This window comes from Pseudorca crassidens, chromosome 10 (genome assembly GCF_039906515.1).
Source record: "Pseudorca crassidens isolate mPseCra1 chromosome 10, mPseCra1.hap1, whole genome shotgun sequence".
NCBI lineage: Eukaryota > Metazoa > Chordata > Mammalia > Artiodactyla > Delphinidae > Pseudorca > Pseudorca crassidens.
Genome location: NC_090305.1, coordinates 8,233,418 through 8,521,775, shown reverse-complemented (window position 1 = coordinate 8,521,775; position 288,358 = coordinate 8,233,418). Strand labels below are relative to the sequence as shown.

General features: G+C 41.9%; 1 protein-coding gene, 1 long non-coding RNA gene, 1 other non-coding gene and 1 pseudogene across 3 annotated transcripts; 2 read left to right on the top strand and 2 right to left on the bottom strand.

The window, feature by feature from the left end:
* The first annotated feature begins 32,870 nt into the window (after positions 1 to 32,870).
* LOC137233236 (U6 spliceosomal RNA) lies at positions 32,871 to 32,974 on the top strand. The gene has a single exon (XR_010947395.1). It is a non-coding gene; the product is annotated as a U6 spliceosomal RNA (small nuclear RNA).
* A 17,443-nt stretch (positions 32,975 to 50,417) lies between these two features.
* Positions 50,418 to 93,784, bottom strand: TMEM170B (transmembrane protein 170B). Its single transcript, XM_067751995.1, has 3 exons — positions 93,124 to 93,784; positions 68,859 to 69,029; positions 50,418 to 58,270 (listed from the first exon to the last, which is right to left on the bottom strand). Exons 1-3 carry the CDS (start codon positions 93,437 to 93,439, stop codon positions 58,140 to 58,142), a joined length of 618 nt encoding a protein of 205 aa, XP_067608096.1. The 5' UTR covers positions 93,440 to 93,784; the 3' UTR covers positions 50,418 to 58,139.
* A 181-nt stretch (positions 93,785 to 93,965) lies between these two features.
* Positions 93,966 to 277,527, top strand: LOC137232961 (uncharacterized). Its single transcript, XR_010947251.1, has 7 exons — positions 93,966 to 94,257; positions 145,981 to 146,086; positions 180,770 to 180,820; positions 185,351 to 185,480; positions 201,907 to 202,264; positions 245,675 to 245,788; positions 277,197 to 277,527. It is a non-coding gene; the product is annotated as an uncharacterized lncRNA (long non-coding RNA).
* LOC137231582 (52 kDa repressor of the inhibitor of the protein kinase-like) lies at positions 117,310 to 145,887 on the bottom strand (annotated as a pseudogene).
* Positions 277,528 to 288,358: the final 10,831 nt, after the last annotated feature.

Sequence of the window (288,358 nt, the reverse complement as noted above, 5' to 3'; positions counted from 1 at the left end):
GGTTAACATATTTTTAATTCAGTGGTGACAGATAAAAACCAGCCCTCTTCCCTCACATTTGGGGGAAAAAGGATTTCTAGAAATAGCCTGGTTTAGGAGGAATGAGGCTGCCATCATGGGGTTTGCCCAGCTTGCTTTATACATATTATTCTACCCTGTTCTCCAGTTCTTCAGACAGTTGGGGATACAACTGTGGCTTAAGATGACCAGCTCTTGCCTGCTCTCTGGCCCTCACTAGTCCCCCCCAAACATTTCTAGAGAAGCTGGACTTCCAACCCAGAATGAATTCATCACCACCAAGCAACGGGACCCGTATTTTTCTCTTCTTAGGGTATCTTGCTAACTCATTATTTCCATAATTAGCTTTAATGACCCTCCTCTTCTCTTTCTTTCCAAACAACACACATTCTCATTCTTGGTGGGTATGGCAGACCTCCAAGCTTTTGGCAACTCTCTGTTTGACGGAGATCCCAGGGGAGAATTTCAGACGGTCAGCTGAGGGTGCCGAGGACAGCTGTGTGAAGAATGAGGCTTAGATGGGGGGGGGGAGGGGGTTAGGGAGGAGGAGTAGAGGGAGAACACAACATTACAGTGGAAAAAGGACTCAGACAACATTTATTCCAATCCCCATTTCACAGATAGGAAAGCTGAGACCTAGCGAGGTGAAGCAGCTCACAAGGCTGCCATGGTGAGGTCTTGGCATACATCAACCTATCAAAGCTGGGGCAGGGTTGAAACTGAGACTGTCCTTTGTTGGCTTAGGTGGTGATCTGAACTTTCTGTACTTTTCCAAGTGAAATATGGAGCCGCAGGGTCCAGATTTTTCTGGAAACATATAAGGCATATATGTCTCAACATATAAGGCATTTAGCTGGTGAGGCCTCTTTCGTAGATACAGCCACATGTCCCTGCTGGCTCTGCCTCAGCTCTCTCTGCCAGGGTGCTCAGGGTCTCCATGGCACCAGGTCCAGGGCAGAAGGAGATGGGGAACCCCCTCATGTAGAGAAGGGGGTTCACCAGCACAGCAGACAGCTCCCCGCTCTTCTCCTATGGTCTCCTCCCCTCCACGTGCTTAAGCCTACCACGTTTCACACGTGTGATTTTGAACACAACCTCTCATACACTCATTTGTGAGTCTTAAATTACTGGGACATACAAGCACCGTTCCCTGTGCACTGCCCAGAGGTTCTGTTCCCCCACGGCCTCCAGCCTGGGGTGCGTGCCCAGCCTACGCCTGCTGACGGAAGGCAGCAGGACATACTTCCTCAGGCTACAGGGCCGGAACTGCTGCACCCGAAGCACTCCAAGAGGAAAAGACTGAAGGAGGCAGAGCAGTGGGCAGAGAGGGTCTAGGGGAGGAGAAAGAAGGACTTTGTCACATGGCTTTAGTTGACACAGTAAGTTCATAACTGGGTAATAAAGAGACAGAAGCCAGTGAGAGCCTCTGCGATTTCCCCAGAGAATAGAAAGGTGACTTGAGGTCTGGAAATTTAGAAAGAAGAATTTAGAAAGCATGACTACATAAAACTAAAGATATGGGAAGGGAAGGAATGAAGTAATCTGTGTGCTGGGAGCAGACAGCCTTGACAAGGGACATTGGGGAGCATGTTGTCCAGGGAGCCAAGGAGTCCAGTGCCAAGATGAAGCCTCCTGCAGGGGCGACTGCCCAGTGCAGCCCAGTCTCGGAGAGAAGCGCTTGTAAATTCCTCTTAAATTCCCCGTCAGCAAAGGCAGCCATCCTTCCCTTAGGTAACACACTGGACTGCATACGACATAGAAGAAAGAATGACATGGAAAGTTCACGGTACATTGGGCTTTGTATTTATTACAAAGTAATAATCAGTACAATACAAATTATTTATTATAAAGTCATAAATAGAGCATGAACCCATTTTGTTAAAAGTAAGCACACATACACTCTCATGCACACACACGCACACAAAACACCCACATTTCCCTAAACCACCTGGGCCTCTGGGAAGAAATGGAGTCACTTTAATGACAGTTACTGGAATTTCTCACCTTGTGCTCCCTTTGCTAATACGGAACTCCCAGCCCTCTGAAGCCACCTCCAAGTGGTTCTGGAGTCCCTTGCGGGTATCTTTCATCTGGCTCATCACTGTGTCTCGGCGCCGGTTCTGCCCTGCTTCAGTGAGGTCTAAGCAGCGTGAGAACAGTGAGGGCAGAGTAAGAGGCAAACCGAGCACGGGTGGGTGGACACCAGGCCCGGCAGCACTCACCTCAGTATGAGTGAGTCAGATCATGTCTGGGCCGGTCCTCCTCCCGATGAGCATTCGGCCCACACCTGTTTTGTTCCTCATGCAAACAGGCATCTGGTAAACCCCTCTCACCTAGCTCAGCCAATTCCTCTTAAACTCAACCTGAGGCCCCAGAAAAATAGACACAGGCCGGGCCACAAGCTCACACACGTACAGAGACATCACGGAGAAAACCAGAGAACAGCAGGGAAGGATTGCTTTGTGTGTTTTTTTTGGTGTTGTAGTTTCTTCTCTTGGTTTATGTCTCTTCCTAAATTTTTCTCGAGTTCTTTTGAATTACTAATTCAATTTAAATACCTAATAACAAAAATAAATATGTTATTTATAAAACTCCTGTGAAAAATGAGTTAAATAGGCACAGTGTCTCCTGCATTATGCTTCATTCATTCATTCAACAAACATTGGTTTTTACCTCGTTTGCACTTAATGCTAAGGATTAGAAGGGGACTCAGAGGTTATTTCTGTTCCCAATCTATCACTTATAAAGAAAAGAAAGATACATTGAAGACATGGGTGAAATAAATTGTGTAAACTCAACCCTGATATTACAATATGATCACAAAAGATTTCTTAGCATCAGTTAATGATCAGTGTGGAACATTATCTCCCCAAAAAAGTTTCCAGCTCAACCAAAGAGTTAAAAACCAGACATTTCACACTCAGGCCAAAAAGCCCACAGGTCCAGACAGCCTCTTGCGGTGGCTGGAGGCCTTGCTGGCCATGCCTTTCATGCCTGCCCCTCCCTCAGGTTTTGGGGTGGTGTCAGACAGTGACAGCCAGGTCACGGTGCCCTGTCCTCCCGGCAACGCAGCTAGGGGCCCCATTTTGCTCCTACCTGACAGTCCATGAATTTAGTTCTCCAGGCTTGGGGCTACCAGCCAGGGCCAGCAGGAGCCAACAGCTCTTTCTTGACTTTTTCTCTAAAAGAAAAGGTGTTTTACAAGATATCCCTCCCTGGGATGGAGTCAGGAGTGCTGGGAATGGATAAGAGGCTGAGCTCTGTCCAGGCAATCGAGATCCATTGCTATATTTCAGTTTCCCCAGAACATGAAAAAGAAATGCATTTTTCCCCCCTCCATTCAAATTGCAAACACCTTAAAATAAAACAATGGCCTGTAAGTACGTCATCCAGTAGCCAGCTGATTTTTGTACCCCAGGAAATCCCTGGAATGAGCAAGCCGGTCCTATCTGGCTCCATCAAGGAAATCTTACATGGGCTCAGAAGTTCCCTGAGTGACCCTCTCCTCCACTGAGCCCTCCTTTGGGCATATTATAATTTTTATTAGTAATCAGATCAAATAAAATTATTAATTACATTATTACCTAATCCTATTAATGGTTTACAATATGACTAGCCCTGTGCTTAAAGTCAATTATCTCATCTAATCCTCACGGAAATGCTGTGGAATGAGGTTTATTCCAATTTTATAGAAATAAAAATAAGGTGTGTAGGTGACACCCCAAATAGAGTAACAAATCCACAACATGATGGTGTTGCTGATGTGACTGTTGTGTATTGTTACAGGTTATTTTTCAGAGTTCCCTGGGAATCGTTTTTTCCTCTGTGTTGTGATAGTTGAAAGACAATAATGCCACCTGAGCAGAAAATAAGACCTGCGCAGGCACAGAGTATACAGTCGTGATCAGATAAACTTCAGAAACCAGGTTAATCTGACACGTGAAGCCAGTCACGGCCAGAGCTTGGCTGCAAGGTACTTGAGTGTGAACTGTATAGGAAGGGAGTAGCCACACGTAAACTTCCCCTACTTAAACGTTGGCCCCTTCTGGCCTCCAGCCTCTCACTTTCCAGCCCAGCTTCCCAATGTTGGCTTCTCTGAGTCTGGCCTGCCTCAGGCTGACTCTGAGGCATCCTGTGATCTAGAAAGTTGTAAGACCAAAAGAAAGTGATATTTACAGTCCAGTTAACTAGGACCTAGCTTATGCCTCACACATAATAGATGCTCAACAAATACTTGCTGAATTACTTACTCTTTGCCAGAAACATTTATTGGCCAAGTGAGAGCGGCCCCACTCCACCCCACTGTGGTCCTGAGTTGGGCTTCTTCAAAGAGACCCATGGTGCTATGGATGGCAGATTATTGCCAAACTGACATCTCCAGCTGGGTCCACCAGAAAAGCTAAGCACGGTGCATGTGGGTCCATGTGTTGACCTCTACTGGCTTTTCCCACCCCCAGGCCTGATCTCAGGCATGCAGGACTGAAGGGTTTTTTTTTGCCAGGGTTGGAGGCTTTCAGGGTCCCCCAAAGCTGAGAAGCCACTCAGGACTGGTCCTGGACATTCATGGAGCAAGCCTTTGTCTTTGCTGCTGCCTGCTCTCCTCTCTGTTCCTAATCTTCTTGGTGTCCAGTCTCCCATTCCTCTAAATATCCCACTAAAGCATTAATTGATAACTAAGGTAGAATATTTACATTTTAAAAGCAGACTCATATTGGGAAACTCTCACACCCAAAAGAAGAGAGTCCTGATGAGGGAATCAGTGAGGATGGGATAGGTGAGGGCAGGAATCCTTGCGTGATTTCCCTAAAAATCATACACCGGCAGTTATTACTTGGAACAGCTACTCAAAAGGCTGATGCTGCTGCCCACACTCTACAAAGGTCGGTGTGCAAGGAGGTCCCCATTATAACAGCCTCACCTGAGAGATACCGGGGTATGTCAGCATCATTTTTTATAAACCATCTGTTTGAGGAGAAGAGAGAGAGGGAGAAGGAGAAAGAGAGAGGGGTTCAGCAAATAGTTTCAAGACCTGCTGTTTACCAGCCACTCTGCTAGCCCTGGTCCTGGGCGCAGAGAAGATAGAAGATTAATGCCATCAAAGAGCTCATGAAATATAAGCAGATACTGTCAACATCATGTACCAGGTCTTGTGAAACCAATAGGATCAGGGAACACATGGACAGATAACCCACCCCTAGCCTGGGATTTCAAAAAAGTTTCCCCAGAGAGACTTCACTCACATTAAAAGATACATGTTTGGCTTGGTTCCCGATCATTTAATGCTGGAGATTTCCCCCACCTGGCTCTCCTCCATCAATACTCTTCATAGAGCAGCTCTCTGTGCGTCAAACACCTCTAGCTGGAAAGCACCTCAGTTCAGCCATGGAGGACCGACTGCCTATCCTGCCTGGCCCGCAAGCTTCAGACCCATGAAGGAGAGGGATTGCCAAGTGTCGTGGGCCAAAGGTGTAAGGGGCAGGAAAAGCAAAAGTTTGCTGAATCTCAGGAAATGCTTGTCAACAATGTCATCAGACAGACCCAGGTTTTGTGGATCCTGAAGTTCAGACAGTTTAGGGGACCTCTTTAAGAAAAAGAATTGGAAAAGATTCCTTCCACAAGTTGTCAAAAGCCTATTACTTATCAACACATTGCCTGGGTCCTTCGCAGAAAGGAGCACCTTTGCAAATGAGGGACCCCAGAGCTCAAGCTTCACGGACTTCATGGCAAACCCACCTTTGCTCAGAAGCCAAGAAATGGTCTTTCTCCAGAGAAAAGAATTGGGATCGACCCCACCTCCAATAACTTAACCATCATTGAACTGCAAAGGCAGAGCGGCGGGTTGTCTAGGACAGTGAGAGGACTCCCTCCCTGTTCCCATGGGTCTCTAGAAAGATGCCATGCTATTTTTGGAGCACACACTTTCTTCAGCCTTTCAGTTTGGCCTCTTGAAATTTTCACAGCAAAGCAAAATATAGGACTGGGTGGAAACAAAATAGCTTTCATATTGCTTTTTGTTGTTGTTATTCTAATGAGCCAAGGACAGAGATACTAATTTTTAAACAACATATCAAAAATATTTGCCCTTAATGCTTTTCTTTCTTTCTTTTTTTTTCTTGGAGATTAAAAAGGTCAGAGGTTCAAACGCCTTGTATTAATGGCAGCACCATACTTATTTGTTTTCCTCTAACGGACAGCATTGCTTAAGATTAAGAAAAAGGAGTCTCCTGAGCAGGTGGATATTGATAACTCTTATCTCCATCTTTATTATTGTTATGTGCCTGTTACTAATACTAATTAATAATAGTAGCTAGCTCTTTCCCTCGGAGTTCACAAGTGAAATGAATAATGAATGGAATCATCAAATACCCATCTAAGCAGAGTTTAGGAAACGAAGAGTACTGGAAATGCTGGCCCAGTTGCGTTTTTCACTTCAGATCCCCACCCATGAGGCCTCCCATGATATTCCAGGCCTTGAAGCACCCTTCCTCTTCTAAATGCAGCCCAACGCTTAGAATAGGGCCAAGGCAGCAGGCTAACTCTTTAGCAAAATCCATCCCTCCTTCCCCAACTTTCCTCCTTAAGGAAGCCATCAGCCATGTGACACAATCCTGGCTGGTGATATGCAGGCTGAAGCCACTGGGGAGGAAGAGGCTGCTAAGAGCAAGCTCTTCATTCTTTGGGCCACTTTACCTTCTTTTTCTCCCTCTTCATCTCCCTGTGGTACAGCCTGGAGGTGCAGCTGCCATAGTGGAAAACAAGGGATGGCAAGTATGATGAAGGGCTCTATGTGCTAAGCATAACACAGTGGGAAGACGAAGGTCCCAGTCCCTGGGGCATGGGGAGCCACCCCTCAGCCCTGGCCTGGCCTCCTCAGACTATTATTATTATTTTGTAAGATGAACAAATCCTCATCTCTCGAAGCCACCACTAGTCAATATTTCTGATACTGGTTGCCAAATACATTTCTAATTGATGCAATAGAAAGAAATAACCTGGTCCCCTCTGATTCCATCGTAAATGTATTAGCAAATAATAGAATAACTATAATAGTTCTGTGTTCTCTAGGCTTTAGTCTTCTCCGGGGTAACATAGGTAACTATCCTTGGCCTCCATCCTCATTGAGCTCCTCTGAGGGCAAAATAATATACAGGCAGACCTTGGAGATATTTATTGCAGGGTCCATTCCAGACTGCCGCAATAAAGTGAGTCACAAATTTTTTGGTTTCCCAGTGTATATAAAACCAGTATCACTGGCATTGGTTTACACTATAGTGTATTGGTTTACACTGTACTGTAGTCCATTAAGTGTGCAATAGCATTGTGTCTAAAAAAGTATGCATACCTTAATTTAAAAAGTACTTTATTGTTAAAAAATGCTAACCATCATCTGAGCCTTCAGCAAGTCGTAATTTTTTGCAATAGCAGCATCAGAGATCACTGATCACAAATCACCATAACAAATACAACAATAATGAAAAAGTTTGCCATATTGCATGAATTACCAACATGTGGCACAGAGACACGAAGTGAGCAGGTGCTGTTGGAAAAACGACACTGAAGACTCGCTCAAAGCAGTGTTGCCACGTAAACCTTCAATTTATTAAAAAAAAAAATGCAGTATCTAAGAAGCACAGAGGAGCGAAGCAGAATAAAACAAGGTATGCTTGTATGTGAGAACACTATGAAAAGTGTTCATTGTACAGCATTAACTGTAGCAGGCACCATGCTAGGAGCCTCGTTTGGGAGCCTGCCTCCCGTAGGGTTTTAGGGTCAGTGAACAAGAGGCCTATTTTGTAAGTCTTCCTATTGCTGCACTGGAGAGAGTAAAGGATCAGCTAATAAGACCTATAGAAAGCAGCAATAAAAATTAGAGTGGGGGTCATAGTGCCCCGCTAGCAACGCCAGAAGCAGCAGACGCGTGGATGATCAGGATTTTTCAGGTACAAGCCTCTATTAGCTTGCTGGAGCTTCTGCAACAAATTACCGCAAATTGCGTAGCTTAAACCAACAGAAATTTATTTCTCACATAGCTCTGGAGGCCAGATGTCTGCAACCAAAGTGCCTAGCAGAGTCTTTGCTTCCGAAGGCTCCAGGGGAGAATCCGTTTCATGCCTCTCTCCCAGTTTCTGGTGGCTTCCAGCAATCCTTGGTTTGTAAGTTGCATTATTGCAGTCTCTTGGTGTTCTCCTCTTTGTGTTTCTATGTCTCCTTCTTTTTTAACTCTTGTAATAACACTCTGCACTGGATTTAGGGACAACTCTAAATCAGTTTTATCTCAGTTTGAGCTCTTTACCTTAATTACATTACCTTAATTATCTTAATTACCATAAGATACTTATTCCAAATGAGGTCACTTTCTAAAGTTCCACTGGGCATGTCTTTTGGGGGCCACAATATAAACTGCAGTAGTGACACCTAAATGCTCTTTGACCAGGGCCCTGGGTAACTGGCCCACATTCTTGCGAAAAGTGGAGTCCAAGATCCCGGCTTTGAAAATGAAGACTTTAGTGCCTACTGCTCTTGGTCCCCATTGGGCATTAACTTTGCTGAGTCACCCACCAGAGGTCACTCGTCCTCCTGGAACAGCCACCTCCAGTAGGTGGCTGACTCAGCGTATAAATGCCTGGTCCCTCTTGCCAGCTCAGGACGTCTCTGAAGGGCCGTCCCTGCTTCAGAGCCCCTCCCACCCTTGGGGTCAGCTGAGACCTTGTGATGAGGCCGCATTGTTGCCCAGCTTCTGCCTCTGCCCCCACAGGCCTCGATCCTGAGAGGATCAAATCCCTACAGGCAAATATCCCCAGTCAAATCTCTGCAGGCAAATCTCCATCGCAGAGTCGGCTTCCCTGGGAGCCAATGGGCAGAGTTGTCCTAATTACAAAATGTAAGAAGGAGAAATCTCAGGCTGCACTTAGCAGTCTAAAGTGCTCGCGTTAAGGCATCCTCATTTTTACAAGAAAATAACTTTTTTCCCTTTTAAACAATCACGTTATAAAACAGTTTTGTAAAAATAGCATTAACACCAAGCCAGGTCTTACGTAGCATCCCATACTGGCTTAACAAGGGCCTGAAGTGACTTCTTAGCCTACCATGGGTTCTTTTAACTTTTTAACACTTGGCGTAAATGTTAACAACCTATTGTCTGATTTTTATGGACTTTGAAACACTGCTGCCAACCCTTCTGGAAAAGATCTGGTTTTGTCAGCAATTCAGGCATGAATATTAGAATTTGAAAACAAATAAAAAAGATCTAGTAAGCTCATGGGACTTATACTTAAAATAGTTCCCATGTATAAACACTGTCCTCCTACAAAGCCATGTGTGCTCACCGTTCTACAATCATAGGTATATTCATGACCAGATGCATTCTGTTTAGGACTGGAGAAATCATGTATAATTTAGATAAAATGACTTTGTGCCAACATCTGCCTGAGTTACGGAGGCATGAATTTGAATTCCATGCCACCCAGGTGGGCTAGGAATTCTGGGTAGTCATAGGAAAGAATTGTAAAGATACTTAAGAATTTTACAAAGAACTGTGGCTTGGAGAAAACTGTATAGTGAGTTCAGTACAAGGGACCTGAGCATCGGAAATGATCAGAGGAGGACTGAGTTTGGTTCAGGGAAGTTTCATGAGCTAAGTCCTAAGAAGTCACTGAGTTTCAGTTTGGGCAACTGCAACACAGAGAAGGCCATCTACGAGAAAGTTCTTGGTCTCAGAATGGAGTGTAGAAAAGGTCTCAGAAAGATTTTGTTATCATAATAAAGAGAACTGGAAACAGCTATGAAAGTTAGATTTTCTAGCCAATCTTGAGATTTACCTCATGTTACGTTGAATAGCAGAGTGTCTTGGCTGAAGCGGACACAGTGGGCAAGTGGTATGGCAGTGGCAGGCGGGAAAGAGCAAGGCGTCAGGGACCTGGGCAGAGGCAGAGAAGCCCTTAAGACCCCAGGTGGGGATCACTCCTCCAAGTGTCACTGGAGTTGGAGAGAGGGCCAGAGGGATAGATGTCCTGGCTTACCTGATGTCAGTGGTTCTTCCCTTTCACACACATCACCACATCACACAAATCACTCCATTTGTGTGAACAAAAAGCCCAGTTCTGTCCACAGATTTCAAGAGACAGGGAGCACATATCCCTATGCAGAGGGATGGGCCTGTCCATGCCACAGATGCTTTTTCTTCTTGGACAGAGCTAGCTCAGACATGCTGGCTTCCCCATGCCCATGAGGTGGCCTTCCCCAAAACTAGGAGGCAGGGTGGGGCTGTTGATTATACAGAATCTTACAGAATAATCCTTGGCAAGGCAGGCATTCAGGGAACAACCTGTTATAAGCTGAATTGTGTCCCCCTAAAATTCATACAGTGAAGTCCTAACCCCCAGCATCTCAGAATGTGACTGCATTTGGACATAGGGCCTTTAAAAAGGTGTGTAAGGTAAAATGAGGTCATACAGTGAGCCTTACTTGAGTATGACTGGTATCCTCATAAGAAGAGGAGATTAGGACACAGACACATGCAAGATGATGTGAGGACACAGGGAGAAGACAGCCTTCTACAAAACAGGGAGGGAGGCCTCAGGAGAAGCCAATACTGCCGACACCCTAATCTTGGACTTCTGGCCTCCAGAACCCTGAAGAAAATAAAATTCTGTTGTTTAAGCCACGCAGTCTGTGGTACTTTGTTACGGAGCACTAGCAGACTAATGCACCATCTCAAGACCAAAGTTTTAAGACACGCCTGAGTGTGCTCATGCTGGTGGGACCACATCTATCTGGCTTACCCTGTCTTCCCAGGGCCAAGCCCAGTGCTCGTCCTACAGGATACTCAGTCATTGTTTGTGGAATAAATGAATGACTCAGGATAAATTTCTCTGGAATTGAAACTTTCCAGGTGGTCTCACTTGGCAAGCAAGTTATATCTGAGTGGCTGCCAGGAATCTTGCTCTGTCCCAAGAGGCTATAAATGCATAGCAGTAGTAACCTGTCAAGGATAACAACCCTCTGGGGAGAGGAGAGGGCTCACCCTTTGTAGTTTGCTCTCTTCAGTCCTCAGCACAGCTGCCTTAGGCAGGTCAGTGCTTAATTAGTGTTTCTTTTGATAGTATGGGCTGGTACCACAACATCCGTGTTTAGTAATACTAATGCTGTCTAAGAATTTTTCCCTTATGTACACATTGCTCCAGGACTGACCCCATTTGATTCCTCCCCCCATCTATCAATGGTATCCCCAGTCTCCCGTGGCTCAGACTCAAACCCTTGGAGTCAGAGTTGATTCTTCCTAATGCTTGAAGCTCTAAATCCCATCAGGAACAAAATCTTTTCCATTTTGCCTTTCACTTGCCTCTCCTATCTCTCCCTCTCCAGTCTCATCACCATCGTAGCCCGGCCCATGCCTCGTGGCAGGGGAATCCTCACTGATCCCCCTTGCACGCCATTGCATGATGTGTTCTGCGGCCAGACTCACCTTTGTCAAGCCTCAGAAACTCTTTCATGGGGCCCTGGATAGACAGTAAAGAAGGTTAATCCTAGTGATTTTATGCCTGGCAGCAGTAGCTAAGAAGTTTGAAGAAGTGGGGAGTGGGAGGCTAGTGAAATTGCTGGAAATACCTGCTACACTAATCTACAACCATTGCTGTGGGGTCTCCTGGAATCAGAAACCCCATTTCCAAATGCTACTATATAAAATGCACATAACCAGATTCACCTTAGGTTGTTGGATACAAGAACTCAGCTTTTACAACCTACCAGAGTTCATATGCAGACTGTTAATTATGCACTCTTTCCTGTTTGTTTATTTTTGCAAGAATTGTTATATGATGGGGCGGAGTTAGGGGTTGGGAGGTGGCATGTGGAGGCCAGAGGGACATGGGGAGAGAAGACTGCTCCCAGGAACACAGAGTAATCGCCAAGAACTATAATTCTAACCTTCGCCCTACATGGTTTAGTGGCTTGTGGGCTGGAAGAAGGAAAGTGACATCTGTGATGGAGTCCATATGAGATGCTTGACCTCCCCAGCTTCATGCTTCAGCAGGCTCAGTGTGGGGCTGAGGCCAGCAAACAGAGCAGGAAGTACAGAGCAGGGGAATGTTGACAGAAGAAACATTCATATGTTCTCTGGATGCTAATTACCGAAAGCCTATCCTCCTACAGACTGATTCGTGGTAAATTTTCTGCTTATATAAATTTTTATAACAAATCAATCCATTTGGTTTGGTTAGCCATGGAAGGATGACTTCCTGAACACTGACACAATTAAAACACCTGCCTCTGTCCTGAATTTTTCCTGAGACCACGTTCCTGCATGTGTCACTGAAGTTTCTGTAGCTGAGAGTCCCATAATGGCCCATGGCTGACCCCAGCTCTGGGCCTAGGATCTCCATGCTTGACATGCAAAGATGGTTTGGAATTAATAAAGGACTTGTGAAAAACAGGAATTGTTTTTCTTGTTAATTGTTACAAGTTTAGGCGGAGGCCCATCATCCCTGACGTGTCCACCAAAATCCCTGAATCCTGGATTTACTGCCTCACTCTGCCTCCCCTGCCCTCCCCCAGCGAAGCTTTGACCACCCTGTCCCTGTGGCTACCCTAAGAGCTGAAGCTTTGAGGGAAACGCACAGAAAGGCATCTCCAAGAGGATCTGGCTTGGATCATCCAAAAAGAAGGATTCAGAGCTCTTCTTATTGAGTCAATTCTGTTTCCTCGTCTGGCAAATGGAAAAATATTCTGGCTGATGTAGGACCTCTTCCAGCACACAGATCTGTGATTTTTAAATATTGCTCTCTTAAGCATTATTAAACAAATGCTAACACACATTAACATTTATTCATATCGTTAATTGATTACCTGTTTTAATTGACTCTGGTAAACACACAAAACGTATGTGTTGCTGAGTGATGTGCTGGCAAACTGGGTCTTCAGCTGGCGGCAGCTCCATTTCCATCAAACTCTTACTGAGCTATGTGCCAGGAACCCAGCTCAACCCATGGCCCACGAAAGATATTCAATAAAAGTAAATTAAATATGAATGTATTCTATAACAGGGTCTTGAATTACAACCATTAGGACACTTTACAGTTTCTGTTTTCATCAAAGTTAAGCAGATACAACAGGCTGTTGGCCAATTAAGTGGGCAAAGAAAGTAATGAGTGATACACCAGAAAGCAAGATAAACACTGTTGTCTCTAATGATGTCTGGACTCATTCTGCTGATGCCCTAGGTTAGACCAAGTTTACCAACAGCAGAGAGTTTCTGGAAAATCTATAAATATACTTTCTTCAGGGAATGTAACTTTAGTTATTAAAAACCACATGCAGAAACAGCATCTCTACTAACAAGTTCCTGAACACTGACCTAAAATGGAAGATGTGCAGATAGCCCATAATACTTGTACAATCAGTTTTTTCATCTTTAAAACAGGCACCAATGCTTGCTTTTCTGACCAGTTGTGCAGATTAAATGAGATAATATGTGCAGAATGCCTAGAACATGCTAGAAGTTCAGTAAGTATGTTTGATGATTATTACATTCTTTTAAGCCTCCACAACCCTTTTTTATGCTTTCTTAGTTTTTGATACTGACTTTATCCCAGTAAAAACACATCCCTAAGGTCTATCAAAAGTATGGTTCTGCCTCCTCCTCTCTGAGGCATTGTTACGTAGTATGATTCCAAGCAGCTCGAGGTATAGGCAGTAAGTAAAATTCCACCTTAGCTGGTGGAACAGGCTGAAAGGTCACAATTTCAGTATTTTTGTCTTTTAGGCTATGGTAGACAGAATAAAAGCCCCTAAAGGTGTCCACATCTTAATCCTCAGAACTATGACTATGTGATCTCACCCATGGCAAAAGGGACTTTGCAGATGTGATTAAGTTAAGGATGTAATCACCAAGGTTCTTATGAGAGAGAGACAGGAGGTCAGAATCAGAGGAGATGTAATGATGGAAACAGAGGTTAGAATGATGCAGCTGTGAGCCAAGGAATGCTGGCAGACCCTAGAAGCTGGAAGAAGCAAGGAATGGATTCTCCCCTAGGACGTCCAGGAGGGACCAGCCCTGCTGACACTTGGACTTCAGCACAGTGAGACACATTTGGACTTCTGATCTCCAGAACTATAAGATAACAAATTGTTGCTCTAAGTCTCTACATTTGTGTTAATTTGTTACAGCAGCAAGAGGAAACAAATACATAGATAAACTAAGAAACATGGGTCATGAGTCCCAGAAGGGGAACAATCCTTTCTCTCCAAACCCCACATGTAAGAAGAAAAGATACAGTCTCCTTGACCTATGACGGTGTCACTTTCTCAGATGAGATTTCTTCAGAGCAGGAAAGTACTGGTCACCAACAGGCCCTGAACCCTCCAAGAACGTACAAGAAATATAACTTAAGTCAGGGAATATAAAATGAAGAAGGCAAGCAGTTAGAGGTGTAGTGTGTAAAAAAGTTATAAGCCATCAGGATTGTTGAACTCAGATGGTATGAGTATATATGTTTGTTTGTTTTTTAATTTTAGAATGGTTCAGAGCAATGACATTGTAAGTGGATCAAGGAAACTAAGTGAAGGATTTTCCAAGTAAATATTTGAGGAGAATTGGAAAATGATGACCTCAACTGAATTATGGCCTAGTCTTCCACGAAGGAATAAAAGCTCCAGCTTAGAACAGATTAAGGATGTTGTAAAGCAATTGGAAACTATTTGTTAAGAAACAATCCTCTCCTCGCAGGGGTCCTGGAGCTCTTTCATGACCTCATGGGGAGTGTAGCCTGAGTCTCCTAGTCTTTGCTGGCCCCATCCACTGACTGTGAGCCACAATTGTAAACTCCAGAAGGACACAGGTCATTGGCGAGTGTCCTACGTATTCTGTGGGGTTGGCAGAGAGACCTGAAGAAAACAGAAAGGAAGGCAGAGGTTGCTGGCCATCTGGCTGACACCCTGGACTACCATTTGGTTTGCATTGTCCTACTTTGCAGAAGGCCCCTGCTGCTTTCTCTTTCAGCAAAATGCTTTCACACAGAGCTGCTACTTTAAATGGAAGGCTTTTCAGTGCGTTCCATCTAATATGTTTTCATTGTGCTAGCTCAGAAAGCATATGGAAAAGGAATCATTAAGAAAGATTTTCATTACATATATATTGTCAAACATAGAAGCACAGGAGTATCTTGGGTAGGATACAAGTGAAATTGGTTAACAGTATGTACTTTTGTGGGTGGAATTAGAAAAGCAGTAGGGGGACTTCCATTTATTTGTTCATGTTGTTAAATGGTGATATTAAGGGTGTTTTTCCTTTTTTTGTTTCAGCTTTTTTTCCCCAAATACATTTCTTTTAATAGAAAATAAAATTTTCCTTTTGGCTGAAAAGTAGTAACACAACAGACCAGAAAACAGGTAAAGTTCTGATGGTACCCACTGCGTTTCCTGAATTCAGTCCTTTCTTCTTAAAACAAAACTATCCTGGACTAGTGCAGTGAATGGCTGACCTGTCTCGTGGACATATAGGACAGTGGACGTATAGGACGTATAGACAATAGCCTCTATTTCAGGAATTCTAGCACAGAGCTTCTCAACCTGAAATGTGCACGTGAATCACCCCAGGATCTCGTTTAAGTGCAGGTCTGATTCGGTAATTCCAAGGTGGGGCTGAGATTCTGCATTTCTAACCAGCTCCCAGGGGATGCGGATGCCGCTGGTCCATGAACTGTGTGTGTTGCAAGGGCCCAGACCATTGTCAGACCAAGTATCAAGTCATGTGTTCTGATTTAGGGATCAGAACGCAGAGCAAACCAGCAAGTGAGAAGCTTCATAAAGCTCGGACCAAGGACTGCCCAAGATCAGACAGTGGATTCCAAAGCCAGGTAGATAACTGGTGGCTAGAGGCACTTGCTTGAGGCCCACTGATCTCAACACTGGATGCCTAGGAAGCGCTACCATAGCACAAACTGTCTGGGTTTGAACGTCAGCTCTCCATTTCTTTACTGACTTTTACCATAAATGGAAAGGCTTTCCCTGGGAGCTCCCCAGGGATCTTATGCTGCAGTGTGGTCACTGTTGTTATCGCCAATATTACAGTAAGGACTGTGATGGTAATAAGCTGGAATGTTTGTTCCAAACGCCAGGATGTCGAGTTCTTTGTGATTACCCTTCAACGAGAACCTCTGGTATTTTGAAACTGACACACTTATGAAAAAAATTAAATACTAGATGATCAGCCAGGATCTGAGGGAATTTCCCACCCTGAATTGCACATGCCAAAACTAACCAAAACACTTGGTGGTGTTTTCCTTTTTTACTGCTGGCACACAAGCAATACAAGCATTGAAGTTTATGTGGGAGATACGGTATAACCGCTAACCAACAAAAGATCAAAACAGGCTTTATTCTAGGACTCTCTGTTCTGTGGGCGGGGAGTTCATGAAGGATTTCTACTGGCAGGTCCTTGGAGTGCAAATTGGATTCCTTTAAGCCCCCAGTAGGCTTTTTCCTATAACCAAGACATTAATAAGGACATGGCTGCCTGACGTTGTCTGTGCCATTGCTTCTCTGCAGTTCCAGCCGTAAAAAGGCATTGCCCATAGTGGGGGTTTCCCTTCTTGCTGCGATGACAGGGGGCCAATCTCTGCCTCCACATGTCTCTGGCTTCCTTACCAGTCTCTTAGGGCCATTCGGATTCAGAATCGTAGAAACCGATTTTTAACAAATTTCGGAAATCATCAAGCATAATCTCTTCAATTTAAGGATGAGAAACCCAAGGCCAAAAGGAGTGAAGTGCCCAAGCTCATCTAGCCAGTTCGTGGCAGAGCCAGATCCAGAACTCTGTCTTCTGACCCCAAATCCATGAGTCCACTGCCCTCCCACTGCCCTCAGATCATGGCTGACACTGAGGGGTCTCCCACCCCGCACATCCCAAAACCTCCTTCAAAGTCCAATCCACCCACAGTGCATGGACACCATCTCCAGAGTCACTAACTAAGAATCTGAATATCTAAACAGTATCTAATTATCAGATTAATAGTCAAAAAAAAAAAACCCTCACGGGGTCCAAAAACTGAGTTTACTTCTAACGTTGAGTATATTCATGGATGATTCAGTAGTTCCTAGGTCCTCTTCTGATTCCCAAGGTTATTAGAAAGGTCATTGGGAGGAGGCATTATTCTAACAATCATTGCATAGTTAGGTTTGATGTCCACATACCTGAGTTTGATTCTTGCTTACTGCCAGCAGGCTTTGAACAAATTCTTTAACTACTCTAGCCATCAATTTTCACATCTTTAAAAATGAGGTGAAGACTTTTATCTCATAACTTTGTGGAGGAATAAAATGAGATAGACATTACATCGAGTGCATAACAGAGTGCCTTAAACATAGTAAGCATTCAAAGATGCAACCTGCTACTCCTCCCTCATCATCGTCATTGTGTATTTGGTTTTCCTTAACGAGACTTTGACTTCCCCACAGATTTGGTTTATTAAAGTGAAAGGCTGACACATAGGAGACACTCCATAAATGCTTTCAGTTCATTTCAGAAGCAGAAGAAAACATGATGCTCTCCCTTGAGGAGCTTTTACTGTCTGCAGAAAAAACAGGAAGATGAGCTAACATGTCGAGCATGTAACGTGCTAAGTACTTTGCATGAGTTCTTTCATTTAATCCTGTGGTACCTCTATAAGACACATGCTATCACGAAGCTCATTTTACACTTACAGATACGTAGGCCCCAAGAGATTATTTTACCCAAGATCACAAATCTACTGAGTGACGGAGCTGACCTTCAGAACTCTTCGTACCTGGAGCCAGGTGCATAGACTTGCCACCTTTCATGCCCGCAGACTCTGATGCCACATCATTTCTTCCAGGGTCCACTCTAGCAAGGAACTGTGTTTCACAGTTTTCTTACGGAATTTTTTCTAACCATGTGTAGTTGTTTGCCCAGACCACCATAACAAAGTACCACAGACTTGGTGGCTTGAACAGCAGAGATTTACTCCCTCTTAGTCCTGGAGGCTGAAGTCCAAGATCAAAGTGTTGGCAGGTTTGATTTCTCCTGAGGCCTCTCTCCTTGGCTTGTAGATGGCTGTCTTCTTGCTGTGTCCTCACATGGTCCTCCTTCAGTCTGAATTTTCTGTGTCCTAATCTCCTCTTCTTATAAGGACACTGGTCATATGGGATTAGGGCCCACCCTAGATACCTCATTTTAATTTATTTACCTCTTTAAAGACCCTCACTCCAAATACGTCCTGTGATGCTGGGGGTTAGGACTTCAACAAATGAATTTTGGGTGGACACAATTCAGCCTATAACACCATCATTAGCATTACACATGTGTGTCTCCTCTTAGCTCCTGAAATCCATGGTGTAGAAATGATGGACAAAGGTGAGGGGTGGGGGAAGCAGGGGGTCTAATCTCTGCTTAGAAAGAGCACAGATTTCTCTTGGAATACCTTTCTGTAACCCCTTCTGCCTCCTTGAATGATTTTACTACTTCATCATTCCCCGCACCATGCATATGCACTTTATACTATTTGTCTCTGCTCAGCACCACCATGTACCCGCTCCATAGGTTGTGCTCTGCCCAAAGATGCTTGGGTCGGGGGTGAATGATGGTTGAATCCAGCCCTGAGTCCACTTTCCAAGGCAGGGGACACAGGACTACATCTTCCTAAGAGTGGGATCCTTTTCTTGACACAAAAAAGCACATTTTTCATCTTTAACATTCATCATTTGTGGCTCAATGCTAGAATTTCTTCCCTGTCTGTGGGTATGGAGAGAGACAGATAAAGACAGAAAGGGAACAAGTGGGGTAAGAGGGAGAAGGAGAGATGGGAGGGGGAGTATTTGATCTCTTTAAAAGGATCTTTGAGAGCAGATTCCTCTTCTTTTACATCATTGGGTGTTTAATAACTCCTAAAACAATTACTCAAAGAGAGAGAGAAATTTGCATAAATTTATTTTTAGGACAGTAAACCTGGGCCAGGGATGGCAGTGGAGGTTTCAACTTGAGAGTCTAAATTTAGATTCCTATCTGTGCTTCCCCATACCTCTAAGATTCTGCCTTTTCTCCTGCTGACCCCTAATATGCCAAGTCAAATTTTCAAGTAAACTCTAAACTCTGTATGTTGTTAAATTCTTCCCATTCATTGTCACTTTCTTCTGTTATTTAGAATCTCAATAAAGGAAAGAACTATAAGAGTCTCTCAGAAGAGTCTCTCAGAAGCAAGCGCACAAAGGAGCTTTAGTCCTCTGCCCCTGGCCAAAAGGAAGGGCTGCCTTCCTCTAGAGTCTCACTTAGCATCCTTGTCTCCAAATACCGCCACCATCACTAGTATCTTTCTTCTTCCTTTGGTCCTACAGCACAAATAAGATGTATTTCTTGCTCACATCATGATGCTGAAGATCAAGTGCTTTCCTGGGCATTTTTGTTCTATGTGGAGACTGGAATCTGGAGAGGAGCTATTGGGAGGAACTGATGTCATGGATGAGGGGACATTGCTGATGCTCTTCATTCCTTTGTGTAGACCCAGCTTTTTATCTGGCATCATTTTCCTTCTGCTTGCAAGATTTCCTTTAATATTTCTAATGGAGCAGGTCTTCCAGTGACAAGTTATTTCAACTCTCAGATGTCTGAAAGAGGCTCTATTTTACTTTTGTTTTTGAAAGTTAATTTTGCTGGGTATAGAATTTAGGTTGATAGTTGTTTGTTTGTTTTTTCTTTCAGGACTTTAAAATGTTGCTCCACTGTCTTTTAACTTGCATTGTTTCCAAAGAGAAGTCTTCTAAAATTCTTATCTTTGTTCCTTTGTATATAGTGTGTATTTTTTCCTCTGGTTATTTTTAAGATTTTTCTCCTTATAATGACTTTTTTAAAATTTAAATCTAAATCTAAAATTTTTTTTTCATGGACTTTATCCCCACCACCACTTTTACCCCAGATTGAATCTGATTATGATATGCCTTGGAGTCATTTTCTTTATATTTTGTCTGCTTGATTTTTGTTGAGTTTCTTGGATCTGTGAGTTTATAGTTTTCTACAATTTTAGGAAAATTTCAGCTATTACTTCTTCAAATATTTTTTTCTGTTCCCACCTTTTACAACTCCATTTACATGCAAATAGGGCCACTGGGGGTTGTCCCACGGTTCACTGATACTCTGTTGAAGTCTGTTAGTCTTTTTTCCTCTGTGTGTTTCATTTTGAACAGTTCCTATTGCTAAAGCCCTCAAATTCACCAATATTTTCCTCCACAGTGTCTAATCTGCTGTCAGTGCCATCCAGTGTAATTTTATCTCAGACATTGTATTTTCATATCAAAATAGTTGACTCAGGTCTTTTTATTTTAAACTAGATTCCATGTTTTCCCTCAATATGTTTATGATTTCTTCTGTCTTCTTGAATTTATAGATTGTATTTGAAAGGACATGATAGGGTTCCTTAGTCATTTGTGTTTCTTAAAAACTCACTGCCTTCCTTCTGCATTCCAAGTGCATTCTGGTTCCAGTGGGAAGTGTGCCATCCTGGGAAGGAAGTGCCCCTCCTCCTTCCCCACCCCCACCTTACTCAGCAATAGACATGCTTACCTTGTGTTTGCTTGGAGTCTTCCCTACACTCTGTCACAATCATGGGTCCTGTGGAATTCTGTGCTCATGGGGCATCATGAATGCTACACGTGAACGGGCAGCGAGGACCAGTGGACACCCATATATCTCCTGACTACTCAGATCACATGCATGCTCTGCTGACCCAATGGACTTCGTACAAAACATGAGTTCAAAGATAACATTATTAAGGATTTCCAAACGGCAACAGCAGACTGTTAAACCAAGTGTGGGTCCCTTCTGTCAGCTGCACGGGTCACCGGCTAGCCCTCATCCCCAGGCGGCAGAGAGAGGGGAATGCAGGCACACTGAGTACCGTGAGGTGGGAGTCACAATTCTGCATCACAACCATGCTTTACCCAATGGGATGACCAGGGGCAAGGCTCTGAACTCTTTGGCCATCAGAGTCCTTATGAAACGAGTGTCTTGTATATGATATTTACAAAGGTCTTATTTCTACAATAGTATCATCCTACCAGAGTGAGAGGGCTCCTTAAAGTTCTTTACCGTGTTTGAGCAGGTCTTAATGAAGACCTAGAAAGAATTTAAAGGACACGCCTGCCCCTTTCTTTGGGGTTCCCCTGCTCCCATGGGTGCCACTTAGAAAAGTGAAAAAAACCCCACAGCTTTAGAACATATTTGGCAAGAGCAGAATTCTTTCTAGACATTAAGATAAATTCCACGCTTATTTTTCCCTTAAATGCTAAAGGTTTTGCAGGCTTTCCATAGAGTGGGTTTTAAGCCTGAGTGTAGCCATGGACACACACGCCTTTGGCTTCATCTCAGTGCCCACGTACGCATGGTGTGGTCACTAAGGCTGCTGTGCCCCTGGACCTGCGGCCTGTCATGTTCCCTGATTTCCAGCTGTGTTCACTGGGCCTGCCTTCACCTCTGTTCTGCACGTTGCTGGTTTTTCCATATCAGGTCTGTGGAAGAACATAAACATTTCTCCTTTTCTGAACGAGACTTCCAGTGAGTGTGTGTATGTGCGTGTGTGTCTAACTTCCTAGAAACCAGGGCTGTTTTCTCTTGCCAGGCGCCACAGCGGGCCTTCCTGTGCAGGAGGTCATTTCAGTAAGGACTCGGAGCTTAGTAAACGGAGAAAAGAAGGTCATTCTCAGACAGGATGTTGGGAAGACGCCCTGAATGAGCCTTGCTGGGCAAGAGACGCCAACGGGACCAAGAATGTGGGCCAGTCCCCCAGGAAGTTATTCATGAGCCTGCACTGTATGATAAACAGGCAACCAAAGCCTTTTCTAAACAAGAAAAATCACAATGCTCCAAATTCCAGAAAATCCTCAAACAATGACTGGACATTCCTTATCCCCCATTTGCTTATTTGTGTACCAAGTACTTTCAAATAGACCAGAAACTGGAGTCCTGACTTGGGTTTTGGAGCAGGAATGAAGTGTGCGAGAAATGTGCTGGCAATGGCCGTGCCTCCCCAGTGTCATTCCTCCTTTCAGGAGAGCGTGAGTCTCGCTCACTGTGCCAACCCTGTTGTCCGGAATCCCTTCTGCTTCCAACAGCCACCTTGGGCTGAAGGCCAGCATGAAGCAGCTTTAAACCTGATCAGCAGGACAGGGTCAAAAGGCAGGGAAATGCTTCTGTGGTTCATGTTACCACGAGATGTGAATTGGTCAGGTTTGAAAGTCCTTCCGGAATAAACGAACAGACTATTTGGAGAACTAGAAATTTCCTGTGTATCTATCTACCTGACTTGAAAGTTATCAAAGCTCCTTGAAGGTACATATTTTTCAATTAAATTGTAACGTACATATGATTATATATGTGTATATATAATTATAAAATAATATTCTGAATATTATTACATAATTATTTTATATTCTGAATATTATTTTATAAATAAATGAAAATATTTGCAGAAAATAAAATGTTTCCACAGATAGTGATATGTTTTATTGGCAAGACCAATTCTTCACAAGAAGGAATAGAAGCACTCGTTTGTCATTTTTCTCACTCGTTCAGTAAAGTTGCACTTGAAAATTTTATTACAATCTTCCCTTCCCCACTCCACCTGCACACCAGATGTCCCTTTACCTGCTGTATTTTTTCTACAGTATTTATAACTTCTAATATACCACGCAATTTATTGTTTATTGTTTACCATCTGCTTCCACACTCCCTTCCCACCCTTATAATGTAAGCTTTCAAGACAACCATTTTTGTTGTTGTTTCCTTGTGTGTCCCAAGTACACGGAACAGTGATTGGCATACATGAGACACTCAAAATTAACTTTTGAATGAATGAATGAGTGAATGACTATATCTGCCTTACCTCGAAAAATCAAAAGCATCAGATATTTACACAGAAGCAACAAGCACTTCTGGTCAGTGTGAATCTAAATGGAAGGCTGGGTAGGTATTGGGGTGGCAGGTACACTCTGGAGGATGGATGACTCAAACTCACAGGCACGTAATTAAGATGTGACAAAAGAGGTGTCCGGGTGGGTATAGAACAAACAGGATCGATTTTAAAAGGACCAATGCAAGAACCTGAAACCACCTGGAACAAAACACAGAAATGAGCCCCCAGAAAGCCTGTGGGATCCCCACTCTCAGATATCTTTGAAACCAGTTATCTGAAGGGGTCAGTTTCCAGAGTGCCTGCTTGCAGGACACAGGCTGCACAGAAAGAGTCTTTATAAGCTTCCCATGCTCTCTTTTTCTGAGATTCTGTGAATTTCTCAGTCCATCCCAGTGGCAGGAATTCACACCACATCAAACCAACCCCCTGACAATGCTGGCAACACGACTGGTGTGAAAGGGACTTCAGACTTGGATCAAGGAGAGAGAGAAGAGGGTGAGGTTTAAGTCAGAAACCAAGCCGAACAGCCTGGGGAGAGAGCTGGGGGAGGGCTGGCTTTTGCTCTGCTCCCTTGCTCCGGATTCTACCAGACGCACATTCATTCTGCCGGGCTTTCAGCAGGTCTTTCGCTGGCAGCACTCAGAGTATCTCTGAAATCAACACAATGCATTTTACAGCTCCTTCCACAGACTGTGATGTAGGGATGGAGATCTTGGGGAGCCACAGGGCTCAAGAGCTGGAGCCGGGTCATGAGGTTGAGTCCCTGAGGAGTAAAGCAGGGTGTCTTTTGGGTTGCGACCTTAATTCCATCCATTTTACGAAATCCCTATCCCACTCGTCCACCTGCCCAGCCCATAACCGATGCAAACTGTGTTATCTAGTCTCTCTTCTCTGCATTCCTTAGGTTGTCTATTTTAATAAGGCCAGTGAGATCCTTAAACCACCTTTGGGTTCTCTGAATAAGATGTACCTCTGTGCGGCTGTGGACGTGCATTCGTTTTCGTGTCACAAAGACGCATGTGAGGGCCTCTTTTGGCGTGGCTGAGCGGAGCAGAGCATGCTATATATTTCATGTCTTTGAGACAGTAATCTTGTTAAGAATGAGGACCATTCTCAATTAAATCATAAATCACCATCCCACCAACAGCAACACAACTCAATACAAATCTCTTTATAGGCAGAGATAGCTTGGAATTAAACTTGGAATTGAATTTGGGGAGGAGCGTCATTTCTGGCTTTCAAGGCAAGCTCAGAATGAGGCAGTACCACTTCCTGTTGGGGGCGCTTTCCACCTCGAAAGTGAACAGTAAGCAGGTAGATGACAGTTGTTTAAAATTTAAACCGTTTTGATCTTAAACCGCTTTGGTCCTGTCATTCAGCCCTGGCAACTGATGATGAGACACTGAGCTTGGGTCAGTAGCTGAGGGGGACTTGTGTTTGGAAAAGTTAGCAGCAGCCCAAAGACCCTCCTGCAGACCTAATGGCTTAATTCTTACTTTAATCAGAAGGCCCAGGTTTCTTGAAAGGCCTCTTCCTTTCCTTCATTTTTTGACCCAACTGGCTGCACTCATAGCTGATGGTTCTAAGCGCAGTTCAGTGGCTGCCTCTGTCCTGACAGGGCAAGTGGCCAACTGGATCTTAAACCAGCCAGTAAACAAGATGTACTGGAATTGACGGAGGGTTGGTGGAAGTGTCTGCCAGGGGCAGGAAGCCGACCACGGGTGCAGAGTCGTTAACTCCGAGGTTAACTACCCATTGAAATGCAGTCTAAACCGAGCCCTGCCCTTTCTTCAGCAGGTTTTCATTAGCTGCTTGATCTGCAAAGGAATAGAGATACTGCATGAGATAAGGGCTGGGGACAGCCTGCCTTGGTTCACTGGGTTCTAGCAAGCTTGCCAAAAAGCTGAAGGGGGTGAGGGAGAGCATCTGCTTTTTAAAAAGAGTCTTAAATGTAAAATTAACGTACCATATCTTGTTTTAGGAACACACACGCCGCAGCAGCTCTGCTGCCATATTTCTATTTGAACCGTTAGCGTGGCTCATGTCAAAGGCCTACCCCACCCTCCCACTGGCCCGGCTACACTGCGTTCAACCGGGGCAGCTTCCCAATAAGCCCATTGCCCAAGGCCAGGGTACCTTGCTCAGAGCAAAAACTCCAAAGCAGTGGCTTCACTCCACTCCATCAGATGGCTTTACTCAACGTGGCTTTTCAAATTTCACTTTCACACCGATTTTACCCACGGTTTGTTTTCCTGGGAGGCTCAGGATTTCTTTGCAGATGATTCCCCAGGAGGCCTCCACTGTTTCCCCAGTTCTGATTGCTTTATATTCTATTTTCAGCCTCTGCACACAGATAACTCTTTTGTTGTGTTCGGAGCTGTCATGCTGACACGGCGTCCTTCCCCCTTTATAATGTCTGTCTTTCTGTATATTTATCTCTGCAGGCATGTAGCTCCGAAGAAAGAAGAGTCAGCTACGCGTTGATTCCCTGTAGCCTACTTGGCTGTTTATGTCTCTACAAAGCACTCGTCCCAAAAAGAACGTGTACAGCGCTAAACATCCCAGAAAACAAACCATCGCAACATCAGGTAACCGAGTCAGGCACACAGGGAACTCACAACAAATCTGTTTTTTCCTTTGTATGAGAACAAATGGTGCCCAGGAGTGCCCACACTCGAGTGGGAAAAGGCGGGTGTTAGGAGAAACAAGACAAGTGGTGTTGTGATCAGGATTTCTTCCTTTCCCAGAGCTCCTGCACCCGCCCTCAGGGCAGCCAGGCCAAGAACAGGAGAGGATTCTCCAGTGGAAGCCTCCAAACGAGACTCCTGAAGGTTCTGCCCCGGAGTTCCTGGAGGTGGTGGTGTGTGTGGATCTGGAAGTCCTATCTGGCTTCCGATGAGTCCCTTGTAGTTATGCTACCCATTCCAAGTTCCTAAAATAAAGGTGATTAACAGATGATTCCAAAAGGAAACTTCTGGAAGCTGACAAAAATGGGCTGCTTTAGGCTCTGAGGAAGAATGGGGTTTTGTGCTGTTGTATTCTTCCACAGGACCTTTTACATAGACATGATGAAATTTTAAAAGGCAAGGCACAGTCTAGGTAGTGTAGTTGTGAAAGATGCTGGGGCCCTCCTGCGTTGAACGACTAACCACAACAGAAATCAAATGAAGAACCAAAGCACTGATTGTCAGCCAGGTGTCCTCCCCTCCCCACACCTCCTTTCCCTCTCTTTCCCACTTTCCCAGCCAACTTAAATCATCCCGGTGTAACTGCTGTCTCCAGGGGTTAAGGTTTCTCTCTCAGGGCTACTGTTTTGGGCTGGCCTCAGCCTATCAGTAGAGATGCTATCAGCTAGGAATGCCTGGGAGTGCTCACCTGGGCACCTGCTACTGCTAGGAGCCCCCCGCAGACATTTCCCCACGGAAGCAGCAGTTGAGACTGGACCAGCCCTTGTGGTTCTTGTTATGATTGCAGGGCACACCTCACTGACGGCCACCAGGGAACTTTGAAAAGCCAAGGTACCTAACTCACAAGTCCTGGGGGCCAACAGCGAGGTCGTGGGGACAGAGAGAGAGAACACACAGACCTGGGGTTCTGCCTTTATCGGGGTCGAGGGTGAGGCGCCTAGGGTTTCGTGGGCTCACTCTTTATTGGTGAATTTAAAACATGAGTGGGAATTAAAGCACAGGAAGGGGGAAGCACGTGACTCAGATGGCCAGCAGTGTAGGTCACCCAGGGCTTTCTACCAGGGGAGCTTCATGGGTGGGGCGGCCTGGCTCTGATCTAGCTGTGTAGCTGGAGAAGTGTTTATTCCAGATGGATGTCTTTGAAGTGGATGCCTCCGTAATCAAAAGGTTAATGTCATGCACTTAGAAACAATAAAAATGCTGATTGTCTGGCGCTCACATCACAGCTACCCTGTGAGAAAGCATCACGTCAACCCCGAAGGCCAGTCCCTACCACCTGAGCACCGTCCTGAAGCCGAGCCTTGGGTAGGCAGTGTGCTCACCTCCAGACAGTGTCCCACACATTCAGTTCTACCCACATACGTGACTGGTCGTTCGTCTAGCCACTGTCTTCATCCAGGAGGGCGAATTCTTGATTCTTCTGTTGCTTTTCTCTGTCACCTCGTGCTCTGCAATCTTAATTAGCTGATAATGTGCTCTGGCCCAGCTCTCCAGGGTAGGATCCAGGGGTGACCCTTATCTATATATCTCTTAGACAACCCCCAGCTTGGATGGGGGCAGCCCAAGAGTTTGGGAAATTCACAGCCTGGCCCCTAACAACCCGAGTGTTACTGTGGGTGAGCGGTCCTGGGCTGGAACCTCCTCAGGACTTTGAATTTCAGCCAGGATCCTTGAGCCTCAGCCTGAGTGAGGCCTTCAGGATGGAGCTTGACGAGAATGGTCTCAGAAGGGAACCAAATCATTTTCTCTCCTGGCATGAGAGCTTCTCCCCAACCCTGACTCCGCAGCCTCCCTCGCAGAAAGGCTCAGTCCCAGGTGGCAGAGAGACCCCAAGAATCAGCCCTTGGTGTCATTTCTAAACTGTAGTCCAGACTCAGGATCCCATCAGCCTCTCTGGCACTGGCAAAGACATTAGCTGCCTGGCCGTTGCTAGTGGAACTCACACAGGAATCCCCAGAGCAGCTAAACACTGCACGTGTGTTCAGATAAGTGCAGCAGTGACATGGCCAAGGTCTCCCACAGCTATAGTCCTGATGCAGTTGAATGTGGCAGCATTTATCTAATGCCTGTTACAGGCAAGATGGTTTGGCCATCACTAAAGGGAGTAAAAAACCAACTGTTTCAGTAATGAAGATTGATACCATACGCAAATAACTATAATAAAGAGCAGGGTGTTTATGAATAAGAATGTGTGATTACAGACCCAAATAAAGTGCTGTGGGAGCACAAAGAAGGAAGCAGTGACTTCCACTGGGAGGGGGAAGTAAGAAGAGGGAGAGGATCGAGGCTTCCTTCATCTGGGCCTTGCAGGCAGCATCTTGAAAGGATTCTTACTGAGTGAGACCAATAAAAAGTCCTTCAGGGTAGCTGTTTCCCCTGGTTGAGGCAAATGGTAGAAGCTCATGACACCAGAGTTGCATATGTTATTTTATGGTGATTTGACAGTTTTTGAGGAAAGAGTGATATTCAAAATACTTCAGGAAAATATCTAAAAGTGGAAGTCTGTGGATTGATTGAATGAGGGTGAGACTGGAGGTCTCGGCAAGAAAAAGAAGGGCTATAAGAACAAGGGATTTTTTTTTAAGATTTTTTTATTTTTATTTTATTTATTTTGGGCTGCATCAGGTCTTAATTGCAGGTCTTAGTTGCGACACGCGGGATCTTCGTTGTGGTGCCCAGGCTTCTCTGTAGTTGTGGTGCGGGTTCCAGGCGCTCACGGGCTCTATAGTTTGAGGCACGTGGGGTCTCTCGTTGAGGCGTGCAAGCTCAGTAGTTGTGGCGCACGGACTTAGTTGCCCCACGGCATGTGGGATCCTAGTTCCCTGACCAGGGATCAGATCTGCATTCCCTGCATTGTAAGGCAGATTCTTTACCACTGGACCACCAGGGAAGTACACAAGAGCAAGGGATTTTTGAATGGGAATGACAGAAGGAGAAGAAGACACAGATGGTGGAGCCAGTGTGAGGGGGTAGCAAACTAGAGGAGTCAGGTGTGACATTATGGAAACTTAGGGAAACAATACTGGCGTGGCTTTTGCTGACACAGCAGCACCGGAAGAACAGGAAGAGATAATCCGTTCAGTTTGAAACCTGTCCAGTATGAAGTGTCTGTCACCAGGGGATGCCTAGTGAGGTGAGGATATGCTTGCAAGAAGGAATGAGAGGGGCGAGGCGGCAGAAGTCACCAGACTTTCCCCCAAAACTCACCCTGCCCTTCAGGCTACCCCTCCTCACATCTCCTCCTAAACACAACTTCCTTAGGGAGAGCCTTTCCTCACCCTCCCTTCTCGCATTCTGATTTAGGTGTCTCTGCTGGGTGCTCCCGTAACATCCTGTACCTCCCACCTCACAGCACTTAGCACGTTTTACTGTGATCGCTGTTTTAATTTTATGGTACAGAACTTGGCCCACAGAAGATGCTTAGTAAATATCTACTGAATAGATGAGAGGAAAGAAGGGAGGGAGAGAGGAGGAAAGAAGGGAGGGAGGGTGGGAGGATGGGAGGGAGGGAGGAAAATCCGAAGTTCAGAAAAGAGGTAACTCCTAAAAGTGCCAGATGAAGTCAGAATAAAGGGGAAGAAAGGCAAGAGAGTGTTTGTGGAGGAAATGGACTCTAAGCCAGGACAGAACCTGCATGTTTGGAAAGGAGGAGGATGGGGAGAGGGGACGAAAGGAGGAGAGACACACACAGTAAAGGAAGCACAGTGAGTTCAAGGGTTAGAGAAGAATCACAACGGAGAAGGACCACTGCAAGGGGCAAACGGGAGGCTTCAGGCCTCGGCCGGGGATGTTACAGTGCAGCATGGAGGATGCGCATAGTGACCACAGGGAAAGAGGGTTTCGGACTCGACCTCCAGGAAGCCTGTGGTGGGAGTCGGGGAGAGAGTGAGGATGGGCCCATGCACACCTGGGCTGAGAGCGAAGGTTCAAAGAGGAAGCACCGGAGGGGTAGGAGGATGTGACGGCAGCTCAGAGGAGAACGGGCCACAGACTAGTCTCCACTCAAGGAGACCAGGGGCTATTCACAACCTATGTGGAGAGAGCCACTGGGCCAGAAAGAGAAGACGCATGGTAGAAGAAAGCCAGTGGGTTTGTAGGAGGACTCCAGGTCAAGGTCAGAGACAAAGGGCGTTGGCCTTGGAGAGGAAGAGGGGGCAGGAAGGAGAGAGGGACAGGCAGGGAGAGCAGGCAGGTGAGAGAAGCGGAGGGCCCCCCTCGGATGAGCCAAGGTTATTTGCTGAGTGAGGGAGTCTGGTAGGAGGGGCAGCAGAGGTGGGACTGGGTCTTGGCAGGAGTGAAAACGGTGAGGAAATCCCTCTCTGGCTAAATAGGAAAGAATGTTGATGCGTGGGAGGCCTGGAGCCCACAGAGCCCTTAAGATAGCAGCACGCAGGCTCTGGAGGTGCGCTCCTCTCCAGCAGCCCTCAGGGGTCCAGGGGAGAGGGAGCTCGACGAGATTTTCCGGGCAAAGGAAAAGGCTTTGCATCCATTCCAAGAATGGTGCCAAGCAGTGAAGTCAGACTAGTAGAGTAGCTGGGACGACCAAGTCACTGCCTGCAGGGATGGCCGGCCCGCTCTGCCACCTCCACCTGGTGACCTGTCTAGTTTTCACCCCTGCAGCCTGCTCCCTCTATCCAGCAGTGAGTATCCTGGGAGTCATGACCCCGGTCGTATCTGGGGCCAGCCTAACCGCAAGAAAGAGCAGGGAACTCCCTGCAGGAAGGTACAACTGGGTGTGCACTGGAAATACCTTACTACTTTGCAATTGCTGCCTATTTCACTGTTGGAGATGAGCCTTTGAAATCGCAGTGAGGAGACAAACACAGCAAAGAGAGGGGCCATTCATTGTGGTCACCTGTGGACTGGCTTAGACTCATGCTGACTCCTAAAAATTAGCCGATATCAGCTATCCCAGGAAATGAGAGTGGCGCAAGGTCACTGGGACAGGCTATTTCGGAAGATAAGAAAGAGGGCAGAAGTGGACAGGTGCTGCAGTGAACTAGACAGCAAGACCCCTCGGGATTTAGGGTGAAGGGAAGGAAATGGAGATGCGGAGCCTACAGAAAGAGGAGGTAGACTGGAACCAAAGCAAAACAAAACCCTGTATGCTCCGTAATTTTACTTGGAGTTGACTCTTTGGGGGGCAGTGGAGTATTCTGAGAAAAAAAACCTATTATCAGAGAATTTTGCAGAACACAGAGTGGGATTAGCTCAGTTTCTTCTGTCAAAATAATCCACGCAGGTACAACGGAATAAAGTCAGGGAGTACTGGAGTGAAAACTGAAAATACAAAAATCAAAGGAGGTCTGGATTGGGCATCCAGACCTGCTGGCTTATCCTGCACTCATGTCCCCTTGGGCAGACAGTCAGCAGGTTTCTGCAAGCTCCTCCCTTTCTCCTGAGAACTCAGTTTTATTGAGCACATTACATGTGCTCTCTCATTTAATTATCCCAACCACCCTGCGAAGCAGGTACTATTGTTCCTCCCATTACACAGATGGGGAAACTGAGGCCCAGAGAAATTTAGTAACTTGTCCAAGGTCACGCATAGAGTAAGTAGCAGAGTCCAGACTCAGATTCAGGCCAATATGACTGAAGTCTGTGCTCTTAACTGGAAGCTTCATCACCTCTCTTTTCCTGGAGACAGTAAGGAAAATAAGAAGGAAGAAAGGGGCAAGGAAGGAGGAGGAGGGAGGGAGGCTGTATGGGAACATTTTGAGAACTGAGAAATGGTTCTGCAGACACATTCCGATAGGCAAGGGATGCAGTTATACCAGATGCAAGCGCAAAGCTCCAGTACCAGCCAGTCCAGAAAGACGAGCTTCTGGGCACACAGGCCCCCAAAGTGTATACCACAGACTTGGATATTTTTACCCCTGGCTTATCCCCCCACCTTCCTGCCTCTCTTCCAAGTATTAGTAACATAATATTCTATGATAATTTTTCCTTTTAAAGGAGATACTACTCTTACTAAAAGGTCAACCACCTAAAAACACTTTGCTCTGATTTTCCATGAGCTTTTCTGCATGACTTCTTTGCTTCAAGTCTTACCTGGGAGAAACAACTGGAACATTTTTCACCCACAGAGAGCCGTTTTCCAGGCACTGGTGCCACGGTTTCTCTTCTCCTTGTTCCTTCCCTGTTTTATCCCCTTTGGTCTTATCAGTAACTTTCAGAAGAACCAAAAGAAAGATTTTATTTTCAAAGAGAGAAACATTGCTTTGACATTTAAAGGCAAAGGCCCTACATTCCTTTTTAGTAAATCCCTTTACAAAAGCAAAGGCAGGGTGCAGTTGTGCGTGAGTTATTGAAATGAGAGTTTTGCTTGGGGCAGGTCCTCCAGGTGCCACGGAGCACCTACCAGTGGACAGCTCAGCAGCTGTGCGCCAGATAGAGAGCTTTGAGAGGTGCAGGTTTCCCCTGCAATCCACAAGTAGAGCGTTCTTATGAAACCTTTCGTAAGCTGAAATGGCATAAAGCAAAGAAGAAATGACCTTAAGACATCTTGCAAATAGATGCACAAAATAAATCGAGATAAAGCATCTGTTATTTTTGCTTTTTGCCTTTATTCTTAAAATTAAAAATCGCCTTCAAATTTCTTTCAGTTTGCAAAAACAGGTACAGGCATATCTCAGAGATGTTCTAGGTTCAGTTCCAGACCATCACAATAAAGCAAGTCACATGGTATTTTGGGTTTCCCAGTGCATGTAAAAGTAATGTTTACACCATACATAGTCTAGTCTATTAAGTGTGCAATAGCATTATGTCTAAAAAACAATGTGCGTACCTTAATTTAATAATACTTTCTTGGGACTTCCTGGTGGCGCAGTGGTTAAGAATCTGCCTGCCAATGCAGGGGGCACGGGTGCTGCAACTACTGAAGCCCACATGCCTAGAGCCCGTGCTCCACAACAAGAGAAGCCACTGCAATGAGAAGCCCGTGCACTGCAACAAAGAGTAGCCCCCGCTTGCCGCAAGTAGAGAAAGCCCACGCGCAGCAACGGAGACCCAACGCAACCAAGAAAAAAAAAAAAAGGACTTCCCTGGTGGCGCAGTGGTTGAGAGTCCACCTGCCGATGCAGGGGACACGGGTTCGTGCCCCGGTCTGGGAAGATCCCACATGCCGCGGAGCGGCTGGGCCCGTGAGCCATGGCCGCTGAGCCTGCGCGTCCGGAGCCTGTGCTCCGCACGGGAGAGGCCACAACAGTGAGACGCCCGCGTACTGCAAAAAAAAAAAAGTGTATTGCAATGCTTGCTTCAGCAGCACATATACTAAAATTGGGACGATAGAGAGAAAATTCGCACGGCTTCTGCACAAAGGATAACACACAAATTCATGAAGCAGTCCATTTTTATGAAAAAAAAATTTAACCCTTTGAGCAGCAAAACATTTTTTTAAATGCTTTCTTGCTAAAAAATACTAAACATCATCTTATCTTCCAGTGAGTCGTAGCAGTAACATCAAAGATCACTGATCACAGATCACCATGACAAATATAATAGTGAAAAAGTTGGAAATAGTGTGAGAATTAGCAAAATGTGCTACAAAGACATGAAGTAAGCAGATGCTGTTGGGAAAATGCTGCCACTAGACTTCTTCCTCCAGTGTAGTCATCCCTACGCCATGGTGCTGGTTCCCGACTGAACAGAGTCAGCCCTACATTTTTTACCAGTGTCATGAGTAATTTTTTATTAACACATTCTTTAACCAAACCCAGGGCACTGACAGGGGGCCGGGGGTATGGACCTGGCTGGGGTGCTCTGGCCAGGCAACCTGAGGCCTGAGGGGAGGTTGGGGTCCCTAAATACCATGTTCACCTCCATCCCTGGTGTGCCTGCAGCAAACCCTTGCCCTCAAGGTGTCAAATTCTCCTCATGTCCTATTAAACTTTCAACCTGTTACTACTTCCCAGTCAAGGAGGGTTTTTGGTTTTGGTGGGTTTTTTTCCTGCCATTAAACATTTTTCAGTTTAAATATGAAAAGTAGTCTGCCTTTTTTTGGTTCAAGGTTTTTGATGTTTTGAGGGTATCTTTCAGGCCAAAAACAGTCCTCGTGGGAAATTCTTGTAAGACTCAGAAACTTAGGAGGCCAGGAGTGAACAGTAGAAAGTGGAGGTGCCCAGGGGAGGGTGAAAGTAAAAGATGAGTGCAATTAGTTTTTAGCCATTTTCCCTCAGGATCATCTCCTCCCATAAGGAGCTTCCTTTTAGCACAATACTCTCCTGAGTTTTTAGAACTGGGTAGAGATCATCCGATCTATCCCGGACACACCAATGCTGGTTACAAGCAAGAAGAAGAAAGGCCACAGAGGCTGAGATAGAGGTGAAAGTACTTGCTGAAAATCCCGACGCTTTCCAGGAACAGGATCAGGACGGGAATCTCCAGGTCTTAACTCTCAGCTGCTGGCAGAGCTCAGCGGAGCAGAGCATAGCGCCCTGACTTGAAAGAAGCTACTAACTTGTCCAAGGACATTTTTAAAGAGTTCTTTACTTTTTATTGGAGTATAGTTGATTTACAATGTTGGGTTAGTTTCAGGTGTACAGCAAAGTGAATCAGTTATACATATACATATATCCACTCTTTTTTAGATTCTTTTCTCATACAGCCATTACAGATTATTGAGAAGAGTTCCCTGTGCTATATAGTAGGTCCTTGTTAGTTATCTATTTTATATATAGTAGTGTGTATATGTCAATCCCAGTCTCCCAATTTATCCCTCCAATCTCCTTTCCACCCGGTAACCATAGTTTGTTTTCTATATCTGTGACCCTATTTCTGTCTTGTAAGTTTATTTGTATCATTTTATTAGATTCCACATTAAGCGATATCATATGGTATTTGTCTTTCTCTGTCTGACACTTCACTTAGTATGATAATCTCTAGGTTCATCTATGTTGCTGCAAATGGCATTATTTCATTCTTTTTTTTGGCTGAGCAGTATTCCATGGTATACATATACTGCATCTACTTTATCCGTTCCTCTGTCAATGGACATTTAGGTTGTTTCCATGTCTTGGCGATTGTAAATAGTGCTGCAATGAATATTGGGGTGCATGTATCTTTTGGAATTATGGTTTTCTCCAGATACATGCACAGGAGTGGGATTGCTGGATCATATGGTACTTCTATTTTTAGTTTTTTAAGGAACCTCCATACTGTTCTCCATAGTGATTATAGCAATTTACATTCCCACCAACAGTGTAGGAGGGTTCCCTTTTCTCCGGCATTTATTGTTTGTAGACTTTCTGATGATGGCCATTCTGACTGGTATGAGGTAATACCTCATTGTAGTTTTGATTTGCATTTCTCTAATAATTAGCGATGTTGAGCATCTTTTCATGTGCTTTTTGGCTGTCTGGATGCCAAGGACTTTTTTTTTTAAGTCGAAGTATAGTTGATTTACAATATTGTGTTAGTTTCAGATGTACAGCATAGTGATTCAGTTATTTTTTTCAGATAATATTTCATTATAGGTTATTACAAGATATTGAATACAGTTCCCTGTGCTATACAGTAAATCCTTATTGCTTATCTGTTTTACGTACAGTAGTTTTATCTGTTAATCCCAGGACTTTTTCATTAGTTCACCTCATTTGAATCCTGAGGTTCTGAAGATTTGCTTACACAGGAATTCTTGTGTAGAAATAACCTAGTGGTTGTATTTGGCAATTTGCAAATAAGCCATTTAACTGGCATTTTATAGCTGCTGGGAAAGGAGTTCCTGCTACTTCTCTCTCTGCGATAATCAGGGAACACAGTGAGCCGGGGAAACCAAACGTCAGCTCACAACGGGAAACACAGGGAACTCACTCTCAGGGCTCCTGCACTTTACTGGCATGCCTGGTGTGGAGGCAACCACCCAATAGACAGTGCAGTTTGCAAATACACCCTAAACCAGAATCACCTGACTCAGCTTATTTCATGAAAATATCAGCTGGAGCCATCTCAGTCTAAAGGTTAAATTCAAAATGTGGATATATTATATATGTGTATTATAAATATATATATACAGTCGTCCCTCTGTGTCCTCAGGCTGTTCATCCTGGGATTCAAGCAACGGTGGATGGGAAATATTCAGGAAAAAAATTCCAGAAAGTTCCAAAGCGCAAAACTTGAATTTGCTGCACTTTGACAACTATATACATACCACTTACATGGTATTTACAACGATTTACACAGCATTTACATATTATTAGGTATTGCAAGTAATCTGGAGAGGATTTAAAGTACATGGGAGGGAGCATCATCCACCAGAGGGCAGACAGAAGAAGCAAGAGGAACTACAATCCTGTAGCCTATGGAACGAAAACCACATTCACAGAAAGATAGACAAAATGAAAAGGCAGAGGGCTATGTACCAGATGAAGGAACAAGATAAAACCCCAGAAAAACAACTAAATGAAGTGGAGATAGGCAACCTTCCAAAAAACGAATTCAGAATAATGATAGTGAAGATGATCCAAGACCTCGGAAAAAGAATGGAGGCAAAGATTGACAAGATGAAAGAAATGTTTAACAAAGACCTAGAAGAATTAAAGAACAAACAAACAGAGATGAACAATACAATAACTGAAATGAAAAATACACTAGAAGGAATCAATAGCAGAATAACTGAGGCAGAAAGACGGATAAGTGACCTGGAAGACAGAATGGTGGAATTCACTGCCATGGAACAGAATAAAGAAAAAAGATGAAAAGAAATGAAGACAGCCTAAGAGATCTCTGGGACAACATTAAACGTGACAACATTCACATTATAGGAGTCCCAGAAAGACAAGAGAGAGAGAAAGGACCCGAGAAAATATTTGAAGAGATTATAGTCGAAAACTTCCCTAACATGGGAAAGGAAATAGCCACCCAAATCCAGGAAGCACAGAGAGTCCCATACAGGATAAACCCAAGGAGGAATACACCGAGACACATAGTAATCAAATTGGCAAAAATTAAAGACAAAGAAAAATGATTGAAAGCAGCAAGGGAAAAATGACAAATAATATACAAGGGAACTCCCATAAGGTTAACAGCTGATTTCTCAGCAGAAACTCTACAAACCAGAAGGAAGTGGCATGATATACTTAAAGTGATGAAAGGGAGGAAACTACAACCAAGATTACTCTACCTGGCAAGGATCTCATTCAGATTCGATGGAGAAATCAAAAGCTTTACAGACAACCAAAAGCTAAGAGAATTCAGCACCACCAAACCAGCTCTACAACAAATGCTAAAGGAACTTCTCTAAGTGGGAAACACAAGAGAAGAAAAGGACCTACAAAAACAAACCCAAAACAATTAAGAAAATGGTCATAGGAACATACATATCAATAATTACCTTAAACGTGAATGGATTAAATGCTCCAACCAAAAGACACAGACTGGCTGAATGGATACAAAAACAAGAGCCATATATACACTGTCTACAAGAGACCTATTTCAGACCTAGGGACACATACAGACTGAAAGTGAGGGATTGGAAAAAGACATTCTATGCAAATGGACATCAGAAGAAAGCTGGAATAGCAATACTCATATCAGATAAAATAGACTTTAAAATAAAGAATGTTACAAGAGACAAGGAAGGACACTACATAATGATCAAGGGATCAATCCAAGAAAATAAAACAATTATAAATATATATGCACCCAACATAGGAGCACCTCAATATATAAGGCAAATGTTAACAGCTATAAAAGAGGAAATTGGGGCTTCCCTGGTGGTGCAGTGGTTGAGAGTCCGCTTGCCGAGGCAGGGGACACGGGTTCGTGCCCCGGTCCGGGAGGATTCCATATGCCGCAGAGTGGCTGGGCCCGTGAGCCCTGGCCGCTGAGCCTGCGTGTCCCGAGCCTGTGCTCCGCAACGGGAGAGGCCACAACAGTGAGAGGCCCGCGTAACGCAAAAAACAAAAAAAGGAAATTGACAGTAACACAATAATAGTGGGGGACTTTAACACCTCACTTACACAAATGCACAGAAAATTAATAAGGAAACACAAGCTTTAAATGACACAATAGACCAGATAGATTTAATTGATATTTATAGGACATTCCATCCAAAAACGGCAGATTACACTTTCTTCTCAAGTGCACATGGAACATTCTCCAGGATAGATCACATCTTGGATCATAAATCAAGCCTCAGTAAATTTAACTAAATTGAAATCATACCAAGCATCTTTTCTGACTACAACGCTATTAGATTAGAAATAAACTACATGGAAAAAAAACGTGAAAAGCACAAACACGTGGAGGCTAAACAATACGTTACTAAATAACCAAGAGATCACTGAAGAAATCAAAGAGGAAATCAAAAAATACCTAGAGACAAATGACAACGAAAACACGATGATCCAAAATCTATGGGATGCAGCAAAAGCAGTTTTAAGAGGGAAGTTTATATCAATACAATCCTACCTCAAGAAACAAGAAAAATCTCAAATAAACAATCTAACCTTACACCTAAATAGAGAAAGAAGAACAAACAAAACCCAAAATAAGTAGAAGGAAAGAAATCATAAAGATCAGAGCAGAAATAAATGAAATAGAAACAAAGAAAACAATAGCAAAGATCAGTAAAACTAAAAGCTGGTTCTTTGAGAAGATAAACAAAATTGATAAACCTTTAGCCAGACTCATCAAGAAAAAGAAGGAGGGACTCCCCTGGTGGCACAGTGGTTAAAAATCCGCCTGCCAATGCAGGGAACGTGGGTTCGAGCCCTGGTCCACATGCTGCAGAGCAACTAAGCCCATATAACACAACTACTGAGCCTGTGCTCTAGAACCTGCAAGCCACAACTACTGAGCCCACGTGCCACAACTACTGAAGCCCGTGAGCCTAGAGCCCATGCTCCACAACAAGAGAAGCCAACGCAATGAGAAGCCCGCACACCGCAACGAAGAGTAGCCCCCACTTGCCGCAACTAGAGAAAACCCGCATGCAGCAACAAAGACCCAACGCTGCCAGAACTAATTAAATAAATAAATTTATTAAAAGAAAAACAGAAAGAAATGTTCCAACAAATTCCAGGACCAGATGGCTTCACAGGTGAATTCTATCAAACCTTTACGGAAGAGCTAACACCCATCCTTCTCAAACTCTTCCAAAAAATTGCAGTGGAAGGAACACTCCCAAACTCATTCTAGGAGGCCACCATCACCCTGATACCAAAACCTGACAAAGATACTACAAAAAAAGAAAATTACAGGCCATTATCACTGATGAATATACATACAAAAATCCTCAACGAAATACTAGCAAACAGAATCCAACACCACATTAAAAGGATCATACACCATGATCAAGTGGGATTTATCCAGGGATGGAAGGATTCTTCAATATATGCAAATCAATCAATGTGATACACCGTATTAACAAACTGAAGAATAAAAGTCATATGATCATCTCAATAGATGCAGAAAAAGCTTTTGATGAAATTCAACACCCATTTATGATAAAAACTCTCCGGAAAATGGGCATAGAGGGAAGCTACCTCAAGATAATAAAGGCCACATATGACAAACCCATGGTAAATATCATTCCCAATGGTGAAGAACTGAAAGCGTTTCCTCTAAGATTAGGAACAAAACAAGGATGTCCACTCTCGCCACTATTATTCACCATAGTTTTGGAAGTCCTAGCCATGGCAATCAGAGAAGAAAAAGAAATAAAATGAATCCAAATTGGAGAAGAAGAAGTAAAGTTGTCACTGTTTGCAGATGACATGATACAATGCATAGATAATCCTAAAGATGCCACCAGATAACTACTAGAGCTCGTCAATGAATTTGGTAAAGTTGCAAGATACAAAATTAATGCACAGAAATCTCTTGCATTCCTATACACTAACAATGAAAAATCAGAAAGAGAAATTAAGGAAACAATCCCATTCACCATTGCAACAAAAAGAATAAAATACCTAGGAATAAACCTACCTAAAGAGGTAAAAGACCTGTACTCAGAAAACTATAAGACATTGATGAAAGAAATCAAAGATGATACCAACAGATGGAGAGATATACCATGTTCTTGGATTGGCAGAATCAATGTTGTGAAAATGACTATACTACCCAAAGCAATCTACAGATTCAGTGCAATCCCTATCAAATTACCAATGGCATATTTTACAGAACTGGAACAAAAAATCTTAAAATTTGTATGGAGACTCAAAAGACCCTGAATAGCCAAAGTAATCTTGAGGGAAAAAAACGGAGCTGGAGGAATCAGACTCCTTGACTTCAGGCTATACTACAAAGCTACAGTAATAAGGACAATATGGAACTGGTACAAAAACAGAAATATAGATCAATGGAATAGGATAGAAAGCCCAGAGATAAACCCATGCACCTATGGTCAACTAATCTATGACAAAGGAAGCAAAGATATACAATGGAGAAAAAGTCTCTTCAACAAGTGGTGCTCGGAAAACTGGACAGCTACATGTACAAGAATGAAATTAGAACACTCCGTAACACCATACACAAATAGAAACTCAAAATGGATTAAAGAACTAAATGTAAGACTGGACACTATAAAACTGTTAGAGGAAAACATAGGAAGAACCCTCTTTGACGTAAATCACAGCAAGATCTTTTTTGACCCACCTCCCAGAGTAATGGAAATAAAAACAAAAATAAACTAATGGGACCTAATGAAACTTAAAAAGCTTTTGCACAGCAAAGGAAACTATAAACAAGATGAAAAGACAACCCTCAGAATGGGAGAAAATATTTGCAAATGAATCAACAAAGGATTAATCTCCAAAATATATAAACAGGTCATGCAGCTCAACATTAAAAAAACAAACAACCCAATCCAAAAATGGGTAGAAGACCTAAATAGACATTTCTCCAAAGAAGACATACAGAGGGCCAAGAGGCACATGAAAAACTGCTCAACATCACTAATTATTAGAGAAATGCAAATCAAAACTACAATGAGGGCTTCAATGGTGGTGCAGTGGTTAAGAATCTGCCTGCCAATGCAGGGGACATGGGTTCGAGCCCTGGTCCCGGAAGATCCCACATGCCGCAGAGCAACAAAGCCCGTGTGCTACAACTACTGAACCTGCTCTCTAGAGCCTGTGAGCCACAACTGCTGAGCCCGTGTGCCACAGCTACTGAGGCCCGTGCACCTGGAGCCCGTGCTCTGCAACAAGAGAAGCCACTGGGATGAGAAGCCCGTGCACCACAACAAAGAGTAGCCCCTGCTCGCTGCAACTAGAAGAAAGCCCGCGTGCAGCAACAAAGACACAATGCAGCCATAAAAAAAAAACTACAATGAGATAACACCTCACACCGATTAGAATGGGCATCATCAGAAAATCTACAAACAAATGCTGGAGAGGGTGTGGAGAAAAGGGAACCCTCTTGCACTGTTGGTGAGAATGTAAACTGATACAGGCACTATGGAGAACAGTATGGAGGTTCCTTAAAAAACTAAAAATAGAATTACCATATGACCCAGCAATCCCACTACTGGGCATATACCCAGAGAAAACCATAATTCAAAAAGACACATGCACCCCAGTGTTCATTGCAGCATTATTTACAATGGCCAGGACGTGGAAGCAACCTAAATGCCCATCAACAGACGAATGGGTAAAGAAGATGTGGCACATATATACAGTGGAATATTACTCAGCCATAAAAAGAAATGAAATTGAGTTATTTGTAAGGAGGTGGATGGACCTAGAGTCTGTCATACAGAGTGAAGTAAGTCAGAAAGAGAAAAACAAATATTGTATACTAACGCATTTTTGTGGAATCTAGAAAAATGGTACAGATGAACCGGTTTGCAAGGCAGAAATTGAGATACAGATGTAGAGAACAAACGTATGGACACCAAGTGGGGAAAAAGGGGGTGATGGTGAGGGGACGTGGTGGGATGATCTGCGAGACTGGGATTGTCCTGTATACACTAATATGTATAAAATAGATAACTAATGAGAACCTGCTGTATAAATATATTAAAAAATTAATTAATTAATTTAAATTTAAAAAATGAAGTATATGGGAGGATGTGCATAGGTTATATGCAAACGCTATGCCATTTTACATAAGGAACTTGAGGATTCTCAGATTTTGGTATCCGTGGGAGTCCTGGAGTCACACCCCAAGGATCCGAAGGACAACTGTATATAATATATGGCCATACTATATATGTGTATTATAAATATATATATATATATATATCTCTTAACTTTTTATTTGAAATAATTTCAGAGTTACAGAAAAGTTGCTAAGATAGTACAAAGATCTCTCATACTCTCTTTACCCGAGTAAACCAGATTTTAACATTGATCCACATGTGCTTTATCATTCATTCTCTCTTTATGTAATTATTATTATAATTTATAAATATTAATATAATTTATATAACATTAATACTAATATAATGAGTCGGTTACATACATGATTCCTCTTTACCCCTGAACGTACCAGTGTTTGCCTGAGAACAGAGATACCCTCTTATGTAACCACAGTATAGTTATCACATTCAAGAAATCTAACAGTGATGTGATATTGTTATCTAATCCACAGTTCATAAAATATGGCTACAGTGTATCCCAGAAGTCTTAGTGCAGCTTTAAGCTATTTAATGTTTTAATAAAATGAAAAATGTTCTACTCACTGCAGATATCATTCATGAGAACCTTCCTACCGATTTATACTAAAAACAAATCATTTGCTCCATAAATTATTTATTGATCTAGCTATTTTTAGTTTGTTTATCACCTAGCACTGAAAGCTTCTAAATACCTGTTTATAAATCCAGGAAGATATTCTGACAATCCTGCTGGTATCAACGTTGATTTGAAATATGTGTTATTTTATTATAAATGCAATTAAACAATAAGAAGTTAAAAAGGTAAAATATAGACTTTAAAGTTTTAGCAGGATTTGGGCTTCTGGGGTACACAAGAATGAAAATGTGGATTAGGAATGTTCTTTATGAAAATTACCCCAGTGCCCATAAGGCTAGGAAATGCACAGTTAACAGCCACACCAGAACCCAACAGCGAGAGTCACTAACCAGGGTACAGAAGCGTCTTGTTCCAATGTTCTTCCTTCTTAAAGGGAAGGGGAAAGTGATGTTTTCCACTGGGAGGATGTGTGTATGTGTGTGTGTGTGTGTCTGTAGTCATTTCATAATAATGTAACACAGAACTGTAGCAATACCACCTACTTACCCTCAGGCACACTGGATCTTACCTCCCTTTCTTCAGAGATGTCTTACCAAGTCAGGGCTTCCCCCCAACAATCAATCACTATCTCTCTCTCTCCTCCTCTTTCTCCCCCTCTCCCTCTGTCACCTTTCCCTCCCTCTCCATTGGCTTTTTTCCTTACGACCTGGAGCCTACTCAAGTCTTTCCCCGGGAGCCAAGTCCAGGTACACCTCACCTGGAGCAGGCTGCAACGGTGGGTGTCGTGCCTGGGGGGAGGTGGAACTGGAACGTGCAGGGTCAGAGACAAGGGGCCGAATGGACACATGAGGAAGGAGCTACCACGTGAGGACAAAGTGAGGCCTTCAGTCCAGAAGGAGAGAGCCTGGGTTGATGGGAGGAAGTTAAAATTAACTTTATAAAATCCCCCATGGAGAGATAGTGTATGGAGAGAAACAGTACATCAAAGGACATAAATACATTTCTGGCTAGTAATAGCTATTTGCTAAATGTCTTATTGTCTAAAATAAACTCTCACAGCATAAGAGTTTACTTTTACTTATTTTCAGTGCCTTGAGCCCAGGTAGTGTCCTGATAAGAGACATTACAGAGAATTCCCATCTGGCATTCCTTCCCCCAATTAACTAGCTTTAAAAAGAAGAAAGGGAGAAGCTACAAAGGGAATTTTAGTTTTCCAGCTCTAGGCAAAAACTGCGGGGTTGGGGTCAATTGGTTTCACCTCCCTCTGACCGTCTTCTTTGCTTGGGAGGTAACTGGGCAGATTGGGTTTCAAAAAGTCATACTCCCAGAGCCAGTCCAGGTGGCTGCCTCTGTCTGTTGATGACAGCAGACACTAATGCTAATGAGGAGAATGGAGAGATAAGGGCCTCACCAGCGACCAAATAACGCAACAACTCAAGAAGGAAAAATAGGGTAACAGCATGGTTCTCTCAGTTGTGGGCAATCAGGGCAGTGTGGACTCAGGGATCCTGCGAGGCACAAGCAGCTGACCACGCAGCACGCCGGTCACGTTGCTGGAAAACTACAGATCAGAATGATCTCTAAGTGCACGGCTTTATTGAGCATGTCTGCAGCTGTGTTTTATTCCAACAGCACCGTCACTTTACAAGTACTGCACTGTTGAAGCCTCACAACAACCTGAGGTAGCTTTTGAAATCATGCCATACGTGAGGAGACTAAGCTTCCGAGAGATCATGTAACTTTCTCAAGCCCATAAGTGGCAGTAATAGGTGGGAACAGATGGAGGATTCTGACTCAAAAGCCCTCGTTCTTTCCCACTAATATCTAGAAAGCTGACACGTTGATGTAAAGGCAGCACTACCCCACACGCGCCTTCCGTGAATTTCAGATGGAGGTGTACTTTTCCTTCTCAGAAAGCTTCTGGTTTTCCTCTGCCTGTAGGATACAATTCAAATTTATGTGCCTGGTATCTGGTGTGTGTTTACGTTTCAGTCTTACCTTCCACTGTCTCCCACTGCAGCCTCACCTGTCTGTAACTCACTTCACATATCCTGATCCCCCCACCTGGGTTTCCGTTGCTCTCCCACCTGATCTGTCCATGTCCACCCTTTTCCTCTTCATTATGGGCCACCACTTCTGCCTTTAAAAACATCCTTCAAGGCCTGTCCTACTGCCAGATCATCTGTGAAGCTGCCCCTGAACTTCCCAGTCCCCAGGGGACTTCCTTTGCTGAAATGCTGTGACATTTAGCCAGCACCTCTCATTGGACACTTGCCAGATGCAACCTTGAATTTTATATTAGGGTCCCATTTAATATGACTAACTTGAGCCTGGGCCATGCATAGCAAAATGCCATCCAGGGAGCTTGGGCCTGGGACGTCCCCAAAGGACGTGTAAGTTAGGAAGCGCCTGACACAGACCTGCCAAACAGGGCTGGGAAGGTACCGCTATGCAGAGTCCAAGCAAAGGATGAGGAGCCAGAGGTCAGCAGACATTGGAGGCCAGAGAGGAGCAACACTGGGAATAAAAAACTCAGGTTAAAACTTAGATATTAAAACCCTGCATCATCGGGGCTTCCCTGGCGGCGCAGTGGTTGGGAGTCCGCCTGCCGATGCAGGGGACGCGGGTTCGTGCCCCGGTCCGGGAGGATCCCACATGCCGCAGAGTAGCTGGGCCCGTGAGCCATGGCTGCTGAGCCTGCGCGTCCGGAGCCTGTGCTCCGCAACGGGAGAGGCCACAGCAGTGAGAGGCCCGTGTACCGCAAAAAAGAAACCAAAAAACCCTGCATCAGATTTAGTGTGATTGAGCCAGAGATCTACCTGGTGATGCCAGGTAGAACTTTTTAAATATGCTTGGAAATGCTTTCTAGGAGTCCACAGAATCAGCAAGCTAGAGATTTCTCTTATCACGATAGACATTCTTCAGAGAATTCATGGCAATGAAACAAAGCCAAATAGCGTTCCTAACTCAAAGCTTTTGAAAGTCTTTAACATGCTTGTGTGAATTGTGAATCTCTAAGACAGGGATGTAGAAGACAAGTTTTATCAAACTCACTTGTCCAGCTAATTCTTTTTCTCAAGATCCTCTCCCAGCGAAGGCTCTTCAGCACACACTTAATACGTGCTATTTACATTTAGTCTGACCCGCGTTTCATTGTGGCTTAAAAAACAGATAAGCCTGGGAAGTTTTAAAGAGATTGGGCCTTATTTTACCAAATTTATCATTATATAAAAAGCCAGATTTATTGGTAGCTTTGGACAAGAGGATGAGCCCAGACTGGATTAGTAACAGCTAAGATAACCATCGAATTTTTTGAGGTATACGTCATAAAACTGGAACCTCACCAGATGATTTGATACATTTCTCAGGTTGATACTTTCCAGTATTAAAGGTGTTAGCTTGATTGTCCTCATTTTAGCTTATGGAAAAAGCCCTGCTTTAGTGACAGAACCTATTTGAAGGGCTCATCTTGTTAACTTTGGGGACCGTTCTTTTGCAAAAAATCATGTCTACTTGGTCCCTCTTAATTCTCCATCTACTGTGCGTGTAAAGAAGCCCTCTGACTCTTGACCACCTCTGCCCCCTTCTGGACATGGTGAGCGAATACAAGGTTTATATCCATTTGAGAAAGAAACGCTTGAAAATATAAAGAGATCTTTGCAAAGTGGTGCAAATTTCAATGTCAGGCAAAAATTCCTTTAGGGTTACTTGTCAGGTTATTATCTCTGCCTCTCGTCCTTCCCTTGTAGATGGGTTGTCATAACGTTGAGCTGGCCTTTGTTCATGGGCACTGTTGTAATCTAAATTTCTGTTCAGGCCTTTAATAGTTTCCCAATACAGTTTCAGATACCACAGATTCCTGATGTCATGGGTGGATGCGTTTTTTCTTGATCCTGATTCTGAGGTTAATCAGCACGCTGTTCATGTTTTCCATCGTAGCCAACAAACCTGCTGCTGACACACTGCAGGCCTCAGTCTACAGATTTTAGTAAAACGCTGCCTCCCATTTCTGTGATACCAAAATCACACTTTTTTCTTTTGGTCTGTTTTGGATTCAAAATGTCCAGGAAGACTTAAGTGTTTTGCTTTGACTTGGCAACTTTTCCTGTCCAGATAATTGGTGGTATGGATAAACCAGTTAAGGTGACACAAGGGTCTCTGAAAATCATGCTGTTTTATTTATGAAAGAAAATATCTGCTCAGTTAAGTGAAATCTTGGAAAACAATTAAATTTGGTGGCACCTCTACTGATAATGAGCATTCTGTCAACACTGTCGTGTAACTCTTATGTCTGAAGATGTCCATCACAAGTAAGATATTTCTGATAGAAGAAAACAGGTTAATGCCCCAATAAGATCTTGTGTGAACACATGTGGGCCTTTCTGCATCCTTAAGAGTTAAAAACTCTTAAGCCAAAGCATTGTGGCAGGAGAATGAGCCGATCATGGGTTACCCAGGAAGTGATCAGTTTCCACGGGGATCTCTTCAGGCCTCTAGGCTGCTGCGGCCACTTCAGGTCTGCTCTTATTATTGGCATTTGTCCAAACAGCTGCCCAGTTCTCATGAAATACCTGTGTTTAACCAGGTAAATTACTTTGATTAAAAAAACAAAAACAGTTTTTTCTTTTCCTCCAAGTAAGAACAAATTGTGAGGGTAAAATGAGATTATAGATGTGAAAATGGTTTGAGAGTGAAAGTTGAATGCCAACATTATTACAAGGTCTACCTTATCAATAATATAGGCCTTACATAGTTTATCCAGATACTTGTTAAAAAAATACAACAGAAGTTATACTTTAGATTTGAAATGTTCATCCCTTCTAATTCACCTTGCAAAAAGTCTCCAAGTTAGACAATCTTCAAATAAATCTAAAGATGGATTAAAGCTTAAAACTATAGTAGATATGGCACATGTCAAGTTCAAGGTGTCAAACTGGTCCAGGTCTAAAAAAGTTCCAAGAACAACAGACCTATACTGATATTGTCCCATTGAAAGTTTCAATCTGCATTTAAGAGAAGACAAAAGAAGCTAATCTATTTCCATGTTTATCGCAGAAGAAATTGTCATAGAGAGATTAAGGCTAACATGAGCTCTCCTGTGCACAAGGGGTCAGAACCAGGGAGAAGACCCAGGTCTGATACCCTCCCACTCAGTCAACATGCACAGGGCCTTCAAAAGTCTGAAGTCTCTCAAAATTGTTGTTCCCTCAGCCCTACAATGCCACCCACCCATCTCTGTACCTTCTATTATTTTCCACATCAAAGACAACACAAGTGTCTTCTTGTAGCACATCCTGTAGTCACCCACCAATACCAGTTCCCACAAAAAAATAAGCAAAAAGGGACAGGAGAGGTGTCATTTTATGAAAATCTGTTGGGTCCCTTCTCTGGTCTCTTAAGTGCCGTTCTGATTGCTTTAAGACCTGGAGTGCATGTTTGTCTCCGAGGCTATTACAGACCACGCTGTGTACTAAGACTTGAGCTTTTAAGGTCAGACATTCTGGAGCTGAAGAGACCAACACTTCTCTGTGTTTGAACCATTGGCTGTCTCTGCAGAACAATAAACAAAGCCAAGAAGCCCACTTGCAACAGGATCTGAGGTGGTGGATGACTATGTGCACAGCTGACAGGCGAGTCACGACCATCTTTCGGGGGATTTATGTTGGCTGCTTTGGCTTCCTCATCTTGTACATATTTGGTTTAGAGAATGCAAGGAATTTGCTAGCTGAGCAAGTTTATCCACTCTGTTCTCTAACCAGGCTCTTTTTCACTGAGGTCTGTTTCTGAAAAATTCCCTCAGCCAACTTTGCTGCCAAAGCAGCCCACGGTTCAGTGGAACAGTTTAAACCTGAAACAAATCCTCTCTAAAATCCCAGTGTGCACTGTATGGAAACAGACTTTGAAAACAGAGGTACCTGAACTTATTATCAAAACTCATATGGCAAAGTCCAGAACAACATCATCTTTCTATGTGCACATGACACACGAGAGGAGGAAGCCCCTGGGACAGAGTGTTTGCTGAGCCCCCAGGAGGTATTATCCTCATTTACTGATGAGAAAACTGAAGATCACAGAAGTAAAATAACTCGGCCCAAGTTAATATCCTAAGTGGCAGAGCAGGACTTCAAAACCAAGTCTCATGGTGTAAGACTGATTGTGATACGTTGGTATATTCCTTTTATCCCAACAAGTTGACCAAATATGCAATTAAAAATCATTAAAGTATAGACTATTAAAGACCATTATGCATTGAGCTGGAACACAAATTTATGACGAGTACATAAATCAAGGTCCAGATTAATGATTTGCCAAAATCACAAAATTAATGTGATTTTCTAATTTGTAAATAACCCCTGAACACTGCTTCTTAACCTTCTTTGGAAAATTAGTGATAACATGGAAACTCTTGGTTTTTCTTGTATTTAATTTCCTCACGTGTATTTTTATCCGAACAAAATAAAATGAATGTATTTTATGGAAATGAGTCCAGAAGTACAGACTGATTTAATTCGGGTTGGTTCATAGATAAGAATGGCCAAGACAAAAGCAAGGGAAAAATAAAATAGAACTACTGCACCATCTAGTGATGAAACTCTTTCTTTGCCAGAAAACCACCTAATGCAATTCCATTTTGCAATTCAATCTCCAGAACTCTGAGCCTGAAGAATACTCATAAAATTGGCCAAAAGAAAAATGTCTGATAACAATGAATAATGGAAAATTAAAAGCAGATAAACGGGAATAGTGAAATGGGACAGACTCTTCTGTTAAGATTCTATTGGAAGCTGGAAGTGAACCCCAATTCTCCTCCTCAAAGATCTGCCATAGATCCTGTTTACTTTTTTCTTTGTACCCTAAAACTTTAGGTACCATTTTATGAATTAACAATGGTTCAACTTCAAAACATAGATGACACAAGTATCCATTTGATAAGTCTGAGATATTCTTCCTCCACAACTCATTCTCCATCAGAAAGCAAGCTCAATGTAAGAACTGAGCATCTTTCTTCTAGATTACCTTTCCCTCTGGTCTTATTCTAAACAGGTGGCAATAAATCTGAAATTAAATGCATGCTTTCAAAGCTCAGTGAATATCAAAATACCCAAAGATAGCTTTTCCTATTACAAATACTATAAAAATATTACTTCAAGAGCCAAAAAGAATAAAATCAAAAGAGAAAATTTCTTTTTAATCTCAAGATTTATATTTTGTTCAAGAACTCTTTAAGACTCACGGTCAGGAAGGAAATATATTTAATAACTTTATAATTCTTACGGTTGAATGAAGAAGTTACCTAGAAAAAAATACATTTCAATGTAGTAATTACATGAAATATGTCAGTATGTGTGAAAAAAAATGTTTACTTCCACTTGCCTTGCACAATTTTTAAAGTTAAGCAAGTTTTTATTCCATCAGGGTTTGTAACAATTTCAGTGACTGGCTCTGTTGGCCCCAATCTCTCCTCAGGCAGGAGAATTAGTGGAAGCTAGTTGGGTACCTAGTACCTTCCCTTTGGAATCCCTAACAAAAATTCAAAATATGCATAGCTTTGGCAATACAAATTCTGAGTTGATAATTTTGAAAATCCCCATAATGCTGTCTGGTCTTTGTCAAAAATGAGATCTTATCTCATTATAAGAGCTCCCAGAATACTCTATTGAAACCAACATAGCACGGTGGGGAAAAAACATAGGTTAGAGTAAGAAAACCCCAGTTGAGCATTAATAGCTGTGTGACCTTGAGAAATTCATCACCTTCTCTGAACCTCAAATGCTTCATTAGTAAAGTGAAGGATCACGTTCATAATTCTTAGTAATCCCTTTAACCTAAAGGTTACTGTAAGTGTTAAAGAATGCTTACGAGGTGTCTAACAGATACTAAGCACTCAATAAAGGGTAGCCATTTATTAATAAACGTGACAGTAGGCTCTTTAAAACAGGAATTCTTAGAAGTAGATGCTTATGTGGCCTAGCACTGGTCCTTGGTAAAACTATGAACTAGGCCAAGTTTGTCTTTTAAACTCCTTGCTCACCTTTTCAATGCTACCTTCCAAATCCAGTGTAAAACTGGCCCAGAAAACCTGACAAAAGGGTAAGAGGAAACACTTGAGTCTACAGTGAATGAGTTAAAAAGATATGTCGTAAAGAATCAAACACCCCATAAAGCTTTTGAAGACAGGTTTATTTATATATAAGTGCATGAAACTGAATACAGAAACTTTATTAAAATACTGTATATTACAAATTTTTAATCCAATAAATTCTGTGTAATGACATTTAAGTGCTGGATTCACTTTTAACAGTTGTTTTGTGTGTATCAGTAAAGAGTTCACCCTGTATATTACAAAGAGGAGAGACACATGTGGACCTCAGAAATGGTCCTGAGATTAGACAGTGGATGATGTTAATTGTGCATCTTTTCTTTAAAGCAGTGAATTGGAATCTAGATCTTGTCTTTGCAGACCAACTTTCTATAATCAAAAATAACTTGCATATATTTATTGCTGCCCTTTGAAGAAAATGAGTGGTGAAAAATAATTTAAAATAAAGAGCAACATTTCTGTACTTACTACAATTAAAATAATTAAAATTCACTGCAAAGTTTGTGTTATCCAGGAAATTATGCTATATACACAATGAGATTTGTACATGAATTGGAAATAAAAAATTGCTTATATAAAATTAAAAATCAATAGTATACAATATTTACAGCTTGTTAGGTATTATAAATAAACATACTTTTTAAATAACCCTTCAAAATTAAACTGTATTATGTAAACATGCAGTACACATACTCATACAGTGTGGTTTATAGTCTTAACAGAAGGGGGAAAACTGTGTTCACATAATGTAGGATACTTCATCACATACGCCTTTGTTTTTATGCGTTACCCCTCCAAGGCTGCTTCTTCCTGTCTTTAAGCTTCACAGTACGTTAAGTATTTCTATAGTAAAAAAAACCAAAAAAATCCCTGATGGTAAACGTATTCCTAAAAGTTACATGAAGTGTCTGCCCTTGTACTACAATATAAAGCTCACACTGTTCACGCTAGACTCTCTAATTTACAACAAAACCGAATTTTAAAATTCCACGTTTAATTGTCTTGACATTTTCTCTCATTTCAAACTTACTTGGAAAAAAAAAAAGACAAATACCACATCATGAAAATGTAATGAAAGCAGTTGTCATCTGTCATAGTCAATGGTGAAATAACTGATTTTTACTAAACCGCAAGGACCTAATTCAATTACACTGTTCCTCACCTCTGAATCCCCAGCAACAGGTGTACCAATCCTGAATCTTACTAAATTCACTTTGCGAAAGTATCTTAACTTCCAAGGCACTAAGGCATCATTTAGCTTTTAAAAACTGCACTGTGGTTTACTAAATGATTCATCAGTGGTCTGAGAGTTAACACAATTTGAAAGTGAGTTTTTAATACCTATCAGGTAAACTATATTTTTGCTGTGTGAATAAAAACATTTTCATTGATTAACTTTAAGGTAAAGTTGATCCCCTCATTCTAGAATGACTAGAATTGAGAGTTAATACTTTACAGTAGGATCCTATGAATTTTACCTAGTTATATGACTGAAATGAAAAATACTGTGGAATTTTATATTGGTAGAGCTCGTGTGTGTGCATGTGTTTGAGAGACGTACAGAACTTTTAAAATTCCTCCATCGTAAATGCATCCGATATCACAAATACCAAGAAAGTGTCAACAATTTGACCATCAACTCATCCAGTATTAAAGTAAATCATTTTTGATTACTTTTCAAACAAGTGCCTCTATTTTGCCTTCTATGGAGAAAACTTTAAAATGTTCCTTCCCAAAGATACTCAGTGATGATGTATAAATACTTTAATTTAAAAACAAAGGAAACTTTTCACCACCAATAGTACTGTCAAGTTATCATTCATTTATACAGGGCTATAAAAAATGATGCTTTTTAGAAATTATCAATATGTAATATGTTTAGGAGAGAAAGTGTTATAGTTATGGTAATTATGCATTATAGTTCCTCTTCCTATATATTTATGTAACACTGCTTTCCAGTTTCAGTTACATACGTAAATACAGTTCCCAAATGGGGACAGTCATGTCACCACTGAGGGGAGGTATATACGGGCACAGGATATAATTTAAAAAAACATGCAGGAGGTCCACGCTCTCTTGACTTGCTTATAGTATTTAATTTTCAGCAAGATTATAGCTGCATAACCATAAGGTGTTAAGAACATTCTCTTCTAAACCAGCACTTTTGAGTCTATCAACAAACTGTACATATGTTTAAACTTTACCATATGACATCTGTATGGAAGGGGGAGGAATATTTTTAAGAAACTGCTAAATTAGTTCTCAAAATCAGGAAAGGGTTATTACATAAGTTCAACATATGTGCAATGAATGTAAAGAATGTGAAAATGAGTCCCCTAAGCTCAGGGGAGATGGCTACAGTTCATAGCTTAGTGCTCTCAGAAATTCGGGTGTTTCCACTAATCTAATAGTGTATTAACTGGTATATCTCCACATTTACTGAAAATACTTTATATATTAAGCATTACTTCCTCTAAACAAATTCATAGATACATTTTTAGATAACAACTTCAGCAACCTCCTCAAAAACATTGCATTGCCTACACTGAACAGACATCCTTCAGTTAGTAGGCAAACCTACCACCACACGCACGAAAATGTAGTACGATTTCAAAATGCTTTGTGGTAAGTTTAGTCTCACATATAAAAAAACACTGCATTTTGCAAACATGCACTAAATGTACTCATACAGTGTAGTTTATAGTCTTAACAGAGGGGGAAACTGTGTTCACATAACGCAGGGTGCCTCATCAAGTGTGTCTGTGTTTTTGTGTGTAACCCTCCGACATTTCTTCCTGTCTTTAAACTTCCCTCTGCTATAAATGCTACCACATGTTAGAAAAAGTTAATCAGTTTTTAATCAAATAATGTTCTTTTTATGCTGTAGAGTCTTCCTCCACGATGTTATAAAAAGGACAGGAAGATGAGGGAAATTACTAGTCAACTTTAACCACTGAGATTCTCACCCGATTATTAAAAGAAACAACCGTTTACCCAGTTACCCAAGTGTTGCCAAACTTCTCTGCAATCTAGGTCACTAGAATTTCTTCAGTAACTTTCCACATTCTTCCATCTTAAAAACAAATGGCAACTCTTTGAAGAGTTCTGATTAAGACTTTCTGAGAGAAACATTTGTAATAGTGAGAGTGAAGTAGCTTGAGAACATTTCAGAAAGTCCTCTTAACATCTTGTTACTTCTTGAATTATAAAATGGACATAAATTAAAAATAAAAGTATTTCCTTTTAAGTTAAAACCAAACAAACAACAAGTAGGGCTTAAGCACTTTTGGTCCATGGAAGGAGGGACGTGGCAGACACTGCAGCCCAGTTCTGTTCTCACCCGGCACGGTGAAGCCACAGGCTGGGGCGGTGGGAGGTACACAGAGAGAGGGGACACCCCTCCACCCCGAAAGCAAGGAGAGTAAGTTGCGTGTAGTGGAGATTCAATGAATATTGGCTGAGTAAATCCAAAAGAAGCAAGCAGGATAAGGTAAGGGCTAAATCCCGGCTACTTCTCCCTTTCCCTGTTTTAACTAGTAATAAACACAGCCTGATATTGAATTCGGCTTGCCCTGCCATTTCCATTGCCACCAATTCCCAAAAGTGCTCTTAGAGAACTATCTGCTGATTTAAAAACTAAAGAGGTGGAGAGGAGAAGCAACATTATAAGAGAAATTTTTTAGTTTCCATCTTAAAATATATGTAGGGAAAATGTAGAAATGGAAGAAAACAGTTGAATCTTACAAAACAATATATTCAATTGGTATTGCAAAGTGTATTTAAAAAAAATTATAATGACTATTGATCATTTACTGTTAAATACTGAGTCGTCTCTTAGTATCCAGAGTGGATTGATTCCAGCACCCGCATGGATACCAAAATTTGAGGATGCTTATAGAAAATGGCCATTATAGAAAATGGTGTAGTATTTGCATATAACCTATGCATATTCTCCCATATACTTTAAACCATCTATTGGTTACTTATAATACCTTATACAATGTAAATGCTATGTAAATGGTGTAAATAGAGTGTAAATGCTATATGAATAGTTGCCTGTGTGGGGCAAATTTATGTTTTGCTTTTTGGAACTTTCTGGAAATTTTTTCTGAATATTTCAATCCAAGGTTGGTTGAATCCCTGAATGCGGAACCGCAGATATGGAGAGCTGACTGTACTGTTTCACCCTCATAAACAAAAAGTCAACAAGTGGGAGGGCCTGGATTCAAATCTATGTCACGGTATTCCATTTGGTTAATAAACTGAGAAAAATCAGAATTGGGGGAAAAAACAGGACTTAAGCTCTCAGCTAGAAGCAAGATATTCTCCCAACTGTTTTAGGATTTAAATCATCTTGGTAGCTCTTGGGGACTCAAGGGTGGGAACCCCATCTTGGTCATCCTTGTACTTACTACAGGAAATACCAGGTTCAGCACTTTGTACATAGTAGATCCACCAAAAATGTTTACAAAACTGAATTCGCTGGCGTTTAACTGCCAGCTTGGGCACACTGACATGGCAGCCCCACTCTCCTCATCTTAATTGGAGGTTCTCTAAAGACGTTTTCCAAGAACATTTTAAAAACTATTCCTGTTCCTTACATCACAAATATATGATACACAGGGCAGCTCATTTCTTTATTTCTCACTTAAAGTACAAACAAAACCCTCACATTTTGGGGGGGCAGTAGAAATGTATGCTGCAAATACTAAGAAAGTACATTGGGTTACAAACTATAACACTGTTCAGTAAACACTAAGATCTAAAGTAAGAATAATTAACCTACAAACACTGAATATGGCCACCATTTAGGACTCTCCTTATGTTAACTCCCTGTGTTAACTAATTAACAATTAGTTTGGGCATATAGGAGTCTCTTCTCTGAGGAACTGATTTCACTGTCAGCAATATTTTATTAAGCATTTTTAAAAATAACGAAGTGTAAACTGCAGAGGATTCTCCCCTTCCCTCCTGCATTTTTCACAAAGAAAATTTACTGCTAAGTCACATGTAAATTTTAAGAAGATTTAACCCAAATACATCAATAAGGGCTTTTGTCACATCACAAACAAGGATCTCTACCACTATTAAACCAAGAAAACTTTCCCCAAATTAAAAAATCTCAAAGTTCCTTAAACTGATTTAAAGGATCACTCAACTGAGCAAATGTATCAAGTTCTCCACGATAATGTCCAAGTGTTCATTGAACAAAAGCTTTCCAATTAGACTGTATTCATATATAGCAGCTTTATATATATATGTGTATATAATGATATATGTGCATGTAGATATATATCATTAAATGTTACTTGTCTCTATAAGAAAACCAATAACATTTTAAAAATCTCATCACAGAAACAGCTATTAAGACATTTCATCAATTCATACTATCAACTGCATTTCAAAACATCGAAATAGTAACAGTTGCACAAAATCCCAATGGAAGCAACTAAAAACAACAGAGAAACCAAAAATTCCCCCAAAAGTTAAAAGCACACACACACACACACACACACACACACACACACACACTCCTCATAACGTAAAGCAACTTGATAATGAGATAACTGCAGGACACTCTACAAACTGATCCACCTTCTCATACTTCATTCTAGAGCAGAAACAGGAGTTTCATTCTCTTTGGTCCATGCAGCCATACACTTAATGTGTCCAAGTTATTTTCTGGCTAATTTCAGATTCTGAACCATGTGTTCCATGTTACCTTACCATGGTAACTTTCTGAAACATAAAATAACCATGTGTTAAAATAAATATTCATTTCTGTAGATCTCATACCATTTCAACATATTACTGGTAATTCCTCCCAAAGAATATGAACACTTTAAATTATTGACCAAAGAATTTAAAGAATTTAAAGAATAACCAAAGTAAAGGAAGAACACAATTCAAGTCTAACAGAAAAGGAAAAATCAAATTGACTTGGAAGATTTAGGCCTAAATTTAATTTAGGAAAATGTCAGGAATATAAAGAACACATGAAAACAATTTCAGGCTTGAACATAATAAAAAGAATCAATTTTAAGATTTACTTTAAAGATCTCTAAGAATGCATACTTGCTTCTTGGGTTTTTAAAAACAAATTTCCAAGCCACAGTGTTGTTAAACTCCCGCACCGCCCCAAACTGGCTTCCGTACTGGTAAAATACCCCCAGTTCCTCATCGGTGAGTTGTTGATACTACTCAGCTTTTTGGTGGAGAAACGGTGCTGTGGGTAACAAAGGTCTTATATTTGCATGGAACCTAATAGAAATGTACGTTTTTCCAAATTAGGTTATAAAACAGTGAGGCTAGAGTATCAGATTATTGTTTGGATTGTCCTTAACTTACATTTTCTGCAGTTGGCTCTTCCTTTGAGTTACCATATATATAATTGTACCTGGTATTAAAAAAATCTCAGTAGGAGACAAATTCCACCATGTTCTGTGTTGCCCTTACTTCTTGTACTCTTAAATACAATTACATATTGCCAAAACCTCTTAAAACCTCTAAGGATTTTTTCATTCTAATAAATGTCATCACAGATTCTAGTAAACTTAAATAACAGCATAAAACAAGAGCTGAACAACTGAAATGAATAACTCAAGTATGCATTCAATACTGTGTTGATATGCTGAGATTTGTTGCCAAATTTTATAATTATTTACTATATTCCCCAATTTTTACTCAGAGAAATTATGATGCTACCACATACCCAAAGTAAGATAGCTTATTACTCTTCCTATATGTTTCTTATCTACAAATGAGGCTTCTTGTTTTCATAGCCTAATTTAGGCCACTCTTTAAATACAGTTAATACTCTAGAATGAAAGACTGCTTACGTTTTGTCAAAAATCAAGGTATATGCAACAAGTGATATAATCCCACTGAGATACTAGTTGTAAAGATGTTTCCTCCATGAGCTACATGGCAAAAACTTTCTTTAGAAGGGTCAAGAATGCAATGTGCATTTCAGATTTCTTACAAAATTTATAAGAAAATTTTCAAATTATACTTTTGTGACACACAAGCTACAATCAATGTGTATGACCCGTAAAGTTTTTTAATTCATATCAATAGAATGTTTATGTATGAGGGAAACTATTAAAAGAGTGTTACTTGAGTGAAAAGGATGCACCCTATAGATCTACTTTGAGTCCTTAAAAGAGTTCAGCAGTTTTCCATTAAGTATTATTTTTCACGTAAGTAACAATAATGCCTAATTTATATGAAAGCCCTAAATCCCAGAAACGTTCAACATTAAAAATCAAATAATTTGTCTCCTATTAAATGATTCGGTATGCAGCACTCATACGGGATTTAGCATTACAAAACAAAAATCTCACTACACCACCTGAATTCATGTCAGATATGTTCACAGCACTCATCTACATCTACACTTGCAAATTTCACATGATCAATGTTAAAAAAAAAAGAAAAGAGTTTGGCACATATGTCAGTTCTTCAAAACGTCCCTGTAACTTAACACAACACTGTTAAGAACGATGATTCAACGCCAGTGTTAACCTGATTGGCAGCTAAACAAGGTGCTTTTTCTTGTAGCTTCACGTAGTGTCATGCGCCTTGCCTGGGACAGAGGCACGTAAGGTGCGGTGTGGTAGTGCAATCACTTGAACACCAGAGGGCAATCTTCCCACACAGCTCAAGGCCTTATGTTTTGACCTTCCACATTCTTGTACAATTTCATTCCCTTGTTAACAATGCCATTTTCAGAGAATCTGTACATCTGCTTCCTTATGTGAAGTAAGACATGCCCACAGAAACCTCAGAGTGTGGCGAGAATCCTTGAAAAGGAGATGATTAATGTCAGTACGGTCTGTCCAACGCCCCACACCAGTGCTTCCAAGGGGGCCATGTTCTTCCCTGCCACTCTGTAAATGCCAGCGACTGCTGCACCTAGACGAGAAAGAGGGAGAGACAAATAACACCTTCATTCATTCTGAGACACGCTACATGGCTGTAACTTAAAATCTCTTTTCATCTGAGCCAAACAGTAAATCATCAGTCATTCTCATTTTATAATTTTCTATGAAAGAGTTCCCATGTGATTGGTAAAAGTTACTCTACCATACCGCATTTACCCACAAAACTGAATAACAGACTTTTCTATTCAACTGCAAAATATGTATTTATGGTATATGCTGCTTACCTGACATAAAATATGTTCATAAAAAACGAGTAATTCATTATTGTAATCTCTCAGCTGAGTGTTAAATCGGCCAGACCTCATCGGCACTTTCATAAACATATGACACAATATATTGGTAATTATAAATAATAATACAGAAAACCATACAATTTAATATAATTTCTAAATTATTCAAGAAAAAAGTTAATATTAAAGGAATTTTAATTTATTTCAGTAAAATGAATGAATTCTTAAATGTCCCATAAAATATCAGAATTGTGACTAATGTGCTTCACAATCTACCATATAAAATGGTTTCAGTGTTTTAATAAAGCATACAACTGTAGAGGTATTTGGAGACGAGTATCTTGACATCTAATAAAAGTGGAGTATGAACCTGACATCCATCTGTTCTAGGAGAAATTTTTAGATAACGTGCATTTCTGAGAATGAGAGAATCTCAGGAGCTTCAGAGCCCCGAGGCTCGGTTCAACACTTCATCTGATTGCTATAGTATGTATAATGATGTGGTATCTATGAGGCTGATTTTAAAAGTACATTCAGAAATCATAAAAGGAAACATTTAAACTATGGTTATGCCATCTCACAGGTTGAGATGGCCTTACAACTCTTGTCTAGAAAAAACTGTCCATGTAGCCTAGAATGATCAAACAAAAAGAACAGAAATAAATTATTTGAAGACACTGAATTATAATTATTTGAGATAGAAATTCTACTCATAAAAATTAGCTAAGAATTAACTCCAGAGTTCACTTAAATTCAAAATATTATATTCCTCCATAGAAGATATAAATAGGAAAAGCAAATTATTAATTTAAGCCAAGGGCTTTCATATACATATTTTAAAGAAGGAATTAAAATATATAGTATATTTACAGCATACTGTGTATCTTGACAGGAACTTTATCATCTTAAATATGATACCACTCCTGAGTAGTATTACTTAATTTAAAGATGAAAAAAACAGAGGTTCAGAGAGTTTCATTTACTAGCCCAAGGAAATATAGTAAGTACAGAAATGGAATTTCAATCCAGGTTAGTCTGGCTATAAATTTCCAAATCATTCTATCATTTCACATTTACACCTAGTGAAAAAGAGAATAAGGAATTCATAAAATAATAAAGTAACTGATAATCATCTCAATACTAAATAAAACTCCTAGTAGCACCAACATTTACTTAATCAATTAATAAACTTCACTAGTATAATTAATCATATCCTCAAATTTTAGAATTGGATAACATTCTGAAAATAAAAAAGATCTTAGCCGCCTTTGTTATCAGAAATTATGTTAAAATAAACCTGAAAAATACTGTCTTTACTTTGGGTTCACCCTAGATTTCCATGACTATCTTCAATTTTAAAAACTACAATTTGGCCTCCATTTCTCCAGCATTAAATTTTCAAAAATGATCCAGAAGGTGAAAAACATAGCAATTACTAGCTCAGGCTGCCTGGGAAGTGCCAATTTGTTAATTCAAACATCTCATGCTTATATAAAGTTAAGAGCATGGATTTTGGAGCTAGACTTGTGGGTTAAAGTCCAAGCTCCACTAATTAGTAGCTGTGTTACACTGAGTAATCGCTTAACCTCCCTGTGCCTTATTTCTTCAACTGTAAAATGGGTGGGTTTGAAGATAATACTTGGAAAGTGCTTAAAATAGTGTCTGGTCCCAGTATGTACTCCAAATTTTGGTTAGTAGTTGTTGCAGTAGTAAATGATAAAGGAATTTCCAATCAGTGATTCATCATTCAATAAATGGTGTGGAACAACTGATAGCCACTTGGAAGAAATAAATTTAGGTCCCTACTTCACACCACTCCCCAGAGTAAATTCAGATGGGTTAAAAAACTAGACGTTAAAAGCAAATAAATAAAATGAATTTCACTTTGGAAGGCTTGCTGTTTGAGGAATAACTTACAAAACCACCAATAACCCACTTTTCTTTACACTCTTTCAAGAAACAGAGGATAAGATCTTCAACCCTATAATGTAAGGGGAGAAAAACCACTGTAAAACTCCAGAGTTTCCAAAATCAAGAGAGATATTTATAGTGTTATACAGAAAATAAAACGAACTACTGTTTTCCGCCCAGCAGATAATCAGGAACCAATTTGTAAGTTACAACTTCCCTTCAAAAGAAGCAGATTTACACTAGCTCCCATTGCACTATATCATTTCACAACCCAGAAGCACTAGTCAGAAAAGACTGTTCCAGTGGAACTCTTAATCAAAAAGATCTGAAAGAAAACAATTTTGTGTGCCTATTAAATGATTTTGAAAACACTGCTATTAAATATTGAGCAGATATGAAGGAGTATTTATAAAATACGTGTAGACTGTTAAAAAAAACACACAACAAATTCCCAAGTACCACCATCCAACTGAAGAAAAGAACATTACTATTTCATTTGAGGTTCCAGTGCAGTCTCCACAGTCACATCCCATTCCCTCCCAAATTTGGTTTTTACCATTCCTTTGCTTTTCTTCAGCTTTACTGCCTGCCTATATCCTAAGATATCTGTTATTTAGTTTTTTAAATAAATGAATTTTATATAAATTGATACTCTAAGTATTTTGGAATTTTTGGCTCAAGGTTATATTCAGAAAATTATCCATCTTGTTGTATACAGCAGTAATTCATACATTTCCAATGTTGTACAGAATTCCATGTATGAATATACCACAACTTATTTATCCATTCTACTGGGGATGACATTGTTTCTAGTCCTTAACAATGACAAACCCTGCTTCTGTGAACATCCTTGTAACATGACCTCTGGCACACATACGCAATCACGAGTTTCTCTACAACGTGGGTAAAAGCAGAATGGCTCAGTCCTATGTTATGGGCATTTTCAACTTTACTAGGTAATGCCAACTTGTTTTCCTAAGTAATTGTACCAATTTCTATCCCAGTTACTCCATATCCTCAGAAGCAGTTGATATCTTTAAAAAATTTTTTTGTCAATCTGGCAGGTGAGAGATGTTATCTCTGCAATTAATTTGGGTTTCCCTGATTTTTAATGTCATTGAGCTTTTCCTCACATATTCTTCACATTTGGCCATTAGGGTTTCTACTTCTATGAAATGTTTGTCAAATCTTTTGTCCATTTTTCTAGTGGATTGTCATTTTCTTATTTGATTCATAGGGTTTTTTAAAATATAGTTTGGATATTAATCTTTTTACATTTATATAAGCTAACAAATATCTTCCCCCAATTTGTGCTTTAGTTTTCACTCCTGTTAAGATGTATTTTGCTGAACAACAGCCAGTTGAAGGAGTACAAATATTGTGATCGTTATTTTCTTGGTGAAGTGTGTGCAAGAATGAAGAAGGCAGAAGTGTATAGGGTGCCTGAAATAAATGAAACATGTTTGGAGCTGCCACTGTGAACAACAGCAGAAGGTATCAATTAGAAATATGTAAAGATTCCCAAAGTATTAAGGAGCTAGAGAAGACTGGCATAGCAAAGATGAAGTGGAGAAAGCAATTCTGCTGAGCTGAGCTGAAGGTAAATAACAGATGTAAACCTGCAAGGACAAGGGTGACTAGGAGAAGAGTCACCAGTGACAGAGATGTCCATATACAGCAACATAAAGTGTCTGCAGAGAGGTGGACCACTGAAAAGTGATTTGATCTGCCCTCCACATTCCTGAGAGAACGCAAATATAAAGGTTAAGGCAGATTTGGTTCTAAGGTGTTGATTCTCTGTTTGTGTAATCAGATCAGGGGTCAGCAAACTATGATCCACAGGTCCAGTCTGACTCACCACCTGTTTTTGTACAGCATGTGAGCTAAGAATGGTTTTTACATTTTTAAATGGTTTAAAAAAAATCAAAAGAATAATAATATTTCATGATACATAAAAATTATATGAAATTCAAACTTTAGTGTCCATAAATAATGTTTTATTGGCATACAGCCGTAGTCATTTCTGATACTGAACTATCTTTGCACTCCTAGGATAACATTCTTAAAGTAAATGAACCTATACTTTTCCATCCTTCTGTAGTCTTCAACTTGTTTAGCAACAAGATTACTTTGATCCAGCAAATATGCTGTGCACAGTTTTTAACCTTTCCATTTCCTGCAATAATTTGGAAAAAATAGGAACTGTTCCCTGAAAATTTGGTAGAACTCATCTGTAAACCTCATTTGAGCCTGGACTTCTTTTGGGAGGAGAAGTCTTCAACATTTCAATTGTTTAAACATACTTATTGTATTATTCATATTTTCTCTTTCTTCTTATGCCAATTTTAGCAACTTACATTTAGGAATATATAACTGTTTACAAAACTGTCATTTTTATAATCCTTTATTCTACCTTTACTATTGAGTCTGTAGTTCTCTCTTCTATGTTGTTCCATATTTTACTTTTCTGCCTTAACTATTTTAGAGTTACGGCAGCAATCTATTCACCTTATTATCTTTCCAGAAAACCAGTTTTTTGCTTTGTTATTAATCTCTCATAAACTCAACTTAAAAAACTTAAATGCATTTCTCTATAAATAATATATATATATAATAAAACTAAACAATGTAATTAAAAAAGATACCATGCACAACAACCGTAACATAATAAGAGTTTAGGAATTAACTTAATCAAAATATACAATCCTCCTATTGAAAAAAAACACTTTTAAACTCTAACAAAAGATGTAGAAAATGATCTGAACAAATGGAGATATATTACATGTTCCTGGGTGGGACTTAATTTAATATGTCAATTCTTCCCAAATTAACCTCTACAATCAATTAAATCCTCATAAAAATAACAGTTATACTTTTTGAGGAACTCAGTAGACATATTCTAAAATTTATATGAAAGAATAAAGGTCCATGAATAGTTATGTTAACTTTGAGAAAGAAAAGAAATGAGAGGGACCAGCCCTACCAGATATTAAGAAATACTACAAAATAATAGAGACAAAAAAATGAGGCCTTGCTGCAAGAACAGATAAAAAGACTAACAAACCAGAACAGAATTTGAAGGCAGGTCCATGTACCTTGAGAACACAGTACACAAAAAAGGATGAATCAATGGATAGATTTTTTTAGTGACGTGGTAAAAATTGACTTACTACATGGGAGGAAAAAAAAAATACACATGGAATCCTATCTAATTCCAAACACAAAGATACACTCTAGACCAGAAGGCAAATTATGACCTGAATGTCAGACATCTGTTTTTGTAAATAAAGTTTTATTGGAAAAAGCCATGCCTATTCATTTACCAATGTCTATGGCTGCTTTTATGCCCTAATGGCAGAGCAGAATAGTAGTGACACAGACCCTCTGGCCTGCAACGTTTAAAATAGTTACTGTCTGGCCTTTTAAGAAAATGTTTGCTCAGTCCTGCTCTAGATAAATTAAAGACTTTAATACAAAGGTAAAACTATAAAATTAACAAAAGAAAATATATCAGAGTATCTTTTGACCTTGGTGTGGAGGAGAACTTCTTAAATAAAATTCTAAATTAGGCAAAAAGACTCTTTAAGCTGATTATATAGAATAAAGATTTCTACTCAATAAACAACATCATGGATGAAGGTACTGATAAAAGACAGAGAAGTTATTTGCAAAGTTCAAAACCAATAAGACACCAATACATCTAAGAAACATCTATCGTTTAATAAAAAAACAAGAACCCCAAAAGAAAAGCACAGAATTTAAAGAAGCAATTTGTAGAAGAAATCTAAAAATATGATAAGAATAGAAAGAGATGTTCAAATTCATTAGTAATCAGAGAAATGCAAATTAAACCAACAAAGAGGTGTCACTTTAACCCTCAGACTCGCTAAAATTAGACAGCAATACAATGCCAAGCAATGGCATTATAGAGAAACCCATTTCCTCCCAATTCTGGTATTAACTATCAGTACTAACTGAAATGAAAAATCACTCTATTCTGGAAATAAAAATCTAAGAGGGGGCTTCCCTGGTGGCGCAGTGGTTGGGAGTCCGCCTGCCAATGCGGGGGGCGTGGGTTCGTGCCCCGGTCCGGGAGGATCCCACGTGCCGCGGAGCGGCTGGGCCCGTGGGCCATGGCCGCTGGGCCTGCGCGTCCGGAGCCTGTGCCCCGCAACGGGAGAGGCCGCAACGGTGAGAGGCCCGCGTACCGCAAAAAAAAAAAAAAAAATCTAAGAGGTAGTAAAATATAATAGATATGTATCTATATTCAGTCAGCCATCATGTGCTGAACTGAATATACAGCTGTGATCGTGCTATAGCACTCACAAAATACATTAAGAAAATAAATGCAGTTAAATATTCACAGTGGCTAGTTTTCTTAATTCAAGTGTTTGCAGGTCAAAAAGCCAGAAGAAATTTATATGTTTTATTGTTAACCTGCATACAAATTTTTACTTGAAATTGTGTCAGACATATTTGTAAGGATTTTTAAATATAACACTGTGGTTTCCAAAATCATTAGCTTATTTTATTCCTGACTGAACTGAAAGCAGATAATATGTAGATACACATCATTAGGGAAGTAGAATCATGTTCTCTTTAAAATTTCACAATAATTTACAGCAATAAACACACATACAACACACATACTACTTTTGACTTGGGAACAAGCTGCTCCTTCTTCCTTCCTCCTCTGTTTACGGTTCCACAGTTGTAGCAGTGGCCCACATCAAGAATGTCAGCAGTCCCTTTCATGTCTCTTTGTATGCCACCACAGTGAATAACAACTAATTTGGATTTTTCCCTTTGCCACAGTCCTGACACCAACTCCTTTTCCAACCCACCGCCACTAGTCTAGTTCAGATCTAGCCTCAATTCAGATCACAGTTAATGCCTCAACTCCTCTTCTTTCCCCTTTTTCCTCCCTTCTTCCCTCCCCCCACTTTCTTCCTTCCTTTCCTCTGTGCTGCCTCCCTTACTACATCCATCTATCCAACCAGTATTTTCTGAGTATCTGTTCTATTCCAGGTACTGTTTTATTGTTGGAGATTCAGCAGTGATGAAGACAGACAAGGTCCCTGCCCTTTCAGAGTTTCTTCTTGGTTCTTTCTTCACATATATTCTACATTCAGCCATAAAATAGATTTTCCTATTGAATTGCTTTGCCCCTTTCCAACCCCATTCTAAAATATCTAGTTGTTTTCCATGACCCACAGAATAAAGTCCAGACTCTGGCTGGCCGTCCAAGACCCTTGAGGATCTGGCTCTTTCCAGTTGACTTTCCTGCTACTCCACTCTGCACATTTGGTGCTTCAGTGAAATCTGATTTCTTGTTTTAAACTCTACCTATGGCAAAATGAATGAAGTACCACATGAGAACTTTACAGGTTGGATGCAGCACAAAGAAAACCTAACACAAGATAACACACAAAAACTGAATAGTAAATGAAGACAGGATGAGGAAATAGACTACTCCCTATTTCCCACAACTATTTTATGACTGTCTCACAGGACAAACCCAGAGACATGGGAACAGGGCTCTCCCCTCAAGGCAAGGCATGCTGATCACTCTGGGAAAAGGTGACTGTGGGACACAGAAGGAGGGAGGCCTTGGAGCCATGGAAGAAAAGGACTTCCTCTCATCTCTGGGGCTAAGAAGGAACTTAGAAAGGAAGAAGCCCTCGGTGGCGAGTCTTGAAGCAGATCCAGCAGCGACAGCCAGCTACCCTAGCCTCCCAGAAGCCGGCCAGAGTGAACAGCAACAGAAGCTCTGCTGTTCACCTGCAGTGACGAGACCACACAGCAAAGAGAAGCACCAGTGTCCGGCAGAACCACACGAAGGAAGCGGCTGAGGGCCCTCCAGGCTCAACAGGATGCATCTAAGTTCTAGCTCATCTAGCACAGCAGAACCCCAGGCTGGAGTTGGGGCCTAAGTACAGCGCTAAGAGGAGAAGGTCAGAGGGAGTGAACCTGAGGGCTGTAGGACACGCACATAAGGCAGCACAGGAGAAAACTTGCAGACAGCTGGAGGACACCGTAAAGTGGCTAATTTCTAGTAGGCCAGGGGAGACTTATGTCATAATAATTTGTGTTTAAGAAGGAAGTGCACTATTATGGTCAATCTGCATACGACAGAGGAGGCAAGAATATAAAATGGAGAAATTCAAAAAGTGCTGCTGGGAAAACTGGACTGCTACATGTAAAAGAATGAAATTAGAACCTTCTCTAGCACCATATACAAAAATAAACTCAAAATGGATTAAAGACCTAAAGGTAAGACGGGATACTATAAAACTCCTACAGGAAAACATAGGCAGAACACTCTTCGACATAAATCGCAGCAAGAGTTTTTTGGATCCATCTCCTAAAGTAATGGAAGCAAAAGCAAAAGCAAACAAATGGGAACTGATTAAACTTAAAAGCTTTTGCAGAGCAAAGGAAACCATAAACAAAATGAACCAACAACCTATGGAATGGGAGAAAATATCTTCAAACGCTGCGACCGACAAGGATTGATTTCCAAAATATACAAACAGCTCATACAGCTCAACATCAAACAAACAAACAAACAACCCAATCAGAAAATAGGCAGAAGACCTAAATAGGTATTTTTTCAAAGAAGACATACAGATGGCCAATTAGGCATATGAAAAGATGCTCAACATTGCTAATTATTAGAGAAATACAAATCAAAAATATAATGAGGTATCACCTCACACCAGTCAGAACGGCCATCATCAAAAAGTCTACAAATAATAAATGCTGGAGAGGGTGTGGAGGAAAGGAAACTCTCCTACACTGTTGGTGGGAATGTACATTGGTACAGCCATTATGGAGAACAGTATGGAGGTTCTTTAAAACACTAAAAATAGAGTTACCATATGACTCAGCAATTCCATTCCTGAGCATATATCCGGAGGAAACTCTAATTTAAAATGATACATGTACCCCAATATTCATTATAGCACTATTTACAAGAGACAATACATGGAAGCAACCTAAGTGTCCATGGACAGATGAATGGATAAAGATGTGGTATATATACACAATGGAATATTACTCAGAATAAAAAAGAATGAAATAATGCCATTTGCAGCAACATGGATGAACCTAGTGATGATCATACTAAGTGAAGTAAGTCAGACAGAAAAAGACAAATATCATATGATATCACTTATATGTGGAATCTAAAAAAAATGATACAAATAGACTTATTTACAAAACAGAAACGCACTCACAGATGTAGAAAGTAAAGTTATGCTTAGCAAAGGGGAAAGGGGGGGAAGGGATAAACTTGGAATTTGGTATTAACAGATACACACTACTATATATAAAATAGTTAAACAACAAAGACCTACTGTATGGTACAGGGAGCTATATTCAATATCTTGTAATAACCTATAATGGAAAAGAATTTGAAAAAGAATACATATATATGTATATCTGAATCACTTTGCTGTATACCTGAAACACTGTAAATCAACTATACATCAATAAAAAAATTAAAAACTTTAAAACCCAAGAATTTGAAAGGAAAAAAAACATGTAATTGCTACTTCTAAACTTCCAACTGTTCTTAAAATATAAATAAACCAATTTGTCCTGAAATTTATTAAAATGATTAAAAATTAAGACTATGTGAAATAACAATAACTAAAGCTTAAAAAATATTTTAAGTATGTCAAAATTAGAATTTATTCCAATTTTAATTGCCTGGTTTTAAAGAAGGCAAATTATCTGTAATATATTTAGAATATCCTTTTAAAAAAAGAAGGAAGTGCACTTTTATTTTGTAGTCACAGGCAGATGACATCAAGGACCTAAGAGCTATATCTTCACTTTTTTTTTGTTTTTTGGTTTTTATTTTTTGCAGTACGCGGGCCTCTCATTGTTGTGGCCTCTCCCGTTGCGGAGCACAGGCTCCGGACGCGCAGGCCCAGCGGCCATGGCTCACAGGGCCAGCCGCTCCGGGGCACGAACCTGTGTCCCCTGCATCGGCAGGCGGACTCTCAACTGCTGCGCCACCAGGGAAGCCCTATCTTCACTTTTTTAAAATGACAATTATCACTGGCATATTTGTGTGCCTACCTCTCTCCCTTACCACATAATGAGCTCCTTTAAAGCAGAAACTACATCCACTATAAGATAAATTTTCCCACGAACTGCTTTACCTCTTGACAATTTCTACAAGCTTTTCCATTTCCCCAAAACCTTCCATAATGAGTATTCATACAGCAGAAGTACCAAAACTATCTGTTCAGTAATTAAGCGAACTGATCTTTACCTTCTAGATGAAGTGTGGTTAGTGCTGAAAAATATTCTACATGAAAGATTACACTGTTCCATTTACAATAAGAATAAAGTTACCAAAACTGTAAGTGCATATAAAATTATGTGCTTAAAATTAAATCAACTTACTAGTAATCATTGCTCCAGTCACGGAAGCCAGAAATCCGATGCTGACTGCAATGACAGAGATTACTCTCCCCTGCCGATGCCTCTGTAGCATCACGAACATCAACACTCCTGCAGCACCATGGACAAACAGAGAGGAGAAGAGAGCCCAGAGGAAGATCCAGTACCACATCTCTGAAAAGAAAAGCAAAATGTTAATAATTCTGTTGAAAAACATCTTAGAAAATCCAGTTTAACAAATAGTGAGCACCTATGGTCTGGAAAAAGGTTAAATGAGATAACAGATTAAAAACATGCCTCGTACAGGACTTGATACATAGTAGTACTAAATAAATTTTAACAGTTATCATCATCACTAATGCTTGATGGGGAAGTCATTCCCTCCATGACTTCAGAAGGTCAAAGCCTCTAATTTCCTCTAAATGTGCCCATCATATAGCTATAATCTATTAATTTCTCTAATAAACCCTCATGTCTGCAAATCTCTTGCAATAAATTATATAAGTTAATTAACTGCTGTTAGATATATAATTTCCTATCTTCTATACTAAGTGCCCAGACATTTTTAAAAACTACCACTTAATTCAAATAATAAGTACAATAAGTACAAAAACTATCTGTTCAATAAATAAATGAACTGATCTTTACCTTCAGAATTCAGAAATAAGTCAGTGATTTTTATCTTTTATGATTTTAAGAATTTCAGGCCATTTCCCTCTTGGCTCTCACCTTTACATACTAAAGAATCAGTCAGAATTTTTTTAATGCTTTGTCTCTCAGGTCGTATGCTAGTCCTTAGCAGGAACTCCTCAAGCTCTATCACTCTTTCTTCAATGTAGTCTCGGTTACTGTTCATTGAAGCCTGGTTTACAGACGATTGATGAGCATGCCTTTCATTCTCTCTCTTTCTGGCTGAATGGTGGTTGCCAAGGACTTGGGGGAGAGGGAAATGGGGGACTTCTTATTTTAAAATGGCTACAAACACAAGGGATCTTTGTGGCAATGGAACTGCTCTGTATTTTGACTGTGGTGGTGGATACATATACAAGTGATAAAACTGTACAGAACTAAACACACACACACACAAATGAGTACAGGTATACAAGCAACACTTGTGGAATCTGAAAAAGGTTGGTGGGTTCTATCAATGTCAATATCCTGCTTTTGATATTATACAGCAGTTTTCCAAGATGTTCCCATTGGGTAAATGGGGTAAAGGGCACGTGGGTTTTCTCTATACTATTTCTTACAACTGCATGTGAATCTACAATTATCTCAAAATTAAAAGTTTAATTTTTAAGAAGAGAGGATATATAGAAAACAGATTTTTTAAAAAATCAGTTTCAGCCTGCTAAATTCTTAAGAATTGACACTTAGAATGGACTTATAATTTGAAATCATTTCAAGGAAGAGACATCTGATATATTTTTCTGTGTTAAAGTACCATGCATGCTTCTCTATGGCATAAGAGAGAGATGCTGGTGATTAAGGAAAAACAGACAAAGCTTGCCTTTTAGAGGTCTTTCTCTTCCAGCTTTCAGAGAAGTAATGCTTTCACACTGTCACTCCCAAACAAATAGCTTCAATTTATAAAAAATAAAGACAAAAATGCTTAACTTGCCCTGAAGAATATTTATATTTTAAAAGATATAATTTTCCAGAGTGACCCTAACAAAGCGAGACTATGATACAGCAATAACAGGGGGGAGGGATGCTCATCAAGGCGGTTCTGAGATGAGACAGGCGCTGGAACAGGCACCTACTCTTAATAAGAGCAGCCATTTGCCTTGATCCCCAGTCCTGCTTCTCACCAGGGCTACCCCCAAAAGCACTTTTATTTGTTGTCCTTATAATACAGGTAGAGTGAAAATTTTCTTGACTATATGTAACACTATGAACAGGGATTATCTGACATTATAAGTAATGTTGTTTGCCTACTGACTATATAGCTATAGTCAGTATACCTAATAATTAGGAAAATTAAGTCTAATGTCTTATAAATCCCCAAGCTATCAAAGAATTATACAACTGAAACAGAATCTCAAATGGTCCTCTAATGTCCAATCCAGGATTATCCCTCAAGCAGACTGAGCACAATCTGCCCAAACTCAAATTTATTTTTATGTTTCTTTGTTTTTCTTAATCACACTATTTATCATGGAAAAAAAACCGAATGCTGCTGAGAATATCTACAATTAATTTAGGTTTCATGTTGTTACTACTTTTTTTTTTTTTTTTTTTTTGTGGTACGCGGGCCTCTCATTGTTGTGGCCTCTCCCGTTGCGGAGCACAGGCTCCGGACGCGCAGGCTCAGCGGCCATGGCTCACGGGCCCAGCCGCTCCGCGGCACGTGGGATCTTCCCGGACCGGGGCACGAACCCGCGTCCCCTGCATCGGCAGGCGGACTCTCAACCACTGCGTCACCAGGGAAGCCCGTTACTACTATTTTAAATTACCTGATAGATCAATACAACCATGTCAGTGAACAGGGCCTCTGAAGACCTGGTTCTACTCCAGATAAACAAGTCTGTCTAAGGTCCGACTCACTAGTGGCAAACGCAGCACACCTGGAGAACCGCAGGAGCCTAAGAGTAGAGTGAAGACAGATGCCCCAGGGCCCTAGAGAAAGAACAGTTGCTAAGAAAGGGAGAGGAGTATGACAACCTTTTCTTAACTTGTGCAGGCTTGTACGGCTAACGTGAACACCCAGAGGCCCAGTTTTCTCTTTCCACCCATATCCCACCTAATCCAAGCTTCTTGCAACTAAGCAACAATAAAAGGATGAAGCCAGAGGGAGAGTTTGCTGGTGCTAAACAAAATACAAAATGAGAAATTAAAAATACACTTACAAAACAGAAACCTTGAAGCATGCCGTCCATTCAATTACCGTAATTCACTGAAAGGAGATATTCCGTCTTCATTAAAGCCCTTTCATTATTTTTCCCTATTCAAGGCTGTCCATAATCTTCATCTTAAACTGAATTGTTGCAGTGTGTTTGTTTACTTTTAGTGGGATAAGAGGCAGAGGAGTAGTGATTTGTTCCAGTCTCCAAACAATTCTAGAAATAGCCCTGATCCCAATCTGTATCTCTCTCAGCCCTGGTTGCCAAGTCACTAAAAATTATCTTCTGTGCTTTTGTTTGTTTGTTTTGTTTTTTTGCGGTACGCGGGCCTCTCACTGCTGTGGCCTCTCCCGTTGCGGAGCACAGGCTCTGGACGTGCAGGCTCAGCGGCCATGGCTCACGGGCCCAGCCTCTTCGTGGCATGTGGGAATCTTCCCGGACCAGGGCACGAACCTGTGTCCCCTGCATCGGCAGGCGGACTCTCAACCACTGCGCCACCAGGTAAGCCCTCTTCTGTGCTTTTGATTTTAATCTTTGGACAAAATTATTTATGAGAAATAAATTTCTCTAGATATCTAGAATATATTAACTAAGTAAAAACAAATCAAAGAATGGTACATATTGTATGATCCTTTTTGTTCAAAAATTATAGGTACAGAGAAACACATAAACAGATTCTAACAATGGCTATCTTTTAAAGATAAGAGAGGAGATGGGTTATATTATTTTATTCTTTACTGATTATTTTTTAGCAACCAGCCTGGTTTTTTTTTTTGTTTGTTTTTTTACTTTACTGCAGATACACTGTCTTTAAAAGATAGTTTTTCATTCTAGAATTCATCAAAGGAGAACATGCTCAATGAAGCCAATGCTTCTCAACCCAGACTGCTCACAAGAATTACCCACAGAGCAACTAAAACTATCACTTGAGGGGGGACCTAGACAATTATATTTTCATCAACTCTACCAGATAATCATGACATGCAGTAAAGACAGAAATCACCACTCTAGGCTAAGGTTACATAAGAGGTACTTACTAAAAAAATCCAAAAGTCATAAAAACAACAAAACCTATCTCAACAGACAAACACTAAACATAATTTTTAATCCTCTATAGCATATCTAACCCTTCTAACAAAATCATTAGCAAATAGATACTGAACATTTATATGTATTCAGCATACTCTAAGCCTCAAGGTGAAAATAAACCAGTAAGACTAAATTTGGGGGCTGTTCATAATTTCTATCTTCTTTATAGAAATGGTCCTCATTATATGTTTAAATAATCTGTGTTCAAATTTGGTTATCTCAAGTTTGTTTTTTCATTCCAGCAAATCTAAGGTGAGGCAATCGCTCCCCTTAGTTTCCGACACCAGTGACTTCTCAGTTTGGGGATGTGTCCCACACAGGCAGCTTATTAAACTCTCAGGGAGATGATGCATTTATAATTTGAAAAAATCCCCTAGATCAGGGATTGGCAAAGTATGGACCATGAGTCCTATCTGACCACCAACTGTTTCTGTACAGTCTGCGAGCTGACAATGGTTTTTACATTTTGAAATGGTTGAAGAAAACCCAGAACAATATTTCATGACACGTAGAAAGTACACAGAATTCAAATTTCAGTGTCTATAAAGTTTTCCTGGAACACAGTCATACTCATTCATATTGTCGATGGCTACTTTCATGCTACGATGGCAGAACTGAGTAGTTATGACAGAGGCCACATGGCCCACAAAGCTGAATATATTTACTGCAGTTACTATATATATGCTGAGTATGTTAAATACTGGTCCTTTATACAAAAAGCTTGCTGACTCCCGGTATAGATGATTTTGACATATGCTCCAGGGGGCTGGGTTGTTACCCCACACCTCACTGAAAATTACAGCCACAGTACTTTCATATATTATCAAGACCTGATACTTTGGGTGTTTAACTAATGGTACGTCAATGGCATATATTCTAACACCACAGGTTCTTCAGGGCACAGTATGCAGCTGTCGCTATGGGGTACATACACCCATAGTTACACAGAACAAGAGGGAGAAATGTCAAGAAAGATCCCAAGAGAATTCGTTGCCACCTGAATTTTTTTTTTTTTTTTTTTGCGGTACGCGGGCCTCTCACTGTTGTGGCCTCTCCTGTTGCGGAGCACATGCTCCGGACGCGCAGGCTCAGCGGCCATGGCTCATGGGCCCAGCGGCTCCGCGGCATGTGGGATCTTCCCGGACAGGGGCACGAACCCGTGTCCCCTGCATCGGCAGGCGGACTCTCAACCACTGTGCCACCAAGGAAGCCCGCCACCTGAATTTTTAAAATAAACAGGACTGAACCAAATGATAAACACACTGGAGATGGAATGAGGGTGAGGAATGGGGAGTGGGGCACTCGAAGCTAACGGTTCTCAGCCTTGGCTAGATGTTGGAGTTACTTGGGAGAGCCTAAAAGAAATATCACCCTCAGAAATTCTGACTTAATTGGGCTTCAGAATTTTTTAAAGTTTTGATTCTTATGCACAGCCAAGAATGAAAAACTGCACTAAGACAAAATGATCTAATCATGGAATTATGTACAACTGAGAATATGCAATTGCAAAACCTCCAGTTTGGCTAAAGCCGAGAAATACGGAGAGAACTGGCTGCAGATTATAGAGGTGTGCTGGAGCAGCTTTTGTGGGGAAGGGAGGGCGCTTACAGACCCTGAAGATGTGGACTTTATTCTGAAGATTGAAGGTCATGAGGAGCCAATGAAAGACTTTAAATAAGGAAGTGATACAATCACATTCACCTTTTAAAAAATTAATTATCCTGGCAAGTATGGGAAAGGGGGACTAGAAAGAGATGAGAGACTATCAGAATATTTCAAGAGTCCCGAGAGAAACTCAGGCCTGGACTTAGGCACTGGCCTCAGGATTGAAAATAATTTGAAATATTTAGGATTTGCTGATGGCCTGGATGATGGAGGTGAGGAAGATGTGATGTCTGGCCTCCCAGATTTCTGCTATGGACAGCTGAATAGACGACAATGCTGTCAGGTTTGGAAACATGGGAAAATATGTTTCATGCATCAGCAATACTATTCAAATGTTGGTGAGAAGCAAGGAGTAAAGAAGCTAAAGGCAAGAATATGTCAAGTAGGGCTTCCCTGGTGGCCCAGTGGTTGAGAGTCCGCATGCCGATGCAGGGGACACGGGTTCATGCCCCGGTCCGGGAAGATCCCACATGCCGCGGAGCAGCTGGGCCCATGAGCCATGGCAGCTGAGCCTGCGTGTCCAGAGGCTGTGCTCCGTAACGGGAGAGGCCACAACAGTGAGAGGCCCGCGTACCGCAAAAAAAAGAAAAAAGAAAAAAAGAATATGTCAAGTAGAAAAATGTGAAGATTACCTATACATGCATATTATGGGCCATGTTTTAAAAAGCAGTAAATCTCAAGTTTGTTGTGTCAGCAATCTTCCTAAGTTCATGATCTGTCAAATTTTAAATCTATGATTACTAAAACAATTCTGTTATTAGATATAAATTTGAATTAAATTTAGGATATAGAAAGCTATAAAGAATGTCACTCTCATCCTAACAATGAGAAAAAGATAAACTACAAAATCATAGCTCTTCTTTAGCCCATCAGTCAGGTGACACTACAAGATAACAAAGTAACCTGAATTTCAAAGAGGGACAAGACCCTCCAAGGAGACAGGTGACATACTCACTATGTTTCCTGTGGCAAAGCACAGGAACAGGAAGTGGGTACCATACAAGTGGGTAAAAAGAAATCTGCTAAAATTTTAACTGACAGTTAAAGTCCAAGTGTGCAATTAATCGGTCAGCTTGGAGTAAGTGACACAAGGAAAGTGCACAGTCACCTGCAAGCTCTTTTCCACAGGTCTCTACCGAGCACTCCCTAGAAAGACAGAGACTGGAGAGAGCCACCCCACTGGTGTCTGTCGGCCTATAGGAGGTGATCAGTGGCTGCTAAGGGAAACAGACAACCTGGCGTGCTTCTCGGATACCTTTTTCCTATTCAAAACAAGCCTTAGCCATTGCTGGAAGGCAGCAAATCCTGTCACCCTCAGGGGACAAGCAAAGACCCACTGCAGCTCCAGCTTGGGGAAGAGTAGAAGGAAAAATCCTTTACCCCTGGGGCAGGGGCAGAAAACCATCCAGGACCCAGGATCCTATTCTAAGCAGAGTCGGTTACTGCTGAGGGAACGATAGAAGACTCCTGCCCAAGACCAATCACAGATACTAGGGAGAATGTGGCTACCACGGTTCAGAAAGGCAGGACCGTGGACAGCCCCACCCAGATACCCCACCACACAGAGCTTGCCTGAGACTAAAACTGGACAGGACAAGAGAGAAATTTCCCCTGCCCCAAGTAATGAGCAACACAAGGCTGTGGCTGGGGGAAGGCAAGGGTGTGGAGAGACACTTCTTCCATGGTGCAGGCTTGCAGAGATGGCTAAAAGCTGACAATACAGCACTAACACTGATACTAACCCTGCAGCACCCAGCCCCCACCCTGCGTACAAGGCAACAACAGCACCTTCTGGGGAATTTGAAGCCTAGGGTGTGCTGAAGGTAACCATAACAAGAAAGCTCAAACTCAGCTCACTCCTGACTAAATTAAATCAACCTTCACCCTACTGGTCTAGCAGAAGAAGCCCATTTCCAGGCATAAATATTGATATTACATACCTCAGTCACTACTGTTATACATATAAAGTCCTTAATTCAATAAAAAAAATATTGAGTTAAGACACCCTCAGAAACAGGAAAACCAATTTATTGTCAAGAAATAAAGTGATCAGACTTAGAGATGATCCAGATTTTAAAACAACCAGACAGAGACCTTAACTATAATTAACATGTTAAATACTCTCCTGGAAAAGGTAGACAACGCACAAGAACAGATGGGGAATTTCAGCAGAGAGATGGAGAGTCCAAGAAAAAGTCAAATGAAACTGCCTAAAAGAAAAACACAAGAAAATGCAAAAACAGAAAAACCATAATATCAGAGATGAAGACTTCCTTTAATGAGCTCACCAGCAGACTTGACATAGTTAAGCAAAGGATCAGTGAACTTCTCATAGCAGCACTATTTACAAGAGCCAAGACATGGAAGCAACCTAAGTGTCCATCCACAGAGGAATGGATAAAGAATATGTGGTACATAGGTACAATGGAATATTACTCAGCCATAAAAAAGAATGAAATAATACCATTTGCAGCAACATGGATGGACCCAGAGATCATCATACGAAGCGAGATTAAGTCAGACAGAGAAAAACAAATAGCAAATGACAGCGGTCCCCAACCTTTTTTGGCACCAGGGACTGGTTTTGTGGAAGACAATTTTTCCATGGACCGGGGCGGGGGTGGATGGGTCAGGCAGTAATGCAAGCAATGGGGAGCGGCGGATGAAGCTTCACTCACTCACCTGCCACTCACCTCCTGCTGTGCGGCCTAGTTCCTAACAGGCCGCAGACCGGTACCAGTCCACGGCCTGGGGTTGGGGACCCCTGGCATATAATATTGCTTATATGTGGAATTTAAAAAATGATACAAGCGGGCTTATTTACAAAACAGAAATAGACTCACATAGAAAACAAACTTATGGTTACCAAAGGGGAAAGGGGGGAGGTATAAATTAGGAGTTTGGGATTAAAATATACACACTACTATACATAAAATTGATAACCAACAAGGACCTACTGTATAGCACAGGGAACTATACTCAATATCTTGTAATGACTTATAATGGAAAAGAATTTTAAAAAGAATCTATTTACCTATCTATCTATCTATCTATGTATCTATCTATATAACTGAATCACTTTGCTATGCACCTGAAATGAACACAACATTGTAAATCAACTACATTTCAATAAAAAATTTTTTAAAAATAATCAGTGGGCTTCCCTTGTGGCGCAGTGGTTGAGAGTCCGCCTGCTTATGCAGGGGACACGGGTTCGTGCTCGGGTCCAGGAAGATCCCACATGCCGTGGAGCAGCTAGGCCTGTGCGCCATGGCCAATGAGCCTGCACATCCAGAGCCTGTGCTCTGCAGCGGGAGAGGTCACAACAGTGAGAGGCCCATGTTCCGCAAAAATAAAAAGATAATAATCAGTGAATGTAAAAGTAGACAAATAGAAATTATTCAAATTGAAATATAAGAGAAAAAGAGGGGGGGGAAAACAAAGAAGTAGTAGGAGGGAAAAGAGGAACCATCCAAGAGCTATGGAATAATTTCAAATGGTTTAACATAACATGTAATTGGAGTCCCAGATGGAGAAGAAAGAGATAATGGAGAAGAAAAATATTTAATGAAACAGTGGCCGAAAATTTCTAAAACTAATAAAAGATATCAAACCACAAATCTAAGACTCCCAGAGAATCCTAAGCAAGAAAAAGACCTCCCAAAAGAACTAAAAAATAAAAAAACAAAAATAAAGCACACACACATACCTAGATTCACCACAGTGAAATGACTAAAAGAACAAAGATAAAGGGGAAGTATTGAAGAAGAAATAAGGAAAAAAGAAAGAGAGAACAAAAGACATTACACACACAGAGGGACAAAGATAAAAAGTACAGCAAACTTCTCATCAGAAGCAACCAAACCAGATGACAAATTACAGTAACACTTTAAAAAACTAAAATGCAAAGTCAGAACCTATATTCAGGAGAAACATTTTTCAAAACTGGAGGTGAAATGAAGATTTTTTTCCAGGAAAAAAAAAAAACTGGAAAAATTAACTGCCAGTAGACCTGTGCTACACGGCATATTAAAGGAAGCTCTTCAAACAGGAGTGTAATTCTAGATGGAAACTTAACGCTCCACAAAGAAGTGAGCAACAAAGAAAATTAAAATGAAGGTAAACATAAAAGATATGTTTTCTGGGCTTCCCTGGTGGCACAGCGGTTAAGAATCCGCCTGCCAGTGCAGGGGACATGGGTTCAAGCCCTGGCCCGGGAAGATCCCACATGCTGTGGAGCAACTAAGCCCATGTGCCACAACTACTGAGCCTGAGCTCTAGAGCCCGTGAGCCACAACTGCTGAGCCCGTGTACCACAACTACTGAAGCCCATGCGCCTAGAGCCTGTGCTCCGCAACAAGAGAAGCCACCACAACTAGAGAAAGCCTGCGCACAGCAGCAAAGACCTAACGCAGCCAAAAATAAATAAATTTTTTAATATGTTTTCTTATTTTTAATCATTCTAATATTTTAACCAGATTTAAAAATAAGTTGTTGCGTTTTTTCACTTGAAGCCTCATTTAACATAGAAGTTAAAGCTATTGTAGATATTTTATAGCTGCCTGCTTCCACTTCTTAAAAGAGAGCAAAAACATTAGTTTTTAAATTTAATTGTGACACCTTCAAGAGCTGCTTGAATATACTGCCTCTCTCAAAGCTTACAGCAATACTGTTTATTACCCACTTAAACCAAATTACCCTTTCACCAGCTAATTATATAATTTTAAACTGTAAATTACAGTACTCATCATTGAATAGAAAAAAAATTCTTAGAAAAATAAATTTTTAATTTAAAACAATCAGAATATCATTTGCTGTAAAAAAAAAATCAGGTTAAGGCTATTTAAAATAGTTCAAAATTTGCTTTACATTTAAGCCACAGCACTACCTTCCTAAAAGATGCCATTCAATTTGTTCTTTCCCATAATCGATTAGTTACTCAGTTATAAAAGTTATAAAAGATCTTCCCGGACCGGGGCACGAACCCGTGTCCCCTGCATCGGCAGGCGGACTCTCAACCACTGCGCCACCAGGGAAGCCCTATCTTGAAATTTTAATAAGTCTTTAGCTATACTAAACACTCCACATTAACTTGCATTATATATCACAACACAGTTACAAATTGATCACAGAAAAGCTTCATTTTAAAAAAATCCAGTGTTCCCAATCCTTGAGTTCTCAGTAATAAAATCGCCTTAAGAGCTAGTTTAAAATGTACCTTCCTAGGCCCTGGTCTCAAGGATTCTAATTCCATAGCTGTGGACTGGGTCTATGGACTGTACCCTCAACCAGCCCCAGGTAATTCTGATATGTAGCAAGATTTAGTAACCATATTGGATTAAATTAATTCATGGTAGGGACTGGAGAGAGGGAGAATTTTATAATGAAAACATATTAGCGGGACTTCCCTGGTGGCACAGTGGTTAAGAATCCTCCTGCCTATGCAGGGGACACGGGTTCAATCCCTGGTCTAGGAAGATCCCACATGCCACAGAGCAACTAAGCCCATGTGCCACAACTACTGAGCCCACGTGCCACAACTAATGAAGCCCATGTGCCTAGAGCCCGTGCACCGCAACGAAGAGTAGCCCCCACTCGCCGCAACTAGAGAAACCCTGTGTGCAGCAATGAAGACCCAATGCAGCCCCAAAATTAATTAATTATTAATTAATAAAACATACTGGCTACACATAGTTATCCAAAAGCAATATAATACTTTAAAATTTAATCAAGTCCTGGTGGTATTCCTGAACCATCCTCAAAACAGATCACCTCTCCTCTCTCTCCATCATCCCTTAAACAGGTTCTTTCTCTACTCTCTACCTCTTTTGTTGTCTTCAAAGTCCCATTACCTGGTTCTCCCTGAACTCAGCAAGCCGCCGAACTACGACTTAACCTGAAGGTTAGTTCGCCTCTCTACACCATGAGCCCCTTATGGAGAATGATTGACATTTTCATTTTTGTTTATCAGTGTTTGCCACAGAGACTGGCAAATGCTCATGATCAAGAAATATCCAACAAGCCTGATCCTTGAAAATGCTAGACACTGCTTCTTAGTATAATTCTTCTATATACATTTAATAAAATACATTGTATGGCCACTTCAATTATAGTAAGTAAAATGCACGCAAAATGCTTTGTACAGTACCTGACATATAGTAGGTGTTCAATAAATATAGCCATTGTTAGAATTATTCATCTGATTCTAAGGTAAGTCCAATGCACTGAATTCTGTGGGCTCTCCTCTTACATCTGACCGTTCTTAATTCCAGTTTCCTTCCCTGGTTCCAATTCCTCCTCCCCATCTCTGCCTCATCCTTCCTCTTCTGTTTAGAATTCCTTTCTACAGGAAAAATATCCCTAGTTATTCTAACTTTTCCTCCTGAATTATCTTACTTTTCTGGTCCTTTATTCCAATCACTAAACAAAGCAAAGATAAATATATTTATATTCTGATAGTTAACCATTTAAGAATCAAAATCATAGCTTACACAGTCCTAAGACTTATCTGGAAATTGCTTTAGGTTTAAGAAACATCATCTGGACCTTGGACGTGGTACCGCCAAAGGATACTGATATATGATTCAAAGATAAAGAGATGGGTATTAGGAATGTAAAAACCTGAAGATGGCAATTCTAATTTTTGAAAAATTACAGTGGCTTCATTCTCGATAACACAGGTAAGTCTTCCAAATGGCAAAATCCTATAAAGTACAAATCATATCAGTACTTATTAATTGGCTCAGTACCACAAAAGAGTAAGGGATTTTTCACATGTATTTCAGAAAAAGTAAATTTGGGGGTCTGGCACAAATATTGAAGAGTAGCACATTGTCTTTAGGGCTACATTTACAAAACATAAATTTCTATAATTGGACATCTGAAATAATTTTATCTGCATAAACTCACCTCCTATAATAGAGCATTTAGGAGGAGGAACTTAACCTAATGGGACACTAGAATACGTGCAGGGACTGAGAGAAGCATACCAGTTTGGGAGCACCACCAAACGAAGTTGCTGGCTCTACTAGTATGAGGTGTGAACAATTACAAGTATGTATACTAGGTACCCAAGTTTTCCCCCTTTCTCTCTTTTTTTTTATCTGATAGTCACTATTAACACTAAAGTGGCTTAGCAACTATAAAATCTAAACGGGAAATATAACAGTGTGTATGTATATAGTAAAAATAAGTAAACACACACACACACACACACACACACACACTTGACCTTCATTCCAGTTTGAATTCCCAGCTTCCCGATGTTTATACCAATAGAGAGGTGCATCTGCGCCCACATTTGCTGCTGACACAGAGAGGGGATGAGCCTGAAGCCAGACTTTGCCTTTTTTCCAAGGAACCAATTATTCCTTTCCCAACCCGAGCCCAGCTCTGTGTTTATCCGGGGGTTTAGGGATCCTGCCTCCTTCTAAGTAAAAAATTCTTCTCGAAACTCTTAGCAACCAAATTTGGGTGGGAACACAAAGTTGGGAGCCAAAATAGTTGAAGAAAATAAAAGTAAAGCAAAAGGAAACATTTCATTGTAGATCGTTATTTTGAAGTTAGGTTACCCATAAAACTGAAAGAGTATATACATTCTGACTCTAATTTTAGGTTGTGGTGGGCAAGAGGGATTTAGGACATATTCAGAGAAAGAAAAACTGTATGGGAAGGAAGGAAGCCACCTATCTCTCTACTTGAGTGAGCTGAATAAGCATATAACCTATACACAGTTAACAAACAATTTAGGAATCCTGAGAATCACACACTGTGGGAAGTGACATACAGAAGAGAACTCTGGCAATAGTTACCAAGTAACAAAGATGGGGTCTCCAGGTGTTAATCTCTATATGAAATCCCCATAGTACTACTGTCTTCCAGGAAGGAGAAAAAACAGATTGAACTTGGTAGGATTTCTAAAACTAGATATATAGTAAATATGGATCACTAACTTTTACATAGCCTATGGCAACTTAAAATTTTAGAAAGATTATTACTATTATCACTATTCAATAATATCTTACATTGTACAGTATCTTTTATTTCTGGACAAAAATTAGTTCCATTCATCCATTCTTGGGCTCATTTGGGGCAAATACTTACACAGCTATTCTTAAGTGCCTTAAGATTTATCATCTATCAGACCTGCCTGAGTTAAAATCAGATGTGGAATAAAAGCAAAAGGCACAGAACTGAGAGTCAGTGACCAACAGTTCTAGTCCTGGCTCTGTCATTAAATGACTGTTTGATCCCAGTCATGTATATCTCAATATTTCTAAAAGGAAGTAATCAAACTACATAACTTCTAGCTCTAAAATGTTGGCTAATTCTAATTTCTAGTTGTCGTCACTTTTAAAAAATATATTTCTATCAAAGTAATACATACACAAGACTACTTTCAAGAGATTGGCCTCTGAGATAAAAAGGTCAAAATTCTGCTTCACCTATGGGATAAGATACAGACAGAGGAATAAATCATACCTGTTAACTGAAAAAAAAGATGAGGGTACATTACCCTTTTATTTACTTTTTAATCAACCAGAATTCCTATTAACGAGATTTCTGCAAATCCTTCACAGTCATTTCTTAAATCTAAATCAGTCTGGTTACACTATGCTCCTTTCTATTACCTGTTTCATTTTCAAGTTTATGATGATGACAAAAATGCCTTCTGACTTAATATGTGTTATCATAATCTGAAAAAAGGTAATAATTTTTCACTTATTAGCTACCAGATCTAAGCAAGTTACTCTTTGCTTCAATGTCTGAACCTGTAAAATAAGGATAAACACTAATCTCTCTCAAGATGGTTGAAAAGATTAAATAAAATACATGAAAGAATGGTAACTAGCACAAAAAAAGCATTTTTGTGTTTTAAAAGTATGACAATTATCTATATAAATTGCTTAAACACTTTATGTCCTAGTTAAAAGCATATTCACTCTAGAGACTTTTTCTTCCCTCTTTGTTTCCTGGTGCGCGAGGAGAGGGGATTAAGAGCACTGCTTAAAGGAGCTCCAGAGACAGGCGCAAGTCGCGGCTAACAGCGCGGACCCCAGAGACGGGAATGAGGCGCTAAGGCTGCTGCTGCCGCCACCAAGAAGCCTGTGTGCGAACACAGGTCACTCTCCAAACCTCCCTTCCGGGGAGCCTGTGCAGCCCGCCACTGCCAGGGTCCCGGGATCCAGAGACAACTTCCCCGGGAGAAGGCACGGCGCGCCTCAGGCTGGTGCAACGTCACGCCGGCCTCTGCAACGTCATGCTGGCCTCTGCCGCCGCAGGCTCACCCTGCATCCGTACCCCTCCCTCCCCCCGGCCTGAGTGAGCCAGAGCCCCCCAGTCAGCGGCTCCTTTAACCCAGTCCTGTCTGAGCGAAGAACAGATGCCCTCCGGCGACCTACACGCAGAGGTGGGGCCAAATCCAAAGCTGAAACCCGGGAGCTGTGAGAACAAAGATGAGAAAGGGAAACCTCTCCCAGCAGCCTCAGGAGCAGCGGATTAAAGCGCCACAATCAACTTGATGTACCTGCATCTGTGGAATACATGAATAGACAACGAGTCATCCCAAATTGAGGTGGTGGACTTTGAGAGCAAGATTTATTATTTTTTACCCTTTTCCTCTTTTTGTGAGTGTGTATGTGTATGCTTCTGTGTGAGATTTTGTCTGTATAGCTTTGCTTTCACCATTTGTACTAGGGTTCTATCCGTCCGTTTTTTTTTCCTTAAAAAATTTTTTTTCTTCTTAATTATTTTTTTATTTTAATAACTTTATTTTATTTTATCTTATTTTATTTTATCCTCTTTCCCCTTCCTTCCTTCCTTCCCTCTTCCTTTCTTTCTTTCTTTCTTTCTCTTTCTTTCTTTCTTTCTTTCTTTCTTTCTTTCTTTCTTTCTACTTTTTCTCCCTTTTATGCTGAGCCATGCGGATGAAAGGCTCTTGGTGCTACAGCCAGGAGTCAGTGCTGTACCTCTGAGGTGGGAGTGCCAACTTCAAGACACTGGTCCACAAGAGACCTCCTAGCTCCACGTAATATCAAATGGCGAAAATCTCCCAGAGATCTCCATGTCAACACCAGCACCCAGCTTCACTCAACGACAAGCAAGCTACAGTGCTGGACACCCTATGCCAAACAACTAGCAAGACAGGAACACAACGCCACCCATTAGCAGAGAGGCTGCCTAAAGTCATAGTAAGTCCACAGACACCCCAATACACACCACCAGACGTGGACCTGCCCACCAGAAAGACAAGATCCAGCCTCATCCACCAGAACACAGGCACTAGTCCCCTCTACCAGGAAGCCTACACAACCCACTGAACCAACTTTAGCCACTGGGGACAGACACCAAAAACAACGGGAACTACAAACCTGCAGCCTGCAAAAAGGAGACCCCAAACACAGTAAGATAAGCAAAATGAGAAGACAGAAAAACACACAGCAGATGAAGGAGCAAGATAAAAACCCACCAGACCTAACAAATGAAGAGGAAATAGGCAGTCTACCTGAAAAAGAATTCAGAATAATGATAGTAAAGATGATCCAAAATCTTGGAAATAGAATAGACAAAATGCAAGAAACATTTAACAAGGACCTAGAAGAACTAAAGATGAAACAAGCAACAATGAACAACACAATAAATGAAATTAAAAATACTCTAGAAGGGATCACTAGCAGAATAACTGAGGCAGAAGAACGGATAAGTGACCTGGAAGATAAAATAGTGGAAATAACTACTGCAGAGCAGAATAAAGAAAAAAGAATGAAAAGAACTGAGGACAGTCTCAGAGACCTCTGGGACAACATTAAACGCACCAACATTCAAATTATAGGGGTTCCAGAAGAAGAAGAGAAAAAGAAAGGGACTGAGAAAATATTTGAACAGATTATAGTTGAAAACCTCCTTAATATGGGAAAGGAAATAGTTAATCAAGTCCAGGAAGCACAGAGAGTCCCATACAGGATAAATCCAAGGAGAAACACGCCAAGACACATATTAATCAAACTGTCAAAAATTAAATACAAAGAAAGCATATTAAAAGCAGCAAGGGAAAAACAACAAATAACACACAAGGGAATCCCCATAAGGTTAACAGCTGATTTCTCAGCAGAAACTCTGCAAGCCAGAAGGGACTGGCAGGACATATTTAAAGTGAGGAAGGAGAAAAACCTACAACCAAGATTACTCTACCCAGCAAGGATCTCATTCAGATTTGATGGAGAAATTAAAACCTTTACAGACAAGCAAAAGCTGAGAGAGTTCAGCACCACCAAACCAGCTTTACAACAAATGCTATAGGATCTTCTCTAGGCAAGAAACACAAGAGAAGGAAAAGACCTACAATAACAAACCCAAAACAATTAAGAAAAAGGGAATAGGAACATACATATCGATAATTACCTTAAATGTAAATGGATTAAATGCTCCCACCAAAAGACACAGACTGGCTGAATGGACACAAAAACAAGACCCATATATATGCTGTCTACAAGAGACCCACTTCAGACCTAGGGACACATACAGATTGAAAGTGAGGGGATGGAAAAAGATATTCCATGCAAATGGAAACCAAAAGAAAGCTGGAGTAGCAATTCTCATATCAGACAAAATAGACTTTAAAATAAAGACTATTAGAAGAGACAAAGAAGGACACTACATAATGATCAAGGGATCGATCCAAGAAGAAGATATAACAATTGTTAAGTATTTATGCACCGAAGATAGGAGCATCTCAATACATAAGGCAAATACTAACAGCCATAAAAGGGGAAATCGACAGTAACACATTCATAGTAGGGGACTTGAACACCCCACTTTCACCAATGGACAGATCATCCAAAATGAAAATTAAAAAGGAAACACAAGCTTTAAATGATGCATTAAACAAGATGGACTTCATTGATATTTATAGGACATTCCATCCAAAAACAACAGAATACACATTTTTCTCAAGTGCTCAGCGAACATTCTCCAGGATAGATCATATCTTGGGTCACAAATCAAGCCTTGGTAAATTTAAGAAAATTGAAATTGTATCAAGTATCTTTTCTGACCACAACGCTATGAGACTAGATATCAATTACAGGAAAAGATCTGTAAAAAATACAAACACATGGAGGCTAAACAATACACTACTTAATAACGAAGTGATCACTGAAGAAATGAAAGAGGAATTCAAAAAATACCTAGAAACAAATGACAATGGAGACACGACAACCCAAAACCTATGGGATGCAGCAAAAGCAGTTCTAAGAGGGAAGTTGATACCAATACAATCCTACCTTAAGAAACAGGAAACATCTCGAATAAACAACCTAACCTTGCACCTAAAGCAATTAGAGAAAGAAGAACAAAAAAACCCCAAAGTTAGCAGAAGGAAAGAAATCATAAAGATCAGATCAGAAATAAATGAAAAAGAAATGAAAGAAACGATAGCAAAGATCAATAAAACTAAAATCTGGTTCTTTGAGAAGATAAACAAAATTGATAAACCATTAGCCAGACTCATCAAGAAAAAAAGGGAGAAGACTCAAATCAATAGAATTAGAAATGAAAAAGGAGAAGTAACAACTGACACTGCAGAAATACAAAAGATCATGAGAGATTACTACAAGCAACTCTATGCCAATAAAATGGACAACCTGGAAGAAATGGACAAATTCTGAGAAATGCACAACCTGCCAAGACTGAATCAGGAAGAAATAGAAAATATGAACAGACCAATCACAAGCACTGAAATTGAAACTGTGATTAAAAATCTTCCAACAAACAAAAGCCCAGGACCAGATGGCTTCACAGCCGAATTCTATCAAACATTTAGGGAAGAGCTAACACCTATCCTTCTCAAACTCTTCCAAAATATAGCAGAGGGAGGAACACTCCCCAACTCATTCTACGAGGCCACCATCACCCTGACTCCAAAACCAGACAAGGATGTCACAAAGAAAGAAAACTACAGGCCAATATCACTGATGAACATAGATGCAACATCCTCAACAAAATACTAGCAAACAGAATCCAACAGCACATTAAAAGGATCATACACCATGATCAAGTGGGGTTTATTCCAGGAATGCAAGGATTCTTCAATATACGCAAATCAATCAACATGATACACCATATTAACAAACTGAAGGAAAAAAACCATATGATCATCTCAATAGATGCAGAGAAAGCTTTTGACAAAATTCAACACCCATTTATGATAAAAACCCTGCAGATAGTAGGCATAGAGGGAACTTTCCTCAACATAATAAAGGCCATATATGACAAACCCACAGCTAACATCATCCCCAATGGTGAAAAACTGAAAGCATTTCCACTAAGATCAGGAACAAGACAAGGTTGCCCACTCTCACCACTCTTATTCAACATAGTTTTGGAAGTTTTAGCCACAGCAATCAGAGAAGAAAAGGAAATAAAAGGAATCCAAATTGGAAAAGAAGTAAAGCTGTCACTGTTTGCAGATGACATGATACTATACGTAGAGAATCCTAAAGATGCTACCAGAAAACTACTAGAGCTAATCAATGAATTTGGTAAAGTAGCAGGATACAAAATTAATGCACAGAAATCTCAGGCATTCCTATACACTAATGATGAAAAATCTGAAAGTGAAATCAAGAAAACACTCCCATTTACCATTGCAACAAAAAGAATAAACTATCTAGGAATAAACCTACCTAAGGAGACAAAAGACCTGTATGCAAAAATTATAAGACAGTGATGAAAGAAATTAAAGATGATACAAATAAATGGAGAGATATACCATGTTCTTGGATTGGAAGAATCAACATTGTGAAAATGACTCTACTACCCAAAGCAATCTATAGATTCAATGCAATCCCTATCAAACTACCATTGGCATTTTTCACAGAACTAGAACAAAAATTTTCACAATTTGTATGGAAACACAAAAGACCCCGAATAGCCAAAGCAATCTTGAGAACGAAAAACGGAGCTGGAGGAATCAGGCTCCCTGACTTCAGACTACACTACAAAGCTACAGTAATCAGGACAGTATGGTACTGGCACAAAAACAGAAATATAAATCAATGGAAGAGGATAGAAAGCCCAGAGATAAACCCACGCACATATGGTCACCTTATCTTTGATAAAGGAGGCAGAAATGTACTGTGGAGAAAGGACAGCCTCTTCAGTAAGTGGTGCTGGGAAAACTGGACAGGTATATGTAAAAGTATGAGATTAGATCACTCCCTAACACCATACACAAAAATAAGCTCAAAATGGATTAAAGACCTAAATGTAGGGCCAGAAACTATCAAACTCTTAGAGGAAAACATAGGCAGAACACTCTATGACATAAATCACAGCAAGATCCTTTTTGACCCACCTCCTAGAGAAATGGAAATAAGAACAAAAATAAACAAATGGGACCTAATGAAACTTCAAAGCTTTTGCACAGCAAAGGAAACCATAAACAAGACCAAAAGACAACCCTCAGAATGGGAGAAAATATTTGCAAGTGAAGCAACTGACAAAGGATTAATCTCCAAAATTTACAAGTAGCTCATGCAGCTCAATAACAAAACAACAAACAACCCAATCCACAAATGGGCAGAAGATCTAAATAGACATTTCTCCAAAGAAGATATACAGACTGCCAACAAACACATGAAAGAATGCTCAACATCATTAATCATTACAGAAATGCAAATCAAAACTACAATGAGATATCACCTCACACCAGTCAGAATGGCCATCACCAAAAAATCTAGAAACAATCAATGCTGGAGAGGGTGTGGAGAAAAGGGAACACTCTTGCACTGCTGGTGGGAATGTGAATTGGTACAGCCACTATGGAGAACAGTATGGAGGTTCCTTAAAAAACTACAAATAGAACTACCATATGACCCAGCAATCCCACTACTGGGCCTATACCCTGAGAAAACCATAATTCAAAAAGAGTCATGTACCAAAATGTTTATTGCAGCTCTATTTACAATAGCCAGGAGATGGAAACAACCTAAGTGTCCATCATCGGATGAATGGATAAAGAAGATGTGGCACATATATACAATGGAATATTCCTCAGCCATAAAAAGAAATGAAATTGAGCTATCTGTAATGAGGTGGATGGACCTAGAGTCTGTCATACAGAGTGAAGTAAGTCAGAAAGAGAAAGACAAATACCGTATGCTAACACATATATATGGAATTTAAGAAAAAAAATGTCATGAAGAACCTAGGGGTAAGACAGGAATAAAGACACAGACCTACTAGAGAATGGACTTGAGGATATGGGGAGGGGGAAGGGTAAGCTGTGACAAAGTGAGAGAGTGGCATGGACATATATACACTACCAAACGTAAAATAGATAGCTAGTGGGAAGCAGCCACATAGCACAGGGAGATCAGCTCGGTGCCTTGTGACCACCTAGAGGGGTGGGATAGGGAGGGTGGGAGGGAGGGAGATGCAAGAGGGAAGAGATATGGGAACATATGTATATGTATAACTGATTCTTTGTTATAAAGCAGAAACTAACACACCATTGTAAAGCAATTATACTCCAATAAAGATGTAAAAAAAAAAAAGCATATTCACTCAAACAGATGTAGCTGAAAATAAGGTGACTAGAATGTTTTAATCATGCAACTGTTAAGTATTGTTTTAAAAGCTCAATTCAATAAACATGCATTGAGCATATACTACGTGCCAGATACAATACGCTAGGATTCCAGAATTCCATGATTACAACAATGACCCCACCCTCAAAAAGCTCACAGTCTAGAAGAGACAAATAAAAATTATAATGTAATTGAAAAATATAACAACAAAAGCATGTATAAGGAGCAGAAGGAACAAGATGAAGCACTTAATTCATTCTGTTTATAGAGAACAGAGAAGAAGTAGCTAAAGCAGCTTGGAAAGGGGGAAAGAGTAATTCTGTAGGCAGAGACGGGTTTCAAGCCTAGCTCAGCCATTTCAAGCTATTTGATGTGGGCCAACTTTACCTCTCTGAGCTTGTTTGTAAATCTGCTTTGGAGAGTTACTCTGAAGATTAGAAATAATATATGTAAATTGCCTGATACATAGCAGGCATTTAATAAATAGGAGTTATCTTGTTTTAGAAGTTGTGTGTTTGTTTTTAATAGACTAAGTTCTAAATGGCACTGTAGATGCAAGAGGGAGGGGATATGAGGATATATGTATACATACAGCTGATCCACTGTGTTATACAGCAGAAACTAACACAACATTGTAAAGCAATTATACTCCAATACAGATGTTAAAAAACTAAACAATTTTAACTTACATCTTAATTATGAAGCCAAAAAAAAATAAATGGCACTGTAGGAGGCATCACTTAACTAATGACCAAGCTGCATCTGGGATCGCAAAGGTCACCAGCATGGAGAAGGTCATGATGAACCACATCAGAATGTTAACACTTACGGAGTCTACTTTTTAGCAGTGATGGGGTTCCTAACGTGGTACATTCACCTGCTGGTGAAGCCTATTTCTAATCTATTTTCTCCATTTTTACAGAATTTTGCGTACTCAGACTCTATTTAAATTTCCTAGAAGAGGTTCCCATGCTCCTCAGTCCCCGCTCAGTCCTGGTTTTGGATGGTCAGCATATCCCATATCCTTTATAAAATGGCAAGTCCAATGAGCAACAGCTGATTATTAGGACTATGTTAGGAGATAATTAGAACTAACCCTGGGTTGAAACTACTATTGTTAGCCTAACGGTTGACCTATGGGAACAGGAAGCCACTGTAATGATTCAGAATGTTAAAGTAAATATTTTAAAATATTGTTAAATCTGTCCGAGAGGTAAGTTACATTTACATTTACTCTATGGTTCCCAAAGCTAATTTTCTCTAAATACCCACCGATGAGCTAAGCCAGTCATTAACATATACAAATACATATTCTTAAATCCTTATTTTTCATTTTACTCCAATAAACATAATTCATACAACATTTGACATAGTAACAGTGGATAAACACAAGGAACGCCATAAGTAAAATAAAGCGGTCTATCTCAAAATTCAATTGAATTATGAAATGGTTCTTATGTCAGTGTAGGTTTTCAGGACTAAAAACATGTTCCTGACCTGCAACCAGCATGTAAGGTCAGTGTGCTCCAAGTTAAATAACCACAGATTAAAAGTGAGGGCACTATAATCCAATCCAGAATCCACATTAATTTTATTTATTTATTATTTATTTACTTTGCGGTACGTGGGCCTCTCACTGTTGTAGCCTCTCCCGTTGTGGAGCACAGGCTCCGGACGTGCAGGCTCAGTGGCCATGGCTCACGGGCCCAGCCGCTCCGCAGCATGTGGGATCTTCCCGGACCGGGGCACGAACCTGTGTCCCCTGCATCAGCAGGCGGACTCTCAACCACTGTGCCACAGGGAAGCCCCCCGCCCCATGTTAATTTTATATAGCAGTTTCCACATTCAAGGCACACAGCGTCTTTAAACTCAACCTTGTGGTAAATAATCCCAATTTTTCTCTATGAATATCTGAATTCCATGTAATGCTAGATTTTATAATATCTTGTATCCTATCAAGACAGGTTATATTTGTAAAATATTCTCCATAGTCTTAACCAGTTTAACATAATGCATTCTGAAATACTAATGCTCTATCAAAATTAGCTGTCTTACACATTTCCAAAAATTAAATCCTGAGTATGTTTTTAAGATTTTTCCCTGAGAAGCACGCACTGAGGAGTCATCAAACTGCAACTGAAATTACTTTCTTGTAAACACTAATCTTTAGCGAGTATTTTTTAAAGTCAGGGTATAATACAAGCATTTCTGCATTAACCAAGCCAGAAGTTTCTCCACAAACCAGACCTACAAATTTGATTTTTAAAGTTTATGAGTATTATTGCTCACTTTTACAACTAGAAATTGATGTTAATTACTATAATATATTAAGTCCAATTCCCTCCTGATAGCCTTGACGTATGAAGGGAAATACACAAAATTATCAAATGTCACAGAAGCAGCAGCTTGAGGCCAGAGGGAGTCAGACAGACAAAAGGAAATAGGAGAGGGAGGAGATATACGGTTAAAGCAAAAAGTGCTTAGAATTCACCAGACCTTGACCCAGCCCGTGACCTAATATAATCTAATTAATGAGTCATTTATATCGCAAAAAAACAAAAATTAACAGTTGAAGCAAACTGATCATTGTGAGCAGGGAATTTAAGTCCTGCATTCGATTTGAGATTTGCAAGAAAGAAAAAGAGCTAAACTAGAAAAAGACCTAAAGAGCAAGAAACGCGCGCGCGCGTGTGCGTGTGCGTGTGCGTGTGTGTGTGTATGGAGGTGGGGAGATAAATAAAGGCTAACTGTACTCAAGTCTCAGCGCTAAAGCTATTCCACGCGTACTACAGAAGCAGGGCGGTCGCCGGCCCTCCCCATGCAGGAAGGGAGGGGAGGCGGGGGTCGTGGATTCTCCCTCAGCGCTTCTGGAGCCGGGGTCTCGGGGGACTGGCGTCGGCGCCCCCAGAACAGGAGCGGAGCGGATCCAATTAACACCTTCCTCGCCAGGACTTGGGACCGCGAGCTCCCGAGCGGGGCGCGCTCGGGGGTGGGGCGGCGAGGAGCGCTTCCCCTCCGAGGGAGGGAGAAGGGAGGCAAGGGGCGGCACCGCATCCCAGTCCCCACCCCGGGCGCATCAATTACCCGTAAGGTTCCTCAGCACCGTCCCGTGGGCCCAGAGGCTCAGGACCTGCTGCACCGACAGGTTGATCATGGAGTGGTCGCCCCCCTCCGCCTTCATCTTCCCTGGGGGGCGCCCGCCGCCCTCTCCTCCGGCGCCGGGCGGCGGCGGCGGCTGCGAGGCTCCGGGGGCGGCGGCGGGTGCGCGGCTCCTCCAGGCCGCCGCCGCCGGGGGAGGCTTCGGGTCGCCGGGCTGGTCGCTGTTGCTGCCGCCGACGGGCCTCCGGGGGGGGCCGCTCAGCGCGTCTCCCAGGCAGCCCCCTCCCCGCCGGGGAGACATCGAGGACGGCGGACTGGGGAGGGGAGGGGGCCGGGCGCTCTCCCTGCTCGGCCCCCGAGCGATAACTCGGGTCGGAGGAGGCCGCTGCCGCTCCCTCTCAGGGGCAGCTCGGAGCCGCGGGGGCCGGGCACGCGAGGAGGCCGAGGTCACGCCGGGAGGTCCGGGGTGATGGGCAGCCGGCAGGTGCAGCCCCCGACGGGGCTCAGCTCATCACCGCGAGAGGACGAGCAGACCCGGGACTCAGAGGAGGCGGAGGCGGCGGCGGCGGCGGCAGTGGCCGCGGCAGCACCTGCCGCCAGCCTGCCAACCCTCCTGCCGCCGACACTCGAGGAACCGCCCCCTCCACCCGCGGCCGCCCCGGGCCGATCGTGAGCGCGCGCACGGGTCCCCACCTCCCCCGCCCTCCCCGGAGCTGCTGCGCATGCTCATTCTCCCTCTTCCCGCGACCCGTCGCCCTTCGACAGCCGGCCGGCCCCAAAGCCCTCCTCCTCCTGCTTTGCGCGCGCGCGAGCTCGCGAGGCTGACGGGGCTGAGCCTCGGCCCGCAGTGGGGCGGAGGGAAGCGCGGCCTACGTCACTAGCGCCACCGCCGGGCCTCGCTGCTGACTGGGCGCTCCAGGGGAACCAGCTCCACGCCCTCCCTGCCCCCGGCCCCCCGGCCCCGGGCGCGCGCCCTGGGAGAATCCGGGCGGTGCTGGAGCTCCAGGCTGAGCTGCAGCCCCGACCCTACGTGACGGGGAGCGAGGTGTCAAACTCCGTCAGGTGGATGCTGTGACAGTTCACATCTTTGGCTTCGAATGAAATACATTGGATAAAAAGGTTTGAGTACAACTTTTTCTAACAAGTGTAAATATCTCAACATTGTAGATTTGTCAGTTTTTGGGTTTGGGGTTTGGGGTTTTTTTTGGGGGGGTGAGTCACATGACCTGGGTAGGTTACTACTTGCAGAATATATCCGAAAGCCATTAAAACAGAAACAGACCCACTTTACGATTCATCCAGTCCTACCCACAGCCAGAACCTGGGCCTCCCGTGGTTCCCGCATCTGAAATCACCTGGAGTCCCGGGGCTAGGCAGGTGGCCTACACCTCAAGGCCACCCTCGGGGCTAGCTCATTTTTCGTTGCAGTACTCTCTTTACCTAAATTGTAAAAGTCTCCGTTATCTCCCCCCAGCCCCGCCGAGCTCAGGACTTAAACTAGACCTCTCTTCCCGTGGTTTGCTGCCTTTCTCCATATCCACCGTTAGCCCGAGGAACTGTCTAAAATTCAGCCACAACAAAGTGAACTCCTCCTTGAAGTCTGAAACCTTTTATCTTGAAAAATAAGAATTAAATTTTGGCAGTGATCACATATGCACCAGTCAGCCGCCTCTCCCCATCCTTTTTCAATCTCTTTACTGTCTGAAAAGAAAATCTGCAAAGGACGCCGAAGTTCATGCTGGAGCTAAATCATCAAGTACTTTGGGCAAAACGCAGGAGGGGTGGATCACCTGTAAAGGGTGTTCTTGGGGACCACCTTAAAATATACATATGTATACTTATATACGTATGTACGTGTCAACGGAAATAATGTACAGCGACAGAGGTGTGAGTTAAGTTTTATTTGGGGCAGAACGAGGACTGTAGCCGGGGATACAGGCTTTCAGGCAGCTCTGAGCAGCTGCTCTGAGGAGGTGCGGAGGTCAGTATATATGTGACTTTGGTGAAGGGGACGTATGTGCCCTTAAGCACACATTTTGGCAGAAAGTTGCTGCTGGTCACAAGAAGGTTGGTGCTGGTCACGAGGAGCAGGTGTCTCTGTTAATGATTTTAGTGCTTTTGTAGATGTGAGAAGATGCAAGAAATTGGGCTCATAAATTCTCCTGAAAATACCTAACTGAAGACCTGTTGTGCCAGTTTTTCCTGGAGCACGGAGGGCCTCATTCCTGATCTCCACCCTGAACTCCTTTCAGGGTGTGGAGAAGTTTAGCGGCTGCAGTGGCTACTGACTTCATTCTTATAGAACCAGAAGGCAAAAAACAATTTTTAGTTGACATATGTATTGTCTGTTTGATGTCGCAACACAGGAGGGAAGGGAAGAGTCTGCATCACTAATAAGAACTGAGCCAAAACTCATAATGTGGAGTTATCGTCTTCTGAGGATATAGAATTCATGAGATCTTAATTTAAGATTATAAAATAATCAAACTTAAAAGAGGCTTTACCACTTTGCTAATTCACTTTATTTTACAGATAGGGGAAACTGATTCTGCAGAATTAAGTGCCTTAGAGAGGTGACACCACTTCACAGCCTAGTTTCTGAATTCCTAGTCTGTTCATTCTTTCCAGTAGCCACATCTTCCTTACCTAACTATCAACTCCATACCTTTAAGGTTCTGGATGGGGAGATGCAGGTTACCTAATGATTACCAATAAGAGATTTGACATGATATGATTAGCGGTATTAGAGAATATGACTACATTCAATGAAGGGTTCATATCAAACTCTCTAAGCAGCAGCTCATTAAACTCTCACATCAGGAACTTTTAGTTAGTTTACACGGAATCAGTGGGGTTCTTATTATTACACACTACTGTTTACAACATGGTAGCATGCATTTAAAATATTCAGAACCTGGGACAGTGCCTAGCACATGGTGTTCATCAAATATTTGTTGAATGAATAAATGAATAAACTTAGAAAAGTCAGCATTTTTCTTGTTTCACATAATTTTTTTAATGGAACCTAAGTGTTGATTTCTGGAAATGAGAAAGTAAGACACAGCAAGGAAGACCCAAATCGATAATGCACTTTGATAACCAGACAACGTTTCCCTTGCTATTCAGCTCAATTCAGTAAGCATTTATTTGGCATCTGTTATCTGTAATAATGTTCTGTGCTAGGCATTACCTACAGGATTTGAAGATTCATAAGGTCTCAGCTCTCTAGGCTAATACCTTGCATTCAACTTGTGTTTGCCTTGATAAAGCTAATGATAAACATAATGATATGTTGGAAGCGTATATTCTTAAGTGAATTGAACATTTCCCAATGACCAAGGTTATGAAACCCAAAACTGAATTAATGCAGGTGGAAGTTGTGTAATTTCTTTCAGTATTGAGTTAATACACCGGTCAAGGAATGGTTTAGTCACATTCCTGCCAGAAATCAGGGAACACCCCAAATAAATTTTAGAGGTCTCTTTTAGCCCCGTGCCCTTGCATGTGAAATAAATAACAATTCACAAAGAGTTCTTAGTTTATTTCTTACACACAAGTAAGGGAACATCCATAAGTCTTAGGAATCCTATTAATTGTCCAGAGAGGGCCCAGAAGAAAGCTTTTAAAGTCAATTAGAATATAAAATGATATTGATCCTTTGAGAAAAACATTAACTATGAGGACATCTTTCTCCTTTATTATCTTCCTTTCTCGCTGTACAGTACTATATCACAGAATCACATTACATAGGCAACCTAATTTCATCTCACGACACATTTCAGCAGCTCCAAACTCTGAGTGATGGGGCAGGTTTAAAAGATTCATTATCTGGAAAATATGGTTTGAACACTGGCTGCATCACTTACTAGCTTTAAAATGGGAATGCTAATGGTACCTCTTCAGATTTTTGGCATCATTTAACTAGTAGTAATAATCAACACAGCTCCTTCCTCCTGCCAGACCTTGTGCCAAGTACAACATATTAGCTTATTTAATTTTCACAAGGATGGGTTGAAATTTCATAACACTAATTTAATAGTGTTAAATTTTATAACACTATTAGACAATTTTTTTTTCAAAACCTATACACAAAACCTCACTCCTGCCCAAATCTTGTTTCTTGTTCTTATACGCACACGCACACACACACACACACACACACACACACACACACAGCGAAAGCACTGTTGGTTTTTTTGAAGAAGAATATAAAATTCTGTTGGAAGAAATGACAGAAATAAGAGGAAGAAATGGTCGTGCATATTATTTTAAAATAGGTACTGCACTGAAATTTACTTGTTGAAATGTTTCTCAGAACCCCTGTTAAGAGTCAAGAGACATTTCCATCACAGTAAAGCAGAAAAACAAGGTATGTCCTATTTTGTCTCCGCAGTAAGATATGGCATACCTAGGGTGCCAGGTCACCATTATGGGGCTACTGAGGGGTCCAGCCCTGTCCAGAAAAGAGCAGAGAGATGCTCCATATTGGCAGTGGGAAATGACATCCACCCACAGTCCTGGAGGGTTAGGAGCATGTTTGAGATGGAAGGACAGGCAGGTAACTGCCCGTGCCTCTAGCTCCATTTTCCACCTCATCCTTGTTGTCTTCCCTCCACCTGTGCATACAAACCACCTACCTTCCAATTTCTGCCAGATGCTGCCCAGCCCACTCCCCACTGCCGTGTAGCTCCTTGTTTATTATCCTAAGTCTTTAAAAAAGATAATACACGACATTTGAACTCTAAGAATTCATTCTCTGAGGCCTGAATATGAGTGTAAAGAAAGACTCCGCTAAAATCACACGCATACAAAATCCTGCATTTGGCGACACAGGAGACTCAGTTTCCCCCCTAAAAACCAGTGTCTGAAATTACCCTGCATCCAGTCTGGTCATATTATGGATGGAAGGCCAAACATAAAACACATAAAATAGTGTGTTGATTAAATGCCACTTGTAGATTCCTGATGCATAAGCCACACTAAACTCAATTCTTAAAGTACTTAATTGTTGCGCTAAACATCGTAACACATTGTATGCCAAGAACAAAATGGTGAAAATGGTATTTCACTGTATTTTATTGGCGATTTTCTGGTTTTAAGTGAGGTGACACATTTTATGTGTGTGTAAAGGAACATATTGATTGCCTTTTCTAGGCACTTCTGCCCATTTTTCTTTGGGGTAATTTATCTTTTAAAACCTTACATGTAGGAGCTTTTAAATATTTAACAAATTAACCATTTGTGATATGTACTGTATACATCTTTTTCAGTTTGTCAGTAGCCTTTTAGCTTTAACAAAACTCTTTGGTCATGTAGAAATTTCTGATACTTATGTTGTCAGCCTTTTCTTTTATGGTATCTAAGTCTTCCGCCATGCTTTAAAATGTCTTCCCTTCTCAGATTTGATTTTTTTAAGTCTCATATCTTTTCTAAAAATTTTATGGGTGTCTTTGTTTACACCTTTGGTCCACTTGGAATTTTTTTAATGTAAAACGTTTAGTAGAGATCTAATTTTGTTTTTCCAGATGGCAACTGAATTGTCCCAAAACATTTATTGAAAAATCCATCATTTTCCCACTGACCTAAAACACCAGCTATATCATGTTCAAAATTTCTGTGTATACTTGGATTTATTTCTGGACTTTCATTTTTGTCCTATCTATCTATTCATGTGTCAGCACCATACTATTTTTATTTTCTTTAACTGTACAATATGCTTCAGATTCTTCTAAGATAGGTCTTCCTTTTCTATTCATCTTTCGATTTTTTTCCTGATTAATCTTGAATGTGTATTATTCTGGAAGAACTTTAAAATCAGCTTCCTAATTCTAAAAATATTACTGGTTATATTTTCACTGAAGTCGTGTTACATTTATAAATAAATTTAAGGGATGTTGAGATATTTTAATGTTTTATTTTATTAAGAAATTTGATTTTGAAAAGTTGTTGAATATGTCTCTTTTTAGCATCTATGGATATGACAATGTGATTCTTCCTTTGGTCCTAAATATATGAGGATTATATTAAAATTTTCCTAATACATTTTCTTTGAGTTTCTAGAGTTAATGCCACTTAGTCATGATCTCTCATTCTTTTAATATGCTACTTAATTCCATGTCTTAATCTTTTATTAGAATTATGTCATCAGTATTGTGAGTGAGATTGATCTGTACGTTTCTCTTTAGAATTGTGTTTAATTTAGTTTGTGGTTTTTATTTTTATTTTTTATTTTTGCTAATTAATGTTGTGTTGGCTTTATACAAAATATTTAGAAGCTGTCCTTATTTAGATTTTTCTTTTCCTTTGGTGTTTGGTGAAATTCAACTGTAAAACTGCTGTCGATGCTTTAGGGAAGCAGCTCTTTGTCAGTTTTTTTCTAGGTAGTGTTTTTTCCTATGGCAGTTTATCCATTTCGATATTTTTTCTCTTCCTGATTTCTTTTTGTAATTTTTTCATTTGAACCATTTTTATCTATCTGATACAATTTTTAAAAGTAATTTGCAGTGTTAATCAATACCTCTTGCAAATCTTTTAACCTCTCCAACAAGTTGCTTATTTTGCGAACGTACACATTCTCTAATTTTATCTTAATTATATTTGCTAATCATTTTATATTTTTTCCAATTAATCAGCTCTAAGATGTATTTATCAGTTCTCTGTGTTTCTGTATATTCACTTTTTTTCTTTTATCATTATCAGTTAGTTTCTTCTGCTATTCTTTGGATAGTTTTGTTATTTTTATAAATATTTAACTTTGAATTTGCCCTGAGCACTGCTTAGGTTGTATCGTGTAGCTTTTTTTTTTTTTTTTTTTTTGCGGTACGTGGGCCTCTCACTGCTGTGGCCTCTCCAGTTGCGGAACACAGGTTCCGGACGCGCAGGCTCAGTGTCCATGGCTCACGGGCTTAGTTGCTCCGCGGCACGTGGGATCTTCCCGGACCGGGGCACGAACCCGCATCCCCTGCATCGGCAGGCGGACTCTCAACCACTGCGCCGCCGGGGAAGCTCTATCCTGTAGCTTTTGATACATGATGTTCTAGTAACATTTCCTGTTGTTACCTTCTAGAAATTCTGCCATCTTACTTTTGATTTCTACTTTGAAGTTATGTAAAAGAGAGATTCTTTTTTAACTTTCAACTTTCAAAGGGAGGCAGTTCTATATTTTTTTAGCAGTTCATAGTTTAATTACTGTGTAGCCAAAGACTGTTATTTATACCATTTCCACTTTGAGGGATTTACCGATGTTTTCTTTGTAGCCCAGTATATGGTTAATTTGGGGAAGTGAGTACACAATTAAAGAAGGTGCATTCTCTGTTTTTAGGGAATAGTGTGGTCTATATGAATAAGATCTACCATATTTATTACGTTACTAAAGGTCTTCTATAATCTTACTTATTTTTGTCCACTAGATCTGCTTTAGGCTATACCTTAGGTTTCACTAGACCATGCTACATAACAAAGAAATTAGAATCTCATTGGTTTAAACAACAAATCTTATTTCTTTCTGGTGTTGCATGAGAGCTGCAGCCCTGTTGCGGTTCCCCTGGGATCTACCTGGATAGTAAATATCTGGGGTAACTGGGAATGAAATGAGAACATCTGGCCCACTGTAAAAATATAAGTTTGAACTGAAGTTAATAATTTTCATCACTTTTCTTTCATTATACTAATCATGTGTTAAAAAATAAGAAAAACACTGTTCCTTCCCTTAAAGACCCTAGCATTGGTTTAAGAGAATAAAACATGCATTAGAAACAATAGAAGACAGTTAACAACAACCTGTGACTGAGTATACACTAACATTGTATAATTATATATATGTAAATGTATGTTTATTATGTATACGTGTATAATGTAATGCATAATGTGTTATTATACATGTATATAGTATACATTTTAATATGTATTATATGTAACGTATAGTAATATGTATAATAATATACATATATGTATTGTATATTGCAGGAATAATATATATTATATATTTTACATATGTTACATAATATATGTGTGTAGTCAGTAAATAATATTACATATATGTATATATTTATATATGTAATACAATGCGTAAACTCAGTTACGGACATATATATTTACTATATATATATATATTCCATAAGTGCTGAGGGTATTATAAAAATAAGACAGGATGATTAGAGCCTTCTTCATAGCCAAGGTCACGTGACCCAGTTCTCAGTTGGGGAAAAGGTAGTATCAAGTAGGGCACTTGGCTCCTTCTCTTAGTTTCTCCATCACTCCTGATGACCAAAGGAATGGAAGACTGTGTCTTAAAATCAAATTAACAGGGGCTTCCCTGGTGGTGCAGTGGTTAAGAGTCTGCCTGCCAATGCAGGGGACACGGGTTCGAGCCCTGGTCCAGGAAGATCCTATATGCTGTGGAGCAGCTAAGCCCGTGCACCACAACTACTGAGCCTGCGCTCTAGAGCCCGGGAGCCACAACTACTGAGCCCGTGAGCCTAGAGCCCGTGCTCCACAATAAGAGAAGCCACCGCAATGAGAAGCCCGCGCACCGCAACGGAGAGCAGCCCCCACTCACTGCAACTAGAGGAAGCCTGCATAGGGCAACAAAGACCCAACGCAGCCAAAAATAAATTAATTAAATAAATAAATTTTAAAAAAATAAATCAAATCAAATTAACAGATGTTGATTGAGTGAGGAGTAAGTTGTGCAGTTGTTGAACAGATGTCATCTCTCACGATTAGCCAAGAGTTCTGCGTAACCAAAAAGTTGTACAACAAAATGCAACTTCCTCTCTGCAACCAGGGCGCATTTCTTGCTTCTCAGAGTCTGGCCTCCGAGGGAGCCTCCTCTTTTATTTCAACCTCCTTATATTTTTCCTGGATTTCCAAGCTCAAATAAAGTGCAGGCTAGTATTTCACTGTGAAATATGACACAGAATGCAATAGAAGGATGAATAAAGAATTTAATTTACTCCAGCGTGAAGATGAGGCAGTGAAAAATTTGTGTTTCATGTGAACTAAGAGTCCCATTAAAAAGATCTCATTTTAAGCAAAGTGACTTTTTTTTCATGAAAAGACATTTTATCTTAAATATAGCAGTGCGTACATGTCAATCCCAAACTCCCAATCTATCCCTCCCCCAACCTTTCCCCACAGTAACCGTAAATTCGTTCTCTAGGTCTATGAGTCTGTTTCTGTTTTAAGCAAAGTGATGTTTTGTTAATGATCTTTTTTTCTTTCTTTCTGTAATTTCTGGGAAAGTTACAGCAGGGTCAAGTTAAAGATGACCCTTTTTCCCTTTGCTTGTCCTTCTTCCTTTCTGAAAATCTGAACATGATGTGAATAGCTTATTAGGCATTTTGAAATAATAGTTTATTCCTTTCTGTTCTTTGTAAGCCTTTGAAAAACAAGGCCATTTCCTTCTCATGCATATTGAGGTATAAGAAATAAGGAGGAAAAAATAAAGCCATGTATTTAAATGTACTTAGAAATTGCTGAGTGGACCTCAGTTGGAAATTCACGAGTAAAAATACCATCATTGCTTCAGTGAGTAGCCAGTTAGGGCTTAACTGTTGAAGTATCCGGGGAAAAATTGATATATAATATGTACTTAAAAAAACTTTTGTCAAAAGCCTTGCCTGGTTTGAAGTCATCAAGCATGTATGCCAACAAGATTGATACTCTATTTGAAATCAGAATGTTTTCTTTCACATTTGGGTATTTAAGACTACTTTGATAAATATTTGGCACACTTTTAAAAAATGCCCTCAATGGTACTAATGTTTATAATTTAAGGGTGGACTTGGCATTTGGAAAGAGTCAGAAGTTGCTTGGTGTAATGTCAGTTGAGTGGCCAGCCTGGCAAGAAACGTCTTTTGAGTAAAAGTGAGGTGTGTCATGAGTGGTGAAACCTTTGTGTAGTTTGGAACTACCTGGTTTGGAAGAAAATTAAAATGTGTTTGAAGTAATGGCAACGCCATTAGAATAACAATCTACCTTCCAGAGTGTCTTCTCTGAAGAATTATATCATTTTGGAACTATAAATGGTAGTAAGTCATTAAAACATGCAATCTATTACTTTATAGTCACATCTCATGAAATCTTTCATTTGCCCTGGATTTGGTCTTTGATGAAGATATATATTATCTCTAAATTCTTTAGTCTGTTCCTCTCTCTGGAGATTTTATTTATTTTCTGTGTTTAAATATGCACACATAACTCCTACTTAAAAAGAAACAATTGGCCCTGAACCAAGATGGCGGAGTAAAAGTACATGCTCTCACTCCCTCTTGTGAGAGCACCAGAATCACAACTAGCTGCTGGACAATCATCGACAGGAAGACACTGGAACTCACCAAAAAAGATACCCCACATCCAAAGACAAAGGAGAAGCCACAGTGAGATGGTAGGAGTGGCGCAATCACAGTAAAATCAAATCCCATAACTGCTGGGTGGGTGACTCACAGACTGGAGAACACTTGTACCACAGAAGTCCACCCACTGGAGTGAAGGGTCCGAGCCCCACGTCAGGCTTCCCAACCTGGGGGTCTGGCAGTAGGAGGAGGAATTCCTAGAGAATCAGACTTTGAAGGCAAGTGGGATTTGATTGCAGGACTTCGACAGGACTGGGGGAAACAGAGACTCCATTCTTGGAGGGCACACACAAAGTAGTGTGTGCATCGGGACCCAGGGGAAGGAGCAGTGACCCCAGGGGAGACTGAACCAGACCTACCTGCTAGTGTTGGAGGGTCACCTGCACAGGCGGGGGGTGGCTGTGGCTCACCATGGGGACAAGGACACTGGCAGCAGAAGTTCTGGGAAGTACTTCTTGGCATGAGCCCTCCCAGAGTTTGCCATTAGCCCCACCAAAGAGCGCAGGTAGGCTCCAGCATTGGGTTACCTCAGGCCGAACAACCAACAGGAAGGGAACCCAGCCCCACCCATCAGTAGTGAAGCAGATTAAAGTTTTACTGAGCCCTGCCCACCAGAGAAACAGCTCTACCCACCACCAGCCCCTCCTATGAGGAAAGTTACACAAGCCTCTTAGATAGCTTCATCCACCAGAGGGCAGACAGCAGAAGCAAGAAGAACTACAGTCCTGCAGCCTGTGGAACAAAAACCACATTCACAGAAAGACAGACAAGATAAAAAGGCAGAGGGCTATGTACCAGATGAAGGAACAAGATAAAACCCCAGAAAAACAACTAAATGAACTGGAGATAGGCAACCTTCCAGAAAAAGAATTCAGAATAATGATAGTGAAGATGATCCAGGACCTCAGAAAAAGAATGGAGGTAAAGATTGAGAAGATGCAAGAAATGTTTAACAAAAACCTAGAAGAATTAAAGAACAAACAAACAGAGATGAACAATACAATAACTGAAATGAAAAATACACTAGAAGGAATCAATAGCAGAATAACTGAGGCAGAGGAACAGATAAGTGACCTGGAAGACAGAATGGCGGAATTCACTGCCGTGGAACAGAATAAAGAAAAAAGACTGAAAAGAAATGAAGACAGCCTAAGAGACCTCTGGGACAACATTAAACACAACAACATTCGCATTATAGGGGTCCCAGAAGGACAAGAGAGAGAGAAAGGACCCGAGAAAATATTTGAAGAGATTATAGTCGAAAACTTCCCTAACATGGGAAAGGAAATACTCACAAAATCCAGAAAGCACAGAGAGTCCCATACAGGATAAACACAAGGAGAAACACATCAAGACACATAGTAATCAAATTGGCAAAAATTAAAGACAAAGAAAAATTATTGAAAGCAACAAGGGAAAAATGACAAATAATATACAAGGGAACTCCCATAAGGTTAACAGCTGATTTCTCAGCAGAAGCTCTACAAGCCAGAAGGGAGTGGCATGAAATACTTAAAGTGATGAAAGGGAGGAACCTACAACCAAAATTACTCTAACTGGCAAGGATCTCATTCATATTCGATGGAGAAATCAAAAGCTTTACAGACAAGCAAAAGCTAAGAGAATTCAGCACCACCAAACCAGCTCTACAACAAATGCTAAAGGAACTTCTCTAAGTGGGAAACACAAGAGAAGAAAAGGACCTACAAAAACAAACCCAAAACAATTAAGAAAATGGTCATAGGAACATACATATCGATAATTACCTTAAATGTGAATGGATTAAATGCTCCAACCAAAAGACACAGACTGGCTGAATGGATACAAAAACAAGACCCATATATATGCTGTCTACAAGAGACCCACTTCAGACCTAGAGACACATACAGACTGAAAGTGAGGGATTGGAAAAAGACATTCTGTGCAAATGGACATCAAAAGAAAGCTGGAATAGCAATACTCATATCAGATAAAATAGACTTTAAAATAAAGAATGTTACAAGATACAAGGAAGGACACTACATAATGATCAAGGGATCAATCCAAGAAGAAGATATAACAATTATAAATATATATACACCCAACATAGGAGCACCTCGATATATAAGGCAAATGCTAACAGCTGTACAAGAGGAAATTGACAGCAACACAATAATAGTGGGGGACTTTAACACCTCACTTACACGAATGGACATATCATCCAGACAGAAAATTAATAAGGAAACACAAGCTTTAAATGACACAATAGACCAGATAGATTTAATTGATATTTATAGGACATTCCATCCAAAAACAGCAGATTACACTTTCTTCTCAAGTGCACATGGAACATTCTCCAGGATAGCTCACATCTTGGGTCATAAATCAAGCCTCAGTAAATTTAAGTAAATTGAAATCATATCAAGCATCTTCTCTGACCACAATGCTATGAGATTAGAAATGAATTACAGGGGAAAAAACGTAAAAAACACAAACACATGGAGGCTAAACAATACGTTACTAAATAACCAAGAGATCACTGAAGAAATCAAAGAGGAAATCAAAAAATACCTAGAGACAAATGACAATGAAAACACGACGATCCAAAACCTATAGGATGCAGCAAAAGCAGTTCTAAGAGGGAATTTTATAGCTATACAAGCCTACCTCAAGAAACAAGAAAAATCTCAAATAAATAATCTAACCTTACACCTAAAGGAAGTAGAGAAAGAAGAACAAACAAAACCCAAAGTTAGCAGAAGGAAAGAAATCATAAAGATCAGAACAGAAATAAATGAAATAGAAACAAAGAAAACAATAGCAAAGATCAGTAAAACTAAAAGCTGGTTCTTTGAGAAGATAAACAAAATTGATAAACCATTAGCCGGACTCATCAAGAAAAAGAGGGAGAGGACTCAAATCAATAAAATTAGAAATGAAAAAGGAGAAGTTACAGCAGACACTGCAGAAATACAAAGCATCCTAAGAGACTACTACAAGCAACTCTATGCCAATAAAGTGGACCACCTGGAATAAATGGACAAATTCTTAGAAAGGTATAACCTTCCAAGACTGAACCAGGAAGAAATGGAAAATATGAACAGACGAATCACAAGTAATGAAATTGAAACTGTAATTAAAAATCTTCCAACAAACAAAAGTCCAGGACCAGAAGGCTTCACAGGTGAATTCTATCAAACATTTAGAGAAGAGCTAACACCCATCCTTCTCAAACTCTTCCAAAAAATTGCAGAGGAAGAAACACTCCCAAACGCATTCTATGAGGCCACCATCACCCTGATACCAAAACCAGACAAAGATACTACAAAAAAAGAAAATTACAGACCAATATCACTCATGAATATAGATGCAAAAATCCTCAACAAAATACTAGCAAACAGGGCTTCCCTGGCGGCTCAGTGGTTGAGAGTCCGCCTGCCAATGCAGGGGACGTGGGTTCGTGCCCCAGTCTAGCAGGATCCCACATGCCGCGGAGCAGCTGGGCCCGTGAGCCATGGCCACTGAGCCTGCGCGTCTGGAGCCTGTGCTCCACAGCAGGAGAGGCCACAACGGTGAGAGGCCTGCATACTGCAAAAAAACAAAACAAAACAAACTAGCAAACAGAATCCAACACCACATTAAAAGGATCATACACCATGATCAAGTGGGATTTATCCCAGGGATGCAAGGATTCTTCAATATATGCAAATCAATCAATGTGATACACTATATTAACAAATTGAAGAATAAAAACCATATGATCGTCTCAATAGATGCAGAAAAAGCTTTTGACAGAATTCAACACCCATTTATGATAAAAACTCTCGAGAAAGTGGGCACAGAGGGAACCTACCTCAACATAATAAAGGCCATATACAACAAACCGACAGCAAACATCATTCTCAATGGAGAAAAACTGAAAGCATTTCCTCTAAGATCAGGAACAAGACAAGGTTGTCCACTCTCACCACTATTATTCAACATAGTTTTGGAAGTCCTACCCACGGCAATCAGAGAAGAAAAAGAAATAAAAGGAATACAAATTGGAAAAGAAGAAGTAAAACTGTCACTGTCTGAGATGACATGATACTATACATAGAGAATCCTAAAGATGCTACCAGAAAACTACTAGAGCTAATCAATGAATTTGGTAAAATTGCAGGATACAAAATTAACACACAGAAATCTCTTGCATTCCTATACACTAATGATGAAAATCTGAAAGAGAAATTAAGGAAACACTCCCATTTACCATTGCAACAAAAAGAATAAAATACCTAGGAATAAACCTACCTAGGGAGACAAAAGACCTGTATGCAGAAAACTATAAGACACTGATGAAAGAAATTAAAGATGATACCAACATATGGAGAGATATACCATGTTCTTGGATTGGAAGAATCAATATTGTGAAAATGACTATACTACCCAAAGCAATCTACAGATTCAATGCAATCCCTATCAAATTACCAATGGCATTTTTTACGGAACTAGAACCAAAAAATCTTAAAATTTGTATGGAGACACAAAAGAACCCGAAGAGCCAAAGCAGTCTTGAGGGACAAAAATGGAGCTGGAGGAATCAGACTCCCTAACTTCAGACTATACTACAAAACTACAGTAATCAAGACAATATGGTACTGGCACAAAAACAGAAACATAGATAAATGGAACAAGATAGAAAGCCCAGAGATAAACCCATGCACCTATGGTCAACTAATCTATGACAAAAGAGACAAGGATATACAATGGAGAAAAGACAGTCTCTTCAATAAGTGGTGCTTGGAAAACTGGACAGCTACATGTAAAAGAATAAAATTAGAACACTCCCTGACACCATACACAAAAATAAACTCAAAATGGATTTGAGACCTAAATGTAAGACCGGAAACTATAAAACCCTTAGAGGAAAACATAGGCAGAACACTCTTTGATATAAATCACAACAAGATCTTTTTTTGATCCACCTCCTAGAGTAATGGAAATAAAAACAAAAATAAACAAATGGAACCTAATGAAACTTAAAAGCGTTTGCACAGCAAAGGAAACCATAAATAAGACGAAAAGACAACCCTGAGAATGGGAGAAAATATTTGCAAACAAATCAACGGACAAAGGGTTAATCTCCAAAATATATATACATAGCTCATGCAGATCAATATTAAAGAAAGAAACAACCCAATCCAAAAATGGTCAGAAGACCTAAATAGACATTTCTCCAAAGAAGCCATTCAGATGGCCAAGAAGCACATGAAAAGCTGCTCAGCCTCACTAATTATTAGAAAAATGCAAATCAAAACTACAATGGGGTATCACCTCACACCAGTTAGAATGGGCATCATCACAAAATCTACAAACAACAAATGCTGGAGAGGGTGTGGAGAAAAGGGAACCCTCCTGCACTGTTGGTGAGAATGTAAATTGATACAGCCACTATGGAGAACAGTATGGAGGTTCCTTAAAAAACAAAAATAGAATTACCATATGATCCAGCACTCCCACTACTGGGCATATACCCAGAGAAAACCATAATTCAAAAAGACACATGCACCCCAATGTTCACTGCAGCACTGTTTACAATAGCCAGGTCATGGAAGCAACCTAAATGCCCATCGACAGATGAATGGATAAAGAAGATGTGGTACATATATACAATGGAATATTACTCAGCCATAAAAAGGATCGAAGTTGGGTCATTTGTTGAGACGCAGATGAATCTAGAGACTGTCATACAGAGTGAAGTACGTCAGAAAGAGAAAAACAAATATTGTATATTAATGCATATATGTGGAACCTAGAAAAATGGTACAGATGAACCGGTTTGCAGGACAGAAATTGAGGCACAGATGTAGAGAACAAACGTCTGGACACCAATGGGGGAAAGCCATGGTGGGATGGGGATGGTGGTGTGATGAATTGGGCGATTGGGACTGACATGTATACACTGATGTGTATAAAATGGATGACTAATAAGAACCTGCTGTATAAAAAAAAAAGTGCCTTCTTGATAAAATGTTTAAAATAAAAATGTAAAAAGAAGCAATAACAATATTTACCTCACCATATGTGTGGTTTTTTAGGACCACTTTTTCCTTTCTTCCACACCAAATTGTTCAAAGAAAAAAATAATATATGACAATATATAACTGGGCTCTTCCAGTGGGGCAGACACTGTGCTAAGCATTTTTCATATTATATTGCTAACCCTTCCTATAATGAGAGTGTTAGTATCCTCACTTTAAGGATGAGATTACCAAGAATATTAGTTTACTGGAGCTGCCATAACAAAGTACCACAAAATGGTGGCTTAAAACAACGGAAATGTTTTTTCTCATAGTTCTGGGGTCTCGACGTCCAAAATCAGCCCTGTTAGCAGGGCTGTACTCTCTCAAGTTTCTAGGAGAGAATCTGTTCTGTGCCTTTCTCCTAACTTCTGGTGTTGCCAGGCATCCTGAGTTTTCCTTGGCTTGCAGTTGCATATTAATTCCAGTCTCTGCCTCCATCCTCACGTGGTCATCTTTCCTGTGTGTGTCTCTTTCTGTGTCCTTTCCTCTTCTTATAAGGACATCAGTCATATTGGACTAAGGGCCCACCCTACTGTGGTATAACCTCACCTTTACTAGTTACATCTGCAACAACCCTATTTCGAAATAAGGTCACATTCTGAGGTTCTGGGAAGGACATGAATTTGGGGGGATGCTATTCAATCCAGTGCATGGAGACTTAGGTCAACTTCTGTGTGTTGAGTTGCCCAGTCTGGTTGGAGCCAGGATTCAGGTAGAGTTGCCATCAGACCCTGTCCTCCTAACTGCTTCATTATTCTGCACATGTCCACTCACTCATCACTACATAGCTCCTTCCCTCCCTTGTCTATGTGATCTGGTTTCCAGTCCCAGATCACTATTAACTCTTCTCCTAAAGTCCTCATCTTCTCGCTCCTTCACCTTCTTCCAGCACTGGTGACAGCGTCCTCCTCCTTAACCACTCTGCTGCCTTAATTATCTGGCAACACTATCTGAGTCTCACCTACATCCCAGGCCACATGTTCCCTCTTGCATTGGCTCATTTTATTTGTCCTATGCCCTAAATGTGGGTGGTTTCCAACTTTCATTTCTCTGTTCTCTCCTCCACATTCCTTCTTTGATGAATCCTCCCTCATTCTCTTGGCTTCAGCTGTCGCTTCTATATCATTGGCTAGTAAATCTATGTCAATCTACTTCTTCATGCTGTCCTCTTCCCTAAGTTCCAGCCTCATACCTCCCAATTCCTTTAGACAAGAAGTTCTACCATCATCTTTGACTCAGATTGCTCAAGATCAGGTAGTTTTCTTTTTTGGAAAGCTCTTATTGGTCCTTCCTATTTGCGATGACACTGCCCTCATTACCTCATGGAAGGATCACTACAGCAACGCCCTGGCTACTTTGCCAGATGCCAGTCTCCACCCTTCCCAAGCACCTTTCATAACCTTGCCCAACTAATCCTCCCAAACCAATTTTCATCCTATTATCCCTCTACTCAGCAATTCTCTATGTTCTTCATGTTTAAAATCCTTTGACTTCTCTTTTTTACCATGCTCACCCAGTATTATTTCCTATGGCTTCCAACGCTAGTACAGTTAATTGCTCCTCTGCAAACCTGAATGTATTCTCATCTCCATACTTTGGCTTATGTTGTCTACTTAGCCATTTATCCTTTCAAATCCTGTGTCTTCCTTCAGGTCCCAAATCAAATCAACTCTCTAGGAAGTTCTCTCTGACCATTTCAGCTTCAGTTCATTTCAGTGGATCCCCAAGAAGGGAATGACAGAAAAGTTGTCATAAATGCAAGATATACTCTCTCTCTGTATCCTCTGTTCTTAGCTTCTTTGTTTACTTTTTTTTTCCATTTCTCTCTCCCCCATCTCAGAACTTCTAAAAATCAGCATACGCATCACTCTGCACTGTCTTGTTTTATTACTCTTACTCTGTATCTCTTCCCAACTACTTTACCAGGTAAAGGAGGGCAAAGGCCACATGTCTTTTTTTTTTTTTTTTTTGGCTATAACACCCATATCACCTAGCAAATGTTGAATATTTATTGAATAATTTTTGTTTGATTCACTTAATTTAATAAAGTTTCACAATAGTTTGAGAGTGTGAAGAAACCAAGTTTCTAAAACATAATGTGTCCTACAGACTGGTTTTCTAAGCTAAAAGTATTTCACCCAACGTAGAGTCTGCAATATGACTAGTAAAGATAATTTTCTAAATCATGTGATGAAAAATTAATATCAGGACATTTTAGGGTTGTGTTAATTCTCTGCTATCTTTGGTTTTCTAGACATATCCTTAGAGCTACACTAACCAATACAAATTATATTGGTAATACTGGAACTTTTTTATTAGCAATGTGAGTGAATTTTCCCTCAGTCACTAAAACTATGTCATGTAAATTTATGCTTCACCCAAGGCAAATTTCTGAAAACAGAACTCATTGACATTCAGAAGCCAAAAAATCTCAAGTGCTTTATTCTCACAGTATTAAAATTATTGACTACCTTGGAAATAATAGTAAGACAAATAAAACTTGTTTTCCTTTCTAAGAACAACGCAAAGGAATTAGAATTAAAAACATCTGCAGGAGTCACTGAATATCAAATCCTATGCGTTTTCTGACAATGTGCTCTCTCAAATCAGGAAACTATACATAAAAGTTTGACATTGATGTTTCAAAAGAGCAAAGACGATCTAGGTAACCCTACAGTCAGCACCTTAGTGAGTGAGCAGGGAACACTACAAGTTTACAGCTAACATGGACCCTCAGATGGAGGGAGTAGATCAGAGAAAGGCCATCATCCAAAGCCAAAGGATATACTGATCACGAATATGTTAGTTGTTTAAGGGATAAAACTTCCCATAGTCCATACTCATTTCTGTATTATTTGGGCCCCTTTAACAAAAACTTAATTCAACAAAAAAAAGTTAGAAGTTGGTATTACAATGATTGAGGGGTTTCACAGAACCCAAAGGCAGGAACGCAACTGGAGTTCTGGAAGGAAGTGAAACCAGCAATTAACAGCTGGCAGAATCCAGGAAATGCTCTTGGTCCATATCTGCTTCTCCTTTTTGCATTTCCTCTTGTCTTCTTTCTCTTTGAAGACTCCGTTTCTCTGGCCTTCAGTCCACAGTGTGTGCTACAATTGCAGGCAAACTTTACTCTGGACTTAATTTCGGAATTCCTGTGTGAGAGAGTAATTGGCCCATTTAGTTCAGGTTGCCAGAACTTTAACAATCACTTGTGGCCTTAGAACAGATTATCTACTGTAAATTTGGCTGCCTAGAGATTGCTTCTGTGGTTTTTCTTGTAACAGGATACTTAAAAATAATTTTGAAATGCTCAGTTTTGTGACCTGCCCTAAATTTCATCAGGGGCAAGAGAACAACTAAACATATGAAATAAATTTAAAGTAACAGTTTAAATTTAAAATAAAATTTGTTCCATGATTGCTTCCCTGAGTCATGCTTGTTCAATAGTATAGTTACATTTTAGATAGGGGATTGTGAAATGGACCATTGCCATGGAAGAAGAGTCATTTATGAGTTTGGCAGATACTCCAGAAATAGATGTCTGTTGGAAGTGCAGTTTGGATGTAACTTACAGTTAAAATTTATATCTTCAGGAAATGCAATTACAAGTGTCATAAAAAGGTGTTAAAATGAAAGCTAATATCATCATATTACATGCAAACAAAAATAAAATCTCAGAGTATTGGAGAAAGAAAATTACATGCAAAATAATATTAGATTAAAAATGCAATATACAATTTTATGACACTATATACAGAAGATTAGAAAGACCAACCCAAAAGGTCAACTTGGGTGATTTCTGGTTTTCTTGTGTAATCATGGGTAATTTTGTTTACTTTATACTTTAACATATGAGTTGTCATAAGTGAAAAACTATTGCTTTTAAAACTTAAAAAGGTTATTTTTATAAAAAGAAAAATAACACTTTTGCAGTAGGAATATTATTATAATAGTGGAAAAAGTGCTTTGATAGGCTAATGTATAAATAGAAAAGAACAACACATCAGATTAGTGTATTGAACAAGAGTAATGCTGAAGAACATCCAGTTTCCTTTTGAATAAACATTTCCCAGTTGAATATCTAATTATTCCAGTACCTTTCATTAGAAAGATTTTCCTCGTCCCCCAATGTATTGCTTTGGTACCTTTGTTGGAAATTAATTGATTTTACGAGTGTGAGTCTATTTCTGGGCTCTCTATCCTGTTCCATTGATGTTTCTCAGTCCTTATGCCAGTATCACACTGTCTTGATTAATGTTGCCTTAGTAAATTTTGAATTCAGATAGTGTAAATCCTCCAACTTTGTTCTTCTTTTTCAGATTTACTTGCGTCTTCTAATCCATTAACATGGTACATATGTCCATTTATTGGGGTTTTCCTTAATTTCTCTCAGCAATGTTTTGTAATTTTTAGTGAAGAGGTCTTGCATGTTTAATTCACTTCTAAATTTTTATGTTTTAGTTGCTATTGTAAATGAAAAATTTTAATTTTATTACCATTAAATCAGTAAGTTATAAAAGAACAATTGATTTTAGAATATTGACAATGTATCCTGCAACATTTTAAAATTTGCTTATTAGTTCTAGTAGTTGCTTATTGGTTCCCTAGAATTTTCATACAAACACATTAAGCTCTTTACTTCATTTTATTGCCCTAGTCCACTGGCTGGGGCCTCCATTGCAACGTTAAGTGGAGACATCTTTGCCCTGTGTCCAGTCTGAGAGGAAAAACTCTTATTCTCTCACCACTGAGCATTATATTAACTGGAAGGTTTTCATAAATATCCTTTTTTTTCCTGGCCATACCGCACAGCATGTGGGATCTTAGTTCTCCACCAGGGATCGAACCCATGCCCCCTGCGGTGGAAGCGTGGAGTCTTAACCACTGGACCGCCAGGGAAGTCCCCCATAAATATCCTTTATCAGGTGAAGGAAGTTCCCTTCTATTTCTGGTTTACTTAGATTTTTTTTGTTAATATAGTATCATGAGAGTTTTTTAAATTTGTCAAGTACTTTTTACACATCTATTGAGAAGATCCTATGATTTTGTTCCTTTTATCTGTCAATACAATGAGTAATATTGATTGACTTTTAAATGTGAAACCAACCTTGCATTCCTGGGATAAACTCTACTTTGTCATGGTATATCATTCTTTTAATATATTGCTGGATTCCATTTGTGAATATTTCGTTAAGGAGTTTTGCATCTATGGTTATAAAGGAATTTTTGGAATTTTCTTTAAAAAAATAAAATTTACGTTTTGTTTAGATTAAAACACATTGTACAACATTTTTCTCACCAGAATAACAGCAATAATTTCTGTATTATTTTTATATAAGCAAAAAAAAATTCCTATTTTTCCCAGGTAATTTTTATAAATCAAAACAAGGCAGGACTTCCCCTGGTGGCGCAGTGGTTGAGAGTCCGCCTGCCGATGCAGGGGACGCGGGTTTGTACCCCGGTCCGGGAAGATCCCACATGCCGCGGAGTGACTGGGTCCATGAGCTATGGCTGCTGAGCCTGCATGTCCAGAGCCTGTGCTCTGCAACAGGAGAGGCCACAACAGTGAGAGGCCTGCGTACCGCAAAAACAAAACAACAACAACAAAAAACAAACAAAAAAAAAACAAGGCAGTAGGTATGGTCATGGAGAGAAAAAACAGTCAAATAGATGGTCAGTAGCCTTGGCTTCTGATTCTATCTTGACCATGAAACAAAAGTGTTCAATGTACACCTGCTAGAAAGACTACACTCAGCTAAGGTATAAATTCGACAATGATTGTAAATAACATCCAGAAGAAGAACCACAGTGGATTGCTTTCTATTCGAACTTCAATTTTCTACTTAATGGAGACAAAATCTACATTGCAATCTCTGTTTGGTGATCTCAAAGTTTATTCTACTTGTTGGTAATTTCCTTAACTGCCCATTACAGATTTTTAACCACATACTAAAACACTTACTAGTCAATGGTCAGTCCTGAGCTTTATTGCAGTATTTTATGAAATATATTCCTTCTCCCCACACCTCTCCAACATTTATTTCCTCAAAGAACTGGAAACTAATACCTAATAATTTGATTCATGGCAATAATAATGTTCTATTTCAAGTGACTCAACTAAAATTTCCCCGGAGTACCACCAAGAGAAATCACAGAGAAATGAAATGTTCTTTCAATGCTGTCTTCTGAAATGAGAGGTTTTCAGAGAATAAAAGTTCAAACAGCAGCCATTTAACCAGCAGCTTATCAATGTTTAATGCCTTCAATGGAAGGCTCAGAAGCAAATAGTCAGTGATTGAATGGCCTACATACACCTTAGAGCTTTTCCTCCAAATATCAACTGTAAGGATAAAACCAATTTTTAAAACTTCTCTTAGGTATTTTCAGTGTTCTTTTTTTTTTTTTTTTTGCTGTACGCGGGCCTCTCACTGTCGTGGCCTCTCCCGTTGCGGAGCACAGGCTCCGGACGCGCAGCCTCAGTGGTCATGGCTCATGGGCCCAGCCGCTCCGCGGCACGTGGGATCCTCGCAGACCGGGGCACGAACGCGTGTCCCCTGCATCGGCAGGTGGACTCTCAACCACTGCGTCACCAGGGAAGCCCCCAGTGTTCTTTTTAAAGTACTTATAGGAAACTCTGGCTTAAATTCATAGTTTGATATATGTGTCTACCATTAAATTAAGATCATATTTTATATCAAGATTTATGTTAAACAAAGTAAAGTTATTTGACCTCTGGTCTGTTGAAATATTTCTAAATTATGCTTAAGATGCTTTCATCTAATTTCATTGCTCTCATTCTCAAACTTCATCAGGGAAGAATACACAGGACCTTCAGCCATGTATAGACATTAAGAAAAAAATTGAAGTGAGACAGGTAGGGGGCTTTGTACATGGTTAATGGAAGTTCTGTGTCCTTTTCTCTGTGTTTTGTTTGATTCTCCAACAATGAAGGTTGGCAGAGAGTGTGTTGGGAATGGATAAGTCACTTTGGTACATGTTGGCATGGTGTTGAATGTGAGCTGTTCCAGGACTGGTGCTATAAGGCATAAGCATTTAAGAACTGTGAGGTGCCCATACATTTGTTTTCTACATCTGTCTCTATTTCTGCTTTGCAACTAAGATCATTTGTACCATTTTTCTAGATTCCATATATATGCATTATTATATGATATTTGCTTTTCTCCTTCTGACTTACTTCACTCTGTATGACACTCTCTAGGTCCATCCACATCTCTACAAATGACACAATTTCATTCCTTTTTATGGCTGAGTAATATTCCGTTATATATATGTACCACATCTTCTTTATACGTTCCTCTGTTGATGGACATTTAGGTTGCTTCCATGTCCTGGCTATTGTAAATAGTGCTGCTATGAACATTGGGGTACATGTTTTTTTTGATTTATGGTTTTCTCTGGGTATATGCCCAGTAGTGGGATTGCTGTATGTATGGATACCAATGGGGAAAAGGGTGGGGTGGGAGGAATTAGGAGACTGGGATTGACAAATATACATTATTGATACTATGTATAAAATGGACAACTGATGGGAACATGCCGTATAACACAGGGGAACTCACCTAGTGCACTGTGGTAACCTAAATGGAAGGGAAGTCCAGAAGGGAGGAGAGGGGATATCTGTATGTGTACGGCTGATTCATTCTGTTGTGCAGTGGAGGCTAACACAACATGGTAAAGCAACCATACGCCAATAAAAATTAATAAAAAAAAAAAAACTAAGAAAATTTAGAAAAAAAAGAACTTTTGAAGTGCTATTGTAAGAAAATATCTTTAACGTCCTGAATAATGTGTTTCATTGTTGGGATACTAAGTATTTGTTTATACTAATTCTCAATGGTTAGTTGAGATTATCTTGCTGAGCCCAGAGGAAGTTCCAGGAAATTCCATTTAAATATCAAGTTTGGTGCTCAATCATGGCTTTCTCAAATCAAAATTTACGATAAACATAAATATTTCCATCTCTTCATAGAGTGCAACTCTACTGCAAAGAAATATTGGAAATGCGGCCCTGGAAGTTTTTTCCAAAGGCTATTTTAAAAAATAGGATATTTTTATGAAGAACAATAATAATTAAAACAAAATCTGTTAATGCACTACAGAGAACAAAAGCTCAACCAACTATAAAGTTATTCTATCTAACATTCGTTAGATTCGTATCATTATTTATACCATCTAAACACAAAACGAGTATTTACAGGAGTTCTACAAAATTTTCAAAAGCATCATACCCACCTATTCATTGAGACTGGCAAAATTCCTTCAGTTCATGTGCCTTTTATCCTTCACTGTTCTGAAAGAGGACAGATATTACATTGTTAAGTTCTAAAGCAGTTGTGATCAACAGAAAAAAGAACAAACATCTTTAATTTCTCCCAAAGCAACAGATACTCCCACAACAGACGCTGCTTTTGACAACTACGTATTTAAGGCAGAGGAAGAATAGACTGTGTAGATATTTTGGGGTTGTTTCTCTAAAAGTCTAGTTACCATGAGTTGCGTTTGGGAGAAAGTCCACTAGACATAATCTAAGCCAGACCACATCAGTGCTCCATGTTTGTCCCCCACTCGTCCATTATCATAGTGTGAAAGTTCATAGCCAGAATTTCTGCATCAACTTCAGAAGGTAGAAAGCTCATATTCCTCTGTCTGGATTGAGATTCATTGATGAACCTCACCAGTACTGGTGATTGCTCCTCCCCTACTATGTCCATCTTATTATCAGTGATAATGGAAGAGGTGAGTCTCTCACTTCCCTGTTTCTCTCCAATGGCACTCTTGCAGTGTCCAGCACGTATTTCTGCTGTGTTTTCAAAAGGATGGATGTGTAACTGCTACTGTCTCGAAGCACTTTCTCAGAACTGCCTCACCAGAATATCCTCTGCACTCCAGCAGGAGAAAAGATATCTTTAGAGATTTTGTCAGCTTCATGTTAATCCAGACTTGTGCTTTATAAAAATCAAACTTCAGATGAAGATTTTAGCTGCTCCTTGTTTTCTTTCTCTGCGAAGTTTAAGGATAAAAATGCCTTCAAATCTTGTTCTTTACCTTCTTCCTCTGCGTTGGAGTGGTGAGGATTGCTATGGTTTCTTTATTTCTGAGTTTGTTCCTGTTCAGAAGTTTTACCATTTCTTTTTCTGTTTGTATTCTCATTTCATGATCACTCAGTTATTTTACTAATTTTCAATGTCTCCACGTGGATTGTTCAGATGACTGGTGAAATCAACTACTGCTGGCACAGCATAATCTCAAAGAACTCCTTTTTAAGTACTCGTTCTACAAACCATAGGTTTCTTAAAGCATTTGGCAGTAATGTTTGCTTAGTAGATCAGGTGTTTTATCTTCTAAGTCACATATCTTACATTTCTTCACCCACTTCTGGCTTCTGTCCAGATCTTTCAGGAACCTAAAGAAAGTCAGATTGGACTGCATTATCTTGCATGTTCAGTTGGGGGCTGTGCAAAAGTTTGATATTGTCGCCCACCAGCCAGCCAGCCTGCTTTTCCCTCCCTTTCCCCCAATTCAGGGAAGCTTGTTTGCCTGTTGGTAGTGGAGGAAGGAAACTAAATTAGGTGGGCAGTTTGACATGACTGGTGTTTTAATTTTCTTTTTTAAAAATGTCTGTGTCAGATTTAGTATCAGGGTCATTCTAGCCTCATAAAACACATTGCAAAGTGCTTCCTCCTCTTCTGTTTTGGAAAGCATTTGTGTAAGATTGATCTCTTACCTAAATGTTTAGCAGAGTTCACCAGTGAAACCGTCTGACCCCGATGTATTCGAGAAAAGATTTCAATAACGAATTCAATTTACTTAATAGATATAGGGCCAGTAAAATTTCCTATTTCTTCTGTGTCTGTTTTGGTAAGTTGTTTTATTCATAAATTTCATCTAGTTGTTGAATTTATTAACATAAAGTTGTTTACAATATCTGTAGCATCCATAGTATATTCACACATTTATTCCTGATATTGGTAATTTTTCTTATTTTTTTCTTTATCAACCTATGTAGGGCTAATCAACTTTGTTATTCTCTCAAAAAGAAAAAAAATTTATGTGTTAATTTTCTCTTTCATTTATCTATTTTCTATTTCATTGATTTCTCCTCTTTACTATTTCCTTCATTCTACTTCCTCTGGATTTACAGACCTTCCTCAACTTACAATGAGGTTATGTCCCAATAAACCCACTGTGAGTTGAAAATATCCTAAGTCAAAAATGCATTTAATATACCTAATCTACCAAACATCATAGGCTAGCCTAGCCTACCTTAAACATGCTCAAAACACTTAACAGTAACCTGCAGTTGAGCAAAATCATGTCACACAAAGCCTATTTTATAATAAAGTGTTGAATATCTCATGTGATTTATTGAATACTGTACTGAAAATGAAAAACAGAATGGTTGTAAGTGTATCAGTTGTCTACCCTGTGATTGTGGCACTGACTGGAAGCTGCAGCTTGCCACCACTGTCCAGCATCCCAAGAGAGTATCATACTACGCATCGCTAGCCTGGGGAAAGACCAAAATTGTAAATTCAAATTCTACTGAATGCACATTGCTTTTGCACCATTGTAAAGTTCAAAATTTGTAAGTTGACCCATTGTAAGTTGGGGACCGTCTGTCCTTTGCTCTACGTTCTCTAGGTCTTACTGTAGACTCTTAGGTCATTGATTTTATACCTTTATCCTTTCCTTATCTAGGCATTTAAAAGCTATAAATTTTCCTTTAGCTGTAGCTCACAAATTTTAGTATGCTATATTTTCATTATAATTCAGTTTGAAATATTTTCTGATGTATCTTGTCATTTTTCCTTTACCCATAAATTATTGACAAGTATGTTGTTTAATTTCCAAATATTTAGGTTTTATCCCTCCTACATATCTTATTGTTGTTGATTTCTAACTAATTGCCTGTGATCGGAAAACATAGTCTATATTATTTCAATCCTTTAAAATATATTAGAATGTGTGTTATGGTCCAGCAAATGGTTTATCTTGGTTAATATGCCATGTGCACTTGAAAAGAATGTTTATCCTGCAATTGTTAGGTGTAGTGTTCTATAAATGTCAATTAGGTGAAGGAAGTTTTAGTGTTACTGAGATCTTTTGTCTATTTGTTCTGTCAATTGCTGAGAGAAGACTCCACTGTAATTGTGGATTTGTCTCTTCCTTTAATTATGTTACTTTTTCATCTAATGTATTTGAACCTCTTTTATTAGGCACATACATGTATGATTCTTATGTCTTAACAAATTTATCCTTTTTATTGTTCTAGTGTGTCTCTCTTTATCTCTGGTAATACCCTTTGCCTTGGCATCTGTTATATCTCATGCTAATCTACCTATTCCAACCTTCTTCTGTTTTCTGTTTGCATGATTTATCTTTTGATATCATTTACTTTCAACCTGTTTGTATTTTTATATTTTAAGTTCATCTCTTATGGAGAGATTATGTTGGGTCTTATTTTTTTTATCTATTCTGAGAACTTCTGACTACTATTTGGAGTGTTTAGTCCATTTACATTTAATCCAATTATTGATATGGTTGAGTTTGGACCATCCATTTTACTAATTGTTTTCCTTTGGTCCCATCATTTTTGTATTTGTTTTTTGATTCTCTGTTCCTACTTTCTTAATTTCTTTTGATTTAATTGAATCTTTTTGAGAATCCCCTTTCAAGGGATTGTGGCATTTCAGTTATATCATTTTGCATTATTTCAACTGGTTGCTCTAGGAACCACAATATATACAGTATCCTTAATTTTTCACATTTTTCTTACATTTAATATTGGACCATTTCATTACAAAATATAATGATCTTTCAAAAATATAGATTTTTAAGCTCCTTTATTTTTTAGTTGTCTATATTACATCTACAAATATTATAAATCAAACAATAAATGTTATAATTTTTGCTTAAACAGTCATACATATTTCTAAAAAACTACAGAAAAAATCTTTTATATTTAGCCACACATCTATCATTTTTGGTACTTCACTTTCCTCTGAACATTTGAATGTCCCTTTGGCATCAATTTTTCTCAACTGATGAACTTCTGTGGTTTTTTTGTACTGCAAGTCTGCTGATAAAAAGTTCTCTTAGTTTTCATCTATCTTTATTTCGCTTTCATTCTTGAAGGATATTTTCACTGCACTGAATTGACTTTTTTCTTCTTTCAGCATTTTAGAGATGTCATTCCATTATCTTCTTGTGTCCAGTGTTTCTGACAACAAATCATTGTTAAATCATATCATTCCACTGCATGTAATAAATTAATCTGTAGCTAGTCTGCAGTTGCTTTCAAGAGTTTCTTTTAAACTATGGCTTTTAGAAGTTTGACTCTGATGTGCCTAGATATGCTTTTCTTTGTCTTTTTCCTGATTGGGGTTTACTGGACTTGTTAGATGTGTAAATGCGTGCCTTTCACCAAATTTGGGGAAATTATCACTATCATTTCCTTATATTTTTTTTCTCTCTTATTCTAAGACAGCAAGTACACAAATGTTAGACCTTTCTACGGTGCCTGCATAGCTCACTGACACTCTTTATTTTCTCCAACCTTTTCTTTCAATTTTTCAACTTAGACACTTTCTATTGATCTATTTTCAAATTTACTTACTCTTTTCTCATTTCGGTCTGTGTCAAGCCACTTTGTAAATTTTTAATTGTAAATACTATATTTTCCATTTCTAGAATTTTCAGTTGGTTCTTTTTTGTGGTTTCAGTTTCTCTGCTAAGATTTTCTATTTGTTAATCATAAGTGTGTTTTCCTCTAAATCCTTGAGATGGTTATAAATAGTTGCTTTAAAATCCGTATCTGCTAATTCTAACATCTGGGTCATCTCAAGGTCAGTTTCCACTTATTGCCTTTCTTTTAGATTTAATTGGCCTATTTGAAGTTTACCCCATGTGTATGTAGTTCAGGGATCAACCAGAGATTTTGGCCAAGTTTATATACAGAATCCCCCTCTCCCCACCATGTCTATCGCTTTCACCTTTCCAGGATTCCAACCTCCCTCAGGTTCCAGCTGTGTGGTGTCCCCAAACTCTGACCTATGGCTTTCCAAGCCAGTAAGACTATGGATTTCTATTAGAATTTTAGCCACTCAGCAAGCTGAAACTAGGGCTTAGCCTCAAACAAAAATCTGTATCAAAACAGGAAAATTACCCTGTGCCATTTACTTCTTTCAAATATAGATTTACTTCGCTTCTTTTAGTTCCACTGACTGCCTTCAACTTATTATATTTTGTATTTTAGTTAGAGTTTATAGTTGTTCTCTGAGAGTGAGTTGACTGATAGAAGCTACTTTTCCACTACTGGAAATCTATTTGCATTACTTTTTAATTCACTGAGAAATCAGAGATTACTAATTAGTTTTCCCATTACCTCTTGTAGCAGTTGCCTGGTGTTGGTTGTAAGTAGATTTTCTTCGACTCTACCACTGTAAAATGTTTAATTTATTCTTTTTTTTTTAAGAGATTCTCTCTTTTTTAAATTTCTTTATTTTATTTTTGCCTGCATTGGGTCTTCGTTGCTGCACACGGGCTTTCTCCAGTTGTGGTGAGCGGGGGCTACTCTTTGTTGCAGTGCACGGGCTTCTCATTGCGGTGGCTTCTCTTTTGGAGCACGGGCTCTAGGCACACAGTCTTCAGTAGTTGCAGCACGTGGGCTCAGTAGTTGTGGCACACGGGCCCTAGAGCACATGGGCTTCAGTAGTTGTGGTGCACAGGTTCAGTAGTTGTGGCTTGTGAGCGCTAGAGCTCAGGCTCGGTAGTTGTGGCTCATGGGCTTAGTTGCTCCGTGGCATGTGGTATCTTCCTGGACCAGGGATCGAACCCGTGTCCCCTGCATTGGCAGGTGGATTCTTAACCACTGCACCACCAGGGAAATCCCTTGATTTATTCTTTGATTGATTGGTTGTGTTTATCCCCACATATTTATCAAGGATCTGCTATGTCCTAGGTACTGGATACATAAAAGTGAATAAGGTACAGTCTCTGCCCTCACAGAGCTCAGAGTCTAGTGCTATACTTTTATTACAGTAGTGACTAGAATACATATAGAACATTTCAATCATCCAAAAAGTTCTAATGGACTGTCTTGGTGTAGTGGAAGAGAATGATATGAAAATGCATCACTAAAATATAGCGTGAGAAAGTATAAGAATAGAGTTGTATATAAGGTATGGCAGTTGAGCAGAGGTGATACTACTTACTTGTTATTAGAAAGATCCAAAGGGGAAATGATTCTTAAGCTGAATTTTTATTGATTAGAAGGATTTGATCAGTTATCCTAGGAAATATAAATAGTGTATCAATAAGCTCTGAAGACTTGAAATAGATAAGGGAACTACAAGAAAACTCCTGACTCTGTGTATCTATTTTAGGGTTAGTTTTACTACATAAAACTGTTCTGTAGTACTTTCTCACAGGAATTAAAAACATTTACTTAGTTAATTATATTCAAAAGAGTATATATTTTGTTTTTCTTAATAAGAAAAAGAAGAGCAACTACAGACATGACTCTGAAGCAACTGCATAATCAAATTTCAATTCACGTAGCCTATCCCTTTGCCAAGATAGTTAGTGATATTGAGGAAAGAGCTGTCTGTCAACAGATTTGGCTACCACTGCTTTTAGACAACTGAAAATAGTAAATCTCAGGTGTTAGAATATCAACCAGGAACTACATAAAAGTTCTTCTCCATTAGGTTTTGGACAGGTAACATATATTTGCTTTTAAATATCTTGTTAAAACTGAAAGTTTTACTGTATAAAAAAAGTGGTAGTAATTTGTACCACCCACCAATTGAAAATGCTGCATGAATGATTAAAAGAGTTTCATGTCTTTGTAAAGAGTTCTAAGAACATAATGATTTATTAGTGTTCCAACTGCTGTCTTTTTTTTTCCTTTCGTGTCTTGACAATTTTTATCATACATTCCTTACTGGTGATCTAGTAGAAGTAGTAAGAAGATCTTAACTTGAAAATTACACAACTCCCTTATTTAAACTGCAGGCTATTTGTTCCAATTGCCATTTTACTTATTTAACAAACTTTTATTGATACCTCATTATATGCCAGATATTGTTTGAAACTGGGGGCCCCAAACTGAAAGCATAGTCTCTTTCTTTAATGAGTTCATAGTCTAGTGAACATATAGAGAAATATTTGCAGTAAATTTTGTAGTAGAGGGATGTTCAAGTTGCATGTGGCGGCTAGCCTAGGCAGTCTTCATAAAGAGGTTAAATTTCAGTGTGATATTGGGAGTATGTCAATTTTTAAACCTCATTAAATTGAACACTTATAATTTATGCATTTCAATGTATTTAAATTTTACCTGAAAAAACTGTAGAGAGATATTGAGCCCTAGTTAATAGGATTGCTTTTTACAGGGGTATGGGTTGGCAATTCTAAGAAGTCCTTCTGTGTATTGTAAGCTTAATTTTTATATATATGAATGATATAGATATAGAAATATGTTATTAATGTTAAGCATATTGATTGTGATAAATATACTATTGTTTATAAGGAAAAGTCCTCACAAAAATGATGTTTAAAGTATTTAGGGTGAAAGATACAATGACTCCAGCCAGTTCTCAAATAATTCATAAGATATATAAATACAGACATAGGTAGATAAATATATATAAAGAGAGAGAAAGGCAGAGAGACAGAGAGAGAATGATAAGGCAATAAGGCACATGTAGATAACTGATGAATCTGGATAAAGTTTATTTAGGAGCTTCTCATACTATTTTTGCATCATTTATCTAAATTTTAAATTATAACAAAATTAAAAATTATGGTAAGTTTCACTTATCCTTAAGATATAGAAAACTAGGGACTTCCCTGGTGGTCCAGTGGTTAAGACTCTGCGCGGCCAATGCAGGGGGCGCAGGTTCCATCCTTGCTCTGAGAACTAAGATCCCACATGCCGTGCAGCACGGCCAAAAGATTTAAAAAAATATATATATATATATATATATATATATATATAAAGCTATATTTTAGAAAGAAAACATCACTTCCACAATAATACAAGAAAGTGCAAGATAAACTATAAAATTATAACTCTTTTGAACCCGTCAGAGAACTAAGTTTGCAGGATAGCCAAGAAGTCTGAAATTTAAAGAAGACAGGCCCTTCTAAGGATATAAGCACTCTCACACCTGGGTCAAAGCATGAGAGGAAGAGAAGTTGATGCCATATAAGGAAAATAAAAGAGAAAGAATAGGACAGACAATATTTGAAGTGCTAACAAAAACAACGTAAGGAGAAAGGCTTCAAAATGCACATCCAGGAATTACAGGAAACCCCAAGCAGCATAAATGTGAGAAAAAGACATCCACCTATAGACAAATAACAGTTAAACTACTGGAACCCAAAGATAAAGAAAAAAGCTTGAAGGCAGTCCAAATAAAATTACAGCAGATTTCTCATTAGAGTATATACAACCCAGAAGATAATGGAGTGACATCTTTAAAATACTGAAAGAAAAAAGAAAAACCTACCAACTCAGAATTCCACATAGATTCAGAGAACTGCCACTTCAGGGAAGTTTTCAGAAGTGCAGTTGTCAGGTGCACACTGGATATCCCCTCCAAAGCCGAAGACGAATCGCTGCATCTTGAAGCCCCACCTCAGAGAAGGAAGCACGGTACCTCGTAGGCCTCTTTGAGTTCTAGAGGCAATTCCTTCCACAGCTAAGAGCACATTGGGTGGCATGATGGCTACCAGCTTTGAGTGGTGCCTGAAGCAGGAAAGGGCTCTGCAGTAGATGCAGACCAGGATGCAGGCCTGTAATCTGTGAAAGGTTGGTTGGGAGGCAGAAGAATATGTTAGGAAGGGTCTCAAATTGCAGTGTTGCCCTGCAAAAGTCTCAGCCAGCCCAACGGGAGGTCCAGAGCAAAGGTTGCCTGGTGGAGGGTTTCCATATTGATCAGAAATGGCCTAGGCCCTGGGCCATTTACAGAGCCTGGCCTAATCAATAGTAAATAATCAAACAAAGTTACCTTCCCCTAAAACAGTGGTTCTTAATGGGGCCAGAGTTGCAGTCCCCCACCGAGATATTTGACAATGTCTGGAGACATTTTTAGTTATTACAACCGAGGGGAGGGAGGGAGGGGATGCTACTGACATCAAGTGGGTAGAGGCCAGGGATGCTGCTAAACAGCCTACGATACACAGGACAGCTCTTACAACAAAGGTTACCTGGCCCAAAATGTCAGCAGTGCCCAGACTGAAAACCATGTACAGATAGCACTTCACATGGCTTATTAGACAATGTTCCAGTATGACATACAAAGGACATATGAAGCACAGTTTTAATGTCTCTTGACCTCATTCCCTTAACTGTAAAATTGGGATAATGATAGTAGCAACCTCATGTAGTTTGGGGGAGAATTAAGTAAAACAATTGTCAATTGTATTTTTATACAAATGGCCACCAAATATATATCCCATCCCAGGTGGGGTTTACGTTCCCTCTCCTTGAGCCTGGGTGGCCCTCTGTAACTGCCTCTTTCAGTGGGGCACAGCAGAGGGGATACTGCATGACTTCTGAGGCTGGGTCATAAAAAGCAATGTAGCTTCCCCCTGGCCCTCTTCGTTGGGATCCAACCTGAAAGAAGTCTGGATATTCTGGGGAATCAGAGGAGGGTCTACAGAGAGGGCTCTGTAAAGTTAACATTCACTTATAGAAGATCTATACATTGCAATTTATTCCTGTCCAGTAGAAAAAAATAAATCCTACCGATTGTGCTTTTATTGTTTTATAGGACATTGATCGGTTTCCATCTAATTTGTAATCTTATTTCAGCATTCTTTTCATCCACTGACTGGATATAATAGTTCTTCCTCTCCTTCTTTGAACTATCGTTGTCACTGTGCCAGTTCCTTCTTTAATGCACTAAGTAAATCTGTGCGAGTTGCACAGACACACACAGACACACACACCAGCATCTTGGTAGAAAGCAGAGAGAGAATTCTTTCCAAAGGGCAGGTACGGCCATCATGGAGAGACAGGGAGAGGTGCTGGATGTTCCAGCCCCAGCTCTTCCAGTCTCACCGGCTCAGCCACCAGACGTGAACAAACGAGTCTTGGAGATGCCCCAGTCACCATCTGACTGCAGTCTCGTGAGGAACCTCCAGCCAGAGCCATCCAACGGAGCTGCTGTGGAATTCCTGGCTTACTGAAACCGTGGGAGATAATAAACGATCATTATTTAAGCTGCCGTGTTAGGGGACGGTGTGTCCCACTGCAGTGGACAGCCAAAGCACCAATGCTCATCCGGCCCTTAGTGCAATGCTTGGCACATAGTTCGGGCATAATTGGTCACTTTTTTCCTGTAGTGTTAGTATTTTGTAGTTTTCATTTTTTCATGAGTATTTAATTAGTAATTAGCATTTAATTTGTAGCTTTACTCTGCCTCTATGCGCTAGAGGGCACTCTTATCCGTTGGCAGATGGTCTCAGACATGCAGCTGCGGTTCTCCAACCAAGGCACCAGGGGGAGCCAGCCCCTAACTTTTCACTATCCCTTTCGGAAGGTGAGCTTGACGGAATGGAAAAAGGCTTCAGTACCAACGAATTAGCATACATAAGAAGACGTTTTCGAAAACCGTCGTAAACACAGTCTAAAAAACAAGAAAGCTTATTTCTGATGAATAACGCTGCCCCCAGACTGGATGTGCAGACAAAGGAGAAGAAAATCCCCACCCACACTTCTTTTTTTCCATTTTAAATGTGGTAGAGAAGGGATCTGCAATGCTATGATTTCTAAACAACGTTGTACCGAATCTTTACTACATCTAGAAACGTGGCAAAAGCAGTGTCTCTGCCGCAGTTAGCTTCTGATGGCGAGAGGGTAATTCTGATTACTGTTTCACAGTGTCCCAAACAATATTTGTACCACTACTTTAACTTACAGATTTTAAAGTTCCCATTTTTTTCTAGGTCTTTATTTTATGTACACAGGATTTGATAGTCTAGTGACTGTGAAAATGGACCATGATTATGATTGCAGGAAATTGGGGAACCCAAACCTTTAAAATGAATTGCCTGAACCAAATACATTGTAAGTCTCCCCCTCTTCCAACAAATTCAAAGCAGACTTTATCTATAATCATTCACAGTAACCTGAGAAGGTTGGCAGCCTGCACGATGATGACGGTCTGCCTGTCTCTAAGTACCTCCTGAAGTCTGGCCCTCCCCTGAGGGGGCTCAAGTATAGCCGGGGCTTGAATGGAGCAGGAGTTTTTAGAATAAAGAAAGGTTTATGGTGAGCTTATCTGATTAGAGCCTTACGCTGTGAGGTCAGGACTCTGCAGGCTGGTAGATTATAAATCAAAGGGGACTAGAGTGGGAGAGAACTGAACTCTGAAGAGCTGATTCTTCGAGGGTGTCCTGTAACTGACTCAACCCCCGCTCTAGCTGACCTACCATCTTGATGATCAACCACAAGGGATTTGATCAACTCAGATCCTGTTATTTTGTTTTAATCCCCACCGTAGGGATTAAAACAAAGCCAAAACAAACACAAATGTATGGTAAAGGTAGTAGAATGATGTTTCTATCTAACACGTGTCTGTAAATGATGGGATTGCTTTTCGGGTATAACTTATGGCAGTGTCTCATCACTTGGTGTTCAGAGGATGTATATGTAATATACTTATCTATAACACACTAACAAACGCTGCGCTCTTTGGCTTAACCACAAATTGTGGACTATGAGACCTCAGAGTATCTCCAGTCTCTCAGCTAGTAATGGAAATTTCTAGAGCATTTCATAATGCACTCCTAAGAAGCCCTAAAGCTCCCCAAAACCACTTTGTAGACCCGAAGTAGCAGATGTGACATACCCAGTGTGCTGTTTAGAAACTGCGTGGCTGGGTCCCCAGGTCACTGATTCTGCCCGTGAAGAAATGGTGGTGGATGACATTAGGGTGCATCATTTAAAATTCTATGAGAATTCGCAGGACAAGGGAATAACTTTGAGTTGGGAAACTTTCAAGGACTTCATGGAGGACAGCCCCCGCAATTAGGAGTAGGGTTGGGCATACAGTGATGGAGTGAAGGGTACTCTGGGCGGGGCTGGGTAAGCTGAGGCATGAAGGCAGAAGTGAGTAGGTATATTTGGGAACAGCTCAGTCTAACTGGAGCATTATATGAAGGAAAACAGCAGCAGAAGGGCCTAGAAAGGAAAGATTTAAGTCCTATGTCAAAGTCAGAAATTTTAATCTAGTGAGCTAGGCCAGCTCTATCCAATAGAAACTTGTGCAATGATGAAAATGTTCCAAATAGGAGCTGTGCAGTATGGTGGCCCCGAGATACATGTGGCTATCAAATACTTGAAATAGGCTGGTGCAACTAATGAACTGAATTTTTAATTTCGTTTAAATTATTTTTTTAATTTTTATTTTTTTACATTAGGGTTCATTCTTTTTTAAAATGTTAATGGAGTATTGTTGATTTTCAATGTTGTGTTAGTTTCTGCTGTACAGCAAAGTGAATCAGTTTTACATATACATATATCCACTCTTTTATAGATTCTTAATAGTCATATACGGCTAATGGCTGCCGTATCTAGTAGTGCATTTCCAGACAGTGGAGAAAGGACATGAACAGAAGGGTGCTTCGCTTTAAATGACCTGAAAGCCAACTATAAAGCGGATTGTAAGGGAGGTACTCTGAAGATAGAGTCTTATGATGCGACAGAATCAATACGTGGGCCAGTGGGGTTTTTTAAAAAAGTAAAATAAAAAAGGTTTTTTCCAAGAACAAACAAAACAAAACACATAACTGATCCTGTTTAAATGAGGAGGCAGGAACAGTCCCTGTGAGGGGCCACACCACTTTCTTGCCTTCTGTAGGACACCTACAGAAGTCCTTGAGGAATCTCCCTGGGATTTCCAGGAGCTATTCAGAACTCAGTTTGTTAACCACTAAGCCAGGTCAAAGGTAGTGGGGAATTCTACCAGGGTGACAGGGATAAAGAAGAGGAATAGATGTGAGCAATATTATGGAGGTGGAATCAATAGATCTTAGTGTCTACTTGGGTATAAGGAGTAAGGCTTAAGCATCTGCACATCTATTTTTTCATTCATCTGAGTCCAAACATTGGTGTTATCTGGAATTCCTCCCCATTACTCAATCATCGCAAATGTGATAGGTACACAAAAATAAATGTATTGAATGGAATAGAATTAACACACACAGTGCTGCACAGATGTTGAGTGGGGAGAATCAGGATGCAGATCCAGAGCCATTGACTCCAAGGCTTTCCCTACAGCTTGTGTCCACTTTCCATCCCCTGAATAACGCAGTCACAGAAGCCAAGGCAAGAGGCTTTGCAAGTAAGGGTGGTCCATCAACAGTTTTAAGTGCAGCAGCAAGTTTGAGGAGAAAATGACAAACTGATGTTAAAATTGGAAGGTAATTCCAGTTAGAGTTAAGGAAGGTGGGCTCAGAATTTCAAGGATTAGGATAGTAGTGGATGAAGGTGAGAGAGTAAAGGCGATGAATACAAACTACTCTTTAGCTTCCTGGTCAATGGAAGGAAAAAGGTGAGATATGCTGCGAATAGTTAGCGAATTGACTGCTGGCTCTACTTTCTACTTTTTTGAAATCTTAGAGTACCTAGAACACCTAATGTCATCGCAAAGGAAGTCCTCGGCCATTAGTCACCTTACTTAGAGCCATGTGGTCTCATCATGAGGTTGATAGGACCAGACATAGACAGCTGACAGGAGCCAGCCATTGCTAAGCTAACCAATATCCAATGGGGTGGCTTGGTAGAAGAGTTCTATCCAACAGAGGCAGTGCATGCGTACTGACTGATAACTGGCCAACCACTCGTCCTCTGTGTCAAGGACGTAGAACTCAAAGACATCAGAGAGACTCAGGGAGCAGTAGAGGTAGAGATAGAATGATCATTTTGTCACCCGAAGTCACTCTGAGTAAAGAACAACGGATATCTTCCCTGAAGAAATGAGCTGTCTAGAACCTTGGAATTTCATAGTATTTTTAAGTGTTTCATCCTCTGCAAAGCCTTGCTGAGATTCTGTCTTCCTTACTTGCCCTTGTATCCTTATGGAAAAATAAAACAACTCAACAAATGATTTAAAAAAACCCAAGCACAATTCTGTTTCTTGCAATCTGAAAGAACATAAACAACACGTAAGTCTGGAAGGCAGAGTAAGGTGGAAGTGTTGGCGTCCTTGCAAAAAATAATTGCAGAAAATTCTCACAGTGCCAGGTCCTTAACGAAGAGTCTCCAGTGGCCATGGGCTCAATGGTCCTGTCTTTAGAAAAAGTGCAGAAAATTCCTGTTGACCCACCTACTGTCTGGAATTGTGCCACCTCCCCTACTGAGTAGCTTTAACTTAAACGGAGGAAGACTACAGACAGCCTAAAAGTGCAGCCTCAGTTCCCTGCAGTCTATAAAGATAGCAGGCTGAGTCTCTCCATGTTAGAAAAGGGAAGATAAGCTAATGAAAAGGCAGTATTTGAGAGAGAAAAGAAATCAGAGAACTCTGGAATTGAAAGGTACCCTGGAGACTGTTATGAGCTGAATTGTGTCCCCCCAAAATTCATATGTTCCAACTGCCAGTACCTCAGAATGTAATTGCATTTGGAGATGGGACCTTTAAAGAGGTGATTATGAAGTCATATGGGTTGGCCCTAATCCACTCTGACTGGTGTGCTTATAAGAAGAGAAGATTAGGACACAGACATGACGTGAGGACACGGGGAGAAGACAGCCACCTGCAAGCCAAGGAGAGAGATTTCAGAAGAAACAAAACCTGCCAACGCCTAGATCTTGGACTTCCAGGCTCTAGAACTGTGAGAGCATACACTCTGTTGTTTAAGCCAGGGGTGCCCAACTCCCGGGCCATGGACCGGTACCTGTGCACGGGAACCGGGCCGCACAGCAGGAGGTGAGCGGTGGGCGAGCGAGTGAAGCTTCATCTGCCGCTCCCCCTCCACTCCCTGTGGCTCCCCATCGCTCGCATTACTGCCTGAACCAACCCCCGCCCCCCTGGTCCGTGGAAAAACTGTCTTCCACAAAACTGGTCCCTGGTGCCAAAAATGTTGGTGACCACTGGTTTAAGCCACTCCATCTGTGGTACTTTGTTATGGCAGCCCTATCAAACCATCTGGTCTAACTCTTCCTCTTGACTTCTGAAGAATCTGAGGTCCAGCATCACACAGCTCGTATCAGTTGGTAGGTCCAGGCTCCAGGGGTCCTCATTCTCAGCCCAGAGGACTTACACCAGCCACACCCCTGAATTTGACTTGTGTGCATTTCCAGAAAGGAGGGAGAGGGATGATGGAAAGAGCAATGACCAGAGTTGGCGTCTAGTCCATTATATGAAAGGAATGGATGGGAAAATCGTTCGCTGGTTTAATAGCATCTCATAAAATCCTATGACTCTTGGGCTACCTTACTGATGACTTTTTGTTGTTTTCTATTCTACTTTCTGTTTGTTTTGTTTCTATTGTTTCTGTTTCTATTGTTTTCTATTTCTACTTTCTGTTGTTTTCTATTCTTATTCCCATTCTTACTGGGAAAAATTCCTAACTGGGAAAAATGATTGGTTGTAGACATTCCAAAGTGACTTCAGCATGATTTTTAAATACATGAAACCATGTTGGACTAATGGGCCTACACGTAACCAAGGAGATCTTATTCTTTTCTTCCATGTTTACATCTCTGATCTGTTGATTGTATTACAGAACCTCCTTTGATGAGAAAAATCTGGGACAGCTGGGCGATTCATGGTGGGAGAGTTTAAGTAATTTGTAATTCAATTTTATTTTAGTTTTAGTATCTGTTGTTGTCTTTTTTAAGCACGTGGACTTTTCATTTATTTTTAAGGCAAGGGCCTCAGAATGCACTAATTTTCTCTCTCAACCCCGTGTTGGTTTCAGATGACAAGCTTTTAAAAGCACAGCTCTTGTTAGTTTTAGGGAAGCTTAAGACTCATTGTCTTGTCGCCTTCCTGTCCCCTGCTACACTCTTGTTGTTGCCACATCCCAAGGTGTTCTAAATCTCTGATTTCCCTCTTTGAGTGGTTGTCTCCCACTTATTTTATTTACAGATGAGGCAAAGCTTTTGGATCTGAATAAAGCATGGCGGACTGAGCCTAGTCTGTTGGTATCTCTGGATAATCCTGATGTTAAAAAAGGGGGAAATGCCTACAGGCTCTTTCTCAGAAAACCCATCCTCTTCTCCACGCTTCTATAGGTGAATTACAAGCTTCCCCACCTGTTTCCACTGATTGGTGTGATGGACGCAGTGCCGGGCATTGTACTGTGAGCCTGGTGGCTGGTGGCCTGGGCTGCCCGTCACAAACACCAACATATGAAGCTGAGACTACTGATCAAGTCTGCACAGACTGTCTGCGATTATTCTGCTCATGGATACTCCAGATCAGAAGCCAGGGGGCCATGGAAACTGTGCTTCACGTTCATTTTCAGCAAATGGAGAGGAAGTAAAAACAGGCCTGATTCATAAGGACTAGTAAGGGATACAAAAGGTAGTGCTTACTTAAAAATAGGATTCAAAACAAACATTCTAATCAAGGATTTGACTTTGGCACTGCCAAAAAAGATGTATTAGGAAACAAAATTCTAGTTTTAATTGGTGTTTTGTTTTGTTTTGCTTGTTTATTTTTGACAGAACTTTAGAGCGCCTTTTAAGTTCTGATCCCTGAAATTTTTTCTTAGTTATGTGGTTACCAGCAAATCATATGTGAACTAATTAATATTAAGCCTTTCAAATTAGCTTTTTAACAATGATAAACAAATGCATTTTATTCTAATTAAAAATAGAAACTCTTCATACTGAATTTCTTTTATAGTAACTAGGTCCAGATGCAAAACCAATTGCTTCCACTTAATTCCTTATTAATCTACTGCTTTCCCCCCAATAAAGTGAAGTTATAAATTAAAGAAAGAAACTGTCTTCCTTGGATTTTATTAACCACAGGATTTTTGGGGAAGACAAGCAAAGTTCTTATTTCTTCTATTTGCAATCACTTAAACCTCCTTGGAGAAGTTTCTTCAGTGCATGGCTCAACTATTTGGAACTCTGGAGAACTTTCAAGGAAAGAGAGCACAAGTGATAAATAGTTTGGAAATGAAGATCAAAAAGAAAGCATTGGGAGAACTGGGAATGTTTAGTCTAGAGAAAAGAAGAAGGAGTAGAGTCGTACTTTTCCTAACTGTCATAAACAGGACGAGGGTCGTTCTTCTTTTTCACCAAAGAGTTAGGAAGAACAAGTGAATATAGGCAGGAGCAAAGCATTTAACTAACATAATTTATTTTAATTTTTAAAAAAATAATAATGGAATGCTTAGGAACTCAGGAAATTATCCTAGAATCATTTCAGAATACTATTCCACAGATCAATCTGGAGATTAAGAACACAGCAATACCTACCAGGAGGAGTGGAGAATTAAGTTATTCACATAACAGAGTCAGAAATACTTTCCACTGATAATTGAAATAATAGTGATGTTTACTTCCAACAGGAACTTAACATTCATCACACATTGATTCAAGGCCTATTCAGCCCTGGGCACTGAAAAATTCATCATAGCGAACACTTGCATAGGCTTGGTCTCTGAGCACTGTCCAAAGTGCTTTGCACACAGGAATTAATTTAATTTTCACAACAGCCGTATGAAGTTAGTGCTATTCTTTTCCTATTTTTGCAAGTGAGGAAACAGAGGCAAAAATAAAAATTAATTATTTGCCTGAAGTTACATCTTGAGGTTATAAAATAAAAGAGCGAAGATTTGAACTTGTACCCTTATAGGTTCTCTGAGAACAAATACCAGGGTGAGAGTAGACACAGATGAGGCTCACTGGGACAAACATCTATGACAGATAAAGAAGGAAGAGGCAGGAGGAGTGGGCAGGGACAGGCTTCAGACCGAGATGCAGGTGTGATATTTGTGAAAGGCAAGAAGGAAGGAAGGACTGGGTAGCGAGAGCCTCAGACTCCTGTGCATGTCTGGGAAAGCCTCAGACAGACTGATGGATGGGGAGTCCCTGGGTCAAAGTGGGAGATTCCCTCAGGCAGCATGAATGGTGGAGTTTCATAGCCTCCTGTTGCTCAGTCACGGCTGGGAGGAGTCTAAGAGAAGTGTGGTCTGCCACCAGTGCTGCAGGGGATCCAAAGAAGCCACGGGGGGCTCTGCCCCCCTCTCTTGAAGGGAGGTCTGAGTGGGAAGCTACGGAACCCAAGCTGTCTGGCACCAGAGTCCACGCTTTTACTCATTCTGTTATGCTGCCCTCCTCATACCTTGAGGGTGTGCAGTGAAGGATGTAACCCTGTAGCAATGAAAGGCCTCAGTAGGAAAAGGGAACGCTTTGTTACAAAGATCTGGGGCCTCCACTCACACAGAGCTCCGTGCCAGCAGTGGCCCGAGGTCGTGCAGAGCGATGGCTCTGGTAGTAAAGAGCTGAACAGCAATCTTCCGATCCAAACACACTGTAGTTTTACCCTGAATCAGGCACCTTCATGTCACAAAAATCTCGTAAAACTTTTCAGCCAATATTTAAATATTTATTCAATACGTACTAAATACGAGACATTGTGTTAAGTGCAATCGGAAATATTAAGATCGAAAAGCCTGAACCCTTCCATCCAGGGTTTACCCAATAGGGTAAACGGAAAATAACTAAAAATAACCATATATACATGAGAACACGTAAAAAGTGGCACAGATATGGTGCTGTGGGAGTTTAGGGAAGAGAGAGATTACTTCCTGCTGGAAAGATTGGGAAAGATTTCATGAAGGAAAAAGCAATGGTGTTGCTTCCTCAAATGAAAATATGAAATTAAAAATTTGAAGCTGTCTTTAAAATTTGTATCTGTCTAGCCCACCACCCTCACCCCAAGCACTGGTCTTTAGGAACTGGTGGGAACATATATCGTAGGTTAGAAAATGGGGTTCAGATCATAAGATTGAGAACAGGGATATTCTGGCCGTGGTGGAAGGTTGGAGAGAGATCAGAGATGGAAATGGAGACTTAGTGTGACTGTTTATCCCTTTATTTTTTGGTAGCAGTGTCTAATCTTTGAATCCATCCCAAGCTCCTAATTACACTTAAAGAAAGTGCCAAGTTTCATATTCACTGTATCCAAGCTGCACCCTAAGCGTACAATTTTCTGTGCACCCTTTAGTCCCCAGACAACACATTTCCTTTTGTATATTGTCCTGATGGCTCAATGGGATTTTTCCAGATTCAGGTCTCACTCTTATTTATATGGTGGAATCATGATTTAAAAGTCCACTATTAATTTGTCAGAAGTTTTTCAATAATTTTTCTAAAACTGTACTCCTTCTGCCTTGCATTTTATTCACGTTTTCTTTTTTGTTTGTTTCCTCAGCTAAGTTCATATTTAATCGCTCTCTAAACTTAGAGCCATTTCATTTGAGAAAATAAAGTCCTTTTATTTTCTGACATTTCCCAAGGTGGCAGGGGGTCTGGGGTCTGGGGAATGTGTTTCCACCTTTAAGCTGGAGGAAGCTTTGAAAACACTTTAGCAAGTTTTGGATTCTTGTCTGATTAAAAGCTGCTACAAATAATAAGTGGAAGAAACAAAAATAGAAGGTCGATAGGTATGAATACGAGTGTTAAAGATGCTTCTTTATATCCCTGCTCTGTGATTTTAGGAATTATAGAAAACAAATTGCAACACTTTTACTCAGACTTTATATTTTTATTACAGAAGGCAAAAGATTTGTCTTAGAATACACGTTTGAGACCTGAACATTTCCTAGGTGTGGTAGTGTCTGCTTTCACTTGGGTAGTATCATTAGCTCCGCCACTGAGGGCTGGCTTCACTCCTGTAAGTGCCCTCCTTCCTGCATCAGCAGGCTTGCAGCCCTTCTAGATCATTCCCTCTGGAATACTAATCACTTGTCTGTCTCTCATCTTAAAACAAAACAATGCAAAACATACAAACAGAAACGTCCTTTAACCCCACATCCTCTTCCAGCTTCTGCCTTTTTTCTCTTCTCCCTTTTGTAGCAAAATTCTCAACAGAGGCATCTATGGTTTCTGTATCCACTTCCTCACCCCTGCGGATTTTCCTAAGATACTCTTGTCCAAATCCCAGAAAACTTCCATGTTACCAAATCCAAGACTCTTCTCAAGGTCCTTCTCTGACCCAGTCCCTCAGGATCTTTTACCACAGCTGACCACTTCCTTTACTGGAACCTCTCATGCCTCTTAGTCTGTATTTACCTGGTTTTCCTCATACCTCTCTGGCAGTTCTTTGTATCTTCACTGATGAAGCCTCCTTTTCAGCTTAGTCTCTAATATGTTGGAGGGCTCGCAGGGCAGAGTTCCAGGCCCTTTTCTCTACCTACATTGTCTTTCTAGGGAAATAATCCTTCCTATCCTAAGGCTTGAGATGTCATTGATATGCCATGACTCCCAGGTTCTCATTCATTCCTGAGCTCTCCTCTGAGCTCCAGACTTGGATATCCAATTTTGTATTCATTACCTCCATTTGGCTCACTAAGAGGTACGGCAAATATAGTTAATTTTCTCCTACCCTCCATCCTGCTCCTTCCCAGTCCTCCCAGTCTTCGATAATGGCCTCACTACCCACTCGGGAGTTCAAGCCTTGATTTTTCTTTTTTTTTTTCCTAATCCATCAGTGAGTCTGGTAGCTTCATCTTCAAAATAGATCTCAAATCCATCCACCTCGCCTTATCTTCATTGCTGTCATGCTAATCCAAACCATGATCATCACTTTGATGACTGCAGTTGCCTCTGAATGTCTCCCTACTTCTGCTTCTCCGCCACGAACAATCCACTTCCACACAGCAACCAGAGAGATTTTTTAAAAATATAAATCAGAGCATGTCATTTCCATGCTTTAAACCAACCAGGTATTTCCCTTCCAAAAGCACTTAGAATAAAATGCACCTCTGTTCCCCAGTTTGCAAGACTCCAGTTAACTTGGCCCCTACCTAACTGCTTGTCACCTTAAACCATTTTTCTACCTCACTTCCTCTCTCCCAGCCATGTTGGCTGTCTTCTTGCTCCTTCAATATGCCGAGATGCTCTCCCTCTATCCCTTTGCTTATCTGGCACCTTCTTATTTGTCTCAATTTATACGTTACTGTTAGCCCCTTAGATCAAACCTCCCTGATGACTGTTCAAAGGAAGTGCTCTCCCAGCAGCACACCCAGTTCATTCCTATTAAAGCCCTTACTACAGGTTGTAATTATAGGCTTGTTTTCTCATTTGCTGTCATTCATCTCCCACAAGAATGTGAGCTCCATAAGAGTAAGGACTTGCTCTGTCTTATTCATACCTGCATCACTGCTGTCTAGAACAATGACTGTCCACAATAGATGTTCAATAAGTATTTGTTGAGTGAATAAATCAGTTTTTAGATTATTCAAGCCATTTGGTTTTCCTTGATTGTTTGCCAGTCTACTCCTTGTAAAGTATCTGAGCATTAGAGTAAGGAACATGTTTCATTTGCAACTTCTGTTCAAAGAGGATATGGAACTTTAATAGATTAGAGGGAGATCCTAAGCTTTTAAGTCTTAGCTTTTCAGCAGTATATCCCTTAACGATGGCAAAAAATCAAAGATTAAGTTATGAGAGCTATCAGAGTTTCACTAGCAAAATTTAATTTTTTCTGTTTTCTGTCTGTTTTGTGCATTTCATTTTATCTGAATTTAGAATGTGAGCAAAGCTGTGGAAGGGTTAGGGTTGCTTGTACGTGATTTTCAATCATTGGAATTCTAAAAATGCTACAAAATTAACATTTTTATTTCAAATACATTGATCCCAAGACTATGTGATACTAACTCTTCTTCTTCTCAAGAATTACAAAATAAAGATGCTGATACGGAACTCATTGCAACAATACCTCGGGATATGAACTTGTATCTATGAAACACTGATGTAATGCTATGAGCTCATAATATAAATGGATGCTAAACCATCTGTGTTTTGTGACACACTGTATCATCAAAAAAATTTTGTGTATAATTCTAAAGTAAAAAATAAAACGAAATTTCAACTAACAGGTGTGTTACTTCAAACATACAATTCAGCAATTCTAAATCCCGACTTGAAACAATGCCTGAAACGCTGAAGGTCAGGTGAAGATATTACATTTAACACTCTTGAAAATGTCAAAGAATTACCTCTAAAACATAGGGAAAAATTGGTAAATTAAATATAAGATGTTGCAGATCAGGATAAAAGAGTTAATATAAAATACTTTTTTACTGGAAGAAAAGAAGAAAAAGAGGGAAGAAGGAAGGGCAAGGAAAGGAAGGCAGAGTTTGCCGAAGAGGGGCCACTCCTGAGTTAGTTTAACCACTTAGCTCGGTCTCTTGGGCTGTGCACTCAAGAAAATGACGGTCAGTATTTACCTGCGTGTGCTTGGGATTTCCATGTTCTGCGCGTGCCTCCGCTGTGGAAAGTGTGAAACCATGATGAGGACTATCAAGGCAGTCAGAGTTCAGCAAGAGGCTAAAGGTCGGTGTGGACTGGAGAAGCAGGAATTACTCTACGGACTGAGCTGGACTTCCGCTAAATCTTGTTGAATGCAGTGGATTTTGATAGAGACAGATGTGAGCAGTGAGGAGAAAGTGTGAAGAGAGACACATGCACAAAAACAAAATAAAAAAGGTAGAAAAAATAAGTTAGAATTCCCTATCCCTAGGAGAAAGTTTTAAAGGGTACCCTGATTGAAATGGAAACATTTAGAATAGTCATAGGAAATGATGGCGTGAAGCGGCTGTGGGTTTTAAACTCCAGGCTGCAGGGTGAGAAGGCAGTGAGAAGCTGGAGAAAACCTCAAGCAAGGGCGACACGAAGGAAGTGATGTTTTAGGAAGGGAAAGGATTGATGGCATAAGGCAAGGTGGGTTGCAAGGAGGTAAGCTTGAGGTCTTATCATGATGCCATTTCTGCAATAAGGTTGTAAAACGTAATAAATTAAAGATCTGCACTCTGATGATGGTTATTTTATTTTATTTTTATTTTATTGAAGTATAGTTGATTTACAATGTTGTGTTAATTTCTCCTGTACAGCAAAGTGATTCAGTTATACATATATATATTCTTTTTCCTATTCTTTTCCGTTATGGTTTATCACAGGATATTGAATATAGTTCCCTGTGCTAAACAGTAGGACCTTGTTGTTTATCCATCCTATTCAACTAGTTTGCATGTGCTAATCTCAAAACTCCCAATCCTTCCCTCCCCACACCCCCTCCCCCTTGGCAACCTACAAGTCTGTTCTCTATAATCTGTGAGTCTGTTTCTATTTTGTAGATATGTTCATTTGTGTCATATTTTAGATTCCACAGATAAGTATGGTATTTGTCTTTCTCTTTCTGACTTACTTCACTTAGTATGATCATCTCTAGGCCCATCCATGTTGCTGCAAATTGTATTATTTCATTCTTTTTCATGGCTGAGTAATATTCCACTGTATGTATATGTGTGTGTGTGTATATACATATATATACAGCACATTATCTTTATCCATTCATCTGTCAATGGGCATTTAGGTTGTTTCCATGTCTCGGCTATTGTAAATACTGCTGCTATGAACATAGGGGTGTATATATCTTTTGGATTATAGTTTTGTCTGGATATATGCCCAGGAGTGGGATTGCTGGATCATATGGCAATTTTAATGGAGATATAGGAGTAATTCCAAGAGGCAGTTTGAAGGTAACGGAAATAGACATTTATCAAGGGTTACGTGCTCTATACTTTACTTAATTCTCACAACCACCCTTCCAAATAGGTATTATTATTCCAATTTAGAGATAATTGAGTTCCAGAAACTTATTAAATAACTTACTCAAGGTCAGACAGTGAAACCAGGTTTGAGAACCAGCAGATTGGATGGGTGGTAGACTAGGATGAATCAAAGCATTTTCGTTTGTTTGTTTTATAAAAGCTGTATTTCTACTTTATTTTATTTTTTTCTCCTAAGTCTGGGAGCCTAACATTCATTTGTATTTGATTGTATATCAAAGACAAGGGCTGAGTAGGTAATGCCCAAAGCTGAGAGTGATGGCCAGATTGGTTTTAGTTTTGCTTCTTCATCCTTAAAACTAGCATTTGGTTTTAGGTGAGTGAAAGATGAGTTCCTAATAATAATAAACAACTGTCTAATAAAGACTTATAATGAGGGATTACCAGCTGGTTAAGGCAAGCAGCCTTCAGTAGGTTTGCCCTCAGTGAGTTCCTTTGGGTAGCTGTGACCGAGGGGTCACAAAGCAGAGGTCTCTGGCAAAGGGAGGCTAGCCTGCATGTCTTCCACCCAATATCCTGGTGCTCAGTGGGACCAGGTCACCCACTTGGGCAGCTCTGAAACAGCATAAAATAAGCTTGCAACACCAGGGCTAGAGAATAAGATGGGCTGAGAGCTGAGGACACAGCACAAGTTTTAGATTCAGATTTTCAAACCTGGAAAACTCTCTTTTTTCTTTTTTATAAAGAAAAACAGAAGTTCACGGTCTCGTTTCATTACCCACCGGTGCTTTCGAGCCATGAACTTTCCCCCACTTCGGAAACTTCTCTGGAAAATTCATTTCATGCTTGTCTACTCCAGTAAAACCCTTGACTGAACTCGTTACAAAACAGGAGACTTGGCCGAGGGAATGTGAGAACTCACCCGACACGGCAAAGCCAGTTGGCATCCTTGAGAGCTGTGTGGGCTTTCAACTTCGGGTTTACCTGTCTTCTTGGACTGTGACCTTCTCCCAGCGGAGGGGGAGTTCTGATTGTTCCTGTGCCCAGTGACTGAGAGGGGGCGGTCACAGCACACGCATCACGTTCCTTGACACACTGAAGAGTGCCTCTTAGGATGAGGGGGGCTGTGGATGTCCTGACTTCAGGGCTCCGCACTCACCAGCATGTGAGAGGAAGTCTTAGGAGGCTTCTTGGTAACTATCAAATGTCTCTGAAAGCCTCAACTAGGACTTTTGCTCTTACAAGGTAGTGCCTGCATCATTACCTTATTGCTGCTAATGCTGCCCTTAAACTAATGTGATAAAACACCCCTGTCTCCTCTAGAGCAGATTTTTTCCCAAGGATCCTTACACGGATCCTTCGCCAGTCACTCTGCCCTTCTCCAGCACAGTTGTTTCTGAACGTAACTTCTTAAGTTCTCACCCGATTCTTACCCCCTTTACTCTCAGGGGGTGATCCAAGTTCTTAAGAAAAGGGAGTATTTTCAATAAGAATTCATTGGGGGTCTTCCCTGGTGGCACAGTGGTTGAGAGTCCGCCAGCCGATGCAGGGGACGCGGGTGCGTGCCCCGGTCCGGGAAGATCCCACATGCCGCGGAGCGGCTGGACCCGTGAGCCATGGCCGCTGAACCTGCGCGTCCGGAGCCTGTGCTCCGCAACGGGAGAGGCCACAACAGTGAGAGGCCCGCGTACCGGTTAAAAAAAAAAAAAAAAAGAAGAATTCATTGGGTACCTGCTATGAGGCAGGAATTATGCTAAGTTTTTGGAACATAAAGACAAATAAGTTGTGATCTCTACCCTGGAGGGGCTTATAGCTGGGTAGAGGGAGATAAATAGACAGGAAAACAAGTAAGGGCAGTCAAACCATGTAGGTGAATTAATGCATAGGTGTATAGGGTAAAGGGAGAGTAGGGGAAGAGTCATTAATTCCACTTAGAAAGCGGGACAAGCGTCACAAAGACCATCTGGGATGAACTTCCTAAATTCCCTTCCCTCTGCTTCCCAAGTCATCTATAGCTACAGATATTCTTACCATCTTTCTTCCTATCTTAGAAGAGGTGTCTAGTCTTTTCTAAGGCTGTTCCTTCAGATGGCTCTTAAAAATAAAGTTCATCCTCCAATATAAAAGTGAGGTAAAAGAACTGCAAAAATATGTAAAACAACAACATAGAAAAATTAAGAAAGAGAAAATATCTCCCATAACCCAGCCAGTTCCTTAACATTGCTGCCGTCATCCATTTTGTGTATTTTAATCTCCTTTCTCGTCCTATGCACATTTTTAAAATAAATTTTATTTTATTTTTATTTTTGGCTGCATTGGGTCTTTGTTGCTGTGCTCGGGCTTTCTCTAGTTATGGTAAGAGGGGGCTACTCTTCGTTGCTGTGCGCAGGCTTCTCATTGCGGTGGCTTCTCTTTGTTGTGGAGCACAGGCCTGAGGTGCACAGGCTTCAGTAGTTGTGGCACTCGGGGTCCGTAGTTGTGGCTTGTGGGCTCTAGAGCACAGGCTCAGTAGCTGTGGCACACTGGCTTAGTTGCTCTGCGGCATGTGGGATCCTTCTGGACAAGGGCACAAACCCGTATCCCCTGCATTGGCAGGCGGATTCTTAACCACTGCACCACCAGGGAAGTCTCTGCACATTTAAATAGGTATAATCATCCCCCTGTAGCCATCTCCATTCCTCTACCCCCTCCTCTGGGACCCGACTCCTTCCAATTCTACACCTTGACTGTCTTTCCCATTGGAAAGTTCCATTCACTTCCCTACTCACTTAAATCTCACCCATCCTGCAACACTGGAAGCCACCACTTCCTTAGCTGAGCTAGAGCTAGACTGTTCTTGCAGATTCTTTAATGACCCGTTAAGGAGATCAAGTCAATTTTCTTGTTGATCCCTTCCTTCTTTCTGCAACTTTTCTCCCTTGACTCCCTTAGTTGTCCATTTTTGAAGTTATTTTGGTTTTTTTCCCCATCTTCTCTGATAACTCTTTCCTCCTCCATCTCTATATTAGTTCCTCTCCCTCTGCCTACCTTTTAAAGACTGGCGGTTCCAGGGTCTCACCACTGTCAGTTTCTCATCCCTCACTCCAGACTCTCCTGGGGCCCCTCCTATGATGTCACATAGGCACTGAGTACTTCCAGACCTGTGTCCCCACCCTAGACTTCTTGCCTGAACCTCAGCCCCACTGGTACCTTACTACTGGGCATCCTTACCCTGGCATCTCCAACTCAACAGTTACCAACTGGATTCCTCTTCTTACTTCTTAGCTTGGTCAAAAGTATTACCTCTTACTTCATCCACTGTGTCAGGAAAATGGAAACCATCTTCATTTCTTCCTTCTTACTTAGGCACATAAACTCTTCCTACAAGTGTGTCTCAAATCCATCGCTTATTCTCGCTGCCACTTTTTAAAATCAGACCCTGACTATTTCTATCTGGTCTATTGGATAGCCTCCCTAACGAAGACTCTGTTTTCCATTTCTTTTGACTACACTTTTTCTTCCATGCTATTTCACAAATTACGTTTCTAGAATACAGATTCTTTTTAAAAAAATCATTCCTTAAAAAAGAATTAATTGGGCTTCCCTGGTGGCGCAGTGGTTGAGAGTCCACCTGCCGATGCAGGGGACACGGGTTCGTGCCCCGGTCCGGGAAGATCCCACATGCCGCGGAGCGGCTGGGCCCGTGAGCCATGGCCGCTGAGCCTGCGCGTCCGGAGCCTGTGCTCAGCAACGGGAGAGGCCGCAACAGTGAGAGGCCCGCGTACCGCAAAAGAAAAAAAAAAAAAAGAATTAATTAATTAATTTAAAAAAGCATTCCTTAAAATAAAAATTGTTGATGATTGTCCACTGCCTGCACCAAAATTCAAATATCTTACATAACACTCAAGAGAGTGTGTCCTTGGCCCCCAGTCTACTTTTCCCACCCTCCCTTCTTTCCTGCTCAATCCCCATACATCCTCTGATGTAGCCCCTCGTGATTACTACATGCTGCCCTGCTTCCCCAAACATGCCGTGGATTCTTACACCGCCCAGGACCTACTGTGGTTTACCCTCTACCTAGAAAAGCCTCATGCATTTGTTGAAATCATATTCATGCTTCTAAGCCCAGCTTAAATGTCACCTTCTCTGTGAAGTCTTCCCAGGCCTTGTTTTCTCCTGCCCCCTGGAAAATCAGTGGCTCTCCCCTCTGTGTTCTCATATCAGAGTGGTTCCCAAACCACTAGAATCAACTTTTAAAAGATCCCGTTGCCTGAGCCTTACCTCATATGTTAACACCAGAATATTTCAGGGTAAGCTCTGTGCATTCGTAATTTTTGAAATTAGATCTGAGGTGCTCAGAATTTGGCAAGTTCAGATATTTATTCATGACTCGATGCACAGATTACGAAGAGTCATCAAAGAGAACAAGACTTACTTTATTCTGGGATAGCCTGGTTCTGGAACAAGGAATTACCTTCCTGGCTAGTTAGATTGTCTCCAGGGTCTCTGTCCTTGTCCCAGAAACTGAGGTTCTTTGAAAAACCAAAGAAGACAATGGACGAAGTGATCTGCTGTGGTATTCGCATCTTGAGAAAATTACTAGGGTACTTTGGAATAGAGTTCGGACATCCCATCCTGCTGTTCTTTGGTTGTAACATTTTAAATCTCCTCTCTCCCAGGCAAGTGTATGTGTCAGAATCTCTCCAGTTCTACCAACGTACCTACAGACAAGACTAAATGAATCGAAATGAAGTGTTCTCTGCACCACTAAACTGGGGTCTGAAGGTAAGTCTGCTGAATACATTAAAAAAAAAAAAAGATAGTATAACATTTGTAAGTGAAATATTCTCAATACTCACAGTGAAGTTTTTTATGGTTCAGATGGGAAGTAGTGTAACAACTTACAGTTTGTCTTGGAAAATCAAAAAGGTTCTCATTTGAGAACCACTGCAATAAGTTTGCTATTACTGGGATGGACAGGAAATCAGCAAGTTAATAGAAATGTTTTCTTGGAAGCTTAAATTTATTAAATAACATTTAACTATGATTTGTAGGAGTTTTTAAATTCTTTCCTGTGTCACCGAGCCCAGCCATCGTCCTGACCCTCAGGGATGTTAAATGATGAAGTATTTGTATGTTTCCTGAGTTGGGTAGTGCCAGAGCTCTCCACTCTTCCCACACACACCTGCCCTTTGCAAGGATGTGCACACACCACACACGTGTGTACAGGGACGGATGTCCACGCCCAAAACAGCTGGCCTGTCTACAGCCTGGGTCTAGAAGAAAGCTGACTTTTAAGGTTGCTGTTTCTTTTCTTTTAAATCATGATCTTACTGTTGAATCCAAAGCTCAAACAAACATGATATCAGGGAAAGTCACAGCAGGGTAGTTTACGGAGATTAGATTTCTTTAAGTTACCAAAACCATGAGAGCAGGAGGTCCTTAAAATCAACAGTTTATAACCTGAATCATGCTCATGTTTTTGCTCCTTTGCTTAGAAAAACAGTATAGCAAGGTTGACCTAAAACTGGCTAGCAGTGCGTGGCACAGTTGGAGAGAAGCGTGCAAACACTAAGTAGCGTCCGAGGAAGGCTCCTCCTGCCTTCTGGATCTGTGCCAGGCTGAAGTTCTGAGACTCTGGAGAAGATCCTTTTCTTCACTCACAGAAAAACATTTATATAAGAACAGTGTATTAAATAATATTTTTATTTAAAGGTTTATTTTAAGTTCCACTGTTCTGAACCCTAAAAATGAGCATAGGTGAATAGACCTGCCACCGATCCCCTACTGGCAAAACTGTCTCTTTACTATTCGAAGTTCAGTTGAATACAGTGGTTCTCAAAATACAGTCCCCAGACCTGTACCAGCACTCCAGAACTTGTTAGAGAAACAGATCTCAGGCCCCACCCCGACTTGCTGAATCAGAAACTCTGGTGTGTAGGACCCAGAAATGGGTGCTTTAACTGGCCTTCTAGGTGATTCTGATGCAGGCTCAAGTTGAGGACTACTGGATTCATCCAGTTCACTCTGTGAAAAACCGACTGGTGTTGAATATAAGCCAACCATATGCCGTTGCTTACTGATAACATAGAAAAACCAATAGAGTGTCCAGAGCACTCGAGCCTTATTCCTAACATTTTTCTCAAAGAAAAGGGAGTAATGCGGGGATGAAGAAAAAACATGTTTTTCAACCAAGTCCCATTGATGTAAAAAGTGAAAAAATTAATTTAGTGTCACATAAAGGTACAAAAAATAAGCCCACTTAGATTATCTTTTTGTTCCTTCCAATAAGAAATAGAACATGTTCAATTTGCCTTTTTTTCCAGTTAACTATGAGGAACAAAAGACAAAGCCAGGAAAAATAACTGTTTTTTATTGTGCTTAATTAAAGGAGAGATACCAGATTCCACAGAAGAGCTTATTTTCTTGAAGGGCAAAGGCTTTCCCTATATTTCCTTACGCACTTAGCACACCCCTTAGTCTGAAATAGGTATCTAATAAATATTCATTAAAATTGACAGAAAAGGCAAATAGGGGAAAAGGAAAAGAAGCAAAAAAGAGAAAAATAGAAAAACATCACAGGGAGAAATATAAACCTGAGACAGAAAAAGATAGAAACATCTACAAGAGAAGGAAGACACCAGGCAGAAAATAGGAGAAAATGACAGAGGTAAAAAGAAAAGAGACGATACCCTGAGAAACAGAGAACTAACCTGATTTATCAATTATATAAATAAGGCTCATGAACTTCAAATGCAATGATCTAGCTACTCAGGCGTGCAACCGTTTCCCTTTTAAAAATTATTTCTGAAACTCTTTGTCCCAAAATGCTGGCCAAGTTTCAAGGACCAAGCAGACTCTTAGGGACACAGGGTTCTACCTAAAGAAGGAACACCTTTTGTCAAGAAGAGATACTTGGATCTGAGATGAGTTGCTTGTGAGGCAGCGAGCACCCCGTCACAAGGTCACAAGCCAAGGAGGACAGGTGACAGATGCTACGAGGAGTGTGACAGATGCTATATCAAAAGAAGAGGGGGAAGGGGGGGAGGTTGGTTCTTTCAAAATCTTCCACTTTACTGAGAATGTTTCTCAGAGTTTCAACTCATAGCTGCTGTTTCACAGATAGGTAAGCATGGGAAACATGGCTCAATGGACCAAAGCCTGTGAATTCTCACCTTGAACCAAAATTCACCTTAACCTCTGAACCAGTCACTACCCTATCTCATGCTTGGCTTCATCTCAGCAATGAGAATATGACCTAATAGCAGACAGTGCAGATAACTAAGAAAAGTGGTCCCGAGAACTTAAAAAATGCAAATGCTCAGTGATTACCCTTTAAAATTTGTGAGGAGTGCTTTATAGCAATAACTGAATAGTTCAAGAACAGTTGTAAGCAGAGTTGGCCTAAGGGAAAAACGTGATCTGACTTAAGTGTTGGCAGGAGACATTCTACTCACTCCCAAGGAGGGACCTACTTGTTCGAGAAAAGACATCAGAAATCACGAACTACCACAGCACACAAAAACAGAGCTGGTGGCCACATCTTAAACGTCAGAAATGATGATCCACCTCTGGAAAATGGTAGTTTTTCCAGTTAGTTCTTCCATGCAGGAAAGCACCAGCCCCTCCATACAGCTTAACTGGATACTGGCCTTTCAACCTTTCATCTCAGGCAATAAACAAGAGAGAGCGATGAGGAAAGACAACCCACACTTCCACTGTCATTAGACATTATACATTCACGTCATTATATAGTTGTTCAAACCCAAAGAATGTACAACACCAAAGGTGAACCCTAATGCAAACCTTGGTCTTTGGGTGATAATGATGTGTCAGTGTAGCTTCATCAGCAGTAACAAATGTAGCTCTCTGGTGGAGGAGGCTGATAGTGGGGGAGTCTGAGTACATGTGGGTTATAGGGGATACCTCCATATCTTCCTCTCAGTTTTGCTGTGAACCTTAAACTGCTCTAAAATAATAGAGATAGTGAGAAACTACATGAGACATATATTTGTTTCATATACATGTGTAAAGATGCAAGTATGTCCACATGGGGACATACGCTATCTTTCAATCTCTATGAAGAAACTCCTTCTCTGCTGTCTAGAAAGTCTTCTTTTGAGAGGGTCAGGCCTGGATGTATGTGCATCTCATTGGTCCCCTTAGTGCTTCACTGCATGTCTTCAAAGCAAAGCGTCTTGGGGCAATTTGAAGAAATCTTTCCTTGTGCAGCACTATCCTACCAAGTATGATCATTCTTGAATCAACTGAGCTAAGTGGACAAATAATATCTTAGCTTCCATGTGAGTATTGTTTTATCAATAAAATAGTGGATTTTATAGCATTTTCTACTAATCAAATTGTTACACCATTAAAAAAAATCAAATCAAGGGAAGAGGCAAGAATTTGATTATAAGGCTGTGAAGACATGATTACACAATTATGGCCTTGGGTCAAGGCTGGGAGGCAGTTCTTTCTGTGCTGGCAATGAAGGCTGATTTATGATGAGTGCTCAAAGTCGTGGTATTCTGGAGCAAAGGGAAGGAGGATACAGGTACAGCCCCTTAGCTGTGCCCCTGATCCTGGCATTTGGAGTTCCTTCCCCACTTGAAGAAAATACGGAGTTGATTTTTATCAGGACCTACCGTTAGGTATCCAACATAGCATGTCTCTTGTATTTCTGAACAGACTCTGGCAGAATGCAAAAGAGAGAAGAGGCCATCTAATTAAGTACCTTGTGCATAGAAAAATAAAGTGGAGATTAATGTGTTTATGCAGTGCAGGTTGTTATGAAAACACATATCACTTTTTTGAGATCACATTCTTCTCTTGCCTCATAAAAGTTAAGAGAACTAGCATTTGTTGAGTACCTACCAGGAGCTAATTATTTTATAGACATTATTTCCTTAACTGTTGACAAATAAGCCAAGTAGATATTATATTGCTCCCATTTCCGGATGAGGAAACTAAAGTCAAGAGGATAAAACACTTGGTCAATGTTATCAGACAGTTGATGGGAGAGCTAGGATTCAAAGTTGTGTTCAGTTACAAAACCAGAGTATTTTCTATCACATGTTGTTGCACCATTTTTCTAGAATTATCATTTTGGAGTTCTAAGGGGACTTCTTTCATTGCTGGTTGTCAAAAAAATAACAATTATAGACATACACACACACCTATTCATATATGTGAAAAAATGAGATACAGTGTAGTGTGGTGGTAAAGGGCATGAATTCTGGAGCAAAACTACTGGGGTTTAAATATCTGACTAGCTGTGTACCTCTGGGCCAGGTGCTTTGCCACTCTCTGACTCATTTCCTATTTGTACAACAGGGATACTGATAGTGTAATAGTTAAGAATGGTGTTTGGAACATTTTAAGCACTTTGCAAGTATTAGCCAATACTGTTGTATCAACAAGGGTAGAACTCTTGAGTAATATTTTTCATTCAGTGCATCTTGCTGGAACAATGAAATTTAGTGCTAAAGAGCTGAAGATTAAAACTGAGATAGATTTATAGACCAATTAGCTTCATTTCTGCTCCGTGCCCACCGATTTCCTAACACCCCTCAGCCATATCAGTGAGGATCATGGGCCAAAAGGGCTTCCTGAAATAGAGTGATTTTACACTCTCTACAAAACACCGTTTCTTGAGGATCAGACAGTAAGTTAGTCATGAAATGGAATTTGAGCCTGTTACCATTGTAATTAAAAATGCTGATTTCATAGGCCAATGTTTATAGCAGCATTATTCACAACAGCCAAAAGATAGAAGCAATCCAGGTGTTCATTGGCAGATCAATGGATAATCAAGATGTGGTATATTCATAAATGGAATACTATTCAGCCTTTACAAGGAAGGAAATTCCAACACATACTATAACATAGATGAACCTTGAGGACATTATGCTAAGTTAAATAAGCCAATCACAAAAGGACAAATACTATATGATTCCACTTATGTAAGATACCTAGAGTAGTCACCTTCAGAGACAGAAAATAGAATGGTGGTTTCCAGGGGCTGGGGGAGAGAGGAAATGGGGAGTTATTATTTAATGGGTACAGAGTTTCAGTTTTGCAAATGAAGAGATTTCTGCAGATTGCTTGCACAACAATATGAGTGTACTTAAAACTACTGAACTGTAGACTTAAAAATGAGTAAGACGGTAAATTTTATGTTCCATGTATTTTACCACATTTAAAATTTTTTTTAAAATACTGATTTCCATCAAACCAACTGTAGCTACCACAGTGGCCACCAGTTAGGGGAAGGGTGTTCCATTGTTACTGATCTATAAGATCTGATGAAATTGTTAATGCTTTTTCCTGTCAGCAGCCAATCTCAGTGACAGGCTGCAGCTGCTGTCTGTGCTCTCCAGTCCAAACAAGAGTCCAGGTCACCCACACTTGGCCTCTGATTCTTTCCTAGGGGAGCTACAAATATGAATGCACGCGTGTATCCCTAGGTGGTCACCCTATTGAACCCCTTTACATAAGGGAGAATAAGGGGCAGCGCTAAAATCTTCCATATAGGTCAGCTGTGTTATATCACACGCCTGTCAGATGTAATGTTTGTGTTTCTGATGCCATCGGTGGAGCTCTAGGCAACATCCCATGGTCTCTGTGTTTGAACTCTGTGTCTTTGCATGCTCTATGAACATCAAGTCTGCATTTGGAACTTGGGCTATTCCCCCCAAGCAGGGAATGTTTGAGTCCCTTTGTTAATTAGGGCCACTTAGATTTCTCTGATCAGTGGTTTCAATGTGAGTATTTTAGATTAGATTTGCTGCCTGTCGATTCTTTTAAAAGGTGTTTGAGTTTTACAAGTATGTGTGAATCTTGGATCTTTTATTATTCCCAGTTGGAAAGGAGGAGGGGGGAGGACAAACATTTCATGTTTCAGCACAAGTTAGAGCCACTTTCAAGTCCAGCATATTAATTAACTAACAGATGATTATCCTTCATAATAGTAGTCTAGTATAAATAAGATTCTACTTATTTTACTCATAATTATAATAAATTCTTTATGCTTCCTTCTCTGACTGCTTCCACACTTCCATGTGTGTGTGTAAGGCTGTGTGAGACAAAGTGTGTGTGTGTGGTATATCTATTATGTGGCATCCTGAAATTTGAAACAAGGGCAACTCATACTATTGAAAGAGCAGAGACTTTTGTTTCTGAGACCTACGACACTCCTACAAGCTTATGTCAAAAAGCCAGCTGTCAAATAGCTTATAGAAAACAAGCTTTACAGAAAATTAAAAGCAACGTGACAGTGTTTTACCCTGAATGTCTCTTGATTCAAACTCTCTTGAAAAGTAGAGGCCGAGTGCCACCTGTTACTGGAAGGAGGCCATGTGACCTCCGAGCAGACTGCTGCCAGGGAGGTTTGGCCACATCTGTGATTTCCATCAGCTACCACCTTCTTTGGCCCATGAAGAGACTGGGGCAGAACCTGGTTAAGGAGCGGAAGTTGCTTTCAAAAGACTGAGATGAAAGAACTGCTGGGATCAAATGGTGATAACAATGACTGATTCTCTTCCGCACAATCCTAAGAACTGACCCGTCCTTGACCTTCCAGAATATCAACCTGTCAGGACCGTGGAGAGAAGCCACAGCAAATGGTGCGACCACTGGGTGTGATCTGTTGGTCTTGGTGGTAAAAACAAAGTGACTCTTCCTCTCTTTCAGCCCCCAGACTCTCAGGTACAGTAGGACACCGTCAGGACTGAGCCTGTGCCCTGAGAGAACTTGGATGGCCTGACTCAGAAACCAAAAGTGGCCTTGGCAGGAACTATCTTAGCAGGGATCACAGACTTTTAAAAGAAGGGGGAGCAAGAGCTTTAAACCAAGTTTCCCTTTGCATTCCGCCAAGGACAGGTGTTGGCTTTGCTCAAAGAGAGATTTCACAGAGTGATTTCATGCATAGCAAAGAGCAGTAGTAGGATTTTTCGGCTATCATAGCTGGGACTGACTGACACCATCAGGGCATTATCACCCCAGTGGCTTTCTACGAATATGATATTAAACATGTACGTGTGTGTGTGTGTGTGTGTGTGTGTGTGTGTGTGTGTGTGCGCGCGTGCGTACACAATGCCTGAATCAGGTAAAACCACCACCCACCATTTCCCCAGCATTCTTGGGTATATTTGCAATATTAGGGCAACTCTCTTATCCTCTGGTTATTAACTATTAACACAAGTACTTTATTCACAACGTCTCCTTTGATTTTCATTACAATGCTATGAGATAGGCATTATGTCTCCACTATATAGATGGGAAAACTGATGCTTAAAGAGGTTGAAGAACATGCTAAGGTGGCATAGCCAGGAAGTGGCAGAGGTGGGATCTGAGCTGAGGAAGTCCAGAGCTTTGCTCTCAATCCTGCTCCCACAAGATAAGTAGCACACGTTGTATCAGCTGCACAAAGTCACTAAAGAATCCCAGGTGAACATCTGCAAAGCCCATTCACTAATCTTCCTCTCCTTTGCAGAGCTGACCCACAAGCACGAAGTGTGGCATTGCCTCCCCTGCCATCTCAGCCAGTGTCCCTCTGCTTATGCTGATTTCATTCCTTTCCAATATTAACATTGGACCTACCTCCTTTCCATGACCCCAATGGCCAACCCTCCCAACAGCATGTCCTGAATAATAGACTCAGGTGAAAAGTCCTCGCCCATCTTTCCTAGCAGAATTGCTGTCCCTCTGTGGACTTCTCAAGAGGCACCGTCTCCTCTTTAACCAGAGTTCCCAAATATCACATCCTCTTGACAGCTACATACAAAGGAGGCAAAGTCCATTTTTTAGCTGTTGATCACCAGCTTACTCTTTCTGCTGTCTCCTGGATTTCTTTATCCTTTCTCTTCTAGCTCTTCAATTGTCTGGATTCTTTAAGAAGCTGCACTGTGTTGCTGTGTTCAAGATGATAGATGATAGATCGATAGATAGTCAGGATCTAAATAGATAGAACAGGGCATGGATAAGTATTGTATGTGTATGTATATTATTGATTTGGGTTCCCCCAGAAGCAGACCCTGAGATAAGGATCCACATGCAGGTAGGGAACACTAGTAGGAGAATAAAGATGTGAGAAACAGGGAAGAGAAGAAAACTAAAGGAGAATAATCGAACAACTTCCCGTTGAAGGCAAAGGGAACCTAATTCCTCTGGGGGATTCTGGGAGACTGTAAAACTTCTACGCAAAGTGGATTATCACTATTATCTCAAGCTCCACCCCAAATCTACTAAATCAGAATGGGAATTTTTTTTTTTTTTTTTTTTTTTTTTTTTTTGCGGTACGCGGGCCTCTCACCGCTGCGGCCTCTCCCATTGCGGAGCACAGTCTCCGGACGGGCAGGGTCAGCGGCCATGGCTCACGGGCCCAGCCACTCTGCGGCATGTGGGATCTTCCCGGACCGGGGCACGAACCCGTGTGCCCTGCATCGGCAGGTGGACTCTCAACCACTGCGCCACCAGGGAAGCCCAGAATGTGAATTTTGAACAGTATCCCCTAGTGATAAAGTTTATAGAGTACTGGAGCAGAAAATGTCTCAAAGTTAAACTAACGAAGAGGTAAGAAAGTTGTGACATTTATCCTTCAGCTTCCCCATTTGATACTGGTTTTGGGCCATTTCTGAGGGTATTAATTCTCTGGCACTTCTGGCTTAACCTTTGTATTGTTGGAACAGTCAGGATCCAGTGGCCAGAAAGAAAGTCCTCAGACAGAAATGGAAAGGTATTAGCGGTAAGCAGCTCTTGGCACATACAGCTATAATAAGTTCATCTATGATTCAGCTATATATAAATATGATATTAAAGCTGAGATTAATTGCAATAATAATAACTACCATGACTGTAATACTGATTCAATGTTAATGGTACATTAGGTAGATTGAAATAATAGGATTTCATCTGGGCTTTTGTTCTAAATAAAGTAGTTAATTTAACTAGCAGAGAAATACCATTATCACAATTAACTTTAGAAGCACTACAATAAATATATATATAGTTTTTTCTCAGTAGTTATCTCAGGCTCTCTCAAGCAGGCCATGAGGGAGGTCAGGAAAGGGGCTCCATATTTCACTTACTTATTATAATTCCTAGTATTAACCCTCAGGAGGGGTTGGGAGGCAGGCAACCAGTGTTCTTCATTGCAGTGTCAAACAGTGCACCATACGTATTCTGGAGTTCGTTCAGGAGCTGAAATTACAGTGGAAAAAAAAAGAGAGACTCCTATTATAATGCTAAACACGGTAAAGACATTTGGGTGACATCCAGAAAAATCCATCACTGCTCCCAGACACAATAAAGTAACTACAATAAAGCGATTTCAAGGAAAATGTTAGTTCTGTTACCCATCACTTGCATTTTAAGGGGGTATTAGGGTATTTCATATCACACAAGGAAAAATTCAAACAAAATTCAAGATGCATCAGAAGTTTCTAAATCAGCTTGGAAAAAAATTAGAATAGTAACCTCTTAGAAACATCAAACTTAAACAAAAATCCTAAATAAGATTTTAATGTTTAAATAATAGGGTTATAGAAAGGTGGGAATCCAAATTTTTTGTTCCTCACAGGATGTATTAATTATGAGCTCCAATTACAAGTTCAACATGAACTTCATTAAATAAAATTTACAATAAAAATGAATGAGCTATATATCCTGTTCTACATGTTTTGCTCAATACAACACCAAATGAATTTTAAAATACTGTAAAATTACACTTATTATTTATTAACCAAGTACAAAATAGAAAAACCTTTCATTTAGAAAATAAAAAATTAACGCATGGAGTATATTCTTAACATTCTTAAGTTATGAAATCCTACGGCATATATTCTTATGCCTCCTTCTCTCCCCTCTGTCTCCCTTCTCTCTGCCCTTTAGCTTCCAGCAGCAAAATCAATTTTGTATCTATTAAATAAGTCTCACCTGAATTCACTGAGCACAGTGTTTTCTGTGCACTTCCTCACACTACGAATTAGCTGCCTTCTTTAGAATAAAGTCTAGTGAAATCCTGCTTTTGCTGACGTCTTCTCTTTCTCTTTATGAGTCTCTGCTGCTCCGGCCAAGACACTGAGGAAGATATCCGTGGCTTTAAATCATGTATTTATTTATAGTACGGTTGACAGGCTCATTGGTGTTAGAAAGAAACGTCCTGCCAAATTTGACAGTTCAACTCCTTGCTGTGATCCAAATTTCAGCTTAAAAAACCCCACAGTGTGGAACGTCAGTTTGGATTGAGGAGGGGGGTATTTTCTTCAAAGAAATAAAATGATTTCCCCTTTCCCCGAAGTCTGTGTAGGAAATAACTTGTAGAGGGATCAAGGTATGTCTGCTGGGGGTAGGCTGGGCCCACTCACCAGCAAAGGACTCAATTCTGAGATTAGAGTTAAAAAGAGTGCAAACTGTGACGGGTCTTTGGGATGAGAACATGTCTGTGAACACCAAAGGTCCAAAGCTAAATGGGTTGGTATCAAAAACTAACTGGGTTCCGGACCAGTGCTGTCTAATAGAGACAGAGCCACGAAAGCAATTCTAAGTGGTCTGTAGCCCCATTAAAAAAGTAGAAAGAAACAAATAAAGTTCATTTAAATAGTATATCTTTAACCCAATATGTACAAAATGCTATCATTCTTAAGGCTGGTGAGATATGTAAGTGCTTTTTTCATACTAAATCTTCAAAATCAAGTGTGAATGTTACCCTCACAGCATATTTCAAGGGTCCCGAAGCAACCTGTGACTAGTTGCCACTGTGCTGGCCAGCCCACGTCCAGACAATATGAACCAGATTACTTCTAAAATACCTGCAGGATCTTTAAGAACCAGATCAAAAGCACTAGCTGAGATCATGAAGCCAAACTTGATTTTTATTATTGTGAGGTCTGACCTCTTTCATGTATACTTAGAACCCCAGCTACCTAAGAGACTTTTCTCTAAGGATTATTTTGTTATCCAAAATTTCACGTACTCTCATTCACCCGAAACACATGTTGTGAGCAGCACCCCTCCACCACACATATAACCCTGCAGTATCCTATCCTCCAACCCTTGGGAATCGCTTTAAATTAGGAAAGTACTTTAATTCTGATTTGCTTTTTAGTACAAAAAGCAGCGTCAGTATGTTTTGTTTAAAAATGTGTTCTGCCTAAGGTACAGAAGAGCCCTTATGTCAAAGCTTCATCCAGGTTTTTATGTGGCCAGAGGAAGGACATCAAGAAACAAATAGTTCTGTTATTTGGAAAAGTTATATATGCTAGGGCTCATTTTTAATGTGCTGTGGGCCTCTGGTCAAGTTGTGGAATTAGGAAGGAGACAAAGGCCAACCTGTCACTTCAGTACATCATAATGTATATTGCCATCCCCTTGGGGAGCAGTCTGAGCACAGTTTCCTGTAATTAGAAAAATGTTTCTTATCCTCAATATGGATCTTGATTGTGATGTTTCTGAAACTTAATGTCTCTTCTGAGACAAGAGTTACTTCTGAGATGACTCAGAAATAATAAGGCATATTTGCACATTATACTACCAGGGAAATCTCAAAGAGCACTGAACTTGTAGAGCCAACATTTATCCTGGACTGTCTTCAGGAAGCCCCCTACCTCCCAGTGAGAGTCTAGCTTAACTTGAGAAGTGTTTTGCTGCAAGTGGTTGTCCTAGGAATTGAGCTGGTTGAGGTATAGAAATGAGTAGGAAGGGAATTCTAGGACGTAACTGCTACCAGTGAGTAGGGGACAGGTTTCTCCAAGGGGAGATGAAAATTCACATTCTATTGGTTTGAAGAAGGAAGCCCTCCTTGCAGAGAGGTAACACCTCAGAATCAGGAGCCAGGGCTGGGTACTCTGTGTATCTGTGAAGGGTTTAACTTTCTGAGTAATTTTTCTGTTGGACTATTGGAATAGTTTTGTGAAGGGCACACTAATAATTTCTCCTCCTATATTCTTTTACAGCTTTTTGATAAAAGTTTTCTGTGATAGAATAAAAGCAGAACTAGCTACATAATTGCAGGGCAAGTGCAAAATGAAAATGCAGGAACCCTTGTTCAAAAATTATTAAGAAGTTCAACAGAATGTGATATACACTTATAATGGAATATTAGTCTTAAAAATGAAGGAAGTTCTGAGACATGGTCACTAGCAAGCAGCAGGTTACTAAAGACAAAAGAAAATTTTTAAAACAGTCAGAATAAAAAGTAAACTACTTACAAAGGAACAATAATTAGACTAACAGCAAAATTCTCATTAGCATTACTAGAGGCCAGAAAACAAAAGAGTATTGGGAGAACATAGTTGTCAATCTGGAAGGTCCTATCTAGCTAAATTATTATTCAAGAGTAAAAGTGAAATAAAGACAATTTCACACAGGGGCTTTGCTGGTGGCACAGTGGTTGAGAATCCGCCTGCCAATGCAGGGGACAAGGGTTCGATCCCTGGTCCGGGAAGATCCCACATGCTACAGAGCAACTAAGCTCGTGTGCCACGACTACTGAGCCTGCGCTCTAGAGCCCGCATGCCGCAACTACTGAAGCCTGCATGCCACAACTACTGAAGCCCGCGTGCCTAGAGCCCGTGCTCCACACAAGAGAAGCCACCGCAATGAGAAGCCCGCACACTGCAACGAAGAGTAGCCCCCACTCACCGCAACTAGAGAAAGCCTGCGTGCAGCAACGAAGACCCAACGCAGCCAAAAACATGTAAATAAAATAAATAAATTTATTTAAAAGAAAAACTGTTTCAAACAGTTTTTTTGAGCCTGAGAGAGTTTATAACTCACGGTCTTTCCATCATTGAAAATAACTACAAGAGGATGTACATCAGTAGGAAGAAAACTAAACCCAGTAGGAAGGACTGGCACACAGAAGTATTTTGCAGTTTCTCATTCTATCCCTATGTCTCTTATAACTTTTCATATTTTCTATTTCTTTTTTTTCTCTGTGTTTCATTCTGAACAATTTATTCAAATTTTTCTAGTGTACTATTTCTCTATTTATCAAGTTGCTAATAATTTTCTGTGATTGTTAGGATTAAGTTCTGGTAAAGGAATAGAAAAACCCAATATAGCCACAGCTTTAAAAAAAAAAAAGGAGAAATTCAGTTTTCAGTCAAGATGGAGTAACAGGGCCTGGATTTCTCCTCCTATTTGAGAAAAAAAAAAGAACAAATATGAGAAGCAACAGTTTTTAAGACACTGGACATCAAGTAACAGAGGATAGTGATCCTAATGAGAAAAAAGTCCTATAATTGCTCCAACTTGCTGCCTTTCATTTGCAGGCTGTGTCACTAGGAGAGGGAACACAGGTGGAGCCTGCTGATCTCCTTGATTTGAGGAGATGGAGCTGAGAGTCTCAGAAGAGCAAGACAGATAGAGTTCACAGGACACAATCCTGAAAAGAGGAGAGCTGCATGGAGAGAAAAACATGGAGATCTGCAGCAGGGTCTCCGTCAGGAATCAGTTGAGTAATCATCAGTGTATGTGTATGAGGAAACTATCTGAAGCTAGAGAAAGAACCACCCAAAATGATTAGAGGAAACCGTACCTGAGCTCACACAGGAATAGCGCCCATTCATTTGTTGGTGGACACTTAGGTTGTTTTCATGTCTTGTCTATTGTAAACAATGCTACAATCAACATGGGGGTGCATATATCTTCTCAAATTAGTGTTTTCATTTTCTGTGGATAAATACCCAGAAGTGGAATTGCTGGATCATATGGTAGTTCTATTTTTAATTTTTTGAGGAAACCTCATACTGTTTTCCTTAGTGGCTGTACCAGTTTACGTTCCCTCCAACAGTGCACAAGAGTTCCCTTTTCTCTACGTCCTCACCAACCCTGTTATCTGTTGTCTTTTTGATAATAGCCATTCTGACAGGTGTGAGGTAATATCTCACAGTGGTTCTGATTTGCATTTACATAATGATTAGTGATGTTGATCACCTTTTCATGTACCTTTTGGCCATCTGTATATCTTCTTTGGAAAAATGTCTATCGTATCCTCTGCCCATTTTTTTAATTGGATTGTTTTTTGTTTGTTTGGACTTCTTTGCTATTGAGTTGTATGAGTTCTTTATATATTTTGGATATTAGCCCCTTATTAGATATATGAATTGCAAATATTTTCTCTCATTTAGCAGGTTACCTTTTCATTTTGTTGATGAAGAAACTTTTCATCAAGCTTCTTTTCTCTGCAGAAGCTTTGTAGTTTGATGTAGTCCCATTTGTGTATTTCTACTTTTATTTCCTTTGCTTTTCATGTCAAATCTAAAAAATCATCACCAAGACTGATGTCAAGGAGCTTAGCTTATTGCTTGTGTTTTCTTCCAGGAATTCTGGTTTCAGGTTTTACATTCATGTCTTTAATCCATTGTGAGTTCACTTTGTGTATGGTATAAGATAGGGGTCTACTTTCATTCTTTTGCATGTGGCTGTCCAGTTTTCCCAGTACCATTTATGGAAGACCCAGCTACTTCTTTTTTATTTTTTTAATAAATTTATTTATATTTATTTTTGGCTGTGTTGGGTCTTCGTTGCTGAGCACGGGCTTTCTCTAGTTGTGGCGAGCGGGGGCTACTCTTCGTTGCGGTGCACAGGCTTCTCATTGCCGTGGCTTCTCTTGTTGCAGAGCACAGGCTCTAGGCGCACGGGCTTCAGTAGTTGCGGTGCACAGGCTTAGTTGCTCTGCAGCATGTGAGATCTTCCCGGACCAGGGATCGAACCCTTGTCCCCTGCATTGGCAGGCGGATTCTTAACCACTGCACCACCAGGGAAGCCCAAGACACAGCTACTTCTTTAAATGACTTGAAGTAGCTACTAATTACCTAGGAAAATAGCCAAAGATTTATTACCTGACATATATATTTTATACCCTTGTGTACTTCCCCAGTTTTCCTTCAATTAGAGGGAGATTATTGAGTGACTTACACTCTACAGTACTACATAATGGAGAAAGAAACCATAGATCTTATATATGGTTTCCACTGTCTAGACTTGCTCGTTTTAGATCCATCTAATGCATGAAGGATAATGGGACATTTTCCAAGACTAGGAAGAGCAACATGTAAGTGGAGCTGACGTCATAGTCCTTCTTGTGTTAGGAAATATCCCATCATTGTTCCAAGAAAGCAAACACTTGGGAACCACACTGCAGGAAATGAATGGTTTCACATCAATGGTCATTTGCCACGTAGTCTGCAGTGTCATAAAATGTCTTATAATGATGGCATCTCCTACTCGATCTTCCCTTCCTGAGGAAGGTTTGATTCTTTCTAGAGAATAAATGGCTGACTGCGGATTTACATTTTCTCTTGGAGAGAAGTTTTTCTCCACGTTCATGAAAAATTATACTAACAATAAATGATGCTGAACGTTAGGCTTTAGGTTGATATTTCCAATGCACGTACTGCTTTTGATAGGAATCAGGAAAGTCTTATATGTGTGATGAAGATGCTATATGTTTAGGAGGGGTTTTCTGAGTCCATGAGTCTTCAGTATGCTTCTTTGGGATAGTGAAGAGGACTTTCCATTTACATTTTTAAAAAAATTTTATGGGAGTTAGTTGATTTACAATGTTGTGTTAGGTTCAGGTGTACAGCAAAGTGAATCAGTTATACATACACATATATCCACTCTTTTTTTAGAGTCTTTTCCCATATAGGCCATTGCAGAGTACTGAGCAGAGGACCTACTGTATAACACAGGGAACTCCACTCATTTACATTTTTAAAATAATAATAAAGGAGACAATCACCATGTACTTTCATCCAAACAGGCAAGATAAACATCCTATTTTTTCCAGAGTCTGGGTTTTGGAAAATTACGTGCTGTCTGCATTTGAATTCTGTTCCCATTTTTATGCTGCCTGTAGTGACCTTTCTATATACAGACAACATTTCTTTTCGCTTCCCAGTAACTATTGGTCAAACTCCCTTGTATGTTTCCCCAGAATCTTCATGATCTGGCCCTTGCTTACCTCTCCAGCTTCATTTTTTTATCCTCCAGAAACACACACATATACACATGCTAACTTCCCTCCAAAACCTCTATCTCGTCCTCCGTGACGGGGCACCACACTCACACACTGCAAAGTAGCCGTGTGAAAATGATCTCAGTTCCATATATGGCTACGTTCCCACCAGCCTCTGGGCCTTTGCCCATGCTTTTTTATTTGCTTAAAATACTGCTTTACACATAGTCTTTGTTTCGGACTTTGCATGTTTGAACGCTCCCAAATTCATATGTTTAAACCCGAACCCCCAAGTGGATGGTATTAGGAGACAGGGCCTCTGGAAGGTGATTAGGTTATGAGGGTAGAACTTCCATATGGAATTGGTGTCCTCATAAGATGTGGAAGAGAGTAGATCTCTCTCTCTCTCTCTGCTGTGTGAGGCTCCAAAGAGAAGGTCTGTAAACCGGAAAGAAGACCCTCATCAGAACCTGATCATGCTGGTGCCCTGACCTTAGACTTCCAGCCCTCAGTACTGTGAGAAATAAATGTTTATTGTTTAAGCCACCCAGTCTATGGTAATTTGTTTTAGCAGCCTGAACTAAGACAGTCTTTAGCTAACTTCCACTGAGCCTCCATTTCAGCTTAGTAGGCACTTCCTTTGAAAAATTACTGGTTAACGCTACCAGCCAAGATTAGGTCCCTTTATATGTTCTCCTGTCCTCCCTACCGTAGCGCTTATTTCACTGTATTTTGGGCATATTTATTTTCTAAAGATGGCCACAACTGTATCTGTTGTGGCCCACACAGTCTTACCTTGTTCTCCTTCATCAAGAGGTTGGGGACAGAGGTTGGAGGAGTCTGATTCTCCTTCCATGGGATCTAGGCTGGCCTTAGTAACCAGTAGAAGGTGGTGGAAGTGATGGCCCATGATTTCTAAGGCTGGTTCAGAAAAGGCCCTGAAGCTTTAGTCTGATTTTGTTGAGACACTTGCTCTGGGGGAGGCTAGTTGCCATGTGAGAAGTCTCCCTTAAGACGGTCTCCCTTAATATAGTCATGGTGGAGATAACTCATGTAGGTGTACCAGACAGTAGCTCCCAGATGACAGCTCAGCAAGGACTGCCAGCCAAGTGAGTGAAGACATCTTCAGATAATTCTAGCCCCCAGCCCTTAAGTCACCCTCAACCATGAGTCTTCTCAGCTGAGGCCCAGACATCATGGAATCCTGTACCCTATTCAAATTCCTAAGCTGCAGAGCCATGAACATAATAAAGTGGTTGGTTTAAGCTGTTAGATTTGGGGATGATTTGTTACAGAGCACTAGGAACTGAAACATTATTGTATAAATGAATGTTCACTTATCTAGGCTGTAAGATCCCACACCAGATTCTACAAGCATGAGGGGGGGTCTATATCTGATTTGTTTGCTATTATAACCTTAGCTTTTAGCTCAGTGCCTGGCATATAATAGGTATTTGGTAAATAATCTTAACTAAATAAATAGATGACTGGATTGGTGCCTTCTTTCTCTGGCTTTGTGTTTATCTGCCTCTTTCTCACACCTTAAGTTTGGTCATCTAGTTACAGACAGCTGGTTTGCCCAAGACACTGATTTTCTTGTCTGTCAAGTTCTACGTCATTGATTCCTACTGTGTTCCTCTTGACTATTCCTTGTCCCGATGTTTGGGATAACGAAGGAGCCAAGTGAAAGGCCTTGTGCCTTGTGGGTCACTAACAAGTCAATAAAAAGCAATTCCTGTCTCACTTCCCCAGCTTCTCTCTGGCTTTCTTTTCTATCACCTGAATGCCTCATCACAGCCAGAAGAGAGCCTTTATGTTCCCCGTCTGTCTTCAGAGCAAACGAGGCTGGACACAGGAAGAAAGGGCTCTCAGGTCCCTGCCTGGACAGGTTGGCTCAGTGCGCTCATCCCTGGCTCCATTCCAGTTCAGTGGAATCTTGCTCTGGACTATTCGCCCCTGTCCTTTGCAGGCTATAGGACTGGCCCAGCGATGAGCAGCAGCGGCTGTGCAAACATGAAAGAGAGGCAGCACTCAAGCCTTTAGCAGCCCATATTCAGCTCAGGCCACGTGCACGCTGACATTTGATAATGTTTTGGTGAAAAAGCTTCTGAGTAGCCCTGCTTTCACCAAAAGGCGACTGGAGTGAAAGGAAGGGTGACTGGATGCCAGCAACCCTCTGAATCCCGTCAACCTGGGAGTAGTCTTCGTGAGGGTGCAGAACCATCCATTAGAAAGATACCGCCTCTCTCTTTCCACACCCCCTAGGACATGGGGATTGGAGAGCCTGCAGAGTTAGCAATCATATCAAAAGAGCACGTCATCCGCTCTGGCTCAAGGAGCCTAAGCTGTGAAGGAGGTGGGTGGGGAATTCAGGCACTGGGCTGTATGAGATAACACCTTTGCCTTAGAAAGTCTGTCACCTTCTCCCTCCACCCAAAACCCTTTCCCTGCTCTTACACATGCGTGCACACACACACACACACACACACACACACACACACACACACACACAAGGCTGGGAGGAGGCCCAGCATCCTGAATCACACCTGGTTCTGTGCACGATGGTTGCAGCCTTCTGTGCTGAGTATTTGCTCCAGTTACAGAGACAAAATAAAAATAATAAGAAGAAAAATACGAAGGATAAGAAGAGCAGGCAGAGAGGAAGAAGGGCTATCTTTTATTTGGTATTTGCTGTATGCCATGAATTGTAGTAAGAACTTCTTTTGGTATAATCTCATTTAATCTGAAACAACAACTTACAATATAGGAATACTTTCTAATTTGTAGATGAGGAAACTAATGCTGCTCAAAGAGTTTAAGTAATTTACCCAAGATCACACAGTAAATGTTGGAGCCAGAAGTTTTAGCCACATTGGGCTGCCTCTAAATGCCATGTTCTTTCCATCCAACTAGGCTATAGGTGGTTCTATTATAGCCTAAATGTCTCCAAATAGCCTACAGGGATGAGTGTTCAAACAGGATCATGACGTGGGGATCACTTTGACTCTGCACAGAATTGGACACCCCAGTGTAACATCTGTTTGAATTCTACTGCCTCTCACATGACTACCTGGACGCCTAAGCACTGCCAGGAATTCCTAACTGACCTGGAGTTCACTGTCCTGGCCATGCCTTGAGGATCAAGAATTCAAGCTATGGGGTTCCAACACAGTGCACTACACCACAGAGAAGACGGTTGAGAAATCCAGTTGATGGCCTTAAGCCATACATTGATTTATGCCCAAGAATGCATTTCTGTTTCTGGCGAAAGGAAAGCAACCCTCTAAGATTTATTCTGGTTGACCACATTAGCTGTTCTGATCACAGCAGCCACTGTGAATTGAGTTGGTTTTGTTAATTCCCCACTATACAGTGCATTTACAAGCTGTGTCTGCTAAGGCAACACAGAATCAGTAATTTCTTCAGTTTACAGTCAGTGATAAGAAAATGAAAGACTAGAATCAAGTGCTTAGGCTCTGAATCAAGTTACTCAAAGATTACAGGGATTCCCCAGAATTCAAGGGAAGAAGAGAAAAGCCTATTCCAACAGGCAGCTGCAGATTTGATTCTGATCAAGGGTTTACTCCTTTAGTTTGATTCACTTTGACCTTTGAAGCCTTACTGTGAGCTAGACGTTAAGCTACAGAGCAGAAATAAATGGTCCCACATCCTGAGTTTAACTAGCTCACTCTACCTAGTGATTATAGAAAAGAAGTTACATATTTTGACAGATTGCTTTGTCATTTACTGCTCTTTGGTAGGTCAGAAAAGAATTGCTCATAACATATGCATGCTGATTTTTGGTTCTCAAAGTCAGAATATATGGTCCAATATGTAATTATAACAGATGATAACTTACATATAAGTTACGGTGCCAATAAGTGGTATCTACATCCTTCAGTTTTAATATACTTCACATGACCACTTTCTCCTACATTGGAGGAAAAAAAAGAGCTTCTCTCTACCAATCCTACTTTTTCGAATATGATTAAGAAGTTGAATTTTACCTACTTGGCTGAGCAAGTAGGTAATTCAGACCTACTTTGCTGAGTGGCGTTTATCCTCAAGATGGAAAACTCTGGACTTCCCAGTGGTGATGGTTTACATTAACTCCAGAAGAAAAAAGGGAAAAGTTAGAGCAAGTGAGAAGGAAATAAACAAAAAGAAACAAAACTTTAGCTCCAGAAGAAAAGACAGAGGAAGTTCAGGAATTTAGAAAGAGGAAAGAAGGCAAAAGAAAAGATAGACCAAACACTGTTAGGAAAAACATTTTTTAAAATCTGAATAGCAGGCCAATTTACTATAATCCTTCATTTCTTTGCTTACATACCCAAAATAGGATTCAACTTAGCTTCAAGTAAATGACATCAAACACCAAAAGCACCAAACAAATGACTCATAACTTAGAAAATCAGTTGAATGAGCTATAAAAATGGATCCAAGTTTATTTTTAGAATTTAATAGAGCGGTTTCGTCTTCCTCTAATAACATGTCAGAATATACAATGGCATTCTCTAGGGTCTAAAAAACATATTTAAAGACATTGTCAATTCTATTTTAACATGGTACTCTCCTCGTTTAATTTTTTTTTTTTTTTTTTTTAGTTAAGTGAGTAGAACATTACAAAAGCACTCACAAAGCTATCTAACCATCATGCTTGAGAAAGACAAATGAGGAATGATTGTGTATGATAGTAGGATGAATTACAGAACTGGAGCAGTAAAAATGGTATTAGAGATGGTGCTTCTCACCTTAGTACCTTAGTATTTTCCCAGTCTTCAAGAGTTCATTGCCAACACCCCCAATTGTGGTCCATTGTAAATGGCGGTCACATTCTTTAATGGGCCCTATTTTACTGAGTCTGTGTTTTATTTCTCCACCAGTGCCTTTCTCACTTGACTTTTAGCTTGTAGTCATTCACCACATAAAAATAAGATGATTGGATGAAAATGCAGAATAATAACCATGTAATATGAAATATGCCATAAATGCGGTGTATACATATTATATATTATGGCAAAACCTTGGTAATTGCCTGTCTGGTTTAATTTTCAGCTGAGTAAAGGGAAAAAATTCTGAGGTTGTGCTATCTTTTGCTCTATTATTATTATTATTACAAATATCTGTATTGGTCAGGGAACCACATAAATCCATCACTCCAGCTTTACAGTTTTCAAAGTTTCTGGAATTGGAAGCTAACCTAAGGTAAAACATTTACTCAAGCACAGCTTTCCAGAGTTTTCTTACTTTTCTCATCAGAAATGAATTTCAAGTTAACCTTTAAATAATAAGAAACAAGAGTTTCCTATGCAATTGTGGGGTAGCTAAACCCCAGGGTAGGAATGGGGGCAGGACCCAGGGTGAGGACATCGTGTTCTCTGTCATCCTCGTTAGTGATGGCTCTAAACACAAACAGCCTTCTTGGATCTTGGAGTCCTGCTGGGGTCTCTGTATTGAGAAGGTGTCTTGATTTGGGGGTGGAGGGTGGGTGGTGACAGTAAAAGCTTGGGCAAAATTCTGATGTGTACAAATTCCAGCCTCTCATTTTTCTACCCTTTTTAGCCTCTCGTCCTCCAACTTAAAGTCTGAGGAAAGCTTGCCTTAGAGGCACTTCAAGCCTCTGTCACAGTGAATTAACCCTCAGATTTCTGCAAACATCTCGTGAATATGCCAGGTGCTAGAGATTCCAGGATAAATTACCCCAATTCAGAGTCTGGTGCAGAACTTTATACTAGTTTCCTAGGGCTGTCGTTAACAAAGTACCACAAACAGGGTGGCTTCAAAGACAGAAATTTATTGCCTCACAGTTCTGGAGGCTGGAACACTGAGATCAAGGTGTCTGCAGGGTTGGTTCCTCCTGAGGGCTGGGAGGGAGAATCTGTTCCATTATTTTCTCCTGCCTCTGGCAGCCCCAGGCATTCCTTGGCTTATTGATAGCATTCTCCCATGTCTTCACATCATCTCCCTTCATGTGTTTCTGTCTCTGTGTCCAAATTTTCCCTTTTTATAAGGACACCATTCATACTGGATTAGGGCCCAACCTAGTGACCTCATCTTAACTTGATCATCTGCAAAGACCCTATTTCCAAATAAGGTCACATTCACAGGTACTAGGGGTTAGGACTTCAACATCTTTTGAGCAATTTAACCCATGACAGTTGTTCAAATGGGTAAAAATTCTAGAGTCTCTGACCCTCCATACTGAACTTCATCACTTCCTGAGATACCGCATTATGGGCTTCTACAACCGGTTCCATTACAGACTCCTCTGTTACTTCACTGCTTTTGTCTCAACAATTTCAGCAACATTTGAGGCCCCATTTTGACTTGAAAGTTCCTACCTAACCCCAGGAGGCTCCCTAGTCTTTGCCCAGCATATCTCCCCCATGTCCTTCCCTGCACACTGACCCTGATTTGTATCAATGATTTAACTCTCTGTTCCAAGGATTTCACTGAAAAACATTTTTCACTCAATAAGCATTTTCTATGCCTATTGCTCTAGGCTCTGCTCCTGGAACTCAGCACACACTCTTGCCTTCAATGAGAAACTCAGTCTAGTGAAGGACATTAAAGAGTAAAACACAGAGGAATAGAGGTTTTGGTAGGAGCCACCACGGTGTGCTATAGGAGTGCTGAATCCAGGCTGGGGTGAAGGAGAAGAGAGCAGGGAAGGCTTCATGGCAGAGGGGCCACCCGAGATGAGTCTTGACATACATGCACTAGGATTTATCCAGGTAATTATGTAAAAGCAGAAAAGATAAGCAGTGAGGTGCAAAAGGATATTGGGACAGATAAAAAGATAAAGGAGAGTACATAAAAAGATGCTAATTAAATACTACAATTATTAGGTGAATAAAGAGAAAAGAGGGTAGTGTGCTTAAAAGAGTTGGGTGTGAGCAATTTTCTTTTCAACAAGTACAAACAGCTTGTCTTGGTCAGCTTGGGTTGCCATAACAAAATACCATAGACTGGGCAGCTTAGGCAATAGACATTTATTTCTCACAGTTCTGGAGGCTAGGAAGTTCAAGATCAAGTTGCTGGCATATTTGGTGTCTAGTGGGGCTCTCTTCCTGGCTTGCAGATGGCTGCCATCTTGCTGTGTCCTCATGTGATGGAGAAGTTGTCTCTTCTTGTAAGGGCACTAATCCCATCATGGGAGCTCCACCCTCAGGACCTCATCCAAACCACACTACCTCTTAAGACCCCACCTCCAAATACCATCTCTTTGGGGATCAGAGATTCAACGTATAAATTTGGAGGCACACATTTAGTTCATAGCATAGCTTTTGCTGATATTAAGAGGAGAAAGGAATGCATGGTGAAGAACTGACTGACAAGTTCTTCTGGCCCACTCCCAACGCGCATGGACTTGATGGCTGAAAACCATAAGACTCCTCTTTAGTCAGTCAAAAGTATGATCAGGGGCTTCCCTGGTGGCGCAGTGGTTGAGAGTCTGCCTGCCGATGCAGCGGACACGGGTTCATGCCCCGGTCCGGGAAGATCCCACATGCCGCGGAGAGTCTGGGCCCGTGAGCCATGCCGCTGAGCCTGCGCTTCCGGAGCCTGTGCTCCGCAACAGGAGAAGCTGCAACAGTGAGAGGCCTGCGTACCGCAAAAAAAAAAAAAAAAAGTATCATCAGTTAGCAGGACTCTAATAATGGTTCATCACTCAGTATAAGCATAGGCCCATCTAAGACAGTCTTTTATTATTTAGCCATACAAACAGAGACTTCTCCAGAAACCCACAGGTTTGCCCAGCTCAGGGCCACAGAAGGGTGACACAGCTCTTCCCCAGCCTGGGCGTTAACAATCTCAGCTAGACAGGAGAATTGTTCAGTTTCCTCCCCAGCCATCATGTGATTCATGGACTCCTGTTGCTCCACCACTCTGGTCACCTGATGTCATGGGGTCCCCCAGAAGCCTATGACCTAATGGCTAATTTAAGACAGGAAGCCTACTGCATTTAGCCTCCTTCACCTCAGCATAGAACTCCTCATGCTCTGACACCTTAAAGTGCACAGCCAACCCTCAGGTAAGTGTGAAGTTTCACCAGATTGTCAAGTAAACCACAAAGGAAGATGACACGAGGGCTGAAATTTTTAATTGAGTCTGTAATAAACAAAATATGGTGAGAATATAGATCTCATTGGTTATGTAATCACCAGTGTATTTTTATAAACAAAACTTCAGTGTTGCTTTAAAGTAGTGGAGTTATCAGGAAGGAAGTAGCTGATGTCATTTGTTTTTCTTTTAAGGCATCAGGAGTCTTGACTGGGCCTTAAGCTGTAGAAGAATGCCAGTATGCGTGCCATTTGCCATCTTTTAGTGTGTTGGTGTTGGTGGGAAGGAGGAACTGGTTAGAAAAGACACAGTGTACACATGAGAATGTATGTATCAGAGAACAAGGTCAATAGTGAAGCGATGTGTCTAACCATAATGAGGCTTCTAGGATCCAGACTGTGGGTCACTGAGCAACTGTGTTCCTTTCTGTCCCGTCTGTCTTTTCTCAACCCCTCTGCTAGTGGTCTGTGGGCTGAGCTAACTCCCAGCCCTGTGGTAGGCATCACCCAGAGAGGGTCTAAACACGCAAATACCCTCGGGGCTTAGCTTACATCCTGGGGAGGGAGAAGAGAACTGGTATTTCACAGGTCAGGCTCTGGAGTTCCAGTCTCTGAGCAGGAAGGGGAGATGTTTACAACCGCTGTCTGTCTTGGGGGCTGGGGTGTTTCTCTGAGATATGTTTGATAAAACCGGAATTCTACATTTGTTACAGAAAACAATCACACGCTGTTTTTAATAAGAGTGAAGTGTATTCCTCTTCTTTCCACACTCAGCTTTGGTTATTCAGAAGGGTTATTTACAGTGTTGACTCAAACTCTGTATGGCATTGCACGAAAGAAAGAATGACTTCATTGGTTAATCAGTTCAGTAAATTCGACTGAATTCTTACTACCTTCTGGGAGGTACAAGGAAGTGTTGCACCCAGTCTTCCTGTACAAAGAACTACAAGCAGTCTGGGCACCAACAATAGGACAGAAAGCTTTGTGTTTCATCCATCGCTGTATCTCCCACAAGGAGCGTGATGTTTATTTAGTGCATACTAGCTGTTTAACAAATATTTGTCAAATAAATGAATGAGATCAGCACTACTTGAGCACAGAGAATCCTCTCCAAGTTGAGAAGTGAGCTGTCCTGGCTCAGTTGATTCCGGGCAGGCTTCATGAAGAAGGTGGAATTTCAGCAATGCTTTCAGGAAGGGGTAGGACTCAATGCAGGGGATGGAGGGATGACAGGAAGAGGTTACTCTTTCAGGTCAGGGGACAAGGGTGAGTCAAGCCAGGAGACTGGGAGGCCCAAAGCATTTTCAGGAGGGGAAATGACTGAAGTGCAGAGGCCGGGCAGTGGGAGAACAGCCTGAGAAGGATGGGTTAAGCGTGTGGGTGAGGAGGGCATCTGAAATCACCTCCGAGTTGACTCCCCATGTAGTTGAGGAAGGTGAACTGTGGATAAAATGGGAAAGATACACAGAAAACCCATCCCAGCCGAGCCCCGTGGAGTGATGCTCTGCTCCTTCCTGCCTTAATTTTAACCTTTTAGAAAAAGCAAATTAAAAAAAAACACCTGACTTCCTATGTCCTTTCAAGCAAGTCATAAGGATTATTATATTCCTAGTCAATTTTGACGTAAAGGTATGAATAGGAATAAGAACAGATCCCAGAAACTCCCAGGAGGCTGCTCTTAGCCATAAACTGTCTTAGGGGGAGAAAGACCTGCCCAGTGTCCCCTCTCCCCACGGCCATGTTATGCGATGGAAGACTGAAAGGCACCTGGTAAGCCCAGGTCACTGCATTTTAGGACATCCCAACACAAAGGGGTGTGTGTGTGTGGTGTACGTGGTATGTGGTGTGTATGTAGTGTGTGTGGTGTCTTGTGGTGTGTGTGTGTGGTGTGTATAGTGATGTGGGGGGCACTGAAAGGGTTTAAGGAAGAGTAAAAGTGACATGGGGTTCAGGCTAAGCCAAGGCAATCTCAGTGACAGTTACACACGCACACACACACACACACGCACACGCACACACACACACATACCAGAAAAACAAATTAGTCAGGAAAGGGACCAAAAAAAAAAAAAAACCCTCATGAGATTAGATTTCTACATAAAAGAATTACAGGAAATTGTTTCTACTCCAGGAGAGAGGAATTCTTTCTAGAATTCGCTTCACATCAGTGTTTAATCATCTTACTCATCTAAATTGGGCTATCAGCCTCCCCCTGCCACCGCTCTGTGTACCCTCTGCCTTTGTCTTCTCTGGCCTCCTGGCAGGCTGTGACCTCCCGGAGGGTGGGAACTGGTTCATTTACATAGAACATTACTTGGCACAGAGTAGGTGCTCAATGAATTTTTTGACTGCATGGGATCTGGGAGGGGCTTTGAAGTACAGTCTCCTCGGGGGTCTCCAGGGTGGGCCACTGAAGGAGGGCTTGCTGATTACACACACACCATGCACACTCACCACCTCCAAAAATAACCACTACTTTTTAACATCAGGGGATATACTTCAATATCCAGGAACAAGCATGTTTTTTGAATACAGCATAACCCATTCCACACTAATACAGTGTAATTCTAGCCTGTGAAATTCATAGTTTATATCAATATACTGAAAAATGTCAAGTGTTGTCGCCCCCCCCCCACCCCCGGCTCTGCTCACCCTCAGAGGGACTCCAGGCTGCCCCTGGACCCCTGACCCCTGCTTAAGAAACTCCAGATAAGTCAGGACCCGCTAATCATAGACGGCTGCAGGAAGCCCTGCAGAAGCTCTGAAATGCTACTTTTCTGTCCGTTGGGTCACCTCCCTGTCCTAGGGAGGCCTCTCGCAGAGGAAGAGGGAGTGTGAAAGAAACGCACCCCGTCGCCCCTACCTTGTTCGAGGTGGTCGGCAGTGTGGGGGAGGGAGTGAAGGGATTGGTGTATTCCACTCTTCCAGTTACAAAAACAAATTTCCAATTACAGAAACGGGACAACACAGACATGTGACAGACATTTAGAGAAAGTAGAACGTGGATCACCTTGAAAGGCCTAGGGAAGAATTCTCCAGGCTCTGGGATTGGAGCCCATGATTTTGGTGGATGGCATGGGGGGCAGGGAGGGGGAGGGAGGGCATTCCTAGCATTCCTGCGGGGAGTCAGCTGAGGTGGGAGCTGGGAGTGGGCACAGTGTCGGGGCTCCGCGTGACCACTCTCTGCCCAGAAGTCAGAGAGAATGAGTACCTTGCAAAGACAGTGTATGTGCACGTGTGTGCATGTGCATGTGTACCAGCACACCCATGCATGCACATACGTGTTTTAATAGAAATCTTTATTTGCACACTCTGTTTCTTAAATCCTTTTACCTCCCTTTTCTTCATCTGAAACATATAGTCTGTGTATTAGTAATGATAACAATAGCTCACATGCGTCAAAGTGCCAACAGCTCCGAAGTGGCTTTTCACGTCTCTGTCTCACTCATTACACTGTATTATTAGCTCGGTTGAAGTGAGCCTGCATCTACCCACTCCTGGAGCTTTCAGGAATGCTTATCAGCTTAATATTGCATTTTTGCAATGCCAGTTATTTCAAATGGTTGGTAAAGTATTCCTTCTGTGCTTTGAGAAGCAGATAAGATTATGCACTTAACACTCACTTGCTTTCAGAGGTATGCCTCCTCCAGGAGGGCCCAGGAAGAGAAGCAGGACCGCCCAGGTATCTCTCTTTCCAAAGATGAGGGTTTGGGCTGTGAGTCAGCTGTCGCCACACTGACGCTGCTGTTTCAGCACTAGCTACCAGCTAGGGCTGGTAATCAGGAGTCTAGGAGGGACCCCACCCCAGACTTTCTTGCCTCCCATCACCACTTCTCACCCCGTCCAAATAAGGACAAAGCACCCTTTAGCAAAGCCAGCTTGATAACCCCCAGCCAGAGGGGGCTGAACCAAATTTTTACTTCTGTTTGTTGAAAGCTACGTGCTGTGGGGTATCACGAGCGCTGTCCCCACTGGGCTGGGGTGCAAAGCCGGCCGATGGCCCCAGTGCACAGAGCAGGGTATTCCTGAAGACTGTGTTGAAATTTGCTGGAAAACCCCTAAGCACATTCTGCTGCCTTAAAGACTCTGGAACCCGTGACAGGCCCAGGTCTTTGCCCAGATCCTTGAAGGAATGTGACTTAGCCCTGAGGTTTAAACCTCTGTGGTTGAAGTGAAGGTTCTGAATTCTAACAACTGGTTCTGAGTGCTAACAACTTTCTGGGTGAGGAACCACTGGAATAGTGATTTATTTTTTCCAGATAGCCGTCCTTTGTTGAGTGCTTACTGCAGGCCAGGTCCTGAGCTTGCCTGAGCATTTGACATCATCTAACCCTCCGTTGACCTATAAGGTACATATTATTGCTCATTTCATACCTGAGACACCTGAAAGCCAGAGAACTTGCTCGAGCTCTCACAGTTCACAAACCAGAGCGCTGGGATCTCAATCTAGGCTTCCCTAGCTCCACTTCACTGTTTGAAAGAAGGCAGGATTCTTGCGCATAAATTCATTCTTCCATTCAATAAAGCTTTACTGGACTCCTACTAAGTGCCTGAGGCAGGAAACACACCTGTGAACAAAACAGACAAAGCTAGGGATTTCATGGAGGTTACATGCTAGTGGGTAGAGGCAGAAAATTAACAAGTATGTAACATGTTATGTGGTGATAAGTGCCATAGGGAACGATAAGCCATGGCAACTGAGATAGAAAGAGCTGGGGGTGCAGCAGTACTATTACTCCTTACATAGGAAATGACGCATTCCTGGTGCTCAGGCAGAAATATGTTTCCCATCATGTCAAGAACAATTTCTGAGTTCCTGGAACCTGTCATATCCAGCTGTGATGACAGCATGATGGTTCCCCAGCCAGCATAAGAAGAGTCCCTGCCCAATAGGTGCATCTCAGCTCATTGGAACATTCAGTCCGGATGGAAGTGTTACAGCACAGATGGACTGAACAACATGGGTAACGATGCAGTTTTGTCCGGAGCCTCATCGCCACTACCTTGATTAGGAACTAATCCCCTCCCCTTCTTTCTTCACAAGGAGCTTTTGAAAACCAACCCCTCACCAATCTGGAAACCATTTAGAGATTCCAAAGAGAAAAGGGCTATGTACCAATGTGATTACTGGTATTGTTCTCATTAAATATAACATGATTGGGAATTACTGGGGAAAACCACTCCCCATGAAGGAAGGGGTTTCAAAATATGTGACAAATTAGCATGTCTAAAGATTGGCCATAAAATCAAGAGGTTGATGAACTATCAATGTTTCTAAGCTGTAGAAATAAACAATTTTATAAAGGAGTGTGATTTCGAGATCTTGAGAGAAAGTAGTCCCATGGTTTAGAAAACAAGTGATTTAACAATGTAACCAAGTATTTTGAAAGGATTACTTTCCCCGGAAGTAACAAGGTTTGTTAATACCGCACAGGGGCAAGGAGTTTTTGCACCCAACAGATCTACCTAGGTGTCTGAGATACCTGAGATGTTAGACTGTAAACAGCCTTTCAAAATCATTGTTAGAACACTCAGAAAAACCAAATATCCTATGTCTAGGGGGAAATGAAAATTAATCCTAACTGAAAGAAAATCCATATAAACTCATAAAACTCCATCATACTTTACACTTCTGACACCTTTCTAATTCTTACTAGCACCTTCAAATGCTTTTCAGTAGTAAATGGAGTTTAACTTCTTAATTAATTCATTAAGTAATTAACGTAATGACCATTTCAAACCCTATATATCTCATTTCCTGTCACTCAGAAAAAAACCAAAAACTTTGATTTTTCAGAAACCAGTTTTTCAAGATTGAAAGCCTAAATGGTCTTATTTCTGTCGTAAATTTGTACACACAGGACTTTCACTATCTTTCCTGAGTTTAGAAAAAGCAGCTAAGGAAAGTTCTCCAAATATACTAGCATTGTGATGACAAGTATAATATAGAGGACCATACAGCTTTTGCGACCGTCTAAATTTTGCTCTGTGTGTCTTAATTACTTAATGAAATTCTTGGAACAAAAGAAGTTTAAAAAGTCCAAACTGGTGATGGTGGTGATTAGATTTACTATTATTTTATAAATACTATAAATTTGCACCATCCAATATGGAAGCCACGAGCCACATGTGGCTGTTGAGCAATAGAAACATGGCCCTTCTGAATTGAGATGTGCCGTTAGTACAAAATACATGCTAGATTGCATAGAATTAGTGTGAAAAGAAGAATAACGATATCTCATTAATAATTTCATATTGATTTTATTTTAAAATGATAATATGTTGGATATATTGGGTTAACTAAAATATATTATGAGAGTTCATTTCACCTGTTTTTTGAAAATATTTTTACTGTAGTTGCTAGAAAATGTAAAAGTATATATGTGGCTTGCATTTCATTGCTATTGGACAACACTGCTCTAAAGTTTAAGAAAGCATTAAGAAAGTGTTTATTTCAGTTGGGCTCAAATTATTTTTAAAGCAATTTGGAAATTGTATTTAAGCAAGAATCACCCTAAGTAGGTATTAAGATTATATTAGTAAGTATATGCTTTTTATACTCAATCCCCCCTTCAAATAAGTACAATGATAGGTGAAGTATAAATAAAAAAGTAAAACGACATAAGTAGGTTCAAAACACAATAAGCACCTACATGGACTAGGTATGCGTACCGGAAAAGCAAAGCAATCAGTAGCATATGGCACAAAGATCTGGGCCTGCTTCTGGGGCAGGAAGCAAGCAAAGATATCTGGGAGTTTTGTTCATCTGAGATTACAGTAATTAAAATTACTCAGTATGAAGTGGCAACAGGACTCAAGCTGGAGACTGGGATGGAATTTCCCCTTATTAAAAAAAAAAACATAAAAACCCCAGTAGTATTATTAGTAGTAATAATAAAGGTTGAGAAAAGCTCTGCTAATTGTTGCCTGGGAATATTGCCTCTTTGAATTGGTAAGACATAAAAACAGCCTCATTTCCAGGAACCAAAAGGAGCTAACTTCTGGCTCTATGACCAGATTGGCCATAAACCTTAATCCTTGAGGCCATAATCCTTAAGGTATGTGAACTCCAAACCTGTTAACATAAGACTTGTTTGGTCAGCAAGCCCCAAGAAGCCAAATGGAGGCAATTGTAAAAACTAGAGAGAGAGGGATAAACAGAGAAGGAAAACAACAAAAAGAAAACTTAATTCCTTCTCAAAATGAGCCTAGAAACCATGATACCAGAAACAAAGAAAAGAATGCTAAGACATAGCCAATATAAAAAAGGGTGTACATTTAGCCCAACAAAATTAAAGTACAAGAAGAGCCTGACAGAGACTTTCAGGATGATAAAGGAGATAAGCGAAAGAATAACATCCACTAAAAATAGAACACCTAATTGGCAAGCAAAATCTGGAAGAAATTAAACAAAATAGGTAGATCTAAAAGAAACAATGTAAAAAATTTAGACATGAGAAAAGTATTTATTGAAAAAAATTTTGATAAACAACTAGACAGTACAGAACCAGGGAATTGGAAGATAGCCCTGAGGGTTTTACTAGACTGCATCACAAAAAGATAAAGAAAGGAAAATATGACAAAACAGTTAAAGGTCTTAGAGGATAAATGGAAATGTCTAATTTATTTAATAGAATTTCCCAGAAAGGTAGAAAAGCAATATTTGAAGAGAGATTTGCTAATGTTTTTACAGAACTGAAAAAAGACATGAGTCCTCAGATTCAAAATTAAATCTAAGGGCCCAGAGGGATAAATAAATATTAATTACTACAAGGTAACAAATGTAGTGAGACTACAAATCATTGAGAACAAAGGGAGGGGAAAAAAATCTTTAAAATGACTAGAGTAAAAAGACAGATTACTTACAAAGGACTGACAAATTGACAGCAAGAGTAGATACGAGGCGATAAAAGAATAATATCCTCAAAATACTAAGTGAAATTATCTAAGTCTAGACTTTCATACCCAGACAAACTATCATTAAAAAAAAACAAAAAGAAGAGAAATAAAGGTGTTGTTAGATTCATAAAGAAAGAGCAAGAGAGTTTACCACCAATTGATGCTTATGAGCACAAATATTAGAGAATATATTTAAGTTAAAAAAAAAGTGGACCCAGAGGGAGGGCATGGGATACAAGAAATGGTGATAAACATAATATTAACAAAACATGTTGATTAATTTAATAAAATATCAACAATTTTAAAAGCTATTTTAGCACATACCATAGAGTTCACTCACTCAGAGTGAACAATCCAGTGTTTTTAGTATATTCACATAGTTGTGCAACCATAACCACAAACTAATTTTAGAATATTTTCGTCACCCTCGAAAAAGAAACCCTCAGCCCCTCAGCAGTTACTAGGAAATCAACCACTACCAGGTGGTCATCAGAAAACCACTAATCTACTTTCTTTTCCTCTATAATGTAGTAATCAAAGAACTTTCCAGAAGGAAAAGCCCAGGTCCAATGGTATCACTGGTGCGTTCTATCAAATGTTTAAAGAAAAATACCAATCCTTCATAAGCTTTCTCAAAAAAGAAAAAAAAAGGGGACACTTTCCAACTCATCATACTAAAGCTAGTAGTATCCTGTTAGCAAAACCAGACAAAGACATCTCAAGAAAAGAAAACTGTACGTGCAAACTCTATGACTTGACAGGAAGTTTTTGCATCACTCCTTTTCGAGAGTCAAATCTGTAATCAGAAGCAAGAAAGTTAGTTAGCCATAAAGAATGTGTGATGGATATAAATGCCTAAGATTTCTGAAAAGAAGTCATTTTGATTTGCCCACATTGACAGAGATGGTGATGCCCATGGATGGGGCCTCCAGAGATGGGAGCTGGCCTTAGATTCCATTCCTAGTTACAGAAAAGTTTGGAAGCTCCTCCTTTTGGAGGAATTGCGCTAGTTTCCTGACTGAGAGCAAGTTCATCTCATGCACAACTGTTGAATTAAGCAAAGTCAGGATTGATTGATTTCCACCCTCAGCGAATCTTTCCTCATTATCACCCAATAGCACCCAGTAACCCCAGCTCTCCCCTCCACTCTAAGTCACAACTTCTCAGGGTCTTCATTTACATTAAAGTCGAAATGAATGATAACAATATAAAGAATGTTTCAATCAGACAATGTGCATTTTATCAGAGATTTGAGCTTACACATGAAGACTGGAAATTGATTGTTTCTGTCATCAGACAATCTTTTAGGGAATAATTTATAGGGCAAGATCATGTGAGTACAGAGGGCCTCTGGATTTTCCTAGCCCCTGAAAGCAATACATATACTAAGAATGTACTTTAATTGTGATGTCAAATTCTAGGTTGCTAGAAACATAAAGAAGGAAGCACTATAAGTATGCCTGTTTGCATAGAGTTCATGAAGTTTGTCCAGGATATACACAGTAGAGGTTCTGTAAGCAAAGTAAACAGGACACACTAAGGAAACATATCTATATCCATGTCATGCTTTCTTGAAGAATTAAATTTGTCTTTCCTTCCAGTGATATATATGACCAAGATTATTGAATACCTCTGTAGATGCAGCTTCAGAAATATAATAAATGACTTTAAAACTCATTAATTTTAGTAACATGGGACCATCAAGCAGACCCTTCAATCCTTTAATGATTTAGAAGATGTGTCTAGTATCTGATAACCAGTCACTTTGAATCATGAGTATTTGGTACTATAATGACCGGGGAATGTGTGGCCAAGGCCTCAGAAAGCCCTATTTCCCTCATTTACCTCTGAGATTAAGAGCATCCAAAAGACAGGCATTGTGTTTGCTCCGGGACCATACAGTCCCTTAATTCCCATTGGCACCATCTGGACTAATTCCATCTTAAGACCAAGTAGGTGAAGTCTTCTAATCATTGGCAGATCTCTTATCACTAAGCCAGATCTCTGTAACTACCAGTGGCTTAATCCTCCCCTTGCAATGCCATATAAAGTGTCAGTCCTCTACTTGTTCATTAGAAAAAGGACAGAGGGCTGAAATGTAGGAAATCTGATGGATCATAAGAATGAGCTCATGGGTTAAAAATGGGGACAACTGAAATACTAAATGAATGGTGGAAAGAACTTAAATTTCTATCAATGTCTTTAGGTTACAAAAGTAGGGCATATGAAAAAAAAGGAAGGGGCTCATAGGAAGGTAAACGTGAAGATGGAAGCGAAAAAAGACATTTCAGCTGAGGAATGCTTCTAAGAGGAGGCACTGGGAGACAGCTCATTTTATTTTATTATGTAATAAAAAGGAAAAAATGGAGATTTGTTTGAAAGGATCAGGCCAAAGGAGTTTTCAGCATGTGTTATGAACTCGTTCACAGAGGCACCAACATATTTTAGGGCAAAATTGTCTAAAAATAACTTGCTTCATCAGTCTGGGACATTTTTTTCAGTCTTTTGCCAAGAATCCAATTAATGTGTGTTGTTTTTTTCTTTCAGGCAATTTTATGTGGCTTTTATACACCCACGTTGATGTGAATCCTATGATATGTGAGTATCTGAGATGCTAAGGCTCATAATGCAATTACTCGATTCCCGCTGGCACAGGACATTTATAAAGATCAACTAACTCAGTTTAAGCTACTCTTAAAGCTCCCTTCCTCTCCATCCCAGGTTCTACCATATTTCACTTGTGCAGAGAGCTGACACTCAGACTCTCTGCCTCTATGAAGCTGGTCGTGAGTGGGCAAGTGAGGAAAGACTAGGAAATAGAAGCCAGCCAGGGACGTTCAGCCTTGCTCAGAGCTTATGCGTATAACTAGGTGGAAATACTTAAATCTAAAGGGGTAGCTGGCCTATCTTCCTGGGGCATCAGTGAATAATAAAACCATTTAATAGTACTCATGTCAGATATATTAAGGGATAGGATGCACATGAACCTTTAAGGTAGAACACAGTAGACTTCAAAGATATTTCACGATTATTTTTTTTCTGAGGGGACCCCTTTAAGCTGAGCCTCCAACCTCCTGGAAGCCTCACAATATAAAGCATAATTTCAGAAAACAGCTGGGGTGGCGTATTCATTTGGGGGAGTATTGCTATCAGTCTAACAAAACATTCAAGACAGATCACCATTAGCTATGGATTTTAATATTGGTACAGACTTTAAAGATAATCTGGTCTAATGAATTATTTTAAAGATGAAATTGAGAACAAGTCTAAAAGGTAGAAGAAGTCTTGGATGGTTTTCCTTTCTTCTAACAGGGTCCAGGACTAAAATTTTCCATGCTCTAAGCTGTTGACCATTCTTTAAACGCAGCATTGTGTGTTGGCTTACAATCTCCTTTTGCATGCAATGCCATCTTCCTCTGGAAAAGTTTTACTCTTTCTTCAAAACCCAGCTCACAGTTATCTCCTCAGGGAGACCTCCTTCTACTCACCCAAGCAGAGTTACCTGCTTTCTCTCTGTGCTCTAATAGATCTTTAAATATAATTTGGTTTTAGTACCTCTCATCTTTAAAAAAATAAATAAAATAAACAATATCCCTCTTTGATCTCCCTCTCCAGTGCCATCCTACCCATTCCTCCCCTTTACAGCTAGGATTCTCCAAAGAATTGTTTCCAAACTCAGGCTTTATTTACTTCTTCACCCCCATCTCCTCCTCAATCCACTCCACCTGGCTTCTGACCTCTCACTTCACTAAATTTTTCTTGGTAAAGGCACCAATGACATCTGTGCTGCCCAGTCCCATGGCTGCCTTTCAGTTCTTATCATATTTGCCCTCTCTGGAACATTCTATGTAGTCGATCACCACCTCTTTAAAACACCCTTAGTATCTGGGACACCACATTCTGCTGGTTTTCCTCCAATGACTTAGGACATTTCTCTCAACCTCCTTGGGAATTCATCCTCCTCTCCTGGATCTTTAGTGTTAGAGTTCATCAGAGCTTAGACCTCAGTACTCTGTCTCTTTCCTTTCTTTCTTGGTGACCTTGTCCACTCCCTGTCTCAAATGATATATCAACAAGCCTCAACAATATATCTACAGCCAAGGTCTCGCTGTATGAGTTCTAGCTAATAAATCCAACTGTATATATTGCTAGCATTGTCATGATTATAAGTGATAAAATCCCACCCAAAACTAGCTTAAGATAAAAAACAGACAAACATACAAAAAAAAAAGGGGGGGGGAAGAGAGACAGAGAAACAGAAAGAGTCAGAGAGAGAGTGCAAGATTAATAGACACATACTGACTCTTAATTCATGTAACCGAACCAGGGGCAGAAGCAAGAGGACACTGTTATTCTCAGGATCCTTTCTCTCCGGCTCCTGTGTCTCTGCACATTATTTTCATTTTTCTAAGCCAGTATAATCCCCATAATCATTAAGAGCTCTGAACATATATCCTCACAGCTCTGCAACCAGAGTGTAAAAATCTCTCTTCTGTCCACTCAGACTAAGAGAAGGAATTTGATTGGTCCATTGATGTTCACATGACTTCTCTATAAATCAGTCCCTGTGGCCTGGGAGTCAAGATATTACAATTGCCTTAGATTGGGTCACATGCACACCTCATAATTATACTAGAGGAAGAATGCTGGGCCAGGCAGTCACACCATATGTATCCATTAGACTGTTTAAAATTTCCATTTGGATCTCTCACAGGTATCTCAAGGTGATAGTATCCAAAACCTAACTAGGTTAGGAACCTAATGTTCCTCCAAAGCACGTGATTCTCCTCCAGTATTTTCAATCTCAGAAAATGACACCGACATTTATGGGATTGACGAGAGTTATGCTTGACAACCTCTCTCCTTTACTGTCACCACCACGCACCCACAATCCAATGATCATGTTGTATTGATCTTACAACCAAGATATACTTTGGATCCATCCACTTCTTTCTGTCTCCAATATCACCCTCCTAGTTCAAGTCACTGTCACCTCATACCTAGATTACTGCAATAGCCTCCTAATTGGTCTCCTACTGTCCATTCTTGATCTCTTCCCATTCTTTATCTTCAAAGCAGAATGATTTTCTAAAAATTAAAATCCATCATATCTTGCTCTTAAAATCTTAGAAAAGCTTCTCACTGCTCTCAAGATAAGCACTGAACCCTTAACTTGCCCTCACATCTGGGGATCTCGCCTTAACACCGTGGGGATCCAATCTCTGCTTTTCTTCCTAACCTTGCTCTTTCTACTCTCTCCTTTCCTCCACTCAAAATGTTTCAACCATATTAATCTTTCAGTTTTTCAGAAGTAATCTGAGCTTTATTGAGTTATAGGGCTTTCTCATGAGCCGGGTAAACATATCATGTTTTACGCTCTCTAGACCCTACACTTCTTCACATTACTTATCATAACTCCAATACTTATCTGTGCAATTTTTTAACTGTAAGGTTCATAAGGGCAAGGACAGCATCTGTCTTGTTTGACATATTATGTAACACTTAGAGATATTCAAGCAATATTTATTGAATGAATGGTCATCCTACCTTATTACAGTTCTTTATATATCTGTCTTTTCAGCCAAAATATGAATTCATTCTTTTGCTTCGCAGATATTTATTGACTTCCCACCTTGTGCTAAGGAGTTAAATATTGGGGACAGGGTCATGAAGAAGATAGATGGGGGTCCTTTCCTTTGGAAATTTATATATTTTTTACTATGCAGAAAATGTGTTTTTCCTTTCCATCCATATACCTCAATTCCTGGCAGATACCAGCTATGTAATGCTTGCTAAATGAATTAATTAATGGATACTCTGAAGATGACCATCAACTATTCCCTGTTCTTGACACTGTTCCTAATTGTGTGTGTTTAAAATGACAAAAAGACTCATCGCAGATCAAAATGGGTCACAAGCCATGGGTTTTCTGGCTGGCAGTGAGCGGACCAAATGGAATAATCACCCACTAGGCAAAAGTGAGATAGAAAAGTCCAAGATGGCACAAGGGTGGAAGGAAGGTTCTAGATACGTGACATCTGGGAGCCTTGGGGCAAAAGGATGGGAGAAAAATTATAATGTCAATGGAGTAAGAAAGGAAGAGGAAGGAAAAGGACCAATGGGAGATGAAATATGCCCATTTTTCATTGACGTTTCTTACTTAATGTCTGTCTCCTACTCTGTATTGTGAACTCTGTGGCAACAGGAACAATGTCTGGGTTATCAGAGCATCCCCGGTGCCATTCGAAGTGACCATGCTTCCTTGAGGAATGAATGAATAAATGAATGCTCAGGCAGAGTAGGCTCAGTGTCTCAGAATCACAGGTCCCGGAGTTAATGAGGCCAGGACACCTGTTCCTATACCTCACATCACTCAGAGAACACACCTCCTGTGACTGGTTCTGGAGCTCACCCTCTCCAGATAAGCAGGAAACCCTTGAGAGGAAGTTCTTACACCTAGATATTCCAACCAGTCACCAGCCGAAGACATCCCCAGACCATAGTAGAGACAAACGGATCCTTTATCCCTGAGTTGATAGCTGAAAATTCTCAGAAAAAAAAAAAAAAAAACACAAAAAAACCCTCTTTATGGTTAGAGATAAAAAAATTTTAAATGCACTTATGCCTAGAAGGCATAGATAGCATCAGTGTGAATGAGTGAATTATACTAGGTAATTTTTTCAGAAAAGAGGTGGTACTGTAGTGAGGTATACAATATAGGAGGGCTGTAGGTACCTTAAATGATGAGAGGATGCCTTTAGGGAGAAAAAGGAGACAAAAATTAAGGGACCTAAAGACCTCAAAGATAAACCTACGGGCAAGTTATACCCAGAGCAGGTATAATTTTATGACTTCACTGTCTCAGTGAAAGGTGATATCCCATAACAACTAAACATGTGATCTTAAGAATCTGGTGGCGTGGGTTTGAATCACAGCACCGTTGATTTTGGATAAGTCACGTAGAATCTCTAGGGTTCAGTTATTTTATCTGGAAATGAATATATGAATGAGAAGCATCTCCTAAGATGTTGAGAGTACTAAATGAAGGAACACTGTAAAGCGCCTGGCGAGCATTATATGCTTGATAAATATGAGTTATTACTAACACTCATATAAATGACTTGGCAGGAGGTGTGTTCACCATTTGGGCTCATCTCTAATACTGGAGATTCCGAGGAGAACCAGAGGAAATGAGGAGGCCCTGAGAGAACCTTCGCGAGATGTGTCCAAGCAGACCCGGGCACACAGTTGGCACTCAGTAAGTGATGACTTTCCTTCCTTCCACTTTTGTCATCTCCCTGTTTCTGTGAAGTTGACTGTCAAGTGTGCAGTTCTCCCTGCCCTACCTTGGAGCTTCCCTGTGCCCACGAGACCTTTTCTGGCTTGGAGGTGGCTGAACACAGCCCAGCAGCAACACCAAGGGAAAGTGGTCAAAATGCAGATCAGGGTTTTCTTTTTAAAGAAATGCATATTTTAAGGTAACCATCCAGATGCATGGTTCACATGAGAATCTAAACGAGCACAGCTAATGCAAAGTTATAAAACCAGATTATTTTTTCTTCTTCAACAAACAATCTAAGAGCCCTCGGGCTCAGGAAGGAGATGGGTGGTTGTTTCCTGGCTCCACGCAAACGCGGGAAGGAAGTGAAGTTGAGTGCCCTGTGCCACCTCCTTCCCCTTTCCCCTTCCCCATTCTACTCCCCAAGCCTTTTGCCCCCAACTCTGGGCACAGAACTGTCCATAGTTTCCCAGACAAAATTTTCTCTCGAGAAGGATCTGAAACTCATTTACATTAAAATACAAATGAGGACTGCAACTGAGAGCATTACGTCAAGGTTTTTCTTTTAAAACCCCAGCAAAGATTCACACCAACCCCAGCAAGGAGCAGAGACTTCTTTAGCAAACTCCAGAAGCTTAATCGTTGGCATTTTCATTGTGGATTCATCCTGGAATCCTGAAATCTCACCACTTAGGTTGTAAGTTAATCAGCAGAGTTTAAAGAAAAGCAGGAAGGGTTAGAGAGAGCGATTGGTGCTTACGAAATGGTAACCACCTTCATTCTTTTAGACAGAAGGAGGTGGAGATGCAGCAAATCAACCTCCCCTGAATTTAAAATCACCTGAAGCATTTATGTACTGACAACCAGATGCCCTTGGATCTCTTTTTCAATAGGTCTGGGTTAAAACCTCAGAAACTGATTTTTGTAACCAACATTGTGGGGTTGTAGAGAGGATTAAACGAGGGAGTTAATGAGAAAGTCCTAGCTTAAGAGCGTTGAGTACTATTTGAATCTCTCATCTCGCTTCCTGTAGCCTCATTTGGAAGTGTGAGTCTGATTTCCCCAGTTTGTGCTGTCCTTAACTCTCAATTGTACACACTTCTGAAGAGCTTCTGTTCTCTGAGCTATTTTATAAGTTGTTGACAGATTCATCTTTCTAAAATACAGTTCTGAGCACATCCAAGGAATCCATGTTCCACCGGACCTAACAAACATACGGACAATACAATCTTCACAGAGTAGCAAAAATTATCTTTTAAAAATTGGATTATTTCATTCCCACATTAAAATGAAATGCAAACTCTTTAGCGCAGCTTTCAAAGCCCTCACATGACCTGGCCCCTGCTCATCTTCCCTACCCCATCTCATACCACTTCCCTTTGTTCGCTAGGCTCCAGTCACTCTGACTTGATTGATCCTCCTGCCTCAGTGCTCACTCCTGCCTCAAGGCCACCACCTTGCTGTTCCTTCTGCCCAGAATGCTTTTCCCCCATGCTTGCAGGACTGACTGGTTCCACTGCGTGGTTACCTCTTGGCTCAACAACTACTCCCACTAGAGCAGTCCCGCCAGGCTCAATCACGTGAATCCTTTTTCTTTTCTTTACAGCACTTCTACAGTCTAAAATGTCCTTGTTTATTTATTTGTTTGCTTACTATGAGCTCCCTAACCCCTCCAGGATGCAAGACCCCCGGTTTCCCTGTTCACAGCATTATCACCGCTGTTGAAGTAGCAACTGACACATGGTTGACCTTCAATGAGCATTTTGCAATAGAACCGTGTTATGCTCTGTTCAAATGCTTCCATGGTTCTCCATACTTCTCAGAACTGAGAACACATTCCTTGGCCTGCCAGTTAACAGTCTCCATGGTTTTGCCTAATTCTTATGCTGAACTATGTCCATGTAGTTCCCTTTTTATTATAACTCTGAACACATTAAATTGAAATGATCTGCATGGGTTTCTTTCTCCTAACCTTTACCCCTCAAAGTGAGGTTTATGAACCTGTATTGTTGGCATCATCTGGAAATTTCTTAGAACTACAGACTCTGAAGCTTAGCATTAAATCTACTGAATCACCGTCTGCATTTGAACAGGAGCCCCAGGTGAACTGTGGCCTTATTACTAAAGGAATAATCAGTCAGCCACCCAATGTGTGTCAGCTGAACTCCTCACCACTTCCAGATGGATCTCTCCCTGACATCTCGAGTCGATAATGTTCAGACTGAGCTAATAATGGTCCTTCCAAAACATGATTCTCTTCCAGTGTTCTCAACCTCAGAAAATAAGAAATATTTTCCTACACTAGTTTATGAGTTATTCAAAGGCTTTATTATTCTGCTTTGGAAACGGGGCGCGGGGGGCATGGGAGTGACAGTCACTGAAATAGGGAGCGTAGGAGGATTGGCTGGAGGTGGGCAGAGAGAGAATGGCTTTAATTTTCCCATGAGAAAGCCAGGGGACAAATACCAGTAGATAGCTGGATATATGAGTTTGGAGATCAGGAGCGATACCAGTGTTCAAAAATAGATTTGGGAGCCAACACGCAGTAGCCAGTGTTGATTCAGTGACCCTACCACATTTCCCTAATTCATTCACTCTTCAAGATGACTATCTCACATCCTATCCTTTCTCCTTAAACCTCCATCACCTCCTCCCCAGACTTCAGTCCTGGCTGATAACCTTATTTTCTATTTCACAGGAAAAAATGGAAGGGTCAGCAGCGGTCATGCACCCACTCACACCCCCATACCTGTAGTCTGCCCTTTCTCTTCAGGAGAAGCTGTTAACAACTTTGTTAGCATTTGTTAAGGAAAGCACAGGGTGTGAGATGGTGAATGATGTTCAACAAAAGACCACAAGAAACATTGAAATAGGTTCATTACTCATTGGTTCTGGAGGAAGTACTGGGCAGGCCGCCAGGGGCCATGAGGGGAGGTCAAGACAGGGTACAGGCTGTGAGAGTGACAGGTCCTGGGACATGTGCCTTTATTAGGGTCATGGGGGGAGTGCCTTGGGTTTCCCAGGCTAAGGCCAGGTTGGTCAATTCAAACCAAAATGAGCGTGGTTTTGGTAAGCTCCATGGGGTCTTATCTAAGGGGCGCACAAAGGGAAGGCCCTGGGAGACAGGGGAGCCTGTTTGATCACAAGGGCTGCTGGGGAAGTCATATCAGGAACTTACATTTGCTTGTGACTCTGTGGGCTATTCTTTAGGCCATTGGCTGGTATGAGGGGCTGGTGTCCGTTTAAGGCCCCTGCAGGTCACTTGGCCAAACAACGTGAGCGCTGAGGCAGAAACGCCACGGAGTAGTTTAACTAAACTCTTGACAGAAGCCACCTCTCCACTGTCTCCTATATCCCATCCCCTACCCTTTTCCAGGACCTCACTCCAACAATTCACTCCTCTCTCCCCTGTGTCATAAAAATTTTCCTATTAGATTGTCTATTATTCGAGCCTATTAAATCTCCTATCAATAAAACCAAACCAAAAAAAAAAAAAAGCCTCCCTGGACCCTCTACCGTCTTTCCACTATCACCCCATTCTTCTGCTTTACAGCAAAGCTCTTGGAGAAGTTGTCTGCACTGCAGCCTCCAACTTCTCCCATTGCCTCCCACCCACAACTGAAACTGCTTTGTCAAGGTCATCGGTGGCCTCCGCATCCCCAAATCCATCGGGCAGTTCTCAGCCCCCGTCGTACTTCCCCTTTCAGTAGTTGACACACTTCATGTCCCCCTGGACACTCTTTGCTGACCTTTCAGGGCACCATGCACTGGCGGCAGTCCTTTGTCTCAGGCCACTTCTCAGTCTCCTCTCCTGGTGACTGTCCTCTCCCAGCCTCTCCACGTCGCCTGCCCAACGCTCACGCGTCAGTTTGCTTCCCTTTTTCGAACACACACCCTTGGTGATGTCACCCAGTGTCACTGCTTCAAATGTCACCCTACATGCTGGTGACTCCCAAAGGTCTGTCTCCAGACCTCTCCCCTGGTGTCCACATTCATATATCCTACTTCCTTCTCAACAGCTACACAGGGTCTAAGAACCATGTAGAACTTAGCCTGCCCCAAATCTAACTCTCCCCTCCCCACCAGGTCCCCCACAGCCTTCCTTATCCCTGAAAATGACCACGCCTCCTTCCACTTGCCAGAGCCCAAACCTTTGGGCTTAACCTTGGTTTCTTTCCTTCACTCCCACATCTAACAGAAAATCCTATTGATCTCACCTCAAATTAGAGCCAAAATTCATCCATTTCTCAACACTGCATTGCTACCACCCTGATCCAAGCCCTCATCGTCTCTTGCTTTGATTATTGCAGTTGTCTCCTAACAGAAATTCCTGCCTTTGCTCTGGCCTTCAGGGTCTCTTCTTAACAGAGACACCAGAGTGATCCTCTAAGGGTGTAAGTCAGATCCTATCACTCTTCTTAAAATCCAGTGGCTCGGGCTTCCCTGGTGGTGCAGTGGTTAAGAATCCGCCTGCCAATGCAGGGGACACGGGTTCGAGCCCTGGTCTGGGAAGATCCCACATGCCGTGGAGCAACTAAGCCCGTGTGCCACAACTACTGAGCTCGCGTGCTACAACTACCGAAGCCCGTGTGCCCTAGAGCCCATGCTCCACAGCAAGAGAAGCCACCGCAATGAGAAGCCACGCACCGCAACGAGGAGTGGCCTCTGCTCGCCGCAACTAGAGAAAGCCCGAGCACAGCAACAAAGACCCAACGCAGCCAGAAATAAATTTTAAAAATTAAAAAAAACAAAAACAAAAACCCGTGGCTCTCCATTTCCCTCAAAGGCGAGGCCAAAGCCCTGACATTGCCTGTGAAACCCTCCCCACTGCCCCCTGATCTGTTTCCTTCCTCTTTCCCCTGGATCACTTCATTCTAGCCCCCTGAGGGTTTCTTGATGATGCCAAGTTCGATCCCACTGCAGGGCACTTGTGTTCTTTGTTCCCGCTGCCATGCCTCACGTCTTGGTCACTCACACCTTTCAGGTCTGTGTGTAAATGTCTTATCAAAGAAGCATTCCTAGGCACCCTGTAAAGGAGCTGTCTCTCCCTCCTGACCTTCCTTCCCCACGTACCCATCATGATATTTTCTACGGCACTTACTTCATCTCTAACAGGAAATGTTTGCTTATTCATTATCTGTCTCTTCATTAGTATGTAAGTTCGCAAGAGCAGGGTGTGGTCTGTTTTACTTATTGCTATATCTCTATCTATCTTACTGAAGAACAGTAATGGGCATATAGTACCAGGCCTTCAATAAATACTTGTTGAATACATGATTGACTAAAAATGGATGAAAGAAATGTGTATTGAATGTCTAATATGTGTTGTAAATGTATAACTAGGAATTGAGGCTATAAGAAAGGATGAAATCTCACGTCGGGGATCGACAGGTGAGATTGCAGCAGGGTTGAAGAACACAGTTCTGGGGAAAACCATAAAGAGGACCTTTTAAGGGAGCATGGAAAGGAGATGCTAGAGAGGAAGGCGGTAAACCCAGATAAAATCATCACAGAACACAAGAGAAGATAGAGTTCCAAAGGAAAGGGGATTGACAAGAGTAGCAAGGCTGCAGAAAGATAAAGTAATAGGAAGAAATGGAAAGGACCCATTGGAGGTAGCAACAGCATTTTGGGGACCTTACTGGTTCCTGGCAACTGTGATAGTAATACCTCCCCCAGGAAGCCTCTGTAAATCCTAATATCCCAGTGTTTATCAATCAGAATATAGGCTCATTGACTTGTCAGTTATCCAGCCATTTAGACTTGAGCAGCCTGAGGGCCTTGAAGAAGGAAATGGCATGTTTGGGGCAATTCCCATGGGCCAGGCACAGTGCTAGGTATTTTGCAAGTACTAATATATTTGATCCTCAGAGCAACCCAGTGAGATAGGTATGATTTCCCATTTTACATATTCAGAAATTGAGGTTCCAAGAGGCTAACCCAAGATCTTGTAACTACTAACGGATACTGGAACCTCTGTCTTTTGGACTCCTTATGAAAAACCTGTATGTTGGGGAGTGTTTGTCCCGTCCTTCCTATGTCATCTGGAAGTTCCACAGAGGTGGACGTGCTGGTTTCTTATCCAATAGCTAATCCTATCTTCCTGCTGACAGAACTGGATTTTCTTTGTGTATGGGGTAACCTTGTGCTTCAGCAAAGACTGAGCCCTTTCCTAATTCCAGGGCCAAAATTTGACTAGTCTAAGCAAATTATGACCATTTCATTTGTCTTGCTGTTGATCAGCTCAGGGACAGGCTTGTGATGCAGTTCTGCCTCCTAGGACGTGAGGGCATTTCTGCTGGGGAGTGTCTTCATTTTGGCTTTGTTTATTTATGTATTTATTTGCATTTGGATGTGGTTGAGAAGGTACTACCTAAAGCTATTGCAGCCACTTTGCAACTGTGAGGGAACCAACCACCTGAGAATAAAACTGACATGAAGATATTCATTGATCTACCCCCAGACTTCTTGCTTGGTGAGGCAACAGGTATTTATTGTTCAAGCCACTTTAAGTTCTATTTTCACATTATTTGTAGCCAAAGCATCCAATATACACAATATACTATGTATATTTTTACCCACTGGTTTATTCCCAGCTCCTAACACAGTGGTAATTGCTCAAAAAAAAAATGTTTTGATTGCCAGCATGAAGAATGTTGTGTATTTCAGAGTAAAGATGAATGAATTCAATGAATTATTACAGGGTATAGAAAATTGAGGTGACAGCATGCCATTGGCGTTCTCTCTAAAAGCACAAGAGGAGGAGAGAAAAAGAGCACAACACCACCTGGAAAAAACCCTGGTTGTGTGTAACATGGCAGCATCTCAGTACTCTGTCACCAGGGAGAAATATTTGTGTTAAGACCTCTGTCTATCAGACGGCCATTTCCTCCCATGTAATTAGTTGAAATTTAAAATCAATTTGTGTCCCTGGTTACCAAGGTCCAGACTAAAGAACAGCCTAGATTGTGTTTTCAGTCAGGAGGTGGCTGTGTTCAAGATTTGTGTTGGCATCTTTGAGCTGCGACCACAGCTCACATTTTTGTGGGAAATATCAGATGAAAGTTTTATGGCAACATTCTTCTATCAGGAAGGGCGGGAGGGGGCAGGGGGGACGGGCTTCAGCATGCCCAAGAGAGTTTTTCTCCTTCTGAAACATGTTTAGACTCATTCTTTCCAAATTAATGAGGCCACTTTCCCCTTTCAGAGCAAATGCAGATAGAGAAACAAATGGGTGAAAATTTAGAAACATCAGGGTCCCCTTTCCAAAGCCTCATTTCACAAGGCCCTATGTGGTTTGTGGAAGCAAGTTGAGGTCCTGGTGACTGATAAATACGATATAATTTTAGAACTTTCATAAGCCTGTGTGGCCTTTTTGTTGAAGATCAGCAATTAGGGCCTTAAAGTACTGAAAACAATTACCTAAATCGTTTTCAAAATGTCCATATTCAGTATTAGTTCTGGGCAATGTCTCTTCCTCTTGTTCAGCCCCTGCTTATACTCTTTCATTCAGCTAGATTATTCCAGTTGTGGTTCCCAGATATGGTTCAGCTGCAGTGTATGCAGGGGTGCGTGGGGAAGACGTTCTGGCCGAGGCTTTGGAGAAGAGTCTCTTTGTGCCCACTTGCTCATGGCCCTATTCTGAGGGAAGGGACCCTAAATGATTTCCTACAAACAGATCATCACATTTGACCCCCTGATCCTGGCTGATGGAACCAGGAAGGGGCAGTTGTTTTTGAAGATGGCCATCCGTAGGCTGACCAGCAGCCAATGAGATAATCCAGTAGGAGCCCTCTATAGGACAGGGGTGTCCAGTGGCCTGTCGTGGCCAATGGACTCTATCAGATCCTTTCTCTTAAGAAGTATGAAGGTGACACAGAGAGAAAAATATATGTGACAGAAGGGTTCAAAAACCAAGAGATTCATGGAGAGGAGACCATGGGCTAAAGCCATGAATCAGTAGAATTTAAGATTAAGAAGCTAAGCAGGACATTGGAGGGAGCTAAAAAGGGTATGAGAAGTATTAAGAAAGAGGCAGTGGCCTCGTTTGGTGCTGAGGGTGGCCGCTGCTGAGAGTCAGCAAGATCCTGGGGTCTGTGGACTGAGGATGAAGTGCCAGTTCCTGGGAGGCTCGGTCCTGCGTTTATGCCAACTGCCTACCGTTGTCCCTTACGTGCCTTCATCATAAATCTCCATTTGCTGAGAATCTGATTGGGTCAAGCTCTTGCAATCTGAAAGAACTTAACTACTAGGTTCAATATTTACAAACTTTGTGATCTTGGGTAAGTCACTTAACCTCCGTGAACATTAGAGGTTCAATCTCTACCTGCGATAGGCAGAATAATGACCCCAGCATGGCCATGTCCTAATTCTAGGAATCTAAGAATATGTCACTTTACATGGCAAAAGGGATTTTGCAAGTGTGATGAAGTTAGAGACCTTGAATTGGGCTCCTATATTATCCATGAGAGTCCAAGCTAGTCACATGGGTCCTTAAAATCAAATAGGAGAACTTTTCCCAGCTGAGGTTGGGGGAGATATAACTATAGAGGAGCAGTCATAGAGGTTCAACATTACTGACTTTGAAGATGAAAGAAGAGGCCAGTAGCCAAGGAATATGGGCAACCTCTAGAAGAGAAGAAGGCAAGGAAACAGACTCTCCCCTAGCCCCTCCAAAAGAATGCAGCCACGCCTACACACTAACTAGCCCAGGAGACTGTGTGGGACTTCTAACCTACAGAACTGTAAGATGATAAATGTCTTTTGTCTTAAGCCATTAATTCTGTGGTAACTTGTTACTGCAACAATAGTAAACTAATCCACTATAATATCACTCTACATATATATAGGAAAACATTTAAACGAATACACATTCCAATGTAATATTGGTTATGTCGTCTTTTTGAATTCCTTACTTTTTCTGGTTTCAACAATGAGTATATGTTACTTGTGTAATAAGGAAGTGGTTATGTGTACTTTTGGTAAGATTTATTTGGTAAATAATAAGTCCAACAAACATTTCTTGAAGGTACTTTGTGTAGTCCTGAGGTCACTTAGATACTGCACGTTTTTTAGTCTTTGTTAGGCCTGGTATGGTGCACTGTGACAGAGCTCAAGGTCATGTTGATGGAGTTCAAAAGTCTACTGAAGAAATTTTAGAAGGACATTTTAGAGACCCTGTGGCTTCACAAGTCCATCAGCCTCACCCAAAGTCTAAAAACTCTTAGGCTCATTCACAGCTACCCAATGTCAATAGGGGAGGACTATTAACTGATATTAGAGTTACCAATACTGGTGATAAGCACAGCAAATGAGACAGTGAGACTCCTTTGAAGGTACTTCTGAACCACTTAAGGTTAAGAACTTGGCTTTGGTGAGTTAAAATTGCAGAGCATGCCCGAAATACCAGTTCTCACTTGAGCAAGAATTTGTTAGCTCTTATCACGACCAACCATCTTCAAGGCTTTGAATGGCCCTAAACCTAATTTCGCATTTAGACAGGACAATAGGTGCTTTGCATGACCTGATTAGAGAATAACGCAAAGCTGTTTCCCATTAGGTCACTTTGACCTGCGGCCGAGCCAAGTTCCCTGGACCTGTCTCCAGCCAAACTACACCCCAGAGGAATGAAGGAAATAGAGCAGATTTTCAGGAGTAGAGACCTTAGCACTTTTCATCGTGTCTTTATTCATCAAATGTTTGTTGGATGTTGTAACTGTGTCCCCAAATGTTCATGTGCATAAGAATTAGCTGGGAGGGTTCCACTCCCCAGAGAAACTGATTCAGCAATTCAAGGGTGGGACCTGGGGATCTGTATTTAACCACCTTGTGGGTGATTTTGATACAAGACCTCTACAGACCACTTTGTAAAATGTTTAGTTTGGTCTAAACAAAATGAATAAGCAACAGTTCCTTGCCATCTGGAGCCTTGAAGTCCAAGGAAACAGACACACTATTATGATACTATGTGACGAGCACAATAATAGGAGTTTTGGTGACAGTGAAAGGGGGAAAAGATTCTCTGTCCAGGGGAGTGCAGTCTTGAAGCATGTCGCCGGAAAGAGAAGAAGGAATGGCATTCTAGTTAGGGGAACAGGCTTTACAATCCCCAAATCATGAGAAGACATGAAATACTAGGGAAGAGTGAGCAGTACATGGTGATGGGAAGGTGAGAAGAACTCTAGGTGTGGATAAGCAGGAGAGAATCGAAGAAGAGAGCATGGATCTCGATTCACCATCTAAGTCATCTCACTTTGTTTTGTAGGCAACAGGGAGTTGGTGGAAGTTTTTAAGCAGACAGTGACATGAGAAGATTTGAAATTTTTCTATGAGAACATCTAGTATTGTGGAGATGCTCATTCAACTAATGTCTCCTGAGGACCCACCTTGTGCCCTGTCACAGTTAGAAATTGTTGTGACAGTCCAAGCAATGAAACTAAACTAAGGTATCAGCAGTGGGCATGTATGGAATTGGTCAACAAGATTTAAGATTTAATTTTTTAAATAACAGGATTTGGTGACAGGTTAGATTTAAGAAGCAAGGAGATGTTTGTAATGTTTTAGGGCAGAGAGACTGCCATGGACTAAATGTTTATGTCCCCCCCAGATTCTTATGTTGAAGCCTAATCCCCAATGTGATGGCATTAGGAGATCGACGTTGGGGAGGTAAGTAGGTCATGAGGATGGAGCTCTCATGAATGGGATTAGTGTCCTTATAAGAAGAGACAAAGAAGGATCATCTCTCTCCCCCATGTGAGGATACAGCAAAAAGAGAGCCATTTACAAACCAGGAAGAGGACCCTCACCAAAACCCAACTGTGTTGGCACCCTTGGTTTCAGACTTCTTGCCTCCAGAACTGTGAAAAATAAATGTTTGGTTGTTTGAACCATCCAGCCCATGGAATTTCGTTAAAGCAGCTAGAACTGACTAAGACAGAGACTGAAGGGATGATAATGACATTAGTGGAGAGTCAGGAGGAAAAGACTTGCCCCAGACCTAAATGGGAGTAGAGGAGCCCATCCAGAGGGAGAAGTAGAGTGAAAATATGTGAGGTCCAGTGGTGGAACATGGGTAGCAATAAGCGGGGGGATGTAGTGAACTGTGAAGGAAGTGAACTGAGCTGAATGGGATCCCCCAGAGAAAGAAAGAGGGGTCTGAGAGGAAAGAAGTGATTGGTCATTTTAAATGCAACAGAGGAAAGCCATTGTGATGTCTTTTGGTTTCACCATCTAGGATGCCATGGGTGACATTAACAGGGACTACTGCATGCAGAGCTGGGGGTGAGAGCTAGAGGTCAAGATGGAGGGAACGCAGTGAGGAAGAAGGGAGTGGAAGGTGTGGCAGTGGGAGCACACAGTGTAGACGAAACAACTCTTTCAGGAAAGCTGAGCATGAAAGGAAGGAGGCAGAGTAAGAAGAAGAGTGAATAGAATTAAGGCACTAAGTATTAGGGTTTCCGTGAACCTGTGGGCACAGGGCTTTTCGCTTATACAATAGGAAAAGTTGTGGTGAAAATAGAGGAGGGATAAGTTGGATTTCTTTTTAGAATTTCTATTGTCTTAGAGTAAAATACTTATATCAAAACTAAAGGGAACAAGTGTGCTGGGGCTTTAAGTACCAGGAATCAGTAAAAAAATATTTCTAAGTCTTTAGAGTAGGAATCTGTCAATATGGGCTTGTGAAATGGAGGCTGCTCTGAGAATCAGGAGGAGGATGTGCTCAAGGGAAAGGAAGGCTAAAGAACCAGCCATGGCAGAGCAAAAAGGGGCTGTAAATTATCATGATACTTGGCAGTCCCTCCCTGGGACTGGGTCACTGTCAGGGCAGCAAACCTACCTCGAGAGAGGCATGATTTGACTTGATTTTTTGGTTAAGTGATTGTGTAGGCATAAAGGAAAATCCAGAAAAATCACCTTATCAAATGACTAATCAACCTTTGGTATTTGATCTGGGAATCTCTACGCAGGGGCAAACCAGTTGGATGTAAATCCACATTTTTGTATATTTAGAAAACAAATGGTCAAAAGTCAGATAGATGGAGGAGTCTAATCTCTTCAACCATCGAAAACAACAGTGTAATTTTATTTTGTGTATTCTTATGAATAAGATGTTGCTTTCAGGTTCCTATTTCATGTGAAACCAGAACATCAGTTTGTACAGTTCCCTCAGAAACCGAGCATAATGTGATGGTTTCAGTCTTGTGTTCTGTTTGTGCACAAGAGCGCGCTCAAGGGCAAGGTTGCACACGTGCATGTTGCAAATTGACGGTGGTTACGTATATTCGTGTAAATGCCTAGCAGATGTCTTCGAAGAATACACACCAAACAGGTAGCAGGGGTTCCCTTTGGGCAAAGCAGAGGCGAGACCTGAAATTAGGGTTGATGGTTGGAAAGCACTTTAATTTTACCTTCAACGTTAGTTTTTTTACCATATAAATTTACTAGTTGTATATTTTAAAAATTAATTTAAAAATTATGGTGAAATCAACACTGACAAGATTTTGCTAATTATTCTTTGGGAAGTCAAAGGTGGTTATCATTTAGTAGAGGGATAGGTGATCGAGATATAAGTAATGGAGAAATCAGTGCTTGGTGTTTGCCGGATGCTTAAATGCAATGAATGCCTCCAATAAATCAGAACCCTTTATGTTTGTCATCAGTTCTGTCTTAAAAAGAATTCAGTCTTCCTGCCTTTAGCTCTTCTTGGAACCCATGTTTCTTCAAACAGCTATTCTGTGAGCTAGAAGAATGGTTTCATCTATGAAAATGTCATTTTCCTCCTAATGATAAACATCAAAAATGGTAGCGGGCTTCCCTGGTGGCGCAGTGGTTGAGAGTCCGCCTGCCGATGCAGGGGACGCGGGTTCGTGCCCCGGTCCGGGAGGATCCCACATGCCACGGAGCGGCTGGGCCCATGAGCCATGGCCGCTGAGCCTGCGCATCCGGAGCCTGTGCTCCGCACGGGAGAGGCCACAACAGTGAGAGGCCCGCGTACGGCAAAAAAAAAAAAAAATTTAAAAAAAGGTAGCTATTTTTATTAATCCAATGATAATGATTGAAACTATAATTCAAAAGATTGAAGAATGAGCAGAAAGTGAGGATCTGGATGGATGAAAGAGTGAAATTCTGCAGAGATCATGAGGGACACTGAACGAGCTCACATCGGCATCTTACCTCTGCATGGTGTGAGCTCAGGGCTGGGCTCAGGGCTTCTGGAGAGAGAGGAAAGTTTGGAAAGAAGACCTGACAGAGAGTAGGAAATGAGTGAGAAGATTCCTGAGCAGCAGAAGGGCCTCAGCTGAGGTTATTGAGAGAGAGATGCCAGGAAACAATTTGGCCTTTGTTAACTTTTCCCAGTGAGTCTGGGTTGCTCTGAAGCATGAGAGAAAGTAGACTGAACTTCCACTTAGGGCTGGAAATGGGTGAACACCCAGAAGAACAAGAACAAGGAAATCGACATTAACATGTCACTGGAATAGCTTTCCATGGGGTTCTGGCAATGTAAGGGTGCGACACTCTAGGACTTGGTTGATGGACGGGAGAACAGAAGAGATGGAAGGCAAAGACATCCTGTTACAAGAGAGAGAACAGGAGGGTTGTAAGCAGCAAGAAAACAAAAGAGGAAGGTGAATAAGGTTCATTTTGTCATGCCTACTAGACTGTAATTTCTCTTAGGAGCTGATTTTCATTCATTTTTGATTTATCATAGCACTTGTTCAATAAATGCTTTTAATATCGTGAGTGAACCCGTTAAGGGGAATCGTGATCTCACTAGATAATCTACCAACTAAGCTCTGAGTCTCTTGAGTGCAGGCCCTGAGTCTTGTGAACTGATATATCAAAACTGTGGGAAAGATCAGAGGAGTTTGCAGGTCCACGATAGTTATTGAATGGACAAATGAGCTGGGGCTTTTTGAACTCTGATTTCTTCATCCAAAAATGAAAACCACAAGACCAACTCACAGTCCCGAGAAGGGAGGAGGCATACGTTACAACACTAGACAATTCTGCTCGTGAAACGTGCCAGACCAACGCTCGAGCATATTCATTTAAATTCCTCCGTGGGCAGCTGATTCCCCAGGGCTAATACTGTCTTCAGTCGTGGAGGGAAATGAGTCAAGCAAATGGAATCATAAATACACACACGCACACACGCACACACACGCACACACACGGACACGACTTGGCGATAGACTTTTTAAACTTTTTATCTTCTCAAATTCTCCTCACTTCTTTCTCCTTCACCCCTCAGCCTCCACTTCATACAGCTGGCCCTGCTTGGACCAAATATCCATGACATTCAAAACCACTGCCTGGAGGTTGGCTACTGCTTAACAGGTAGTTATAAACCATTCTGTGGTGCTGAGATTCCAGCAATCTGAGATGGCATGAAGAAACTAATGAAAGCAGTCAGGAAGACTGTGTAAATAAAGATGAAAATGTAAACACAGTCTTCATTGGATACAGTGATTACAAATTACACTTGTTTGTTTTTTGTCAGAACCATCTGTGGTTTGTCAGAATTTTGATATGTGGCATAACCTTCCACTAATCAAAAGAAGAAAACAAACCACACACACACAAAAAAGAAGGAAATCTAAGACTGTAAGTAGGAAAACAGACGTAGGAAACTTCCATTTTCCAAGTGGGAAAAATATTTAACTTGTTTTTTGCAAACAAATCTGATCTGTCTTTGGACAAAGTCTGAGCTCCTTAGTTTGCCTTGACAGATGTGCCCTCTCTCCATCCTGAAGAGCTCAGCAGTGGGAGGTCCAGGCATGAGGGGGAAAGTGGGGAAAGAAGCCATGAGGATGTAGATGAAATAACAGAGTTAAGGATAATCAAGTTGCCAAACTCAAGGACTTTATTTAAAAGAAGCCCAAGCTTAGTTTTTTTAGAATATCTAGGGTATCATTGACTTATGGAAACAACTAGCTAGCATTAATCTTCAAGTTACACTATATAACTGTAAAATATTTTTTCTAAAATTTAGCATTTAAATTTATACTGCATAAACATCTAATGAAGCAGATAATATTTTACTGATATGGTATTTAACTGATATGGGAAATGCATAGAGGAGCATTTTGAAAAAATTATTTACTGTCTATACTTCTCCTCTACCTCTATTGATTTATCATGAATAAATACTCTGCACTATAAAATAAAAACTTAGAATAACTCTACCTCAAATCTGGACCAGTTCCTGATATATAGCATGTACTCAAGAATAGTTTTTTAAGGAGAGGGAAGAGAATGAAAAAAAATGGAGTACCTTAATGGTATTTGTACCATGAAGTTTGCTAATTATGTACATGTATAAAGATTAATGTAGATCTTCTTATTGTTGATGTATTTATAAAGTCCCAATTGCACAAGGCATTGAGCTGAGTTCTTGTTTCTTTGTTTAAAGGTAGCATCTGTTTACGGACAGCGTATTTCTTAGCATGATTCAGGCCAGCTCGACATTTAAAAATAAATAACGTGGATCTGAGTTTCAGAGAAGTATTACAGGAAATTAAAACTAAACAAAACAACAAGAAAACAGAAGTCACAAGAGTGCAACAGACAACATGAACAGAGTGTAAAGATGAGGGGAAGGCCAAGGACAGCCCTGTCCTTGTCTCGGGGATGAAGCAGGCAGGAGCAGAAACATCAGTCACCACCACATCATTTCGGAATATCAGTCCTTCAAACCGTCTCCCTCTTCCCTCAATCCTCTATGCCCCCAAGTCATTTCCTAGGCACCAGCAAGGGGTGGGAAGTGGGGCAGAAAAGGAAAAAAAACCAAGGACTGAAGTTATGTATAATTTGCCACTAATAATAATGGTAAGCACGCATATGCTGTTTACTTATTTATTGTGCCAGGTGCTCTATGGATACATATACTAACTCATTCAATTCTCACAGCAGCCCTTTTATTATTCCCATTTAACAGATGAGGAAGTTGAGGCACGGAAGGATCAAAAGTGTTTAAAGAGTAGAGCCATGATTCAAACCCAGGTGGTCAGTCTCAGAGTACATCCCCTTGTCTGCTACTCAAATGCCCAGCTGGAAGAAGACAAGGGTTTGGAATGAAATACCTTCAATTTCCCTTTCACATAATCAAATCTAGGCTTCTACATCACGTTGTACATAGAAATGATCTGTTTGGGTACCTAGCCCCCAGCACACAGAGTACAGGCTCAATAAATATTTGTCAAATGAAAGGATGTTTCGTGTCAATTTATAGTAGAACTCTTTAGAACATATTGAGCTCATAAAACCACAAAATCCTAAATTGATTGGTCTTGAAAAACCTAATTTTTGCCTCAGTGCAGCCTAGAAAGGTGCTTGTGCCACTTAGAAAGTACATCCCACAGAATTTCATGGTGATCCTAATCTAAAGATCTCTTTCTCAAAACAGCAAACGGTGCCGATCAGAACTAGATGGCTCGCCTGTCCCTAAACAACCAGTGGTCCTCAGCATATCAGGAGGTCTGACAGAGGAAAAAAAAAAAAAAAGATGCACAGAGAGGAAATGAACTGAGACAACATCACTTCACAGCAACCGGAAGGAAAAACACCCACAAGGTCACCATTCACAGTCTGCATGTGCAGTTGCTCCGTGGGGAAATGCTCACAGCTGCCTTCAGAAGCAAGTCTAGTGGCTGCAGCAACACAGAAGCACGGCCATGAGGCAGGACTGAGCCACCACCTCCTGCCTGCCCGCCCAGAGGGAGGGCAAGGACCCAACCAGAGGATCCCGCAGCCGTTCGCCCGGGGTGAGTTCCCAGACACTTGCTGTGGCCTGAGGGGAAGGCGGGGGGGGGGGGGGGGGGGGGGGTTCGCTCAGACTCTGACTTCCTGAGCTGGTGTCAGACAACCAGCTGTGTTCCCTGCTGGGGGCGCCCTTATCTGCAGCTGCTGGGAGGGACTCAACAGGCCTCAGGAGGAAAGAGTCTCCCCCTTCAGGTTGACCTGGAGGCACTGCTTTAGTGCAACTTAAAACCTATGTGATTCTAGTTTCATATCTTCCTGGGTAGGTGCTTCCTGGTGTGTAAAATACATGGCTCCTCCCCCTTCCTACCGGCCTCGCTCCTCCCCCTTCCTACCGGCCCCGGAGAGCTTACCTGAAATGACCCTGAGCTTTTCCTTTTCCTAATTATTTCAGAACCTCTACGTGTGGGCTGTCACTTACAGTTTATGGTGGATTAGAGTCATTTAGAATGTCGTTTTCAGCCTCTATGGGAATGACGGAGGGGCAAGAAGTGGTGATGAGAATCAGACTCTGTGTGTGTCCAGGCTCTGCAGAGAATGGGTCATTAGTATCCCCTCTAAGGGGTTGGGGACAAATTACACTGTTCTCTGTGTCCACACTGGGCCACCCGAACAGCTCCACCCTTACATTTCTCTGTATTTATTAATCCATTTAATGTGTTCATTCATTCAATTGCCTTTCTTCCGCAAAAGACTTGAGGCAACTTTTTATCTTTCTGAAATTACTTCAAAATGAAGAATACATACAGCTTTAAAGAGGAAAGACCCTTCTAGAAGGGTCAGATGCTATCTCAAGCTGCCAGGAGGTCGGTGAGCAGTCTAGTCCTGGAGCTAGTGACCAGAGGTGAGGGCGGGGGCTCTGGTCTTTTCAGCTCCTGCCTGGAGAGCCCCTCCCTTCCTCCCAGCAGCTGGTTTCCCACCCAGAAGTGGGTGTGAAGAACTATCCTCCAGACAGAACTCTGGGAACCAGCCAAGCGGTTTTCCCCCTTGTTTCTGTTTGCTCCCAAGTTTGCTTATTTTTAAGGACATTTCTGTTCTAAGAATGGAGCAAAGGGGAGCAGTGGAAAGGGCAGGGTGTGAACTCAGTTTCGTGTTAGAGCTCCACCATTTCTCGTGAATTAGGTCACTAAATTATTGTACAAGTCTCTAGTGAGTATTCACGGTGTGGAAGCCACTTTTAAGTCAAAACTTAAGTAAGATGGAGCAAAACTGACATTGCCCTGCCCCCCAAAAGCTTGTAGTCTGTTGATTAATCATTACCCAAGTGCAATGAGGACCAGAGCACATCGCGGGGGAGCCTGATCTGTCTGGGCGTCAGCGAGGTTTCCATAGCACAGGGGCCACGACAACTGGAGGAGAACAGGCATGAATAAGGCAAAGGGCTGGCTAGTGCCAGGTGTAGGGAGCAGCTTATGGCGCTCCCTGAGGCGGGAGACCCGAATTGTCCAGCTAAATTAAGGCCAGTGTGGCCAGAGGGAAGAGAAGAGTGGCTCAGGACGAGGCTAGAGAAAGAGGCAGCGGTGAAGATGCTGCTTATTCTAAAACTGGTGGAGAAGCTTGGGGTGTCGTGGTCTGATCTGCATTTTTAATAAATCCCTTTTGCTACCGTGTGGAGAGTGGATGGGACGGGCCACACCTGCTGACAGGGAGACTGGTTAGAAGGCTGATGAAGTCAGCCAAGCAAGGATATCAGCGGGAATACAGACGAGACAAGGGTGGTAGCAGTAGAGGCGGAGCTAGACAGATAAAGAGCCATCAAGAAAGGAAAATCAACAGGACTTGGGGGTAAATAGGAGAGAGATCCCAGGGGGAGTGTTGAGACGCTCCCCAGTTTTCTGGCTGGGGCGTCCTCGTGGATGTCGACGCTGCCTGCCGCTCACAGAGACTAGAGTAGCTGGTGAATGGCCAGGCCTGGCGTGAGTTCCGCTCTGCAATGGATGATTCTGGAGGGCCTTGAACACATCCAGAGGCAGATGTCAGCCAGGCAGTTGACATGCTGGTCTAGAACTCAGAGCAGTGTCCTGGGGATCCTGAACATATAGATGCTGATTGATGCCATGGGTATGGATGAAACGTCCTTGAGAGAGAATATCAAGTGAGAAATGAGGGGGGTGGCTTAGGAAGGAACCTCAAGAAATCCTAACATTTAAATAGAGGGAGAGGAGAATGAACTCTCTAAGAAGACTAGGTAGTTTCTTGAAAAGTTAAACACAGAATTACCACATGACCCAGCAATTCCACTCCTAGCTATATACCCCGACGAATTGAAAACAGGGGCTCATGCTTTCATACCAGCACGATTTCACAATCGCGAAAAAGTAGAAACAGCTTAAATGTCCATCAGCAGATGAATGGATAAATAGATTCTGGTATAACCATACGATGGAATATTATTCAGCCACAAAAAGGAATGAAGGTTCTGGGGCTTCCCTGGTGGCGCAGTGGTTGGGAGTCCACCTGCCAACGCAGGGAACACAGGTTCGATGCCTGGTCCAGGAGGATACCACATGTGGCGGAGCAACTAAGCCCATGCACCGCAACTACTGAGCCTGTGCTCTAGAGCCTGCGAGCCACAATTACTGAGCCTGCACGCCACAGCTCCTGAAGCCTGCACACCTAGAGCCCATGCTCCACAACAGGAGAGGCCACCGCAGTGAGAAGCCCGCATACCACTGCGAAGAGGAGCCCCTGCTCGCCACAACTGGAGAAAGCCTGCACGCAGCAACAAAGACCCGAAGCAGCCAAAAATAAGTTAAAAAAAAAAAAAAGAATGAAGGTCTGATACATGCTACAACATGTATGAACCTCAAAAAACCAGGCCCCCAAAGTGTATGATTCCATTTAAACGAAATGTCCGTAATAGGTAAATCAATAGAAACAGAATGTAGATTGGGGTCTGGGAGCAGGGAAATATGGGGGACAACTGCTTAATGGGTATGGGGCCTCTTTTGGGGGTGATACCAATGTTTTGGAACTAGATAGAGGGGGTGGTTGCACAGCACTGTGAATATATTGACTGTTACTGAATTGTTCCCTTTACATTGGCTAATTTACATTATGTGAGTTTCACCTCAATATTTTTTTAAAAAAGAAAGGAAAAAGAAGACTAGAAAGGTATAACCAGAGGTGCAGGAGAACACAGACTGTATGACTTTGGTCAAATGATATAACTCCTGGTGCCTCTTCCTTTATATGTAAATAAGGGGAAATTAATCGCTGTGGGGAAGGGCTGTGGGTAAGGATTAAATGTGGTAACAATTTTTAAAGTATCTAGCAGGGAAGGGGCATAGTAGAAGCAGTCAGAGTCCTGCCTACATCCTTCAGGCCTCAGCAGGACTGGGCTGACTTCTAACAGCCTGCACCTTTCTCTCATGACCTGAAGGCTTTCTCCAGGCCAGGTAGGGTCACTGTAATTGCCCAAAGACAAATGAAAATGTCCAGAAGTTAACTCTCTAATGGGCTGTAAATATCCCAGCTCCTTGGGCCCGAGTGGAATAACTCTAAGACAGTCTTTCACCTTTTCTCAAAATTTCTACCTGGACTTGTACTTCAGTTGCCCACAGTGGTAGCTGGCTTGGTGATGTGCCCTTTATGGCTTTCCTCTCCTCTTTTCACCCTTCCCTCCCTGCAACACACCTCATATCCACTCAAGGGCCCTGGGGTGGGGGGAGGGTCCTTCTCGTTCCCTTGTGAGGTCCCACTTGGAGAAAGGACCCAGGTACCAGCATGGGGAAGCTCCTTTAGACTTATCCTGTCCTGTACGAAACTACACCACGTGAAGACACATCCTACCGCAAACCTCCTCCACTTTCCCTCTGCTTCTCTGTCTCCCCATAAACTCATTTGATCAAAAGTTCCAAAGTGTGGGACACAATATGATAATTTGATCTGGTACTTGGTACCCAGATATGGCATTTAATCACATTGAGTCACTAGACATTGTCATACAGAGAAATCTTTTCCATTTCTCTCTTTGATCCTGTGTCATAGGCCTGATCTAAAGACCCCTCTGACCTGTGGCCATTTACCTTTGGCACAAAGAGAAAGTAGACCTCAGGCTATAAGCCATCAGCAGGCAATGGTAGCTAGCTAAAATGTAGTATCATGGTTTCGTCTTCCTGCATTTATTTTTTTAATGACTACCTTCTAGTAACAACAATGGCAATGTGTTTTTATTTGCAGGAGTGGCATGAAAGTAGGTTTTTATTTTTTAATTTACATGTCTTTAATTTTTGAAAAAGTGTCTATTTTTCTTTTTTTGTTTTCTTCCAGTTTTATTGAGATATGGTTGACATATAGCACTGAATAAGTTTAAGGTGTACAACATAATGATTTGACTTACATACATCATGAAATGATTATTATAGTAGAACATTCATCATCTCATATAGATACAACATTAAAGACATCGAAAAAAGTATATTTTCCTTGTGACAAAAATTCTTAGGATTTACTCTCTTAAAAACTTTGCTATATAACGTAGAGCAGTGTTCATTATATTTATCATGTTGCACATGACATCCCTAGCATTTATTTATCTTATAACTGGAAGTTTGTGCCTTTTGACCACCTTCCCCCAATTCACCATCCCCCACCACCCTAAAAGTGAGTCAGTTTAAAGAAAAGAATCATGGTACTCATTGTACTGGCGGCACACTTGATATGGAAACCCTGCAGGGCCAGGAATGGCCTGGACGTCCTCGGAAGGGAGTGTCCAAGCCACCCTGTGTGCTGCAGGCTTTTTGGTCATCAAAATAAGCAACTTCACTGTGACCACAATGGCTCCCAAATGTCCAGGCAGTGATGGGAAAGACTGCCTGAAATTGACACAGCCCCAGGCTCCAGTGCAGGGTAGTTCTGCCCTAAGGACAAACCCTGGGGGTTCAGAGTAACTGCAGAGGTGAAATAAGGTAACAGGCAGAGAGATGCCAATGCATCCACATTCCTTTACACATTCACTTCAGATTAGAAGCTTTGGTTAAAGGAGGTCTATAACTCAACTCTATTTAATTTCCATAGGCAGCTGTTCTCCCCCAAGGCCCTCCCTCCACTTTCCAAGGAAGGTGGTAAACAAGGGTTGGTAATCCAGATAAGTTTCATTTTAGAAAAATAGTTAAATAATGCGAAACATTTCATACTACAAAGAGGTACACGTAATGTGTACATACCTTCCAAATAATTGGAAAAATAAGAAAACAAACACACGTGTACCCACTGCCCACCTTCCCAACCCTTGAAAGGAACTGCGGTCTTAAGTTTTGTGTTAATCACATTCCGTGACTTTTCAGATTGGCTTCATGTGCCTATATGTATACATATATGTGTATGTGCAATTTATATATAAATTAATTTATATATAGTTTATGTGTATATGCAGTTGATTTCTGCCTGTTTGGGAACTTGAAACACGTGTAATCATACCATATGCATTCCTCCATAACTGGCTCTATGGCTCAACGTTGTTTTGGAGGGTTATCCATGTCGATGTAAATACTGACAACTCATTTTCAAGGCTATAGAGCATTCTGTTGTGTAAACAAGTGACAATGTCTCTATCAGTTGACAGTGCTAGGTCATTGCCAAAGATGAAGACTTGGAGTATGATTGCAGGAAGGCACAATGCTTCCCAAATTTCTCCGTCTCTCATGCACATCTCTAAACATGTTAGAAACAGGTTTTAACTAGGGATAAAAGGTGAATGAATTAGGCACTTGAGAGCCAAAAGGAAAAAGACATCAAAGGAGGAAAGGGGCCTTAAATGGAGGAAAAGAAGAAATAAAAAGGACTCCTGGGTGGAGAAATGTGCTGGTTGTGGGCGCATTAAGGAAAGCTTTCACTCTCACTGGCCACTTCCCCTACCGCATAAACCCTTGGTGCAAGGATCTATGTGAAACTTCGTTTTCAAAAGCATCCTCTGCCCAATCAGCAAATGACCACCATGAGTATTAACCACATTGCTAGATCCTGAAGAGTCCACATTTCATACAAAACTCCCCTGGCGCCTTCCCACTGATGTCTTTTTATTTATTTATTATTTTATTTTATTTTGCGGTACACGGGCCTCTCACTGCTGTGGCCTCTCCCGTTGCAGAGCACAGGCTCCGGACACGCAGGCTCAGCGGCCATGGCTCACGGGCCCAGCTGCTCCGCGGCATGTGGGATCTTCCCGGACCGGGGCACGAACCCGTGTCCCCTGCATCGGCAGGCGGACTCTCAACCACTGCGCCACCAGGGAAGCCCCCACTGATGTATTTTTAGATTCATCTTTTCCTTAGAGTATATGGGACTAATGAGCACATAGTCATCATCAAATGGTACCGTGTCCGTGAACCTTTCATAACCTTTGGACTAGTTCCGTGACTCTGAAATTCCCCACCCACAGCTTCACTTGTAAAGAGTGGAAATATTTAGAGGAAGTGATACTATCAGTGGCTCAGCATAACCATGGCAAGTATTTTCCCCAAAAAACACAGTAGTGAGCCTGTGCCTTCTCACATAACAGCATCGCAGCATGGCTGTAGCAAGTTCCGTGTTCTCTTAGCACCTGTTTCTCTAGAGGGAAAATATGCAGGGCTTTACATCACAAGAGAGACAGACCATTGAGGAGGTAATGCTCTCTATCCCTCCACCAGAGTGGAGAAGTTGAGGTCAACTGCTAGTGTCAGGGGTTGTGTCACTGATCTGGCTTCGTTGACTGTAGGGTCTTGGTGGTTGAGGATACTTCCTGGTAAATTACATTTATATATTGACTAATTCACTGAGAGAGGAAAAGACTAAGGGATATTGCAGGGAAACAGAACCAGTAGGATGTGTGTATATATGTACATATAAAGAGAAATTAATTTTAAGGAAATGACTCATGCATTCATGGAAGCTGGCAAGTTCAAAATCTACAGAGTAGACTGGCAGGCGGGAGGCCCAGGGAAGATTTGATGTTGCGGTTGAGCACAGAGTCAGTCTGCTGGCAGAACTCTTACTCAAAGCGGAAGTTGGTCTTTTTTCTCTTCAGGCCGTCGTCTGATTAGATGAGGCCCGCCCAGAGTATGGAGGGTTATTACTTTGCTCTGAGTCTACAAATGTTAATCCTACTTAAAAAAATAACTTCACAGCAACCTCTGAAATAATGTTTGACCAAATATCTGGGTATGTTTTTTTAACTTAATTTTTTTTTTATCTGAAGTATAGTTGATTTACAATGTTGTTCCAAATTCTGCTGTACAGCAAAGTGACTCAGTTATACACATACAGACATTCTTTTTTTTTATTTCTTTTCCATTATGGTTTACCACAGGATATTGAATGTAGTTCCCTGTGCTCTACAGTAGGACCTTGTTGTTTATCCATCCTATATATGATAGTTTACATCTGCTCATCCCAAACTCCCAGTCCTTCCCTCTCCCGCCCCTCTCCCCCTTGGCAACCACAAGTCTGTTGTTCTCTATGTCTGTGAGTCTGTTTCTGTTTTGTAGATAGGCTCATTTGTGCCATATTTTAGATTCCACATATAAGTGATACCATACGGTATTTGTCTTTCTCTTTCTGACTTACTTCACTTAGTATGGTAATCTCTAGTTGCATCCATGTTGCTTCAAATGGCATTCTTTCGTCCTTTTTTATGGCTGAGTAATATTCCACTGTATATACATACCACATCTTCTCTATCCATTCATCTGTTGATGGACATTTAGGTTGTTTCCTTGTTTTGGCTATTGTGAATAGTGCCGCTTATCCAGGTATCTTGGGCTGACCAAGGTAACACGTGAAATTAACCATCACAGATAACATATCTCCTTTTAGAAAATAACTTAACAGTTATTTATTCAACAATTGTTAAGAGCCCCGTTTGGGCCAGGCACTGTGCATGGTGTTGAGGATCTCGCAGTGAAGCCAAGCAGATAAAGTCCCCATCCTCAAGGAGCTCATATGTGGGAAGTGGTCAAGGAATTAAAACCACTTACAGTAGGTTTCATGCCTTCAAGAAGCACGGCAAATATGACTCGAGTCCATCAAATCCAGTTTTCCTTATAATATAGTATTGGATTTAGTGAGGTTGTGTCTTCATGGACCTTATGGCTGACAAGGGACCTGAGTTATGAGTTATATGATGACCATAAACACATTTCAACAACGGTACACCACATGCTCTCCATTATACAGCTTTCAAAAGCACCGATGACTCAGTTATGAATGGCAGTGAGGATTAACAAATTGCATACAACTGTATTTAAAATAAAATAGCCAAGGTATTTAGTACATAGGTATTTCATTTTCTCAAAATTTCTTCATTTTTATGGCAAGACAGATAAAAGACCCACTGAATGAAAGCGCTATGATTTTGGAAGGATTGATTTGGGAAGACTTAAGGCCACTAGACGGCATTTGTTTGTTTCTTTGGTTGCTTTAAGTTGTTTACTTTCTTGGTTTCTTTTTTCCTTGCATTTTTGTTTTTTTGCCTGAAGCAAAGATAGGCATTAAATAAGGCGTTACTTCATATTGTTTGGAACTGAGAATCCATTTTCTTAAAATGATGAGATTATCTGTGCTGGCTTGCTAAGTGCTGTAGTGGCTGCAGGCATAGAAGTCTCACACACCTGACCTCCACTCTAAGAACATCAGTATTTTACTGGGATATTGGAGCTGCCAAAAGCTAGGGGTAGTAATCCAATCAAAGTTTTAGGTAAGGGCTGGAGAGGGCCCAAGGATGTATACTGCAAAGTGGTGTACCTCAAAGAGTGGAATTTTACTGAAGAAAGCATGTCAAAATGTGTCACCTATTATCTCCAACATAAAGCCCCATTCTCAAGAATCTTACATTTGAGTTGAGGAGAGAGCATACATTTGTAAAACAAAAATCACGTTTAACAAGTAGCTAAATGGCCTCCTTGATGTTCCCCCAAAGGCCAAGCATGTGCCCAACTCAGGACTTTTGAACCAGAAGGACCTTCCAGGAGATAGGTGCAAGGTTCCTCTCTTTTCTCATCAGGCCCCGCCCTTTCCCCATTCAGCTCTTGAGTCACATGTCACCTTATCATGCCACCCTCCCCTTCCATGCTTTATAAAATAGCCCCATCCCCATCTCACACACCCACTCCACTACCTGCACTTATTATCACCTAACATAGGAGTACCTGTGTATTTGCTTATTGTCTGTTTCCTCCCCTGGAATGCCAGCTCCGTGGGTGCAGGACTTGTTTTGTTCACTGTTATATCTCTAGCACTTGGTAGGTGCTCAATAAATATCTGTTGAATGAATGAATGAATGACCTAGTGAGTGTTAGGAATGAGCCTACTGTGTAGGGGAAGAAAAACCGTTCAAGCCAGGAAGCCTGCTCAGGAGAGGTAGACTCAGGATGGTCTTTGTAGAATAGGAAGGATATAGAAAAGCATGAGGAGATTGTGATGGGAAGAAAAAGTGGCCTGAGCAAAGAAGCAAGGCATCCGGGCACCAATGCACTTCTGGGGACCTGTGAGCTGCTCCTTTTGACCCAAGTGCAGGTCATGGGAGGGCAGAAGGGGAAGTCATCCCATCCCCTCCCAAGCCCCGGTGGGAGCTGCCACCAGACGAGTGGGCAGCAGGCCTGGCAATCCTTTGTGAAAGCAAGAAACCCACCCTCTTGGGCTGCACATATTGTAGGCAAAACAGACTTTCCGCAGGAAAGCAAATTTGAATCTGGTCTAGTATTTTAATCACAGCTTGATTGAAAAACAGAGTTGCACTTAATATAGCAGAGCAAAGAATACTTTTGCCCTGAGCATTTTTTCAGAGAAAATATTGCTGGCTGTTTGCTTTAGCTATAGGGAAACTTCAGTCGTGCTTTTGTGTAATATCTTACTCTAAGCAGGCCTCTGATGCAGGGATTGGCCCTCCTGGGTTCCTGCCAGGATGATTTAGCAGAGAGATATATCTATTTCATAGTTAAACAAAGTATTGCAGAGGGAAAAGATTGTTTCACGTACACCAATTAACATTGGCGTAATTGGTGTATTGTTTCACATACACCAATTAACAATAGCATTCCTTGAATACCCAGTTAGAGAAGTGTTGGTCTGTTCTGTGTCATATTTTCTTTCTGATGAATAACTTATTTCTTAATAGCATAGATGATCTTCTTGGCCTAACACTCTCAAGTTGAGGTTGAGCTCAACCTAGCACAGGTTTCTTTTCTTTTGAGGCTGAGATGAAATTGTGCATGTTACTCAAAATATGAACACAATCAGAATGTCCATCAGTGACGTCCTTATTATACTTTGGCAATCCGCACTTTGAAATACTATGTTACTGTTAAAAAAAGAATAAAGATGATCTACACACCAAGACATGAAAAGATGTGAACTAAATTCAAAACAACAGATACAATGGAATGTATAGTATAAGCCCATTTTTAATGAAATGGTCATTATTATCTATATTGTAAGAAAAAAAAAAAGTGATCATTGGAATTCAGAAAATGGGCAGATCCAGGAGGGCTGAAGTAACTGGTGGAGTCTTTAAGAGGGCAGCTCTGGAGCCAACCGCTTGGGTTAGAATCCCTCCTCTACTACCCAGCCGCTGTGTGCTCTTGAGCAATGTACTTTACCTTTCTGTTTCTCAGTGTCTGATCTGCAGAAAGGAGGTAATAACAGTCCTACCTCACTGGTTGGTTTTGAAGGTTCTGAGTCAATACATGGCTTTGAGTGTTCAATATACACCAAGTATCTAAAGCAGTATTTGACACATTAAATACTCGATACTTATTAGCCGGTAGGAGGAAGAGGAGAGAGAATAAGTTTTCAAAAATGAGAAGGAACCTAAAGAATAAGTAGGGTTTGACAAGAAAAGAGAATTCCAGAAGAGGCGAGTGTGGAAATATATATATAGAAAAGTCTTCTAGGATGAATGGAACAGTCCAATTTAATTCAATTCAACCTCCATAAAGAAAGTCAAAATGGTATATATCTCATTATCTAGGTGACAGACAGGATCACAGAGGTACCATTATTGAAAGGAAATACAAGAAGGATTTTTTAAAGTTAGCTTTCCTTCGTTATCATATCGACCCACATGTGTAACAGTCATCAGTCAGCGAATATTGATGGAGTCCCTACAGGGTGCTGGGCACTGAGGGGGACAAGACCAACAGTCCCTGCCAACATGAAACTTTTTTTCAAGCGAGTTTAAAGTCGGAAAACTACTGGGATCATTTGTTTCATTTGTGTCGATTTGTAAGGTGCCCAAGTGGTCGAGTATTTACCTCAGAGTGAGTCATTAATAAATAGAAAAAAAAAAAAACCATTGTATTACCTTTTTTTTTTTTGGCCACACCACGTGGCTTGCAGGATCTTAGTTCCTTGACCAGGGATTGAACCCACACCCTCTGCAGTGAAAGCCTGGAGTTCTAATCACTGGACCACCAGGGAATTCCCTGTATTAACCTTTAAAGCATAGACAACTCTTGATTTTCTGTGCTAATGAGAAATCACAGGAATAAATATAGTTGATAGATTAAATTATGTTTATTTTATCTGTAAGTTAAATAAATCATCATTGTTTGCCTTTTAAGTTCAAGGCCTTCCTCCATCTGTTTGGATTTCTGATTATCCTCCATCCCTATCTCTCCTTCTCAACTTTGCAAATGGCCATGTGGGCCCAGGGGAGACGGGAAAAGCAGCTGTGGTTATCCACGGTAAGTTTTGAGCAGCCCCTAGGTCACTGAATGGGGTGACCTTGGCAAACACCTTACCACTTTCTCCCAGTAAATAAATGCAAGTGGGTCCCTGAAACACTGAGGCTTTTGCTTACTACCCCTGACCACACTGAAGAGGCCTTGTGAGAGCCAAGATCCTGTCTTGTAAATCTCTGATTGTTCAAACAGAAAAGCCAGACGTTTCATAGTTCGGCAGGATTAATTTGCAAGGGATACTGTGTGGAAGATGCCAAAACAGCTAGTAGCTAAATTTAAGAAATTACAGTAATTAGTTGGTCCCAAAGGGTATGGTATCATTCACTCTTAGAATCGCATTGCCGAGGACTGAGCTGGGGAGTTTGGTCTCCAGGGAAGAGTTAAAAAATCAGACAGGAACATTACAAAAATTTCCACTGAAAAATAAGTTCCTTGGGAGACAAGCTGAGAGCCTTGCTAATTGCAACTTACTCTGAGCCTAATGACGGTCAGCTGCATTCTGGGAGCAAGCACAGGATGTTACAATGATGGTGACGGGAGAGGGGCCTCCAAGCAGATGGACCGGAATCCAACAGGGCAAAATGAGTCCTTTCGAACAATGATCCATTTTAGAGTGAACTGCACTGGGAGATGAGTCCAATTCGCTTTCTCCAAGATTCTTACCAACAGGAAAGATTGATAAAACACATTTGTGCCGCTGTGTTTTTCAAAAGTTCAACCATATAATAACTTTAGCAGGCACGTCATACTACACTGCCTACATTTCAAACATTTCCTTGATGTAGGATGATCACACTAGAAAGGAATGTTATTCTTATCCAGCCATTGGTAAGATTTTTGTCTTCCTTAACCCCAGAAACTAAATCACTGGCTACTTCAGAGGCTCTGACCTAAATCTTAATTGATGCCATTGCCTGTTTAGACCACTGTGTGTGATTTCAACCAGACAGACCCAGGAGGAAGGATTAAGGTGGTTGCAATGGGGAAAGGCTAATGTTTTGACCAGTCATGTAGTGAGTTTACTGCAGCACCCTTTCCATTTGTAATTTAGCTCTATAAGGCTCTCCTCCTGAGGTGACCCTCCTTTCCTGACGTCCGGTACAGTGAAAACTAGGTCATTGTCTTATATTTGGTTTTTTCCTCTTCCATCTTGATGCTGGTTCACATCATTGGATCAAAATGTTAATAGCTAACATTTAGGTACTAACTTACAATTCTGTCAGAACGTTGACCCACATCAACCAACTTATTTAGTGTTCACAGCAGTACTGGGGAGTATTATTATATCCTCCACTCTACAGATAATGAAGCTGAGGAGACCGTGTGAAGTCAGGCAGGTGATCATATGACAACTGCTAGAACTGAAACCCCCGTCTTTTAACTAAGTCATTTGCTTAAAGACATTCATCTAATGACTAAGAAACTCCTTGTGGTGGATCCTTACAGCATAGATGCCTTTGGTGTGAAGACATTGATTTTTCTTAGATGAAAAATGCATTTACTTGAAACTAGGAGGCTTTTAATTTTATTTCCATCTCTCCTCTATTGCTTTTAAAGTGCTAACCACCAAAAGCCAAGATTTCCCATGGAAACATCTGCTGTATTCATGAAGTGATCCTTGGGTACCACCACCAGTTTTTCTTCCTAAATCCCATTTCCTTTTTCTGGCCCTTGTTATGACAAAGTCCTCTTTTCAAACACCTGCTATCCATGGTCTCCATCCAATTTTACTTTTATCAAAATGTGCTTGTAAGGAAGGACTCGATCTCATTGATTTCAGCTGGTGGAATGCCAAGCCATTACTTTCCTGCTAGTTACGTTTTAAGTCATATTCCTTACTATGAAATAAGAAGTTTGCTTCTCTAGTAAAGGGGATTCGGGGGAGTAGATGGAGATGAGGTTTTAAAACAGGGGCATCTTCCTCTACCCTCCAAATTCTACCATGTAGATATACTGTGCTTTAGGCAACTCCAGCGCTAACTAGGACATCTTGATTCACCAATTAAGCCATCATAGAAACTTGCCATTCATTTGCTGTGATGCAGAGAAAACAGGCATTTAGCAGAAAGTTGTTCCTCTTTGAAAGCAGAGCAAGAATAGGTCTGTGGAGGGCTTCCCTGGTGGCGCAGTGGTTGAGGGTCCGCCTGCCGATACAGGGGACACGGGTTCGTGCCCCGGTCCGGGAAGATCCCACATGCCGCGGAGCGGCTGGGCCCGTGAGCCATGGCCGCTGAGCCTGCGCGTTCGGAGCCTGTGCTCTGCAATGGGAGAGGTCACAGCAGTGAGAGGCCCGTGTACCGCAAAAAAAATTTTTTTTAAAAAATAGTAGGATGAGTGCCATACCATTGCCCTCCCTTTTTCCTCCTCATAGATGTTTCAACTTCTTGAAGACATTCTACTTGTCATTGAGCTGTGGGAAATGTATGACAGATTTCCTGATTAGCAGGTGGAAGGGATAGATGGCTGTTGCATAACAAAATAATAGTAGTTTAACTGAGCATTTAGTATGTTCTAAGCAAACACTCCTCCTTTGACTCACAATCACCCAACGAAGGAGGTATTGCTACTATAATTCTAGAGTCTCCGTAGGGGTCAGAAGCAAGGGCTCTGGAACCAGACTGCCTGGGTTCAAATCCTGGTTGTGCCATGTGCCTGCTGTGTGACCTTAAGACAGGTACTTAACCTCTCCATGAATCAGCTTCCTCACCTTTCAAGTTGAGGTAATAACAATGTCACACATCTGTGTCAGGGTTCCTAAGCCCACCCCCGGGTTCAATGTCTCACTAGGATGAGTCACAGGATGAATCATCCTAGTGAGACATGATGTATGTACATGTACTTACATGTACATCATCCTAGTATGATGTCACAGCATACAATCATACCCACAGCTAAGATCTATTACATCAAATGGATACAAATTAAAGTCAGCAAAAGTAATTATCGGTATGTATGTTCCCATTACCATTTTCTTAATTGTTTTGGGTTTGTTTTTGTAGATCTTTTCCTTCTCTTGTGTTTCCTGCCTAGAGAAGTTCCTTTAGCATTTTTTGTAAAGCTGGAGGGACCTAGAGTCTGTCATACAGAGTGAAGTAAGTCAGAAAGAGAAAAACAAACACCGAATGCTAACACATATATATGGAAGCTAAAAAAAAAAAAGGTTCTGAAGAACCTAGGGGCAGAACAGGACTAAAGACACAGATGTAGAGGATGGACTCGAGGATGTGGGGAGGGGGAAGGGGAAGCTGGGACGAAGTGAGAGAGTGGCATGGACATATATACACTACCAAATGTAAAATAGGTAGCTAGTGGGAAGCAGCTGCATAGCACCGGGAGATCAGCTCAGTGCTTTGTGACCACCTAGAGGGGTGGAATAGGGAGGGTGGGAGGGAGACGCAAGAGGGAGGAGATATGGGGATATATGTATACGTATAGCTGACGCACTTCGTTATACAGCAGAAACTAACACACCATTGTAAAGCGATTATACTCCAGTAAAGATGTGAAAAAAAAAAAATCAGCAGAAGGAAAAGTACACAGGGCAAAGTCCAGAGGAAACCAGGCAGAAGCTGCCAATATTCATCTCCCAGGGAGTCACACAAGACATGCTTGATTCCTCCCGCAACGAGTTATGACTGGTGTGAGGTACTCTCTACCAGGGAAGGTCACTGGAGACTCAGTGCTAGAGTTTTGACTGAGGGCTGGTCACTTGGGTACCCTCTGTGTGGCACGTACCAAAATTCCGGACTCCCGGGAGGGAGCAGGTGTTCAGCATAAACCCCCTTGTTTGTACAAATGGTTAGGTACAGTGAGTAATTCTCAGGGAATGGCGGGAACACTCTTGAAACCCAAGTTCCCAGATGCCTGCTCAGGGTCAACCATGTAAGCAAGGCTTTTTAAGGATAGCAGCCTCAGGCCAGCTGTGTTAACTCTTTTTTGCACATCACCTCATTGGATTATTGTGAAATGAGATGAAGTAAAATATATCCACTGCTTACAACAGTGCTTTACACTTAGGAAGCCCTAAAAAAAATTTAGCCATTATTATTAAATGGAAAAATTTACTGAGGTTTAGAATGACTACACAGCTAAGAATCTAAATTCACATCTACCTGACTTAAAAACATCCATGCGTTTATTCACTCATGCAAGCAGAAACGAGAGTATTCTTCAGACCTCTGCTAGGCAGGGAGATCCCTCCCTTGTCAGACTTGTAGCTGATGGAGCCTTTAAGTGTAGCTGTTTTGAAGACACAGCTTCCTCCAGCTACAAGTAATATCACACTATGGTGCAGAATCCTCGTTGATTAAACCTACTTCTAGAGTGTAGACATGGTCTAGTACTTTAATGCCCTAAATGAGCATATCTTGGATTTACCACAATCTTTCCCTCCTACTCAGTTAGGCATATGCTTCGTCGATGTCTCTCATTTTTCAGAATACATATCTAAATGCCCTACGAATTTTATTTTATAAGATCTAGATAGTGAATCTTCACTTGATACTTGAAATCATCCAATTGTAAATCATTTTTAGGCTTCAAAAAATTCTGACAAAGGCATTTCTCCTGCCCACCTCCTCCCAGTGCAAACCAGTTCATCACTCTCCTTAAATCACAGGATTCCCTCTACTTCATCTTTCGCCAGGTTTCTGTGTCTTTGGCTTTGTCAGTGGGGTGGGTAGCAGGCGTATCCAGCAGCTAGCTGGGAAGGTGCTGTCGACAACTGTGGCACAACTTTATTAGGCGGAACCGAGGGAATCTCTGTATTGAGTTGGAGTCCTTGACTGCAGCTGACTGAGAGGGATCTTTTAGTTAAAAAAAAAAAAAATTTAGAAATGGAATCGGCCTAGCAGAATCCTTTGAATGTTGCATCAATAGTTTGATTCTAAAAGAGAAACTTTGCAAGGAAAGAAATTTAAGTTAAAAAATAGTGCATTATCCATGGCTATTGCAATATGGTCATACAGTATGATGAAAGGAAGAGTCTTGGAGCAATAATTTATTTCCACATTAGCTTAGTTCATTGTTATGTATCTGCCTCTTCTAATAAATGAAGCTTTTTGTAAACTTCTTCGTCATTTCTGTCCCCCATAGAGCCTCGTATGGAATCTACACATGGTAACTGGTCAGTAAAGGGCTGTTCCTTTAACATTCAATTCCTAATGTACTGCCATTTAAAAAAAGAGATTCACCTTCGGGCTTGGCGGTTTATCACTTAGCCCACGTGTGTAGGTGGGTATTTCCTGCATGGCCATAGTCACCCCAGTGCCAGATTTTTGCACCTACTCAAATCTTTTCCTCCAGTGAGAAAATCAAACTGAGAAGGGAATTAAATGAAAGAATAATGTGACTGGGGTTGTTTAATAGTATAATTTGAGGAATAAATAATGGAGTCTAGAAAAAAATAAGAAATGAAGCTCATAGAATATGGAGGTCAAAGTATTCGTTGTGGCTCTTGTTGCCAGTAGCTGGGCCCAAGGGTGCTACTGAAAGGCTTAAGACATGCAAGGGAGAAGCAAGAGGCAGAACACACAAAAGAGGGAGGGAGAAAAAGAGAAAGACGAAAAGGGAAGAAAGCTAGCATAACACCATTCATTAAGACTTTATTTTTTTCCTATGCAATTTCCCAAATATTCCTTGAGTATCTGTGCCTCTGCCATTGTTCAGACTAATTTCTCCTCCTGCCCATGTACCAGGGTCACACTTAGATTATACACACACACACACACACACACACACACACACAAACATATATCTACAAGAGAAATACCCATTTTCCCCCTAGAGTAACTTAATTCTCCAAATAGAGAGTTAAAACTTAAAAAAAAAAATCCTCAGTTTTATTTATTATCTAACATGATATTTTCCTGTCAGCCAGGGAGAGACGTTTCCTGAAACACAAATGTCATGAACACAACATCAAAAAGTTCTGGAACGTTCTAAACCTCCCAGACCAGTTTGCACTAGAGAACAGTTCTTCACTGGCTGGCAGTTCTGCCACGGATGGCATCAGACAGGCATTGCCCCTGTCATGCTGCTGACATTATGAAATAGCAGAGTGGTTGCTCCTTTAGTTGTTGACTAGTTAGCTCTGGAGGCGGGACCCACAGTGACTGGCTAATGAATGGCTTTTGCTCATTGCCACAGACTTGGCCATTCAGCTAGGCTGATGTAGAACTGATCTAGAAGGGATTGTTTCTCCCATGTATCGACTCTGATCAGAACCAAACCCTCTTATCAGGGAGGAAAGTTAGGAAGGCTCTCTGTTTCCTGCCCGTTTGGACACTCATTTTCTCGAGGGTAACGAGACAGTATACCAACTAAGCAGCTGTTTGTAATATCATTATGGTAGCAGGAATCTGAAATAAATAGGGAATCTTTAAATCCTATTATTAGTATTATTACTGTTTTTCTGGGTGCTGTTTCTTATTTCAAGCACTTACATAAAAGTTGCAAAGCCACTTGAACACCATCTGAATGTTCCTGCAGAACTTGGACAGGATGCTCCCCTATTTAGTGGCTAATAATGGTCAGTGGCTTTCTCTTCCTTTCTAACTTTGTTTGGGGCGTGTCTGGGTTGAGGTCTGGGTTGCAGCCATGCATAGATCTCTGTAGTCCAAGAAACATTCCTTTAACTAGTGAAGATGCGTGGGAAGACAGTGCCAAGGTGCCCACAGCTGTGCCGGCACCAACAGAGAACAAACAGGCCAGAGGATGCAGGGATCGTTAGGGGTCCTGCACAGCCTGAGCAGAGATTGGAATAGCCATTCTTAGGCTTCCAGAGAGATAATGACAAGTTTACCCACAGGAATAAAATATCGTTGCAACCAGAATATGCTTGGGTAATGTCCCAGGAAATCAATTTAAAAACGTAAATGTGACGACAAGCTAAAGAAAGCCAGCAAGGAGTGAGTGGGTGCAAAATAAACCTACCAGCCTTAGAAAGTGACAAACAAGCACAATGAAGTCTTTGAGAGAGTCCAGTGGGCGTGGCTGGAGGCCCCAGGATAGAGGCAGCCCTCACTTTATTGTATGCAGCACAAAGCCCCTGGGGCTGAGAGCAGGAACTCCTGTCGTCCCCACTCACGTCCTCAGCTGAGGTCCTGTAATACTATCAATATTCCTTAGATAACCAGCAGACACCTTTCTGACATGCTAGGGGGTGCAGGACACAGTATTCTTCAGGAAGTTGGTGGAAAAGTCACTGTCATTGAGGCCCGTAAAACATTTATCCACGTGTTCATTTATCAACAATTTACAGACTACCATCCTAGGGGGAGATAAGAGAGTAATAATGATAACAAAGATTAAGGAGACCCGACTAGACCCTCAGCTGAGCTTACAGTCTGCAACGGTGCTACTCAAGGTAGTTGATGGCCTCCTGGAAGCGTCTTGGAAGGGCAAATTCCCTGTCACCCCAGCCCCACAGAAGCAGAAAGCCTGAGGGTGGGGACCAGTGAGCTGTGTTTTCACAAGCCCTCCCAGTGCCCGGAAAGTTTAAGCTGAACTGGAACATGGTGTCTCAAACAATGGTATGTCTTAGCCATTGGTGAGGTGTGTGGAAAGTGATTTATTACTAACGATTGTTAACATACCGACATTTGTGAATAATTTATATGTATATGTCACTTGCAAAGATTTTTAAAAATACAGACCTCTGGCTCCACCCGATTCCACCTGAGTCAGAACCTCCAGGTGTGGCAGCCAGGAACCTATATCGTTTTAAAGTTTCCCAGGTGCTTAGGATCAGCCGGGTGCGGGAACTACTGGTCTATAAGAGCCAATTTGTCCTGTAACAAAAATAAATAAATCATGGAATTCTAGAGGGAGGTCCCTCGGAGAGCAGGTTTCCCTCCCCCTGATGAAATCTCCGACTTTTAAAACATACAGAAGAGAAACCCCGATGACCAAAGCAGAAGAGGTCACTTGGCAGCCCGCCCCCTTCTGCAGGGGCCCCTGTGACGCTTTATAAAAACCTGGAGCTCCCCAAAACATGGCATTACTCACCGTCCAGGGACTAATGGAGTCCAGAGAATGGGGGACTTGCAGTTTTCAAACAGGGAGAGTCCCACTGGACAAACCTGGATGGGTCGGTTGCCCTAGGTCGGAGCCTAGATAAAACCCACACTTCTTGCCTTTGGGATGAAATGATGAGGATGGTGGTGGCGGTGGTGATGACGCCATATTACTGCAAGGATTCAGATTATCATGTTTTCTTGAACTTTGTCTTTATTCCCTAATTCCAGAAGGGTTTAAAGAAATAACACCATCATTTTGTGTTTTAAAACACTCTTGTAACCATTCCTGTGTTTATACCCTCTCTATTTTACAAGCCCTCGGGTCCAATATGCCCTGTGCATACAGGTTGAATCTTCCGTCTGGCTTCTATATACTTTTGTGGTATGTGCTGTGGTCCTATTGTGTCTTGCTGAGGTCTGCGTATTAGTCGGAACTCTTTAGGTTGCCGGTAAAAGAAACCTAACTGCTAATGGCTTAAGAAAATAAAAGGATGCAGCGTATTGGCTCATGTAACAGAAAAGAGCTTTGGGCACAGCTGGATACAGGGGCTCAGTCTCATCAGGACTGAGTCTCTCTCTCCATCCCTGAACTCACTCAAGCTGACTCTTCCAACAGTAACAAGATGCCCCCAGCAGCTCCGGGAGCACACTGTTCTCTCAGCCACCCATCTGACTGCATCTCATTCCCGATATAGTTTGTACAAAAGTCCCTAGATTGACTCTCTTTGGGCTGACGTGTGCCCTGTGCCCATTCCTAAGCCAGTTCTGTGGCCAGGACAACGGAGAGTTCTGATTGGCCGGGGCGGTGGGCACATGCCTGTCCCCATCAGATCTGCTCATGCCTTCAACAGTGTGTACCCCAGTTTCCTCCTCCGTCCCCACCCCTGAGCTCTAAGTACTATTTTTCCCTGAAACATGAGGCTGTGTGAGTCCAAGGCCATTACCATCCATTCTAACTTTTAAGACCTACACACCTTTGGCTGAAGCTCGTAGCAGCCCCAGAACCAAGAGAGCTCCATTAGAATCATGACGAGCCTTTGCTGGGCTCCCAAATATGGAGCTCCTGGAAGCGGGATGCTGGTGACTCACACCCTTCAGCCCCATCTGGCCCCATGTTTTCCTGCTGGGTCTGTGACATGAGACTCGATCTTTTCTTCAGCATGTCCCGCAGAAAAGGAATAAATAGCCTTAGAGCTCAGTTTCTTCCTTCCTTTCTTCCTGTAATTCATACACAGGCCAACTCAGTTTTGTTCAAACCACGGCATCTCACGCTGGCCTGCAAGTTCTGACAAGCTGCTTGCTTTATTCTTTCAGTCTTCAGTTAAGCCAGGAGTAAAGTTGTACCTTGTGTCTAATTTTTAGTCTGTAAACCTCATCTCTTTTTTTTTTTTTTGCGGTACGCGGGCCCACTGCATCAGCAGGTGGACTCTCAACCACTGCGCCACCAGGGAACCCCTGTAAACCTCATCTCTTCATAAGCTGGAGTCTTAGATCAAATCAGCACAAAAATGCCAGCTACCCAGAGACATCTGAACCATGACCTATTATTCTTCCCGCCCTGACATTCACTAAGACCCTTCCAGCTCTTACAGAAAGTTGCTGTCTCTTATCCATCAGTAAGGTAGTGTTTTGAGTCTTCTTAAGCAGTTTTTTTTCCCCTTCCTCATCAGCCTAACCTTACTCCATTTGATCTATTTTATGTTATACATAATTGCATAATACATCCCTAATTTGGATAAACAACTAGTTAATCCTAAAGGTGGGCTTACGAATGTTTGTTTCACAAATGAATAAACCTCTCAGTCATGTGAACTCAAACTAGTAATGGAGCCAGTGTGTTCGTCTCCTAGGGCTGCGTAACAAAAGTACCACAAACTGATTGCCTCGAAATTACAAAAACGTATTCTCTCACAGTTCTGGAGACCAGAAGTCTGAAATCAAGGTGTTGGTGAGGCTGTGAGCTCTCTGAAGCGTCTTGGGGAGGAGGCTTGCTTGTCTCTTCCAGCGTCTGGCAGCCCCAGGTGTTCCTTGCCTTGTGGTGACAAAACTCCAATCTACCTCCATCTTCACACTGCTGCCTCCTCGCTGTGTGCCTCTAGCTCCACGTGGCTTCTCTTATCTTCTTATCAGGACAACAGTCATATTGGATTAGAGCCCACCCTGATGACCTCATCTTAACTTGATTAAATCTGCAGACCCTATTTCCAAATAAGGTCACATTCACAGGTACTGGGCCTTAGGAATGCAAGGTACCTTTTTTGGGGAGAGAGTGAGGGACACAATTCAACCTATAACAGGCAAGAGAGAACAAGAGAGAAACAAGGGACAGAAAAAAATGACTCTTCCATCTTGGGCAATCCAAAAAGGAGAACCTCATCTCAGAGGCCGTTTGCCTAGAAAGCACTTGAGACCCCTGCCAGGAGCATCTCAAGATGGAGGGAAAGGGCCTAGTGATGGATGTGACAGCTAAAAGGGGAAGGATGCCCTGGAGGGCGAGGAGGCAGTGATATACCCATGCTCCAAGAGCCCACTGTGTGTTTGACACATTTTTATCACATTGGATCCCCAAATAACTCTACCAAATAATTGCTATTATCCTCACTTAATAGATGGGAAAACTGAAATTCTAAGTCAGTAGATCCAGGGCTGTGAGTAGAAGTACCAGATCATCATCATTAGTACTACTGTTGTTTTTATTATTAATAGCCATCCATACTCCCATGTCTACTATGTACCAAGGACATTACCTAAGTTAGCTAAGCTCTTCACAGCTCTAAAGAATAGATATTGTCAGCATTACACAGATGAGGAAATTGAAGCTCAGACAGGTTAAGTCACTTGCCTGCAGTCACACAGTTAATAACTAGCTGAGCCAAGATTCAAACTCAGATCTTTCTGAGTCTGAAGACTCTTCTTACCATTGTGCCACGTTGCCTGGGGGAAGGGGGACGTTAAGACTCTCAGATTAACATTGACCTAGGTTCAGAGAATGAAGCCGCAGGAAGAAGCTAAGTAGTTATACTTGAGGCATAAGGAAACAAAGCAACATAAAAAGAGCATGTTCCTGGGGAACAGGCGAGAGTGAAGAGGAAGTGGTCGGTGGCAGAATTAGTTACTCCACGAAACAAATGCCAGACGTTGATTGTTATAAAGCACAGCAAACTGGGCTCAGTGCTGTGTAAACATCTGTGCTGCCCAGCCGGAGAGGATCCATCTGCTCCATCTGTGCTTGGATGGCTGTGGTGTAGACCTGCAGTCCCCAACCTTTTTGGCACCAGGGACCAGTTTCGAGGAATACAGTTTTTCCTCAGATGGGGCCACCGGGGGAATGATTCAGGCGGTAATGCAAGCAATGGGGTTGACGGGCAGATGTAGCTTCGCTCGCTCGCCCACCGCTCAGCCCCTGCTGTGCGGCCTGGCTCCTAACAGGCCGCAGACTGATACCGGTCTGTGGTCTGGGGGTTGGGGACCCGTGGTGTAGACAACTCACTTCTCTAGAGGAGAGATAAGAGGAGGAAAGCTGGGGTTTTCAAGCCCCATACTTCTGGGGAGAAACCCTCCTGTGTCCTATGAGAAGTAGCAGAAGGGACTGGGCTTGTTAACGCTGCAGCAGAGAAAAGCCCTGACTACTCGCCTCATCTCCCTCCGCCCCTGACCTTGAACTGGCAGCTCCCCAGACGTGCAAGAGCTCAGCAACATTCCCCGACCCTGGTCCTCCCTCACTCCTTCACTTCGCCCTCTCGGTCTCCCTTGCTCTCTTCCCACCTCTTTTCCCTTCTGGCCTCTGTGCCCTGCACAGGCTGTAAACTCCACTTAGAATGTCTTTCCATCCACCCCTTTGATCATCTTCGGGTTCACTCCTCTCCTTCCTTCAAGACTCCACCTCTCCCCCAAAACCTTCTCTCTCTTTTTTTTAATTAATTAATTAATTTTATTTATTTATTTTTGGCTGCGTTGGGTCTTCATTGCTGCACGTGGGCTTTCTCTAGTTGCGGTTAGCGAGGGCTACTCTTCATTGCGGTGCACGGGCTTCTCATCGCGGTGGCTTCTCTTGTTGCGGAGCACAGGCTCTAGGTGTGCGGGCTTCAGTAGTTGTGGCACGTGGGCTCAGTAGTTGTGGCTCACGGACTCTAGAGCGCAGGCTCAGTAGTTGTGGTGCACGGGCTTAATTGCTCCGCGGCATGTGGGATCTTCCCGGACCAGGGCTTGAACCCATGTCCCCTGCATTGGCAGGCAGATTCTTAACCACCGCGCCACCAGGGAAGCCCCCCACAAAACCTTTTCTGATTCTCCCAAGCCTGGCTGACATCCCATCCCCTCCACGAGCCGCTGAGGGTACAACTACACTCTGTTTATCCGAGCATCCCAACTGCTTGTCTCCTTGCCTGCCACCCTCCCTTGGGGTTAGAAATTGGTCGTGTTCAGCATCTTGGTCGTATCCCCTCCAGCCCTCGCTATAGCATCTGGCACAGAGTAGGTGCTCAATAAGCACATTCACTTGCTGGTGACATTGAGGGCAGTCAGGCCTGCGAACATCCGAGTTCCCATCTACTCTGAGAGTCTGTGAGTCTCTATTTCTGCTCCCACGGTTTGTCACAGAGGACAGGAAGTTGCCAAAGCCAGATGATAAGACGTCTGTTTGGGGTTGCCCAGGTCTGCTTGGTCTTTGCAATTTGTAATCAGGGTATTTAAAAGAGAAACTGAACCAAGAGAAAAAAACGTGGTTTTGATGAGGCAAGAGTTGCAAAGTAACTGGTTGTGTATTAGTGACGGTGGCATCTAAACCAGCTGTGGCCCTGTCCAAATTATATGAGGCTCTGCGGGGGTCGGCTTTGCGTATGAGCCAAAAGGACAATCGTCAAAACTATGACCTGAGTGTTTCAAAGCCCCTCCTCTCTCAAGGCGTTGCCTCTAGAGGTCAGCCTGAAACCTGACATCCTCACCTTAAATGATTTCTCCTTAAGTCTGGATGGATAGGAAGAGATTGGACAGAAATGAAAATATGTTACCCAAATGGTATAACCCTTGAAGCCACTTTTGGCCATTAAGGGCCACATGTAAATTAGTTTATTTTGTACTAGATCAAACTGTATTGCCCAGGCTAGCTCCTGAAAAACTGTGAACTGTGAACTTCTCAGTTCAGAAGGTTGGATAAGACTCTGTACGCCATCCGTCATCTCTTTTGAACCTAAAGATACTCTGAGCCAGATAGATTGGGCATTTTTTCACAGACTTACAAGGAAAGAAACTGAGTCTCGGAGTGAAGTGACTTGCCCGAAGTTGCAGCTGATAGAGTGGCCGGGCGCCCCAGTCTTCATGCCCCGGTGACTCCCTTCACGTGCACCTCCTGGCTCTGCTCCTTTGGCGGAGAGGTGGGCTGAGGGCTGGGCAAAGCAGGCTGGCTACGCTGTGGCCACAGCAGCCCCTTTGCCCAGATGGAGACCCGTGAAGGGCAAAGGAGAAGGGGCTGGGGGGTGGAAAGGCGGAGGTGAGAAGGGGCGACCGGGAAGACTGGCTGACCTTTCACAACTCAGCTTCAGGGCAGCCCTGACTCAGTAGCTCTGGGCCGAAGCTGGCTGTTTGGGCTCCCACAGACAGGAGAGGTTTTCACACCCTCTCTCGGGGGGCCCTGAGCACAGACTCAGGGCTGCAGCAGTTACTGGTTGAGCGATCAAAGCAAGTCAGGGTGAGCTGACTTGAAAAGCTGAGCGGGTGGCTGCTCCGTCAGCAGCCAGCCTGGATCCTCTCTGCAATGCCTGGGCTCCCCAGCCCTAGCCTCTTCCCCAGCAAGCGTCCACGCGGCGTCAGACAGGGCCACGCCCTCCCTGCCTGCGAGTTCTGGTGTGCGCCTCATAATCAATTTATTCTACCCAGCGAACAGAGGGGACTTTGAACTCACCTGGGGGCCTCTGAACCTTCTCATGACCACATAACAGAAGTGAGCTGCAGATAGTTGCCTCCTCAATAAAGAGCATTGCTCTTCGGGGTGAATCTGTAACACCTAACACTGGTCTCTTGGCTTTTAAGGACTGTCCTCATCGTTGTATGAAATGGTAGGGCTGGGAGAGACTGCTGAATCAGTGCCTAGTGCAGAAAAATGCCTTCTACGTAACATAAAAGATGCAAATACTATATCCACGGGCATGTTTACTCGTTCAGTGAGCACTTACTGAGTACTTCTGTGTGCCAGACGCTGTCCTCGGTGCAGGAGAGGATAGACAAAGTCCCTGTGCTCATGGAGCTTATATTCCAAAGGTGGGGACACAGATAAGCCAAGTAAATAAATAGAGACACTAGACTGTGCCAGAGAGAGCTAAGTGCCACCAAGAAGCAAAAGTGGGCGACGTGGCCTAGGAGACCCTTCAGACAGAGAGGTCTCAGGAGCTGTGACCCTGAGGTCAGGGGTCAGAGCCTTCGGCAAAGCGAGCAGGGGCAGAGGTCGTATTTAAGGAGCAGCAAGAGGCCTGTGGGCTGGAGGGCCTGAGCTGGAGAAAGCAGCACGAGGTGGGCTTGGGAGTTGTTTATACCCCTTCTGTCACACTGAGTCAGCCTTTTGATCTCAGCCTAAAATACCTTTCACTAATGCTGTTATGTGGACTTCTACATATTGGTATTTACAACCAATGCATGATGTTGTGCACTTTCAACTCGGAGATGAGTCCTCTACAGGTGTTTATGGGGTTGAAAAGAAGATCACCCGTCCTCCAGAAAGTCTCTTTGGAAACTTGGGGTAGGGGACGGGGGACTAAGGACAGATTCAGTCTTGGGCAATCTGAGGTTCCCCTGGAAATGAAGCCATGACAGCAGGGGAGGAGGCAGGCTCCTGCTCCACATACTGAGCTAAAGTGTGGCACACACACACTCTCATACACACACTCTCACACACACACACATATGCTCTCACACACTCGCACACACACTCTCACACTCACACACACACACTCACACCTGCTACTTTGGTGTTCACTTTTCCATCTCTTCCACTGCTGTCCAGCACACCAAGATAACCAAGATAACATCATAAGTAACTTGAAGCCCCCAGATTCCTTCACACTGCCCCAAACTGTTGAAATAAGTCATAAATGTCATGATGTCTTGTTACTAAAGACAAGTTTCCTTGACTTGGTTCAAAGCACCAATCAGCACATCTTCTCCATCTCCCATCCTGCACTCCCAGCAACTCCCTGTTACGTGTTAGATATTCCCTTGGGTGGACTTCTTGTCCTTCTTTCTTCTCTCAGAACCTTTAAGTTTATTTCCTTCTCACTCCCATCCCCTCTCCATCCTGCCTCACCCTGGTCCCTCTTTCCAGTCACCTATTCCAGACAAGAAGATCTTTTACGCAACGTCTTTCTTTTTTGATATCTTCTCTACTTTTACAGGAATGCTCCCAGATTCCTTTTCTTGCCATTGGAAGGGCTGACTCCTGGCATTTATAACTCTAACACTCAGAAGGTCATGGAATGGGAAGTATGAGTTCTCCCCTCCTCTCCCCCATCCTTGAGTCTCAGTCTCCAGTTTCTTTAAATACTACCTCTCTAATGGGGTTTGGGGACAGGAGTCGGGGAAAGGAGAGGGATGAAAAAGAAGAGAAGAAAGTTGTTGTTGTTTAATGATAAGAATAAATAAAGGTATCTAGTTTCTGAACTTCGGAGCTGGAGAGGCTGATGGTCATGAGGGAGGGTGGGGAGCGGTCAAGCTGGCTGACAACCAGGGATGATACCCAGCAGAATGTGGTCCCTGGAATGTGTGCTATGTAATCTAAGCGCAGTAGACGTCAAAGTGAGGTTGCCGTCTGCCTTGGAGGAGGCGGCAATGAGGGCACGTACTTCAGAGCCATCCAGATGGCTCTGCAGGTACAGATCTTATTTTATCAACTATGACCTGGAATCAACATGCCCTTACCTGAAACTTGGAATCCAGTTTGCTCCTTTCATTGGAAGGGTGTGACACTTAGGACAGGAGCACAAATGATGCTGTTGGATATTTTGCACACACGCCCCTTCTAAACGTTCTCCTACTTTGAATGACTTCCCTCTCTTCAAGGTAAATATCTTCAATAGGATGGACCTTCCCATAGGATTGACTAGGTGGATTTTTCTCAATTGTCTGGAATTTGATGCTAAATGAGGGGCCTAACTCTTAGGAGTTGAGGCCACACGTATTCTAATATTATGTCCATCACAAGTGCTTATCAGTACCTTTTGTAACCAGAGGTGTGCCAGGCCTAGTTGTCACAATGTCTATACCTCTAAGAGAGTTTATTCTTTTTTTTTTTTTTTTTCCTGGCTGCACCACGGGCATGCAGGATCTTAGTTCCCTGACCAGGGATCAAACCCATACCCCCTGCAGTGGAAGCGCAGAGTCCTAACCACTGGACCACCAGGGAATTCCCAAGAGAGTTTATTCTTACTAATTTTCTAAAAGAACCAAAAAGGGGCCTCCAGGTGCTATTTATCTTCCTTCTCAGGAAGATGAATAGCAGCCTACCCACCTCTATCTCTTGCCAACTACAACCCCACTTCCCTCTCCCTTATTATCCTAACTCCCAAGTTACACCTCTATTTTCTAGTGGGTGAAGTACAAAAAAAAAAAAAAAAAAGCTGAGGTAATATTTATTGTAAACATCCTTAGTTCACCTGAGAGCCTGGGTAAAGTATCTCATATGACGTGCCAACGGTTTGTTTATGTATTTAGTCCCTGTTACTTTTTTACTCAGGTTTCTTGCCTTTTAACTTTGAGTTAGACTAAAATACAGTGTCTCGAGTTTCATGATATTTCAGTGTATCTTTATTTTAGCCTCTCTACTCAATCTTACATTTGATAACAGTAAAGGATTCAGTAATTCATTCACTCATTTATTCATCCATTCATTCATTCATTCAACATTTATTAAGTATAATGTGCCAACTACTGTTCTTGGCACTGTTCACAGAAATGAAAGAAATGGGCAAAAGTCCTTGCCCACATGGAAGTTACATTCTAGAAGGGAAGATAAAACAAGATAAATAAAATATACAGTGTGTTAGACAGTGATATGTACTAGGGAGAAAACTGAAAATAAGTAGTATCGGGGTGCAGCTTTCAATAGGAGGGAAAGCCTCCCTGAGACAGTAGCTTAAAAAAACTTTAACCCACCTTATTAATTTATCTGCTGTAAAGTTCACACATTTTAGTGTACAGATTGATGACTTTTGACCAACATATACACCCACTACCCTAATCAAGCTATGGAAAATGCCCATCTCCCCAGAAAGTTTCGCCTCACTCTTTTATAGTCATTCTCCTAGCCCCACCCCAAGATACCACAGATTTTATTTACATCACGATAGATTAGTTTTTCCTGTTTTACAATGTCATATAAATGGAACATATAGCACAAAGTCTTTTGTACACATACAGAGGACTTCTTTTTGTCAGCTTAATCCATGTTATTGCATTTATTAATAGTTACTGCTCTTTATTACTGAGTATTAATCCACTGGATGAATATACCACAATTTGTGTATTTGATTATTTATCATTTCTCCTCCTTTTCATCCTTTCTGTAATTTCCATCTGGTATTATTTCCCTTTGGACAGGAGGACATCCTTTGGCATGGTCTGCTGGTGATGAATTTTCTCAGATTTTGTTTATCTAAGAATGTCTTTATTTCACCTTCAATTTTGAAGAATATTTTTGTTTCATATAGAACTCTGGGTGGACAGGGTTTTTCATGCAATACTCGAAAAATGTCGTTTCCTTGTCTTCTAGCCTCTCTTGTTTCTGATGAAAAATTAGCAATCATTTTTAACTTTGTTCCCCTGTATATAATTTGTCTTTTTTCTCTGGCTGCTTTCAAAATTTTGTCTTTATGTTCAGTGTTCAGTTGTTTGACTATGATGTTCCTATGTAGGATTTTCTTTATCTTTATTCTTGAGCTTGGATTTGTAAGTCATTTTTTAAAAAATCCGGAACTTCTTGACAACTCTTACTTCAGATATTTTTTTCTGTCCTCACTCTCTTCTCTTTCTGGGACACCAATCACACATGTGTTAAACTGTTTGATACTGTTCTGTTTGATACTGTTTGATACTGTTCTGTTCATTTTTCCTTAATATTTTTTCTCTCTTTGATAATTTCTACTGATGTGTTTCCAGCTTCACTGAGTCTTCTACCATCTTCACTCCAAGTCCCTCCAGTGAATGACTCACTTCAGGTACTGCACAATTCTAGAATTTCCATGTAATTCTTTTTATGGTATCCATTTCTCTACTGAGATCCTTACCTAGTCACTCATTAGGACCTTCTTGAAAAAATAATAAGTATATTTCTAATTTTAATTCTTTGAATATATACTGTAAAATACATATGTCTTAAAGTCTTTATCTTCTGAGTTGAACACTTGGTCCATCTTAGAATCAGGTTTTTTTTTTACTTCTTTTATTGTCTACTGTGAATTACACAATCCTGATTTTTGCTTATTTGTGTTTTTGGACATCTAGTGATTTCGGACTGACTGCTGGACATTGTGAATGGTGCACCATAGAGACTCGAGATCAGCACTGTTCAATAGAACTTCCTGCATTGAGGAAAATATGTCTGCACCATGCACTGTGGTAGCAGCTATTAAACCCTTGAACATGGCTGAGGAACTGAATTTTAAATTTCATTAAATTTTTGTTAATTAAATACTCACATATTTACCCCCAGAACTGCTCAACCTTTATTACATTTGCTTCAGTCTCAACCCCATAACAGCTGATATGTGGTAAGGCTTGGATGGCTCTGCCTGGCACGTGCACGGTCCAGCCCTCAGCCATGGGCTCATGAGGGACCGCCCCACACATCTACATAGACTTTTAAGGCTTTCTTTCTGCACAGATCCCAGCCATTTCAGTTGCCTTGAACGCTGATCCCTGCCTTTTCAGCTCCACAGGACTACTGTGCTCTGCGCAAATTCAGATCTCCAGGCACAGAGCTGGACAACAGTGGGGGTCCCCTCAGGCTCCCCTCTCCCAAGCACTGAAGTCTTGTGCTGGTTATTTTCCATTGCCTGAAAAGTATCTTACCATGCTTATCTTGTCCAGTTTCCTATATTTACAGGGGATGAGCTAGTTTGGGACCAGTTACTCCATCACAGTCATCAGCCCAAGGAGTTTCCTTTTAAGTAACAATTCGAAGAAGATGAGGAATATTTGGGGGAAGGGAATTTCAGAGAGGAAACTTCAATGGAAAGGGCTGTGAGGCAGAAGCATGCCTGACTTGTTAGTAGAACAGCATAGAAGCCACACGGCTGGAGAATGTGAGCAAAGGAGAGAGAGGAGGAAATGAGGTCAGAGAGGTTGTGGGCAGGGGCGGAGCGGTGGTGGAAACAGCTACTGTGTAGCTTCAGAGGCCATTATAAGGACTCTGGCTTTTACTCTAGGGAAATGGAAAGGCATTGGAAAGTTTGGGGGCCAAGAACTGATTCGAGTTATAACTGGATCACACTGTCTGTCGAGAAGAGACCTCTAGGACAAAAACAAGGAGCTGAATTAGAAGGCCATGAGATAACTGGTTGACAGAACTTTCAAATTAATTAAACCTCTATATTATACAAATTTGATGGGTAGATTTTTATCAATTTTGTAGATTTTAGGGCTCGCTAAGAGACAGGCATCTTAGTGTCTAAGAATACATCATCTAAAGTCAAAAAGTAGCTGTGTGATTTTAGGCAAGGGGCTTAAAATGTCTCTCTTTATTTCTATAAAATGGAGATAATAATAATAATATCACATAAAGGATATTATGACAATTAAATGAGATAATTTGTGTAAAATTATTTAAATGATGCCTTATGTGTATGCAGTGAGTGTTCTATAAATGTTCACTATTGCTCTCTGATAGTCTGAATGTGTATGGTCATCTCTTCCCCAATGGATACTGACTGATCTTCTCTGTCTGAGGGGCACAGACAGACAGCTTTTATCCTCCAGGCATGTGGGCAGCTTAGGAAAGGAATCCAGCAGGGAAACAATATCTTAAGCAACACTGAAAGAAGCAAGAGCTAAGCAAAAGCTAAGTTTGCTCTTAGATAAGGAGGGAAAGCTATTCATTAAGACAGGGCAGGTTTTGGAAGACTCCTGGGGTGTAATCAGACACTGAAGGATGAATGAGATACAGATACTTTTTGAAAAAGAAGGAAATTTATATCCTGCACATGGGCTGCTTGGCCTGTTCAAAAATCACAGACCCACTAGGGACGATGTTCCGTGCACATACGGCTTGTGAAGATCATCTGAATTTGTGGCCACGGCTAATGTTTAAACAGCTTCTTAGATTCAAGGTGAAAATTAATGAGTTGCACGTAGCCATTAGTTCCTTAAGCTCACATCAGAATCAACCATATGAAGTAGCATGTAGTTATTTATATGACAGCTGAATGGCTTTATTAGCTTATTTTGGGAAATTAGATAACGAATGCAAGTACAATCTTGTTGAACCAGAAGCATTTACCGATTGTCTCTGTGAGAATGTAAGAAATATTCAAGAAATGCAAGCAGAGAGAAGTCAGGTGAGTCCTGAAATCCCAGTGCAGTAGCATTTGGGAAGTGAATGATGGCCCCATGAGCCACAGGAAGGTAATGGATACATTACTCAAAGGTTTTGATTAACGCATGTGGTCTCACATTTCATCTGGCCCAACATGTAACTAATTGGTCATTTCTAGCAGAGCCCATGGGAGAAGAAAAACTTGTTGAAACAAGATCTAGTGAGCCAAGATGGGCCAGTCGTACACCAGACATAAGCTGCTGTGCTTTGGAGATACCTGCATAAAACATGAGGAAAGCCAGCTTTCATGGGGTTTAAAGCTTATCTAACAACCTCTGGTGACAAAGAAAGTATCCATCTCTTTAACGGCATAAGAACCGTGGCAGGCTCAGCCCTGTCCAGACTGCAGAGAGAACTTTGGGAACGCTTTCTGTTTGTTTTAAGAAAAGCCGGCCGAGAAGTTATTAAGAACAGGCAGAACATATTTGTCAAAGAAAGACAATGCAGTCCTCAAAAAGGGTGAGGCATGTTTGTGTATTTTAATAGAGAATTATCTCCAACATTGGAAACTCAGCAATCAAATCAAGGTACAGACAGAATGATGTTTAGAGTATATGATCATTAATGTAAAAAATGCAATATACATACACACAGACACAAAAGATGTTGCCTCTGAGGAGGGGAGTTGAGTAGCTGAGAGTAAGCAGGGGACTTATTTATCCTTTTACCTCTTGAATTTATTTCTATATGTACTTAAATTCAGATACGTTGTTTTTCTCAGTTGAAAATATTTAAAAGTTTAGGAAAAAAAATAAATAACACCCATAATGAAATTTTCAAAAGAGGTAGAATAGGTCTTTCCCTTTCCCATTTGCGAAGTGAGCCATAATCATGCTGGACGCTGGGACCAAAACGAGCGTTCGTGGAGATTTAGGATAAAGTGCTCCTCTCTGATATTTCACTCAAGGGTCCCTGAGTGTATTCGTTTGCTAGGATTGCTGTTAAAAAAAGTACCGTAAACTGAGTGGCTTAAACAACAGAAATTTATGTCTCACAGTTCTGGAGGCTTAAAGTCTGACATCAAGGTGTCAGCAGTTTGGTTCCTACTGAGAGCTCTGAGGAAAATCTCTGCCTCTCCCCTGACTTCTGGTGGTCTTCTGAACATTCTTGGCATTTCTTGGCTTGTAGGAGCATCACCCCCATCTCTGCCTTCATTTTCATATGGTGTTCTCCTTCTGTGTGTGTCTGTCTGTCTGTCCAAATTTCCCCCTTCTATAAGGACAATAGCCATATCGGATCGGGGCCCACCCTAACGACCTCACTTTAACTCAACTAATTACATCTGCAACAACCTGATTTCCAAATAAGGTCACATTCTGAGGCACTAGGGGGTAGGACTTCAACATATGAATTTAAGGGGGACACAATGCAACCCATAAGACCAAGTAACATTCACTTGTCCAGAGCTGCCTTGCTACAACGGGGAAGTATGTTGAAGTGCGTTTACAAAGCACAGCTAGTGGGCTGCGCCTCGCGCCCCAAGTGTATAAAGTAGATAAATGCTGGCGCCGTTGAGCGTCTTAAAACCCCAAGTGCATTAGCATCCACTGAGGAAAGAGAGGCCCTAGACTCGGCCAGCGAAGAATTAACAGTTTCTACAGTCAAAGCAATACATCAGTAGAGTTCATTCCCTCAGCCCCCTCCTCCCGTCAACGCCAGCTCAGGGTATAGCCTTTCACTAATGTCTGTTAAGCACCTCCCTAGTGCCTGACACTGCTCTGGGAGCTAAGCACAGAGTAGGACAGAGCAGCCGCCTTCCCTTCAGGTGGAGAAAAGAGACACACAAAGTAGTAATTACGTGATGTTGTAAGTGCTCATACGGAGATATGAACAAGAAAAGAGGACCCCTAACTGCAGGCAAGGAAGGCTTCCTGTGAGAGGTGACGCTGGGGTTGACTTTTTTTTTTTAATTTATTTTTGGCTGCGTTGGGTCTTTGTTGCTGTGCGCAGGCTTTCTCTAGTTGCGGCGAGCGGGGGCTACTCTTCGTTGCGGTGTGCGGGCTTCTTATTGCAGTGGCTTCTCTTCTTGTGGAGCATGGGCTCTAGGCGTGCAGGCTTCAGTAGTTGTGGCTCGTGGGCTCTAGAGCGCAGGCTCAGTAGTTGTAGCACATGGGCTTTGTTGCTCCTCGGCATGTGGGATCTTCCCGGACCAGGGCTCAAACCTGTGTCGCCTGCATTGGCAGGCGGATTCTTAACCACTGCGCCACCAGGGAAGTCCCTGGGGTTGACTCTTGAGGGTGGAGTCGGTACATGAGGACAGGGAGAGGCAAGAAGGAGGAGAAGGGGGTCCCAGGGGATGCTGTGTTCAAAGAAAGAGAGACCCAGACAGCCTTCCAGTGACCTGGGATGGGCACATAAGAGTTGGCGTTGAACCTCAGGTGCTGACGAGCTTCTGAAGCATTTTAAGCTTCAGCTGGAGGGTTTTGGACTGCCTTATTCTATAGGAAACCCTGGAGGATTTAGGGGAGCTACTGGGTCAGATTTCCTTTACAGGAAGACCTTTCTGAGAGAGCGTGAATAAAGATGGGACAGATTAAAGAGAGGGTGACATACAAGGAGATTTTTGTAGGTGAGGGGAAAAAATGAGCAATAAACTATGGCGGTGATGACAGGACTAGAGGAGATAGGAAATAATTGTTTTCTCTTAGTTGCATGCATTCGTTTCATTTTCTTAAAATTCTGTATTACTTTTCAGATTGTAAAAAATTGGAAAAAAAGTTTTCAATGTCTGTGGAATAAAACAAAATGATCTGGGCTTCCCTGGTGGCGCAGTGGTTAAGAGTCCGCCTGCCAATGCAGGGGACACAGGTTCGTGCCCCGGTCTGGGAAGATCCCACATGCCGCGGAGCAAATGGGCCCATGAGCCATGGCCACTGAGCCTGCACGTCCGGAGCCTGTGCTCCACAAAGGGAGAGGCCACAACAGTGAGAGGCCCACGTACCGCAAAAAAACAAAAACAAAAAAAAGCAAAACAAAACGATCCTTAATTGCACTCCGGGAATGAGCGTCATTAGTTTTGTGTGGCTCCTGTTTCTTTTCAGAGTCATATATATGAACATATGCAGTCATTTACTCAACAGCTACTTTTGTAAGCCGATCTCTCCACTGCATATATCACATTTCCCTATGCCGTTAAGCGACTTTGTACAACTTGATTTTAATTGATTTAGCCAATCTAGGGCACAGATTTGAAAACTGTTAAAGGATTATAAATAGTATGAAGCGGTGACTGATGAGCTGATGAGGTATGTGGAAAAGGGAGAAAACCAGGAAACCCCAACTTCCGAGCTGAAGCCTCTCGCCCTACAGTTGTCTTCCTGTTTAGGCCTGAACTGGAGGAGTGGTCAGAGGAAAAAGACACCCAAAAGGATCCGTGAATACATGTTCTAGTCAATCTCAACAACAGTGAAAATAACCACTCCTCGGGGCATGCAGACACAGCCCCGTGTTCAGAAACGGCCAGAGCATTCATTAAAATAGATTAAATGGCCTGCCCTGAAATCCTCAAAGGATGTGGCAGATAAAACAAATGCACTCCTAAACACAGCTGCGGGCCGCCCAAAGCCCAGCTGCACCTGAGGAGCCCTCTCAGAGAGAAGCGAGCTGAGACGGCCTTCTCTGCCAGGAGGCCAAGCCCAGTTTCTGCACCTGTCACTCACCTGCCATCTTCCCCGCATCCTGGGAGGGCGCGCTTGCCCTGGCACTCCCTTTCCGCAGCGACAGGGAGAGGAGATGGAGCGGTTGTTTCCAAGAGGGGCCTCAATCCCTGAGGGACACAATAAGTCCAGTGGAGGCGAATAATGAAGCTTATTCATTTCCAAAGAAATGAAAAGGGGAGGTACTGGCAAACAGACGAACGAATCAGGCGCTCAGGTGAAGTGCAGCTTGGTTTCCATTGTCTAACGCAACTCCTACACTTCTGAGCTTCTTTGGAAAAGGTTTACGGTTGGAATATAACTTGTGTCTTTTGACCAGTCAGGAACTGAAAGACATTCCTCTTTTAATCTTATGAATGGAAAGTAATAAATTTCAGTGGCTTTCTTCTTTATGTTCATGGACCAAGCCTCAGAACAAAATAGAAATAATCTCTTCTCTTGTGCCTGAGGTAGACTTTCAAAAGCAAAGGACTTTCCTTCCTCCTTCCCTCCCTCCCTCCCTTCCTTCCTTCTTACCTTCCTTTCTTCCCTCCTTCCTTTTTCTTTTTCTGAAGTGTATGAACTATTTCTGTTCTTACTTTAAGGGAAACTGCGGGGTTTAGAGTATATCTTTATGTGGAGCTGATAGGAAGGTGCTCTCATATCAGCATTTATTGCTCTATTGCTCTTCTCTCAGCAGTTATTCTGCCAAAGAGAAAATATGGGATGCACCTTTGTCAAAAAGCTGTCCATCATTTGCAGTTCACTGAAACTCACTCATTCCCTCATTAAGCATTTATGGACCTGCTACTACTTCTGTGCCTGGCATCATGCTAGGCATTCAGGAAGTGGGGATGGCTGCAACATAGCAGCCAGTCCCAGCCTCAGGAATCTCACAGTTGAGTTAGGTAATTTCAATAGGACGTGATGGGGGCTAAAATGAAGTGAAGCACAGAGTGCAAAGGAGAATCTATTGATAGTTCAAGGGTCGTTGAGCTTGGTTTTGCAGGGAAGATGCCTTTGACTGTGAGGGAAGAGCACGTGCAGGGGTGTGGGGTTACAAGAGAATGTGAAGCATTTGGAGAACTGGAAGTACCTCAGTGAGATGGGAGCAAAGACGAGAGGTATAGGTACTCACCAGGAGACCCCTGGCCCCATCCTGCAGGTAATGGAGAGCCTCCGATAAGGATTTTAAGAAGAGGCGTGATATGGTCAAATGTGCACTCAGTAAAGTGTTTCTTTGAACCTTTGTTCACTGCACCACTATATATGAGTGTCATCGTCTTATTAAACTAAAAGCTGAAATTCCCATTGGAAACCCTACCCTACAGTTCTTGTAATGGAAACATGAAGGTAACTCAGGACTTACAACCCTGGCTTGAAAAAAGATCAAGGACATTTCATAGATCTTATTGCTTTACTTTTTCTCTTAGGGCAAAGCACACATAAAAAAGACCCTCAAATGTTGCTCACTGCTACCAGATTTTCTGTTTTAATCTTACATCTTTCATCCTAAATGCTCATGAAAGACATGTTGCTTTTTGTTCAAACTTGGGCCAGTGACAAAGCTTTTCAAGTTTGTTGACCCAATAATCAGCCATTGCACTCAAAGACTTAGAGTGGATCAGTTTAAAAACAGCTATCAGTGCATCTGAACTACAGCTCCCAACCCCATATGCCTGGGCTTGCTGCTGCCACAGGGAAGCTCCCACTGCTTCCCAGGGGGGTACTGTGTTTCTCAGCCTGTTTTAGCACTAACATGTAAAAGCTGCTTGTGTCAAACATGGGTAAATGGCAAACTCACTTAGGAGATTAGCTCACCTCTGTTCCACAGCGGGAGTGGCCAAATGAGATAAACCCCAAAGACTTATGGCAAGACGGATCTAGTGTCCCGTTCTGGAGAACCGCACAGGGGTCCTTATGGGAAGGAGATGAAGCCCCTCTCTGTGCTTATCTCAAGAGATTAGCTTTAAACACCGTCGTTTTCTCCAGTCAAGAATTCATTATGGAACTGTCATTTTCTATTTAAACATCTTTGAGCTCTTTATTTCTGCAGCCCTTGGCATTGAGATAAAAGGCTCTTAAATCACTCCTCCCCCCCCAACTACTACACTGTATTAATAATTACCATAGAATGAATGTTTGTCCCCCACCCCCCACTCATATATTGAAACCTAATCCTCAACGTGATGGTATTAGGAAGTGTGCCTTTGAGAGGTGATTAGGTCATGAGGGTAGAGCCCTCCTGCATGGGATTAGTGCTCCTTTAAGAGACCCCAGAGCCCCCTTGTTCCTTATGCCACATGAGGACACAGCAAGAAGATGGCTGTCTAGGAAACAGGAAGCGGGCTCTCAGCAGAAAACAAATCTCCTGATGCCTTGATCTTGGAATTTCCAGCCTCCGGGGCTGAGAGAAATAAATGTCTGTTTATAAGCCACGCAGTCTATGGGGTTTTTTTTTATAGCAGCCTGAACAGACTAAGACAGAAACTGCTACTGAGAAGTGGGGTGCGGCTGTAACAAATACTGTAAAACATGGAGGCATTGGGTAGTGAGGATAATGGGTAGGGGCTGGAAGAATTTTTAGTATGCTAGAAAAATCCTACATTGAGATAAATGGACCGTTAAGGGTGATTCTGGTAAGAGCTCAGAGAGCAAAGAGAACCGTAGAGACAGCCTCAGTCTTCTTAGAGGATACCTAAGTAATCGTGAAAAGAATGTTGGTAGAAGTATGGACAGAAAAGCCATTCTGAGAGGTCTCAGAGGAAAATGAGGAACATGTTATTGGAAACTGGAGGAAAGGCCACCCTTGTAATAGACTGGCAAAGGACTTGGCTGAATTGTGAGTGACGAAATTGGATGTGTAGCTGAAGCTATTTCTAAGAAAAGTGCAGAAGGTACAGCTTGGCTCTTCCCAACCGCTTATAGCAAAATTTGAGGGGAGAGAAAAAACTTAAAGACGGAATTAAGCAAAAAGGAAGCAGAACTTCAAGATTTGGAAGATTCTCAGCCTGTCCGTATGGCAAAAAATGAGAACGTGAAGAGTGTGGCCAAGCGACTATTTTCTAAGGAGCTGAATATGACTCAGCTGTCTCAAGCCAAGTGTTGTTCTTCAAGACTGTGGAAGAATGACCCTGAAGCCAGTTCAGAGGCCATGACACACCACTCCTATCACAGGCCAGAGTGCAAGGGCCTAGGGAGCAGAGTGATTTCAAAGGGTGGGACCACCTTTCTGGGTCAGGCGAGGCAAGATGCCCCCTCAGTGCTTCAGGTGTGGGTCCCTGCAGGGAGGTCCCCCAGCTTGGGCTGCATCCAGTGGAACTATGGCATGGATAGGGTCCCCTGGGAGAGCCACAAGGCCCCAGAAGAGAACCACGGTGCGGCAGAGCCCTAGCAGAGAGCCGCTAATGGGCTGTCCCACTGACACATGGGGTGACATTGCCACCCCAGTGGGCCTGGAAGGGAGAACACTAAGCCAAAAAGGAGTGTTCTCAAGCCTTGAGTTTTATTGCTGTTTATCCTGTTAGGTTTTGGACTTACTTGGAACCTGACATCCCTTTCTTCGTTCCTATTTCTCCATAGGAATGGGAAGGTCTATCCTATGCCTGTCCTACCTTTGTATTTTAGAAGCACATAGCTTGTCTGGTTTCAGGGATTCACAGCTGGAGAGGAATGTGCCACGGGTTGACCTTGAATCTTGCCAATATCTGATTTAGATGGTATTTAGATGAGACCTTGGACTTTAGACTTTTGAACTGCTGCTGAAAGAAATTAAGACTTTGAGAGCTATTGGGATGGAATCAAGGCATTTTGTATGCAAAAAGAATATGAATTTCAGGGGGACAGGGACAGAATGCTGTAGACTGAGTGTTTGTGTCCCCACAACATTCATATATTGAAACCTAATCCCCAATGTGATGGTGTTGGGAGGTAGGGCCTTTGGAAAGTTGTTAGGTCATGAGAGCGGAGCCCTCATGCATGTGATTAACGCCCTTGTAAAAGAGAGCCCAGAGAGCTCTCTTGTCCCTTCCTCCATGTGAGGACATGCATATAGGATGTCTATAAACCAGGAAGTGAGCCCTCAGACACCAGATCTGCTGGAGCCTTGATCTTGGACTTCCCAGCATCTGGAACTATGAGAAATAAATTTCTGCTGCTTATAAACACCCAGTCCATGGTATTTTTTTATAGTAATCTGAATGGACTAAGACAGAAATACTTCCTTTTACTGTCCTAAATTTACCTACCTTCCCCTCTGCTCCCCTCTCACCCCTGCCACGTTCAGACAAACTAGCGATTTGTGAAAAAGTCAAAGTTCGCAATTCTGTCTTCTCTCATCATGTATCTCTCTCACCTTGTGTCTTTCTTGACAGAAGAATTCTCATCTTTTTAGCTCTCCTTATATCACAGTTTCCAGCCCCTGTCATAATTTTGGTGGACTTACTCTTTCTGTTCCATCTCCATTGTTCCCCTGGGGAATGACGAAAATCGATGCCACCAGGACCTCCGGTTTGAGCCCTATAGAACATTTAAGGAGAGAGGATTTGTGTTTGGTTTGGTTCAGTTATATTCTTTCCCCATCTCAAGAAACACAGGTAGATGTAGCTTACTAAGTGAGGTAGGTGATGTCCTTCTCTAGAAAATTTTATAGTTGAGTACACAATATTTCATTGAGGAAAATTTGTACAATAAGCTAGCTATTCAATGGATTACAAAGACTGTAAGCCCTACAACTAAGACCCTAAAGCAGAGCTAGATTAAGAAGGAGGCACTTACATGCTTAGGGCACTAGCAGAAATCACAACCATACAGCTTTAACGAGGTTATCCAAAATTTCATAATCAGATCAAAGGGAAACACCATTTTGTGTTTTATTACTGCTTTTATTTGGGCTACATAAGGGAGGGAGCCCCATAATATCTTAGTGGTTGGAGACTTGGCCTAAAAGCCAAAGGCAGGCAGAGAAGGAGCTGGAAACAGGTTCTCCTTTGTGACACACTTGGTCTCTTCTGCCTCCCTTTGGCTCTAGTCTTCACAGAACGTATATCTGAGTGGGAATTGTGAGTACAGTGGTTCTGCTTCCATGGGTTCTGCTTCCGGTTTCTCTTCCACGGGTTCCCCCCATCCCCGCCAACCCTGTTCCAGTTTCCCTGGCATCCTCTTCCTCCAGTTCCACAGACCAACCCTGTTACACTATTTTACATAAGGGACCTGAGCATCTGCGGATTCCAGTATTTGTGGAGGATCCTAGAACCCACGCCCAGCGGATACTAAGGGACGACTGTATTTGGCTTCTGTTCTCAGCAGAGTTTATGTGATGAAAGTAGGCACAGGTGGCCTTTGCTACCTCTAGCACATGTCACCACCATGCCGCCCCCAAGCCCCCCATCTCATGGTGTCCCCTCCTTCACTTCAGGGCCCCCCAAACATTTTTCAGATCCATGAGTCATATTAAATTAGCATTGGTTGTTGATAAATTAAAGGTCGTCTCCCTCCCAGGGTAATATACCAATATGGGTCAAAGTCTTAGCTAAAGAAGGAGTGTCTAGCTGTGGAATTCTAATTATAAGCTGGTGGAGTAGATAACCCGCGAGGGCAGGCTCTTCCACTGCTTCTAAGCTCCCATTATATGGACCTGCATTGTCCAAAGCAGTAGTCACTAGCTGAATGGGATGATTAACATATAATTAATTAAAAGTAAATAAAATTAAAAAATTTGGTTCCTTAGTCACACTGACCACATTTCAAGCGCTGAAGAGCCTCATGTGTCTCCCAGCTAACGGATTGGACAGCACAAATACTAAGCATTTCCATTATCACAGAAAGTTCCATCAGACAGTGCAAGTGTAGATAATTACTTCCTTGGCCTATGCAGAGGTGGTCTACCCTTACCCCAGTGCAGGGTTTCTCAGTGTTGGCACTACTGACGTTTTGGACTGCATCCTTCTTTGTTGAGGGCGATTGTCTTGTGCATTGTAGGATGTTTGGCAGCGTATCTGGCATCCATCCCCTACGGGCTGGTAACGCTTCCCATCCAGCTGTGATCATCAGAAATGTCTCTAGGGACCTCCCCGGCGGTCCAGTGGTTCAGAAATGTCTCTAGGGACCTCCCTGGCTGTCCAGTGGTTAAGACTCCATGCTTCCATTGCAGGGGGCACGGGCCCGATCTCTGGTTGCAGAACTAAGATCCCACATGCCGCGTAGCGCGGCCCCCCTCCCAAAAAAATCTCTCTAGACATTACCAAACGTCCCCCACAGGACTAAACTGCTCCCAGTTGAGAACCACGGCAGTAAAGCTGGCTGACACTTTGGGGGTCGTAGAGGACATCTGTAAGCACACTTGTGAGCAAGATAGGCCCAGGGAGCTGTGAGCGCTTAGAGGACAGGGACTCTGCAGGGGCCAAGCCGTGCACATTTCACATGCTCTTGAAACGTTACAGATGAGAAGAATTTCAGAGCGATGTTTATAGCCCAGAAAGATATTCTTCCCCTGGTCTTGAGAATTCCCTTGATGCTAAATTGTCATGTATGTCAAAGCTCTACAGAGCTGCAGGGAGGGCCGTAAATCAAAGGAAGGCAGAGAAGAGGCCCAGGGGGCAGACTGTGCGGTGAGTAAACTTATCCCAGCACGGGTGAACGGGGCTGTCCCCACTTCGGTCTGAGATTTCCAGCCTGGCGTCCTAAGCCCCCTGTTCCCAAAGTGGCCGTTCATGCGCTAACTGGCTATAACTGCGTCATCAGCAGCTTGTCAGCTGTAAATTCTCATCCCAGGCCAGGTCTCTCTTCCCAGGACCAAAGTCATGAAGATGTTTGCCCTTGCACAGGCCTTTGACATGTGCTGGGCCACATTTGTATATTTGTCTGAGGGCCCTCCAGAGCTTAGTGCTTCCCTCTGGCCCAGGCGAGCCTTTATGTGCCGTGCATTCCTCCTGACCATGACGTCATGCTTGTACCTCGCCACTGGAGATTGAATCCGAAGACCGGAGGACTTAAAAGTCTTAAACCAGCAAATGTTTTCCATTATTTAAGATGTTAAGGAAGGCAAATTCTGAAATATTTATGGCCACGGTCTCCTTTGTGGGTCGTCAATGACTTCTTCCCTTTCAGGAGGCATCTTACAGAGAGGGAGCCCTGGTCTTCTCCCCCTGGGGCCACTAACTCACAGCAAAGCTGAGTCAACCATTCCACGGGAAGACTGGTGAAAAGTTGATTCGCCACACACTTCTAGCTGAAATGAATGAAAGCAAACCCAGGAGAAGTCCAAGTTTACCATAGAAGGCAAAGCAGAGACCAAGGACCGCCCTGTTTCCTGCAGACATGCATTTTAGATTTAGCTCGAGTTGTTTTTCTGTTTTCAGGGACGATGTCAATCATCTCATAAGTAAATGAAGACAATGATTCAACAGTTCTGTAAACATTGAGAGAAAAAAGAAACCGCCCCATAAAATGCTTGGTGTACTTCAGACTAGGGTGGGGTTGAGTTACACGGTGCCTTCTGGTGTCACCTCTGCCCTTTCCTTTTATTCAGGGCCTGTGAGAACTAAGTGGCTCCATCTGGAAGTTCTGCCCGATGCTCCGGCACCATAGCAAGCCGTCCAGTGTGATCTGAGCCTCTTCAGAGGGTCTAAATTATTCTCTACAGGTAAGACTGAAAAGCCCATTCTTTTATGCAGTGTTTCTCGGTGGGGATGCTTTTAACAACTGGGGTGGGATGACTGTTCGCTATGCAAGTGTCTCTGGCTTATAGCAGGGCATTTAGCATCCCCAACTTCTAGGCACAAAATGCTAGTGGTGTCTACCTTCCGTCATTGTCACAACCAGCCATCCCCTAACACTCATTTCCCAATAGCACTTGGTGGGCAGCACTGCCCCCACTGAGCACATTGCAAGTGTACTGCGGTAGAATCTAGAATGTTTGCACTACCCGTGGAGTATTTAGGTAGCCAGCTTGCCCTTTATTTATTTTGCCAGCTGATTCTGCAGACCTCAGGTCTGAGACCCACTTTGCCCCATCTGCAGAGGGGTTTTGACCATTGCATTTCTTCCCCTAGAGTGAGATAGTATGGGTTGGGAGTGGGGAAGACAGGAGAAGAGAATGACCAGCTGCTCAGTTATTCCATTCCTGATCCCTGCTGATCACCTAAGGTTGTAAAGACACTCTAGGAGAACTCTCCTAGGCGTGGAGCAAGAGGCCTTAGTTGGCAGGAAACATGAGGAAAACATGGAGATTGAAGTTAAAGAGGAGGTCCTTCATGGAAAAAGGCTGGGAAGATTGTAGGTTGTCTCTTTCGTGAAAAGAAGTTGAGGCTCAGAGATGCTAAGTGACTTGCTAAAGGTTAGACAGCTAGTTAGTGTCCTGGAACTATGGTGACCATGCCATACCAGGACAGTCCCCATTAGTCCTGTTGTCCCAGCAGAATTATCAGCAGTAATCTCTCTCAACCTCAAAGGAGTCCCAATTTGGATAATAAATTTTATGATCACCCTACCTAAAACCCAAGTCTCTCTAACCATCAGTTCATCACTTTTCCCACTATACAACCCTTCCTCTTTCTCTTTTTTTTGTGGTTCTCAAAACTTTTCCTCCTATTTGAGTCTATTTCTCATGTTTTCATAACTTCATCATCCTCAAAGTTTGGGAGGCTATAAATGACAACTCCAAGTCCAGATTGCCTGAACTATGGGGCCGTTGGTTCCTAAGTGGACGAGGAAGCAAGACACTCCAGAAACAGGATCACTTGGGCCTCAGGCAAGTCCTCAGCCTTGACCAAGCCTTAGAAAGCCACCCATGTGCCACATCCTCAGTGCCCAAGGCTGGAGGTGGGGGGTGGGGGCGAGGAATCTGGTGAACATCTGTGATTTTATTTTTAATGAATCCAAGATGAATTGAAAAGAAATGCAGTGTGAAACACCACCCATTAGGCTATGAAAGTCCAGTACGCCCAGATGATTCAAGCATGGTGTTCATATTCTTTGGTAATACTTTGAAATCCTTTGTGAACTATAAAATTTAAGTATAAGCAAGAAAGTGCTTCTCATAACAAAATAAAACCCCTTTTCCTTGTCTGCCCCATGGGGCAAAAAATACCAGTGTCGTTAATGGGTATATCAGTACCACCCTCAAGAATTTCTTTGTGTCATAAACACACAATGCAATTTTGGTAGAGTCCCCCAGCAAGCTATAATCACAAGCTGGGAGGACGCTGGTTCTGCGGCTGTGCTTGGTTTCTTTATTGCTGTTAATTTGCAACAGAACTAAATACCTGTGTAACAAGACCTTCTGATACCAAAGCTCAGTGGACTTGGGAGAAACTGGTTAAAATGAAAATTGGTTCCATATAGAGTTGGGAGAGTAAAATGGCTTCTTTTTAAAGTAAGGAATTTTGCTATTCTGATTTTTTTTAACACCTTTATTGGAGTATAATTGCTTTACAATGGTGTGTTAGTTTCTGCTTTATAACAAAGTGAATCAGCTATACCTATACATATATCCCCAGATCTCCTCCCTCTTGAGTCTCCCTCCCACCCTCCCTATCCCACCCCTCTAGGTGGACACAAAGCACTGAGCTGATCTCCCTGTGCTGTGCGGCTGCTTCCCACTAGCTATCTGTTTTACATTTGGTAGTGTATATAAGTCCATGCCACTCTCTCACTTCGTCCCAGCTTGCCCTTCCCCCCCCATGTCCTCAAGTCCATCCTCTACCTCTCCATCTTTAGTCCTGTCCTGCCTGTAAGTCCTTCAGAACCTTTTTTTTTTTTTTTAGATTCCTTATATATGTGTTAGCATATGGTATTTGTTTTTCTCTTTCTCACTTACTTCACTCTGTATGACAGACTCTAGGTCCATTCACCTCACTGCAAATAACTCAATTTCGTTTCTTTTTATGGCTGAGTAATATTCCATTGTATATATGTGCCACATCTTTTTTATCCATTCATCTGTTGATGGACACTTAGGTTGCTTCCATGTCCTAGCTGTTGTAAATAGAGCTGCAATGAACATTTTGGTACATGACTCTTTTTGAATTATGGTTTTCTCAGGGTATATGCCCAGTAGTGGGATTGCTGGGTCATATGGTAGTTTTATTTTTAGGTTTTTAAGGAACCTCCATTCTGTTCTCCATTGTGGCTGTATCAATTTACATTCCCACCAACAGTGCAAGAGTGTTCCCTTTTCTCCACACCCTATCCAGCATTTATTGTTTCTAGATTTTTTGATGATGGCCATTCTGACCAGTGTGAGGTGATACCTCATTGTAGTTTTGATTTGAATTTCTCTAATTATTAGTGATGTTGAGCATCCTTTCATGTGTTTGTGGGCAATCTGTATGTCTTCTTTGAAGAAATGTCTATTTAGGTCTTCTGCCCATTTTTGGATTGGGTTGTTTGTTTTTTTGATATTGAGCTGCATGAGCTGCTTGTAAATTTTGGAGATTAATCCTTTGCCAGTTGCTTCATTTGCAAATATTTTCTCCCATTCTGAAGGTTGTCTTTTTGGCTTGTTTATGGTTTCCTTTGCTGTGCAAAAGATTTGAAGTTTCATTAGGTCCCATTTGTTTCTTTTTGTTTTTATTTCCATTTCTCTAGGAGGTGGGTCAAAAAGGACCTTGCTGTGATTTATGTCATAGAGTGTTCTGCCTATGTTTTCCTCTAAGAGTTTTATAGTGTCCAGCCTTACATTTAGGTCTTTAATCCATTTTGAGTTTATTTTTGTGTATGGTGTTAGGGAGTGTTCTAGTTTCATTCCTTTACATGTAGCTGTCCAGTTTTCCCAGCACCACTTATTGAAGAGGCTGTCTTTTCTCCATTGTATATTCTTGCCTCCTTTATCAAAAATAAGGTGACCATATGTCTTTGAGTTTATCTCTGGGCTTTCTCTATCCTGTTCCATTGATCTATATTTCTGTTTTTGTGCCAGTACCATACTGTCTTGATTACTGTAGCTTTATAGTATAGTCTGAAGTCAGGGAGCCTGATTCCTCCAGCTCCATTTTTCTTTCTCAAGATTGCTTTGGCTTTTCGGGGTCTTTTGTGTTTCCATACAAATTGCGAAATTTTTTGTTCTAGTTCTGTGAAAAATGCCACTGGTAGTTTGATAGGGATTGCATTGAATCTGTAGATTGCTTTGGGTAGTATAGTCATTTTCACAATGTTGATTCTTCCAATCCAAGAACATGGTATATCTCTCCATCTGTTTGTATCATCTTTAATTTCTTTCATCAGTGTCTTATAGTTTTCTGCATACAGGCCTTTTGTTTCCTCAGGTAGGTTCATTCCTAGGTATTTTATTCTTTTTGTTGCAGTGGTAAATGGGAGTGTTTCCTTAATTTCTCTTTCAGATTTTCCATCATTAGTGTATAGGAATGCAAGAGATTTCTGTGCATTAATTTTGTATCCTGCTACTTTACCAAATTCATTGATTAGCTCTAGTAGTTTTCTGGTAGCATCTTTAGGATTCTCTATGTATAGTATCATGTCATCTGCAAACAGTGACAGCTTTACTTCTTCTTTTCCGATTTGGATTCCTTTTATTTCTTTTTCGTCCCTGATTGCTATGGCTAAAACTTCCAAAACTATGTTGAATAAGAGTGGTGAGAGTGGACAACCTTGTCTTGTTCCTGATCTTGGAGGAAATGGTTTCAGTTTTTCACCATTGAGAACGATGTTGGCTGTGTGTTTGTCATACATGGCCTTTATTATGTTGAGTTAAGTTCCCTCTGTGCCTACTTTCTGGAGGGTTTTTGTCATAAATGGGTCTTGAATTTTGTCAAAAGCTTTTCTGCATCTACTGAGATGATCATATGGTTTTTCTCCTTCAATTTGTTAATATGGTTTATCACATTGATTGATTCCCATATATTGAAGAATCGTTGCGTTCCTGGGAGAAACCCCACTTGATCATGGTGTATGACCCTTTTAATGTGCTGTTGGAATCTGTTTGCTAGTATTTTGTTGAGGATTTTTGCATCTATGTTCATCAGTGTTACTGGTCTTAGTTTTCTTTCTTTGTGACCTCTTTGGCTGGTTTTGGTATCAGGGTGATGGTGGCCTCGTAGAATGAGTTTGGGAGTGTTCCTCCCTCTGCTATATTTTGGAAGAGTTTGAGAAGGATGGGTGTTAGCTCTTCTCTAAATGTTTGATAGAATTCTCCTGTGAAGCCATCTGGTCCTGGGCTTTTGTTTGTTGGAAGATTTTTAGTCACAGTCTCAATTTCAGTGCTTGTGATTAGTCTGTTTATATTTTCTATTTCTTCCTGCTTCAGTCTCAGAAGGTTGTGCTATTCTGTTTAATTAAGAGGCCGTTGTACAGACAAGTCTGCCTTCTAATGAGCTCTCTTCCTGACCACCTTGGAAAAACCTATTCACCGACTTCATTTATTCCGTGGTGAACAACACAGGCTCTGGTGCTATTTGACTCTTTCCTCTGGCTGGGGAGGCTGTGTGATCTTAGGCAAGATCTTACTTAACCTTCCTTGGCTTCAGTTTCCTCAACGGTAAAACAAGGGTACTAGTGCCCACCTTATAGATCCTAATCATGTTGCTGTGAGGAGGGAAGACAATAACGCATGTGAAGTGCTCAGTGTAGGGCCTGGTTCATACAGCTGCCATTATGGTTATTTAATCACATGCTTCTGACAGAAGAGCGGACGGCTCTGACCTCACGGAAACATGCTCTATTTACCTAACAAGCCTCCTGACGTCACAGTGTCCCCAGCTCTGTTTGCTTGGCTCGGGGAAAAGAGAATAAAATGTACAAACAGCAGGCTTTGTTTTACCTGTTTAAATGAGTCATAATCTTTTCTGTAAAAATTGGTCTGGAACCAAAACAAAAGTCTTATCATCTTTTTCCACTCATCCAGGTACATTGTTACCTATCCTGAACAGTCTTGGGAAGCGCTTTCACTTTCTTTGCCCAGAGAATTTTTATCCTGCACCAGGTTATATAACAAGTGCTGCACCAGGTTGTGGGGCTTCAAAAATGAGTAAGATATGGGGCTTTCCTGGTGGCGCCGTGGTTAAGTCTCTGCCTGCCAATGCAGGGGACACGGGTTCGATCCCTGGTCCGGGAGGATCCCACATGCCGCGGAGCAACTAAGCCTGTGCACCACAACTACTGAGCCTGCACTCTAGAGCCCGCATGCCTAGAGTCCATGATCTTCAGCAAGAGAAGCCACCACAGCGCAGTGGTTGAGAGTCCGCCTGCCGATGCGGGGGACACGGGTTCATGCCCCGGTCCGGGAAGATCCCACATGCCGCAGAGCGGCTGGGCCCGTGAGCCATGGCCGCTGAACCTGTGCGTCCGCAGCCTGTGCTCTGCAACGGGAGAGGCCACAGCGGTGAGGGGCCGGTGTACCGCAAAAAAAAAAAAAAAAAAAAAAGAAGAGAAGCCACCATAATGAGAAGCCCACGCACTGCAACAGAGAGTAGCCCCCTCTCGCCGCAACTAGAGACAGCCTGCTCACAGCAATGAAGACCCAACGCAACCAATAAATTAATTAATTAATTTGTTTATTTAAAAATAAATAAATTTTTTAAAAAGAATAAAGTAAAGGTTCTGACTTGAAGTCCTTACATTCTAAGGGGGCATAGCAACCATATACGCAAATACTTACGTTGGGCTCTGAGGTGGCAACGGGAAAGAGAGCCTATTGACATCGTGTTGAGTTCTGAAGCATGGATAAAAATTCTCTGGGCAAAGAAAGTGAAAGCGCTTCCCAAGACTGTTCAGGATAGGTAACAATGTACCTGGATGAGTGGAAAAAGATGATAAGACTTTTGTTTTGGTTCCAGACCAATTTTTACAGAAAAGATTATGACTCATTTAAACAGGTAAAACAAAGCCTGCTGTTTGTACATTTTATTCTCTTTTCCCCGAGCCAAGCAAACAGAGCTGGGGACACTGTGACGTCAGGAGGCTTGTTAGGTAAATAGAGCATGTTTCCGTGAGGTCAGAGCCGTCCGCTCTTCTGTCACTGGGCTCTTGGCCCAGACCTGCCCAGAACATTGCCTGCAGTAGAGTGACCCATGATGGAGCCCGCTCTCCAAAGTACTCTCCAAATTCCCTCTGACCTGCACGGAAAGATGTTTGAATAAAACGTTTCACTGTAAACCTTCAAACTCAACGTTTCTAGAAGACTCCTTTGGGAATGTCCATGGCGTTGGGCTTCCTGCCATCTACCATTGACACCTCACAAAAAGTGGCCCTGGCAGAGACAGATCACAGAACTGAGGAGGACAGGTGAGCTCGTCCACAGACCCTTGAATGCTTCAGCTGGCTGGGGCCCAGATTTCCAGAGATATGGACATGGCATTTCAGGTCAAATGAAAGTGGTCGTTTCAGAACTCTCCCCAGGAAAAACCGGTAAGGAGTGAGGAAGTGGGATCATGGAAAGGCACACTGCCAAGAGCGAAGTTGGATAGAAGGTGACTTGGATCAAACCCACAGGGGAGCTTGGAGCTGGTCCAGGCCACATGACACGGCTGTCCTGAAGGGGCAACACAGGAGCTGGGGTTTTTGTACCTCCCATTGCATCGGACATTGGTTCAGTGCCGCTCCCAGGGGACTTCAGTTCCTGGGCACTCACTGCCTGTGCACACAGGCTAATAGATCCCTACAGCCTCACAGCAATCCACTGTGGCTGTAGGAAGAAGCGCATACAGGCAGGGCCCGGTGCAAAATGAAAATGTGGGCGCCCTTTTTTAAAAAGCAGGGGAAAGGTGCCAAATAAAAGGTACTAAACTAAAAGCTTTTTCCGTTCTTCACAGTCTCTCTCTTGGCTTGTCATCGTTTCTTTTGTTGTTGTTGTTTTTTTTAAATGCCACTATTGAATGCCACTCTAAGTGAAGGAAAATTTAAATTTTAAATCATTAGCATATATTTTACCCCTTTCATTTCAATATTGTGTGATGCCTGTTTTAAATGCAAATATAAGAGCATTTAACGAGTATGCTAATCGCCAAAAATTACACAATTTGCATATTTCATTCTTAGCGTAACAGTGGAAAAGCTGCGCAAAAGTAACTCATCTGCTTTTATTTCATTTCTTGATGCATATGCACATGTTACTAACAGTCCCTACCTTCAGCTTACTGATGAGTAAAGAAGGATTGAAAGGGAAGGGACTATGGGTGGCCTAACCTTTCCCTTTCCTTCTCTGTCATCATTTTTAGCATCAGTCAGGTCCTTGGCTAGGGCAGGAAAGTAATGTGAGGAAGAAAGAACATGAGAGGGCTCTTTGCTCATCCATGTTTCTTAGAAACCACCGCCTTCTTTCTGGGTTAGAAGCAAGTCTTGGTTCAGATGGAAAGTGTGGCCTCTTGGTGCCGTCAGCATCCCTCCCGCTCCCCAGCTAACTCAGTTGGAGACAAAACACACTTTCCTTGTACTCGCCTTGAGTCTCTGTGAACTCCCACACATTGAGGGTCCACTGGAATTTGGTGCTCATGGGACCGTCTGTGAGAGTGGGGCAGGAAGAAGGGACAGACACACGGACCGTGTGGATCTCCTCTGTTCGTGTGCATGCTCTGTTGCCCCATCAGAATTCACTTACAAAATGCAAGTTCAAAGGAAAAACATTTAAGAATTTCAAAATGACAGTAGAGCATCAAACTCAGCATAGGGTCCTTCTGAACATGAAGTCCTGGTGACCACAGGGGTCACACACCCCCATGACGCTGGCCCTGCAGGCAGGAAGGCCAGATGCGTGAAAATGGTCAAGGGATCCCAGGGGATGTGGATGGAGTCCTGAGAAAGAAACCCAACCGGTAGGCCAGCCCTGCCCACGGGGAGTTTGTGCAGAAGGAGTCTAGGGCACACAGAGAGATTTGTTTCTGGAGCTATAGCCCCAGAACACAAGCCATGCCAGGAAAGAGGCGACAGCAAGAGACAGGGGACCAAGGAGAGGGAGAAAAGCCAGGGAGCTAGCTGATGAGCACCAACCTGACAGAACCAGGGGAGATCCACGAAAGCAGCCGAGGATCATGGAGGGAAGCAAGATACTGGCAAAGGAGTGTCATAGAACAACTGCCATTTGGACCTAGTCCCAAACCCGATGCCCTGCCCCGCATCCCTCTACACCTGTGAGCTATGCTGAACGAGCCTGGGCGTGGCTCCTTAGCGGGGCAAACCCCGGTGGATGGCCGGGCTTCCCAGTTCCTTCTTCTTGTTCTACCCTCGTGGTAAAAATAGAGACAATTGCTAGGAGTGAGGTGGCCTCCTCCCTCCCCTGCAGAGAACACTTCTGCTTTGCCAAAGCTCTAGGAACACTTTCCCCGATTGTTTCATCGTGGAAACAAGCAGGAAACCAGCTACGCTGAACACGTGATATGGAAAGAGGTGAGCGGTGATCCTCCAGCTTGCAGGACACCAGGTCGCTTGGTCCATCTGTGAGACTTTGCAATCCAGCAGCAGAATCCTGTGACTCGGGAGGTGTTTAGCCTCCTTCCATCACCCGTGACTCAGTCGTCTGCGTTAGCTTAGAGCAAGGTTTCTCAGCCGCGGCTCTGTTAGCATTTTGAGCCGGTTAATTCTCCACAATGGGAAACTGGCCTCTGCACTGGACGATGTTTAGCAGCGTCGCTGGCCTCTGCCTGCCAGATGCCAGAGCATCCCCCGGTTACGACAATCAAAAATGTCTCCGGACTTTGCCCGCTGTTCCCTGGGGGACATAATTGCCCTTGGTGAGGATCAGTGGCCGAGAGCATGTGGGGGTTTTACCCTATGCTCTTAGCTAGGTGTATTATTACACTTTTTTTTTTTTTTTTTTTTTGCGGTACGCGGGCCTCTCACTGTTGTGGCCTCTCCCGTTGCGGAGCACAGGCTCCGGACGCGCAGGCTCAGCGGCCATGGCTCACGGGCGCAGCCACTCCGCGGCATGTGGGATCTTCCCGGACCGGGGCACGAACCCGTGTCCCCTGCATCGGCAGGCGGACTCTCAACCACTGCGCCACCAGGGAAGCCCTATTCCACTTTTATATTAGCCTGTGTCTGCCTGTCTGAAAGCATCTCTTTGTCACATTTTCTTCCCTGTAGCACCATATCCTCCACTCCTGGCTATGTTAGGAAGGCTTTAGTGGGTAGTCAAGCCACTTGGTGTTAAATCTCCGTGCTCTGTGTCCGTCCGGAAAAGGTTGAGCCTTTGAAGATTGCTGTAAACTATACGCACCCTGAGGCCTAGAAAGATTTTCCTTAGCTCACCCTCCCTTTTCTGTCTCTCCTGGGGTCCTGGCTGCTAAAATCTAGCAAGAGCTCAGCCTAGTCCTGTGTCTTATTGCATTGAATCCTCAAGGAGAAGAAAAATCAGTCTCATAAAATGGCATACCCATGCTTACAGGTGGGGAAATGAGGCTGGAAAGTAATAAACAACTTGCCCAAGACGATCTAGGTAGTAAGTTGAACTTGGGTGTTTTGGCTGCTCATGGGAGACCCTTTTACTTCTAATGATGCTTCTCAACTTTAGTGCCTGTAAGAATCACCCAGGGGAGTTTGTGAACAGTGCAGCTACCCAGGCCTCCCCACAGAGACTCAGTAGGTAGGTCTAGAGCAGGCCCCAAGAATCCGGATTTTAAACCAGTGTCTCCACAGATTCTGATGCAGGTGGTCTGTGCATCTCACCTGAGAAACACTGAACTCCATCCTGCTCCGTTAGGCCATGATTTCTGGTGAGCTGCTGGGGAGGGGAGAAGAAGAAAGGGGGACATACAGGAGAAGGGTTGGGAGCGATTAAAACTATCTGGGTCCCCTCCCACATGCCCGCAGGCTCGGCCAGGTGTCTGCCTGGCAATACTGTGTCCAAAAATCCAGTCGCCACTGGATGCCCCTTGCCTTCTCCTGCTTCTCTGCAGCCAAGGGGCATTTGAACGGCAGGCGGGTTCCCCCAGCTCAGGCCCCAGGTGCCAGGGCCCAGGCCACAGTCAGTCTACCTGCCAATAATCCACAAAGCACTTTCATCAGTTTAGCTGAGTTATGGGAATTAGCCCAGTCATATTGCATCTGTTTGTCCACAGATACTTTCAGAAATCCTTGGCCTTCCCAGGAGACTTTTCCTGGAATCTTTGCCTGCCCTGGCTTGATCATGAAAAACCTGGATCAGCCCGGAAGTTGGATGTCTGCTCATTTGAGCTTTCAACTAGTCTGGTAAAGGAAGGGGTCCAAGACATCTTGGTATGATGTGTTTCCAGCAAAAAATATTAGCACCACATAATAAGAATAATATTTGGAGGGCCCAGTTCCCATTAGAATTCGGCAAATAGAGCCAGAAGATCTCCTAGGTTCAGATCCAGTTTAAGGGAAAATAATGGCCGATGCAGGTTTGAGTTTCAGAATTGGGTTTCTTCCAGCTCCCTCGAGAGACCAAAGAGAAAACCTGCAGAGAAGCACAAAACGCTCATTGTGCCTGCTACTTGTTTGCAAGCAATTGTGTGTCTGCCCTAAAAACCCCACTGGGTTCACCACACTTTGAAATCAGTCTCCGTGATGTAACACACCCGACTGTTCGCTCACACTTGGTGCAGGGTTCAGTGTCTCTGAATCATGACTGCAATGGCTGCACTTCTCTGCTTGAACTGTGGCTGCTGGTGGCTTGGCCTTTATTCGGTGAGCCGCAGCTTCAGGAAAGAGCCAGTCTTTTCCTGTGGCACTGGTCTAGCACAGCTATTGTCTTTAATTGTCCTTCTGTGGGCCCACCTTTTCCAGAAAGCTAAATTGGAAGCTTAGCCTCCAATCCTATGGACTGTTCAGAAGACAGGTTGTCAGCTCACCAAGCTGGAACCTGGGGGGACCGAGGTTCAGAGAAGACAGGCCTACCACCTGTGGGGTTTACACATCTCCTCTGTCCCTGGGAGGAGGGCTGCTGGGACCTGTGTTCACTGTCATCGTGTGTGTTGTAATTGCAGAGCTGGCCGCACATGTAGACGGCGGGTAACCCAAGGTGTACATTCCAAGAGGTCTTCCCATGCAGGAGAGTTTTCTCTTTGATGGAGGAGGAAAGCTGAGCGGTGTTCCATGAGCACGATCTGTGCCTTGAACCAATGAAGGGCAGATAAAGAGCTGACATTCCTGAGGACAGGCTTGCTCCCCTTCTCTGATGGGGGGTCACAGTCAAGACTTGAGCAGGCCCCCTCATAACTGGAAAGATGGTCTCTGCTGTGGGAGTGATGTTTCACCAGAGCCACCCTCTTCCTCTCAGATGAAGCAGCTGAGATGATGGGCTACCACCTTCGAGGCTTGCCAGGTACCTTGGCACCTAGAAGGGGCTGCCTTGGACCATGCTCTGGTTGCTAGAAGGGGGTTTCTTGGCAGAATACACAGTCATTCTGTCTTTTTAAGTCATGAGAGTGGGTGGGCCAGGTGAGAAAATTTGGGAAAGCAGCACAAATCCATATTTCCTATTAGAAACACAAAGTCCATCAAATGTGATGGTTGTGAGCTTCACCCGTCCGAGTGAAGGGGGTATTCGTGCTTTCTCTTTGGGACCTAGAGCAGTAGCAGAGGCCTGGATGGTGGCCATTTGCTGGGGCAGGAGGTGGCAGAGAAATTAGCAGCGGTTGTCATGCCCATCGGGGCATCTGGTTGGTTCTTAGATGAGTGGGTGTCTGGTTGTCATTTCCTTGGAATGATGGAGACCAATGGGCTTTCCCACTTGTGTCTCAAACCATGGAGGCTGGAGCTTCCACTCGGGCAGGCTAGTCCCTGGGGCCTGGGTTGACGGATTCAGCAAAATATAAATACAGGCCACCGGTTAAGTCTGAATTTCAGATAAACAACAAATAAATTTTAATATAGTTTTCAGCATATCACTTTAGTATGCAAAGCATTTGCTGTTTATCTGGAATTCACATTTAACTAGGAGGCCTGTTTCCTATCTGTCAGCACCACCTTGGGCAGTCCCAAGTAAACTCGGAAGTTGTTTCTTCAGACTTTATCATCCACAATGAAGGTGAGGTATCCTCATTTTCAAGGAAAAGAGCAGTTTAAGGTTACTTACCTTAGTGTGGGTTTTGAGTCACTGTTTTCTCTCTCTCAGACATGGTAAAATGTTAAGCATGGTTTCTATCGTGGACTATGAGAAATAGGAGATTTTTGTCCCCAGGGAAGGAATTTCCAGTCTCATTCCTACAACGCTTCGTGGAGCTGTGGGTTCCTCTCATTCATGCACTCTGCTCTTTTCACTTGGCAATCTTTCCATACAGAAAGACCTTATTCATTCCTTTTTACGGCATCATAGTACTCCAATTGTGTGGATTTGTACAATTTATTTAACCAATTCTATATTAATAGAAATGTAGATTGTTTCTGATACTTTGCTCTTCCCAACGATGCTTTACCGAGTGACATTCTACTGTGTCTTTTTTGCACCTGTATGATTATATGTATATACTTCTTTTTTTCTGCACCCATCCAATAAATTATCTGTAACATAAATTCCCACAAATGCTCTTGCTGGGTCCACAGGTGTATGCATGCGTAATCCTCATGGATTCAGACAAGTCACCTGTCATAGATATTGCACTGACCACACCTCCTCCAAGGGTGTAGCATTGCCTGTCGTGACTACTTCCTGAGGCTTTCTTGGGATGAGGAAGAGGCTAGAGAGTATGGGTAGTTGTTTAATTAGAACATTGTGTTCCCCAACACACTGTTCCCAGAAGTTACCGTTGAAATTCTTATTTCAACTCAAGAAGGGAATATTTTTATTTTTTAAATTATAGCTAAATAAATTAGGACTCTTTTGGCTGCAAGTAATAAAATACAGTTCAACTCAGCTCGGTGGGGGATAGGATAGTGAGAAAGGAAGGGAGGTGGTCATCCTAAGGACAAGGATATAGCTCATGGTACCAGAGGCAGAAATGCAGCCACGCGCCCAGTTTGCACTTGGAGAGGGTCTGCGTGAGTGACTCAGTGTGTGTGTGAAGGACTTTGACTCCGAACTTCGGTCAGGCACCCACCCCAGGTCCAGGCAGCTGTGAACACTAAAGCATCATGTTGTCCAAACTGAAATCTGGAACCTACTACCCTGAGTGAGCAGAGAGGCTGGGCAGATATTCCAAATGGCATCGGCTACAGCCACAAATAAAATGATTTATCTTCGTCACTTTAATAGTATAACAAAGAGGATTACAAAAATAGAGCAGACATGAAATGAATTGAGTGCCCAATACATCTCTCATGTAAATCACTCCGGTCGTTTCTGAGGTTATCATATGGCAGAAATGAGGCAGGTATGAAGTGGACAAATTCTCACCTCTGCTACTGTTTCTATTCAGCACATAGTTTCCTAATAACTGGGTTATCAGAGAAGCTTTTTAGAGTAAAAAAAAATTATTTTAACATTTTTTAAAACAAAAATTTCTCTTTCATGGGTTTCCAAAAAACAAAACAAACAAACAAAAAAACCCCCCACAGATTTCAGGGCTGGCCTGTAGAGCATATTTCAAAGTGATGTGTGATGTCACTTTAGGAAAGTGAGCTGTTTCTTTTTTCAACCTAAAGACAAAATGGCCAGGGAGAAAGCAGCCAAGTCTCTGAGTAATCTTATTGAGGGTTCAATTTTCTAAGTATGACCTTAGGCTAGCAACAGCTCCTAAGTAACAAGAAAACAAGCCAAGCTAGGAAGTCTCGCTTCTGCAAGACAAGAGACTCCAAGGCAGCAAAGTCTGAAGGTTAATTCTAGTTACATAACAGGAATGAGTCCTCAATGCCATCAGAGATTACAGACAGCTAAACGGTCACCCGCTCTCTCCCTACAGTTTTGAAGCTCGTAGGCTCTCACGGACTTCATCCACCCCACACCTTCCCTTTACTCTCCCTTCCTGCCTTATTTCCTTTTTTTTTCCCTTTTATTTTCCATTCTATGCTGTATTAGTCAGAGTTCTCCATAGAAACAGAAGCAATAACCTGAAGACATGTATATATGATTTATTATAAGGAAGTGGCTCATGTAATTAGAGAGATGGGCAGGTCCTAATATCTGCAGTGTGGGTAGGCAAGCTGGAGACCCAGAAGAGCCAGTGATCTAGTTCCAGTCCAAGTCTGATGGCCTGTGAATGAGGAAAACTGATGGTGGAGTCTGAAGCAGGTCCAAAAGCTGACAGGCCCAGGAAGAGCCAGTGCCTCGAGTCAAAAAGCAGAAAAACACCAATGACCCAGTTCAAAGACATTCAGGCAGGAGGAATTCTCTCAGACTCAGGGAGAGTCAGTCTTTTTGCTCTGTTTAGGCCTTCAAGTGACTGGATAGGGCTCACCACATTAGGCAGGGCAATCTGCTTTACTCAGTCTACTTACTTAAATCATTAAAATTATAATACTTACATGTTAATCTCATCCAAAACCATTCTCACAGGAGCACCCAGAATAGTGTTTGACCAAATATCTGGGCACCCTGTGGCCCAGCCAAGGTGACACATAAAATTAAGCATCACAGTTGCCTTTCTATTCTCTTGTGCACAGGCCACTGCTACATGCTCCTAAGACAGGGACCTTGCATGTCATCTTTTCTGTGTCCCATTTCTCCACTTGTTTTTATGGTAAAGTGTCTAGAAAGGGAAATCTAGACTCACTGTCTGAAACGTCTCACCTCTCACTATTCATCCCAATGGTATTTGTCATCTGTCCCCAACTCTCCATTGAAATTGATTTTCTTAAGAACGTCCATAATCCAATTGTCAAATTCTTTCCTCTCTTGCTTTCTGTAACAGCACAGCATCCTGAATTTCCTCTTACCTCTCCAGCCCCTTCCCCTCTGTGGCGTTCCCTGGGGGCCCACTGGCTTCCTTTCCTACTTTATAAGCTCTGTCCACTAGTGTCATACTTTCCCTGGCTTTAACTACCAGCTATAAACACAGACTCAAAATCTGTGTCTTCAACATTAACCTCACTCTGAATCCCAGACTTGTATGTCACTGCTCATGGATTCTCTCTCCACGTGACATTCCCCACATGAAACTGGAACTGAACATGTCATTAAATTCATCATTTTCTCACAGATTTAATTCTTAATTGCCTCTTTCTCATAATAATACTATCATCCACCCAGTCTCCTAAGCTTCTACCTGGGAGACATTTATAACAAACACTCCCTCTCCCTTGCCTTCTAATTCCAACCAGTTACTATGCTCTATCCATTCTACTTGCTTGATACCCACCTCCTCACCTCTCCATTGTCTCTGTCATGGGCTTAAACCAGACCCTCCTCATTTCTCATCTAGACCCTAGCAGAGCTTTGTAATGGATTTCTCTCCACCACCCTTCCAGACGCCTTTTCAGTTCATCCACTAGATTCAGTGTGATTTTTGTGAGAAGGAAATGTGATCACGTTCCTTCTCAGTTAAAACTCTTCAAAGTCTTCCCCATTGTCTTGAGGATGAAGTGTGGAGACAATTCAACAGTCCAGGAGAGAGGCAATGAGCTAAGACAGTGGCAACTGAGATGGAGAGATGGGGGGCAAGGGAGGGGTATGGAGGTCCTAAGGAGCTAGAAAGGACAAGATCCCATTACTGATTAGATGTGGGGAGTGGGAATAACAGAGGCGCTAAGGAAAACTCTCCAATTCTGACTTGGAAAATTGAGTGATCACGGCCTCGTTCTCTGAGCCTGGGAATCAAGACCTTCCTTTCCTCATGGACAACAGCAAGTTGACTTACCTGGGTGGGGCACCACGTCTGGGGAAACAAGGCCTCAGGAAACCTGTCAGTCTGAGCAGAGATGAGTCAGAACCTAGTAAAGAAGAAGAAATAAAGATTAATACCAGATGGGAGAAGGGGGCAGTTGAAAGTCCCTATAAATAGCATCTAAGAACTCGACAGGAGTGGAAGGTGCAGAAAACAGTGCCTGAAACAAAGGCCTCTTCTGCCAGGAGTTTCCTAAAAGTTTGCTGACAAAGACCAGGAAAAGAACCAGGGCCATGTGCTCAGCAAGACATTACCTAAGTGCAAAGGGGTTTAAAGGACTTAGAACTCTGACTTCCATTCTCATTTATTTCATGAGCACTGCCGTTCGCTTTTTTCTTGGTCAGGGTTTTGGCTGTAGTTTGGAACATCTTGCTGTTTGCAGAAGAGTTTTCAACGTGAATTAGTTGCTATGCCTCCAAGGTGCACATTTAGATGTGCACGCGGATGAACTAACAGCTCTTTTCACCTCACTCTCTTTACTGAGTCTTACCAATTTAAAACAAAAGAAAGGCTTATTTTATAGATCTTTGAAACATATCTGAGCATTTCCAATTCACTTAAGAGCCAGTCCCCTCGGGGATCACGCCTAGAGAACCAAGGTCACTTGAAAATCTATACGCCAAGGATATTTAAACTGGTTACATTGAGCCAAATCACCCAATTTGACTGTTTAGTCACATTCAAGTATGTCCAACGCATTAAGGTGTTAAATCCTCAACAAATTCTTCTTTGGCGTGGCCCGATGAGATAAGTGCTATTTACTTATTGTTTTTACACAAATGGAAAATATATATATACCATAATTCAGAAGTTTTCACAGGTAACCTGGTTAGAATTCTGAATGGGAACCAAGACAAGGCTGATCTTTCTGCCGGAGAGGCAAAAAAACCTGACTTTCTGCTCTGCGAGCAGGTGGCTGATGGACTGTTTTATGAAGTGTTTGGTTGACTCTGTCTTTCTGTCTTAGTTACCTACCAAAATAAACTGCACGAATGCCAACATGATAGAAGGACTCTGTCACCAGCTGGCCGGCATCTAGTAAGGCTCCACAGCCTGGGGAACTGAAATTACTAAGGAAGACAAGTCAATCAGTATGCAGTTTCAAGAGGCCTCTGTTTCAGGTATTGTCAGTGGCCAGACAGTAACAGCCAGTATGCTCTGCTGGCTACACTAGTCCTGGGCCCAGAGCTGTCCTCGGAGCCATAAGGGGGACCCAGCTGGTTTCTGCCCCAGGGCCCTGCTCCCCCTCTACGGAACACCACCTGGTCCCCTGGTGAGGGTCTTTCGGACCCCTTTACCCATAAATCTGACCCAGGGCAAGCCCCATTCCCTTAGGACACTACCCAGGTGGTGAAAGGGGGACCAGATAAATACACTCAATTCATGATGTTCACTACTGATAAATGCTTAGCTTCTGTGCCTTTTAATTAAATAGCACTGCATTTTCACCATTGCCTTCAAGGCCTTATCTCAAAGGCACAGCAAGGTGGAAACATCACACAGTGTGACAGGGTCAGAGACAGAGAGTCAGAGACAGAGAGAAAGAGAGATACTGTCTTTGGTTAATAATACCTTTCATCGTATCCTACCGATTATATATCCAAGCAATAACCTAAATAAGACACAGAATTTTTGTGTCTGAGTCCTTCATCTTATACGTGAGGAAACTGGGGCTTAGAAATGGCTGAGTTGCCCAAAGCCACACACCTGGACTAGAGCCCAGGTCTCCTGATTTCAGGCCACTGGTCTTCCTGCTTTGAACATCCTACCGCATTGCCAGTTGTGTATGGCCAGATGGAAGATGAAGGTTGCCGAACCTGGCTTATCTTAGTAGCAGCCCAGGCCCCTTCCCATCAAGGACCTTAAACATAAGGATCAGATACCAGACTAGGGAAACACCCAGTGAGAAATGGGGAAAATGTAGACTCAGTGGTCCACTGGCCTCAGTGTGGGAAATAAAATAGGTTGCCAGGAAACCAGGAACTTAGACTGTCCTGAGGGAACCATGAGAGCTGCCTTTCTCAACGGTGAATATCCCGTCCCACAGAAATAACCATCCTTCACGCAGAAGCCCTGCCACTTTTACCCATGCCTGCCCCTCTTCTGGATTCCACTCCACCCTCCGCTTCCTTTAGAAAGAAGTTCTTTTTCCTTCTTACCACGAAGAATTCTCACCGAGCTCCAGGGAAAGAGTCTACTTCATCATATGTTCTCATTCAACAAACTTTTATTAAGCACCTACTGTGTACCAGATACTGAGCTGGGTCCTGGGGAAACAAAGATGGAACAGGCACAGTTATTCTTCTCAAGAGCTCATCATCTGAAGGTCCTATTTGTGTACAAGTGCTTGCTTGCACATGGGTCTCATAGCCCCATGTGGACAGCGGGCATATTTCTAAACCCCAAATCCCAACATATGGTCCAAAAAAAGATTGCTTTTCTAATTTACGACTGTTCTATATGAAGGTCTTTAAAAGGCTTAAAAATTAAATTGCTTTCATAAGTTCTTTAACAAATTTCCTTTGCTGAAAAGAAATAAATTTTATTAAATCAGGCTTTTTTTGAGAAAAATCTGTGCTATGTGTTCATCAAACCCATATGTGTTAACTTGTAAAACCTTGTAATCATAGGCTATTGCAGTTGGAAAGGATCTGAGATATCACCTAAGCCAGTAGATTTGAATTTTTTAATTTTATTTTTTAAACAAACACTTTTTAAGCCAAATATTACCAAAAGTTCCCAAACATAAAACAGTTAAAACTGGACCTGCTTTGGTCAAAGGAGAGATGGAGAGCTCAGAGCCCTCTCTCCTAAACTCCCTCTCCCATCCCACCACCTCTGTTTCCACAGATTTTGGAACTGTACTCCACAAAAAGTACTATCCAACTACCCCTCATGTCCCAAATGGGGACACTGAGATCCAAAGAGAGTATGACCTCATTTTAATGAATTACATCTGCACCAATCCTGTTTCCCAACAGGGTCACATTCTGAGATTCTGGGCATGAGGACTTCAACGTATGAACTGGGGAGTCGAGGCAGGGGTGGGGGGACACAATTCAATCCATAGCACTGCTTCCTGCCCTATCTGGGTGAAGATCTTTGTCAAGCCAAGGAAGTCCCTGATACCAGGTCCTTAAGGGCGAGATGTGAGCGTATTTGACCACTGCTGGGAGGAAGTGAGGGGAGAGAGCGGGTGCATAGAGAGATGTCCCTGGGAAGATAAGAGAGGATGGCCCTGAGGCCAGGCAGAGGGATTAGCTTAAGTAGGAGGGGAGACACTTCCTGTATTATCACAAGGAGGTGGGAAGGAGAACGGGATGAGTTTGGATGCAAAATGATATACAAATATGGAGGAGGGAATTCAAGGGAGTTGCTTCAAATGGCCCCGCTTTCTTCGTGAAGCAGGAGAGCCTGCCTATTGAGACTGACAGTGGAGTTTGGGGTTGGGGCTCAGTAGATGGACAGAAAATAGAACCAGAGACTTGAGGAGGGTGGGGAAAGTTTGAAATAGCCCTATGTATAGTGGACAATAGCCAGCTTTGTCTTGAGTAGGCACCCAATACATCATTACAGAAGAGGATCTGTTATCGTTGTATCAGAAAAATGGGAGAATGGGAGGTGAGCTGACCAGGGGAACAGAGAAGGGCTGCCTGACAGTAACAAGGGTCCAGATGGCGTTGGTGACCAAAATTTATAGTAGCACCACCTGCAGGGTGTGAGGTTTTTCCAGCAATGCTCAACAGCTGGGAGACTGATGTAGAGAAAGTAAACAGTTGAGTCGATCCAGAGCTGGGCTTTGCCCAGGAGGGTGCATTAAAAGGACAAAGGGGCAAGGAGGCTGAGGATGTTAGCAAGAGGAAGGTGAAGTGAGGAAGCTCAGGGGCCCAGGTAGGTAGAGAAGGAAGTGAGCTGGCTGTGCCTGTTGCTGCAGACGAGCCTTGCACATGCCCCTTGCTTGCTGTTGACCGGAGCACACGGTCATGGCTGCCTCCTGGAGGGACAGATGCTGCCAGATGTGGCATGCTAGTGAGCTGTGGCCAGTGGGCTCCTCAGCTGATCTTCCTCCTCTAAGGTGGTCCTGACTGGCCCAAGCTGGGTAATTTAGCAATTTGTACCTAGCCACAAGGGTCAGAGCACACTCTGGGGACACACATATCCCTATGAAAGGATGAGGTCGACACCAGCTGCATATCTGGATCTTATGACTGTGAATCTTCCAAGGCCACAGATCTTCTCTTAATATACATCTACTGACATTATTAGCAGTCAACTCAGAACTCCAAGTTACTAGAATCACTTTAGTATCTTCCAATACGAAATAACTGGGGTGGGGGGGAAAGAAACTTTTTAGTGGCATACTAAAAATACTCCTAGTACAGAATGATTAAAACTAAAAACCAGTACCAAACTTTGTCAGGAGCAATGGAAACTCTCATACCCTGCTGCTAAGACTATAAATTGGTGCAACCACTTTGGAAATTTTGGTATTTTCCATTAAAATTGAAGATATGCATATCCATCATCCAGCAGTTCCATTCCTAGGTATATGAACAACAGAAATAGATAAAGATCTGCATAGCATGAATTGTTCATAATGGTCTAATACTAGAGACAACTCAGTTGTCCATCAGCATTAAAATGGAAGGATATCCATACAATAGAACACTATACAGCAATGAAATTGACAAGCTACAGCTATAGGCAACAGCGTTGAATTTCACGAACATAATGCCAAGTGGAAGAGGCCAACACAAATACATCTGTATGATCTGTCTATTCAGAGTTCAAAAACAGGGAAGAGTGACTAATATATAGGAATGCAGACTTCAGTGGGTAAAGTATAAAGAAAAGCAAGGAGGGATTACCATCATAGTCAGGATAGTTGCCTCTAGACAGGCTTACCGCTAACATCTGTGGGGCTTATATGGAGAACTGCATACCATAGCCCTAAATATTTAAAAGTTGTAAATTAAACTAATAAGCTATTAAATAACAGATGTTCTATCCTCCTACCTTGACAAATGTATCTTCACTGCAACCTGAAAGACCAGGTTGGACCTGAGAATTCTTGGATGGCTTAAAGCTTCTTGCTGGAACGCGTGACACAAGAAGAGCCGGCCCCCAGACCCTCGGGCCATCCGCCTTCTCCTCCCAGCCCTGCTCCATCCCATACCTCAAGGGCCTTGTGCTCAAGTATGTGTACTCCCTAACTTTCATCCACAGCATCCTACAAATATCTGCCCCTGGGCCCCCCATCAGGAAGGTGGAACTGAGGACGAGCCCCGGGAAGACCTGGGAGTGGGCCTGGAATCATTTGGACAGGGAATTCCAGCGCCCCCGTGCTTGATGCCTTGTTCGGAAAGGGGGACATGGGTTCCAAGTGGACATGGCCTCTTGGCCTCACAGACGCCCCTGTCCCTTTGGAAAGGGGCACGGCTGGAGGAGAGCTGAAGCCCCGAAGCACAGGCCCAGCAGAGAGCCCCTGTGTGTGGCTTAGGGCAGTACCACTTTTTAAAAAAAAAAAAAAAAAAAATGTATTTTTTTATTTTTGGCTGTGTTGGGTCTTCGTTGCTACATGCAGGCTTTCTCTAGTTGCGGTGAGCAGGGGCTACTCTTCTTTGCGGTGCGCGGGCTTCTCATTGCGGTGGCTTCTCTTGTTGCAGAGCACAGGCTCTAGGTGCACGGACTTCAGTAGTTGTGGCTCACGGGCTCTAGAGCGCCGGCTCAGTAGTTGTGGCGCATGGGCTTAGTTATTCCGCGGCATGTGGAATCTTCCCGGACCAGGGCTCGAACCCGTGTCCCCTGCAGTGGCAGACATATTCTTTTTTTTTAACACACACACACACTGTATTTTATTTTATTTTTTAAGTTTTATTTATTTATTTTTGGCTGTGTTGGGTCTTCGTTTCTGTGCGAGGGCTTTCTCTAGTTGCGGCGAGCGGGGGCCACTCTTCATCGCGGTGTGCGGGCCTCTCACTGTCACGGCCTCTCTTGTTGCGGAGCGTGGGCTCCAGAAGCGCAGGCTCAGTAGTTGTGGCTCATAGGCCTAGTTGCTCCGCGGCACGTAGGATCTTCCCAGACCAGGGCTCCAACCCGTGTCCCCTGCATTAGCAGGCAGATTCTCAACCACTGCGCCACCACGGAAGCCCCCTGTATTTTATTTTTACAAGAGATAAATAAACTGACACCAAGCATGGTAAATGGATGGCCACAACAAAAGCAACAGTGATTGCAATTACCAAACACGAAACACACTCACACTATGTCATAATATTGACATTCAGTCCAGTAATCCTCAACTGTAACACCTCCTTTACTTTGCAGTGAAAATTGATTTATATATTTTTTGCCTTTGAGTCCTTGCGGGATTTTTTTTTTTATTCAAACAGAAAGTCACAAAAATTATAATCATCCTCATCAGTTCACTCAGTCCCATGTAATTAATTTTTTTTTCATCTTGATCTTTTGTTAGCACTTTTATGAATTCATCAGTTTTCCATTAGAGTTCTGAAGGGCAGCACCACTTTTAAAGGAAACAGAGGGCTGTATTAGGAAAGGCACTGGAAAACTTCTGGGGTCCAGGCAGTATTCTATAACTTGACCTAGGGGGGTTTACAGTTACAATAATTTATTAAGCTCTACATTTGTTTTATACAGCTTTCTGTACGTGTGTTATATTTCACAATAAAGAATTAATGAAATCTCTATATATTCTATTCCTGGTGCTGCAGTTTATGGGATCCCCACAGACAAATCAGCTCAGAGTGGTTGCACTTAAGCTCAGACACCTTGGGCCGTTAAAATGCCTCAAGGTGTGAAGACCTAAGGGGGAAGTGGACAGATGCTGGAAACACAATAACTCTCACGGCTGGTTCTCTCCACTGTCCAGACCGAGATCCTTGAGTGGCATGGACAGATTTAGGCAGAACGATGAGTCATGGGCCTGTGTCCTCCTGCCTAGCCACTGCAAGTGCCTCAGAGGGAAATTCCTTTTCCTCCCTCTTAAATAAGATTACAGATACTGTGTTTATCAAACCGAAATTATAGGAGGCTGTTCCTATCCTAGCAGAAGTGAAAGAAGACCAACTCCCAATTATCCTCTGTTTGGAAAGCAGTTCTAGGAAGACCTCTCTCCATCAAGGCAGCTGGATGGGTTAATTACACAGTTTGCTGAGCTTCTACTGTGTCCTAGACGCAACCCTTATTTTTCAGCTCCACATTTTAAAACATTCATTTAGTTTTTATTTTTTTCATTCTTGATAGGAAAAACATTTTCCTTTTACAAAGATTCAGATTTCTGATTCTCAAAAAGATTTCCAAGTGCCCCACATGGTTTAAGTATCAGGATTTTTCTAAGAATATATATTTCTTTTTTTTTTTTTTTCATTTTAACATCTTTATTGGAGTATAATTGCTTTACAATGGTATGTTACTTTCAGCTTCACAGCAAAATGAATCAGTTATATATATACATATGTTCCCATATCTCTTCCCTCTTGCATCTCCCTCCCTCCCACCCTCCCTATCCCACCCCTCCAGGCGGTCACAAAGCACCGAGCTGATCTCCCTGTGCTATGCGGCTGCTTCCCACTAGCTATCTACCTTACGTTTGGTAGTGTATATATGTCCATGCCTCTCTCTCACTTTGTCACAGTTTACTCTTCCCCCTCCCCATAGCCTCAAGTCCATTCTCTAGTAAGTCTGTGTCTTTATTCCTGTTTCACCCCTAGGTTTTTCATGACATTTTTTTCCCTTAAATTCCAAATATATGTGTTAGCATACGGTATTTGTCTCTCTCTTTCTGACTTACTTCACTCTGTATGACAGACTCTAGGTCTGTCCACCTCATTACAAATAGCTCAATTTCGTTTCTTTTTATAGCTGAGTAATATTGCATTGTATATATGTGCCACATCTTCTTTATCCATTCATCCGATGATGGACACTTAGGTTGTTTCCATCTCTGGGCTATTGTAAATAGAGCTGCAATGAACATTTTGGTACATGACTCTTTTTGAATTATGGTTTTCTCAGGGTATATGCCCAGTAGTGGGATTGCTGGGTCATATGGTAGTTTTATTTTTAGGTTTTTAAGGAACCTCCATTCTGTTCTCCATTGTGGCTGTATCAATTTACATTCCCACCAACAGTGTAAGAGGGTTCCCTTTTCTCCACACCCTCTCCAGCATTTATTGTTTCTAGATTTTTTGATGATGACCATTCTGACTGGTGTGAGATGATATCTCATTGTAGTTTTGATTTGCATTTCTCTAATGATTAGTGATGTTGAGCATTCTTTCAGGTGTTTGTTGGCAGTCTGTATATCTTCTTTGGAGAAATGTCTATTTAGGTCTTCTGCCCATTTTTGGATTGGGTTGTTTCTTTTTTTGTTATTAAGCTGCATGAGCTGCTTATAAATTTTGGAGATTAATCCTTTGTCAGTTGCTTCATTTGCAAATATTTTCTCCCAATCTGGGGGTTGTCTTTTTGGCTTGTTTATGGTTTCCTTTGCTGCACAAAAGCTTTTAAGTTTCATTAGGCCCCATTTGTTTATTTTTGTTTTTATTTCCATTTCTCTAGGAGGTGGGTCAAAAAAGGACCTTGCTGTGATTTATGTCATAGAGTGTCCTGCCTGTGTTTTCCTCTAAGAGTTTGATAGTTTCTGGCCTTAGATTTAGGTCTTTAATCCATTTTGAGCTTATTTTTGTGTATGGTGTTAGGGAGTGATCTAATCTCATACTTTTACATGTAGCTGTCCAGTTTTCCCAGGACCACTTATTGAAGAGGCTCTCCTTTCTCCACTGTACATTCCTGCCTCCTTTATCAAAGATAAGGTGACCATATGTGCGTGAGTTTATCCCTGGGCTTTCTATCTTGTTCCATTGATCTATATTTCTGTTTTTGTGCCAGTACCATACTGTCTTGATTACTGTAGCGTTGTAGTATAGTCTGAAGTCAGGAAGCCTGATTTCTCCAGCTCCGTTTTTCGTTCTCAAGATTGCTTTGGCTATTCGGGGTCTTTTGTGTTTCCATACAAATTGCAAAATTTTTTGTTCTAGTTCTGTGAAAAATGCCACTGGTAGTTTGATAGGGATTGCATTGAATCTGTAGATTGCTTTGGGTAGTAGAGTCATTTTCACAATGTTGATTCTTCCAATCCAGGAACATGGTATATCTCTCCATCTATTTGTATCATCTTTAATTTCTTTCATCAGTGTCTTATAATTTTCTGCATACAGGTCTTTTGTCTCCTTAGGTAGGTTTATTCCTAGATATTTTATTCTTTTTGTTGCAATGGTAAATGGGAGTGTTTTCTTGATTTCACTTTCAGATTTTTCATCCTTAGTGTATAGGAATGCCAGAGATTTCTGTGCATTAATTTTGTATCCTGCTACTTTACCAAATTCATTGATTAGCTCTAGTAGTTTTCTGGTAGCATCTTTAGGATTCTCTATGTATAGTATCATGTCATCTGCAAACAGTGACAGCTTTACTTCTTCTTTTCCGATTTGGATTCCTTTTATTTCTTTTTCTTCTCTGATTGCTGTGGCTAAAACTTCCAAAACTATGTTGAATAACAGTGGTGAGAGTGGGCAACCTTGTCTTGTTCCTGATCTTAGTGGAAGTGCTTTCAGTTTTTCACCATTGAGGACGATGTTGGCTGTGGGTTTGTCATATATGGCCTTTATTATGTTGAGGAAAGTTCCCTCTATGCCTACTTTCTGCAGGGTTTTTATCATAAATGGGTGTTGAATTTTGTCAAAAGCTTTCTCTGCATCTATTGAGATGATCATATGGTTTTTCTCCTTCAATTTGTTAATATGGTGTATCACATTGATTGATTTGCGTATATTGAAGAATCCTTGCATTCCTGGAATAAACCCCACTTGATCATGATGTATGATCCGTTTAATGTGCTGTTGGATTCTGTTTGCTAGTATTTTGTTGAGGATGTTTGCATCTAGGTTCATCAGTGATATTGGCCTGTAGTTTTCTTTCTTTGTGACATCCTTGTCTGGTTTTGGTATCAGGGTGATGGTGGCCTCGTAGAATGAGTTGGGGAGTGTTCCTCCCTCTGCTATATTTTGGAAGAGTTTGAGAAGGATAGATGGTAGCTCTTCTCTAAATGTTTGATAGAATTCGCCTGTGAAGCCATCTGGTCCTGGGCTTTTGTTTGTTGGAAGATTTTTAATCACAGTTTCAATTTCAGTGCTTGTGATTGGTCTGTTCATATTTTCTATTTCTTCCTGATTCAGTCTTGGCAGGTTGTGCATTTCTAAGAATTTGTCCATTTCTTCCAGGTTGTCCATTTTATTGGCATAGAGTTGCTTGTAGTAATCTCTCATGATCTTTTGTATTTCTGCAGTGTCAGTTGTTACTTCTCCTTTTTCATTTCTAATTCTATTGATTTGAGTCTTCTCCCTTTTTTTCTTGATGAGTCTGGCTAATGGTTTATCAATTTTGTTTATCCTTTCAAAGAACCAGCTTTTAGTTTTATTGATCTTTGCTATTGTTTCCTTCATTTCTTTTTCATTTATTTCTGATCTGATTTTTATGATTTCTTTCCTTCTGCTAACTTTGGGGTTTTTTTTGTTCTTCTTTCTCTAATTGCTTTAGGTGCAAGGTTAGCTTGTTTATTCATGATGTTTCCTGTTTCTTAAGGTAGGATTGTATTGGTATCAACTTCCCTCTTAGAACTGCTTTTGCTGCATCCCATAGATTTTGAGTTGTCGTGTCTCCATTGTCATTTGTTTCTAGGTATTTTTTGATTTCCTCTTTGATTTCTTCAGTGATCACTTCGTTATTAAGTAGTATATTGTTTAGCCTCCATGTGTTTGTATTTTTTACAGATCTTTTCCTGTAATTGATATCTAGTCTCATAGCATTGTGGTTGGAAAAGATACTTGATACAGTTTCAATTTTCTTAAATTTACCAAGGCTTGATTTGCGACCCAAGATATGATCTATCCTGGAGAATGTTCCATGAGCACTTGAGAAAAATGTGTATTCTGTTGTTTTTGCATGGAATGTCCTAAAAATATCAATTAAGTCCATCTTGTTTAATGTATCATTTAAAGCTTGTATTTCCTTATTTATTTTCATTTTGGATGATCTGTCCATTGGTGAAAGTGGGGTGTTCAAGTCCCCTACTATGAATGTGTTACTGTCGATTTCCCCTTTTATGGCTGTTAGTATTTGCCTTATATATTGAGGTGCTCCTATGTTGGGTGCATAAATATTTACAATTGTTATATCTTCTTCTTGGATCGATCTCTTGATCATTATGTAGTGTCCTTCTTTGTCTCTTCTAATAGTCTTTATTTTAAAGTCTATTTTGTCTGATATGAGAATTGCTACTCCAGCTTTCTTTTGGTTTCCATTTGCATGGAATCCCTTTTTCCAACCCCTTACTTTCAGTCTGTATGTGTCTCTAGGTCTGAAGTGGGTCTCTTGTAGACAGCATATATATGGGTCTTGTTTTTGTATCCATTCAGCCAATCTGTGTCTTTTGGTGGGAGCATTTAGTCCATTTACATTTAAGGTAATTATCGATATGTATGTTCCCATTTTCTTAATTGTTTGGGGTTCGTTATTGTAGGTCTTTTCCTTCTCTTGTGTTTCTTGCCTAGAGAAGTTCCTTTAGCAGTTGTTGTAGAGCTGGTTTGGTGGTGCTGAACTCTCTCAGCTTTTGCTTGTCTGTAAAGGTTTTAATTTCTCCATCAAATCTGAATGAGATCCCTGCTGGGTAGAGTAATCTTGGTTGCAGGTTTTTCTCCTTCATCACTTTCAATATGTCCTGCCACTCCCTTCTGGCTTGCAGAGTTTCTGCTGAGAGATCAGCTGTTAACCTTATGGGGATTCCCTTGTGTGTTATTTGTTGTTTTTCCCTTGCTGCTTTTAATATGCTTTCTTTGTATTTAATTTTTGACAGTTTGATTAATATGTGTCTTGGCGTATTTCTCCTTCGATTTATCCTGTATGGGACTCTCTGTGCTTCCTGGACTTGATTAACTATTTCCTTTCCCATATTAGGGAAGTTTTCAACTATAATCTCTTCAAATATTTTCTCAGTCCCTTTCTTTTTCTCTTCTTCTTCTGGAACCCCTATAATTCGAATGTTGGTGCGTTTAATGTTGTCCCAGAGGTCTCTGAGACTGTCCTCAGTTCTTTTCATTCTTTTTTCTTTATTCTGCTCTGCAGTAGTTATTTCCACTATTTTATCTTCCAGGTCACTTATCCGTTCTTCTGCCTCAGTTATTCTGCTATTGATCCCATCTAGAGTATTTTTCATTGCATTTATTGTGTTGTTCATCATTGTTTGTTTCATCTTTAGTTCTTCTAGGTCCTTGTTAAATGTTTCTTGCATTTTGTCTATTCTATTTCCAAGATTTTGGATCATCTTTACTATCATTATTCTGAATTCTTTTTCAGGTAGGCTGCCTATTTTCTCTTCATTTGTTAGGTCTGGTGGGTTTTTATCTTGCTCCTTCGTCTGTTGTGTGTTTTTCTGTCTTTTCATTTTGCTTATCTTACTGTGTTTGGGGTCTCCTTTTTGCAGGCTGCAGGTTTGTAGTTCCCGTTGTTTTTTGTGTCTGTCCCCAGTGGCTAAGGTTGGTTCAGTGGGTTGTGTAGGCTTCCTGGTGGAGGGGACTAGTGCCTGTGTTCTGGTGGATGAGGCTGGATCTTGTCTTTCTGGTGGGCAGGTCCACGTCTGGTGGTGTGTTTTGGGGTGTCTGTAGACTTATTATGATTTTGGGCAGCCTCTCTGCTAATGGGTGGGGTTGTGTTCCTGTCTTGCTAGTTGTTTGGCATAGGATGTCCAGCACTGTATCTTGCTGGTTGTTGAGTGAAGCTGGGTGCTGGCCTTGAGATGGAGATCTCTGGGAGATTTTCGCCGTTTGATATTATGTGCAGCTGGGAGGCCTCTTGTGGACCAGTGTCCTGAAGTTGGCTCTCCCACCTCAGAGGCACAGCACTAACTCCTGGCTGCAGCACCAAGAGCCTTTCATCCACACGGCTCCTTAATTTGGGATGATTGGTTGTCTATTCACGTATTCCACAGATGCAGGTACATCAAGTTGATTGTGGCGCTTTAATCCGCTGCTTCTGAGGCTGCTGGGAGAGATTTCCCTTTCTCTTCTTTGTTCTCACAGCTCCCAGGGGCTCCGCTTTGGATTTGGCCCCGCCTGTGTGTGTAGGTCGCCGGAGGGCGTCTGTTCTTCGCTCAGACAGGACAGGGTTAAAGGAGCCGCTGGTTCGGAGGCTCTGGCTCACTCAGGCCGGGGGGAGGGAGGGGCACGGCGTGCGGGGCGGGCCTGCGGCGGCAGAGGCCAGCGTGACGTTGCAGAGGCCGGCGTGACGTTGCGCCAGCCTGAGACGCGCTGTGCGTTCTCCCGGGGAAGTGGTCCCTGGATCCCGGGAGCTTGGCAGTGGCGGGCTGCACAGGCCCCCCGGAAGGGGGTTGTGGATAGTGACCTGTGGTCGCACACAGGCTTCTTGGTGGCAGTGCAGCAGCCTTAGCGTCTCATGTCTGTCTCTGGGCTCCGCACTTTTAGCCGCGGCTCGCGCCCGTCTCTGGAGCTCCTTCCTTTAAGCGGTGCTCTCAATCCCCTCTCCTCGCCACCAGGAAACAAAGAGGGAAGAAAAAGTCTCTTGCCTCTTCGGCAGCTCCAGACTTTTCCCCGGACTCCCTCCCGGCCAGCCATGGCGCACTAACCCCGCAGGCTGTGTTCACGCCGCCAGTCCTCTCCCGGCGCTCCTACCGAAGCCAGAGCCTCAGCTCGCAGCCCCGCCCGCCCCGGCGGGTGAGCACACAAGCCTCTCCGGCAGGTGAGTGCCGGCCCTGATCCTCTGTGCGGGAATCTCCCCGCTTTGCCCTCTGCACCCCTGTTGCTGTGCTCTCCTCCACGGCTCCGAATCTCCCCAATTCCGCCACCCGCTGTCTCCGCCGGAGAAGGGGCTTCCTAGTGTGTGGACACTTTTCCTCCTTCACAGCTCCCTTCCGCTGGTGCAGGACCCGTCCTTATCCTTTTGTCTCTGTTTATTTTTTTCTTTTGCCCTAACCAGTTACGTGGGGGGTTTCTTGCCTTTTGGGAGGTCTGAGGTCTTTTGCCAGCGTTCAGTAGGTGTTCTGTAGGAGTTGTTCCATGTGTAGATGTATTTCTGGTGTATCTGTGGGGAGAAGGTGATCTCCGCGTCTTACTCTTCCGTCATCTTCCCGGAAGTCCTCTAAGAATATATATTTCAACTACGGTCCATAAAGATACACACCTCATCCCAAAACTGAACCTTATGGCTGAGAGATGATGAAGGGGAAGTGAAAAACTGGCCAGTACTAACCAACCAAAAGCCCAGGCAATATTTTTTCCCAATCTAATTTCTGAGCTTTGCATCTAAGCTGTTTAAAGGCCACATTGCCAAAGTGCCAGTTTTCCTCATTTTTGGGAAACAAGAAACACGTATGGCTCCAGGGACCTTCACAAACTGCTGCTGAGAAGTGGAGCCAGGCACATTTGGTGGCTTCAAGATTATCAAAGTGGCAACATATTAGATGAGTTTAAAGGAGGATGATGAGGCAGTGGGGTGGAGGGGTAGGAAAACAGGTTAAATCAATAGGAGGACTAACGTTGTAGATTACAGACAGTGAAAGATCACTCATTTCTACCATTTTGCCCCAGTAAGAAACACCTGACAGACATCTACCCATCACTTAAGACTCCACCCAAAGTTTACCTTCTCCCTCCTTCGAGCCTTCACCAGACCCACTTAGTATTCTGCAAGAGTTGCTGTAACGTTTTACAGGACTGTACTGTTTGGTTTGCCTTCCTAGACTGTGGGCTCCTTGAGGACGGGACCATACTTTATGCATCTTCAAAGTTCCAGCTAATGCATAGTATGAGCTCCACAAATGTTATCCTTGGCTGCATGAATAACTGATGGCTTCCATTAATATAGATTTGGCTTTTCCAGCTGCTATGATGCCACCCTTAAGTGATGAAAAGCATCTCAGCCTCTGCCAGTTTATCCACTGTTTTTTGTTTGTTTGTTTTGTTTACAGGCTGCGTTGGGTCTTCATTGCTGCGCGTGGGCTTTCTCTAGTTGCGGCGAGCGGAGGCTGCTCTGTGGTGCGTGGGCTTCTCATTGCGGTGGCTTCTCTTGTTGGGGAGCATGGGTTCTAGGCGCACGGACTTCAGTAGTTGTGGCTCGCGGGCTCTAGAGCGCAGGCTCAGTAGTTGTGGCTCACGGGCTTAGTTGCTCTGCGACATGTGGGATCTCCCTGGACTAGGGTTCAAACTCATGTCCCCTGCATTGGCAGGCGGATTCTTAACCACTACACCACCAGGGAAGTCCCTACCCACTGTTTTTAACTTCTCTTTTCAGGCTCAGGAAGCTGTGGATTCCTTAATGTCATACACTGGCCTGAGAACATCGTGTATTCCTTAAACAGAGTTATGAGAAAGAAGAACCTGGTCAGCCGACTCAAACACTGGAATTGTCCTTTTCAAGACCCAGAGCTCCAACATTCCTTGGCGTAACAGACAGAAGCACCTGGGAAAATGTGGGCAAGGGTGAGTAGTGATGAAAACACCAGGCATTCCGTGTGCGTCTCTTTCGTCCAACTCAACTCAGACAAATTCCTTTGAAACAGTAATACAAGTGGCATTCCTTTCCCACCCAGGACTGCAACTAACACTCGAAATTGAAAGGTTGATTTTAGGCCACCAGATTTTGCTCTGTTAGGTGAATCTTTTTACATGGGGATGCTGATGCCCACGGGAAATCCTCTTCCATTCAGAAATCTCAGGGGAAGCAGTCTTGTGGGATAGAGGTAGAATGTTCCAGCTAGTGTAACTAGTGCCCAGGTCTGGAGGTTACAGTTCTGAACTTCCAACGCTGATCACCTAGGTTACCGATTAGCCAGTTCTCTGGTGCCTCCTTTCTCTGTCTGCCAGTCATCTCTGAACCATTCCTTTTCCGCTCAGCCATTCCCCAAGAAAACCACCTTGGCCTGGGGTGGAGGTTAGGGTTAATTTAAAAGAGTCAACTCTCCTATCGGACCAAGGTTTCCTAAAGGTTTCATGGAAGCTAAGTAGGAGAAGTGATGTGTAATTGCACCTATTAATTGCCTTCTATTGGAGACGGGCGGCGGGGCCTCGCGCGGTGACCTTGGGAGCAGAACTGGCTTTAGCCTCTCTCCTATGTGAGTGTGAGCCACTTACTGGAAGCTTTTGAATCTGTTTTCAAATTTATAAAATGGTGATAGAAGGATTGTCTTGAGGATGAAATGAGAAAGTGCACATAAAGTAACTTGTGCTCGACAGAAAGAAAGTTAATTCCCTTATGTGTTGAGATCAGTAATCCGTTGTGTGTGTCACGTGGAGAACTAACCACCAACATAAATCAGAAAGCACCAGGCAGCCCCGTCAATCCAAACAGGGCCCTATTTCATTTACAGAGAAAGGCTGTAAGTTACGCAAAATGACAGATGTTTTCTTAAGACATTTTGGTAAGTAATAAAAGGATTTTCCTGGAAGCCTTTAAAAACCAGTAAGATTGTCATATCACTGTAGTGTTTTAAAGTAATGATCCCTTAAAAATTCCTCCTAGTCTTAGGATTCTATGACAAAAATCTGTCACAGAATCGGACATTTTGAGGCTTCAACCAAACCAAAGTATGAATTCAAACTGGAGCAGATTACGTTTATTTGTGATTCCTCAAGTCATTCAGTGTGAATATTAACTTCTTTTTTTTTAACATCTTTATTGGAGTATAATTGCTTTACAATGGTTTGTTAGTTTCCGCTTTATAACGAAGTGAATCAGTTATACATATACATATGTTCCCATATCTCTTCCCTCTTGCGTCTCCCTCCCTCCCACCCTCCCTATCCCACCCCTCTAGGTGGTCACAAACCACCGAGCTGATCTCCCTGTGCTATGCGGCTGCTTCCCACTAGCTATCTACCTTACGTTTGGTAGTGTATATATGTCCATGCCTCTCTCTCGCTTTGTCACAGCTTACCCTTCCCCCTCCCCATATCATCAAGTCCGTTCTCTAGTAGGTCTGTGTCTTTATTCCTGTCTTACCCCTAGGTTCTTCATGTCTTTTTTTTTTCTTAAATTCCATATATATGTGTTAGCATACAGTATTTGTCTTTCTCTTTCTGACTTACTTCACTCTGTATGACAGACTCTAGGTCCATCCACCTCACTACAAATAACTCAGTTTCGTTTCTTTTTATGGCTGAGTAATATTCCATTGTATATATGTGCCACATCTTCTTTATCCATTCATCTGTTGATGGACACTTAGGTTGCTTCCATGTCCTGGCTGTTGTAAATAGAGCTGCAGTGAACATTGTGGTACATGACTCTTTTTGAATTATGGTTTTCTCAGGGTATATGCCCAGTAGTGGGATTGCTGGGTCGTATGGTAGTTCTATTTTTAGTTTTTTAAGGAACCTCCATACTGTTCTCCATAGTGGCTGTACCAATTCACATTCTCACCAGCAGTGCAAGAGTGTTCCCTTTTCTCCACACCCTCTCCAGCATTTATTGTTTGTAGATTTTTTGGTGATGGCCATTCTGACTGGTGTGAGATGATATCTCATTGTAGTTTTGATTTGCATTTCTCTAATGATTAGTGATGTTGAGCATTCTTTCATGTGTTTGTTGGCAGTCTGTATATCTTCTTTGGAGAAACAAGTATCACCTCTTCTCATTTTTTTATACCTACTCAGCCAGTTTTACTAAACTGAGAAAAAAACAGAGGAAGGAAAGAAGGAAGGAAGGAAGGAAGGAAGGAAGAGGGAGAAAGAGAGGGAGAGCGAGGGAGGGGAGATAGCATTCTCTAAAGCAAGTCAGTATTTCATTTCATTTGAGTCCCTGCAGTGAATATTAGCTCCGTGGTATTTCAAATACATGTTGCTTCTCAACTTTTGGTGCCCTAGACCTGAAAACCGGACAGTCCTACCTCCTGGAATCCTCAATTTGCTTTGGAATTATCTATGTTCAGAGTCCAAGGGTCCTTTAAGATCATTAATTCTGTCCCTTCTGGGTAGTGTTTCCCTCTAGTCCATACACACGCACACGTACATGTAACTGTATACTAGACTACGTAGAATGTAACTATTGGACAATTGCTAGTATCTCCTATTAAAAAGGAGTATTTATTCCCAGTTGTCAGCACTTCCTAAGGCTATATTCCTACTGCTGTTTGTGGGGCAGTGTGCTGGTTAAACATATGGCCGTGAAGCCATACTGCCAGATTTGAATCCCAGCCCTGCCACTGACAGTAGTAGGACAGGTTACTTAACCTCTCTGTGCCTCAGTTTCTTCATCTATAAAGTGGGGGTGAGAATAGCACCTACCTTGAGGGGATGTTTTGGTGATGAAGTATGTAAATAGCTTAAGAGTTGTGTTTGGCACAAACCAAGCCCTCCAATGAGACCTGGAGCTCCAGAGCACAGAAGAAAACAAAGGCTCTGCAGCTAAAGGAAACCACTAGAGGGGGAAGATGGGAGAAGCAGAGAGTAAGGAAAGGCCTGGAGAGAGAATGGGCCTTTAAGAGTCGAACTTAGGCTGACGTGGCTGTTCTCCTAGACCCCTCGGGCTGCGGTTTTCTGGTTCTAGGAGAAGCAATGGAGGCACCGTGAGTCCATGGCCAGAAACATCGTTTGGGGAAACCTGTGCTGCATTCATAGATACTCTTAAAAGAAAGCCCCTTACAAAAAAAGCTCCGCAAATAACAGCAAGCCCTGAGGTAACCATGAAAATGTCAAGCCCTGAGGAGAAAGTGGAGAACACAGGCCCCACCTGGAGGGCCACCTGGAGGGCCAGCTGAGGGTCGCCAGCGGACGACCTTCTTCCGCCGTACAGCGGGAATCGGCACATGTGAAGGCAGCTGGTCCGGCCCGCAGACCCACGGTGCACTCCCACCTCGGTAGCCTGATGCCAGCCATAATGGGGGTGTTTACACCACAGGAATCTGCAGCTTCTTTTTGTTTCATTTTTAGAAAGCTGGTAGTTAAACGTTCCCTGACACACTGCTGGGGAAGATACAAAGGCTGGCTCGGAAAAACTGAAAGAAAAATGTCTTAAACTGCAAAGCATTTTCTTTGGCATTCCTTACTCTTCCCCTCTGTACGAAGGCAGGAAGTTGGCAGTGGACATGGTCTGTTAGGGAGTACCTAAAGAAGAAAAGCCACGCTGACCCCTTGCTTCACAGAGGGCCAGAAAAGTGCTGACTGACGGAACTTGAAAATGGCGTCCTTTTCCCACGAAATATAAGTTCACTCCAGGCCCGACACAGGTGTCACACGGAGGACTTACAGGCTTCTGATGACTGTCCTAAAAGGGAAATGCAACGAAATGCGGTCGTTCACATACTCCTCTTACACCGATTTAAAAATATGATTATTTCGGACTTCCCTGGTGGCGCAGTGGTTGAGAGTCCGCCTGCCGATGCAGGGGACACGGGTTCGTGCCCCGGTCCGGGAAGATCCCACATGCCGCGGAGCGGCTGGGCCCGTGAGCCATGGCCGCTGAGCCTGCGCGTCCGGAGCCTGTGCTCCGCAACGGGAGAGGCCACAACAGTGAGAGGCCCGCGTACCGCAAAAAAAAAAAAAAGAAAAAAAAAAAAGATTATTTCGACATATTTTAGAGAATATGAAAACTGTCTACTGAGACTTATTACCTTACCTCCTTGCATCTAAAAGACCATTTAACCTGTTCAGATTTCTGGGTGTTCCTTGAGCGTAAAGATGGAAGAATAGGGACGGAAACGAAGAAGCGCCTCGAAATCTACCTTTATGAGTCTGCTGGGGCCGCCATTACAGAGCTCTGCAGCCCAGGGGATGCGACAGGACTGTATGTTCTCACCGTTCTGAAGGCAGAAAGTCCAGGGTCAAGCTGTCAGCAGGTGTGGTTTCTTCTCAGGCCTCGCTCCTTGGCCGGTAGTTGGCTGTCTTCTCCCTGTGTCCTCACACGGTCTCCCCTCTGTGTGTGCCTGTGTCCTGATCTCTTCTTATAAGGACACCAGTCTTATTGGAGTAGCATCCACTCTAACGACCTCATTTAACCTGAATCACCTCTTTAAAGACCTTATCTCCAGACACAGTCACATTCTGAGATATGGGGAGTTGGGACTTCAACCTATGAATTTGGAGGGGGACATGAGCCCATTAATTGACTAAACATAAGCATTATTTATCCACAGGACAAATTTGATTTAACAACCTCACAGGTCGAGTTCCCAGAGAAGCAAACTCTGGAAAGATGGAGACTGGTGTGCAAGGGGTTACAGGGAGTGCTCTCAGGAACACATACGAGCAGCAAAGGAAGCAGGATTAAGCAGAGGGAGAGCTGGACCGCAGTGCCGTCACAATAGAGGCCCCGGCTCATCACACAGACCCTCTGGGGTGGCCCTTCAGAGTTGTCCGGAACCAAGGCAAAGGGGTCGACTAGTCACAGGACGTGGGCTGCCCCAGGGAGGAGGCATGACCTGCCTGAGAGGCTGTCTTCGGTTGAGGACGATCTCAGGAGGGCTCGGTGGAGAGCTGCCAGTGGCCGAGTCTTCAGACGTTGACAGAATGATGGCTCGGTCTCAAGTGGGGCTTCTGGTCAGTGCACTGCAGTGTCCACAGCCATACATGTGAACAGAAGTTCCCTAAGTGCATGGAAGAATTTACCATCATCTTCTTAAGAAATTTCTCATTAGGTCTCTAAGTAGGTTAAAAGGTGACCTATTCTGAACCCTAAAACATTGAGCCCAATTCGGGACACGTAGAGGAAGCCGAGCAGGATGGTGAGTGAGTGAGTGGCTTAGTGGGAAAAGGATGGATGCTCTTTGGAGCCAGAAAGATCTGGGTTCAAATCTCTGCCCCACTATTTACTAACATTTCTTACCCTCTCTCAACCTCCGATTTCTCCTCTGCAAAATGAGGGTAATAATGCCAACTTTGTTAGACTGTTGAAAGATTTAAATAAAAAATGTATACTTAGAGCGTGTAGCATAATGTTTCATACAAAGAAGTCATCCAAAAAGCATTTGCCCCCTTCCCTTTCTTTCAGCAGATAGTTAGTCGGTGACAACTGGTTACAAGCCAGAAAGAGAGGTTTGATCTCCTAACTTGAAGGAGGATGTTTCTCAAATTCTGGTGTGACCTAAAGGTGCCTGAGGATACTTCTTTCTGCTGTCCTGACTGTCACCAGTTCTGTCAATGTGGAAATACACATCACATCACAAAGACCTCTCCCCCTTGCAAGTCTATTCCAAAACTAAAACATGCATAAATTATGTCAGTTATACAATCAAACCAATTCTCCTTTTCAAGATGTAGTTTTATTGAGGTATAAATCACTACTATAAGGCAATTTGGTGCAGACAGGAATTTTATTGGGGGACGCGGATCCCCTGAGCTTGTCTGGAAAATGGGAAGCATATTCCAAGATGAAGTGTCCTGCAGGTGTAAGAGTCGCTGTGCCTGCAAAGAAACATGCCTGGTCAGAGATTTAACTTTCTCATCTAAATCAAGTCAAATTGAGCTCCCCTGGATGGGATTGCTGAAGGTTTACTGCGTTTGATTATGGATCACAGAGCCCAGAGGCACTGCAGAAATTACACTGTCAAAGAAACACCTGACTTAGGTCCAGAAAGTAAACAGGAGCCGGAACACAGAAAGTGACCCCTGAGCTTGGACCAGGTTTCTTATCCCTACCAGACGTTTCCCCTGATTTAACACGGGGCCACGTGGTTTCCCACTGTCTTCTGTGGCTTTCTTTTCCCACAGAGAGGTCCCATTTATTCGAAAATATGAAGCTTTGGGGGTTTCTTGAAAATGGTACTTTCGCTCAGTAAAAATAAGATGAAAACGCTATCTGTGGGAATCCATTCTGAAAAGAGATTACACTAAGAACATGGGAAGAACAGTCTGTTTTCCCCAAATGATCAGTAGCCACCCAGACCTAATCACTTTCCATAGGACAAAAAAAAAAAGTTCTAGAAGAACACAACAAAAATATCACAATCACTAAGAAGTCTGAGGTGACTCTATATTCACCATCTCCACACAAACATCACGAGTGTGGGAATCAGTGAGCTTTTTGTCCTTAGCCCTATTCTGAGTTCTCTTATTGATGAAGGAGGTTTCTGTCGTCATTTTCCCACAATCATCCTTTATTCTCTTTTTAAAAATATTTCTCCGGGTTTGACCAGGGCCTTGTAACACACACAGAGACACCGTTACACCATAAAGAACCATGCATCCCCTATGCTTTAAGTATTATCCACAGCCCTCTCTGTCTTTTCACTGGCTCTTTGAGAGAAGCATCCTTGAGAATGACATCCAAGGAAACAGTAGGTTTACATCTAGTGCGTCCCTCCCATGTTCACATCTCTTTCTGCCTCTGTCCTATACTTGCCATTCCTCAGACACAACAGAGCTGGAAGAACACACTAGTCAGCGTAGCGTTGCAGTGAGCTGCTGTAACAAGTAAACCCTGTAATTTTGGTGGTTTAGCACAATACAGTTCAGCCCTCACTCCTGTGATTGTCCGTGGCTTTCTTGGGCAGCTAGCTCTCTTCAGGAATCTGGGTTTTTCCACCATGTGGCCCTAACATCTCAGGGTCTCTCCCTTCCAGCAGCTTAGATAAGAAGAGAGACGGTGTGGGACCTTTTACGGAGCAGGCCGGGAAAGTGGAGTAAATTGTTTCTACCAGCATGCTACTGGCCCAAAGAAGGCTGAGAATTAAGAAGTGCAAAGATGATAGTAGTGTTTGCCTCAGAGAGTCCTTAAATGCCCCTTGCTTTCAATCCTTTCAAGTTTTTTTTCAGTTGAGGCAACGAAGACCCAGAGAACATAAGCTACACACAGCTAATCAGTGACAGCTCAGTTCAGTGCTGGCCAAGAGGCCTCCTACCCATTCCTCTTGCTTCCAATTAATGTGAAAAAGGACTCATAAAATCTCAAGATAAAGCTGGAGCATTGTTTCTAGAACCTTCTATCCAGGACTCCAGCGTGAGGAAGACTATGACCACCCTGCTCGGAACCCACAATTCCAGCACAGTCCCCTCAGTCTGAGAGCTGGACAGATGACTGTTTCAGGGAGCAAGTGCTGGTCTCAACCCTAATTACAGGAAATGCCTCTTGGCTCCTTAGGGATATAAAATTACTTTGCGGAAAGTCAAGAAAAATAGAAGCAGAATACCATGTAATGCTTTATTCGGAGGCCAAAGTCACCTATTAGGGCTTGTGTTTGTACTTGGTTCTGTCAAGAGAACTTAAAGGGTGGAGACACGGAGTTTATAGGAAGAGAAATTCTGGATGGTGCCAGCCTGGTTTACAACCATCGCATTGTCTCGTGGAAAAGACGCCTTGATGTCCTCCTCATGGTTGAAATCGAAGATGAGAAGACACAGAGCCTTCCAAAAAACACCTGGAGAAGAATGAGAAAGTGGGCCCAGGGAAGGTTGGTCTCCTTGTCAGGTTCTGAAAGTTGTCTGGAGAGCAGTGCTTCACTCGTGGAAAGAACTCCCGTGTGGAAATCTGGGTAAACCTTGGCCACACCTCTGACCATCTGCATGTCTATGGAACACTCAGTTAGTTATACAACTGTTTTTTAAAATTCTGACTTCACCTTCACACAGGTTCTATATCTGGATTTTTTTGCCGGAATTTTAACATTCTCATCTGGAAATCTGACACTGAGGAGTTAAAGGCTGCACATTAGTTCTCTTAGTTTCTCTAAGAATCTTAGTCAAACTATTTAACATTCTGAGGTCTCCCCTCCACCACCATAATAGCAAGGGAGGGAAAAGAAATAAAAATAATAGCAGCCACTTGGCTGGAAATTATGGTGCTGATTTACTCTAAACATTATCACATAAAATCAAGTAACAATAATAATAGGAATTAGATTTATGGCAGTGCCAATTATATTACTTTAGCCAAAATACAATCACATTTCCAGGTTTACAGATCAGATACTAAAAATAGTACAAAATTTAATTACATGCGCCTTTATTTTACAATCTTTCTACCTCATTCTCTATTTTCTTTTTTTTTTGGCTGCATTGGGTCTCCTTTGCTGTGCGCGGGCTTTCTCTAGTTGTGGCGAGCGGGGGCTACTCTTCGTTGCGGTGCTCAGGCTTCTCATTGCAGTGGCTTCTCTTGCTGCGGAGCACGGCCTCTAGGCATGTGGGCTTCAATAGTTGCAGCACATGGGCACACAGGGTTAGTTTCTCTGCAGCATGTGGGATGTTCCCGGACCAGGGCTTGAACCCATGTCCCCTGCATTGGCAGGTGGATTCTTAACCACTGAGACACCAGGGAAGTCCCTCATTCTCTATTTTCCATGCTCACTGCTCCCCTTCTTTAAAAAAAATTATTCTTGCGAGTTGGGGAAATATCATGGCCATCTTATTAAGACAGTGAGGGGATTAGGTTTGTTGGCAAAGCTTGAACTCAAATCAGTGGTCAGTGTGGGGAGCAGGAAAGGTGGAGGCAGGCTAGTTAGGTGTCTTTAAGGAACTTGGAAATAAGGTCGCTTTCAGAGTGAAACTAGTAAAATGCACGGATAAAATGCATACAAATTGGCAACAACAGGAAGGATATAATTAGCCAGCTGTGCAAGTGCGCCAAGAAACTATCCAACTGTGTATGAAATAGAAGGTGTATGGGAGCATCTCAGCCTTCAGCCCCACAGATCCTGGGGTAGTTAGTGAGTAGAAAACCAATTGGCTGCATCTTGCCTGTTTGGATGAAGGCTATGTAAACAGGGGTTGGTTAGCCAAGGAAGCAGTGAAAAGAATCAGGGTGTCACAGAAGTCCTCTGGATGGCAGAGCCCATCAACGTGAAGCATCTAGGGAAGACACAGTCTTGGCGGTGTTGACCAAAGCATTATGGTTCTCTTGATGAAACCATCCCTGTTGTGGGCAGAAGTGCCTCAAACCATTGACGGTAACATTCTAAGACCAATTAAGAGCCTTTTCTTTTTATGGTTCTGTGGACACCAAGCAACCTTGTCATAATTTGGCCCCTCATGTAGTGAGCCTCCTGACAGAGCTGCCTCAAAACTTTCTGGTCTACTTGCCAGTTGTATTTATTATTTTAAATCACTCTAACTACATCTGATGCTGTGAGCCAGTTCCACCTTGAGCATGCCAACGACATCAGTTTTATGAACCTAACTGACCTTAGACCATGGTATATACGTCAAGGTAAACATCACCTTATGGGGTGCACCTGGGCAGGCAGTAATGTTACCCAGCAACAGCTCAGGCTCACTCTACACTCCTCTGGAACTGCAGCTGAGCCAGCCTCGTGCCATTTTGACTGAAACGTAGATAAAGTCAAGATCAAGATGTTCTAATAATATGAGTGTCTTTAGTGATCTGACAGAACAATTGCCATATTGTAAGCCAGAAACAGTCCACAGAGTGAAGGGATGGAAAGAACCTGAACCATTTTAACAGGCTACACGCTGATTTTCAATTACATCTGGGACCCCACCGTAGACAGCTTCATCGAAGGTACTAAGGTCATTGACAGGTAATGTTTTCCAGGTTTTTTTCTCACCTTATCCAGTTGCAGTAATTGTTAGGTGATAAATACAGTGACAGCTCATTACAAAGTTCAGCTTCCAGAAACTGAAAGGTTAAGTGGCACCTCTCACCGGCTGGGTGGTGGGTTAGCATCTAACCCCTGTCCCTTCTCCCTACTGCTATACAGTAGGTCCGTCTCCATTCTCCACCCCACAGCTCTGTCTGGAATCTTGTGCACTCCAGGCTTTAGATTTTACACAAACCTGTTGAAGTGAAAATAAAGTCAAAAGGTTCTACTACCGAACCTCAGGGATATATAGGACAGGACATAAAGTGCAGAGTTGCAGGGGATAAAGAATACGGCCTGAAAACTCGAGAGCATTATCCCTAGTCTCTACAGGTGTTTTATTAGTGTGTGTACGTGTTTCTGTCTGTCTGCCTGTCTGTCTTCCTGTGTGTCTAGGGAGAAGGGTTTGTATATTCTGTGACGTCATGCCAGCTTGTCACACACGTATAAACCTATCTCCACAGATGTTAACTACTTGGTTTTTTTAAACAGCTTTATTGAAGTATAATTGGCATACAATAAACTACACATAGTTAAACTGTAAGTTTTGATAATGTTGACATACACATACAGCTGTAAAAACCATCACTAAAACCAAGATAATGAACATATCCATCACCCCTCCCCCAATTTCCTCATGCTTCTTTATAATCCCACCTCTGCCCCTTCCTACTCCCATCCCAGAAAACCGTTGATCTCCCATCTGCCATTGCACATTAGTTTGCAATTCCTAGAAATTTATATAAATGAAGCATATAGTACATACCCTTTTCTCTGGCTCCCTTTACTCAGCAAAATTAAAATCTTTGCATAGATATGTGTTTTCTTCTCTTTTGGTTAAATAAATACCTAGGAAGGAATGAATAGGTCATATGATAAGTCTATGCCTAACTTTCTAAGAAACTGACAAACTGGGTTCCAAAGTGGTTGT

What these genes read in the sequence shown, in the direction of transcription:
- TMEM170B (XM_067751995.1), bottom strand. Translation starts at nt 93,439, where the DNA reads ATGTCTCCCCGGCGGGGAGGGGGCTGCCTGGGAGACGCGCTGAGCGGC. An exon ending in GGTGCTGAGGAACCTTACGG is followed by an intron (nt 69,030 to 93,123) that starts GTAATTGATGCG and finishes TTTTCTTTTCAG; the next exon opens with AGATGTGGTACTGGATCTTC. An exon ending in GACTGGAGCAATGATTACTA is followed by an intron (nt 58,271 to 68,858) that starts GTAAGTTGATTT and finishes TTTCTCGTCTAG; the next exon opens with GTGCAGCAGTCGCTGGCATT.